Source organism: Dermacentor variabilis, chromosome 1 (assembly GCF_050947875.1).
Source record: "Dermacentor variabilis isolate Ectoservices chromosome 1, ASM5094787v1, whole genome shotgun sequence".
Classification (NCBI taxonomy): domain Eukaryota; kingdom Metazoa; phylum Arthropoda; class Arachnida; order Ixodida; family Ixodidae; genus Dermacentor; species Dermacentor variabilis.
In genome coordinates this window covers 139,698,405-139,937,591 of record NC_134568.1, presented here as the reverse complement: position 1 = coordinate 139,937,591, position 239,187 = coordinate 139,698,405, and the positions used below count along the sequence as shown (strand labels likewise).

Genomic DNA, 239,187 nt, shown 5'->3' with positions numbered 1-239,187 from the left:
TTGTAAATTAGGGGCCAGACCTTAATTTCTGTTGGCCGCATCGTCCTAGCACATGTAACTATGACTGACTCTGTTGGTATCTTCTTATTGTCAATCACTCGACTACACCGGTAAATGAAGATGACTCCAGCCACCGAGAACATGCCTAAAATCTATTCAGGGGTTAAAGTGATGTCCACCCCTCGTACAATGCCTCTAGAGCATGCAAGATGTGGCAGTACGAAACAGCTCACCAGGTGGGAAGCGTATGTGGAACAATTGAGCAGTTCCTTGACACAGGTCTGGTCTGGTGAGCAGCATAATATAACCCCTCTGCCAAACTGGCTGACCTCTGTGATCTGTCGGAAGTGAGGTGAAACCTTCTGCAATTCCACCTGAATCGTCTTTGGGCTTTTCATATTGATCATACCACCGTCGGTAGGCACCATGGCCACAGGAACATCGCCGGCTCCACTGCGAATTAAAAACTCAAATGGTAGCTCCTGAGGAGCTCCCGAGGCTACCACGGGGCAGCCCTGTAGCCATGTGATGATACAGACATCAAGCAAGGCTAACACAAAAACACGTAAGAAAAAAAAAGAGAGAAAAGAAAGAGTAACATAAAATTACAAGCTGAGCAAAGAAAATAACACCCGATAACTGACGCATGCCCCCAAAGCAGGAGAAGCCAGAACCGAGGAACGCGATTTCTAAGCGTAGACCAGATCGAACGGACCAGCGGAACCTTCACTCATTGGTGCATCAGTTACTCGGCGAAGTCCCGCTGTCACGTCTTCCACTTCTGTGGTATCGGCAAGGTGGAGGACCAGCACACAGCAGCAGCCGAGCACGAAACTGGCTGGATGCGACTTTTCATGTGCAATACATTGGAAGGCATAGGCCTGTAAATTAGCCGGCTAGGTCACCTGACCTCTCTCCACTCGATTTCTTTCTTTGGGGTTATGTGCAAGATCCTGCTTACATGATCCAGACGGACGTCAGATTAGCTCAAGACAAGGATAACGGATGTCTGCCGTAGAATTCGAGCGCCGGTCATTAAGAAAGCCACTGAAGATGTGAAAAAGTCAGTACTGCGTAGCTGCAGAAGGAGACCTATTCGAACACATCCTTTAGGCAGCAACTGATGTTCAACGGCGCTTATGAATTCATAAATAATAAGGGCCAACTGAAATCTGATGTATTTTTTTTGTGCAGGTGTCTCGAATGCCAATTCGGCTAATTTAGAAGTGGTTATTTACTTTATCGAACGCCTCGGTTTTGCCTTTTCTCAACACGTGGGTCACTTCCCAGTCTGTTTGTTTCACTTTTATTTTTGCCACGAACCTATTTTTGCAGCACGCATACACTTTCATGAAAGCTAAAACCGTCACTTTAATTTGGCTTTGGTCGGAAGCAAGCTTCTGGCGCAAACTATAGCTGCACACGCACTATGTGGTTGCGGTACGTGCAAAGCTGGGATTCTGAAACATGCTATGCCTATGGCATTGCTTTTCGTGTTTCCTGCGTGGTCAGAGCGGCGCTTGGGTCACGTTATCAGTGCGCTTTTATTATCAATGTGATCAGCCAGCCTTGAGAGATAGATAAGGAGGACATAGAGAGGCACGAATAGCTAGCTGCAAAGCCGCAAAACGTGCTGTTGGTGCTCCTGCCGTTCAATTATCAAGGTGATTCTCTCTCTCTTCAGGTTTGCGATAGGCAATGCAGTTGCTTTCAATGAGGTTATTTGAGGGTGCTTCTTTATGGTGCAGGTGGGAGCGCAGTTACGTGATATTTTTCATATTTCGTGAGGTTTGTTTGCCAGTCGGAAAAAAATTGCACGGGATTAATACTTCGCTGAAAACACAGCAGTTAGATGTCATTCTAGGGGGGGGGGGGCTACAAATGCCTTATTGACATTTTGCTAATTAGGACAGTACTTCTCGAATTAGATAAATAATTGCAATTGTCAAATTAAATTTCAGGAACAAAAAAAATTACTGACGGCTATGCCACTGTACTATAAACAGTATGCACTAGGTTTTATTCGAGTAGCGTAACTGCTCTATCTTTAAGTTTTGGTGCATGGTAGTTGAGGAACACTGTATAATTCACTCAGTAACCGAAATGAGGCCAAGCCAGGTTCGCTCGAAATTATAATCGACAGCAGTCATGCGCAGGAGCGCTTATACTCGGACTCACAGAAAAAGAAAAAAAGAGAGGAAGAGAGGCTGCAGTTTCGCTGGAAAGGCGAAGCAGTATTAGGGATAACGAAATCTATGACAATTACATGAAGAAAGATTACACCACAGAGAAATGCCAGATTCTTGGTGGTGGGAGAGGACTCAGGCTGTGAAATTGAACTGTAGAGGTGTTGTAAATTATATATATATATATATAGGGTTGCGAAAACTGGTCGGGCCTCCCCCCCCCCCCCCAGAAAAAATGAAAAGCTTCCGTCTATGAAACCTACACTCTACGAAAACTTTACACCCTTTGAGTCGTATCTTGCCGCACAACAATAAATGTCATCTGTCTTGTCGGCATTTCCTGTCTTTAACGCTGCGAGCCCGATATACTTCCCAGTAAAAAACGGCATGCGCGTTATCAGCATGACAAGCACTGCCGACAGGAAAGTAGCAGGCGCGGTGTTTTCAAGAAAGTAAACGCAAAGCAAAAGGCAGATAATGATTATTGTTGTGTGGCAAATATACATCCCAAAGGGTGTAAACTTTTTTTATAGTTTATTTAACTGAGCATGGCCCAGGAAAGTCTTGCATGGCTCGAACTTTCGCCGGGTCAGGTTGAATTCCATTGGCGTTTACAAGGTGCCCGAGAACGGTTATTTCACGACGCCCGATCGAAGTGGCACTTCGACGAGATGGGCTGAAGTTTCGCAGCGCGAAACACAGCAAGGACAGTCGCAAGACGCTCAATGTGGGTTTCAAGGGTTCGAGCAAAAATGATTACATTGTCGAGATAACACAGACAGATGCTCCACTTCAAGCCTCGGAGAAGGGCCTCCATCATTCTCTCGAATGTCGCTGGGGCATTGCAAAGCCTGAAGGGCATGACTCTGAATTGAAAAAGTCCATCAGGAGTAATAATGGCTGTCTTCTTGCGAGCCTTCTCATCAACAGCGATCTGCCAGTAGCCCGAGCGGAGGTCAATCGATGGAAAATATTTCGCACCATGTAGACAGTCAAGTGCATCATCAATACGAGGCAATAGATACACGTCCTTCTTACTGATCTTGTTCAGATGGCGATAATCAACACAAAATCTCCAGGTGTTGTCTTTTTTCTTGGCCAGGACTACTGGTGAGGCCCATGTGCTAGCGGAAGGCTCGATGATGTTCTTCTTCAGCATCTTTGCGACTTTGCTTTGAATGATGCTGCGCTCTGCAGCAGACACGCGGTAGGGGCAGCGATGGATGGGACTTACATCGCCGGTGTGAATCCGATGAGTGACTACGGCTGTCTGGCCAAGCGGGCGGTCATCAAAATAAAAAATATTGCGGTAACTAAGCAGAATGCGCCTAAGGTCTTCAGTTTGAGCTGAAGAGAGGTCGGTAGCAATCATTTTATCGACACCTTGGTAAGGTGACAAAGCCGAACACGCGATGATAGGGTTGACAGAGGCAGAAAAAGTGAGCGCGAGCGGAGATATCTCGTACTCAGGCACAGGTGTCAGACGGGCCACTGTCACATTACCGGGAAGAACATGTGCAACAGATACAAAGTTGAGAACCGAAAGCGAAGTAGAATCATCGACAAGGATGGCAACGGTACTTGGGAGCGTGACGCCATGCTGTAGAATGACGTCGACAAGCGGAGAGACTATGTAGTCTCCATCAGGAACGTATATGTGGTCGAACGTTAAAAGATGCAGTCGTAGCGGCTTGAGGCGGCAACCGGGAGAATTCGGTAGAACGCAGGGACGGATGATGTTCATCAGAAACAAGGCAGCTGTCAGAAGGAAGGTTCAGCTACACGACACCTGTAGCGCAGTCTATTATGGCAGAATGGGTCGAAAGAAAGTTCAGCCCCAAAATCAGGTCATACGGACAGCGCTCTAACACAATAAATAAGACGGGGGTTTCATAGCTGGCAATCGTTGCTCGTGCTGTACACATGCCAACAACCGGTGGCGCACTGATGTCGGCAATGCGTACTGTGCACGGTACGGCAGGCATGAGGACCTTTCTGAGTCTTTTGCGAAGGGTGACACTCATTGCAGACGTCTGCGCACCGGTGTCGACGAGGAACTTGACTGGGACTCCGTCCACCTCAACGTCTAATATACTTCCAAGGGTAGGCAATGTAGGCAATTTGATCAGATTATTTGCAGGCCGGGTCGTTGATGCAGCATCGCCTCCGGGAGCTGCACCGATTAGTTTTCCTGTGGCACGATCGCGGGGGAGGAAGAGCGGCAAGCCTGGGGGGGGGGGGGCGGCGAACGAGACCGACTTAGGGGCGGTGGTGACCGGCTGTTTCAGAAGGTCCTAGATATGTTGTCGGTATTCGTAGATGAAAAACGCACAGAGAAACGGGGAGCACCTTGATCTGGATGGTCGGACAGGAAGCTCTACCTAGGGGGGCGATGACCAACGACTGCAGCAACAGTCCAACGAATGTTGCCGCAGTCCGGATGTTGCACATCCGTTGCCAGTGGCAACGAATGTGTCCAACACACGAGCAATTGACACAAATCAGCCTATCGTCCGGTGTTCTACAGTCGGCCGGGTTACGACGGCAAGCTTTAACTGCTGAAAATGGGGAAGCACTGGTTGGGCAGGGCTGGTCCTGGCTGACAGCGTCATCATGAATGGGGCAGAGAGACGGAAGGCCTAACATTGCCATCTCTTGTCTGACGGCCTGTATAATTAAGCGATACAAAGCATGCGTTGTCTGGCCAGTGCTGACGAGGAACGGCGAGAGACATGGCTTCGAGCTCGTGACGAATTAACCGCGTCAAATTTTCTTGTCCAGACAGAGGAGGTTCACGTGGCTGTTCACACGAAGACGTCGAAGCTGTATTTGGTTGCCTGTTGAACTGCTGCGTAATGCGGCGACTCTTTATCAATTCGAAATTGCGGCACTAGCTCTTTAATGATCGCGTCCACCGAGTCATAGTTCTTGCAGATAAGCAGGTTTAATGCGTCATCTGCTATGCCCTTCAGGGTGTGGCCAATCTTGTCGGTCTTGTTCATGTCTTTGTCAGCTTTACGACAGAGCACGAGGACATCTTGAATATATGCCACGTAATTAAGACACTGTTGACGTTTGAGCACGGATCGATAGCTCCTTCGCTGCCAGTTGATGGCCAAAGGGCTTTCCAAAGAGGTCCATAAGCTTCTGCTTGCAGATGTCCCAACTGGTTATGTCGTGTTCGTGGGTCTCGTACCATGCTAGGGCTGTTTCTCGGTGGTATCACATTCGCTAGCATTAGCGTTGGGTGCCACCGATTATTTTCGCTTACACGCTCATACCAGGAAATCCAGTCTTCAACGTCCGTACCATCGATGCCATTGAAGGTCCCTGGGTCTCGCAGCTGGGACAACACGACGGAGGTCAGAGTCTGCGGCACCGGAGTTGGGTGGTCGGTCATTGTGGCGCATTGGCCGCCGATCATCATGTCAGGGCTCACGCGGCGACCGCTGCGGAGCTCTGTGTTGGTACCCCGCACGTCCATCAAAGTGTTGCGAGGCGGAGACAAGCCCGAATGTATATTTAAGGCGAATGCTGAAGGCACCAGCTGACGCAAGAACATGGAGGCCGAAGCGCCCAAGCAACAACAACACTTCTTCGTCATCGTCTCTTGTCTGCACGTCCTGTTATGCATCGCGGCAATATAATACTGGAAGATAGCTAATGGGCCTATAATTTTTCAATTCCTTAACATCTCCTTCTTTTTTTGGATTAGTATAATGTTGGCATTCTTCCAGCTCTCTGGGACCCTTGATGTCAAAATAGACAGTTCGTATGAAGGGCCGCCAGTTTTTCAAGCATTATGTCTCCTCCATCTTTGATTAAATCGACTGTTATTCCATCTCCTGCTGCTTTTCCGCGTTTCATGTCTTGCAAGGGACGTTTAACGTCATCGCTAGTTATAGAAGCTACACTCTAAGAACAGTTTACACCCTTTGGCTTGCCCCTTCTGCCGCACAAAAGTAATCGTCATCTGCCTTGATGCGTTTCCTTTCTTTATCGCTGCGAGCCCAGAACTTTCCAGTAACGAATGACACGCGCGTTATCAGCATAGAACAGTTTACACCCTTTGGAGTGCCCCTTCTGATAACGCGCGTGCCGTTCGTCACTGGAAAGTTGCAGGCTTGCAGCGATAAAGAAAGGAAACGCATCAAGGCAGATGACGATTATTTTTGTGTGGCAGAAGGGGCAAGCCAAAGGGTGTAAACTGTTCTTAGAGTGTAGGAGTATCTGTAATCCCTTCATTATTACTTCGAATGGAGGTATCGGCTGCTCTGGGTACTGTGCAAGTCAGTATTGAATTATTCCGCTGCTTTTACTATATCTTCGAGATTGCTGATGATATTACCCTGATTATCTTTCAGTGCATACAATATCAGACAAAGGTACACCCTTCGGGGTGTATATCTGCCACACAACGTTAATCGTCATTGCCTTAATGCTCGCGTTTTCTTTATTGAAAACGCCGCGCCCGCTACTTTCCTGTCGGGAATGCTTGTCATGCTGATAACGAGCATGCCATTCGTTACTGGGAAGTACGTATACCGGGCTCGCAGCGTTAAAGAAAGGAAATGCGGACAAGACAGATCGATGAAGTTTATTGTTGTGTGGCAAGATACAGCCCAAAGGGTGTAATTTTGTTTTACACTCTTAGGCAAAGTTACACCTTTTGGATTGCCCTTTCTGCTACACAACGATAATCGTCATCTGTCTTGATGCGTTTCCTTTCTTGAAAACGCCGCGCCCCCTACTTTCCTGTAACTCTAAAAACAGTTGCACCCTTTGGGGTGTTTTTTTGTCCCACAACGATAATCGTCATCTGTCTTGCCCGCGTTTCCTTTCTTTAACGCTGCGAGCCCGGTACTTCCCAGTCACGAACGGCACGCGCGTTATCAGTGTGACGCAGCATTCTTGACAGGAAAGTAGCGAGCGCCGAGTTTTTAAGAAAGGAAACGCAAGCAAAGCAGATGGCGATTATTGTTGTGGGACAAATATACACCCCAAAGGGTGCAAACTGTTTTTAGAGTGTAGCTATCATGCTGATAACGCGCATCCCGTTCGTTACTTGAAAGTACCGGGCTCGCAGCGTTATCTAAAGAAACGAAACGCATCAAGGCAGATGACAATTATCGTTGTGTGGCAGAAGGGGCACTCCAAAGGGTGTAACTTTGTCTACACTCTAAGAACAGTTTACACCCTTTGACGTGCCCCTTCTGCCACACAACGATAATCGTCATCTGCCTTGATGCGTTTCCTTTGTTTAACGCTGCGAGCCCGGGACTTTCCAGTAACGAACGGCACGCGCGTTATCAGAAGGGGCACTCCAAAAAACTGCAGTTCTATGCTGATAACGCGCGTGCCGTTCGTTACTGGCTTGCCTACTTATTGCATTGGTGCCTTACCTCCCACTTCTATTGCATGCTTCTGAAGCCAGCCTAGTTACGGTCTCATTCATTACCGCTATGTCATCTTGGTCTCTCTGTCCTAAGGCTTTATATTTGTTCGCAAGTACCAACCTGAATTTGTCTGCCTTTACTCTTACTGCGTCTATAGGTTGGCCTGTTTCTTCTTAACCAATTTTAATATTTCTCTCTTCAAATTGAGGTGAATCCTAGCCCCCACTAACCTATGATCACTGCACTTGACCCTACCTAACACTTCTACATCCTGCACTGTACTGGGATGGGCAGGAAATATTAATTAAATCAATTTCATTTCTCGCCATCAGGGCTTTTCCGGGTCCACTTTTTGTTGCTATACGCTTCCTGAAGAAGGTATTTTTTATTATTAACAGTTTGTTCCTTTCCGCGAATTCTACCAACATCTCTCTTCGAGTGTTACTAAAATAGACGCCGTACACTCTAATAACAGTTTACAGCCTTTGGCGTGCCCCTTCTGCCTTGATGCGTTTCCTTTCTTGAAAACGCCGCGCTATATTTCCTGTCGGGAATGCTATCATGCTGATAACGCGCATGCCGTTCGTTAGTGGAAAGTACCGGGCTCGCAGCGTTAAAGAAAGGGAACTCATCAAAGCAGATCACGATTATTGTTGTGTGGCAGAAGGGGCACTCCAAAGAGTAAACTCTTCTTAGAGTGTACACCCTTAGGCAAAGTTACACCCTTTGACGCGTATCTCTTCCACACAACGATAATCGTAATCTGCCTTGAACGGGATGCCTTGAACGGGAGTAACGAACGGGATGCGCGTTATCAGCATGATAGCATTCCCGACAGGAAAGTAGCGGGCGCGGCGTTTTCAAGAAGGGAAACGCATCAAGGCGGATGACGATTATCGATATTGCACTCTTAAAACAGTTGCACGCTTTGGGGTGTATATTTGTCCCACAACAATAATCGTCATCTGCCATATTGCTTGCGTTTCTTTTCCTGAAAACTCGGCGCTCGCTACTTTCCTGTCGAGAATGCTGCGTCACACTGCTAACGCGGCGCCGTTCGTGACTGGGAAGTACCGGGCTCGCCGCGTTAGAGAAAGGAAACGCGGGCAAGACGGATGGGGAGAGTTATTAGTAGAGCTTGAGGAACAGAATAATATGAGGATAATGAATACCTTCTTCCGCAAGCGGGATAGCCGAAAGTGGACGTGGAGGAGCCCGAACGGCGAGACTAGAAATGAAATAGACCTCATACTCTGCGCTAACCCTGGCATCATACAAGATGTGGACGTGCTGGGCAAGGTGCGCTGCAGTGACCACAGGATGGTAAGAACTCGAATTAGCCTAGACCTGAGGAGGGAACGGAAGAAACTGGTACGTAAGAAGCCGATTAATGAGTTAGCGGTAAGAGGGAAAATAGAGGAATTCCAGATCAAGCTACAGAACAGGTATTCGGCTTTAACTCAGGAAGAGGACCTTAGTGTTGAAGCAATGAACGACAATCTTGTGGGCATCATTAAGGAGTGTGCAATAGAAGTCGGTGGTAACTCCGTTAGGCAGGATACCAGCAAACTATCGCAGGAGACTAAAGATCTGATCAAGAAACGACAATGTATGAAAGCATCTAACCCTGCAGCTAGAATAGAACTGGCAGAACTTTCAAAGTTAATCAACAAGCGTAAGACAGCTGACATAAGGAAGTATAATATGGATAGAATTGAACATGCTCTCAGGAACGGAGGAAGCCTAAAAACAGTGAAGAAGAAACTAGGAATTGGCAAGAATCAGATGTATGCGTTAAGAGACAAAGCCGGCAATATCATTACTAATATGGATGAGATAGTTCAAGTGGCTGAGGAGTTCTATAGAGATTTATACAGTACCAGTGGCACCCACGACGACAATGGAAGAGAAAATAGTCTAGAGGAATTCGAAATCCCAAAGGTAACGCCGGAAGAAGTAAAGAAAGCCTTGGGAGATATGCAAAGGGGGAAGGCAGCTGGGGAGGATCAGGTAACAGCAGATTTGTTGAAGGATGGTGGTCAGATTGTTCTAGAGAAACTGGCCACCCTGTATACGCAATGCCTTATAACCTCGAGCGTACCGGAATCTTGGAAGAACGCTAACATAATCCTAATCCATAAGAAAGGGGACGCCAAAGACTTGAAAAATTATAGACCGATCAGCTTACTGTCCGTTGCCTACAAAGTATTTACTAAGGTAATCGCAAATAGAATCAGGAACACCTTAGACTTCTGTCAACCAAAGGACCAGGCAGGATTCCGTAAAGGCTACTCAACAATAGACCATATTCACACTATCAATCAAGTGATAGAGAAATGTGCAGAATATAACCAACCCTTATATATAGCTTTCATTGATTACGAGAAAGCGTTTGATTCAGTCGAAACCTCAGCAGTCATGGAGGCATTACGGAATCAGGGTGTAGATGAGCCATATGTAAAGATACTGGAAGATATCTATAGCGGCTCCACAGCCACCGTAGTCCTCCACAAAGAAAGCAACAAAATCCCTATAAAGAAAGGCGTCAGACAGGGAGATACGATATCTCCAATGCTATTCACAGCATGTTTACAGGAGGTATTCAGAGGCCTGGAGTGGGAAGAATTAGGGATAAAAGTTGATGGAGAATACCTTAGCAACTTGCGATTCGCTGATGATATTGCCTTGCTTAGTAACTCAGGAGACCAATTGCAATGCATGCTCACTGACCTGGAGAGGCAAAGCAGAAGGGTGGGTCTGAAAATTAATCTGCAGAAAACTAAAGTATTGTTTAACAGGCTCGGAAGAGAACAGCAGTTTACGATAGGTAGCGAAGCACTGGAAGGGGTAAGGGAATACATCTACTTAGGGCAGGTAGTGACGGCGGATCCGGATCATGAGACGGAAATAATCAGAAGAATAAGAATGGGTTGGGGTGCCTTTGGCAGGCATTCTCAGTTCATGAACAGCGGGTTGCCATTATCCCTCAAGAGAAAAGTATATAACAGCTGTGTCTTACCAGTACTCACCTACGGGGCAGAAACCTGGAGGCTTACGGAAAGGGTTCTACTAAAATTGAGGACGACGCAACGAGCTATGGAAAGAAGAATGATAGGTGTAACGTTAAAGGACAAGAAAAGAGCAGATTGGGTGAGGGAACAAACGCGAGTTAATGACATCTTGGTTGAAATCAAGAAAAAGAAATGGGCATGGGCAGGACATATGTAATGAGGAGGGAAGATAACCGATGGTCATTAAGGGTTACAGACTGGATCCCAAGGGAAGGGAAGCGTAGCAGGGGGCGGCAGAAAGTTAGGTGGGCGGATGAGATTAAGAAGTTTGCAGGCACGGCATGGCCCAATTAGTACATGACCGGGGTTGTTGGAGAAGTATGGGAGAGGCCTTTGCCCTGCAGTGGGCGTAACCAGGCTGATGATGATGATGAAGAACGTAGTTGCCAATTGCTTGTTCACCAACCACACTCTTAAAAAAAATTACACCCTTTGGGGCTTATCTTGTTCCACAACGATATTCGTCATCGGTCTTGCCCGCGTTTCCTTTCTTTAACGCTGCGAGCCCGGTACTTCCCAGTCACGAACGGCGTGCGCGTTATCACTGTGACGCAGCTTCTCTACAGGAAAGTAGCGAGCGCCAAGCTTTCAAGAAAGAAAACGCAAGCAAGGCAGATGACGATTATTGTTGTGGGACAAATATACACCCCAAAGGGTGCAACCGTTTTAAGAGTGAGTGCAGCGTTGCAGTACTCTCTTAAACAAAATTACACTCTTTTGGTCGTACACTCTATTAAGTTTACACCCTTTGGGGTGTATATATGCCACACAACGATCATCGTCATCTGTCTTGCTTGCATTTCCTTTGGAAACGCCGCGCCCGCTACTTTACTGTCGGCAATGCTATGCCATGCTGATAACGCGCACACTCTACACTCTTAAAACGGTTGCACTCTTTGGGGTGTATATTTGTCCAACAAAGATAATCGTCATCTGCCTTGCTTGCGTTTTCTTTGTTGAAAACTCGGCGCTCGCTACTTTCCTGTCGAGAATGCTGCGTCACACTGATAACGCGCATGCCGTTCGTGACTGGGAAGTACCGGGCTCGCAGCGTTATAAAGAAAGGAAACGCTGGCAAGACAGATGACGATTATCGTTGTGGGACAAAAAAACACTCCAAAGGGTGCAACTGTTTTTAGAGTGCATGCCGTTTGTTACTGGGAAGTACCGGGCTCGTCGCCTCTGCCTCCAGGGGAAACGGATATACATGCAGCTTGTGCGCTGCAGAGCGTTTTTGCACATCAGTGAGAAATTCACTCCAACTTCGCGACAAAGCGCGTACTTTGGTTGTGCTGTATTCAATCACATGACAGCACGGCGGAGCACGACGTGCACTCCGACTCAAGCTCCAGCCATGCGAGCTACCAGCTACTGCCAGCTATAAATAGCTTCTTTGGTGTTCTTTGTGCGGCGCCAGCGGCGCTGGTGTCGCCGACTGCGATGCCTGTCGAAGATGGCGGACGTGCGGTTTTAGGTGGTGGATATGTATGAGACGTTAGCTTAGACGTTTCTATGCCATCCCGCTTAACATCTAAACGTTGCCGGATATGAAAAGGCACACACCTTGGATCGCAGTCCTCATACTCTATGTAACTGCCGAAGTTCGCTCGAGAAACTATCAAGGTAAGTGCTGAAAGTTCGCACCTGTGTTCTCGCGAACGCGGCTCGGAACTCTCGCCATTTTGCGCTTAGTTTAGAACAGATGTCACGTTGTTGGGGCGAGACAGCGCGTGCGAATCGCCGTGTTTTGTTGACATGCTGATTCAGAACGGTGTTTCTTGCGTAGGTGTATTGTCGGATAGGAGTGTTGAACTTGGCATGCTTGCATTTGTCATCATTTAATGACAAGCTACAGCCGTCACTTGTTTTTTACTGGCTGTGTTATATAACAGTGAATATCGAAGCCCCGGTGCATTATTCCTGGTAAGATATGGTAGTTTAGTTTTGTATGTAGCAACATACTGGTACACGACGCTGTCTGACCTGTGTATCAGTAGGTGCGTTACCCGCAGAAAGATGTTCTCATAGAAGCATGGTAACTTTCATACATCTTTTTTTTTTTTTTTTTTGTCGCGTTTACTGCGTTCGTCTTATGGGCTGGATTTTCTACCGCTGTCCTCGTCCAACTGAAAAACGGCCAAGTCCGAATCACTTGGGTGCATTTTCATGCACTGTAAGTTCACTGACACCGCATTGCGCTGGCGATAAAGAGACCAACGTGCAGTTACGTTTTTTAACAGCTTACTACTTCCACTGTCTGGTTACAGTATTGCCGTATGGTTCCTGCGTCTGTGAAAAGTTTCAGTTGGTAATCACCGCTGCGTTGACTATTTCTAGCCACTGTATTACGTCAGTGTTAACTGCAAGAAGAAAAACGAAAACTTGAGTACGCTATGAGAAAAGACCTGGTCAGTTGTGAACTCTCTTGCAATGCAGTTGTCTGGTGGAGAACATGCAGGCTTTGCTACAAGTATTCCGAGAACACACAAAGCACCTGCACTGCAAATATTGCACATTAGATGTGATTTGTGTTGTGCATAATGTCAGTGGCTACCTGATCGGCCCTGAGTTTTGCACATTCTTCACATAATACAAGAGGTTAATAGTAACAGGCATCTCACATCATTTGGCATATCATGTGTTTCTAGAACCTGTTGTGAAGTAAAACCAACGATTTGTGCTCAAATACATCATCATTGCCATTATTCATTGTTTTGTTTACCATATGCTTGGGTCTGGTAGTTAATTTGCCTTTTGCTTTAAACAAAACTGTGCCTTTTCTATTAGTCTGTTGTACCTTGTAGCCACTGATGTTGATACTTTATCTGCATTTGAAAAAAGGTAAATTTAAGGTGTGCAGGTCCTGTGGAAAGGTGAGGCCCATGCAAACAGATGTACCTGCAGAATGAGCATCAAAACTGCAATGCTGTCTCGCTGGAAAATGCTGTTGTTGTGTACAGGCATATACTATCGTGTTATCTACAAACTGCTCTTTTAGACACACACTTGAAGGGTGTAGAATATAACAGTTCTCGAATCATGCCAGCTGCATCAGTTCTTAAGTGTTGTATTATTGATGCAAAAATGCTGCAGAATGTCTTTTTTTTTTTCACTTCAATGTGGAATTTGTTACTTCATTTGAAATTATACAAGATTATACAGAAGCCCATGAATACACACAAAATTGCTACGCGACTGGCCGCTCGAGGCACTTTGTGTGTATTCGCGGGCTTCTTTCATGCTCAGAAAAAACACTTATGTAGCACGTATTGAGGAACAAAAAGCTGTATCAGTAGTTTTTCATGTTGCTTTGCAACTTTCTCATTGACACTTTTCATCTAGTGATAATATTTAAGAAGTTAAGACTAATTATGTAATTAGACAGGCTACAAAAAAATAGAGTATCTCCAAGTGACGGCAAACAACATTACCTCGGTTCAGTCTAGCTACATGGCATTTGCATATGTTAAAATCTTGGTGCATGATGGTCGGGACGTCCTGTATGTGTATATATAGACAGTGACAACAAGGAAAGCATAGGGGGAATTACTGTCTCATTGGAAATTGTAATTAACATTTCCAAGGTGAACTCTAGTATGCATACATAAATACTCAATAAAGTTGACGGGAAAACGTTGCTGTGGTATCTCTGTTGGAAATAGCATTGCATGCAAATTATGAAGATATTGGTTCATACCTATCTGCAGCTAGTTGTTCTTTAACCCACTTTCATTTTCCTTTATATATAATTTCTATATTTCAATTAAATAGGTAATTCCCCCTATGCTTTCCTTGTTGTCATTGTCTATTGGTTTCATGTGGTTGTGTCTTACTAAAACCGGGCCACTTGTTTCCCCTTCTCGTTCACAAACACACACATGCACATACTTACACTGGGTGCTTCTTTTGTAATCATTAACAGATCTCTTAAAATCACCCGTGGCACTTAGCACAATTCTACTTGAGCTGTATTACTCTCAGAGGCAGACATTATTCGTCTTAAGAAATCCAAGTTAATATTTGACTAATTCACAAAAGCTTGCTAATTAACTTTTACACTAATTAATTACATTGTGGTGTATATTGCAATTTATGAATTCTAGTCGGTGACTTTGAAAGTCATATCCACTCTGAACGTTTTTTGGGGATGACACCAGTTTCGAGAGATGTGTTCCCGAAGTTTGTGACAAAATGCATGGACGTTCCAGTAACTTTTTAGCTTAAGGGCATAAAAGACATTTTGCTTGTGCACATTAAAGGCAACAGAGCATTGCTGCAACATTTTGCAAATTGAAAAAAATAAGTATTTGCAAACCTGCAGTCAGAAACACTATCTGCAAATGAGGGCCAAAGCCATGCATTTTTTACAGAGGATATGCATATTTATAAAGTGGAATAACATGTTGATACATTCCTAAACTGTACCAGGCAACTATTCATTAATTTTATTTGCAACTTGTCCTTTGCAGCTAGTTGTGTATTGTTACAGCAAAGCTCTACGTGAAGGGTATAAAAGAGCTGTCATGCTCATGCACCTCTGGATAAAGGCTAGTCCCTGGCCGAAACGTCGAAATACGGTTTTCAATGCGGACTTACTCATACATATCTATATATATATATATATATATATAGCATATATATTTGCGTTTCAAGGACAATAGGTCCTCCGCAATATGCAAGTGAAGACAAGGACACACATGAAATATGTGGCTTTATATATATATATATATAATATATATTATCTTATAATAATAAGTAGTGTTTAGGGAATTGCCCGAAAATATCTTGGCACTTTTGTTTGCTAGACTCATCCATTCTAAGTGCATCATGAGTCCAAGGTTAATTATTTAGCTTGCATATTTACAGTAGGTAAAAATGACATTCTCTTGGCGTAACATGTTGCAATTCACAGATTATGTGTAGCAGGCTGTAGTTGGCTAATGTAATTTGTTAGCGCGACTGATCACTTGCAGTACTTAATGAATTTCTTTTTTGGGTTTTACATTTCTCTTTGATACCTTCCCTGGCTATTTGCCATATATAAAGATTGGCAGGCAGAAGGCCCGTGTGCAGGAAAATTTTTTGCAGGGCTTCATTTAGCAGCTACATTTTGGTTCTTTTGTAGTTAAATATGGGTTCTGCCTTATAAAAACTAGAACAAATGATAGCTGCTAAAAAGCTGTTAAAATACAGAATTATGTGATACTTTTGTCTCATTGTTAGTTTGAATACTTGCAGAATTCATGACGCAAGAATGAATGCGAGTGATGTGTAGGTTCGTGGAATGAATTCATTGTGTTCATAAATGCGCAGTATGTTAAGTTTAAAAAAATTCATTGAGATGTAGGATTTTAAGTGCCTTGATATAACATCCTGTCAAATAAAGTACAACAGCAATTACAGTTAGTTTGCATGGCATCTTAAGCTGCTTTGCTAATTGTCTATCAGTGACAGTTATTTTCAAGAACCAGTGCCTTTGGGCCACTTCTGTGCAAGGTTTGTGGCACATGTGCAAAGTGGGCTGTGGGCTCCTCTTTCCTGATGGCGGCATGCAACCTTTAAAACAGACGGTGTTGTTAAGTCATCTGGCACAACCACATAACTAATCGGAGTTTTTGTGTGCACTGCCTGCTATTTTGTTAAAGTTGATGTCAAATCAAGGCCGTAAAATCGCCTTATAGGAATACTTACCATAAAATGCTTCTCTGTTTTTGATCACTGAATTTGCCATCTGTCAATTTCTTAATGGGGTGAGTGCCTTTTCTTATCAGTTTTATTTGTAGGGTCAATTGTAATTAAGCATACTGCAGTCACAAAAAGTCGTGCTAAGCAAGTTTCTATTTCTTTTCTTTCTTTTATTGTCCTCTGCTACTTTCTTAGGGTAGCATAAACGTCTACAGAGCTATGTATCTACAATTTGTCTTTGCTAAATATAAAGGGAAGCCCACCAATTTCACATAGTTAAAAAAAATATAAAGGGAAGCCCACCAATTTCACATAGTTAAAAATGTCAATTTTTTCATGCTATCTTGTGAATGTGACTTTGTTACAAGTTCTCAGAAAAACAAATAGCATTATAACTGCACATAAATGCTAGTTCCTGTTAATGGAGGCTATGTAGGCAAAGCTTTTTCTTGTTAGAATTTGGAAATTGGGCAAGTTTATGCTGAGGCAGGAAAGTAGCAAAAGAGAGAATGAAAGAAAAGAAAAAAAGTTGACAAATGCAGTGCTTGGGTATTAGTCTTTAATCCTGTCTCTCCTGTTGCTTTGCTGGCTCAGTTCTCATTAGTTATGTTCCATTCCATGCTCAAGGAAAAAGATTGTGTGAATTTATTTGAATCAAACTCCTTCGAACCATAAGTTTTGCTTTAAATGTGGTAAAGCTAAACATGACAAAAGAATATTCTGTGCATGCTCATAACAGTTATATGTGTATGTGTGTGCATGCATAATCTTGGTCATAAAACCTGGTTTAGTGCTTGAAATTGTTGTAATGTATTCCTGCTGATGCTGTATTAAATTCATTGTAATTTTCTGTGAAAGCTCACTTTTCGGACCCTTTTACTCTGGCAAACGCAGAAAGGCTTGGAAAAAAAAAATCACAGATTAGCCATCCGCTGCGTTTACAAACATTTCAAACATCTTGACTTACCTTCGGTGATGGCCGAACTTGAACCACTGGCTCAAAGGAGAAAAACAACACGTTTGAATTTCTTAGCTGCTCTTTATTTTGGTAAACTTGGAATAAAACCTTCCGACTACTTGGAAAAACACACTGGTCGAGCCTTGCATCATAAACACAGTCATTACATCAAGCCTATATTTGCAAGGACTAACCTATACAAATATTCATCCTTCCTGTGTGCAATCAGTGTGGAATTTATTACCATGAACTTCACCCTTGTGATCAACAATACCTTGTGATTTGTTAATATGAAGTTAGGATGGATAGTTGGGCGTGTCGGTTAAGCATGATCTGAAGTGAAGGCGCTAAAAAGACGATGGATGAAGAAGGAACACGCACACAGGGCGCACATACACAGGGCAATATGAATGTTTTCTTCTTTTGTTTGTTCTCTCTTGCTTGGACTATTGTCTGCAGTATTGTACCATAACAAAAGGAAAGCCACATCCAGTGGTTTTAGGTTCAGTTTTAAGCTATGACTTTATACATTGTATAATTGGAAGTAGAAACGGTTTGCTGTGCCTATATACTTACCGACAATTTTTTTCATGTTTCTTCTTTAAGAGTTATGAGGCCAATAACTACCTGGAACAGGCCCCAAACTTATGGTGCTGATGGAAAGATCATATCTCAAAATATGAAAACAAAAATAATTATATCCCTGAAACAAAGGGTTGTCTTTAAATTGGCACTGAAAATAGTGTAAAATGGCATGATCAACGCTTCAAAATGAAACACTCTAATGAAATATGTTAATGTGTTCTGAGATGTGAAGTAGACTCCTTACTCTCTCTCTTTTGCTGCCTACTGCACTCTGCTTTCCATTAAAAATGATGATTAAGGCTTTTGTGTGGCCTAAAGGTACTTTTTGTTGAGAAATTCAATTCACTCACCGTGGCTGTTTGTAGGCCAATCTTTCTGTATTATATATATATATACCGGGTGTCCCAGTCAACTTGGGCCAAGATTAAAAAAAAAAGAAAACGAGCTCTAGGGAAATCGTACCGACTGCATAGTAGCCGTAGTCACGTGTACTTAAAGCCAGTATTTTTTTCATCACGGGGTATTAGTTAATTGCTTTTAATTAGTGAACTTTTTGATTATTGCTTGAATTGCAGATATATCAATTACAACGTTGTAGGGCAGCTCAAGTAACCTCCAAATCTCAAGCATTTGTTTTGTGCTCAGCTTGGTCTCGTTGGCTTTATGAGAAAAAACAAAAGCGCGCGAAACATCCAAAATACAAAATAGATACGCACTCGCGTGCCGCTACTCAAGCGCTCCCAAACGAAGAGCCACGGATACACGGCTTTACTAGCGGTGACAGCTCGATACAAGGCTGCGTGCTATGTGACAGTCATGGCATCATGAGGATACGCCGCTGATGCACTGATAACGTAGCGGAGCAGTAGGGGGGAGAGGGGATTTCGAAGCCAGGAAACCGTGACTGCGCACTTGGGACTAATTTTGCATACTCATCTTGTTCTCTAGATAGGCGTGCCGGAAACGTATGTTGTTTTTGTTCCCTTTAGCAATAGAAACAAACCTTGCGCAGGCTATGTCCATCTAATGCATTTTGGCGGATCTGTACGGCCAGCATATGCTGTTGTCGATAACAAATTTTTGCTTGACATGTCAGTGCGTAGATAATAACGAGAGATCTCAACAGTACCACGCCAGTTACGTACTCTTCAAGAAGGCAGTCATGCTCTTCACGAGTGTTCAGAAGGTTAAATGATCCTGGCTCTGGGGGCGGCGCACGGCAACAAAAGGAAGGCAGCCAAGCTATTCCAGATGTGACATTGTGGAGGACGCCCTAGCCTGTCAACAATACTTAGAATGTATGAAGTCCTTTGCGAGATGGGCAGCTTCACAAGAAAGCAACGCAGGACTGCGATGGTAGTTCAAGAAGCGGAGAGGGATGTTTTGGCATTCTTTGCTGCCAACCCTCATGGTAGTGTGCGCGACGCCAGTGCGGAGGCTGGAATCTCGTGGATGTCAGTGTGGAGGATTTAAAAAAAAAAGATCATATGCACCCGTACCATGTACATCTTCATCGAAGACAGAGATTTTGAAAACAGACTTGACTTTGCCAGTTAGATTTTCACGAAATGTGAAGAACAACCAGACTTTCTCACTCACGTGCTTTGGATGGATGAGGCCAATTTCTCCAGAAACACTCAAGTCAATCTCCACAACATGCTCTACTGGAGTGATAGGAATCCCCACTGGCTGGCACAAACACGACACCAATACCAGTGGTCATTTAATGTGTTGTGCGATATTTTTGATGGCAGCATCGTTGGACCCATATTTTTTGACAACGCACTAATGACGCAACGCTATGTCAACGACATCGGTGAGGGCCCCGTGAACGACGTCTGTTGCAACGTTCCACTTGCATCATTTGGAACATCTGGATGGCGCAGGAGCACGATCTGGATGGTGCTCCTGCGCATAGTAGTAGTCAGTCTCGAGTGTAGCTCGACAAGCTTTTTCCTGGACAGTGGATTGGCTGGCACGGACCTGTACCCTGGCCTGCAGGGATGCCGGACATGACACCGCTGGACTTCTTCTGTGCGGCTACTTAAAAGATAGTGTGTATAGCAGCGAAATTACCACACCGGATGCACTAAAGGCAAAAATAAGCAGAGGCTGCTGCGAGAATGCAACGTCGTTGGTCAAAGCTGCAACAGCACAAGTGTTGGAAAGAAGCAAGTACTGTATTGCTTCACATGGTGACCTGTTTGAGCCCATGCTACAAGTAGCAGTGGAAAAAAACCGCTCAAAACTGGTGTAAAACGTGATTGTTTAATGCACCTTCATGATGTCTCCTTATCTTTACATGGAAAAAAGCTTGTGCCAAAGATAGAAATAGGTAAAAAACTGCTTTGTTTTGCCCCTTTTCCAGAGTTGAAGAGACGGAAAGGGTAAATGGCTAAACCATTGCACCTTTGGATGTTTCTTTGTGGGCGGCTGAGACGATTTATGTGCTAGTGGTTTTTTTTTTATTGAAGTAATCTCCTAAGAGCTCTTTTCTGCTCTTCCAAGAGCTGCGGTGGTTCTTTTTTTTTTTTTTTGCTCTTTTGCATGCTTCTTTTTTTAACGTTGGTTTAATTTCTTTTGTACCTTTGTTTCATGATACGTGAAGGTTAACGTTATCCTGAGTGCCTCATGATCGAGCGCATTCTGTGCGTCCGCAGATGCTGACGCTTATTTCACCACGCTAGTTAGGTCGCGAAACCGCTTGAGCCATTCTACATGATGAAGCCTTGTACGATGCAGTGATAAACAAATGCAGCCGTATATCTTTCAAAGGTTGTTTGGACGTGCTTGAGTAGCGGCACGCAAGCGTGCATCTATTTCACATTTCATGGGCTTTTGTTTTTTCTTGGAAAAAAACACCAGGCACACTTCAGCACTAAATAAATGCTAAACTCGGAGGTTATTTAAGGGGCCCACAACTTTGTAAGTGACATGTTTGCAATTTAAGCAATAATAAAAGGTTTGCTAATTAAAAGCAATTAATTAATACTTTAAAAAATACTGGCTGTAAGTACACACGACTTCCGCTACTATGGAGTCGTTACGATTTCTCTAGAGCTCTTGGGTTTTTTAAAAATCTTGGTCCAAGTTAACTGGGACAACTGGTATAACAACTTTTTCTAGCATAATAGAATATAAAAAATAAGTTCTACATATTCATATAGAATCTGTATTCTCCACCAATGAAATACATAGTAAATGTTAGTAAATGTAAATAATAGTAAATAATAATAGTAAATAATAGTAAATGTACACAGCAAATAATTTTTAGTTCTTTTTTTCCTTAAAGTAATGCATGGCAGCAGCTTGTCACACAGCATGCAATAATTTTGTCAAAACAGGTTATTTTCACAGTTTATACACTTGAAATCGGTGCACTAAAGATATAAAGTTTTTTATAATTGTTCATTAGACGTATGATGTTTTGTTGAGAAGTTTGTTGAGTTGCTTCTGTGAAGCAAGTATTATTTGATGTATCAAATGTGATACAGCATGCAGTTGTGTGTTGTTTTGTGGAGTACAGCACAGATTTGTTTCCTCGTGAAAGAACCAATTTGGTGGCAAAATATAATGTATTGGCTATGCCCTTTCTAAGTGTCATTATTGATGAATAGGCCAGAAAATGAAAATGCCGGCACTGTTTAAAATGAAGCCATCATGGGGCCTGCATGTTCCAAGAGCTAATGACAACAGCAATAAATAACTTTCTGAGGAAGACGAAGGTTTTTAGCTTTTGTCAAACTTCTAAAGACTGTGCAATGCAAAAATTGACAAAGCCAACGTCTACTAATTATCTAGCCTAGATGTTAAAGCTATCGATTAGTCAATGAAATGTCTTCAAATGTTTAAGAAACTTGTTCATGCAGGAGCTACCAGGAATACACTCCATCTTTTAAAGTATGAGTCTAAGTCCAAATGTTAAAATTTTTTTTCTTTGTTAATTAGATGTGTGATTTATTGTTGCATGTTGCAGCAGAAATCATGTTTCTGAGCTTGTTGCTTAAAAAGATATTGCAAAATCTGTAACCCAGCCTGTTGTTTGTAAAACTTGAAACTGAAGGTACCAGTTTCATGTGGAACATAAAAATACCCAAATTATGTAGTATTTCTAACATTTTAAAACATGTCAACACTGGGCTAGCTTTTTACACTTTGAAGGATTTCCTTTCTTTGTTACATTTATACGCTGTAGTTTTCTCAGTTATACTAGTATCAGGGGTATGAAGTTCAGATAGCAAAGGCAAGGGGAACAAAAGTTTGCCAGGGATCAATACACAACAAGGCCACAGTGTGTGACAGGTCTCCCTACAGGGGTGCATTGAAACTTGGTGATTAATAGGGAGTGTGGCTGTAGTATTGTGAAGTCAGGTGCTGCACTGAAAAGAAACAAATTAAGGGTGTCAAACTAAAACCTTTTTTGGTTCCGTTCGTGTTGGGGCTCACACTTTTTATTTTTTGTTCTGTTCTGGTTCATCTCTGGAGCATCTTTAAATGGTCCAGTCAGGTTCAAACAAGTTCAAAGAAAAACAACATTCGTGTGCCTGGTAGAAACGCGCAATGATTTTAGTGAAACATAGTTCCTTTGGCTACTAGCTGTATAAGACAGTTTTCTCTTGCACAGGCTTTAACTTTAAAAAGCTATCACAAAACTGATTTGCCATGCACGGTTGGATTTAGGGGTCGAGATTTGTACATTCAGTGAGCTTAGTGGTGCTCGGTGCTGTCTAGGTAGTGTTTCACCGCAATACCTGCCCCCTGAAATTTCTCTTTCATTGAATTCTTTAAGTTGCCCATGCTAGTTGCTTATACTGTGCAAAATAAATACCTAATCTATTGTTAACTACTCATATGTTACATGTTCATTTGATTTTAATGAAAGAAGGCGCCTAGTTCTTAGAGAACATGTAATATCATAGTAAAATGGGCTGCTGGAATAGCTGGTACATGTTCATAGCTAAGAAGCGACCACAATAACAAGACTGGGTGAGTGAGGGTACTGAACTCAACTCACAACTAGGTGCATTTTGCATGAGTTGTGCACTTGTGATGGCCAGTGGCAGTGTGCGTGTATGGAGGTAAGTTTTGAAGTGAACTGAGAGGTTGTAAATGTTGGTTGCCAAATGAGTGATGCATATGCATAAAAGGTGGACTGGGGATACAGAGTTATGTATTTTAAAAAAAAAGAGCGCAAATGGGAGGAATGAATTTCTGATTTTGTCCCTGAGGTAGTGTAGATGTTCAGTAAATGTTAGGCTCGAATATAAAATGACACTGAGGATTGTTATTTTTTTGTTGGCATTTGTAGGTGACGTCATTTAAGCGAACAGTGAGGTTGCGAATTCGGGTAGAAGTATTGTAATGGCTATTGGGGAAGTATAGGATACATGGTTTTTCTGTGCTGATGGTGACTTCTCCACAGTGCTCCCAGTTGGAGATAACTGCCTCACGATAACATAAGTGATCCGAACGGTTGGTTGCGGAAATGGCAACCACCTGTCGTCAGCGTACACCTTTGTCGACCTACTGGGCGTGAAGGAGAGATTTAAAAGTCAATGGGTAATAATATTCCACTGTAGGGGACTTATTGATGAGCCCTCTGGAGTTCTAGTTGAAGGTGTGGGTTATGCCTTGCAGTCGCTAGAGCAGGAAATGACAGTGTTCAAAGAAAAATCTTATTTTATCAGCGGACAATGGTACCATTTAAGAGTTTTGAGAAACTAATACTGTGGGATGACAACCACTGTTAAAAGTACCTTTGAAATGGAGAGATGAATTATGAGCTTCTTATCTTTCAACTAATTTTACGGATCACATATAAGGCGAGGGACACATTCTTCCCATGTCACAATGTGCAAAGGTGCTTGGTGGCAGGAGCTGTAGGAAGGTCAATCTGCACTTCATTAGTGGCCAAAGTGTTGTAGTGTTGAGATTGGTTATAGTCTCCGAGTTGGAAGTACTGTTGTTTTTCAAAAGGACCTACACATTGCTCTTATGCATTTAAGCTCAATCGTCTATTGTGGCATCCACCAGGAATTCTGCCTGGTCATGGAAAAACTGGTCATAAATGAGCTTCACGTAAGCATTTGAAAATAATATAAAAATAATGACACATTCTAGAGCTTCTTTCAAATGAAGGGGAGTTTGTTGAAGTAATTGGAAGTAGTTAGAATTTGAGATTCCAAATTTTTCTTGTATTTCAAATTTTGAAAAGCATTCAAGTTGAGGCTTGTTTTACCAGAAAAGGGAGAATTGAATGTTTTGATGGTGAGAGTTTCTGAATTGCTAACGAACCAGTCGCAACTGTATGATGCAAGAGCAAGAGATCCTAAAGTGCCATTTGTCTGGCTTTGGGCAACATGCGATGGAAACATAGGTTGGGATCGTGGGTTACTGAGTACTATCAGGTACTACGTGATCATTGGTAGCAGATGCGAGTTGTGATGATGGTGCACCATGCGCACCTCCATCAACCAGACCCCATAGTTAGTGTTTCGCATTGAAGGTGCCAGTGATTACAAATGTGTGCATGATGCGAGTTCTGCCAACTTGAATTTTGTCAACCAAATCCGTGCTCTTGGCTGTTGTACTGGAGCAAGCCACGCTATTTTTAAATTCTGCTTAATTTGATAATTATTCAAGAATTATTAAGAAACTCTGCAAGTATTCATTTTCGGGCAAAACTTTCAATGAGAGAGTTGTAGAGAGTTCTAGAAAGCATCTAGTTCAGAATCTTTAAACTTCCGACTTGTTCAGTGTCCTAAGGAAAGCATGCAAAATAAGAAATAAGGCACATGACATGCCTGCTTGCATGCCGGAATCGGAGTGTTTGCAAATGTCCCACGTATGAATGAAGAGCACATCTAGCCTGTCTGCTTATCTCTATCATGAACCACTGCAAGGGGAGCACATCACTGGTTAAATAGTACAGCGAATGCTTCCATTGCTGCCCTGTCACTTTTTAAGTGGCAGTGCATCAGGCTAGATGCGCTGTTCGTTCGCAAGTGGCACCTTTATGAGCACTGCCATCACTGTGCGCAAGTGGGTATGTCACATGCTTTTTACATATTTTGTGCGCTTTCTTTAGAACGCAGAAAAAATGCTTACGTAACAAGTAAAAATTTCTAAACTGCTAAATTGTATCTTTTCTAGAACCCTCTTTAATTATGTATCACGAAATGAGTGGAGTTACAAGGCAAATTGTATACATTGCATGTAGTAGCTGCCAACTAACAATTTGATCATTAAATGCCAGTTTTTTTACAGCTTGTTTACAATTGAGTATATTTAATTTGTGTTGAGTTTATGGTAAAACTAATTTCAAAAGAAACATACATTTGTCGACCTATTTTTCAGAAGCTGATTTTTCAGACCCGCTAGATTATTTAGACCCATGCACGTGCAGCAGCGTTGCCCTTTCATAATAATGGCAACTGAAATTTGTCATTACAGGAATTTTCACAAGTAAGCTTCATGAACATTCTTGTGAGCGCTAGTTCATAGCATCCCTCCAGAATAAGTCCTCAAACTTCCTTTAAAAGTTTTTGCCTGGCCCACCAATGGGGCTGCATGTTGATCTGTTGGTTGTTGTTTACATTTATTTATTTGTAAAATACTTTACAAAGCCCCTACATGGGGATTGAGTAAGGGGGGCATACAATCAAGTACATGCAATCTAGTAACAACAATAACAAAAGAAAACAGCAGCCAAGTGCGCAGCCTAGAAGTCAGAGAAACATATTAGCTACATAAAGCTGCATATGAGTACAATAAAAAGGAACAATATAAGTTTGTAACAAACGTATAACAGTGCAAGAAAAAGGCAGAAAAAATAACACAGAACAGTGAGTGTGATATTAATGGTTAACAAGGGTTAAAGGGAAACTGAAGAGTCTGTCGAATTCAATAAGACGCTCATGTACGGATGTGGGAACCTTATAAACCATGTAGGTAAAATTTGGGTTTTTTTTTTTTTTTCAATTAGGAGCGACGTAATCGTCGGTTAAAATTGTGCTGTAGCTCCGCCCCCCGTCGAATGCCGCGCGCTGCTGCTGACGCTGACGATGCGAGCGGAGACCGGAAACCGCGGTGTTGTGACGTCAGCACTAGTGTTCCGTTCCTTCGCAGCCTCCGCGACCGTGCCTGACCGTGCTTGTTTCTGCGTGCGTGCCATCGTAATCTGCTTCGATTGACCCTGCATTCCTTTGTTGGTGCGTAAGCGTGTATGTAGAGTGGTAGTCAACGTGCGCAGCATCAACTGAAGTGGTGGGCCGATCATGCCGGCTTTCTGTGCAGCCTACGGTTGCACGAACACCAGCGGCCACGACGATGTTGTCTTCCATTACTTCCCACAAGCGCGAAAAGATCGGAGCAACGAAAACAAAGACGGCACGAGTGCGGACTGACTGATGATAACTGGTGTTGGAAGGCCTTATGAATACACGAACTCGCCCAAACCTGGATTTTGATTTACTGTGAGCTCCTTCGTGTTAGCACGCTGAACGGAAGGTGCATGTTTATCTCCCGCCCTTGACGCAGGTTTCGTCGCAAAGCGCCGCGAATTTTTTATTTGCATGTGTGTTGTAAAACAGCCTGCATGCAGCTACCATAACGCAGTACAAATGTAGAGTTTGCATGTGCTGGAAAGCCGGCGCACGCCAGGACGCTACGCTCCCCCCATCTCTCGCGCACAGCGAGAAACCGACCGTCTCACGTAGCCGACGGAATTCGCCGCCTTTACGACTTCGGTTACGAGTAGTGTGGGGATGGCGCACAGATGGTCACTATACGTACTGCATGAACCGGGAAGCTTTTCACGCGTTTAAATCGTCTTTGTAGATTGCTGGCAGCTTTGGACAGCGCACAAATGCCGACGATTGCATCCCCGCTTACGTTCCACGAGGAGGCATGCAGGAACACAACACTACAGTTGTTTGACCGGAAACGAGCTCACTAGATCGGCAAAAGATCGGCGAGATCACTAGATCGCTTTGCAAAAAACATACTCACCAAAGAGCATTTCCAACACGAGGAGATCCCAAGACTTCGCTTTCGTTCGCGTCGAAAGCACTGCTCGCACCAGCATCGTTTGCTTCTTCAAGAGGCCGGCTCTTCGCAGTCGGCTCGTACATGTAGGGAGTAACGCCGAACTCCTCAGAAAAACGCAGTCTCTCTAAATTTTCCATTACTGTCTCAGAAAAACAGCACCAAACTACCTGGCACCGCGCTTCATGTGTAGCGGCAGCGGTCGGTTCGGACAAACACTAGTGTTGACGTCACGAGGCGCCCGACCAATCACAGGCGGAAACGAGACGCGCGAGCTGGGCGTGTCCGCTGCTGTACTTTTCGTCGAAATAAAATATATTTGCGCTTTCTTTCGCTCAATTTCGATACGATATTCAAATTCGGAGGGTTGAAAACCATTATGTACAGATGTTCACTCATTTTTTCTGGAAAACCTTTCAGCTTCCCTTTAAGCGAGTTCAGTGAGTGCTTCAATTTTTCACGGTCAGTTTCCGCAGCTATGTTGTCGGGGAGGTTGTTCCAGAGCCGACTGGCAAGTGGGATTGCAGACAAGTTAAATGCTTCTGTTTTACCATAGATGCACGTGAAGCTATGATGATTGTATAATCTGTGCAACGTGTGCGATGACATCTCTAGGTGTAGGGAACGTTTGTTAGTGTGGTGGGCATATTTATGAAATAATGACAAAAGGGCTATATCGCGACGATTACTTAGCAGCTGAAGTGAAAGGTGAATCTTTATTTGAGTTACGCTAGAACGGTAGTCATAATTTCGGGAAATGAAATGTGCGGCTCTATTTTGGATTGATTCCAGCATGGTAATTACGTAATTTTGGTGGGGAGACCAGACTGGAGCAGCGAACTCAAGTTGAGGGCGAACAAATGTTTGAAATGCCAGTTTGCGGATAAGTGAAGGTGAGTTCCCAAGGTTACGTCGCAGGTAACCCAGTGATCGAGAAGCACTGGCACAGATGGTGGTAATGTGAGAAGTCTAGGAGAGGTTTGTTGAAAGATTTGCGCCTAGATATTTAAATGATGAGGCCTGAGATAATGGGACATATTTAATACAGTGAGAATAGTCCAAGTTAGAACACAGCACACTGGCTTATGTAGCACTGAATTGATCCAAAAAGTAGTGCCGTGAGACCACCTGCTTTGGCCTAGTAATACATTCAATCACAAAAAACTCGTACATTTAATCTCCATTCACAATAATTTCTAAAGCATACAGATTTCTTAACCCCAGGGAGCCTATGTCCAAAGGCCAGAGAGGCTGATCACATTCTTTTGGCAGATAAATATGTGCCATCAGATGCTCCCGCTTATATAGCGTGGAATTTTAACCGAAAAAGTAGTGCCAAGGAGAGCACCTTTGTTTTGCATAATAAAACAAGAAATCGCAAATAAAATGTACCTGTATTGGTTTACAGGTATCTCTAAAGCACACACACTTTATAATGGAATACTGCATGTATTTCAACAGCCTCTTTTTCATTCTTGTGCCATTGGGTATTTGCCTCTGGATATGAACCCATTCTTGGCCAGTCTTGCAGAAGGGATATGTGAAACTGTGACAACAAATATGGAGTCTCTAAATGTGGTTACATGTATGTCTCACAGTGTGTGTCCACCTGATTTGGGGTTCACATTTCGCCACAGTTTGTGAATGGTGTAGTGCATAAGAATAAACATTGCATGAGGTTACATGTTGCATAGGATGAAAATGAACACAATTGTACACATTACATTTAGTTGTGTAGTATTTACTGCTTTACTAAGCGTTGCTTCACATAAATTCCAACATCTGCAGTTGATTTGCTATTTCCTTAGTTATAAACACTTAACATACTAATAACATAGCTTTGTATGTTTTTCACAAAACTTTAGAATTTTTTTGCTTCGACAGTACCATTCATATTTTGAGGTTGGCAGGTCTGATAATATGTTTAACTACACGGCTTAGTCAACATACCATTTTGTGATGGAGACAGAATGTCATGCTTCGTTTGAAAGCTGTGTAGACTCTAGTGCAACTGATTCATGAGATCATGATTAGGATCTTTGACCACCATAGCTGTTGTTTTATGAAAGCCAGATAAAAAAATATAACATTTGTTGGCACCAGAATGGCTCACATTTATGAAAGTAACACTTAAAAAAATATTATTTTTTAGAATATTGATTCACAATGCACATATATGCTCATTGTGAACAGGGGCAAGTAAACAAACATGGAAACATTTTAACTCTGAGCATAGTATACGGGAAATGCAAGTCCCTTTGCTTGTGTCACTACGACACTGTTCATAGTGTCGCCATTTGTTCTGCACAAGGGCAATAGGAGCCGACAGTTTAGCATATGTGCTGTGAAATTTGTGTAATATTTAGAACCATTAACTGCTCGGCCAGTTTGTGAATATTCTTGAACATGAGGCACTGGAAATGTGGAGACATGGCAGGAATACTAGGTCTGCTTCTGTGGCCTTCGTTTCTTCTATGCCTCATCTACAATGTGATGAGCAAAATGAGAACAAGGTAAAAGCAGGAGCAAACATTTCAATAACTGGACTTGTCTTTTCATTTGCCTTGCCTTGAAAAACTTGACTTGAAGAATACAAGTCCACTTGTTTAAATGTTGGCTCCCTCTTTTACCTTGTTCTCGTTTTGCTCATCGTGTTGAATTTCCATCTCCCACCTTCCCTGTGTATTCCCTGGACATCTACAATGTGCAACATTTGTAGAGTAACAGTACACAAATTAGAGTTGATAATCTTGACAATAGTTTTTTCTAAGCTCTACAGAAAACTAAATGGGATCACTTATATGGCAAATATGTTGCAACAAATTAGCTCCAAAAACGGCTAATAAAGGTTTTGTGCTATCAGTTTGCTCAGTGCCAGTTGAGCTGCCATACATGTGGCTTGTGCAGATGGCAATTCCAAATTTTTTTTTTGCATCCCTTTATTTTTTGTTCACTTAATGAGTTGCCAGTAAAATTAATTTGGTTTAGTTTTTTTTTATCAAGACATGTTGAATTTATATTTTTTTCCTCTGTACAAATGTGATGGTGGAGTATGAGCTTACACAAAAGCAGAATTGGACAATGTAGTTTTCAAAAGATATTTCCCACATATAAACAATTGTTTTGGTTTATCTCCTTTAGGACCATCATGGCGTTTGAGGAACGGTATGCTGCTAGAGCGGAGCTTGCGTCTGCAGCCCAGCTGGACTCCCGAGAGAGGCTGGAATGATCCAGAAGAACGAATGGCAGAAGAGCCCCGTTTCAGGCATGGGGAAATTAGTCTTTCGAGTGACCGGGAGGCACCTGAACTTGGGGAGCGCAGTAGTCTTGGTGGCCCATCCAGTGCAGAGGTTGCTGAGAGTGATGTCTCTGGATTAGACAGCCTTGTTGATGAATCTGCCATCGGAGTGGGTAAGCTCTACTATGTTTTCCCTGTTATAATTGGGCTCCCGTTGTTGGCAGAGCAAACAATTGCTGTCATGTTTATGCTTGCTTTCTTACAGGCTTCAGCAACTTTAAGAGTGCAGCTGAAACCACTATAAAACAACAGGAAATTAGCTACAATCAATTTCCATTTAGCCTAACATGGAAATGGTACAGCTACAGTTCACTTCCATTAATTTGACCCTGACGGGACTGATGAAGTTGAACCAATGATTTGGTGGGTGAAATTAAGATGGAAAACACACCGTCTATTTGCAACTTTCACGTATGGTAGCGCCGTCGTGCAGCGGCGGCCGGAAACAATCGAAAGATTATACTCGCCGCTGGCTGCCGCCCGTTCGGGTAGCGCATTGGTGTTGTGTGCGCTTTTCCTTCACTTTTGGTAGATGTTTTAACGCGGTCAAAGCTTCCGTGGGATCCTGAAGGACACTTAACATGATCAGAATGATCAAACATAGAAGTAACCGTATTTGCTGCATGCCGCAATGGGTGCCAAGCGGTAGTTATGCGATAGGTGATGTGAGCCTTCACTCATTCCCACCGGCTGCATCCGTGAGGAAGAAATTGATTATTAAACTGAGGATTGGCTGAGCTGTCACAGAAGCGATGAAGGTTTGCAGTGCGCACATCATGCCGGAGTACTTCTTTTGGAATACAACAGATGAGTGACGATTCCGAGCACTTGAAATCGCGAAAAGACGCACCTCCATAAAGATGCAGGCATAGCTCTATGTTACGTGCAGGGAAAGAAATAATGTGCAATCTTAACTCAAATGTGTTGTAGGATGATTGATGCTTGCATTCTTGCCATTCATGCCTTTGCGGCTACGTTGGAGTGCAAACATTCTCTATGAAGCCTTGTAACTGCTTCAAAATTTCTTGTTCTCGTTCGTGCATTCGTGCTCTGCAATGCCGGCTTGACATTCCACCGTTTTTCGAACAGAGAGATGAGTTTCTCATTTGTGCATCAAAGCAAAGTGACGCAGACGTAGAGGGACCTGGAATTCGTACCTCGTTTGCCACTTCGATGCGCGGCTGCAACATGTGCACAGGCACACATGACTGCACTCGTAAGCTAACAAATCCTAGTCCAACAAACGTTAAACTACTGTGCAGTGTTCGCGTAGCGAACCCTCAGCTGATCTGCGTGTATATTATTTTATAAAGATAACTGGAAGAATGAAGCGAGCATATTGCCGCGGACCGGTAAATATCGGCTATGTATCGCTTGATCTGTCTATAGGCAAGACGCGGTAGGACTCACGCAGGCTGTAAAACTACCGCAACACTGTAGCTTGCACAGCACGCATAAAGCGCAATAACTAAATTACAAGGATGAACGGTTATCATATTAGCTCGCAAAAGCGGTCAGATATAGTTTTTTGTTTAGTTCTTGTGTTCAACATCTAGCTTTGTGAACACAGGCATTGATAACTAGACAAGAAATTTTCACACACAAAACGCTGCTTTAGGGCTGCCTTTCACGCCGTCGATGTAAAGGACTTCGGTCGCGCGACACCAGGAAGGTTTTCTTCTCGACACGGCGGCTTATTCAAGCGGTCTAAGTAACAACTTGCAGAGAGCACCACACCATATAAAAGTTCATGGTACCCATTCAAAGAGGTCAAATTAATAGAATAGCAAATAGAAAGCGCGGTCACTTCATTAATAACACCGTCACGGTAAAATTGAAACCATAGCTCGTGTGATTTGATTCGAAGCCGCGAAGTTTGTGTGCAAAGGCCTTCAACAGTCACGGACGTCGACGTGCACGCTTTTATGCTGCAGCACACAAGATGACCAGCGTTTAGGACTTCCTCGCCTTCAAGCAGCCGTCAAAGCCTGCGTTCAGCTCGCATAATATGACCAATTACGCAGGGTAACGACAGCGGGCGTAAGAGACATTTCAACATGATGACACGAAACATGTCACTGAGCTAGACGACCGCAGCACTGCACCGACTGCTCTAGTTCTTAATCTCTCGGACAGCCATGTTGGATTTAAGGTGGCGCCCCCTATAGGCCGTGAAAGTTGCGAATACATTTGGCAGTACTTACCTAAGCCTAACACGCCCCCGAATCAAAAGAGCACTCACTTTCCATGTGGGCAAAGCAGAAAACATTAGTGCTTATAAAAAAAAAACTTAAAATCTTGCAGCACCTTTTTTTTTTTTAAGCAGGAAAAATGGGCAAGGGTGTAATAAGTGTTTCACAATGGCAGCTGGTTTCCTAAGTCAGCTTCGCCGCGTGGTTTTGAAAGTTTCGCTGCAGTAGATTGTTGTTACGTGGTAAAGCATACAAAAGCCACAAAGGCAGTTTTGATATTGTATCCGATTGGAACATGCAGGCAATCTTAGGCCTACTTTTCTTAGGAAAAACAAAAACAAACAAACAAAGAAAGGGGGAGAAATGTGCATGTTAGAATCAGGTTATGTTAAACATGTTTGAACCGCTCAGCCTACTCAACCGTGACATAAAAATTGTTACAGCGCAACCACATGCAACCACAAGTATCAAGGACGGGACACAAGCGCTGACTGTCAACTAAATTTGATTTACGGAAGACGGATACCTTATATAAGGGGAAAGGCAGAAGTGAAGGGGGAAGGGAGTGATACAATCGGGGAAAATGACATTGCGCATCGATGAACGAACGTGCTAGCAGTCAACGAAATCAGGCGCAGAAAAAACAAGAAAACGAGAAAAAACTAGAAAAAGGCGAGGTATACTAACATACAATCAAATCGGTAAGCAGTCGCTTCCAAAAAATGAAGCTCTGCAGCAAAAAAGCGATACAGAAGGGGTGCTTACGCACTTGCTGCCATATTTGTGTATGTGGAACGCTTCCAAACTGACGCGCGCCGTCGCGTCGGCACTCTTGCCGAGAATCTTCGTCTCTCCCAATCGAGCCTCGCATCCTGTGCATTAATTACGTGCGCGACCAAATGTGCGTACTTGTTCTTTAAGTTACTTAAATTTCGGGCATGTTCCCCGAAGCGTTCATTAATGCAGTGGCCGGTTTGGCCGACACAAGCCTTTCCACACGTCAAGGGAATGGCATAGACCACTCCTTTGGAGCACTTGATGAACGGCTTCTCAAGTTTTAGCTGACAACCTCTTTTTTTAGAGTTGCAGATGCTTGGGCATAACTGTGCCAGCTTGTTGGGTGCCGAAAAAACAACGGACACCCCATGCCTGTTGGCTACCTTCTTGAGACTGTGCGAAGTTTTGTGCAGGTACGGCACAACCAAAGGCTTGTCGGTCTTCCGACGGTCATCTTTCCCTCGTGTTCCCAGTTTTAGCTTCTGAAGGAGGGTCTCAGACACCGCAATCAAGACCGAATGGGGGAACCCCGCCGCCAAAAGTCGGCTGGCCTGATTCTCTAAACTTTTCTGCATTAGGTGCGGGCACGACTTCTGAAGAGACGATTCCAAACAGTGCGACGCTATAGCTCTTTTTACAGTTTTGGAATGCGCTGAATCATATGGTAACAAATCCTTTTTTTTTTTTTGGAAGCGACTGCTTACTGATTTGATTGTATGTTAGTATCCCTCACCTTTTTCTAGTGTTTTTCTAGTTTTTTCTCGTTTTCTTGTTTTTTCTGCGCCTGATTCCGTTGACTGCTGGCACGTTCGTTCATCGATGCGCTATGTCATTTTCCCCGATTGTATCACTCCCTTCCCCCTTCACTTCTGCCTTTCCCCTTATATAAAGTATCCGTCTTCCGTAAATGAAATTTAGTTGACAGTCAGCGCTTGTGTTCCGTCCTTGATACTTGTGGTTGCATGTGTTTGCGCTGTAACAATTTTTATGTCAAGTATGCACCAACTCGCCCAGAAAGAAGTTTTAATGAACTACTCAACCGTGTGCTATAAGAACACGGTTGAGTAGGCTGAGCGGTGCGGTGCTCCCTAAATGAGGCGCAAAGCAACGAACAGTAGGCTTAAGGCACTGCGAGCGAACTAGATATCCAGGACTAGATAGAGAAGCGCTTGGATTTAAAATGGACGGAAGTATCGACCGGTCAGCAGTCGAGATAAGCAAGAGATGTTGAGAGCATTGGCAGAAAAGAGGCAGGGAAGAGACTGATATGACCGGATCCGTTACAGGTACGTAGTGTTACAAAGTAGATAGAGAAGCTTTGAGGAAGAGAAAAAAAGAAGAGATGTATAAAGAAAGCTAGAATGAAAAGAATGTATCTCAGACTATTTGTTGCTGCTAGGTTTCAAAGGGGATGCCAATAAATCATCATGATCATCATTGTCATATGAGGGAGGTGCGCTGCAGCGGATTCAGCGGGCGGGCATCTCTCTCTGCAGGACAAGTATAACGTAAAACTATTCCAATCTGTTTTTCTGCCCATACGGGCGAGACCTGAGCCATTTTGACCTATCACGAAGGGCTAAAACAGATTGGAATACGTGTAGCTTTAGGTTATGCCAGTCTAGGGTCGATTGTGGCTCTATGGGTCTGTATCGACATATGGTGATCTAGAAGTTATGTTACCGCGTTGATTGGACTGCATAATTTGAGAACATTTTCCACTGTCATTATGAGCGTCAGTGCGGGAGTATATAGTTAGATCGTAGTGTGATCGATGTTGGATTTGCAGAAAAGCATGCGCTTTGTCACCGCTCTAGCCACTCCCCCCTCCCCCCCTTTCATATTCTTGTACACTATAACTACAAAGCACGCTTCTACCACCTGCATTCTGATTGGCTTGAGTCAAGGCGAAACTATTTTTTGATGTAGAAATGGCTTTCAATAAACCACAGTAGTTCATAACTCGGGCTTCTTCATACGGTATGTTGGTGAGGCACCAACATATGTACCAGGCACCTCATCCACACTATTGAGACATTAAAGAAAAATGTATTTATAAAAAACTTCTTGGCTGCTTTTTGAAATTTTGGACTAACTATGGCAGAATCCACGTCTTTTGTGATTGCTACCACTAATTAAAACTCTACAGGCACTTTACCAAAGTTTGCATGCACTAGGCAGTTTCAGTACCAGGGTAATATGCTTCAAAATTCAGCTTAAGATGTTGCTAAAAACAGTTGCAGTACAGTGCTTATGTTGGTTTATTCTGTGTTCTGTTGTTCTTTTGAAGTGCTTGGCCATATTACATATTCCAATATTCCACCAAAATTCAGGTTGGCCTGCTCCAAAACTGCTTAAAAACAAAACTTATCTGCTCCATGCTGTTGCAAAATGCAATTTTGTCTGCTCCAAACTGCTCCAACGCACAATTTTACTTGCTCCAAAAATTGCTCCTAAATTTCTTTGGGCAGTCCCACCCCTGTGCATGTTTTCCTTTCAACCTCGTCACACCTCATGCTCTAGTACCACTCCCCTCACCCAGTGTTTTATTATAGATTTGTTTATGTGGAGCCTATGGATATAGCTGGAATAGCATATATTGCTACCAGCTTTTATCATAAAGCCAAAGTATATTATCTGATGGGGGCGAAATGCGAAAACACCCGTGTGCTTAGATTTAGGTGCACGTTAAAGAACCCCAGGTGGTCAAAATTTCCGGAGTCCTCCACTACGGCGTGCCTCATAATCAGAAAGTGGTTTTGGCACGTAAAACCCCAAATATTATTATTAAAGTATATTATCTAAATGCATTTTCAGAATGTGCTTGTAGAATGCATCCAAATATAGCATAGACCATTTCTCCTAAACCCATATTATGCGCTGATATATTGCTGTGTGGCATTAAATGTGATGCAGAAGCAGGAAACAAAGTACGCTTGTCGATGACACAATGAAGTAGTATTATATGCTTGCTTCTGCTTTGGAGGGGGGGGGGGGTGAGTTCCTCCTTTTTGTCCTGCCAGTTTTTTTTTTTTTTTTTTTTTGTACGGGTGCTACATCGTTTATCATAATTAATTTTGTGAGGACAGTGGGGGGGTCTTTTCAGGCCACAGCATAAAATGTGTAAGTGTTCTTCTGCTAGTTTAATAAATAGCTGTGTGCATTTTCTAAAGCAATACATGAGGTAATGTTGCTTCGGTGTCTTGACGGAATTATGCTTTAGTAATAAAAATTTGTGCACTCAAAAGATTGAAGCTTTTGCAGAATGTGGGACTTGCGTGAATATTTTGTGTTCCATGCACTGTATGTAGAAGTAAGCATTGAAAAAAAAAATTGCCTTTTGGATGAATCCTTTCTTGGTAGTCACAAGAAGCAGTAGACAGATTTGTGTGTGTGTGTGTGTGTGTGTAATTGTTATTCTTGCTGTCGGAAACACTTGAAAGTGCCTGTTTTCTTTTAAGAACTTGTATTTTTCTTTAAAAGCTTTGCCGTCATTCCTATAACACTGTTCATACATGCTTCAATTTTCTATCGCCTTTATGCCTGCTTAGCCCCTTCCATGATGCAAGCTTAAATGGGAAACTGTTGCTTGGATGGAGCATTGGTGCTCTGTGCATGCCTCTATCAGGATATGGTGCAGATCGCGTTCCAAGATAGGTCCCATCAAAGTTATGTGTATTCCAATGGGCAAAAACACCCGGTAATTCGATTGAGCAAGCATTTGCGATGGTTAATTAGAACATACCACGCTCCGACAATGCTCTGAGCAGTGCGCCAATTCACACGGCAGCGCCTCCAGCCAACATTGCTGTGACGCCGCCATAGAGGAAAAGCTTAGGAGAGACTCCTCAATGCCGCATGCAAAGAAAAATAAAAAAGCTGTAGCAGAAATTTCACCCTCTGTCCCTTGGCAAGGCCGCCATTTTTGCCTCGCGCCGTAATGCGCCAGCCACTGTTGCGGCACAATGCGCGTAATGGAAGGTATCTGTCCTGGGCTTATTTCCTGTGGCTGTCCTGGGCTAGTCTTTCGTGGCGAGTCATGGCGGCAAGTGAGCCGAGAGCGGAGAACAATGAAAGCGGCCCCTAGAATGACGTATGCATGGGAAACTGGTGTCATGCAGACCTGCCCGACTGCTTTATTCATACTCACGTCTGGTTCAGTCGGACTGGTTGTTTTGCACTATCATCGGCTTGTGTCAACTCTCGGTCGTGCTTGTTTCTTTACAATAACAAGTCTAAACTGAGACGTCCCAATGGAAAGGTTGTTTGCGGCAGTGCACCATATGCGATTCTGTATGACCAGACAGACCCTGAATACAAGGATGCGAAGGCGATGCCCAGTGCTTCATTCTCCTTGTCTTTTGAACGCGGTGATGCCGCAAGAGAAGGGAGCACACCAACATGTTTATGATCAGCGGCAACAACTTCATTGTCTTAATAAGACATGACTCGCATTAAGAATGCAGGGCGAAAAACGTAAACACTGGACCGATCTGTCAACAGACGAAGCAAAAAGCATGCGAGCACGCAGAGGGCAGCAGCAACGGAGGCTCAGTCCCGCCTCGGCAACTCCGCTGCTTTGGTGACAGTCTTAGGTGGCAGTAAAGCCTAGCGGCGCCATCCTTCAAGCTGGCGGGAAAGCAAATCTGCTTCCCTCCCAACCTTCCTCACAACTACGCTCTCATCTCCCTCGTAACTCCTTCACCTTCAACGGTCTCCGTGCCAGTGCTGGCTTAGCCCGCTCCCTGAAGTTTTGTTTTCTGCCGTTATCGGGAAGCGAGCGTTGGGGGGGGGGGGGGGCAGCGTGGGCAGTTTCGTGGTCCTCGCTTGCTGTGTGCTTGCACTTCATGATATTTTCCAACTCACACCATTCATGCATGATGCTATGATGCACGAATACTTCAAGAACAAGTCCTTCTTTTAATTTGAACAAATTTTCGGGCCCCTTCAAGTTCGAATTATCGAGATTCGACTGTGCGTCCGTATCGCAAACGAAACCTGTAGCAACTGCCAGAGGAGGTCAACCCAGCGCGCTTCTGCCTACCTTCCTCCTCCGCAACGCTTCGCCTTGTTTCTCCTTCCTCACTTTGCTGAATGTCACCTAAGCTTTCCTTTAGGTTGTGTTGATTTGCCACACGCTCCTTTGTACTTTCGCTAGCTCAGAGCCTGCATCGATAACCTGTGAGGTGGCAGATGCCTGCTTTAACTCCCTAGTGAACTTTTTCCAGCAGCACGAAGGCACAGAAGGGTTTTTAAGGTCATTAGATGCGATGACATCGTTCGTGGCTGCTTGCTGATTTGCACAGATGTGCGAAAAATCCATCATGGACTGAATGAAACCAAGGAAGAGCACCACTTGAAAACAGTGTTCTGTTAAGTTTGTCAAATAAATGCTTTTTGTCATATTTCCCCTGTTTTGTCTACTTCGTTTACTGTTTTGAAGTAAGATATTTGGATGCATCTGCTCATTTTGCCAATTATTCTTCTGATAAGACGAACAAATATTTCATGGTCCCTTCAAGTTCGTCTTAAAGGGAGTCTACTGTATCTTATTTCTCATGGATTTTCCACACTGTAGGTGCCTCGGGTGACAGCGGAAAAGTTGATAAAGCCACCCAGACCAATTCATCAGAAGAGGATGCAAAATTTGCCGCACCGCATGCAGGGGCATTGAGAGCAGGACCTGATGATAGCCAGCACTACGTCGTGAGGAAATCTGCCTCTGTTATCTCTGATATTTCTTTTGTAGGTGAGTGTACAGGCACTTGATGACATCCCAATGTGCTTTACCAGTATGCAAGGAAGGGGGTGCTGCAAAAGTGCCTTCAAAAAATGGTGTGGCAATTTCTGTGGGTATGCCAATTGTTTTAGCAACAGCTGTCTCCAACAGTTGAAAATCTGGAATCACAGACGAGACGTGCACACTATAGTTTGGGTGATAATTATCAGATAAGTTACTAACCAGCCAAATTTCACCACTGACCTATTAGATGAATAACTTGGTTGTTGCAGTTGTGGAATTCAAGCCTGTCGGTCACTAAGGCATGTCTACTTTAATGGGAATCCTAAACACCAGGCTTGATGTACCGGTTAGCAAACTTTCAGTGAAATTCATTGGCCTCCCATGTTTCATTTTTCTTCAAAGCCTTTTTGTAAAAACCAGAATGTAAGTTGGACGGGAATGTAGTTTGACCCCACAAAGTTTAATTCTAAAAGAAAAAGAGAAAAAAAAAAGCGGTATAAAGTGGTAAAAAAATGACTGGTATATGAGACGAGGGTCAACTTCTTGCTGCAGTGTTTTGAAAAAAAGTTTGCCCTATATTCCAGTTCTTATAGCAATTGGGACACTCCATTTAAAAACATTTTTTTTAAATATATGGGCCTATTTTGATAAAATTGGCATTACTATTGTATTTTGATATGCTGATTTCAGATATGAAGTTGGTTTTCCTGTTTGACAAGTAGTTTCTAAAATATTAAGAAATTTGTGTGGACTAGTTAGAACGTTGGCTGTCTATGAAATGCTGGTTATGAATGAGACTGGCGTATCAGAATGATGTTGAATGATCAGAGTTTGCAGTGCTGAAGTATGAATGTTGTAGACTTAGTTACGCCGAATTTATGTAGCATGTCATAAATTTTAAAGTAAGAACACCTAGTAACACCGAGGACAAATTATCACTTTTTTGAAAATTTCTGTAATAATATTTGTTCATGTTATAGGCCTACTGCACTCTATTTGTCTATCTGACATGAAAGAAAAGAAAGGAATTATTGCGATAGGATGAGTAGAACTGAGATATCATCACTTCAAAAGTGTGGCACCATCAGAAATGCTTCTTGAAAAAAAGAAAATTTTGCGACATGCTTATGGTGATTATGGCAATGATTAAATCAGGAATGATACAGGGGTCCAATCAAGCAAAAATAAATGCTCTACGCCAACCTGGAGCTAAGGTATGCAAAAATATATTTGGGCCAATTTTTGGCTCCAAAGAGCAGCGTCTCCCCATAACGCTTTGGTCACTTAGTGGCTTTGGTGTTACACTGCCAAGTAAGAGGTTGTGGGATGAAATCTTGGCCATGGTGGCCTCATTTTGATGCAGTAAAAGCTCGTTAATTCACTGCTTGTTAATTTGACATTTCGGATCATTCGAATTAGCCGCCGCGGTCCGTCCTACAATGTATTGAAAGCACTATGTAACACATCCCGCTAATTCACGCTGAAATCCGCACTGCCATGGATAATTCGAACTCCGCGCCATCGTGGATGGGGAGAGTACTATAGTGCGCGGGAGCACGCTGGCGTCGCCGCGCGGGCCAGTTGAGCCGGCGAACGCAGCTCAATCGCGTGCACGAGCGAGGAAGGCGGGGCAGAGCGCGCCCTTTGTCGCGCGCGAGGCAAGGGGGTGAGGCAACGGAGGGAGGGACGGGGGGACCTTCTCTGGCGGCTGCTGCTTAGGCGCGGCCTTGCGGGCACCGTATCTTGAAAGCAATGTGCGATGTGGCCAAAGTGCGCGCCGGCGTGGGCCTCATCTTCAAAGCGATTTGCGATGTTTGCAGAGTGTGCGTAGTGCCGGTAGCTTCATATTCGATGTGCTTTCTACTTTTCGTTTGCATTGAAGCGAGAGCTGTACGAACGTCAATTCGCTCACTGCAACTGCTGCGTTTCCTTACTCCAACGTTTTTCAGCGAGTTTCTGCGGTCGTCGAGCGAGACGTGTTCATGCTTACCTGTGCGCGCGTGACACCGTGCTTGTTAATTTATTTTGTAAGCGAATGCTTTCAAGTTTATACGGCCGATAAAACTATTATCCTTACTTCGCATAGCTATCTACTAAATTGCTATCGCAATCGATGCTTCGCTTTTCACGCGAAACTGCGAAATTTTTTTCTCCGCCCCAGTCAGCGCGACGAACGCGCGGATGGAGCAAGAGCCATCTCAACGTCGGGCGCGTCGGACTGCGCTGGCCGCGTCCGGTTACGTTGGCTGCGTCAGTGCTTCGAAGTATAGACGTTGTTGTTCACGCCAATGTGGCGTAGCGTGTGCGCGCGTGCTCACGCTACGTCAGACTATATACGCGCCTTAACCGAGCGATTTTTTTCTCTGACTTTTATTAGTTCGAATATTGTATAATTCGAATTTTCATAGCATCCCCGCGGAATTCAAATTAACGAGCTTTTACTGTAGGGGCAAAATGCAAAAATGCCCATGTACCGTGCGTTCGGTGCACGTTAAAGAACCTCAGGTGGTCAAAATTCATCTGGAGACCATGGTGTGCTTCAGAATCAAGTTGTGGTTTTGGCTCATAAAACCCAAGAATTTGACTATTTTTTTTTCTCCTTTTAAGTACCGTACTTACACGAGTGTAAGTTGACTCGAATGTAAGTTGACCCCCCCATATCGTGTCACAGGAAAAAAAAAATATAGCATATCTGAGGGCGCATTCGATAACGAAAATTTATTAGTAGCTGACATGGTTACTGGACTACTCGTCTTCACTAGTGCTGCCATCGTCATCGTTGCTGCGGTCCCACAGCGTGTCATGGTCCAGCGAAATTTCACATTTGGCAAACGACCGCACCAGGACATCTTGTGGAACAGCAGCCCACGCCGAATGCACCCAACCACACGCAGCCGTCAGGGAGGCTCTTTTGATAGGTCCGGTCGGCGTAATTTCGCGGTCTTCTGCCGCCAGCCACTCGTACTCACGGCGGAGCAGGGCCTTAAAATTAAGGCAAAGGTCGGGGCTTGTTTTATGACCATGTCGCACTTTACTGGCAGGTACCGATCACATATTTCAGCGACATATGCCGCAAGCTTAGCCTACAGCTCCGGAAAGCGTCCAGACTTCGGCACGTGGAATATTTCTCACTTGCCGTCACAGGTGAAAATTTCGCTTCGCTGCAGTCGCCACTCTTGCACCACCCGTTCAGAAACATCGAAATTGCGGCCCGCTGCGCAGTGATGTGTTTCTTCGGCGTAAAGGATAGCAGCCCTCTTGAACGCGGCTGTGAACGAGTGCCAAACGATAAGTGGGCCTGGAGCACTTATGACGACTGAGGAAGCATAGAAGTACCACGTAGCCGGCAGTCAAGCGGAACGCGTCAAACCAATGCTAGCGCCTTTCAACAGAGAAAGAGAAACCTGCGAGCGGTGTCTGCTCTGTTTTCCATGAACTACCGATACTCCCCGCAAGCGCCGCCGTTCTGAGGGTGCCGCCGCAAATGGGAACAGCAGTGCTTCCATCAACTATTGACCCCCCCTCCCCCCATGAGTGTTGCGTGCACTGTAAAACTCTCAAAAATGTTGAAAAACCCTTCCCAAAGCGAACAAACACGCAGGATAGCGACAAGATACGGGTAGGGCCATAGAGCAAACATAAAATTGTAACTACATTGTAGCTCCCGTTGGTCTCGCTTTTTTGGCGGGGCCATGTTTTGGTTTCGATTGTAAGTCAACCCCCCCAACTTCAGAATTTCAAATTAAAAAAAAAAGTGGTCGACTTACAATCGTGTAAATACGGTACCGCCCGACAAAACTGTGTAACGCCAATGGATTTCACATCGTCACATACGGCGCAGTGCCACTTTGCTTATCTTACTGAGCCTTGGTGCTGCTGCCCTGTTTCGTGCTGCCATTTAACAAGCCGAATAAGCCTCTGTACAATTTTAAACGCGAATAACTAAAAAAGTATGGTATAAGCCTCAGGGTGCCTACTAAGTGGACTGCCCTGAGCACTGACCAGCTTCAGCAGCAACAACAAAAAGCAAGAGAGAGTGAGACAGAAACCAATAAACAAATGACTTTTGGAGTGGCAGTACTACAGTTGGGGGGGGGGGGGGGGGAACCTCGGTAATAACGAAATCGGCGGGGAATGCAAAAAAATTCGCTTTTGCAAGAATTTCGTTGTTGCAAAATGAGACGGTGCAGAAAGGTAACGCATTGTAGAATGAAACTTTACTGTCAAAATTCCGTTAACCTACTTCGGCAAGCTTTGCTTGAGGATATGGAACCGCATTGCCGACAGTACAAAGTGTGCCACATACATCGATCAGCAGTGGCAGCACTGCAGTGGTGCACTATTCTCGGTCATTTGTTTTCAGAGATGCGATCACTTTTGCAAGGCTTTATGTAACTTGGCACTGGGCGCAGAGCAACAGCGCCCCACACCGCATGCAGCAGCATTTCTCCAGCGCAGGCTGTAGCCTGTGTGTGTGTGGTGCCTTGCCCGGTGTCGAGCGCGAAAGTTCTAGTATCTCGTATACCCGAAGACATTCGATCGAGATTAGTGCCCCTTTTCACAAATCGACGTTCGGCACCGAATCCGCATGCGATGCCTGTTAAGTGGCACTAACACCAGCATTCTTGAAGCAAGGGGTGCCTATTATTGGATGATCGCTCACTCGCGGCCTGATGCGTGGCACTCAAGCTGCGACCACCATCTCAAGTGCCATAAACAATTCCACGTTAGTGAGACGTGTATTTTCTTGTCATTGCTGCATTTTTCTCACTGAGGTGGACATTCCACACTGCACTAGGTGTGCAAAGACTGTTGTTACATGTCGGTAGCAACATGTGTGCCGCTTCAAACGGGCAATCAACCAGCAAGATGGCGGCCACAATGTGTTTCTGGCGCATGCGATTGCTTCTGGTGCTTGGTTGTTCTTGTAAAAAAAAAAAATTCCAGCACTCACGCAAGTGTAATGTGGTGGTATTGTACACAATTTTAGTGCAAAGAAATCACATTTGAGCATATCTTGGAACTTGCTAGCCTTGTGCAAATAGGTAATATGCGGGGTTACATTCCGGCAAATTTTGTTGATTCGACATTGTAGCACAGCGACATTTTGTTGTCAAGAGGTACGAAATGCATTGAATCCTATGGGCGTATTTCGCACCAGATTTCGTTATTGTGGATTTTGACTGTAACTTCATTATTTTTAAACCTAAGGGTTGGGCAGACTTTAGCAGCACCTTGTGTTTTGGGACCAGGCATAAGACGGCACTTGTATGTTCAGATGTATGCTTCTCTGGTGTGGCATTTTAAAATAACGATTTTCAAAAATGTGTGATTTTATTTTAAGAGCTGTGCTTTTATGTGCTGAATTTTTTTCTTCCCCTGAATTTCAGTGCTTGTAGCAGGTTGCAGTGCTGTAGCTGTATTTGGAGTGGTTGCGGCTGGTTACTGCTTCTACAAGTGAGTGTCTTTTTCGAGAGCCTATCCTCTTCTGGCAGGTTGGTGCCATTTTATGACATAAAAGGTCTGGTTTCTTTAACTAGAATAATATGCTAAAGCAAAAGTAGGCTGGATTTTGACGTCGTGTGCGATTGTGCAATGGCAACAAGTCACCATCTCTCTCTTGAAAAACAGTGCTCAGCAGACTCACAAGAAAATTGTGCGGGTGCATCTGATCAGGTGCCTAAGTTACACTCACACTCATCTCTGCCATACTAACTGGTTTACAGATTGCCATGAAATGTGAGGCAGTTTGCCTTATAAGTAAATTGACATGTTTCGAGAAAGTGTGGATATAAAAGCATTTTGGCCTTATCTGGCCTCTTCAGTTTTTTGTAACAAGGTCACACATTTCACCCTAGGGTAGGTAATGATATAAAACCTCATGAAAAAAAATGTTCCAAAAGCCAGAGGAAGTCATACCTGTCAACATTGCACTGGCTTTACTCAATAAAAATTTAAACAAAACATTAACGTTTCACCACCTATGCGGGTGGCATTGTCAGTACATAAATGGCCGAAGAGAGCGGATACATCCTGCTTATCTACGAAGCAGCTGTACACACCTGGCAGGAGGCCACATTTAGAATTGCCTGTCAGATCACAACGGACAAACCATGGTTCACTGAATTTTCTCGAGCCCCATCACTGCTCCTGCATCTATGTTGTCACATTATCAAACTCAAAACACGTGTGCTTTTGTCAAGCAGTGATCAACCAATTCCGCTTTTGCATGTGTCTCATGCGTTGACTTCGTTCACAGGATTTATGTGTTCATTGAGGTGGACTGCTTGAACTGCGATGAAAGTTACATCGGCAAGAATGGTGGTACTCGTCTCATCGTCATGGCAGGTGATCTGATCTCACCCGCCGCGCAGGAAGTGGGCAATCGGAGGCTGGGGGATGGCAATGGCACAGGGACCCTCTCCTTACTTTTAACGAGGTCTGCAAGCACTATCAACTAGGGCGTCGGAAGTTTCCACTTCCACACCCACACCTAAACAGACCACAGGCAATCACCCTGCGAATGCTGCAGACGGAGACGTATCCGTCTCCATTTATTTGTTCAAAATTCCTAGGCGGCATCAACCCGGGCTGTCCGCGCTGTGGACATCCCAGATGCACTCTTAAGCACATGCTCTGGCAGTGCCTCGACTTATGCGGGGGCTCAGGGTCTCCCTCTTCGGAGGAAGACTGGCTCCGGCTCGTCACCAGCTCCGCGAAGGAAGAGCAACTCAGGGCTGTCCAGAGAGCCCACGATATCGCCGAGAGTCTCAACCTCCCGGCTCCGTCGTGGGTGCGGCCCGCAGACGCTGCCCCCTAACGGGGACACTCATCGTCTTCTCAGGACCAAAATAAAAGTTCTTTGTCTGTCTGTCTGTCTGTGATGCTTGTCAAGGGAAGGATTATGATGACGGGTGTGGGCATTGTGCACCTTGGCACGTCATGCGCCACGGTTGGTGCACGCCTGCTCATCAACCGCAGTCCAGTACAACCTTGAAGAAACAGTGGACGACAACCAAGTGTACACTTGGAAAACATTTATTATGATTGCAACTAACACTTCAAGCTGGCCAGCTTGCTATAGTTTACATCACTGAGGGTTCCCTCGAAGAGACTAATAAACTAAGAAAGTTTTCCGACTTGCCAGCTGGGGATACGGGCAGCTGCAGCGATTGTCGCAGCAAAAATGTGGTTGACTGAACGTGCGGGAAAACTGGAGTGCCAGTGGAGCCTTCTGCAACCGTGAAAGGAAGGTTTCCGTCCTCTCCTCAAACCTGCTTGCGACATTTGCCACGCATGGGACCTTCATTGGACACAAGGATTCCCACATGAGCTGGCATAAAATGCAATAGAAAATGTGGATCTCATTTTATCCAAATGAGATTAAATTAAAATTTTTCTGTGTGTTAGCAGTATTGAACCGTTTGCTTCCACAGCTGGCGATTCACCGGCCGCTCAAAGAACAGCTGTTTCTGATTATTTTTCATCGATGACAGCACATTGCAGGCTATTTCCTCGCTGTTTTGGGTTTCACACACTAGATTGACATATTTGTCTACACTTTCAGCAGGAGTTGTTTGTAAGACAATGGAAAGCTCGGGAAAAAAAAAAAAGATGTACAGGCTTCCAAATGGGCTCATTTCTTTCAACACATACCACCAAAAGCTGTGAAGCAGCGCCGTTTGATGCTGTGCTTAGTTTTGCAGGGCCAAACTCAAAAGTCCAAGCGTTCCAAGTGCAAAAAGTGCCAAAATTCACTCTGCATTCCTACACATTTTAAACATGTTTTATGCTCACTTTCTAGTTTGTTTTTTTACTGCATCTGACATGGAAGCCTTTTTGAACAAAATAAATCAGACATTTTTTAAATGCAATGTCTATAGCAGATTTTAGAGTAATTTTCTTATATGAGAAACGCTCAACAAAGCAGGAAAATGTGCTGCAGAACACCAGTCGTGGCAGATTGCTGAATGGGCAAAAGCAAAGGGGCTAATGTGCAAGTCATAATGTGTTATATACTGGAATCAACGTTTTGTCAGCTGTTAGCTTCATATGTGGTGAAGCTTACTTAAGCATTTTTCTAATATAGTATAAGATTTTGTTAGCTTTACCAATTATCAGTATGCGTTGTAAGTGTGATTTGGTAGGTTGGGTGCATTGTGCGGGATGATACGCTATCACATGGCGTCAATGCCACCATCAGCAGGACAAATAGTGCCAGATCGTAGTGGCTTGTGGAAATTAGCCAGCATGCAGGATCTGCGTAGCACTTGCCAAAAAATTTTTCGAAAATTTTCGCACTGCAAAGGGGTAGTGATGGGAGAGGCGGGTATGAGCCTTGCACAAGGGTAGGCCTTATAGGAGGAAATGCGGTAACCGAAATGTTGAATGCAGCAGTTATTTCACCTACTTTGTCTAATTTGTAGTTTCATTTTTATGTTTTCTGTGGGTGGCCTTGCTTAAAAAGATATGACGACAACCAGCTACAAGAGGACTGACATCCTATGCACTATTTACAGGGTCCAGAAGAATGCACGTGCAGCTGCTGATGTGGACTATCCGGCATATGGGGTGACAGGGCCGAACAAAGAAGGGGCTTCTCCAACGGCTGATCGCAAGCTGGCCCAAAGTGCCCAGATGTACCATTTCCAGCACCAGAAACAGCAGATGATTGCCGTAGAGAAGTGAGCCTTTCTGTTTTTTCATAAAGGAGTAACAAAAATGTCACGTCTACTATGAATTTCACACGCCCTTCTTTTGGACTACCCAGTCTTCACAGTCGGTTAATCCTTCTCATAAATTAACATCAGTGTTTGCTCACCTCCTTGGGAACTTGATACCATTGACTCTGGAAAAAAAAAAGAAAAACATTCTAGAGCTTTCGCAACCTTATGCTTTCCTGGAATTCCGTGCATATTTGTTTGCAAGCAGTTCTGTGGATAACTCGCGCGTGGGATGCTCTTTCAGTTGACGTACAGCAACATTTGTCCCTGCTTGCGTACAGCAAATTGATTCCCTCACAGCGAAGGCAAGAGTGGCCGAAAGTAAGTTTTATACGTTCGTTTGGCTGACGTCATGTAACAAGTACTATTTGTGTGCTCGTAAAGTGGCTATTCTTAAGTAAAACATAACTAAGTGATCCCATTTTCTAAAATATTCTTTTCCTTCGATTTTATTCTTATGAGGCCTATAGAGTTGCTGATTCTGTCGATAGTGGGGACGAAGCTTCAAGGAAGTCAATGACAGAAGGCAACAGCAGTAAAAAATGTTCAGAATCACTGTACAAGGGTTAATCAGAAAGTCTTTGCCCCTATTTCCTTTTTCTTTTAGCCAACTTATGGCTGTAAATGCGAAGTCAACATATCCATTCCCAGCGGAAGATCTTTCTTGGACTGGCCTGGCCTTAATCTGCTGGTAGCTTCGCGGCATGGCACTGCTGTCAGTTGTTGAAAATGGCAGTTGTGCTTCACACGTCCACGACGTATGAGCAAGGAAGTGTGATTCGTTTTCTATCGAGCAAGGGATGAACGCCCATCGAAATCCACGTCGAAATCCAAGCATGAGGAAAGGTATCTTGCTTTGAGAAGTGTGAGGTGGTAGTGTTGTGAGTTCACAAAAGTCCGTGAAGACTTGCATGACAATGAGCATTTGGGGAGGCTGCGTGCATCGCTGACTGATGACAACAATTCTCGAATTTAGTACTGCGATTGGACAGATTTCTGAACCGGTGTGGGGGCTATGTGGAAAAATAGTGTAAGGTACGTTGAATAGCGCGTATATTTGTAATCACCTGTTGGCTCATAAGTGTAATCACTTAGCCTCATAAAGAATGGGGCAAAGACTTTCTGATTTGCCCTCCTAAAATATGGACACAGAGGAGAGGGGTCCAGAGAATCATGCGCAATACCATAGAATCATGCTCAAGCAAAATACACACTGCAGCAGACGACCCCCGGCCCTATGGGAAAGGTGGCGAGATCTGCAGCTGAGAAAGTCTCTACATTCCACGCCTGCTCCAATGGATCCACATACAGTTGAACCCACTTGTAACAATATTCAAGTGTCACGAAAATTCCATTGTTATAACCGATGATTGCTATAACTGGGCTGCATGAAAAAAAAGCGAAATAGGGGAATGGCAGAGCTGTTCTGAGAAAACAATAATGGCCGGGAGGCCTGCGTACCTCCCCACCACCTATCTCCATCTGGCTGGTGATTGTGTTCACTCGTAACTGCTTCCTGGGCGCTCCTATTGCATATAACAAGCTGCGGCTGTCAGCGTCCAAGAATGCACTGCTATAACAACTGCAAAGAGGGGTCACAGGCGGCAAGTGAGATGTGAGCTCCACCGAGGCATTGCTTTGGTTGCCACGGCAGCCTCTCAGCTTGACAAAACCAAAAGAAACGCTGAGGTGAGATGGCCACGATCATCTTGCCACTTATTCTCACTGGCTTGCATGAGAAAACCCCATTTCCATCAGCCTTGCTTGCTTTACACGAAGCTTGCTGACATCTTTCTCCAAATCATCTAGGTGCGCCACGCAGTGCAGGGAAAGGTCTCTCGCATTGTCCTCGCAAGAGGCCCTGTAGGGCCTCTTGCAAGGACAACGTTGAGGCAACCTGCCCTACTGTGTCGGCATTGCTGTCGTCGCCGTCAATGTCGCCGTCAATGTCGCCGTTGCCGTATGCAAGCATGTTCGCAATGTTCGCCTCATCGGTTAGAAGTTCTGACGTTTCTAGAGCTTCGTCCCCACCTAGAAACTCTTCCAAGTCTTGAAACATCCTCATTGACTGTGGACCCAAAGTTCAGGCATCACGTCGTCGGTGGCAACTTCACAGGCTTTGTATGAGTCATCACTGCCTCGGACAAAGCACGCTTTCCTAAAGCAGTTCCGCACTGTAGAAGTGCTTACTTCGAACTGCACACCAAAGATAAACTGCACGGCCATCAAAAGATTGATCTTCAAGTCTGCATACCTGCCAACCCTCCCGATTCGCCCGGGAGACTCCCGATGTTTGACTGAGCTTTCCGATTGTACGATGGCTATCTTATATCTCCCGAAAAGTGGTCTCTGTTCGCCCAGTAATGGTTTTTGCGAAACTGGCACCGCGGAATCTACAGTCGCATCGTAATCGTCACCATCACCAACAACGGCAGCACTAGCACCACCGGTATCGACTAAGCAGCCGACTACAGTGCCTAGTAAGCCGACCAAAGCCAGAGCCAATGTAGTTCTTGCATTCCTCCATGGTGCATCTTGTTGCTGCTGCTTGTGTGTATCATTAGTGTTGGCTAGGCCGTCTGTGCGGTGCACTATGTAAAGTTAGAATCCTCGTGCACTTGGTGCCATGGCGCTATCAAAGCCCAAGAAAAGATATTTGCAGAAGTTTTTGCGAACTTCTGAATTTCCGTGCTTTTTGACATCAAGAAAAGGAGAACATTTTGCATTTTGTACAACGTTTGGATGCGACGTCAGCGTGTCTCACGGTGTCAACGGCGACTTGAAACTTGCATGTTTCCACGGCGAAGCATCAAATCTATGTTCACACCGCTGAGCTGCAAGGAAACATTGGGAACTTTCTCCGGAACAAGTGCAACGACAGTGTCATACTCGTGGAGTGCCTGTTTACGGGATTCGTTGTCGAACACAAGCTACCCTTGGTGTCAGCGACTACGTTGGGCCTCTTCTGCGGAAAATATTTCCGAAATGCGACGAGGCGAAGTGCTATGGATGTGGATGCAACTCTGAAACGCAACTATGACGAATGCGAAGGTGGCCAACCTGAAATTTATTTCACAGGCATCGCTCTCGAGTCTTCGTTTCTTTATTCAGAGTTTCCCTCAGCTGCTGCCCCGAGATTCCAATGAATCTGCTGAAGGCGCTTTAGATGCTCTCAAAGTTGAGTTTGCGACACTACAGGCGTACAGTCTTCCAGAGGATATTCTGAATAAAAGGTGGGACATGCAGTGGTCTATGGTTGGAAAAATGAAAAACACTGATGGAAAACATGTTTCACAGAGTTGCTAAGCCGATATTGGATTTACTCGTCATAGCGCATAGCAACGCAGTGTGAGAGGATTTTTAGCACGGCACGAAAAACTAGGACTGAGTTCCGCTCGTCAGTGTGCAACACAACCCTCCAACACCTGCTGCTAGGGAAGGGCCGTCAGTCTGGACCATGTTTTGAGCAAAGCTATTCCGACAAATTTTTGAAGTGAGCAGTCTACTACTACTGCAAGGCCTTGCAAAAGGACTCATCGAACACTGCCTGAAAGTTTGAGTGAACGCCCCCCCCCCCCCCCCCCCCCCGTTGGCGCGAATAGAAAGTCTCCCGATTTTTGAACTCTCCAGCTTGGCAGGTATGAGTCTGGCTGCTCCCTGCTTGTCCGCGTGGCGATCTCTATCAACGAGGCTACAATACATGACCTTAACATTGGCGATCCTGAAGACGTCCATGGGCTGCAAGCCTGCTGTCGTTTTCGGCAGCAGGGAAAAAACTTTCATGCTTGAGAGCTTAGGCATAGAGTGTTGGGCACTACAATTATCTAGGATGAGCGCCACCTTCCTCTTAGATCGCTCGATATGTTTATCGAACTCCATGATCCACTCACGGAAAAATTCCCACATGATCCATGCCTTGTGGTTGTGACAGTAGTTAAAGGGGGACATGGGTTGTGGAGATTATTTCCTGCATGTTATGGCCAAGTCTGATGAAAATAGACAAGCCTACTTAGTTTTTCATGCTGGTTTCAAATATGCAATAATTTTTCTTGTAGGTCTATTAGTTCAGGAGATTGACTGTACCGCCACACTATTGTTTCTGGAGACAATGGGAAAAAAGCTGCTCAGCAGAAAGTGAATATTATTGCATAGATAGATACTATAATGAGCAATAACTGCAATGTTGCAAAAGGTTTTCAAATAAAATTGTAATTAGCCATTCTGCAGGTGATCAAATTCTTTCCTTCTCCTAAGGCTACCACACCAGAAGAAAATTAATAAAATGGAAATATACATGCGCACAAATTTGAAATTCTGCTCTCAGCACTTTGGAATATGCAGATTAGGCTTTCTGCTAAAGAAAGAATTATTGCTCTAGCTGTTCTAGATCATGAGATATCACTCCGACAGTCTGGTGAAGTGACCCAAAAAAGGGGGAAAACAGGCAAAACCTATTTTATTTACAAATTTACAGCTGGAACAGCTCAGTAGGCACCAGGCATGTAGTCCTGCTGACTCCCAGCCCCTGTGTGCCGCTTTTTGAGGGCATGGCGCAAATTTTCTGATGCTTTGTGCATCTTGGCTGATGCTGCCATTTGACGCCTATCTTTCTCGGCCACGCGGCTGCGACTTTGTTGGCTTGTATTTCGACGCAGTTCCTTCATTATGTCCTTTGAGGCCCTTGCATTGCCTGCATTGAACTTTAATACTGCCTCTGCCACAGCCGCCTCCACTGTGAACAAAGAAGCGTGCCGGTCTTTTGGCGCCAGTGCCCAGATCATCGAATGTAGGCTTTTGTTGTTAATTTGCGTTTTACCACGCTGGCAACGTTGCAGTAGTTTCTTGTCTGAAAGACGTTCATATATGGGACATAAAGCCTGACACACATGAGGAGGAAGCTTTTGAGGATGATTTGGAACCGGCTGACCCTTGGCCACTGCAGCATTTTGCTTGCACCAGGAGTTTGGGCCTGACCGACAAAGAGTGTGATTAGCCACATCATCGTTTGATGATATGTGGCCATCACTGCATTTTGAGTAGCATCTACATCTACTTTGTGGGTCTTCAGAGCCCATCCATAGTATGAGGTTAACTTGCAGATCAAGTCTGCTGTCAAGTGGCCCTTTCCACCAAGACTCTCATGTCCAGGTAGAGCCTCCAAGTTGCGCAAGGCTGTCCCCATGCGCTTTTGCACACGATTCACGCAGTCCTCTTCTTCAATTGGGATATACCCATACACTTCATCATCTTGTAAAGCGAGATAACTGCGGCGATCCCCGTCACAAAGTACCATTGTATACTGCAGATTGTGCCTCTCTAATGATTGCCTGAAAAGGATGAGGGCAACTTCCACTTCTATCTCCCCAGCTTTCTTATTGGTGTTCTTCTGACACTTGTGGCCATTCTTCCAGGCTCCATAGGAAGGGCCACTCTCCTTAGGCCGCGACTCGCACCCAGCACAGAAATTGCTCAATACAACCAAGTCGAGCACAAGTCTGCTGAACAACTCGATCACGGTGCCGATGCCAATATGGGACGTATGACCGCGGGTCATCCATGATCTGTCATACGACACCGCTATGTTCCCAGTGTGACCCACGTTCTGTTCGGCGTAAAGTAAAGCAGTAAAATCTGTTGCGGAAAAACCCTGAGTAGTTTTCACAGATCTGCAGGAAAGTGACTACGTTGAACCCATCCCACCTTGGGAGCAATGTACAGTCTCCTGTGACTTGTTCTTTACAGAACTTAACAAAAAGAGTTGTCCAAATGCCCTCGTCCAGCAACATTTTTTGGCCCTTGAAGACAAGTATATTTCTATGGCATTTTTCACTGATGCTTCAAAGTCTGCAACTTCGGTATCATGTGCAGCCCATGGCCCAAACTTCTCCAACTTTAAAACCTTGCATAACCATAGCAGCATCTTCACAGCTGAAGCGTATAGTATTCTGATAGCTATTGAGTACATAGTACAGCACAAAATACAAAAGTCTATAATATACAGAGATTCTTTAAGCGTTGTCACATCCCTGTGGCAAAGCAAGCCGAAACCCTGTTCAACATGCTCCTTAAACACATTCACGTAGCATATAAACAAAACCTTGCTCTTGTTGTATGCTGAGTGCCAGGCCACTCTGGGATCGTAGGCAATGAAATGACGGACAAAAATGCTGGACAAACGGCTCATCGGGATACCATTGATGTAAGCTGGATATCTGGTGTGGACATGAAACTTGTGGTACGAAAGGCACTCCGTAATCATTGGCAAGCTGAATGGGACAAGGAAGTTGAAAATAAGCTGCACCTGCTTAAACCGCAGTTAACCAAATCTTTTCCGCTGAAGCTTGATAGACACACCGAAGTCACCCTGGCACGACTCAGAATAGGACACACTTATGGCACACACAAATACCTCTTGACTGCAACTGACCCACCGACGTGCACACGCTGTGGTGAGAACTTAACCGTCCTACATGTCCTCATTTGTGGGGATGCGCGACTCTCACGCATCCCCTGATATGTTGTTTTCCCGCACGGCTCGCGTGGCCTGCCGTCCACAGCGGTCGGGGTGGTTGAGGCGCAGTGCGCGAGATGGTGCGAGTGTTGCGCTGCGGTGGGGTTACTTGGGCGCAAGGGAGAACACGCTCGCTCTTGGGGGCGGCGGGCCAGCGAACGCGGTGGACGTCCCGCGCGTGCGCCGATCCATGCTTCTGCGAGACCGTCTCGCGTGGCCACCTTCGAACGCACCACCATTCGCGTGACCATACGCGCGAACGACCAGGCGTTGGGATCCGGCATGGGGCGATCATGCTCGCTATCCGGTCGCGGTGAGTCGGACTTCTAGATTTGTCGCGCGCCCATCGGCATGTTTTGTGGATAGCAACTCGTCTAGCAGGCATTGATCTATGAAAGGTGCAATAAATGCCCTTGTGATTGCTTGCACTACTGTGTCGTTCCTGTGTCCCAAAAGCACGGAGGAGAACACCACACATTCAATGTCCTGAACTTCACCGAGAGCGAGTGGCTCATTTTAGGGAACTTTACTCAAATCATATACCCCCCATCCCTCAATGTTCTTATCAGAACATGCATTTTTTAAGTTTAAAAAAGTGCTTAATTATCTTGCAGAAGTTAACTTTCTAGACATCATCTCTTATCATCCTAACTATCAGATTGTGCCTCACAGGTGAGGTACAGTTTGATGCACAAAAGTATGTCTGAGCTCTCGCACTTCTTGTTTTAGCAAGAATTGTACAGCAAGGGACACGGACAATCCACAATAATTTAACATGTATGCCTGTAACCAATGCATTTAATGCCCTATATTTATCTTAGTAATTATTTTAGAATTCATGCACTAGTATTTATAGATCTAACTTACGTGTAGGCCTCTATACAGCCTTTATTTTAAGTCATAGCTCTAAACTCACAATTTTACTAAACCAAAACACATGTCCTGGCGCTCTTTGGCCTTAGATGCCCTTGCGCCAATGAACTTCAATCATCATCATCATATTGTGCTATCTGATGGGTGCAAAGGTAGCAAAGTTCTGAATTGTCATTGGGCACCAAAATCCACGGAAGACCTTGAGTACAGAAATAAGGCTACATAAGGCAAAAATAAATAAGCGAATGCTGCAGGATGTTGATAAAGTTGCCAGGCGTTTGAAAATGGCCGACAAGCTGCGTGATACTGCTAAAGAAATCCAAAGATTGAATGGAAATGCAAATAACAAAAACATGGAATCAAGAAAGCCTTGTAAAAAAAAAAAAAAAAAAAGCAGAATTTTTTTTTTTTAGGAGGAAGAAGTCAAGGCGGAGTGATGTATGTTGCCTTGGCAACAGGAATGGGACCGGCGGGGCCACTCTGCCTGTGCCTCCTTGCTGGCTCCACTGGGGATTATGAAGTGGCTCGGTTGTTCGTATTATCTGCTACGGCCCAAAAAGTGGTTCACAACATCTGAACTTCAGCACGTTGTAAGCTAATGGACTTGGGCCAGGACTTTTGAAAGAAATCGTTTCAGGCGTGATCGTATTGCCGAGGTTCTGCTGCATTCTGCGAATAGTGGCTATTCGATTCAAGGACTGAATCGAATAGGACAATGTTCAATTTGCGAATGTTTTTAATGTTTGCACACGCCTAGTAAATGTTAGTTTGCATAGAATAAGAAGAGGGTATTTGTTATGTTATACAGTGTGTTAATTTCTCAGCCCTATTGAATGCTGTTACAGTGAAACCTCGTTAAACCGTAGATGGCCGGAGCTCGGAAAAAGTGCGTACTAAATGGTCGTACTGTTTAACCGAATTACAATGAGATCGCCCACTTAACTGTCGAAAACAGAACTCAGAGAGAGTGCGATGAAAGGGGGAAAAAGCATGCAGTATTTATTCACTTTGCGCGACAAAAATGTTATTTTCGTTTGATGCCGCGGCGCCTAGCACGACGACAGCGGCCTCAAACTTACTGAAGCTGCGTGCCAGCTTTTCAGCCAGCCCCATCTCGGCATACACTCGCATGGCAGATTCCTCGTTGGCGTTACGTATTCTCCGTGCAAGCCCGCAGTAGTGCTGCAGAACTCCCGGGCCGCCTTTTTCATTGCCGGGTGCCGGAGTTCGGAATACTTTTCGTTTGGAATAGTTATGTTATCGCGCCCTGTTCTCGTCGTGACGATTGCATTCATGAGGCTGACGTAACGAGCAACTTCTGCCACTGTCGGGCCTGAATCGCCTGTGCTGTCGCTTTCTGTGTCGTCCTCATCACTGTCGCTAGTTGACACTTCGGCAACAACAGAGGCAACGATGGCGAAAAGTCGAACCTCGTAGCCGACATCTCTTCGCCGTCGCAGCGGCGCTGCCGAGCAACTCCTTCGCATTCCAGATCCCACACACCGTAGTCAACAGCAGATCCCTGTCACGTGCCAGCACCGACTTCTTCGTGTCACGTTCGATAGCACGAACTAGGTCAAATTTTTCTTCTATGCTGAGCACCCGGCATCTTTTTTATCCGAGCTATGGCATGACGTGAGTCCTCGCTTGCATGACGCCACAACTCTCTCTGGCACGGCGTCGAAATGATGTTGATGTTGATGTGGCGCCCGAATGCACAGGACGCTTGGAGGCCGTTGTTCTGATCTCTGAGGCTTGTTCTGCCGGGCCGCCCAATGGAGACGACGCACCGCCGTGTTTGCGCGACGAAAAGGGTAAACGCTACGTTTTAACCGATGCGTACACAATAAGCTGGTACGGTTTATGTGGATACAAAACGCATTATGTTCAGTGGCCGCTGAGTCGGGGATTTGACTTTACTACTTTTAAAACGAAACTACTCTTTAAGCGGGTACGGTTTAACGAGGCTTTACTGTAATTATTGTGACACCATAGTTGTTGTTTGGTACTCATCGCATTGATTCTTGCACTGCCTTTGCCTTCTTAATGGGACACAAAAAGATGATGTCTTTGACTCTGTGTCGCCAATGAAGCTGCTTGAGCTCATTATTCTCATTTTGTGGTGTTTCAGGAACCATACTAATCGACACACCTCAGCATCGGATGTGGATACTGAGGAGGAAGAAAATGAGGAAGGTGATTACACGGTCTATGAGTGTCCTGGCATGGCCTCGGTGGGTGTTGTTTTTGTACTATGTAGTTGTTTGTAGCTTGAAAACATCCACGAAAACACCACTGCAGTAATTTATTTGCAGGCATTCACGTGCTCTTTCAAAGGTATTTTGAAGATACAGTAAAAGCTCGTTAATTCGGATCTCACGGGACGAGGAAAAATGTCCAAATTATCCGAATGCCAAATTAACGAATGAACAGGAAAAACAACATTAAAATCAAGTTGGAGAAGCATACCTTTATTTACTGAAGTATTTTGCAATAGTCGTCTGCCTTCTCGCGTAGATTCCGGCTGACATCACAATTTTTCTGAACTCTTCCAAGTGGCCAACAGCCCGCAAACTGTCGGAAGTGCTCAGGCAAACGTCCTCTATTATCGAAAGCGCCTCCGTGACTTCTCGTGAGGTGCGATGAGGTCACGGCTGCACCTCCTCGCATGAGTCTTCGTCTGAGTCATGGTCTTCCAGGGTGCCCTTGACATCATTACTAATTTCTTCATTGGTCAGGAGACCAGTCGTGGCGACACAATCATCAATCGCAATGTAGTCCAGGAGGGTCACATCTGTGGGAAAGACAGCATCGAGGGTCGGGCAGTCATCATAGGTAGACTTGACTGCACCTCGTCGGCTACTGCCGCGTGCTCGGGCCTCACAAAATCACTGTGGCAAAAACAGTTGGCGATGATTTGCAGAGGTGTATTTTTCCACACGTGGGCGATGATGTGCACTGCGCCGAGTAAGTCCACTTCATACAGCTTTCCAACTTCTGAGCATAAGATCATTTGCTGTAGCAAGTGCTTTCGGTACTTCGACTTCACGTAGTGAACGATACCCTGGTCCATCGGCTGAAGGGCACATGTAGTGTTGGGTGGCAAAAAAACTACCTTGACGCTCTTCAGTTCGACTGTACAGTTATGTGCACTGCAGTTGTCAACAACCATAATTAACTTGCGGTTCTTAGACGTGAAATGCTGGTGTAACTGCTGCAGCCAGCCTCGAAAAATGTCCGAGGTCATCCAAGCCTTTTTGTTAGCTCTGTACTCGACAGGAAGGCTCTTGATGTTTTTAAAACAACGTGGCTTATGCGCCTTCCCGGTGACAAGAAGTGGCAAGCGCTCTGTGCCAGTCATATTGGCAGCAAGACGCACAGTTATCCTTTGCTTGCACTTCTTGCCACCAATGCACGGGTCCCCTTTAAAAGTCACCGTCTTGTCGGGCAGAGCTCTGAAAAATAGAGCAGTTTCATTGCCTTTGACCGCATCACTTCGTTCATATGCGGCGATGTGCTCAAGCAGCTTCACATTTTTCCATGGGTGGTCATGCTTTTGCCAACGCTGGCCTTTTCGCCGCACACACTTCTGAAGACGAGTTCATGTCTCTCCCGAAACCTCACGAACTACCTTTCTGAACCACCCTTCTGAAGCTTTGAATGATTCAATGTTCATCATTGCAGCGTACTTCTCACCTTGTGCCATGATGAGAGCTCCGCTCAAAGGCAGATGCGCGTTGCAACAGTCAGTAACCCACTGGAGCAAGGCTTCTTCAAGCTGGGGATGAGCTCCGGTTCACAGCCGCTTTCTTGATGCATGAAACTTCTCGCTTTCAAAAGCTTGAAGAATCTGTTGTTATTTTTCACGTACGTTCCCAGCGTGCTCCGCTTCACATTGTACTTGGTCTTAACGTGCTGTCGCGATTCGCCGTTCTTCAAAGCCTGCAAAATTTCCACCTTAGTCGCCAAGTTCTTGGCTTCGTACTTCTGCCGCTTTGCCGGCGTTGCCATCATTGTAGCGCACGATGGTGGTGGCATGCAAAACACGGTCACAACGAAAAAAGAAAACTCCGCAAGAAGAGATGATGCCGACTCTACAACACAAGGGAAAATGGCGTCAATGGCACTGTGGAGCGAAGAAAGAAGACACTGACGTTCGGTAACACTACGATCGCCCCCACTAATTGATCATGATGGCGATGCCTCTCAGGTTTCTGTTTCACTCCAACGGCGCCAGCGCTGCTTTACCACACTTTCGTGTAGCGGCAGCCATCAGCATTTGTCCGAATTAAGCGGTGTGGGGCCGAATTCTGACGAATTAACGAAGGTTTGGTCCCGTAGACTAACATGCACTTTGACTGGGACCAATAGAGCCGTCCGAATTATCCGAATTTTTTTATTAACGGGTTTCGAATTAATGAGGTTTTACTGTAAAAATAAATTTTGTGAATTTTACTATATTTGCATCCAAATACTTAATGCAGTATTAAAAATACTAATAAACTAGGCATGCTTGCTGTAATTACCGGTTCGTTGCTTGCGGAACAGAATGCCACTTCTATGGCCCTTAGCGGTCTGCATAATCTCAGGTCCGATTGCGTATAAGCCACTGAGTAAGAAAAAATTCTCTCGGTGGTTGGCCACCCACCACCATGATGGTCAGCAGTGAAATTTTATCATGGGACTACTGCCTTGGTTGTTAGGTATAACGAGTGCTGCTTCGTTGGGTGTCAGTGACCAAAGTTACAGCTTGTGAGCCATTGCACATGCCTTTCAGTAGCTAGTTTGCCCGATCTCTGGACATGCTTGAGCACTTTCCATGCGCACTGCTTTTCTCGCTGGTTTGCTGTTGTCGTTGCATTATCGTTTAAATTGTTCCTGTCAAACTGAATGAACCTTGTACCTACAAAGGCTACCTGCCATTTAGGCGCACCAACCACCAAATATACCGAACATTCAAAAAATCGAATACAGTCAGTGCTTATTACATAGTGCAGTCCACTTATAACAATACCGCATATAACAATATATGATGGTTATATTGTGCTTACTGTTACACTGACGAACATTAGGGACAAGACGCGGACGTATGTGAGAAACTGTATGGAGAAACTGTGCCTTTTTTTTTCGCTCACAACGAATATCCAAATAATTTTACTTTCGTTTTAAATTTTTGGGCAACGTAACACTCGTTCGTCAGTGTAACACTAAGCGCAATATAATCATGAACGTCCACTATCTAGCCCCGTTCATTGCTTTACTTAACGGTATATCAATTAAAATGATGAGGGGGCTTGAGAGTATAAACTTATGCATTAGGGCTATGAGAAAAGAAATCACAGTCAAACCTCAAATTAATGAAATTTGCCATCTAACGAACTACTTTAATTTCCTGATTTTGGTTCCATTGAAAACGGTTTTTTTTTTTTTAACCGAGTTAACATCGTAATTTCGGGACACGGTTTCGATTCAGTGGAGCTTTTGCCCATTTCAAGCATGTACTTGGAGCCTCTGTAGCTAGTAAAGCTAGCAAAAAACTATTAAAATGTCGACCAAGGCAAAAGTTCTTTCAAGTGTACTTCAGCATGAAAAGTTTGAGCAGCAAAAACACTGTGAAAATGAGCACGCTAGCTTTAAATAGGCAGGGAACACCGCTTTACCATTTGTCGCATTCGTAAGCAACTTGCAGAAGCCGCAAGGCGCCTGCCAGTCTGCAGTGCTCAGAGAAACATGAGAGCTGACATTTCCTTCTGCACTAGGGACATGGCGAGGAAGTGAAAGCGCTCGAGTTGGGGGAGGGCAGTTACACAACGCCTCCTCTTCGCGCATGACAGTGGGCTGGTCTCACACCATATCTCACGCGTAACTTTCTGTGGCAAGTGCAAAGAGAGCCAACACTATTTGTGCCTTGGTGCGCATTGGCTTCCCGTGCATCTAGTGTTGGCAGTCATGTAATTTCACTTTCAATGCTCCGCCTTTCTGGAGAAACTGTGGCTTTTTTCCCCCCCTCAGGATGAATATCCATATATTTTTACACTTTTGTTTTTAATTTTTAGGCAGCAGCTGTGGGCACTAAGTGCGGTTAGCCGTGACGTCTAAGATTTATGTTGCCGCATGATGCAACACACACAAATCTCGGATGCCGTGAGCCACGTCAATGCACTGCTTTCAGTGCAGTCTGCAGCGCACGCGCTAGCATTCATAAGCGTGGTGTTATGGCCAGACCTTCTTGCGATACATATATAAGTACTTACTAACAACATACTATTCACCAGAAATGCTCTTGGAATTTGTGAAGTTCTTTTTACTGCTGAACTAAGGGGGATGCAGGTCCTTAGGACTGAGAAATTGTAAAAAAAAAAAAAAAAAAAAAAAATTCTATTGTGTCATATTCATAATTCTTGGGGTCTCTTCCATCCATATCCGACGTTTTGAACCTTTGGGATACAAGGTTTTTTAGCAATTGTCAAATAAACAAGTGAACTCAACGTGGTTTCTGCAGGACAGCACTGCATTTTGTAGCCATTTACCATTATGCAACCGCCTTGACCTTGTTTGAAAGAGTGATCCTTCAGCTCTTTTTACTGCGGAAAATGTGCCGTATGCATCGTGTCAATGCAGACAAAAGCGAAAAGAAGTAACAAAGTTGCCATGTTGCCCGAAACGAGAATCGTCAGTTGCGATAGCAAAGTATTAGACATATCGTATTGACCACAAATAAAGACTGGGACAGCGGGAGAGAACACATAAACAACACGGGCAGTAACTTAACACACAGACAATACAGTAAACCCGTGTTGTTTATGTGTTCTCTCCCGCTGTCCCCGTCTTTATTTGCGGTCAATACGATATGCAATAAACACCAACTAGGCCAAACTGAACTTCTTCTGAAGTATTAGACAGCCATAAGAAGTAAGGATACTGTGAAACCTTGTTAAACCATAGTTGGCCAGAGCTCAAAAAAAGTACGTACTAAATGGTAGTACAGTCGAACGCACTTATAGTGAAACCTCGTTAAACCGTAGTTGGCTGGAGCTCAGAAAGAGTATGTACTAAATGGTAGTACTGTTTAACCGAAATTGCATGAGTTCGCCCACTTACCTGTCAAAAATGGAACTCAGAGAGAGTGTGATGAAAGGGGAAAAAACATGCATTATTTATTCACTTCGCGCGACAAAAGAGTTATTTTCATTTGATGCCGCGGCAGCCTAGCAGCGAGGACAGCGGCCTCAAACTTACTGAAGCTGCGAGCCAGCCCCCTGTTCTCGGCAAACACTCGCGTGGCAGATTCCTCGTTGGCATTGCATATTCTCCGAGTACAGGTGTGGTAGTGCTGCAGAAGTCGCAGGGCGCCTTTTTCATTAGTGGGTGCATTTCTCGTCGCAACGATTGCATTCATTAGGCTGACGTAACACGCAGCTTCTGCCGCTGTTGGGCCTGAATTGCCCGTGCTGTCGCTTTCCGTGTCATCTTCATCATTGTAGCTAAGCGACAATTTGGCAACAACAGAGGCAACGATGGTGAAAAGTTGAACCTCATAGCCGACATTTCCTCGCGGTCACAGCAGCGCAGCCGAGCAACTTCTTCGCATTCCAAATGCCACACACCGTAGTCAGCAGTATATCCATGTCGCTTGCCAGTTCCGACTTCTTCGTGTCACGTTCGATAGCACGAACTAGGTCTAATTTTTCTTCTATGCTGAGTGCCCGGTGTCTTTTTTATCCAAGGTTGGGCATGACGCGAGTCCTCGCTTTCATGACGCCATGCACTGCGCCGAAATGATGTTGATGTTGATGTGGCTTCATGCGCAAACGCACAGAGCGCTTGGAGGCTATTGTTCTGATGTGAGGCTTGTTGTTCTGCTGGGCCGCCCGATGGAGACGACGCACCGCCATGTTTGCGCGACGAAAAGTGGAAGCACTACACGTTAACCGATACGTACGCAATAAGCTGGTACGATTTATGTGGATACAAAACGCATTATGTTCAATGGCCGCTAAGTCGGGGATATGACTTTACTACTTTTAAAACGAAACTGCTGTTTAAGTGGGTACGGTTTAACGAGGTTTTACTGTAGTAGTTTTATTGGCCATATAAACTTGCAGGGATGGAATTTCTGCGCCAATTGCGCCATCTTGTGCCAAACCGTCGAGCAGCACCGACCTGCGCCAAAACACTCATTTCGAATGAAGTCGCCGAATTTAGCATTTTTATTGATTCATTTGTATTGATAATCACTGCTACTGTAACCGTGGGGGCTGGGACCTTTGTCAGGCCTTTCGTGCCTTTAGTTCGAGTCTCCCCTTGCTGGGACGAGAAGTAAAGTTCATTCATTCATTCAAAAACTTGCAGTATGGTTCCAATTGCACCGCATGCTGTGGAACAGATAAGTGAAGATGCTTATCGCCATAGGGTTGGTGGCAGTAGTTGTGAATGCGGTGTGCAACTACCCGGGAGGAGATTTGCTGGTATTGGCGGCGAGAATTTCGAGTGGCGCCCTCTTGCGAGTGACGTCATGGCCAGGATGCCACTTGCTTCGGCTCACTCAGCTGCCTCGTGCGCTCATTCCCTTCGGGTATGCTTGGGGTATGGGTGGCTCAAGCCATACTTGTTGAAGGATGTGTCTGCTTCTTTCTGCTGTCATGCCTGAAAAGCGCGTGAGTTAAGAAAATTTACGGCTTGGATGTCGCAAGCTATGTAGCATTTGCAATGCATATATGCACCGTGTCTGTCCATAAATTTTCTGTAAAAGGTATGTCTGCAAATTCAACTTGTGAAGTTGTTTATGATGCTTCGCTAAACACTTAACATTCCCATAACATTCCCTTAACACTTAGATATGAGAGACATTGCATTTTACATGGAAGGAATACCTCGGTATTTTGGTGTCGACATGTTATGCGTGTTAGAAAGACACTGCCCAGCGAAACTGTCACCTTGATACTTATTACTCTGGTGGGTTGTTCTACTGAAATGTGGGCACTTTATTAATGTGAAAAGAAAGAGTTAGGCTTGCATTTCATATGACAGTTTGCTGCTACATTCACCACTCTTTGAAACAGGCCCCCATAAAACGAATTGTTCCTGGCTGCTAACACGACGGCGCGCCGTGTAGAGCATTTACATAGTTAGTTCATTCACGAATACCATAGTAGCAATTATCTGAAAGAAAAGTTTTGTGGTTAAGATCGAGAGCCAATCAATTGCAAATGATGAAATGTTTCATGGTGGCCCTGAATAGCCTTTATCGACAATATGGCACACCCCTCACGCAACGGTAGCAACCGACTGTCGTTATGGCGAGGCATGCATTGTTGACGAAACCCATCAGTTCACGACAACTTCAAATTGAGACCATAAAGCAGTTTTTTTACAGTGCCAATTACAATGCCTAAAGTATACTCAAGGTACTAGAGCTCAGCTTAGGCTGCCTAGAAAAAGAAAATTCAAGCACCCTCTGCCTCACCACGTCTCAATCCAACATTCTTTAATTATACAAACGGAGAACTATTCGTTTCGTCAGTACATAAAAGATAACCTCACAAGCCTTCATAAGGAGGACACTACAAGCCTTACATATTTCACTTGATTTTTTACTATCCACCAAGGAATCTTCAATATGTCCCATACTATTAATGAATGATGCTTCGTCTTCTTTCTGGCTGCAGCCATACGGTCCAAAAGGCATATTTCACTAAAAAATTTGGCCCGAGCAGCCTGTGCCAGTTCGCCAAACAGATTTGTCATGTATGTTCCTCAAGCAACAAACACCAGTAAATTGTTCAAGTGAGTTGAACGTGTAGCACGGAAAAGGAAATATATATTGGTACATTCCTTATTGTATTCTGGAAACAGCTGTAAGCCTCAATTAGGTTTGCTTCAAACTACTACCAGCTGAACTAAACACGTGAAGAACCGCCTAATTTTGAGAAGCAGTTAAGAAGCAAGTGGTGCTGGTAGAATTTAAACTGCAGTAGATTAAAACCTCGTTAAACCGTACCCGCTTAAACATTAGTTTCGTTTTAAAAAGTAGTAAAGTCAAATCCCCGACTCAGCGGCCATTGAACATAATGTGTTTTGTATCCGCATAAACCGTACCAGCTTATTGTGTATGCATCGGTTAAAACATAGCGTTTCCACTTTTCGTCGCGCAAACACGGCGGTGCATCGTCTCCATCGAGCGGCCCAGCAGAACAACAAGCCTCAGAGATCAGAATGGCCTCCAAGCACCCTGCGCGTTTGCGTGTGAAGCCATATCAACATCAACATCATTTCGGCGTCGTGCAAGCGAGGACTCGCGTCATGCCGAAGCTCGGATAAAAAAAAAAAAAGACGCTGAGTGCTCAGCATAGAAGAAAAATTAGACATCGGCTGTGCTATCGAACGTGACACGGAGAAGTCGGCGCTGGCACGCGACAGGGATCTGCTGTTGACTATGGTGTGTGGCATTTCGAATACGAAGAAGTTCCTCGGCAGCGCTGCTGCGACTGCGAAGAGATGTCGGCTATGTGGTTCGACTTTTCGCCATCGTTGCCTCTGTTGTTGCCAAAGTGTCGACTAGCGACAGTGATGAGGACGGCACGGAAAGCGACAGCATGGGTGATTTAGGCCCGACAGTGGCAGAAGCCGCGCATTATGTCAGCCTCATGAATGAAATCGTCGCGACGAGAACAGCACCCGGCAATGAAAAAGGCGCCCCGGGACTTCTGCAGCACTACTGTGCGCATTCACGGAGAATACGTAATGCCAGCGAGGAATCTGCCATGCCATTGTTTTCTGAGAAGAGGGGGCTGGCTGAAAAGCTGGCACGCAGCTTCAGTAAGTTTGAGGCCGCTGTTGTCGTGCTAGGCCGCCGCGGCATCACACGAAAATAACACTTTTGTCACGCAAAGTGAATAAATACTGCATGTTTTTCCCCCTTTCATCACACTCTCTCTGAGTTCTGTTTTCAACAGGTATGTGGGCGATCTCATACTAATTCGGTTAAACAGTACGACCGTTTAGTACGTACTTTTTCCGAGCTCCGGCCAACTGCGGTTTAACGAGGTTTCACTGTATTAGTTAAGTCCTTGTGTTAATGCCGAGCGTTTCTGTGAAGAAATGCGAAAATTCGATGTTATACCATGGAATACTCATCCTGAGCAAACTTGTTTTAGCAGATTAAAATCAAGCTAACTGTTTGTTGTAGAAGTCATATATAGCAAGCATTTGTGACATACCTGTTGCACTGCGGTAGGTATAGCATCATAGCTGGATTCTTATATGCTATGTTTTTGCGGTTGTCGATCCGCGCATGAAAAAACTCGCAGTGGGCTGGTCTGCGCTGCTTCGGCTGGCATTGTAGCATTGCCTTTGAGAACGGTATTCTCGTCTAAGAAATAAACTCATTGAATAAATTTTCGCGAATGAAGACATCATTAAAATATATTTGAGACGACCGCCATAAGTATACAAGCAGAGGGAGCGAGAGAGAACAAACGAAAACACTGCAGAAGGCGTCCGGACACTGCCCGAACTGCGGCAGATGACAGGCGCGAGTCCGTGCCCTAATGTCACGCAAGCTGCGCTCGCAGTGCCCCTCTAGTTCGTTCTCGGGGCTAATAGAAATAACAAAGTTCACGCCGGTGTTTTCTCACAAGTATTGCGGTGAAACTGCCATGGCGCACAGGTACTGTTCTCGATAGCGTGCACCTTGCACATTTTCTTGTTCATGGGGTATCTAGAGGCCGGAAAACATTCATAATATCGCATTTTGCCAATGTACTGAATGTTACTGCCAAATATTGCATTTTGGCAATGTACTGAGTGTTGGTGCCAAAAGTTTGTGTTTTCCAGGGACGTATGAACTGGTAAAAAATAAGCCTAACTCTATTGGGTTATTGTCTATGCTTCCCAAAAAAATGCTACGAAGGATGGGAGCAAGGGGTGTGTGCATTGAGTCAAAGGTAGCTCCCATCCTTAGTAGCATTTTTTTGGGAAGCATAGACAGAAAACTGGCAAAAGATTTAAAAGGTGTAGTATATAAGGTATACAGATACGTCGATGACTACTTGATTTTAGGCTGTCATGTAGACAAGGGTGCTTTCAGGAATAGGGTAGTAGAATCCTTCCGTTCTCTGGGCAAGTGCTTCACATTTACTTCGGAAGTACCGGTAGATAATACGCTACAGTTTCTTGATGTCAAGTTAGAATTTCTACCGGAACATGTGTGTTGGCCATTCTTGCTTCGAGCTGGAAAACCACTAATGAACTATGCCTCAAACCATTCCAGGCTTGTGAAGAATGGGATAGTCATTTCGTGTTTCCGGTCAGCTTTGATGAAGTCATGTCACCATACTGAAAACATTGCATTTCTTAAGCAAGTTGATAGGTTGAGAAAGGCTGGGTCCCCGCTCGCTGTGATGCTGGCGTCGTGTGATAGACTAATGAAAAAACTTAGAGAGGATAAAGAACAATGCACAAAGAATCAAAGGCAGAAGGATTTGGCTTCCAAGGTTTTAGTGATTCTGTATGTTTTAGGCCTTTCACACAGACTTAAAAAGGTGGCTGGGAGTTACGAAGTAAAAGTGGTGTTTTTGGCAAAAAACAAAATAGGTAGTGTGTGTTCTAAGGTTAAAAATAAGTTCTAAAGAAAGGACGATGCAAAGAATGAATGTAGCGTTAAACATCCGCGTAAGAACCAATTCGTTGATTGCGCGAAAAACGTTGTTTATCATATTCCTATGACGTGTGGTCATGTATACGTAGGGCAGACTTTAATATGCATCAACACAATACTAAGGGAACACTTATCTAGTCTGAAAGGTCACCCTGGTACGCATTTGGCAATGCATTGTCAAGAACACGATTGCTCACCGTGTCTTAGTAGCACCGAAATTTTGTATAGGCATAGGAATCAAACCGCGAGATAAATTTTGGAAGTGCACTGGATTGAAAAACAAAAGGAAAGATGCATCATCCTTCGGTTTCATTGCTGGATAAAGAAAATTCGCTTCTGTCATCACATCTTTAACGCATTTTCATTGTAAGTGCTTGTTACATGCACTTTGCTGTTTTTATGTTGACCGGGTGGCTTTGGTCCACGGCATTTTATCTGAAGTATTATATGCGCTATAGGTGTGCTCTGTTGACTAGATCGCACAGATCTGTGGGTATTTAAGCAGGAAGTTTTTTGAAAATAAAACCAGTTGTTAGAAAGCGCTTGTCCTTGTGTTGCTCCTCTTCTTTGTCCCTGTTTGTTTGCACACAAAAAGTTTTTAAAAGATAAGTGTTTAGTAATTTTCATTTAGCCTCTATTTAACCCATACACTTCAAAATTTTTCTGCCCAACATCTCTAACATTCCCCATATTAATTTCCGTGAAATATTTAGTGCTCCTAGGATACTGTGAAAGCATGCATATGATGTTTTCAAACATTTCTAGTTGAACTAATGGCTTCACTGTATAAGCTTGCAGAGCACCATTGAAAACAATGTGAACATTTAGCAAAATATTTATTCTCTAGGTAGACACTATCCATACCATTAGAAGAGAAGGTATTTTGCTAAATTCCTCTTTCATAAGTGTATCATGAAATTTGCCCTTTATGTTTAGGGTAAGAAAAATACAAATTACCCTCCGCCCTCTAGTAGTCGGCACCTATGGGCTGAGCCAACTCAACGTAGTAAGAGCCAGCTTGTGCGTAAGATGACTGAAATGAGTCACAAAGACAGAGTTCAATAACATTGTTAACAACTAGAATGCGTTCTTGTCAAGTGGGTAGCGTAAGGCAGTAATACTGTCAGATGCAGGTCAGTAATGGCACCTAAATTAATATAGAAAGCTTTCTTTCTTCCTCTCATCCCCACTCCCTCATTTTGTTGTTGCATAAGTCAAGCAGCAAGTGGGTGAAACATTCCATGTAGTGCAATTAACTCTCCTTATATCTCTTTTAGGGTGGTGAGTTGGAAGTCAAAAACCCACTGTTTCAAGACGACCATCCAATTGTGCTGGCCACACCAGAAGATTTGGGCAGGACATGTGATGAAGAGAGAAAGAAGCGTTCACCCTGAGAAAAAAATGTTGTGCAAGGCACCTCCTCTTCTGACACATTGACCTCTTTGTTGCTGCTCCTAGGTCATCAGTGAGCACCTTTGGGCTTGTTTACCTGAAACATGTTTCCTTGAAGGTCTAAAAACAGGTTCTTAATTAATGTTTTGTTTTTCTCCCAAGAAACTTCTGTGCTTATGTCTGTTGAAGGCGTCATGAGCAATGTTATATATGAGTTTTTGAAAAACGGATGTTGGTTTAGCCCAGGCTTTTATGAACAGCTTAAACAGCCTTGCATATGTTTTTAGTAAACCTTGCCTAATTCAGTGGAAACTCTAGCAGTGTTGTACGTACTCCATGTGCAAGGTAGGCGTTTCTAACTTCATCTTTGTACCAATATTCTTGGATGCTTTTGTAAGTTGGGCTATGCTTTTTTTTTTGCCCTCAACCTTGAGTTTTCTTTTGCTACTTCCTCGAGTAAGCCATAATTTCCAACTTCATAAGTTGCTGAGAAGAATATGTTACAGGTAAATTACAGTGACTATGAACGTCTAATTCATTGCAGTCTATTCACATAATTGAGAGAATAAACCCACATGTCATTGATGCTGTAAGTGTGCACAGTGGGAAAGCAATGGTTACTTGTTTGAAATTTGGGTTATAAGTCTATGAATTCTTTTTATCTGCAATATACTGAAGAACTGTAGCTGCTGCTTTTTGCACATTGTTGCCGCACCAAAGCATTTTTTTCTTGATATATATTATTTGAATTCTGCATTTGATAGTGTTCACAACCACTTCTGTTTTACATTTGCACTTGGCTTTTACAAGCCATAGTATTTTTTAAAGTAAAAATATTGTATGGTTTAATCGTAGAAAATCAGTGGTTGATGCTGGGTGCATTTATAAGTGTTTTGCTTGCTGTCCAGCTACTGATGTCATGGGCACATTTGTGGAGCCCTTTAGCTTTCTATGTTTGAACTTCTACCTTATATAGTTTTTGTCCCTGCATTTATTTATCCTTATGATATATTTTAAGAGCATGAAAAATTAGAAACTGCTGTTTTCTTTTGTTATTATTTATGTATGTACATTTATAGTGTTTTGCCATGCTTACTGCGATACATATTTAAAATAATTTTCTTGGCAGTTGATGTCAGACAATTTTTTTTATATACTTGTTAAAAGAGCCCTACTGGGTGTATAGTCTGCATTGTTGAACTTAGCTTAGCTTTCACAGGGAAGTGTTGTTTTCCCTATGGGTTGTTGAAGAAGGAAACCAGAGTTTTATCTCCCGCACTACCATACAAACTTATGTGATGTGCTGTGTCCCCATATGTTTCACCTGTTTTTTTCACAAGTGCATGGTTTTTGTCAGCGTTGAAGGTTCCCCCCCCCCCCCCCCCCTTCCCGTGTGGCTGGTACCAGCTCCGAGTAGTGGCAATGAGCTAGCTGTTCTAAATGTGACTGGAAGCAAGCATTTGTATTGTGCTGTAACAATTTGGTGTAATTGCATGACCCAGTGGGGGTTGAAAGCTACACTTTTGACTTATACTGGAAGTATTCTAGTCCCGAGTCATGTCTGTTTGCTTTTCTTTTTTCCTTTTTCCCCCTCTGAAATTTCATCTTCACGTTCCTAAAAGGTGGAAGGGGGCACAGTTTTATAGCCATTGTGAAAGCTCTGCAGGACTTTTGTCCAAAAGGAACAGCATGCGAGTCTTTCAGTTACTGTGCTAGCACCATGGGCATTTTACAGCCAGTTTATAGATCAGCAGTGGCTAATAATAAATGGTGTCTGCACCATAGCTGCATTCCACATTTCATGAAATGGATGATGTTTACTATTCAGGGAAAACAGCTTTAAAGTTATACCATGCTTTTAGTTGCAGATTATGTGATTTAATGCTTCTAAAGCACCAATTGCTTGATTGTGATAATGCAAAGAATTTCAGGGCTGGTAACAGTGTCAGGAGAACCTGCAGTGTTGTGCCTTGGGGGCCACAATGAGGCTCATTGTTTAAGGTGTCAATGCAGTAACAGAGCCGCACCCAAAAGTGCTGTACTGTTGTCACACATTTCGGCTCTCTTATGTGCAACACAGGAGTACGCACATAGTGCTGCAGTCACACAAATTTGAACATACCGCAAACTTTTTTACATATAACACCACACTTCACACATTTGTCACCACGTGGCATGAAACTTGGAAGTAACAAGCAGGCCTTGCAAACCAAACAATCAGCTTTCGTGCAGCAAATTTTATTTCTTTTTTGGCATTGAGAGACTTTACATGAGTGCACATCAATCATGCTACTTGCTGCAAGCACTGTCAGCTGTATCCATCTAGTCACACTTTTGGATTCTCAACACTTTTGTCATGCAAATTTATTTCAGTATTCGCCCAGTGCAATGTTGAAGCACCAAAGTGAATGATATTATATTTTGTAAGTGTTTATTTTTGTGTCAGAGACTGGTTGCAGTGGATCTGAAAGACTGAGGAAACTGCCATTCTTGTACTAAGCCAAAAGCTTTGCAGTCCTTGGGAGTAGTGCAAGAATTTACTGATAGCACAGTATAGTTCTTATTTTCTTTTGTAGACAATATTCTTGTCAGCTCTTAAGAAACTCTACCTGCCTCCCCCCCCCCTTATTTGCTGCTGTTTTTTATGTTGCTAGTTTTAACTTCTTTCTTGTTTCAAATGTATTGCTTGCCTCACCTGGCCAGCATGGATTGCAAATTATTATTGAAGCACGCATATTATTCTGATAAGCCAGAGCTCTCTCTGCTGTTTTTACTCTTTTAATGTCTTGCAGGTACACTGCAAACACTGTTTTTCCGCTAGTCCTATTGTTCAGGGTCAGTAGATATGAGTAGAGGTATGTTATATATACATAAAGTGTGCATGAATAAATGTTCATATATTCGGTCTGCCATCCCTGGCACTCTTCCAGTATGAATATAAATTGTAGAAGTGGACCTTGTTATGGGGGGGTTATCTTACAGCCTCATACTTTCGGAAGCCGGAAACAAGTCTGTTTTCCTCAATTGGCTGTTTGTTTTAAAGTTGTAATCTTTATAAGAAACTTGTGCTATTTTTGTAGCATGCTCGCGCACATTTTTTTAAAATTCAGAAGTATTATTATTCTGTTTAAACAGTGTCCTTAATTGGAATTGTTTAGGAGCATTATTTGTAATGAATGTTCATTTGGCTGGTTAGTACATCTTTAACAGCAGAATTTAAACACCATGACACAGATAAGAGCCACAGGACAGCACTCTGTCCTATGGGTCTTGTACTTGTCCCGTGTCGTGCTGCTTACATACCTGTAAAGTTTTTGTACATATGTTTTTCTTCAGATTATGCAGACACTATTATCCTGTGTTTATAGGTAATAAGGTTCAAAGGTTTATCCTAAATGCTAACAAAGTGTTATCCTAACCAAGTGTGAATGTAGGCTACGTTCACACTTGGTGTTGGAGCAGGCGGAAGCTGAAAAAACTTGACAAAATCCGCCCGCCTAAGCGGCGAAACGGGCGGAAAACCAGGCGCCGAGCCCGATCGGTCTCGGACCAATTTTTTCGCCGTGGTGAAGCGGAACCGCTTTCCGCTTCACCGGAAGCTGCACTAACATGTAAACATCTGGCCGTAAAATTTAACATTTTCCCTTGTTCATTGTCCATTTTTAGGAAGAACAACTAGCTAAAAGTATCAAAACTATGTCTTCTTCCTCATCCAGGGCAGACGAAAGTTAAAGACGACATGCGCAGTTGCACGAAATGATAGCTTTTGGTAACTGATGGGTCAGTGAAGGAACATACCACTTAAATTGTTGTGATGAACAGCGCCATCACGCAGACAAACGTACACAGACTAGAAGGATGTGGGCAAAAGTGGCAGTGGTTCCCGTTGCAGTGGCGAAGCAAATGTGAACATCTTGGGCATGCGTGGAAAAGATTTTTCGCCCGCTTGCCGCTTCGCAAGTGTGAACATAGCCTAACATGGCTGCAGTATCAAACGTAGAAGGGCAGCAGCGTGTCACTGAGAAAGCCAGTTTTTTGTGCTTCCGTCGGTAAAAATTCAGCTTTCTGATGTGATATATAATGCCGCTACGGCTAAAATACTGATCTAGGACACATGAAAATTGGTGAGGTTATGCGTCAGCTGCGACAGAATTCAAAAATAACATTTTCAAAAAATTGATGTTTTCTGCAATTTACGTTCTGAAAGACCCGCTGCTCCCCTTTAAAGTATGTTGCAGAATTTTATGAAAATGATAGTGACATAATGGCTGCAGCAGCCTTCAACACAGTAACATTTGTGTGAGTTCCAACAGTTTGCCATACTAAAAATGGGGTGGGGCTGTTTTGTGTGTACTAACCGTTCCAAATAAACACCATCATTTCTTGCAGTTTTGGCACTGCACAGGTTATGGGCGAGTTCGTATGTTCATGTTGGTACGTTGAGTGTGAAAACAACAGACAAGAGCAAAACAAAGAAATGCGCACTTGTGTTCTTCTCTGTTCTACTTTCTTACATTGTTTTCATGGGGAACGTACCAACATTGCATTTTTGATATTGCTGTTTATAGCCTGAGCTGTGAAACTGAATGCTCTTCTATTGAGTTGATAGCATAACACCATCATGAAAAAGTTGGGCCTCTGGCTATGCAGATGGCGGCTTTTCGCTCACTGAAATACAGGTTGTTTCTTTTTCCTCTCCTGTTGAATTCAGAATGCGCTGCAACATGGTATTATCCATCCCATATGTTAAAATACATCATCTCTCTCTCTATCTTTTTTTAATAGTTAACGAAGAAACAAAGGCTTGTGACATACTGCTGTGACCAACCTACTTATTATCCTTGATGGCAACTCGGTGCTGCACCCAGGCATGCTTTGCACATGACATTGTCTTTCTTGTATATTTGCGTGAGAGTACTTTAATTAAAATCTGGTCAGGGCATCCTTGCGCACATGTAATGCTTGCAGATTGTGGCTGCTTTTTCTTTTATTTTCTTGGTTTTGTTGTTTGTTTGTTTGTTTGTTATTGTTTTACTTGGCAGGGGTGGGACTCCTGCGCCAATTGCACCATTTTTATACAAGACAAATTCCTGTAACAGAAAATTGACGGAAATCGTGTTGCGCTGTGCCAGAACGGCCTCGGCATGTGTTCCCCGGCAGTAGTCGTGAACGCCGAGTGGATTCGTTCTCCATAAAAGAGTGCAGCCATTCACATGCTTCACACCCCGCCATGACACCTCCCGCTTAGTTTCTCGTAATTTTCATGTTTATAACACTGGACTTTTTGGCGCTTCCAGCACGTGGCTGTTGCACGCGTGGCCATGCACTCCTGGCAGTCATCGCTGCCGGCAAAACGGCCAGGGCGGCTATTTAGAGTACTAGAATGTGCTTGAGTGGGCCAAGCAGCGCAGTGCTGAGGCGAACAACAAAAAGGCTGAGGGCGCTGCAAGCTAACCAGATATTGGTTAAGCGCGCTGCAGGACATTCAGCAGGCAGGCATCTCTGTCCCCATGGCCAGTATAACGTAAAACTATTCCAATGTGCTTTCATGCCCACATGGTCAAGGCATGAACCACTTTGACCTAGTAGCAGATTTGGAATAAAAAGTCAGAGTTTCACCGAAAGGCAAAGCATCGATTGCGGTAGTGAATTAGTAGACAGCTGTACTGTACGAAGTAAGGATAGTAGCTTTATCGGCCATATAAACTTGTTAACATTTGCTTACTAACTCGGTTGACAAGCATGGTGTCACGTGGGCACAAGCGAACATGAACACATCTCATTCAACGACCACGGAAACTCAATGTCGAAATGCTGAAGTGATGAAGTGCGGCAACAGCAGCGAGCGAATTGAACTTCGTGCTGCCTCTCGATTCAACGCGAATGAAGCGGCGAAAACAGTGCACATGAAGCTATCAGCACTCGCACTCTGTCCCCATCGCAGATCGCTTTGAAGATAGGGCCCGTGCGGCTGCACCATACCCAACAGCCGCCGGAGTAAAACGCCCCCTCCTCCTAATGCCTTGCACGCGCAAGATTGAGCTGCCAGTGTCTGCTCACCCTTGCACGCTTTCACTCGTACTTACAACATAGGGAAGGCGGTGATGATGGTATTGCCCCTGTACTTTATACGGAACATCATGACAATGCCGACGCCAGAAATGTGCCTGGAGTGTCCATATAATTGCTATCTCAATAAAAACAGATTGGAATAGTTTTACGTTATACCAGCCCAGGGTTGATCGCGGCTCTCTGGGTCTGCAGTGACATATGGTGACCCATAAATTGTTACTGCATCAATTGGACCACGTAATTGGAGAACATTTTCTGCTATCATCATCAACATCGATGTGGGAATATATAGTGTGATTGTAGTACCACCAATGTTTTCAGCTCTACAGGAACGCATGCGCCGTGGCCCTGCTCGACCCACTCTTGCATAATCTAGTACACTATAGCTACAAAGCATGCCTTTACTACGAGCTTCGAGTTGGTTTATTCTGTTTCATCGTGGTTTCAAAGTACGCTGCCATAATCCAGTATTCCACCAAAATTTGATCTGCTCCAAATTGGTCCAAAATGAAATTTAGTCTGCTCCAAGCTGCTCGAAAATGCAATTTTGTCTGCTCCAAAACGCAATATTACTTGCTCCAAAAATTGTACCAAAATGACTTTGGGCAGTCCCACCCCTGCACTTAGCTAAAAATACAATAAGGCAATATGCCATTTGTACTAGTTAAAAATCTTCCGTGATGAAAAAGCATAAAAGAATGTAGGTTCAAGTGCAATTTCTTTCCTTGCCTTTGGAAATTTGAGAACTTAATTACTGCTGCAACATTCTGCACATCTTATAATTAAAGTCTCTCTTGTGGCTGTTGTAAAAGAAAAAAAAAGTATACAGAGATGCTTGCTGTTCTGATTAAAATTGAGCTTTTGTGCGAGGGAAAATCAGCGAATAAGTTTCAAAGGCTACTTCCAGAATGTACATATAATTGCATAAAACTGTGTTGTATGTATTCACTTGTTTCTCCCAGCATACCCTCTGCCTGATAGCAGTTAAAAATTTTAAAGCTGTCTCATGTTTAGCTTCATCTGTTGCTTTACCAGCTGTAATGTATGCTAATATGTAGTTGAGTATAAACTCCAAGCATCAATTAGGAGGGCATGACCGCGCCTATGAGTTAAAAAAGGAACCTTAGCCTATAATAATAACACAAGCTCTTGTCTAACTGAATACTAGGGAGAAAAAAAAGTATGTCCAGTTCTTTAACACTACTACTAAGAACTTATCGGGGTAAATATATATATATATATATATATATATATATATATATATATATATATATATATATATATATATATATATATATATTGGAGCATGAAATTACTTATTCAGTACCTGTGTTTCGGAAACAGCTGCCAGAATGTTTTGTACAGCGTTTGTTGGATCACTGGGAAATAGCAGCAAGTTGTGGTTCAGTGGCGCAGCAGACTGACAGCTTTTATGTATCTCATTCAAGCTAAGGGAGAATTGTATGGTTTTATTGCATAGTGTTAATTATGGTTAAAGAGGCTAACGTGTGTCCAGCCACTGAGCCTTAAAAATGTCTGATACATGGTGAAAAATGACCAAATGATTATGTTTATAAACATTAGTTAGATGATTTATAGGCTGTGGAAGTATTAAAAGGATGCGCGAAACCAGCAATCCATTACCACAGTATTTCCAATAATTGGTCTTCGCTCTTATACTATATGTATGCACCCTGTGCAGAATCAACAAAGTACTTCACAGAATCACTTTTGCTGCCCGGCAGTTTTTGTGCACCAAGTCACTATTGAGATAAGGCGGCTGTATTTTTTGGGGGGGGAAGTCATATTAAAAAGTGTGCCTTTCAGTCAACCATTTTAATATATCCTTCCTGTACCCCGAGACGAAGGGCTGTTCACTTACCAATACTGCTGGGGTTTAAAGATTTATGATTAATACAACCAGATTGTATAATCTGCTTCTTCACTCAGTGACTATCTGGACCATTGAATAACTGTACTGAACACACACATACAGGACGTCTTTATTTAGATGATACAGATTTTTTTATAAAAAGGCTATAAGGGCAGAGAATGAGGCATTTTTGCTGTTAATAGGTTGCGGTGGACATACTTTGCTAGTAATAACGTGAGCTCCAAAAGACTAATTAGCAAAAATTTTTAAATTAACTTTTTTATTAGTGCCTTAGGGGCAGTTGTTTAAATGATGAATTTGAAGGCAGGCAGTTAATGCAGCTATAAGGTAAATCCAGGCAATATCGAAACCAAGCCCCGCGAGAGCACAGAAAAGGTGGCCCTGCTATCCTCTCGGACTGAAATACCCTGTGACGGCAAGGGCAAGGAAGTTTAATACTGAATGTCTCGGCCACTCATGGCAGCCACTGATATAAAACACTTTGTCTGGCAAGCAAGTGCAGCTGTGTGTTGGGGTCAGGATTTGCTGTGGCATGCTATCATTCAAGCTTACCCCACACTTTACGGGGCGTTGCCATCTGACACGCAACGGGACGCACTCAGTCTCTATATTTCCTCGATTGAGCTTTGGAATTTATTATTAATCACTCAAATTAGGTGCTGTTTTGAAGATGTTTAAAAGATGGGTGTGCGTGAAAATGCCACTACCTTCATATTTGTCATTTAGACAACTGCCTCCAAGGCACCAATGAAAATGTTAATTTTTTTTGTCTTCTGAAGCTCACATTGTTAGCGGCAAAGTATGTCTGCCCCGCCTAGGAACTCATCTGTACAAAAGCCACGTTCACTGCACTCATTGCTTTCTTTATGGAAAAAATCTGACTGGTCTAAAGAAAGCCCTTTATATATATATATATATATATATATATATATATATATATATATATATATATATATATATATATATATATATATATATATATATAATGTGTGTGTGTGCACAAAGTATCTAGCAACCTTGAAAACAGGGAAAACGGGGAATTCGAAAATGTTTAGCAGTTGGAAGAATGGAATTGCAAGGGTTGCTAGTTTTTGGTTGTGGAGACTTTGTTTGCTCATACAGGTCAGGGAAACCTGGAAAAGTAGAGTTGGGAAGGAATGATTTACTGGACACCTTTATGTAGAATCTTGGCACTGTTATTGTATGGCCTCAAATAAGAACCTAACTCACTTAATTCTGGTACAGTTTCCTGTTATTTGAGCGACGTGATGCCCTGCACCATTTTTCTTTTATTCTGGCACAGTTGGTTGCACTGAAATGGTTGCAAGTTTGAACATTTTAGTCAAAAACATTGGGAAAGTCATTCCTATTGTCCGCCGTGCTGTCTGCATTGAGCATGCATACATTGGCAACTTATATCACCTGTGTTTAATGTTGCGAAGTGTGCTGCCCTCTGTAGTGGGCACATTAAACTCCCACTTCACAGCATTATAGTTAGTTGCACTTGGCATGTGCTAATAGGCCAATTCATATCACTCTGTGAACAGTTGGCACTGTTGTTGGGATAGACCCCTCTTTCTTTTATCACGTGAATTCTTACTGTGTCATATATATAAATATTATATATATATTATATACAAGACTTGTACTATCCATTTGTGTCTTGATCTGTGAACATGATCTTAAGCATGAAATAAAAGTTCTGCAATCTCATTCAGTGCATTTTCAGTTCATTCAAATGCAGTGTTTTTTTTTAGGTGGGTGCTTGCAGCAAAGAAGGCTCTTGTTAAGGTAGGTATTCGCTGCATATTCAGATTTGCTGCTTAGTCATTTTCTAAGCTTGTAACCATACTGCAAAATTGCAGTGGCAGTGTATCATATCAAAGTTCTCTGCTGTAGTTGAGCAGTTATTGCTCTGGGAGTTAAATATTTCGACAAAAAAACCCGTGCACATGATGCCTCATATGGTGAATAAAGTGTGTATGCCTTCCACATGAATCTAAAAGTGTATACTTTGTCTCATCATCTTACTTAGCACAGTAGAGTAAAAGCTGTAGGGTGCACCTTGTCAAAGTTGTGCAAAAGTATGTAGTTCCGTCACTTCACTATCGCCCATGATGCATGTGGTTTGTTTTGCTGTGTAACCTTGTTATGCAGAGATGTATCGACACTTTGTTGGCTCATAAATAATGGTTTCTAATACTACTATATGAAAGTAAATGATAATGAGTTTCATATAGGTCAAGAATCTAGTCCCTCACAAAAGTGACCGATCATTAATCTCATTTGAGATTTAGATTAAATATGTTGCAATAAAGCTGGGTAACATATGGGTAAAAGCGCAAACAGACGACCACAAGAAGAGACATGTACAGACAAGCGTTGACTAACTGGTTTTATTGGCAAGGATAGCACACCTGATGAAGCAAGATAGAAGCAACGTCAGCATCATGGTGGACGTCCATATACCAGAGAAGATTATGCGTCTTCTACAGATAGGACCTAAATTTGGGGCCCAAGCTGATGTTCCTGCGCATGATGTCATTGCAAAAGATTGAAAAGTGGCTGACAAGGCAAAAGGTGATAATCGGGACTGCTGCCTTCTCAAAGGTGTTGACTGCCTGCGAAAGTTTACTCCAAAAACCCCGGACTCGCACCGTACCAGATTGTTAAATGATGTAGTATCTTTCGGGTTTGCCGTATTACCCAAGGGAATATACAGTGAAAAAGCTTTGGTAGTGGTTAATAAGCACTACATCTGCAGGCTTGGAGTGATGACTGACACCGGCAAAAGATGCCGAGAGCGAGCAGGGCTATACTAATCCAGGTACAACCAAAGTGGGAAGGCCCCCTAAGCTTCAACAAGGACATTCCCTCACCGAACAGGAGTTGGCCTCCCTGATGCAGTATTCGGCCACCCCCTCCCTCATGATTCCTACAATTAACCTATGGCCCTCAGTCCCCAGCAGCTGCAGAGCACCTGACCAAGGCGGCGGTCACACCTGTAACGCAGCAGAGGGTGCTAAGAATTTCTGGACCCGAACAGGCCGCCAATCAAAACTGACTCTGGCAGCTTTTAACAGGCGAACTCTGTCGAGCGAGGATAGCTTAGCAGGTCTGTTTGAGGAACTATCGGATATTGTTTGGGATATCATTGGCCTTAGCGACATTAGAAGAACTGGTGAGGCTTATACAGTGCTGACTAATGGCCATGTCCTCTTCTATAGAGCTCTCCCAGATAAGCAGTACGGGGTAGGATTCCTAGTCCATAAGGACATAGTGAGCAACATTGACAAATTCTACAGCATTAATGAGAGGGCAGTAGTAGTCGTAATAAAGCTGAATAGGAGGTATAGAATGAAGGTAGTACAAACCTATGCTCCAACCTCCAGCCACGATGATGAAGAGATCGAACAGTTTTGTGAAGATGTTGAATTAGCGATGAGAAAAGTGCAAACTCTGTATTCTGTAGTAATAGGCAACTTCAATGCAAAAGTGGGGAAAAATCAGGCTGGTGAACAAGTAATTGGCAACTATGGCGTCGATTCTAGGAACACTAGAGGATAGATGCTGGTAGAATTCGCAGAAAGGAATAAGCTGAGAATAATGAACACATTTTTCAAGACTCATAGCAACAGAAAGTGGACCTGGAAAAGCCCTAATGGTGAAACAAGAAATGAAATGATTTCATACTTTCTGCCGATTCCAGCATAGTGCAGGATGTAGAAGTGATAGGTAGGGTAAAGTGCAGTGATCATAGGCTAGTGAGGGCTAGGATTCACCTCAATTTGAAGAGAGAAAGAGTAAAGTTGGTCAAGAAGAAAGAGGTCAACCTAGAGGCTGTAAGGGCAAAAGCAGATAAATTCAAGCTGATGCTTGCAGACAAATATGCAGCCTTAGAACAGAGAGATGGAGATGACATAGAGGTAATGAATGAAACTAACTAGGCTGGCTTTAGAGGAAGCAATTGAAGTGGGAGGCAAGGCACCAAGGCAACCAGTAGGCAAGCTCTCCCAAGTAATAAAGGACCTAATAAAGAAACGACAAAGAATGAAAGTGTCGAACTCAAGAGATAAGATAGAATTCGCGGAGCTGTCAAAACTGATCAACAAGGCAAAACTAAGTGCTGTTCAAAATTATAATGTGAGAAAGACTGAGGAAGCCGTAATAAATGGACACAGCCTGAAATCAGTGAGAAGGAAACTTGGCATAGGACAAACCAAGACATATGCACTAAAAGATAAGCAGGGAAATATCGCTGGGAATCTCGAAGGTATAGTAAAAGCAGCGGAAGAATTCTGTACTGACGTGTACAGTACTCAGAGGACTCGGGATAACTCCATTCAAAACAGTAATAAACATGATACAGAAACTTCTATAACTAGCGATGAGGTCAGAAGGACCTTGCAAGACATGAAACGGCGAAAAGCGGCAGAAGAAGATGGACTACCAGTCGATTTAATCAAAGATTGTGGAGGCATAATGCTTGAAAAACTGGCGGCTCTCTATACGAAGTGTTTATCGACTGCAAGGGTCCCAGAAAACTGGAAGAATGCCAACATTATACTAATCCATAAAAAGGGAGACATTAAAGAATTGAAAAATTGTAGGCCCATTAGCTTACTGCCAGTATTTTATAAAATATTCACCAAGGTAATCTCCAATAGAATAAGGGCAACACTGGACTTTAGTCAACCATGGGAACAGGCAGGTTTCAAAAGGATACTCTACAATGGATCACATCCGTGTCATCAGTCAGGTAATCAAAAAAATTCACAGAGTACTATCAGCCTCTATATATGGCCTTCATAGATTATGAAAAGGCATTTGACTCAGTAGAGATACCAGCAGTCATAGAGGCATTACGTAATCAAGGCGTACAGTCCGCTAATGTAAATATCCTGGAATATATCTTCAAGAATTCCACAGTTACCTTAATTCTCCACAAGTAGAAAGATACCTATAAAGAAAACGGTAAGACAAGGAGACACAATCTCTTCAATGCTATTCACTGCGTGCTTGGACGAAGTATTCAGGCTATTAAACTGGAAAGGCTTAGGAGTGAGGATCGATGGTGAATACCTCGGCAACCTTCGGCTTGCCAATGACATTGCTCTATTCAGCAACACTGCAGATGTGTTAAAACAAATGATTGAGGAGCTTAACAGAGAGTGTAAGAGTGGGTTTGAAGATTAATATGCAGACGACAAAGATAATAATGAATAACCGGGCAAGGTAACAAGAGTTCAGGATCGCAAGTAAGCCTCTAGAGTCTGAAGGAGGATGTTTACCTAGGTCAATTAATCACAGGGAACCCTGATCATGAGAAGGAAATTCATAGAATAAAGATGGGTTGGATCGCATACGGCAGACATTGTAAACTCCTGACTGGAAGCTTACCATTATCATTGAAAAGGAAGGTGTACAGTCAGTGCATTTTACCGGTGCTGACATATGGGGCAGAGTCTTGGAGACTGACAAAGAAGCTTGAGAACAAGTTAAGGACCGCACAAAGAGCGATGGAACGAAGAATGCTAGGCATAACCTTGGGAGACAGAAAGAGAGCGGTTTAGATCAAGGAGCAAACAGGTATAGACAATATTCTTATTGACATTACCAGAAAAAAATGGCGCTGGGCAGGTCATGTAATGCACAGGTTAGATAACCGTTGGACCATTAGGGTTACAGAATAGGTACCAAAAGAAGGGAAGCGCAGTAAAGGACGGCAGAAGACTAGGTGGTGTGATGAAATTGGGAAATTCATGGGTGTTAGTTGGAATAAGTTGGCGCAGGACAGGGAAATAGGTGATCGCAGGGAGAGGCCTTCGTCCTGCAGTGGACATTAAATAGGCTGATGAATAAGAACTTTGTCCCCATGAAGAAAAGTGAAGTGCGTGTTAAAACCTAGTTCGTCGAGTTTTGTAATTAGAGATTGGCAGGCTTGCCAGGGACATATGTAACAGTAGAGGGAACAGCTTGAGAGTGTTTTTCACAGCCAAGACACATAAGCCCGAACTTCCATTTAGGACTATTATTAGTGAAGAGGGATAGTGGCAGAAGTGTATAGCTTGTTTTTGTTAAAGCTCAAGACGCCTGTTGTGAACGACCCATTTCTTGTAAAAAAAATCAGCCACAGTAGTACAGTTTTTGGAGGGAAATGATCATGTTGGTTCCGGTTTTTTGGTAGACGTGCAGGACTTGTTTTATTCTGTTTCACAGAACCAACTGCTAGTGTGTGTGAAAGAGCGCAATGAAGATAATGGTGACGTATCCTTCCAGAACACCATTGGTCTGTCCATTGATAATTTTCTATTTTTATTGCAGCTTTATTTGAAGTCTACTTTTATTATATTTGACGAGCAGCCGTTTTTGCAGCGCGATGGCATCTGCATAGGGTCTTGAGTAGCCCCTATGCTTTGTGACATTTTTCTAGCGAAGGTGGACGACCCACTGGAACAGGTGTTTAATGGGGGGGCCGGTTTAAAATATTTGTAGGTAAGTTGACGATTTTTTAGTAAAGTAGCCTGCCTTCACGTACCCCTCTACTGTTGGCGAAGTTTACAGCAGAAGTACACACATCCATATACACACACGATAATCATGAGGAAGCAAAGGTGCCCTGTGTGTGCTATATCACATTAAAAATCTTTTTTTTTCTTTTTTTAGCAGTACTAACTGACCCACTCTATGTGCAAACTTATTTTTTCTACTTTAGTAATCAACTTTGCAAATTCATCACTGTGTCCCAACACGAGGCAGTTTGGGTACAATGGCTGCACAACTTCTGCTTCCTCACGAGCATTGTATGTGCGTGTATCAAGGGCATACAAATATTCATAATTTTCAAATGCAAATCAAATTGTGTTGGCAGTTTGATTAGTATTTGATCCAAGAATCCACTATATGAAATTGTCAAATATTTGTTTTTGTTCAAAGATTAGGATTAACAACAGCTGCAGTCTACAGGGAGAACCAATGCAAGAGGAGATTTCGGAATACTACAACAGGAGAGTCACGGTTTTTGCACGGATGCAACAGTTCCTGAGCGAATTGATGGATTTTGCTTCTGCACAGTAGTTTCCAGCCATTAAACAACCATGCCTCACCTTCTGCAGACTACGAATTTGTCGTTTCAATATAGTAAAGCACTTAATTCGACCAATGTCTCAATGTTTTGATCCTTAAAATGATATTCAGTGCTGTAGCTCCTTCAACAAACGACACACTAGCAGTGTATTTAGTGATGTGCTGTTCCTTTGTTTCATTACTGCCGTGGGTGTAATTACAGCGACGTCATTTACGAGCTTCCCAGTTTACCTCTCATCCAGTCAATGGCATTACCTGCATCAACGTACCTGCCATGGTATCTCAGTGGCTCTGGCATTCTGCTGCTATGCGTGAGGTTGCAGCTTAGATTACTGGCTATAGCAGCCACATTCCAATTTCGGCAGAATTATGAGCACATCATGTACTTGAATTTGGGTCTGTGTCAAAAAACTCAAGTGGCTGAAATTAATCCAAAGCCTCCCTCCACGACACTGGTTTCTTGCATAGCCCTTCTTTGCTTAGCCTTTTATTTTCATTCGATCAAATATGGCAAATAAGCCTTTTGCCCAGCAGACTACTCGCAACCTTTATATTTCACTGTTTACACATTGGAAATGTTTGTTACTTGATTAAATATTTGCAGCTTCTTTTTCTCAAATATTTAATTAAAATTTTTTGCTATTGGTACACTCCTAGTGCATGCAAATGTCCACTCGTTTCAACCGTTTTAAGCACTGTATATGGCCCACCGACAAGGCTGAACCTCTACCCTCGTGGTGATAATTTGCTATAATGCTCAAGTTCGTACCAGTACAGACATTAGTTCAAACTGAAACTTGTGCTATTTAATATGGCTTTGTTATGCACAAAAATATGCTCTCCAACATAAAAAAGCCTTGAACACAAAAGTACAGAGATACTGGTGAATGAGTTGTTGGGAAAAGGCACAATGCTGCAAACGATGTTTGTTGTTTCTGTGACAAGGTGTGCAAGTATACCGTTACACATACACAAAGATGTAGAAGCACACAACATAGTCACTTTCTAGAGTTTAACATTCTCTAGGCAAAAGCTCTGCATCAACAAATTTTATTCAAAGAGCACCAGTGCTTGAAGGGCTGCACTAGACCGGTGCACTTATGTATGTTCAACAGCGGTTAGACGCTCGGGATACGATTCATCGAGCGGCCATGCTCGGGAGCAGTTGCACGCGCACTTTTCAATGTTTTCACAGGCACTCCTACCCTGCACTTCATTACTTGCAAATCCCACAGTTCGCGAGATACCGGGTCTACAACCGCATAACAGGAGACGAGTCCGCCAACAGGCGCATCGTGACGAACCGACAGGTAGCTGGGCCACAAGCGATGCGACAACGAGTCAAAAAGCACGGATAAAGGATTAACCCAGTTACGCACAGCGTATCGCGCCGTGCCGACGGCAACCAATGGCTTCCTCTCGCTCGCCGGTCATCTCGCTTTTAATAAGCGTGTGTGCAACGAGAGTAGATTCGAAACGCTGCGGCAGACAAGCAGGTTTACGTGACTTCACAGCAGTGGCGGGGCCAGTAATAAGTGAAAAGAGGGCAAAAATGCGCTTAGTTCCTTTCTTCTTGTTCACTTTTGCGTCGGGGCTTGTGGCGCAGTAACTGCTGCAGCGGGAGCGCTGGTGGGAGCCGCGGCGGCTTCTGTGGCCGGCTGCTGCAGCAGTCGCATGCGTTTGCGAGTGTAGTGCTGCCAATGCAGGAGCTGTTGGTCCTCGATGAACTTTGCGCATTGTGCGTTGGATATCTCGCGTCGGAAGTGTTCATACTGGAGCAACTCTAGGAAGTAAAGGCACATCGGGTACTTGAGGTACCTGGAATACTCCGGCTTCTTCCAGTACTGAAGATAGTTCAGGTAATTCACAAACATCTTCTGCTTGAGGTAGCCTCGTTGTGCAAGGAAGTTCAGGTAGTTTGGGTTTGCCAGGCACTGAACAAATTCCAGTTCAATCTGGAAGCGCAGCTTTTGCTGTTCGTCCGTCTCTTTAACATTCATTTCTTACCCCGCTATGAGCACTTCGCACTTCACGGTCAAGAGATAAAAGCACGAAGGAACAGCGCAATAGTATTCCGATTCAGCTTACACTTTTGTGCACATAAAGAGGCGAAGATAGTTTAGCACCTTCTATGAAGCTTCGAATTTGTGCCAGTTGACGCTGCAGACTTACAGCATTCTCCATACAAGCACATCGCCATCTTGGCCCAGGAACGCAGATGCGCATTACCAATGGCATTACCTGTCAAAAAGTAAAAATAAAATGTAGTTTTCGTAACCCAATCAAATAACCAATATACAATTTTGAAAAACCGTTTGAAATTTAACTATTGTCATTTTATGAAATAATATAGCCCGTGTAGCTTTTCTTTTTAGTCGAGCTACGAGAATTTGCTCCCTGCGTTGTAGCGAGAGGCAGCTGGCGAGAGGTGGGCGAGGGCGCGTCAGACATGTTGCAAGAGTAATCGATACTGTTGTGCATGTTTCCTTGATGTTGGGTTTACTCGTTCAAGCTGTTACTGAAATTCCTCGGTGAGTTGTGTACATTGTGGCATGGCCCGTATGAGGCTGTAAAATTTGCGTACAAAGTCGCACCGGTCCCCCGGGTTGCCGTTTTGACCGAAGCTGCTTTGCATTGCGTCGGAAACACGTCGAATCGAAGTCTATTGCAAGGCGGCTACAGTAAGACATCTCTTTTAATGCTCCCATTAATTGCTTAGGGCCAAGGCAAAACGTCCAGAGGCTGTTTTGTTTGCGCCCGTCGTGCTCTGGCTGGTTACGTTTAAACGCTGAAGTCGCCGAATGCAACTGATAGCGATCTTCAAAGACGGCTGCGAGCGGCGCCGTCCTCTCTTGACAGGGCTCTGAATGACATCGGGCGCGTTCCACTTGGTGCCAGCCCGCCGTAACTGGCAATCCGTATACCTTGCTGTTAGCTGTCGTTCTAGCGGCTGCGATTGTTTCCTGCTGCCTGCGAGTTCGGCCGATTGGGGTCGGCCGTGTTACTTATCGCGGTGTTAACGTCGCCGCCGTGGAGTTCATTCGGCGCATGAAGCTTGCGGCACGTATCGAATGACGGCGGCCGCTGTGCGTGTTTTGTCTGATGCGTTCATGGGCGCTTGTTTGCAATGCCGCAGTGTCGCCGGGGTCATGTGAAGCTGCCATGGTCTTCTGTGGCTGCCTCCTGATTCCGAACACCCGCACCTCGAATCATGACCTTCATGCTGAAGAAGAAAAAGTACAAGTTTCAGGTTGACATTCGCATCGAAGAGCTGACTGCTGTGCCATTCGTCAATGCGATCCTTTTCGCCAAGATCCGTCTCCTCGACGGGGGAAACTTCTCGGAGACGTCGTCGAGGTAAGTTTTCGTGTTTACTACTCTCTCGGTCCTGTCGCTGCGTGAGGAACGGAACTAATTGCGGCGTAGGTGCGGTTGTGATGTAATGAAACCGGCAAGATTGAGCTCATTCATATAAATATCCAATGTTCCCTTGAAATCACATTCTGGAAGAAACTCATATCGCCAGAGCGAAATGGGGATTAAACAATGCAGGTTGTTCTTTCCTTCAATAATTTAGTGATCGTTTCGTCGTACATAGTGCGCCAAGTCGTTGTTAACTGGCTGTCTCAATTCTTGCGTGCGACTCTTTGCACAAGTTAGTCATTCAACTCTGACGTTCTTGTTTCCGGGAAACGCCGTGGAACATCTTTGGCTTATGGCTTGTTCTGTGCTGAGCGTGTGTCAATGCCGCCTTCCTCCCTTCTATTTTGTCTGTCATGTCCTCTACCTAAGAACAATTTCATAAGGCGAAGTTTTGATAAATATTCACTCGATTGTTCGACTTGCGAGTGTGCAAGCTAAGTGTATTCAATTTACATCTAACCCGATATTCGGTTTCGTGGCAGTTTAATTCCCAAAAAGCTTTCCATAATGACACAAGAAAGTGCTTATGATGGCATAAGGCATTTAGATTCACAATTTTCCTGTTTTGTTACTCATTTGTGGTATTGCCTACATTTTCTGTTTATTTGATATTGAAGCTAGTTATAATGTAAACATTGTTTCCCAGTTTAAATAATCCTGAAGGATTTTTAGTGCTCAGTAAGTATCCTTATTTGTGCTCGTTGGTTTGTGGCTGGTAAATAATTTCAAAAAACACAAGAAATGATAATCAATCAGCTAGAATGTCATGTACTGAGACAGGGACGCTAACTCAAGAACTTTTTGATTTTAGGCACTGTCACTTCTTTTAGCTGCATCATAGTCCCAGTGTGCGGTTGTTTATTTTGCATTGGTTGAAGTGCAGTGGGGCTGGCAGTGGTATAAATCAGTATAAAATCAGCAACCTACCAGTCTCGCAACAAGTACTTTCAAGATTCATGGAAAAGCTTCACTTTGCTCAAGAAAAAAAAAAGCTGTAAATCATTTATACTATCCTCCTCCCAGATCTTCCATGTCTAGTGCACTGTCTGAAGCACTACTCTGTGGAAAACAGTAACACACATGCTTCAAGGCTAAGTGGCAGTGCTCTCTGGATGTAAGGCACCCCAATTTTTATTCTTCTTCCATTTCAATTTGGTGACCCAGAAATGTTGCATCTGATAACTCACCCGCATGAAAAGTGGAACACTGGCTCTGCGTTTGCTTCCTGATCAGCCTTCTCGGTCTCCTGCTCCCGGCTTTTTGCTTTTAAGCTAAGCTTTGGAATAAAAAATACCAAAAGCGGCACTGATTGCCTGCTGGCAAGATCTTTATTGCGATATGATGGTTTTTCAGTCTGGCAAGCCAGTGTGGTTCTTGTGTCGTATCTGATTGAACTTGCAACTTTGACCCCAAACTTTCATTTATTGCTTGGGGTGTATCTTTAATGAATTCAGTACTCGGAGTGCACTTGAAGGTAGAGGTGTACGTGTGGGGAATATTAATGCACAGGCCACCTGAGTTCATTTAAACGATTCTTTTCTGGTGTTGTTTTTTTTTTTCCTCTTTCATCATCACATTTCATTATATCTATGACTTGGCCACTGTTGGAGTTGTGCTCTTCCAATATTTTTCAGTTCAAACTTTTGTTTTATTGAGGTCAAAAATATTAGAACTGGTTCGACATTGTTTCTTGTAACCTATCATTTCTTTGGACCAGTGTGAGTGCCTTTCATGCATATAAAGTGTTGCTCACCTGAACTGCGAGTATTAGGGGATTCTGTGTAGCCCTTATTAGCATCCAGGCACAACATATTCATCAATAAGTTTCTTGTTAACAATTGGCTATTATCCAGATCATGCCCCACCTGCAGTTTTGTGAAAAGCTGCTGAAGCTTTAACACTTGACACATTTGCGTTTAATTGTATACTGCCCTAAACCATGCACCAAAATTTGTCACTGCCTTCCATGTTTGTTTAGAATGGAGATCTCTTTCATGTACTTGTCGGTGCTCTCTCTAGTGGCTGATTTTAGCTAATTAAAATTAGATGGTACACAATACTGTAGTGTCTTTGCTGCACTTCTTGGTAGGTACTGATGGCATCACTGGGTGAGCAAAATGTGTGAGGGCACTTTTACTTGCATGCACTAATTTACTTACTGTTTTCTGTATTGAACTTGTGAATGTATGAAGAATGCTTTGAAGCAAAATTATTTGCAATTCAAATAAAGTTTCCGGTTCCCTTTAAGTGCTTTATTAGTATGAAGTAGAAAGGACACCCACTGTCATTTTTGTTCAGGTATAACTGCATAAAAACGTGTTTTATAAACAGCCACTATGTGAAGCTGCCTCTGTCAGCAACCCAGAGACCCCCTACCCATTTATTTTGGTTCCACATGCGGAATTCGAATCAGTTTGAACCCTTTAAGCTAATTGTAATGTCATTTTGTGTGCTTGATACAGTTATGAATTGTGAAAGTCAACCTGATGCTTAAACATAGGTTGAATTATTTGCTTTTGACCAGCATGAATTACTAAGCAGCTGGCAAACTCGCATCTCCGTTTCTTCTAGTTGCAAAATATGAGTGAGCAACATATAGGTTGCTGTGGTTTTGTTAAAATGTTTTCACTGTAACATATTTTCACTGCACAGTATGCTTTATTTTGTGCCTTGAGCGATTGCTTAGTTTTTTACTCCATTGGTAGAGCAGTGGCAGACATTTTTTAGGGTTGGTAGGTTTATTTTATCAAATTCATTTATTTTCCCTTAAATGGACTGAGAACTGGACAGAATGTGTTGTGAGACATTTATGGAAGTGAAAGAACCATGATTTATAGTGATGGAATCCAGCACACTGTTCACAATTCAAGTACGAATTATGATTTTAAGTTGGCAAAGAAAGTCTAAAAAACCAGTAAGTGGCGAGGCCTGGCGGTGAAATCTTGATACTTCTTGATACTTATTGCAATTACGGTAAGTCAACTGTTATTAAATACAGTATAGTTATAGCTTAAAATTGCAGTTGCTATATTATTTATACATTTGCGCCTTATTCTGTGCTTTGGAAATCAAAAGCGCATGCATGGCTATGGCAACACGCTGAGCTGCGTATCACATGTAAAAGAGTTGTTTTTTTTTTCGATCCTATTCGTTTCGTTTTAACTGGTTAAATACCAAAGCAGTTGGACAGGGAACCACAAAAACACATAGCTATTATCCTAGAAATACTTTAACACTTCAGAAAACATGAATTGCAGGAACATCGGCTTGATAAACAAAACATTACTTTCTCACATCTATGGCCGCACCTGTCATCTGCCTCTCACTAATGCCGGCATATAATCCCTATAATGCTCACCAGTCACCGTTTTCAGCATGCTTCCAGTGAACGACTACATCCTCACTGCAGATAGAAATTTTTTTACTAAAGATGTTCAACGGTGTTTTCCGTGTTACCACTTCATCATCATGATCACTTCATGATTAGACACTCTGACCGGTAAGCTTTCCATTTCAAATAATAATAACAATAATAATAATAATAAATAAACATTGCTATGAAAACCGGTTGTCAGCCCCTTTAAGGACCCCTGTTGAGGTTTTACATAACAGAGAGGGGGGGGGGTTACAAAAGCTAACAATAGGAACAAAGACATGGTTACGGTTTTCTACAAAATTTAGCCTATGGATTCATTTGAGGACAGAACTAAAAAATACATTTAAAAATAGTAAAAATAAAAAGAAGGGGCACACTGAATACAATGCAAAAGCAAATCAGCAGAAAAGTCTCACTGCGAATCGCCAACCGCAAAAGAGGTAGAAACACTGCACTGGAAAGCACTGGATGCTGCAAGAGTTAAAGAGCCAACAAGATGTACAGGTTGATGGGATAAGACGTTTTCTATGTAGTTGTGGAAAGTTAATGTAGCTGGTAGAAAAGGCACAGCTTTGTAATTTTTCGATGGAGCACCCAATAGTTCGACTCCCAGGGATGATTTAATTCCATCGATGGTTTCTTCACTGCTGTACCTGGAAGTGATGACTCTAGCGGCACGATTGTATTGATTCTAAATTGTTCAGTAAGCTTGGTGCGGGCTCCAAATAGCTGAGGCATATTCAGGTTTACTTCGAATGAAAGTTTGGAAGTTGAAGTTTATTTGTATTTCAAGAGAAAACAAGCATACATCTTCAGCAGTACATTAGTAGGTCCCAAGATAGAACGCTCTGGGGGACCTCCTGTTTCAGGATGTATACAAAATAATGATATAAGCAGCAGTAAGATGCATCCAACAAATGATTATACATATCAGATTGTTATATAAATACAAAATAACAAGATAAAACAATGAAATAAGGAACTGTGCTAATAAAAAAAGGGTATTTAATTATGATAAGGTGACAGAGCCATAAATACATATTGTCAAGATTGTTTATCAAGAATTTATAACTACAACATAAAAGTATTTGCTTAAGGTGAATGTAAACAACAAGAGTGAGGAAATTTATACATAGTAGAAATTGCTATAAACATACTAGAAAACACACATCCACAGAAGAAAAAAAAGGAAATTGATAAAAAAAATGAAGAGAGAGAGAGAAATCACAGTACAAGCAACCCTCCTAACAATTTTATTTTTAATTTTCGTTTAAAGTAGTACAGAGAAGAGGTAATCTTAATGTTTTCAGGAATTGCCTTCCAAACAGCTATACCACCAAATATGAGGGTAAACTTTCCATAATTAGGTGTGATTTTGGGTAAAAGAAGGTTGTCCTGCTCAGAAAACCTAATGTTATATGTATTAATGATGTGACACAAAAAAAAGGGCATCTGTAGGTATATAACAGGACAACCTTCTTTTACCCAAAATCGCACCTAATTATGGAAAGTTTACCCTCAGGTTTGGTGGTATAACAATGAAGTGAAACATGAAAAGTGATAAATATTGAAATAAGTACCAAAAGGGTAGAATACGAATATGTTGGTAAATAGGCAGGGAATGGCAGTGCAGTGGTCTAAATGTCATGAGTTTCATTGCTTGGTTTTGAAGGTGTTCTAAAGGCTTGTGGTGAGTAGGATATGTGTTTCCCCATGTAGACGAACAGTATACTAAATGGCTACCTATGTATGCATGATATAACGAAGTAAGAGTATGTGGTGCAAAGTATGCACATGTTTTAATGAGAACATGAATACCAAATGAAACTTTGTGCAGCAATGAACTGACCTGACTGGTATTTTAGGTGTTTGTGAAAAGTAACACCAAGAAATCTCTCATTGGTAGTTCGTAATTATTAAAAGAAATATTATGGGGATTTACTATTGCTTTTCATGGATATGAAACAGGACATTGTTTTGTCTTGGTTTAAAGTTGCTTTAAAGTAAACCGCATGTGAACGTTGAAGAGGTCAGTATTGAGTGTAGCTTGCAGAGCAGTTAGTGTGTGCCGAGATTAGTGTAATGTAGTATCGTCGGCATATAATAATAGGCAGTCTGAATCGGTCAGTACGTTAGGTAAGTCATGTATGAATAATAAAAGCAACGGACCTAAGATGGAAGCCTGAGGGACACCACTGGTAATCAATTTATTTGTAGAGTAATTATCATTTTCACAGACAACTATGGGACGATTAGACAAGTAGCAGTGGAAAAGTTCGAGAGGTGAACCAGTAATGCTAAATTGCTATAGCTTTTTTAATAGAATGCAATGATTTAATGTGTCAAATTCCTTTGTAAGATCATTAAATATAGCCCCTACAATTAGTCACCGACCAATGGCTTGCTTAATTTTGTCAGTTACGTGAACTAGTGCTAACTCGTTTGAATTGCCATGTCTGAACCCAAACTGGAGGGGACTGATAAGTCTAGGCTTATTTGGGTAGTTCATGAGGCGAGTATAAATAAGGTTTTCAACAACCTTGCTAGAAAATGGCAATATACAAATGGGACGGTAATTGTTAATATTTTCGCGATTGCCTTTTTTGAAGACGCGAATTATTTGACCAACTTTAAGTGAGTTAGGAAATACCCCAGCACGGAACATTTCGTTAATAATATCACCAAGGACAGGTGAGATGTCAGCAGAAACAAGCTTCATATGAGCTGGTCTGGTAGCATCAAGGCCAGGTCCAGTTCATTTTAAGGAATAAATAACATTGTAGACTTCACGTGGTGAAACAGGACCAAGATAAAATGAGCATGAGCTACGCTAAATACTAGTCACTATCTGCACTAGCTGGAGGACTGTTATCAGAAGCAACAAAGTGTTCACTAAATGCGTTACCAATGTCAGTATCTCTGGTGTACTCATGATTATTGACGACAATTTTTCTGATGGCCGGATCAGACTTTTTCATATTAAGAAACTGTCGAATTAGTTTCCAGTTACGCCTGGTATCGTTTCCGTTTTAAAGTATTTTGTTTTCGTAGTACTCTCGTTTTGCGCGCCAGACAGAGAATGGCATAAAGAATGTTTGAATATGTACGGAAGCGATTCTTCAAATTTATGTTAAAAGGTTTGATTTAAATTTTTTGTGCAGATTATTTTTTCTTATTGAACGCAACATGGCATCTATGGTCCAAGGATTTCTTGGAGTAGAATACCAATCTGTGACTTGGGAATAAGTAGTACACTGATCAATGGAGTTAGTCATTCTGGAATGGAACATAGAAAATGCCTTCTCAGGACAACCTTCTGTATATACGTCATCCCAGTTTGTTATATGAACCTGAGGAATAAACTGTGTTTTGTTGAATGAAGATTTAACATAGCGTTTAGAATCGCTAACGGTTTCCTAACCTAGACAAAAAAAACAAGGAGTAATGATCAGTGATAGAATAATTGATTACTCCAGAAGAGCAATCAATCAAATCAAGAAAAGTTGTGATCAATCAGCGTTGAAAAGCCTGAAAGATCACACCTAGTTGGACTCTGAATTCGGGAAGAAAAGCCATAGCTGAGTAGACAAGTTACAGTCAGAGCAAGACTGACAATTTAAATTGAGAATTTTAATGTTTATGTCTCTTCAAATTATATTTTTATTTTCATTCATTCACGAATGTAATATATCTTCCAGTTGAGAACAGAATTCCGCATATGAGGTTGACGGTGAGTGATATATAGCACTTGCTATTGTACTACTATTATTGACTGGTAGATAATTGCAGTCAAACTCTAGCCAGATGGATTCGCACAAGCCCTTAAAAGCAAGATCGTAACATCGAACGTAGAGCAATGGTGATCGGATGAAAACAGCTGACTCACTGCTATGGTGGGAAGTACTTATTTCAGATCTGTAGCCAGACAGACCATACAAATTGCCCTCAGCTGATGTTAGCCAGGTCTCCGATAAGCATATCAAGGAAAAAGCATGGCTAAGCAGGGAAAGAAAATTCAATAGCTCGTCATGATGCTTGCGTTAACTATGAATGTTGCAGTGGAGGAAATAGAATGCAGGTGATTTATCTTGCAACAAAGACGTCACTTGGTCACAAGAAAACATAACGCTAAAAAGACAAAACGGCTACTGTGGTTCATGTAAAAATTGCTTGAACAATCACTGAATGATCGCCAGATCCGTCACACCATTGATGCGATAGACGCGGCTGCTGTCTGATTTCCTAAGTTTGATCACACAGTTGTCAGTGGGAAGGTACTTCCAACCTTTACCTTTTTTTGAGCTCGAGAGCCTGCGCAAAGAGTAGTTTTTTATCAGGTGTGAGGTGATCATTGACGAAAATTGGCTTGTTGTTAATCGAAGAAAAACGAATGGCTAATATGGTCAGCCTGGCCTTTCTTGCCTTGGCTGCAAACTCAGCGCACTTAGCGCTTGAACAAAAACAGGCATTAATGTTGTGTCCTCTTTAGCAGGAACATGATGCACGGTGTCATTCTTGGATTCAATGATAGGACAGCCAATCCTATCGCCAATGGCCTGCACCACTGCCAAGCAATTTTCGCACTCCATAGCGGGAACACGCTTTATCTCGACATTATTTAGACGAGAGTACTGTTCCAGAGCTGAGAGACGCTTCGACAACAGTTCATTTTCATCCTTGAGTGATTTGTTCTCTTTAGTGAGATACATCTTGAGTTTTCAGGGGCTTGTATAGCACATAAATTATGCTCATACTTCCTTTCATAGAATAAATACGGAGGGCTGTAATATTTTAGCTAGATCAGCACATGATGGCATTGTGAAAAAGTTCACTAATGGCAGCAGTGGTAGCGGCAGCAGGCTTATAAATGTAGAAGTGTTGAGCAATCAACCTGTACAGAGTACGGTGAAGACGTTAGGCACGTTGTTGTAGCCACACCCTCTGCTGCCAAATGGAAGGCACCAAGTACGGCTGCTCCTTAAGTAGAACTCTCGCTAATGCAAGTTTCGCTTGAATTATTCCTAGTCAATGACGCAAGATACAACAATCAGCATTGTATCTGCTACGTGTGCCATTCAGCAAACTGTACAACTTGAGTTCCATAAACTGGCTGCAACCTGTAGAGAGTAAGATGAACCTAGTTAAACTAGTTAGTTCATAAGCTAGTTTTTGCGTGGATGAGGGGCACAGGGCAAGGGTACATATGACGTAACCAAGTGATTTAGTGGTGTCTGCAGCCAATTTTGTGATGTGCTTCAACCAGTTCAACTTGCTGTTAATATTAATACTGAGATCACTATAGGATTCAACGGTGGATAAGGTTGTTGAGTATGGGTAATCCTTCTTGACTGTGTTTATGGCATATCTGCATAACTTTACATTTGGAGATATTAAGTTTCATTAGAGAATTAAAACACCAGGTTTCATTTACATTGCTTCAGGGATACATGTTATGTATAATTTTAGGATTTCACCTGCTGTAGTTGCTTGGTGGCTATAGTGTTGGACTGCTAAGCACGAGGTCGCAGGATCGAATCCCAGCCACAGTGGCCGCGATTCAATGGGGGCGTAATGCTAAAACACCCGTGTACTTAGATTTAGGTGCATGTTAAAGAACCCCAAGTGGTCAAAATTTACGGAGACCCCAATATGCCGTGCCTCATAATCAAATCGTGGTTTTGGCACGTAAAACCCCATAATTTAATAATTTCAGATTTAAGTTGGAAACTGACCCTTGCAATGTTTAACAGTCGAACCCTTTTGAGTGAAGATAGCCTAGCAAGATTCTTTGAAGAACTAGCAGGCATTGTTTGGGATATCATTTGCCTTAGTGAGGTTAGACAGGCTTATACAGCGCTGACAAAAGGCCACGTCCGCTGCTGTAGAGGACTACCAGATAAGAAGCAGTTCGGAGTAGGATTCTTAATCCATAAGGACATAGCGAGCAACATTGACAAATCCTACAGCATTAATGAGAGGGTAGTAGTAGTCGAAATAAAGCTGAATAGGAGGTATAGAATGAAGGTAGTACAAACCTACGCTCCAACCTCCAGGCATGATGATGAAGAAAGAGAACAGTTTTATGAAGATGTTGAATTAGGGATGAGAAAAGTGCAAACTCGGTATTCTGTAGTAATGGGCGACTTCAATGCAAAAGTGGGGAAAAAGCAGGTTGGTGAACAAGCAATTGGCAACTACGGCGTCGATTCTAGGAACGCTAGAGGAGCGATGCTGGTAGAATTCGCAGAAAGGAATAAGCTGAGAATAATGAACACCTTTTTCAAAAATCGTAGCAACAGAAAGTGGACCTGAAAAAGCCCTAATGGTGAAACAAGCAATGAAATTGATTTCATACTTTCTGTCGATCCCAGCATAGTGCAGGATGTAGAAGTGATAGGTAGGGTAAAGTGCAGTGATCATAGGTTAGTGAGGGCTAGGATTCACCTCGGTTTGAAGTGAGAAAGAGTAAAGTTGGTCAAGAAGAAACAAGTTAACCTAGAGGCAGTAAGGGTAAAAGCAGATAAATTCAGGCTGGTGCTTGCAAACAAATATGCAGCCTTAGAACAGAGAGATGAAGATGACATAGAGGTAATGAATGAAACTGCAACTAGGCTGGCAACCAGTAGGCAAGCTGACCCAAGTAATAAAGGACCTAATAATGAAACTACAAAGAAAGAAAGTGTCGAACTCAAGAGATAAGATAGAAGGTGCGGAGCTGTCAAAACTGATCAACAAGGCGAAAATAAGTGATATCTGAAAATTTTAACATGAGGAAGGCTGAAGAAGCCAAAAGAAATGGACGTAGCCTGAAATCAGTGAGAACGAATCTTGGCATAGGACAAACCATGATATATGCACTAAAAGATAAGCGAGGTAATATCATCAGCAATCTTTAAGGTATAGTAAAAGCAGCAGAAGAATTCTGTACTGACCTGTACAGTACCCAGAGGACTCAGGATAACTCCATTCGAAACAGTAATAAACAGGATACAGAAACTCCTCCTATAACTAGCGATGAGGTCAGAAGGACCTTGCAAGACATGAAACGAGGAAAAGCCGTAGGAGAAGATGGACTACCAGTCGATTTAATCAAAGATTGTGGAGATATAATGCTTGAAAATCTAGTGACCCTTTATACGAACTGTCTATCGATTTCAAGGGTCCCAGAGAACTGGAAGAATGCCAAAATTATACTGATCCACAAAAAGGAAGGCTTTAAAGAATTGAAAAATTATACGCCCATTAGTTTACTTTCAGTATTATATAAAATATTCACCAAGATAATCTCCAATAGAATAAGGGCAACACTGAACTTTAGTCAGTCAAGAGAACAGGCGGGTTTCAAAAAGAGATCCTCTACAATGGATCACATCCATGTCATCAACCAGGTAATTGAGAAGATTATGAAAAGGCGTTTGATTCACTCGAGATACCAGCAGTCATAGAGGAATTACATAAACAAGGAGTACAGGATGCTTACGTAAATATTTGGGAAAGTATCTGCAGAGATTCCACAGTTACCTTAATTCTCCACAATTAGGAAGATACCGATAAAGAAAAGGGTCAGACAAGGAGACACAATGTCTTCAATGCTATTCACTGCGTGCTTGGAAGGACTATTCATGCTATTAAACTGGAAAGGCTTAGGAGTAAGGATCAGCGGCGAATATCTCGGCAACCTTCGTTTTGCAGATGACATGTTCTATTCAGCAACAATGCAGACGAATTACAACAAATGATCGAGGACCTTAACAGAGAGTGTAAGAGTGGGGTTGAAGATTAATATGCAGAAAACAAAGATAATGATGAATATCCGGGCAAAGGAACAAGAGTTCAGGATTCAAGCTCCTCATGGTTTCTGTTTAGTACAGTTGTGTTTCTGCTGTTTTCAGGCTTGGCAGTAATGGCATAGGGTTGACTGCTTGGAAGCAGTTACCTTTTTAGAATAAAATCGTAATGTGTATTATTGCTCACTGCAGTGGACAGTTGTGTAAGAGGAGTGAAATGATAGGCTTTTTTGTTGCCATAGAGCACATATTTTCTTTGGTTTGCTTAGAACCAGTGTTTGCTAGACAACATCCCAGTGGCATTGGCTTTTGGCACATGTTTGTGAGGATAATGTGTAGTAATTATGTATGAATGATAAATCATAAGCAATGCCTCTAGTGTAACAGAAGGAAAACATGGAGGTTGCTTATTCCTGTTCCTCTAGTGCGTCCTGCTTTCGTAGTGCAGACTGTAAATGAGCTCTCTTAGCTTACTTCCTTATGAAGCTATTACTTGCATTCTGTTGGTGCAAGCTTGCACACACAGACAAAATATTTTAGTGAAACACAGTGGTCCTTTAGTCAGCGAAAGTGAAAGCTGCTCTTTACTTTTTTTTTTGCAAAACTGCATTAGAATAATATAACATTGATATGTTATAATATCTCAGTGGCCATGGTGTTAGGCTGTTGAGCACGAGGTCGCTGAATCAAATCCCGGCCACGGCGGCCGCATTTCGATGGGGGCGAAATGCGAAAGCACCCGTGTACTTAGATTTAGGTGCACGTTAAAGAACCCCAGGTGGTCAAAATTTTTGGAGTCCCCCACTACGACGTGCCTCATAATCAGAAAGTGGTTTTGGCACGAGAAACCCCATAATTTAATTTTTAATATGTTATAATATTCCGCTCTCAATGAATCTGAATATTTTCTTAGTCCTTCTATTTTTTATCACATAATCACTTATCTTTTGTGATTATGCGATTAGCGTGAAAGAATCTGCTAATGCATGCAAAAGTGGCATGGGACTGGCCGCTCGAGGCACTTTGCATGTATGCAGCGCATATTGAGCATCAAAAAGCTGTATTGGGAGTTTTTATGTGGGTCTACAATTTTATCCTTGACACTTTTCATCTAATTATAATATTTGAGAAGTTGATTAATTAAGGCTAATTATCTAATTAGGCGGAATGAAAAAGGAGTTTAAGCATCTCCAAGTGACAGCAAGCAACATTACCTTGGTTCTGCCCAGCTACATGGCATTTGCATATTTTAAAGCTCTGGATTAAGTTAGCTGGGACACCCTGTATACATGCACACACAGACTCGGACTAATGAAATGCTGGGACTTCTTTTACTTTATTTTTTAATGTAACTTAACCTAAATGCTCTTAAATTTAGATATACTGGTTACCCAGACTAGATTCATTACGATTGGGATTACTTTTCTTAAAAGACCTTTATAGTTCAAGTTACATGCTACTTTGAAATTCATAAACAGTGAACATAACTATGCATAAGTGAATCTAACTATGTATAGTTTGTAAAACTTGTGATAATGTTTCTTTTTAAGGGGGAGGCAAAGTGAATTAGAAATCTTCAGTGCTCCTCAGTGAACTTTAAGCTATCTTTTGCATTGATTACAGTTGGGAAAAAATAGATTCTTTTTCCTCTGTGTCATAAAATTTTTATGACATACAGCTGCAGATTTCTTCCAGTCGTGACCTACTTACTGACATTTCATTATGCCTTGCACTGGACATTTAATTGACTTTTACATGCTGCACTGGTCATCACAAATACTTCACTAAGTTAGGATCCAATTGTGCGGTCACATGAGAACTGCAGAAGCTTCTTTTAGCCAGCTTTTGATGTGGAATGGGTGTGGCAATAACCGTGGGCAACAGGTGTGCTGCGTGCCAAGCTGGGATGTCATGTCATGCGCAGCTGGCTATTGCCCACTTCAGTGCTGCATCGTCACGCCACGCTTGGCACAGTAGACGTACCTTCCATTGTTTTTTTGCCCTTCTTCCTTCCAGCTGTTTCCTCAATGGTTTATGCGGGATAGCATACAACAAATACATTGGGCAGGGATTTCCTGTGTTACCTTTCTCTCATTCTTGCATTGTTGTTGCTGCCTTTATTGATTGTGTCATCTGCCAGCCATTTGCAAGCATGACACAGAAAATACAGCGTACGACACCTTCCTCTGAGTTTGTCTTATCTGTTGCTTTTTTGTAACTAAGTAGATTGGGTGTGTAAATAGTTGGGGCCTTTTATAAAAAGGCTGTGTACACAAGTGTCTAAATTTTCGTATCCTTCTTTTTGTCACTGTATCATGTCTTCGTGTTCTTGTACACAATATGTATCCCTCTGGGTAACATCTTTTCTCCAGCATAACATTATTTTTTCCAGTATAGGGTACTCAAACCTCATTGACGGATGATGCTCTTATTTCCAAATATGTGTGAGCTTTGCATTAGTTTGACTCTAGGAGGTGAAGTTTGCATGCTCAAAGGACACTAATTCTGGCTCATTCCTCACGGACAACTTTATTGGAGAGCACCATCTTTCGCACTGGCCGTTTGCTTATATGAGCTGATCTTGGCTGTGGTAGCATTCTTGCCACTTTTCACCTCCTACTTTTGGTCCAAGCTCTTAACTGTGGTACTGCCAAATTAGCGAATGTCACTAACGTCGACCACTTCTACGAAGTGCTAGCTAGCATTGTGTGATGTACCTTATATTCTATATATTATGCTTACCAGTTGCATTACATTATTACTTTGATTCGATGTAATGTTTGTTGGACATTGGTTCTTATTGTTAATTTCTGTATTATTGCTCTTCGCCTTTCTTTCTACTGCAACGACCTATTTTCTGATGTTGTAACTATGTGGCTAAACATGTTCTTTTTTGTTAAATTACCATATTTCATACTTAAAGCTTCGTTATTGTAGCCTCTCCAATAATTCTTCATAAAGAAAGCCCTGAAGTTATCACAAACTCAAACAATGTTATAGCTGCTATCTGGCTAGAAGTCCTGTTGTTATCAGGGCCAAATGTTTTCATTCCATGCCCTCTGAACATGGCAGGATACATGTGCTATTCTGACAGGAGACTGTCTGAGAGGCCTTAGGTGCCGTGCAGGGTTGCAGCTTTTGCTGTACTATAGAGCTATTTCCAGATTGGATGAGCTAAAGGTGTTGCTGCCTCTAAAGCCAGCCTAGTTACAGTTTCATTCATTACCTCTATGTCATCTTCATCTCTCTGTTCTAAGGCTGCATATTTGTCTGCAAGCACCAGCCTGAATTTATCTGCTTTTACCCTTACTGCCTCTAGGTTGACCTGTTTCTTCTTGACCAACTTTACTCTGTCTTCAAATTGAGGTGAATCCTAGCCCTCACTAGCTTATGATCACTGCACTTTACCCTACCTATCACTTCTACATCCTGCACTATGCTGGGATCGGCAGAAAGTGTGAAATCAATTTCATTTCTTGTTTCACCATTAGGGCTTTTCCAGGTCCACTTTCTATTGCTATGCTTCTTGAAAAAGGTGTTCATTATTCTCAGCTTATTCCTTTCTGTGAATTCTACCAGCATCTCTCTCTCCTGTAGCGTTCCTAGAATCGATGCCATAGTTGCCAATTGCTTGTTCACCAGCCTGATTTTTCCCCACTTTTGCATTGAATTCGCCCATTACTACAGTATACTGAGCTTGCACTTTTCTCATCGCTAATTCAACATCTTCATAAAACTGATCTACTTCCTCATCATCGTGTCTGGATGTTGGAGGGTAGGCTTGTACTACCTTTAATCTATACCTCTTATTAAGTTTGATTACGACTACTGCTACCCACTTATTAATGCTGTAGAATTCGTCAATGCTGCCCACTATGTCCTTATGGACTAGGAATCCTAGCCCGTATTGCTTATCTGGGAGACCTCTATAGAAGAGGACATGGCTATTAGTCAGCACTGTATAAGCCTCACCAGTTCTTCTAATGTCATTAAGGCCGATGATATACTAAACAATGTCTGATAGTATATAAATCACTTTTAAATCTTGATATATAGAACTTGTGCGGTGCTACAAGGTAAACAGAACAAGTATTTAATTTCAACAGTTTCGACCGGTGCACCGTTCTTCATCGGGGTTTACAAGAGTTTCTTGTAACCCTGATATACACACACTAGTTAAAACCTTACATATAATAGCAATGAAGATGTAAAATGAAGGTGCCTGCAAGAGACTGGCATCTAGCAGGACTGGGTGCTTGTCTAACTTTCTAGTGAACCCAAAGGGTTCACTTTGCTAGAATCAGGCAAAAAATGGAAAGTGCATTTGTGTACAAATTCACTTTCTGTGCGTGCTTTTATCACAAGTGCAGCCAGTGGCCTGGAATGCCTAGTATTCAAAATATTGGAGAAGGCTTTTTCCTGTCTGCTGTGCCCATCTCAGCTTCACATTGTTTATTATTCTTGTGTGGCTGGCTCGAGGAGAGTGCCTTTTCTGTTTGGATTTCTGTACAGCATCTTATTTGCTCATGCGAGTCGTGCCAGTTATTTTTGGACTGTTCCCATGGATGCAGTAATTTCTTATGCACCTTGTTTGTTTACCTAATGTAGTAAGAACATAAAGCTTGGAATGAGAAGCTTGTCTCAGGGTTGTGAATACGGTCGAACCCACTTATAACCATACCGGTTTTCACAATATATTGGTTATAACATTGAGAAGCTGCAGCACCGTCCTCTTTTGTTTGTGTTTCATGGTGAAATAACCTGCTTACTACAATGCCCCGATGCCGCATTATCGGTTATAACGATGAAGTCTGGCTGCTGGGTGTCCGAGCCGTAATGTAGTGAAAAGCGAAATCCTTGAAAAGAAAAAAAGAAAATGAGAAATTCGAGCTGCTGCAAGATGGGCCGCTGCTCCAACAGCCACTGTGCTCTAGTTTTCCTGCCATCTCCGTGTGCCTCTCCCCCATAGCCTTTCCAACCCTCCGAACACGAATGGGCTGCGCCCATAGCCTTAAGCCATTAAAGCCTCTGTGCCCATTAAAGAATGTCCAGTAGCCAAAAAATGATCTTTAGCCGACCTTGAGCCCTCCACTATGGCATCTCGCATTGCCCACTGTGCAGATTTGGGACACAAATCACCATTAATTAAAAGCTCCTTTCTTCAAACTCGTGTCTGGAGGAAAGGAGTGTGTTTGATTCAAAGGGTGCTTATATCAAAATAATTATTTTTTAGGATATGCATACTTAATTTAAAATAACTTCAGTGTCATGACAGACACTACAAAAAAAAAAAGAAAATCTGTAGACCCTACTCACAGCTGTTGGAGAAAACAGTCTTAAGATATTATCATGCATTCATTGTTTTGCTTTTTGATAGTGACCCTTTTTCGTCGGATTGTCACTGATGTGAATTTTCCACTTGATGCAAGACGCAACATTGATCAGTCAGGTTCTTGACTCACCATTTGAAGGGGCTTTTTCTTCTTCACTGTCACTACAAATGTGTGTGTGTGTGTGTGTGTGTGTGTGTGTGTGTGTGTGTGTGTGTGTGTGTGTGTGTGTGTGTGTGTGTGTGTGTGTGTGTGTGTGTGTGTGTGTGTGAGCGCGCGCACGCACGCACATGCATGCACATGCAGAAGTTTTGGAGGGGTGCGAATAGTGATTTTTGAGACCAAACGGTACCAGAAGTGAACGAAATATGAACTGGATTTTGAATAATGAACACCCTTTTTCACCATTGATATAAATTGCGTGTTCCCATACTACTATTCATAACATTAGCAAGTTTGTCATTGCTCTGCCCATTACGAAGCACACTATCAAAAGCACGAATCGAGCATTAGAAAGTTTTGTAGGCTGAAGATTCTTTGTGGCATACGTGGTTGTGAATTATCAAAGTGAAGTTTTACAAGGTAGTGCTGGCAGTCTGTTAGCATCTATGTATACCTTCGAGACTAAATCATAAATACTTGTTGACTGCAGAGATGGCAAGGTGAAAAAAGCACTTTTTGTTAAAATGGTCATGACAGATGTTGCCACTATTGTATCAGATAATGTTGAAATTTGTTGTGTCATTTCATATGGGAGGGCACACAGGTGCAGGTTGGATAATTAATAAAAAACAATACCCATTGCCAAATACTATGTCTGAGCAAAATTTGTGTGTGAATGGTCACGTTTTAAGTGGAAAAGTCTGGCTCCTTGAGCAAAGTGGAGCGTCTGACTCCGTAAGGTCTCGTTTTTTGTCTTCTATGTCTAGGATAAAATTAATTGCATTTTTTGCTTCAGTTTTGTGCTTGATTGTGAGTACTTAATGAAGTGAAGGTCTCGAAAACAATTACATAAATATTTGCTTTTACAAATAATGGCTATTGGATTCGAGGACTGAATTGAATGCATGATAATCTGTTATTTCAAATATTCTCACATCCTTAAGAAGCTCATGCACAGTTGCATTGGATGGGAATGATTCTGCTATAGTCTAAGGGTATCAAGTCGTAGAAAAGCATTTCGAATGCACATGTTATCTCCAGCTTTTGCTAAGAATATTTGATATTTGTTACGGTGCCTTACAAATATAAGAGTTAGCATTTACAACTAAGTGTGTGCTTACTTTTTCACATTGGTAAAATGTCCCCTCAGATGATCATTGACACATCTGTCAGTCTGGCTGATAACAGCATTTCCCACATTATAGTGAGAAAAAGGGAGCTCAGTCAGTTGATTTAGTGTTAGTTACTACCATATGAAGCTAACAGATAAGTCATAAAAAGCATAAGGAAAATCAACTGTTCTTATAAATTGAGATGTTGAAATATAAAATGGAAATTAAAATCAGTGAGGCCAATTTTAGGATCACAATAACAAAAGCGTGGGCCTATAGGAATGCATGAGTGCCGACCGGGTCCTTCGGTGGGAGTCAAATTAATGGAAGTATGCCATAGTGTGTTAGCTTAGGAGCAAAAGACTGGCCAATAAACCCTTATATGCTACCTCATGGCATCAAATTTGCCAAAGTTGAGGACATTGCATGCAATGAGTGAGATGATGATGGTACTGGGTATCTTTTTGTTTGTTAGTTACTACCATATGAGCAAACAGACAATGAGACTAGAGAAAACATAGGGAAAATTAACTTATTTTTAATTGAAGTGTAAAATAATAATAAGCAAAGGTGAGACTAACTTTGACCAAAAGACAGCTTGCTGCGAGTGGGAGCCAAACCCACATTTTCTGGCCATGAGTGGTGGTGGCTAACACTTCCAGTGCTAATCTTGTGCATATTTGGCACATATACCCTAATGCTGAAGGAAGTTGAAAGTCCCATGGTGACTTAATGGTAAAACACTGCATGCATATTGTGGCAGATGTGGATTCAGCTCCCACCTGCAGTAAGTTATCTTTTCGTTTGCATTAATTTTTCTTTTACTTGTCATTTATTTAGTTCAGTTAAATACAACTGTTGATTTTTTCTATTCTTTCTGTGACTTCATTGTCTGTCTACTTCATAGAACAGTATATTGATATTTCATATACTATGCTACAGGGGGTCACCTAACAAAAAGGGCGACATACTTTTTGTTGCACTCTTGTTTAGTCTCACCTTCTGCAGCAATCTAAAGACAGAGTGAGCCTGCTTGAGAACTTAAAAATTTCATCTGAATGTTGTACCTGCTCATGACCCTAGCAAGGTTGTACAAGACTTTCATAGATATGGGATTGCTTCCAGCCTTCACTTCGTTTGTGTGGCTTCCACAAGATATTGGCTGTCCCCGTTCTTTGTCCTTTTAGGAAGGTCTTAGTGACACTCATTGTCAGTATGAGAGGAAACCCAACTTGCAACGATATCAGCGCCTGATAGTCAGAACTCTTGCATCTTGTGACATCACAAAAATGCTGGCAGCGTGCAAGTTTTTATCATCTTATTGTCCATAGTTTGCAGCTATCACTAGCTGAATGTCTAGTACGCCTTCACTTCCAACCCCTGGAAAATGCCTGCTGCTTATACTTATGTTTGAACCTGCTGCGTGCACAGGCACAACACTTCTCATTAAGTCCCACTGAGCCTTTTGGCATAATTACTTGATGCTATTGTCATTACCTCAAAAGCTACAGTTTATGGCTACTTCTCCCACTGACTTCTGCTATCACTATGAAATAGAAACATTGTTGCTCTGATAGACATGGGTGCGGGGACAGGAATGCGGACAGGACAGAAATATATATATATATATATATATATATATATATATATATATATATATATATATATATATATATATATATATATATATTTATTCGGCGCACACAAAGCACATCAAGGTGAACTTGCTACACCAAGTGCACCATATATATATATGGTGCACTTGGTGTAGCAAGTTCACCTTCATGTGCTTTATTTGCTTTAAATCCTGTTTGATGAATATTGTCAGGATTGGGGGCTCAATCCCATCGTTCGTGAGCCGTTGTCAAGATTGGAGTCGGGCATGAATTAGAAAGTAGCTGACCCATGCCGTCGTCCAACTTATCCACGCTGAGGACGTTGATGAAGGGGAGAACTGCTTCTCATCGAGAACGAGGAATATGGGTTTATTTACAGTATTTATATAAGTCTAACATGACTGCTTGAGAGAGAATGTCCAGAGCAGCCGCACAACAGCGGTTTTTAAACACTCGGTCCTCTCCCGATACAAGGTGATCCGAACGTTCGTTTCGTCATCGCAAACTAGCCGCCTCCCCGCAGGACGGTCTACACACACAAATGCACACACGTTCGAATGTCCGGAGCCGACGTCAGAGGGGCCCCTGTAAAACTCTGAGCCGTTTTGGGTAGCGCGTTGGGGAGTTTGGGAACAATAGTTGGCCCGCCGAACTCATTCCGTCACAACGGCGATGAGGCTAGAGGTTGGTGGCGGTTTCAGCACAAAGCCTGCTTCATCGAACGCATCCTAGCTGAAGCGAAGGAGAGTGGGGGATGTCCGTATTGTTCCCCGACACAAAGTCGATTTAGTCACACTGTGGCTAGAAGTGGGCGGCGACGCTTCCGGAATGTTGCCGCCATAGTTGTAACTGGGTGGCAAACTTGCACTGCAGCTGGCCGTTCTTAACAATATTGAGAAAGGGAAAGAGTGGGGCGCCGATATATATATGGTGCACTTGGTGTAGCAAGTTCACCTTCATGTGCTTTATTTGCTTTAAATCCTGTTTGATGAATATTGAGAAGGGGAAAGAGTGGGGCGCCGGCGTTTGTGCACATGGCCTGCGCTTCTGTGGTTATAATGTCACATGCATCGGAGGTGCCGGCACAGCTGCAGCAGATGCATGGGAGGTGTGGTGACTGCGGCGGTGCTTGTGTCGGTGTGGTGCCGTAAGAAAAAAAGAATGATTTTATAATGTATGCAGCTCGTGCATGCAGCCTAAGCAGCTTCACTGGTAATCCGTCCCCATATGAATGTTGCAGCCCCACGAATATTTTATTTATTTACTTATATAAGTACCCTCACATGAAATGGGCATTACAGAGGGATGTCAAAAAAGAAGCTTAGAAGGGCCATGACATGGTTCTCTGCTATTCTCATTTTAGCGTTGTAACTGAAAATAAAGGGGTCAATATGGCCACAGACAAAAAAAGAAGCTCTCTCAGCACATGTTTTAACCCGTAATTCCAATTTAAAATTGCTGTCTCTAAGGCTCTCCTATCGACAGCGACCACCATTTCTGGCATGGATTGTGGGATGTCAAAAAGTGCGAGGCTACTGCTGTGTCGTCTTCTCCAAAATATTCCAAAACCACATGCATGCCTTGCTGAACTCTGAAAAATAAAAAGGACTGGCAGTTGGAAGTCACCACACAGAGAAGCTTTGAAAGCACCAAATATTAATCTAAATTTAGTCCTTGCATGAAACCTCACCTCAAAACTTTACGGTAAAACGCAAGGTGCCATTTTAGCCATCTGCACCAGCACATACATAAAAGACTGATGTAAGACAGAAAAGGCCAAAGCAGAGCTTTTTGGGGGCATCACCGGCGTCGGCACTCACTAAATAGCAGTAAGATGTGCAAAGTGCTTCCGTGACGGTTGAAAATAACTTCTGGCATAAAACTTTTGAATAATTATAAAATTGGGGCACACGGGCATCACTCAAAACGCTTCCTTTCAAGCGCCAGCCATGATGGAAGTACTGTGCCAATTGCGCCAAACTGTGCCGTTAAGGAAATGCTGGTACATGCCGCATTGAATTGTTCTTTCTCGCGGTGATTACGCCTTGCATGTGCCGATGTGCACCAGCTCCTAATAATCTAGAAGAAAATGCTTAATTTTGCTCTGTACCCGCCGTGGTTGCTCAGCGGCTATGGTGTTGGGCTGATGAGCACAAGGTCGCGGGATGAATCCCGGCCATGGCAGCCTCATTCCGATGGGGGTGAAATGCGAAAACACCCGTGGTACTTAGATTTAGGTGCACGTTAAAGAACCCCAGGTGGCCGAAATTTCCGGAGTCCTCCACTACGGCGTGTCTCATAATCAGAAAGTGGTTTTGCCGCGTTAAACCCCATAATTTTTTTAAAATTTTGCTCTGGGTTGAGCTTCATTAAAGTAATATCTGCTTGAACGAATGTGATGGCCATGGCGGCGAGGATACTTCACGTTTGCCTGTTGCTGGCACGCCGTGCAGCTGGTGTGCATCGTCGCAAAGTGTGCGTTGTGTACAACCTTGTTAGTTTGGAGCTTTATGAGCATAGTGGGCAAAATTCGCATTAGTTGCCGGCTGAGTGCCCATGGGCCCAATTACCGCCAATACGACTTGCCAGTTTAGGGCTGTGCATATGGTGTCACGTGCAGTTGCCGAAGAGGTCTCTAGTATGAACATACAGACGGTGAACATTCTGCAACAACTTGCTGCCCACCACTCCTGTGAGTGGCCAGCACAGACTTTTTCTCATGGCTATGTGTCACTAGGCCTAAACCAGTGCCGCTTCATCGTGATTCTGTGGTAAATGTTGCGATTTAGTGCGGAGTTGAGAAGAATTTCTAAGAAGTGGTCATATGGCATTCTGAAAGTCAAGAAATTGCTTTGCCAGGAAAAATTAGTGTTAAGGCAACAACCTGAATGGAGGAAACTTTTTTTACAGCCACTGTGTTTGCGGCACTGAGTATATGTGCATGTCTCAGGCAGGACCCAGAGACATGCGCCAGGACCCTCCCCATCTTTTTCTGGATCTGCCAGTGTCTATAGAGAATGCAGTATGGCTGTGCGGAAGTCTCAATAATCGGAGCAGGTACGAGAAGTCAATCAGTGATGTACATATTGCAATGAGACAGCTACTTCGGCTAGTTGGATGAAATGCATTTTTTTTTATTTATTCAAGCGTATTTGTTATTGGGTGCACTTCCGTTGGTGGCAATTGATTTCTCGCTACTAAAAGCGCGGCATATTTGCTTTGGCTTCACCATCAATCACTGGTATCTACATGCATTAGATTAAATTTTTAAATATGGTGTGTGCAGTCTAGAAATTGTTTTTATGTGGATATGGTGACTTACAGTTATGAAGGCACATCTCCTTGTCACATCTTTCTCATGGTTGCTTAGCGACATTAAAAAATGTGTAGACCACATTTTATTATGACTAGGCATCCTAACATGGAAAGAGCACAAGCTGCACACCGCTGCAATTCCATCTGTGCCTGTTGTGAGGTGTAAGAGTTGAGGAGGACTTTGGGATGAAAACTTGGGAGGTTTATTTACATTATTTACAGTGAGAGTCAATTCACAGTCTTAAAGTCATTACGGGCCGGCAGCTACTCGGACGCTGCGGCCCGCAGCAAGGAGCTCGAAAGAGAAGAATCAAAGAATGCTCTAGGAATGCTCTCTTTCTGCTCCCGGTCTGTGTTTTCTAAGCCCTTCGGTGTCTCGAAGACGCATCACGTTCGGCCAATGGGAGAGCCCGCTCAGGTGATGCCATTTTTGGCCAATCGGCGAGCCCGCTCAGGTGTCGTCATTTTCGGCCAATGGTAGGCGCCCGTGCGATGGTGTCACACCCGGCGGAGAGGGTCGCTGCTTGGTCCCCAATTGTCCGAGGGCTTACTTCTCCCTGCGGTCTTGTCTTGCTGACTTGCAATGCGCCGTCACAATAGGCGGATGGGGGCGACGCTGCCAGGGTTTCACGGTGCATTACACCCGTCTTGCCTCTTGGACCCAAGTTACCTGGAACAGTGCCAGGCTCTCGCTTCACTTTCGGGAAGAGTCAAGCAGTGAATAGCTCCACCTGCGGCACATGAGGTGGGGGCCGCCAACTTGTTTGCACGTGCCGCGCCTCGGGAATGTGGTATCCGTGCTTCTACGCTTCCTAATTAGCCGAGGCACGATTCAATGTGGCCTGGTGAACTCGAAGTAGGCTCAGGAAACGGTCCCATATCTAACAGAGGACAACAAGTCTTTGTTTCTGTTACATCTCGATTTACACTGCTTAGACATGCTCCTAATCAACTACCAACTTAGTGAGCTTGCATAGGTCAATGTCATCGATTGGGTCATTTTAAAAGTTTGCAAATGTATTTAATAAATAAGTAAATAAACAAATAAATATAGCAGGCATTACCAAATCCTGACTGGGAGCTTACTACTGTCGTTGAAAAGGAAAGTGTACAATCATTGCATCCTACCGTTGCCAACATATGGGGCAGAAGCCTAGAGGTTAACATAGAAGCTCAAGAACAAGTTAAGGACCGTGCGAAAAGTGATAGAAAGGAAAATGTTAGGCGTAATTTTAAGAGACAGGAGGAGAGTGGTGTGGATCAGAGAGCAAACGGAGATAGCCAATATTCAAATTGATATTAAGGGAAAAACATGGAGCTGGGCATTCTTTGTAATGCGTTGGGTAGATAACTGGTGGACCATACGAGTTGCAGATTGGGGTCGAAGGGAAGGGAAGCGCAGTCGAGGAAAACGGAAAGTTAGGTGGGGTGAAGAAATTGGGAAATTCACATGTGCAAGTTGGAATCAGTTGGCGCAGGGCAGGGGTAATCCGCCTTTTTCATGTTCCTTTGCTGCCCTCTGCCGCACGCCACTGGAAACATTTTGGAAGAGTACCGGGTCTTCCGCCGGTTGATTTCTGTAACGTTTTCCACGTTGAGTTTGCATCGGTTGTGCATTTTGTGGATCGCTATGAATTATTAATGGCTTCTCCGGGGCAGCATGTGGTTCCTGGAAATCATGTAGCACTCATGGACTACTGGGGGATCAGGCCTGAGTGCGCTGTTGTGCTAACAGTGTGGCTGATAAAGGTACGCCAAGTTCTGTCTGCCGACGCGGCTGCCTTGGAGTTTGTTGTCGCTGATGTCCGCTCGTGGGTTTGTTTCATGCGCGCACGCTTTTCTCATTTCTCCTGAGAATGGTTTTGCTCCATCACTTACCCGTCCGACGAGAAATGCAGCGACACAGTACACGAACAGACCCGCCGCTGACAGTAGGCACCAGACTTTGGCAAACTTTTCTCTTCGTAACTTCACTCAGGAGTGAAATAAAAAGAAACGTGGAACAAACACGCACACACGCACGTGTGTGTGTGTGCGCAGCGTCAGCGATGCTCGCTGCAATGTTTCTTCGCTGGATCATGGCTTAGAATAAATGCACGTGGCACAAATGCGGCATCGTAAGCTCGCAGTAATATTTCCGGCATGATAGACAATCACAAGCAATTTGGGAATTCACTGTGACGAGGGGTTGACGCGCACAGCTGACGCGACTTGGCCCAATTCGAAGCCCGGGCGGCCATCTTCTCTGAACGCGGGTCACCGGCCGTCCGGCTCATGATGTCAGTCCAGAGTGCACGCCCATTGGTGGAGGCACGTGTGCATCTGCCTCGGAGGAGTAAACGCTCCCTTTTTTCTAAGGTTGTATCAGACTATAATATAAAACACGTGGTATGTTGTTGGCTCTTAAGTAGCTACGAAGTACACAAATGTTATGTTACTGTCACATCGAAGTGACGGTAACATAGAAGCACACAAAAGACTATTTACAGAGGACCGACAAGCGCTGACTTTCAAGTGAAGGTTTATTTTAAATTTCAGATACATGTACAGAAATTAATGAACACATGGCTGCCAATTGCAAGACGCCTGTGCCACAAAGGAACAGACAGGAATCACACTATACGAAGGCAAAATAAAACAGCTAGATATCTGCAAGGGAACATTACACACAGAACTTTCCATATATGTCAATTATTTTTCATAGAGGGCAATCAAGGGTTTTTCTCATGGTGCAGAGGTAGGCTAGGTTAGGTGCAAGATTTTGCGTCCCACACAGACTCTGTTAATTGTGGCACCTGTGTTTATTCTGGAGGCCACAGTAGGCAATGCTGTAGCAAACAAGGGTGACATGTGCTATGTGAGGAAGTAATTCTTCATAAAATGGCGATGTAATGTTTGTGGGACTTTCTGCTGTCACTGTAACTCAGTTCAGCACCAGAGGAATTGCTGAAGTCTGCAGACCCTTCTTTTGCCTCCCCCTTTTTATTACTCTTCTGACTTCCAAGTTCAGGTTGGTGGCTTTCTAGCGCATTCCTCTAGTATTTATATGTCTTTGGTACTCTACTCTATTTGGTAAAGTCACCAGATTTAGATTTAGGTGCACATTAAGAATCCAAAGTGGTCAAGATAATCTGCAGGCCTCCACTGTGGCACCTCTTGTCAATGTAGTGGTGCTTTAGGATATCAAACCAAGTAAATCAATATAAATTTTGGTGGGATGCATCCCACTTTTTTTGCCCCTGCCAGCAAGCCAGGCCTGTGGCTGCTACGGTCTCAAATGTCAGAATTGAATTTTTATGTGGAAACACAAACATACCTTTCTTCACATTCCCAAATATGGAAATGTTAGTGTACTAAAACTGATCTGCCATGAAAACATTCTTTGACATAATAGTTCTGCGGAAACCCGCAAGGTGGAGAGAAGTAATTAATAAAAAGCATTCTTTATGAATAAGAAATGCTACTGAACAATGAAAGCAAATAGAAAGCAAATTGGAAGCTCAAAAAGTAAGCAAGAAATAGGCACACCTAATCGACAGTACTGCACTTTTTACCCATGCCTTTGGAGTCATCCTGCCATGTGACAAACACTTCTTTTTTGCACTTTGTTTGTAACATCTTAAACTCCAAAATTGCTTTCACACTAACTGTTTGAAAGAGCAATCATGTAACTATCACTGGCCCCACAAAAATATTTTCCTACATTCCACAAATGAAAAATCCTACTGCAGAATTAAGTCTGCAGTGAGAAGCAGGAATTTCATGGGCACTCTTGGGAGTTTTCGAAAGCAGCCACATTGCTACCTACAGTGGCACCTCTATAGACTTAACACAGGGCATATAGCCTTCTAACTCTTCTTTGTCCCACTTTGCACTCCTGGCCATTTGTTCACTCTAGCCTTAGGCCATATCATTGCACTTCAACTATTGAAACATGTGTTCAGACATGTGACAAGACAGCTGCTAAATCATAGTTGACTTTTGAAGAGCTCGAATCCTATTTAGCAAACTTGAAATAGTTTTCTTGGTGTGTTTTTTCATTTCACCAGGGAGGAGGTTTGCAACCACTGCGTGAAATGGGACTCCAAGTTTGTCTTCACATGCAAGATGAGTGCCAACGCCAACACTGGGGAGTTGGACCCCTGTATCTGCCGAATTTCCATCAGGAAAGTACGTGACCTCATGATATCCTCTCCCATTACACTTTTTTTTTCATTCTTTGTTTTTCTTTCAGTGCAACAGTTTGAATACAATGGTGTTGCAATGATAGCTGTTTTGGCTTTTTGCCTGGCCTGGCCCAGTATTATGTAGTGCACAAGGTGACGGTCATATTCAAAGTCAGCTTCAGGTTGAAGAAACAAACCCTTTCCTCCTCAAGATTCCATCTGGGGTCCACAGCCTGGCAGCTGGGCACGCCATCACTAACCTATTCCAACAGCTTAAATTGTGCTTTAAACTGCATTGCATAACTGGATTTCCAAGTCTTGCATCATACCCATTAGAATGCTAGACTTACACCAAGGGATCCCTGCTCCAAATGCATTCCTAAGTCTTGCACCATGCCTGTTTTAACACGATAGCATTAAGGGGCCTGTGTTGTAGAAAATTCGGCGTCTGTGTCCAGCATTGGCCATCTTGTGAGTGAAAAATCAGTCTGAACCGCGCACACCCAATCACGCAGGCCCTCCATGTAGCGCCAAGACGTTACTGAACTAATTGAATTTCTTAAAGTAAAATGCATCAGAAAAATCGTAAAGTATGACATACACACAACCTACAGACATGATAGCTTTGGATTGTAATTAGACTATACAAGAGAACATAATTCTGTTACATGGAAAGTCAAACACAAACCCCTTTTCCAGCGTTTCTGCCATTCATAGAGTGGCGTTACCGGTTCCTTGCAACACCATTGAAATTGTGCTCGTCTCTGCACACCCGCGGCCCACGCAGGAGGCCACGTTTCTACCAGAATGGTTACATAAGCTGCAGTTGCCAGGAAGCGTGAGCAGCAGTTGGGGATCATTAAATGCTATCACATTCCACTCTTAAAGGCGAAGCTTAAGTTGTAGTTATTTTTGAAGTTAGTGAATTTTACTACGTGTGTGTTTCCATATATGCTTGAACTGTTTTATTCTGAACTAATAACCATTTTTCAAGTTGAGTCCAGCTTCACTTTTTGCCGAAGTTTAGGTTTGGTTTGGCTCAACACTGTGGTTACTAGTGGCAATGTGACATTTGTAGTACTCATCAGAAACTGTGGAACCTGTACTGCACTATCTTTAGCAGTTTTTACCAGTTACTGTGGTCTTGATGAGATGTTATAACTGGAACACTAACTCAAGGTAGTTAATGACACTATGCCCAAATCACTTCTGTGCCACTAAGTTCCAACTTCCAATAGCTCAAGGGCCCCTCACCAGGTCTGGCCAACTTGTGCTGACAGGTGCAGTGCATACAATGCGCACTAACAATCATGTCTGCTACGTATTGCATTGTTATGCACTGGGGAAAGAGCTGAAATTTCATACCAAATGTTGTTTGCCCTTCTCCTCGCGGGCGCCGCGCTCCCAGCCAGAGAGGTGACGTATTTGCTCAAGTACGCCGACATACATGCATATGTTGTGACGTCGCTCATAGTGACACGTGGCTTCGAGAATTATTCAAAGCAACATCTGTTATTTGTGTAACCTATTGCTTCAATAGACAAATTGTTTTTGTTTTACTTCGTACTGTAGCAAGAGATACGTATAGTTCCGTTTCAAAAGCTTTGTCTGTTTGTTCCTACCTCGTTCAATTGCGTGCAGACAACAGAACTATGCGATTTTCTACTGTGTTAGCGATCATGCTCTGTGATCCGCTTGTGTTTGTCTCAGTGTTCGTGTAGCACTGACTTATGCTGCTAGTCAGGTGTTCTCGTGCACAGTGCACAAAATTGTGCACTGCGTGAAACAAGACAAATGCAGCAGCTCACGTGCGACACTGTCAGCGAAACTGTGCAGCGCAGCAAAAAAGGGAGGGGAAAAAAATGGAAGGCAGGGCCTGTGGTATATATGTCACTAGATCCTTGAACTCTGGTATGGGAGTGGGCAGGGAAGGAATTTCACATGCGGAGGCTAGATGGGGCGAGTGGAGAGAGCGTTATGTTGGCAGTGACACTCGCCTCCTGAAGTCATGTGTTTGCGGCACTGAAATATTTCTATCTCAGCTATTAATCAACCAAATTGAAAAATTTGTGCGGTAGAACATCCCCTAGAGGACCCGTAACAACTTCCAGCGTGTAACCGAAATTTTCTACATGACCTCGTGAGGGGACCTTTAAAAGGGATGGTAAAGAGTAAAGTAAGTTGAGCTGTAATCTTAAGTTACCCTTCTACAATGCCAAATAAAGTCACACTTACTGTGAGAAGAGGCTTGGTAAGCTGAGGATAGATACAAAAAACAAAGGCTGAAATCCCCGCACCATCTTGCAATGACATGTGGATTTTGATGGCTCCTACTTGGTAAAGGTATTCTGAAGAAGCCAAAGATTGAACTTTGCAAGTTTCCAGAACCTTAACTGAGCCACAACAGCCAAAGTACAAGAAAATACTTCGTGACGTCACACTGACGTGTGAGTGCTGGAATCATGGTGCTATGTTGAATAACAGAATGGAACCTTGACCTTTATTTTGTCTTATGATAATCAACCTCTTACCACGATATAACATGGAGACATAGGTTCTAAAATTATTTTCTTTATTTTTGGTTCAACCTGAACTAAACTTCACTGATTTGGTCGGTTTTTCACACTGATTTCAAATCTATAATTTGTTTTTTTTGATAGCTACTCTGGTTCAAAATGTAATAAAGTATGAAAATAAACTCAGTGTGTACTTCTTACAGGACTTTTTGGCAATTTTGCCTTGCGAAACGCAGAAAGTAACCTCTAATACTTGCTCTAGGCGGTTATGCTATTTTTATTTGTCTAAAAGCATTCTAAAGGTAAGAAAGCAGACCAATAATTACTGTGAATATATTTTTTCTTGTTTTCTCTCATTATTATATTTTTTGTAATTTGCAAAATGGTGCTACAGTGACAGACATAGCATTACCCCCAAGATAATTTCAGTATAAATGCACTGATACCAAACATATTATTGCGACTCAACAAGATCATAGAAAAATGCCTTGTAAGACTAAGTGCAGTGTGTAAAAACATTGAACTGAGAAAACGTTTCTAGAATGCAGCTACTGCAATATCTGCTCTATTCTTCACGACAATGGTCATACTAAGTATATGACCGTACCCTCCCAGAAAACTGGAAACAACTTGTTATAAAGTTATGTGCTGTCCCTAAATCAGCATAAGAAAATACCTTTACCACTTCATGTGCTCATTTCAATGGCCTGCATGCTGAATAAATGCAAGAATTGTGTAATAAAGCAGCCTTTTTATAGACAAATAAACTTAAACAAAGTTCAAGTCAAAAACGCATGAAATATTCATTGAATGAGCTAAATTGATTATTGTCATGCAACGACACTTTGCTCTACAGCATGCCAGGGCTGTATGCAGCGTCTTTTGTTTGCTTGTGTCGTTTTGAAAGTCTGGCCTTGGTAGCACAACTGTCTAGATGCTCCTCTTGGGAAAACACGGGGAAGGCGGGAGATGGAAATTCAAGACGATGTAGCAAAACGAGAACAAGGTGAAAGCAGAAGCCAATGTTTCGACAAGTGGACTTGTCTTCTTCAAGGCAACAGATGCTTTCTTCGCCACAGTATGTTTAGGTGGGGTTCTTCAAAGGGTAGAGGGCGTAAAGTGGCTGGGAAAAATAAAAACCAAAAAAAGGCTACGAAACCAAACTAACTGTTGTTGCCTCTAGCTTGAAATTTAGCATAGCGAATAGATTCTAAAGCTCAATTTGAAACCTTTATGCCTATTGGTTGCAATGTCTTCAACTTATGGATAAGGTATGATTCTCTGTATTTTCTTTCTCGTTCAGAACGAAAATTTGACTGCAAGATGTAGAGTTTAAGGTCATGAAAATTATGACCTGGTTGGTTGAAATGCTCGGCGACGGCTTTGGGAAGCTATTTAGCTGTGTCCGCGCGATGTCCATTTAATCTGACATTCATTGATTGTCCCGTTTCACCAATATATTGTTTCTTACAGAAGGAACATTCAAGCATATAAATCACATCCGACCTTGTACAAGTGAAGCTAGATTTGACTTTGTGTGTATAACTATTTGCGGTGCTTTTAATTTTAATGTCACTTTGAAGGTGCCTGCAGGTTTTGCACCTGGAGTGGCAACATGCTTTTATTACAGGGGAATGCTGTTGGCTGACTTTTGCGTGCACTAACATGTCTTTATAGTTCCTGTTGCGGCGAGAGGTAACCCTTGTTACATCCGAGAACGCTTTTCTCAGACACTCGTTACTTGATAATATTGGGTGGTATTTTTGTAGGATGTTGTTTATGTTTGGGAGTGCGTTATGATATTTTGTTATAAAGGCCGGCAGTCTGTCAGATTCTGGTGTGGGCTGTTTCTTCGCTAATTCCGACTGTCTCCAATCTTGACTTGACATCATAAGCTCTATCGAGAGCAACTTGTGGATAGTTTCTTTCTGCTAGCGTTGTTTTAAGGTGATTTAGGTGGTGGATATAATCGTGGTCTCTGCTGCAGATCCTTCTTATTCGTTTCCCTTGTCTGACAAAAATTCCTTGCTTGCAGTGTCGCGGGTGATGACTGTTGTAATCTAAATATTGCTGGCTATCCGTAGGCTTCCGGTAAAGTGTCATTCTCAGTTTTCCATTTTCTATGTGGACCATCATGTCCAGGAAGTTGATCTGACTAGGAGAGTGGTGAGCAGTAAATTTAATACTCGGGTGAATGAGATGCTACTCTCGCGACTTATGAAGTTTTTGCAACTAGCAGTTTGAATTTGCATTCTGTTGCGCACTGTGATGCCACACTCCTTCAGACAATATCGCTACACTTCTTGCACGATCAGCCGACTCTACCGCTGAGTACTAAATAGTATGCCATATTAGTGCAGTCTTGGATGCCGCTGGACGCACTGGCAGACCATCCAATGTCGTCAATCTGCAGAGGCCCAGTAGAATAAACGGTGTTGGTAGAATGTGCCGCTTTGGACGCAACAGGTGTTTCCAGCCGTACTGTTTGTGCCAGCCATTTGGGCCAGCGCACCATTATCCGCAATCTTCAGGCTCGTTCCATTGATGCTTTTTTTTTTTTTTTCCATTCTGTAAGCTTGACACGTCTTCTTTAGGCGAGTGTCTCCTGACACGCCACAAAACGAAACGACAGTGTGGCAGCCTTGGTATTGTGAGTGAAAGCAGACGATGACAATCCACTTAAACTGGCAACAGTGAAGATGGTGGTGCATGCAAAACAAAAATAAAAAACAAAATGGCCGCTTCGGTCTCTTCAGCCAATGGGAGGCGCTGAGGGGCTCGCTTTGCGCGTGTAAGCTCTGCCCAATCAGAGGCCCAAAAGCACTCCTTGGAAAGGCGGCAAGAGCGGTCGTTCTGTTTGAGCAGCGCCATTTTGAGCCGTCGCAAAATACACACAAAGAAGCCAGCTTCAAAACAAGCCCAAGATTTTGGCAGTGGTCGGCTGCTGCTGCGGCACGGCCCAGGAAGTTTGCACAAGTTTACCTTGGCATAGGGCATTTCATGGCTCCTGTGGCATTTTGAAAACCGATTTTTTTCCTATTTACCAATTGAAATCAGCATTAATAATTGGAGTGCAGGTGCTTGAAGTTGCAGACATTCCTAAGATGCATTTTTCTAAAAATAAATTTTTCAGCCCTTTTTTTTTTACCTTTCTATTACCCGGTTTCCCCCATTTATGAAACTAGTTTTTTAGTGATGCTTCATCAGTCAATGATTTAGTGTTTTTCTGTTGTGTTCCTTAACACATTTACTGGCTTCTTCATAACAGGAGGTCAAGGGAGGCAGGTCCTTCCAGAAGCTGGGCTTTGCAGACCTCAACCTGGTGGAGTTTGCCGGTGCAGGTCTCTGCTCACGGCGATACTTGCTCGAGGGTTACGACGCCAAGCACCGCCAAGACAACTCCATCCTGCAGTTGTCACTCAGCATGACACTTCTCTCTGGAGATCCCTGCTTCAAGGCGTATGTATATGACTTAATCGCTTTTCACCATTACTCTCACTGTATTAACCCATGAAAGTAAACTTCTGAACTGCTCGTTGAATATTAATAAAAATTGGAAGAAGAGCAATATAGTAAAGGGCCGGGTGCCACATTTTATCATTATAGAATAATCTGTTGACCCTTTCAGGGTCGATTTTTTGCTCTATGCGTCACCCCAGGGCTGAATTTTTTTATTGCATATTTAAAATCTTCAGACTGACCCATTTTGAAATAAATGTACCGTAATTTTTTAGTCGCCATAAAGCAAAAAAAAAAAAAAAAAAGATTTCCGGAGGTAAACATGCATTGTTTATTCATAAATACAGATGGGGCTTCCATATATCACAGCTGCCAAGTCTCCCCTGGGAGACTGATTTGGACCATTTATTTAGGTTGTACGGTTGAACGGAAAATCTCCTGGAAATTGCAGTTGTGCCCCATTTGTATCTGTGTCCAGCGCTTTATTAGGTCACATTGGCAAAAATAAAATCCATTTGGAAGTTCATCGCATGTGTCATTGTTAAAAAAGTAGTAGGGAAAGCCTATACATGTGCTATTTCGTTAACTGCAGTGCCGCTCCTTACACTTACGGGGTTGTTGGGTGCCCTAGCGACCCTAGTCTTATTAAGCTAGCAAGCGAATGCCACGTTCCACAACTAGCAACACTAGACTTTCCACCATTCTTCTCGGCGTCAGCTGCTCTGGCGTTGTATAGGCCTACATTCAGTCATGGCTTAAAGCAAGGAGTGCGAGCGCAAGAAGTATGAAGTATTTTTAATGTAGTGCTTAACTGAAGTGACGTTGGGTATTTTGTTGATACTACAGAACAATGCAGAGTGCGAGTAGCACTATAACATTGTGAAAAAGACGAGGACGCAGTTCTGCTCATCTATGTGTGATGAGACACTAGGGAACATCCTCCTCGCAAAATGTGAAAGAAAAGGAATTTGTTGCAATCAAACATTACCTGAAGAATTTTTGAACACCCGCCGTGGTTTGTTTAGTGGCTTTGGCGCTGCGAAGCACGAGTTCACGGGATCAAATCTCAGCCACGGCAGCCGCATTTCAATGGGGGTAAAATGCAAAAACGCCCATGGTGCCGTCCATTGAGTGCATGTTAAAGAACCTGAGGTGTTCGAAATTAATCTGCAGTTCCCCAGTACGCCGGGCCTCATAATCAAATGGTGGTTGTGGAACATAAAATCTGAGAATTTAATTAAATGTTAAAGAATTTTCGAAGGCAAAGTCGGCAACAACGAAATGCTTGCAGAAGTGATGTTCATGTGGTCATATGTAAATCTGTAAATAAAATTTTAAGGAAATTATCCTGTCAGTACTTTAAAATATAGACGTCGGGGGCGGGGGTGCCGACTGACTGATCCCTCGCCCCCTTGGGGTCTGAAGATCTCCCGGATTTAGTTTTTGAACTTGGCAGGTAGGATATATAGTTTTAATAACAACAAAAAGTACATTCACTGAAATATATATATTCTGATTCAACACTTGGGTAGTAGTCTGCATGAGAGGAATCGCCCCTTGACTCACTTGCAGCAGAGCAACCTCCGCATGCGCGTTGGTTGCTCTGCATGCACACGTAATCGAACAGTGTATGTGAGTGCATGCAAGAAAACTCTATGGTTGTGCGCCCGTCTGAGAAGCCAAACGAGTCAGAAACTTGCAGTAATCCTTCGTTCCATCGCTAGCGAGGGGCACTCGGCTTTTCCGAGCCGAGTCACGAGAAAAGAATTGCAGGCATGGCAATATTGTTTGTATATGACGGTATCATTTGTATATACTAGTGGCACCCTGTGAACAGATATAATTGCACCCCTGTAAGCAACAGATGGGTGAGCATCTAGCAGTGACCCTTTGAGAAATTAGAAACCAGATGGACATCAGTATTTAGGTGTGCAATGAACAGAAACAGCCTACAAGATGAAACCAAAACTAACCACCGCATGGATGCGAAAGCAGTCACTGAAACGCCAGCGTGAAGAAGCAATGGAATGAAAATGAAGAGACTTCGGGGCAAATAAAAAAATTACTTGTATTGACACAATTCCTTACTTCCCCGCATTTTCAAACATACATACAGCTCCGTAAATATACGACATCCGCCATTTGGGACTTGTTCATGGCACTGTATATTTATGGCGTGGGCTGCCAGAGGGTTAAAGAATTACGTCTCTTCGAAAGTTCACATTACTATGGTTAATCAGAAAAGCTGCCATTCCGAAATTACAAGAAAGTTTACTGTTCCTGGGCCCTATATGATTAGGAAGTCCCAAGGTCTCAAACTATGCCCCTGTGGAGCCATTTTTTCATACTTCAGTAGTTTTTTTTTTTTAATTATGTCTCATTCGCACCACATAACTGGCACTTGCATCTTTGTGCAAAATATAATTTTTCTGTAAGGAGAAAGCCAAAACTTAAAAGTTGGAGTCCACAGAAGCATGCTTTATAAAATTTCACGCTGGAAATGCTCTGCAAACAAGGCTGCCTTGTATCACACAGTCGATCCAGGATATTTTGAATTCGAAGAGGATTATGATATAGTTCAGTATATCGATAATTAGAAATATAAAATATATCTATCTAAAGCTTATTTGAGGTCTCCGCACATTTTGGACCGTTTCCCGAGATCATAAAAACAGGAACTTACCGATTTGCATCTCCAAGGCTGTGTCGAATGCACAAAAGTTGACTTGTTTGTTGCTCACAAGCATTGCAAGTCACTGGCACTACAGGTCTTCGCAACGCTAACCCTAAAAACCCACGCTGTGTCTGAACACGAGAGTGTGATGCGCCTTGCACATATCAAAGTGTCACGATCCGTCCGGGTTTGTGAACGAGAGAGGGCTCAAGGCACCCTCCATTAGACGGACACTCCGCAGCGTGGTGATGATGAACGATGACTGACCGCCGAGCAGCTGTGCTCTTCTGTGTTTATTGGGTGAGGTGACCAATGTTGCCTACCCAGCCTGGCAGGCCACCGAGCATGGTGGGCCAACGAAGATTATGCCTGAGTGACATGCTTGTTACACAAAGGGCTTGTTGTGCTTCGTTGTTCTAGATTACATAAAAATGGATGCACTTCGAAAGCAAACTAGTTTGTATGTGAATACCCATTGTGCCGCCATCAGTGTACTTGTATGTACTGCGAATCGTGTCTGAATGTGCCAGCCTGTATGTCCGTTATAATCGCTGGTAAACAGCCGATCTTCATACGTGGGCAATGAGCCAGGCTGACTGTTGTATCAGGTTTCAGAACTGACTTCCTGTTGGAACTAGTCCTCGTTTTTCAACCACCCTAAAAAGTCCACACATCTCTTCTTGCGTGCCGCACTTGCAGGGGCACAGCATGGGGCAGTGTTCATTATTTATATTGAATGTGGTGGTGAACGGTAGATAAATGTACGCGTAGCACATCACTGTACTTTCGTATGGGATTTTTGAGGGGATTTTACAATTATCCTATATAAGCAATAAATCGATATATCCAGGTTAGATACATCCAAGATTGACTGCATAAAAACGAGTTTTTGCTAATGCAAACTTGAGTGAAAACATGCGAACTCAGAAATGTGAGTGTGCTATTTTATTCTCATTGCATATATGGTGTCTAAAATTTCCCTAGAGCATACATAGAACCCTCTTATTGTATTCTGTATTCTTCTGTGAGAATGGCTTCGATCTTCCATTTCCCTTTTGCCACTTTTGCACACTTCTGTATTCTCTCGCTACGAATAGGCACTCTTGAAGCTATTTACCATATGATACGCCGTGTATCTGCTACAAAAGTACCCAACTTTTCAAGCACTCTATGAATTCCCTCTTGGCCAGCAATCTAACTTCCATATAGAACATTCATCAACTCAGCCCGCCTCCTCGACAGGAGAAAGTGGATATTAGTGCCATCTGTCGACAGAAGTGGTCACTGTTCTTCATTGACGTTCCATGGCAAATCTTGAGAAACGTAATATCTTGTTCAGTCATGGGGCAGTGTTGTGGTTAACTAAGTTGAGGGGAAGATCGTATGAGAATACAGGGGTTAGAATGCCAGGGCTGCGGCTCTTTGAAACACCAGAGCTTGCCACATAAGCGCATCCAGTGTCGGGGAACAAAACTGCCTGGAAAGCCCCAGAACGCAGGTCACTTTCCCATGCAGTGGGTGGCCCACTGCAGGCTGTGTGCCTCAGCTTTGTGAAATAATGCCACTTTCCAAGTGGTTTTATGTGCCAAACTTTGGGAACGTTTTGCAGATGCAAATATGCACACTTGAAATGGCAAAGGCAACATGCACCAAAAACGGCAGTTGAAATTACTCTGGGACGTGTTCTGCGATGATCACTCTTGGCGATACTATCGCCTCGGCCGTCAGGCGTGCATTGATTGGCTGGTTGAGCAAAACCGGATGAGCTGACTGGCTGGTACAGACACCAACTCTCTGCACTGCAGCCAAAGGTGGGAACGTTGTACCTTTTGATGACAGAACAAAACTTAAAATTGGTGTTGGGCAAAGATAAATGACCTACAAGAATATAGTTTTATGCCCTGCCTGTCGCACCTACCGTATTTACACGATTGTAAGTCGACTCGAACGTAAGTCGACCCCCCCATTTCGCTTGACCGAAAAAAAAAAAAAAAAAAAAACCCGAGGGCGCATTCGATAACGAAAATTTATTAGTAGCTGACATGGTCACTGGACTACTCGTCTTCACTAGTGCTGCCATCGTCATCGTTGCTGCGGTCCCACAGCGCGTCGTGGTCCAGTGAAATTTCAAATTTGGCAAACGACCGCACCAGGACATGTTGCAGAACAGCAGCCCACGCCAAATGCACCCAACCACACGTAGCCGTCAGGGAGGCTCTTTCGACAGGTCCGGTTGGCGTAATTTCGCAGTCTTCTGCCGCCAGCCACTCGTACTCACGGTGGAGCAGAACCTTAAAATTAAGGCGAAGGTCCGGGCATGTTTCATGACCACGTCACACTTCACTGGCAGGGACCGATCACGCATTTCAGCGACGCTGCCGCAAGCTTAGCCTACAGCTCCAGAAAGCGTCCAGACTTCGGCACGTGGGAAATTTCTCACTTGCCGCCACAGGGTGAAAATTTCGCTTCGCTGCAGTCGCCACTCTCGCACCACCCGTTTAGAAACATCGAAATTGCGGCCCGCTGCGCAGTGATTTGTTTATTCGGCGTAAAGGATGGCAGCCCTCTTGAACGCTGCTGTGAACGAGTGCCGAAAGATTAGTGGGCCTGCAGCACTCATGACTACTGGGGAAGCATAGAAGTAGCACGTAGCCGGCAGTCAAGTGGAGTGCGTCAAAAAGTTGGTCAAACCAATGCCAATGCCTTTAAACAGAGAAAGAGAAACCCGCGAACGGTGTCTGCTCTTCCATGAACTACCGATACTCCCCGCAAATGCCGCCGTTCTAAGGGTGCCGCCGCAAATGGGAACAGCGGCGCTTCCATCAACTATCGACACCCCCCATGAGTGTTGCATGCACTGTAAGACTCTAAAAAATGTTGAAAAACCCTTCCGAAAAGCGAACAAACACGCGGGATAGCGAAAAGATATGGGTAGGACCATAGAGCAAACATAAAGTTGTAACTACGTTGTAGCCCTCGTTGGTATCGCTTCTTTTTTGGCGGGGCCATGTTTTGGTTTCGATTGTAAGTCGACCCCCCAACTTCAGACTTTCAAATTTTAAAAAAGGGGTCGACTTACAATCGTGTAAATACAGTAACTATCACAGCCACCTTTAAATTACAGACAATCATGAATGTCTTACTTTTTGTTTTTTCATCAGAGAAAGCATTTGTGGCACACTTTGATGATTCACGTAGTGGTAAAATGCATTATCCATGACAAGAATGCTCCTCAGATGCAAACGCAGCAACAATTTTGTTCACGGACCACTTTTTGCAGTGTTGCCTGCACATCTCTTCATAATAGACACTCATTTTACTCGTGTAGAATGCACCTTCAATGCTATTGAGAAATTTCGTTTCATTTACATGGCACTTGACGATCAGTGTTGCCATTTTAATGATTTTGTCTTTAGATTTAGTGACATTTTTAGTTAAGCGACAAATTTTTCTCTGCAGAGTTTTCTTAGCGATGTTGACAGAACATTTGGTGATATTTTAGCGACCTCGGAGTTAAAAAATATTTGAAGACACCTTAGCACTTCTTATGAGTTGTGAATGCAAAAGCATTAATGTCAATGCCGCTGAAGGGTCCTTCAAGTTTTGTGCTGCGAGTGATGTACCATTGCGGTACGTGCTGCCGGAGCCAGCAAGCTGCGGCAGCCTGCGGTGCCAATGCCTGCATTCAACCGACATCCTTTGTGATGAGAAACTGAGGAAGCAGCTACAGTCACCAAGGCCGGAAGGCGCGCGCAGCAGCTAAGCCCATTGGGGGTGAGAGAGAAAGAGATTGGCTTTTGAAAGTAAGAGCGAGCCTGGTGTGGTGTCGCAATGATGCCCTGTCCCCTCATGCAACACCTGGTGCGCTACTGCAGCAGCAAGTGCTGTACATGACTTGATTTGGCATCGCAGCCAATGGAATTTTGGTGCCGTTTAACTGCTCCAGACAACAGACACCAGCTTTCTTGCTTAGTTGGGCCAGTTGACGCTTTCGCATCAAAAGTTGCTTCCTAAATGGCTTTTTTTAAATGCGCCTTAGTATTGAAAACCAACAAGTAGGCGGCCGAAATCGGCTGTACGATGCATGACCTCAGTGATCATGATAAAGCAACAATAATCTCCACTCACAAAGACCATGCGCTACGTTAATTGCATGGCGTAGAGGCCACCACACTGCAGTCAGTGTTGGCATTGTACCATCAGTGGGACACATAATAAAAGTGGAAATTTAGTGGAACATTTCAGAACATGTGCCCTACATGTGTCAGACCTATTTAAAACACAAAAAATGGAGTTTTGTGAAGTTTATTGCATAAAAAAATATTTGCGCTGTGAAGACGAAGACGCGCCTCGCGGCACAGCCGCATTGCCAACGCGCAGCTTGTCTCGGCTCGCGCTGTTGATTGCTGGCGTCCGTTTGGACAGTGCTTCGGGCTGCCTCGCCGTTCCCGGTTGCTGTGCCTTTGCATTAGGAGCCGCCAATAAACCTTTTCTCAATTGGTGGAGGTGCTGGGACTCAAACCCCGTCGCTTGAAACCCTGGAGCTGAGATCAAGAACGCTACCGCCCGCCATGACCGACAGCTCATCCCAAATGGCACCGACGCCACAGTCCGTCACCTGCACCAGCGTTCCACGACAACGGGACCCCAAGATCTTCAGCGGTGGAGCCGACGAAGACGTAGAAGACTGGTTTGCGTCATATGAACTGGTGAGCGTACACAACAAGTGGGATGATCCAGCCAAGTTAACCCACGTCATCTTTTATCTGGCTGGTGTTGCCCAACTGTGGTTCCACAACCATGAAAGTGACGTACCCACATGGTCAGTCTTCAAGACAACCTTTACGGAAGTGTTCGGCCGACCCGCTGTTCGCAAGCTGCGTGCCGAACAATGCTTGCGCGCCCGAGCGCAGCAGACAGCAGAAGCGTTCACAAGCTACATAGAAGACGTCGTGGACCTTTGTAAACGAGTCAACGCCGCAATGCCCGAAGCTGAGTGAATTCGCCATATACTGAAAGGCATTGATGACGGCGCATTCCAGATGCTCCTAGCCAGGAATCCGCGCACTGTGTCTGAAGTTGTCAGCCTATGCCAAAGTTACGATGAGTTAAGGAAGCAACGCGCTTCGACTCGGCGTCCGCTGGGAAGCGATGACTTGTTGGCGAGCCTTGACAACATGTACGACACATCCTCATTCTTTCAGCGGGTCAAGGACTTCGTGCGTGAGGAAGTTGCCCGCCAACTTTCTTTAGTCCCCTTCACTCAGGAGCCAACCTCCCGTCTTCCAAACACGCTCCACACCCTCATTTCCAAAGAGGTCGTCCAAGTTGTCCCTTCCGCACACCATCAGCCACCTGCAGCCGCAAATCTCAACTCTGCGCTGGCAGTGCAGTCTGTCTCATGCCTCTCACCTATGCGCAGCCAGTCCTGCCTGTGGCCGCGCCTCTTACGTACGCGCAGGCAGTACGCAGGCCTCCACAGGCGTCTTTCGCGACCCAGTCCCAACTGCTGCCACCGGAAGCCCATGCTGCATCTTGGACCGCACCGCGAGCTAATCCTTGGAGGACACCTGACAATCGACCCATCTGTTATTCTTGCTGCATTCCCGGACACGTCGCCCGATATTGCCGCCGTCTCCCTCTAGCGTTCGGCGACGCCTCGCGGCCCTTCCAGTACAGCAGCCAGCCATTTCGCCAATACACCGCTCCTTCCCCCCAACCGTACGCTCGTGCTGACATCCCAGAATTTCCTTCGCGTCGCTCGCCATCCCCTCGCCGACGCTTGCTCTCCCCAATGCGTCGGCGACCCGCACCACCTGACCAGGAAAACTGAACGTCGCAGTTCAAGAGGCAAGAACTGTGCCCCATTCGAACTGTCTTAAGTCCTCACGCCTCTCCTGCTAACGTGGTCGAAATTTCTGTAGAAGGTGTTCCTGCATTCGCTCTTGTTTATACCGGCGCAGCCGTTTCTGTGATAGCCGCCAAACTGTGCCGTTCGCTGCGCAAGGTGACCACGCCGCTTTCTGGACTGTTGCTTCGTACGGCAAGCGCGCAGCACGTCACTCCGCACGCAGCCTGTACTGTACGTGTGCTTATTCACGGCATTATTTACATCGTCGAGTGTAATGTTCTTCCCACCTGCTCGCATGATGTCATCCTTGGATGGGACTTCTTATCCAGTCATAAAGCCGTGATCGACTGCGCACGCGCCGAAGTTGAATTTTCCCCTTGTGACGCACCCTTGGACGAAGATTGCGACCGCCCTTCTAAACTTACCGTGCGCGAGGACACAGATATTCCACCTGGCTCCTTCGCCCTCGTACCCGTCTCTTGAGATGCCATCGCTGATGCAACAGTCCTCTTCACACCGTCCGACGTCTTCATGAGCCGTAAATCTCTCCCACTACCCTTCGTGACGCTTGACATGGCTGGCGGCTGCAGCAATGTATACTTTTACAATCCCCTCTGTGCGCCTATTACGTTGCTTGTTGGTGAATGCCTTGGCTTCGTGGAACTCCTCGACTCTTCGTCTGTGGTTGACGTCTTTTGATGTCGACTCAGGCCAACCGTCTTCAATGTCCGCGCTTGAGGAAACGTCCAGGGATGCGTTCTCGAATGCCATCGCCGATACTCTCACACCTGCCGAACGCACCGACCTTCTTGATCTCCTGCACAAATTTAGAAGTTCATTCGACGTTTCACAACCTAACCTGGGCCGCATGTCGGAAGTGCAGCACTACATTGACACCGGTTCACATCAGCCGTTACGTCAACGACTGTACCGCGTCTCTGCCAAAGAGCATCGTGTCATTACCACCCAAGTCGAAGATATGCTGCGCCGTGATGTTATTCAACCTTCGCACAGTCCCTGAGCATCTCCTGTCGTTCTCATTCGCAAGAAGGACGGGTCTATTCGCTTTTGCGTCGACTACCGTCGGTTAAATAAGGTAATGTGCAAAGACGTCTATCCTTTGCCGCGCACCTCGACAGTCTTCAGGGAGCGGAATTCTTCTCGTCCCTTGACTTGCGTTCAGGGTACTGGTAGGTCCCGATGGCTGCGGCCGATCGCCAGAAAACCACATTCATTACGCCTGATGGCTTATACGAATTTAAGGTGATGCCTTTCGGGCTTTGTAACGCCCCTGCCACCTTTGAACTACTCATGGACAACACGCTGCATGGCCTCAAGTGGTCTATATGTCTGTGTTACCTCGACGATGTCGTGGTTTTGTCGCCTGATTTTCCTACTCACCTGCTCCGCCTCAGACAAGTTTTGACCTGTCTAACAAACGCTGGCCTTCAACTCAACCTCAAGAAGTGCCGCTTCGCCGCGCGAGAGCTTACCATATGAGGCCACGTTGTGTCCAAGCATGGCGTTCTACCCGATCCTGCAAAACTTCGAGCAGTCGCCGAGTTTCCGAAGCCTCAGACCATCAAAGAACTTCGAAGCTTCGTGGGCCTATGCTCATATTTCCGGCGCTTTGTTCGAAATTTCGCATCGATCATGGCGCCATTGACAAAGCTTCTATGCGATGACGCCGCCCTCTCCTGCTGGTCCCCTGCATGTGACTCCACCTTTGCTACGCTGCATCGTCTTCTCATCTCCCCACCTATTCTTCGCCATTTCGACCCGTCAGCTGCAACTGAAGTACATACAGATGCCAGCGGGGTCGGGTCTCGGCGCCGTCCTCGCCCAACGAAAGCCAGGCTACCCCGAATACGTAGTCGCCTATGCGAGTCGCACGCTGACGAAGCCTGAGGCCAACTACAGCGTGACCGAAAAAGAGTGCTTGGCTTTAGTATGAGCACTTGGCAAGTTCCGACCATATCTGTATGGGCGCCCATTCGACTTGGTCACAGATCACCATGCGCTTTGTTGGCTCGCCAACTTGAAAGATCCCACTGGCCGCCTAGCCCGTTGGGCACTACGCATCCAGGAGTACGATATTCGCGTCGTATACCGCAGCGGACGCACACACTCCGACGCAGACGCCTTGTCTCGTTCACCTTTACCTCCAGACTCGGCCTGCGGAACAACTTCCGCACATTCCGTGTCATCTCTCGACATGGACTCCTTTGCCACCGCACAACGTCATGACCCGTGGATCGCTTCTCTTTTCGACTATCTTTCTGGATCATCGACCATCCCTGTATCCCGAACCCTCCGACGCCAAGCGGTTCATTTTGCCATTCGTGACCAGCTGCTGCATCGACGCAATTACACTCCTGAAGGTTGTCGGTGGCTTCTGGCGGTTCCCCGCAGATTAAGGTCTCAAATATGTGCCGCTTTCCACAGTGATCCCCAGTGTGGCCACGCTGGAGTCTTCAAGACGTACGAACGAATTCGCCACCGCTACTACTGGCGCGGCATGTACAATTTTGTACTCAAGTTTGTTCGGTGCTGTCTTGACTGTCAATGCCGCAAAGCGCCACCTTTATGCCCATCTGGTGCCTTGCAGCCGCTCCCGTGCCCTGCCACACCCTTCGATCGCGTCGGCATCGACCTATACGGCCCGCTTCCTATGACGCCAGACGGGAATCGGTGGATCGTAGTTGCTGTTGACCATTTGACACGCTACGCCGAAACTGCTGCTTTACAAAGTGCTACAGCGAGGGATGTAGCCTCTTTCGTCCTACATCGCTTCGTGCTTCGACACTGCGCACCTTGAGAACTCCTCAGCGATCGAGGTCGCACCTTCCTCTCCGAAGTCGTCGAAAGTTTGCTTTCGGAATGCCATATTATTTATCAGACAAGCACGGCATACCATCCACAGACTAACGGGCTCACAGAGCGATTTAGCCGCACACTTGGTGATATGCTCTCTATATACGTGACATCTGATCATGGTAACTGGGACCGCATCCTTCCATTCATCACGTTCGCGTACAACACCGCGATCCGGGCCACTACGGGATTTTCACCTTTCTTCCTCCTGTATGGCCGCAAGCCTACGCATACCATCGACACGCTCCTTCCATACCGTCCTGACGCCTCCGAGTGTCTGTGTCCGACGTCGCCCGACAAGCCGCAGAATGCCGCCAGCTAGCGCGCTCCTTTACGGCAGAGCAACAGCAGTGCCAGAAAGAAAACCGCATCGACACACTTCCAAACACCACCTACGCTCCAGGCGTTCTTGTGTGGTTGTCGGTCCCTTTCCAAACGCCGGGGCTTTCCTCGAAACTTGTCCCAAAATTCAAAGGGCCTTACCGAGTCTTGGAGCAAACATCCCCCGTGAATTTTCTCATTGAGCCCCTGTCACCATCTGAAGACTTGCGCCGGCGTGGACGTGACATTGTCCACGTCTCGCGTCTCAAGCCCTACCACGACCCTCTGCCTCCCGATTCTTAAGGCGCCAGGATGGCTCTTTTTGTCCGGGGAGAGATTGTGAAGAAGAAGACGCGCCACGCGGCACAGCCGCATCGCCAACGCGCGGCTCGTCTCGGCTTGCGCTGTTGATTGCTGACGTCCGTTTGGACAGTGCTTCGGGCTGCCTCGCCGTTCTGGGTTGCTGTGCCTTTGCATTAGGAGCCGCCAATAAACCTTTTCTCAGTGCTAATTTATGAATGTATCAACAATAAACTAAACTATGTTTAAAACTGCACACCATGAAAACCTTTTGTCTGCTTATTGTCACTTAAAATTATTTGCTTGTTTTTTCTTGAAATAGGGCACTCAGAAGAATACAAATCTGCAATTCAAAAATTAATATGTGGCATTGGAGATGCAGTTCTTGAAAAAAAGATGTGACCCTCAAAGGGTTAGGAACTCCGTCTTTCTGTATTTCCTGTGATGCATCATAATATGAAGCTAGGCCTCCAGAGGCCGCATTTTACTTTGAACCAGTTTTGCAACAATGTACAATTTGTTATTCTATTAGTCCCGTATTATATTTTTAAAGACTGGCCCTTAAGCGGTGACCCTTTACCTGCTATAAAGTTCATTATGTAGTTGTTTTGCTACAGTCTGGCTATTCCATCTGCAGTGTTTAGGTGTGTATGTCTATAACTGTTATTGCTTAAATGTAGGAATAGTTGAAGGAATAATGCGCTATTCGATATTAGCTTCGATTCGAATTTTGTTGTTCGGAAGTTCTGAAGTATTCGGCTCAAACGAATAGCCACACCCGGCAGGGAGAAGGCGTTTTCGGAAGTTTTGTTTTTGGATTCAGAAACACTTTTCCCCATCCAATCCAATCCAAACCAAGCCAGGAAAACGGCACTATACTCAGAACAAAGGCGTACAAAAATGCATCTCGTCAGCAAGGTGGTGTGGTCGATTGCGTTTAGTGGGCGACTCTGTCTCTGCCGCGACGGCATTTGATCAATCCCAGCCACCTTGGACAACTCCAGAGAGCACCATGGGGGACTTGCATGTGGCCAGCAATCCGATTTGGAACTTTTTTTGTAAAGATTCCACCAGGAACTGAGGCTCGATGTCTTGAATGCAAGGCAGTCCTGAAGACCTCGACAAGTATGACAATAACACTAGCAACGTATTTAAGGAGGCACCGGGACTTGCACAAGGACTACCAAGAGAAGCGGGACGCACGTGAAAGGCCATCCAAGCTCAAGGGGGCAAGCAAGGCAAGTGGTCAACAGCCGTCCATAGCCGACACTTTCAAGCTGAAAATGAAAGCGTCGGCCCCAAAAGCCCAACAGATGACAAAAATGACACCACGAGCTTCGTAGCTTGTGGTGTGCACCCCTACAATATTGTCAAAGAACCGGGTTTCCTCGACATGATGAAGTTCGCTATGCCGGATTATGCCGTGCCGTCTCGGACAACGTTCTCGAGAGCCATTATTCCGGACCTCTACGCATCAAGCAAAGAGAAGGTGAAAAAGAAGCTCGGCGACATTTTTGCAAGCGGGGTGGAGTCGCTTTCAATCGCAACTGATGTTTGGACATCACGGGCAAATGACAGCTATGTTCATGTAACTTGTCAAGTCGTGGACAGTGACATTGTGCAACACTTGCATGCATTGGCTTGCACGGAGATGACACTCTCACACTGCAGAAAACCTGGAGCTATTTATTGCAGGTGTCATTGAGGAGTGGGAACTTCCAGCCCACGATACTGTGCTGATCTTCGTCGTTGCAGATAATGGAAGGAACTTTACTTCTGCAGTAGTGGGGTCATCCTGGAGTGGTGTGCAGTGTTTCGGACACACCCTTCAGTTGTGTGTCAGTGATGCCAAAAGAGAAGTGTCAGGGTTTTTGCAGCTCTGTGCTAAGGCCAGAGCAGTTGCGACTAGATACAAACGGAGTGCCAAGGCCCGAGGACGACTTCAGGAAATTCAGAGAAACATGCAGCTGGACCCTCTCGAGGTTATACAAGACGTCCCAATGCGATGGAACAGTGAGCATGCCATGATGGCCAGGCTCCTGAATCTCTGTACGATCATCACTGTAGAAATTTCAGAATCTGACGCAGTTCCAAACTTGAACACGAGTGAGTGGAAGCTTATGAATGCAGCAGTGCAGGTCTTGAAGCCACCTGACCATGCCACAACTGAACTGTCTGGGGACAGATATCCCTGTGCTGTCACAAGTCATTCCCCTGTTGCAGTGTACAGAGGTGGTTCTAGCTGAACATGTCTCCGAAGGTGGTGAGGCAGCATTGCTTGCTCAAGCCTTTTGCGTAGCATCAAGACGAGGTTCCCTGATATCAAGATGTCACGCCTTCCTGCATTGGCAATGTTGGTCGATCCTAGATACAAAGATGTCTGTTATACTGAACGACCCGCAAAGCAATGGGCGTTCACTCTACTCACAATGGCAGCAGAAGAGACTGTGCCATTTAATCAACATAGTACAGCAACAAGTGAGAACAGCACCTGCTCTGCAGACCCATCAGGGGACTCTGTGTGGAGTACTTTTACACACTTCAGTTCGCGTTCATATCATTAGTCAAGCCGTACAATCTCGGATGAGGTTTCTGGGTACTTGAAGGCCCCCCTTCTTTCCTGGTCCAAAGCCCCCTTGTGTTATGGAAAAGCAAAGGCAGCCACCTTTACCCAACCCTGATTGCAGCTGCCCGTAGGTATCTTTCGATTCCAGCCACCCAGACAAGAAGTGAAAGGCTTTTTTTCAGCTGCAGGAGCCGTTGTAAGCTGCAGAAGGGAGCACCTCAAACCCCCCAGCATGTGGAACAGCTAGTGTTTTTGCACGAAAATTTGTAGATTTTTCATAAATAATCAAGTTGTTTACTTTCCTTGAATAAATCCCAGACCTTAGCCCTCTACCATTTTTCTTTTCTTGCTACTATTCGAAGTATTCGCTTTGAAATTATTCGAGAATTACTATATGCTTCGAACCAAAAAAGCACTATTTGCACAAGCCTACTCAAATGTTTTTACCCATGTCCGGCAACAGCATCCTCAAAGAGGTTAAAAGATCTGCTTTTTACTTCACTAGGTGATTAATGCGAGCTCTGGAACCAAATGTATAAGTATGAAAACTTGGCTGCTGGGTTGATGCTCCTACAATATTCTAGCTAGCAGGGAAGTCTGAATAATTTGGTCAGTGCTGTCAAAAGAAATGTGCCCATTGTTGTGATTATAGACGAGACTGACTCAAATCTGTTTATGTGGTTTCCATGCAGTCCCACACTGCTGCCGTGCCCTGCACCCAGTGAGCAGCAGCCCAGTGAGCTGCACGTAGCGGCCCCCAAGGTGGATGACCACAGTGGCAGCAGCATTGCAAGCAGCAGCAGTGGCTTTGGCAGCCTGCCTCGTAAGCAGCGACCTACCATTGGCAGCACATCTGCAGGTGCGCTGTGGCACTGTTGCATTGTCCTCTCACCGATGTTGTTGATTAGTTCCAGTGGGTAGTTGTTTTTCCACTATAATCCGATTACAAAATTTTTGGAAGTACTCACTTGCTTTTGATGGATGGAAATTATGTGTCTAGCTAAGAGAAACTAAATATGAATTAATGAAATGACACACGTGCAAGCAAATTCAACCACTTTGCAATGGTCGCCCGAACAAATTGTGCACAATGCAAAGAAAATTTGCCATGCTGTCTTCACATTCAGTATGAAAAGCACAGTGCTCGCAGTATGATGGTTGACTGTTTCATTCTCTGTTATCAATGTCTCCATGTCCACTTTTGCATATTCTGTTACATTGTTTTTGGATGCAGTTCTAAAGCAAAACCGAGACCTGCTCACTGGGAGAGTTGAATGCTTGTTGACGCATTTGCCGAATTTACGTTTTCGCAACTAGAAAACAAAAGTGGCAGTGCATCTTCCGAAGCACTGCCATGGTTGTTTGAACTTGAAATTTGACAGTACATGTTGTAATGGGTCAAAATATAAGGCAGCAAAAAGTGCATACTGGCATACAGGGCTTTTTTCATAAAATAAACTGGTAGCTGCATCAGCAAAGATCCAGCTGCATGCTAGTGCATGTCTGCTTCTTAAATTTCAAGATCGAACAACTTTTGTTTCCTCACCGATTGCACCGCACCGATTCTCGTAACCCTTTTTGCATTGAACTCGGGAGCCGAACTAAGGACCATTTGAAATGAAGTTACCGTATTTTCCTGACTATCAGTTGCGCCTTCGTATAAGTTGCCACCCCTGCTTTTTATGAGTTTCTAAGAAAAAATTATTTATATGCCTTGTAAAGTGGATTATATGTCCAGTAGGAATATAGTTCGATCTCCGAAACTTAAATGAAAAAAAGAGGAAGAAGAAGAAAACAACCAAAAAGCGTCGAAACGCATTTATTTTCAGAACGGCACCGTTCACCCACCATTGGAGCTGTAGTCTCATTTGTCGGAAGTAGCAGCACTGTCCTTGGAAGATGACTGTTTGTCGCTGGCTGCCTCCCACAATGTGTCATCGTCAGGGCTGTCGAGTTAGTTGCTGATGCAGCACTTTTTTAAAATACATTTTGCACCATAGTGATGCAAAGAACGGCAGGCGAAGAGCACCCAGCCGCAGACTGTTGCAAGCAGAGGTCTCTGCAGGCGTCCCATCGGTGTCTACCAGCAGCGAGCACACATGTAGTTGTCCGTGAGTGTGTCCTCAAGCTCGAGGTGAACCACACTACACCCACGAAATGGCTTTTTGCGCGGGTTGCACTTCAGCAGCTTTCCTTTCTGTACTCTCCAGTACCGCACGCTTTTTTTCTAAATGTCGAACTGGCGCGCGCAGTGGCCTTGCTGCCGTTCGCTTCAGCAAAGTCAACAGACCACAGGTTGTCAGATGACGACTCACATTTGGCTAAAGACCGCTTTTAAGACAAGGGGTGACTTTAGCTTTTTTTTTTCTTTTTAATATCTCTACTTATATTTTGGTCTATATGGTAAGTCGCATAGGTGTATGAGATGCACCTATTACAACCCTGTTGGCACGATGAAACATACACAGTAGAACCGCGTTCACACGTTTTGGAAAAAAACACTATAAAAATGTACTAACCTGGAAAACATACGATCCAAAGTAGCTAAAAAATTTGACGGATGCGGCTATTGTTGACATCTGCGTAATGTGAAGCGTCGCTTCGATCATTGCAGCACGAGACACCGATGCTCGTCATGCTGGTGGTACCCTGGCGGCCCGAACGTATTTCGTTGTTTTCCTATTCCGTGGTGTTTTAAGAGGGCGACGCCGGATGCCGCATAAGCAAAACGGGATGCCCACATTACGCCGCCTGCAGCAGGGAACGGCAGCGTGTTTGGATTATCGCCTACTAAAAGCGTGCAGTATGCTAGCAGTGGCACTACACACCACGTGCTGTAAAACAGATAGGTGAATATGCTTATCGCAATAGGTTTGGTGGCGATAGCTGTTAATGCGGCGTGCGACGACCGGGGCGGAGATTTGCTGGTACCAGAATAGGTAACCGTGCATGCAGTCATTTTCACGTGAGACAGGTGGCTATATATTGTTCTCGATCGCGCACACCTTGTGCCTTTTCTTGTTCTCACAAGATCTAGCGGCCGGAAAACGTATGCAATCACAGTCAGCACCAGGGAACGACGACGCATTTCGTTTGTCACCTATTAAAAGCATGTGCTACATTTCCGACAGCACCACACTCTGTGGAACAGATAGGCGAAGGTGCTTATCGCAATAGAATTGGCCTTGATAGCTGTAAATGCCGCGTGCATTGACTGCGGAGAAGATTTGCTGGTTTTCTTCCGGTGATTATGCAGTGCTTGGCTTGTACAACTTCAGTTACATATTGCAAACTTCGATCGCCTGTTGCAGTGTATCATTGCCTGTTGAGATGTACTGATCACTTGTTGCAACCCATCGATCGGTTGTTGCAACATGTAAGAGCAAATTTTTCTTTGCACCGCTAAATTTACATGACCGCCTCATTCAAATGCGATGTAAGATGCAGGAACATTCCAGAATAGTGACATACCAAATGGAACCATAATACCATATTTCCTCAAACGTAGGTTGAATACAAAAATAGGTAGACCCCTATATAATGAACTCGCCGAAAAATTAAAAAAGATATATATAATTCTAATACAGGTGGACCCATATATTTTTAGAAGAACTAAAAACTTTGAACATGTCACACCTTCGTTTAGCCAAAAATTCTTGTAGCTTGCATAGGTCGGCGCACTCACTCACACTCGCTCGCACTCATTTCAAAGGCGTGAGTGCGAGCGGGAGTGAGTGCCAGTGAGTGTGAGCAGAGGTGAGTGTGAGTAAAGGTGAGTGCAAGTTCGAGTGAGTGCCAGTGAGTGTGAGTGGAGGTGAGTGCGAGTGTGAGTGCCAGTGAGTATGAGTGGAGGTTAGTGCGAGCGTGAGTGTGAGTGAAGGTAAGTGCTAGTGTGAGTGCCAGTGAGTGTGAGCGGAGGTGAGTGCCAGTGAGTGTGAATGGACGTGAGTGCGAGTGCCAATGAGTGTGAGTGGAGGTGAGTGTGAACATGAGTGAGTGCGGGGCCTGGAAAAATTAAGGTGAGTGATTGTGAGTGAGTATTCTCCCACACTGCCGACCTATGGCTGGCATACACTATGGCGCTCTGTTGCTAGATGTTTGCCTGCCCGTAGCGATGTATTAAACCAGTTTGTTTTATGTCGTCTCGTCTACGTGCCGTTCCCTCCTCGATGATCAATAAGGGGCAAGCCCCAAGCAAACGCTGTTGAAGTTGGCGGCTGCTCGTAGTCATGAAGTTTTTTAAATATAAAGCGTTAGTAATGGAACAACTAAGTTCATTCCGTGCCCTAATTGTTTTAAATAAATATGAATATTTAAAGGAATTTGAGGTAAAGGTGTATTCACTAGGTGTTCTAGAGTGCTTGTGGCCTGTTTACCTAGAACGATTCAAAGAATTTTGTACGGATGTGTCGGTCGTTTTGTCACCATGAATAAATTGAAACAAACGCTTTAGTTGTGGTAGTTTTGCTCTACTTTGCAGTGTTAATTGGCTCATTTTAACAATTCATTCCATGAATCTGTTAACTTGTATTTATTATAAATGAACCTTATTGCCTGCCTTTGCACCCCCTCTTACGAGTTCTTTTGTTTACGTAAATCAAACAATACATGTGTATTCCAGCACTGGTCGAATAAGCATTCTGTTGGCCAGCAGATTTGTATCTGCTCACGCAAGACAAAGGCGTTTTCTCAGAAAGATGAGCCTCTTTGGTGCTCAGCATATACATCGATTTCCACTTGAGGTTATGTTGTCAACATGGGTTTCCTATCGGAGAGCGCGTGTTAAAGTGACACCTAAATATTTACCCTGAAATACACAACTGAGAGGTGTGTCATTAATAATGTAGGTAAAATCAGATATCTGCTTCATTCTACTTACTGTTAACATTACTTATCACTGGGCAGTTAGAGTCATCTGCCACTCCTGACACCAAGAAAAGGTAGAATTTTGCATATGGTGATCATCAATACAATTAATATTGTGGTACGAAAAACAATCGTCATTGAATAGATGGATGTTACCGTGTAATCAGGAAGACAAATCGTTTATGCATATTAAAAATAAAACTGGTTCCAAAACTCTGCCTTCTCGCACTCCAGATGTAATATGTGCTAAACTGGAAGCTTCGGTCTGAATATAAACGAATTGTGAGCGGCAGAGGCTAGCACACGCACTCAAATTCACTCGCACTCATTTAAAAGGTGTGAGTGCGAGTGAGTGCGAGTGAGTGCCAGTGAGTGCCAGTGAGTTTGAGTGGAGGCGAGTGCCAGTGAGTGTGAGGGGAGGTGAGTGCGAGTGAGTGACAGTGAGTGTGAGTGGAGGTGAGTTCGAGTGAGTGTTATGGGAGTGTTGAGTGTGAGCAAAGGCGAGTGAGTATGAGCGGAGGCGAGTGCGAGTGAGTGCCAGTGAGTGGGACTGGAGGCGAGTGCGAGTGAGTACCAGTGAGTGTGAGTGGAGGTGAGTTCAAGGGAGTGAGGGTAGGTGAATGTGAGCGCCAGTGAGTGTGAGCGCAGGTGAGTGAGTATGAGCGGAGGCGAGTGCGAGTGAGTGGGAGTGGAGATGAGTGCGAGTGAGTGCCAGCGAGTGTGAATGGAGGCGAGTGCGAGTGAGTGTCAGTGAGTGTGAGCAGAGGTGAGTGCGAGTGAGTGCCAGTGAGTGTGAGCGGAGGCGAGTGAGTGTGAGTGCCAATGAGTGGGAGTGCGAGTGAGTGCCAATGAGTGCGAGTGGAGGCGAGTGCCAGTGAGTGAGTGGAGGTGAGTGCGAGTGAGTGCCAGTGAGTGTGAGTGGAGGAGAGTGCGAGTGAGTGCCAGTGAGGGGTAGTGGAGGCGAGTGAGTGGCAGTGAGTGGGAGTACCAGTGTGTGTAAGTGGAGGTGAGTTCGAGCGAGTGTGAGGATAGGTGAGTGTGAGCGGAGGCGAGTGAGTATGAGCAGAGGCGAGTGCGAGTGAGTGAATGGAGGTGAGTGCAAGTGAGTGTCAGTGAGTGTGAGCAGAGGTGAGATCCAGTGAGTGTGAGCGGAGGCGACTGCGAGTGAGTGCCACTGAGTGGGAGTGGAGGCGAGTGAGTGCGAGGGAGTGTGAGTGAGTGGGAGTGGAGGCGAGTGCGAGGGAGTGCCAGTGAGTGTGAGCGGAGGCGAGTGCCAGTGAGTGTGAGCGGAGGAGAGTGCCAGTGAGTGTGAGCGGAGGCGAGTTCCAGTGAGTGTGAGCGGAGGCGAGTTCCAGTGAGTGTGAGCGGAGGCGAGTGCCAGTGAGTGTGAGCAGAGGTGACTGCGAGTGAGTGTGAGCGGAGGCGAGTGCGAGTGAGTGTGAGCGGAGGCGAGTGCGAGTGAGTGCTAGTGAGTGTGAGTGGAGGTGAGTGCCAGTGAGTGTGAGTGGAGGCGAGTGCGAGTGAGTGTGAGCAGAGGTGAGTGCCAGTGAGTGTGAGTGGAGGCGAGTGCGAGTCAGTGCCAGTGAGTGTGAGCGGAGGCGAGTGCCAGTGAGTGTGAGCTGAGGTGAGTGCGAGTGAGTGCCAGTGAGTGTGAGCGGAGGCGAGTGCCAGTGAGCGTGAGCGGAGGCGAGTGCCAGTGAGTGTGAGCGGAGGCGAGTGCCAGTGAGTGTGAGCGGAGGCGAGTGCCAGTGAGTGTGAGTGGAGGCGAGTGCCAGTGAGTGCGAGTGGAGGCGAGTGCGAGTGAGTACCAGTGAGTGTGAGTGGAGGTGAGTTCGAGTGAGTTTGAGAGTAGGTGAGTGGGAGTGCAAGTGAGCGCCAGTGAGTGTGAGTGAGCGGTGGGTGAGTGTGAGTGAGTATTCTCCCACACTGCTGACCTATGGTAGCTCGGCTACGAAATCTCGCTAGTCAATGCCGCAAGCTGCATCCATGTCTGAACAACCAGAGAAGTCATCCTCATGCTATACTTCGCAGGCGTTCTCGGCAGCCAAAACAATGTTGTCCACGGTGCCGTCGAATGCATTGGATATGCAGCATTTCTTAAAGCCAGTCTGGATAAATTCCAGACTGGCTTTACGGGGGCGCGTGACGGAGGAACTCAGTTAGCTCAGTGCTTTTGCTTGTTTTGTTTAAAATTATAGGTTGAGATTCTTTGTTCACAAATACAGGTAGATAGCTCATTTTGGGTAACATTTCCGAAAGAAAAAAAAGGTGTACTTTGAGCAAATACAGTACATAAAAGTCAATGCTATTTAGATCGGGACCACAACATAGCTGCCAGGAAAACGCAGCAGCGAATAATGTAACTGTACCATCAGTCACACCTTTGCACAAGACACACTGACAAAAGTTGCAGGAAAAGAATGTCATGTGTATTCTGGAAAATACAGTATATATTGTCAAAATAGTGTTGTAGGGCTTTTCCTGCCTGGCTTCTATGTTGTAGATACCATAGCAGCCATTTAGTAGTTGCTCAGCTTAGCTTTCCCTAATGCCAAGAGAATGTTTTCAACCCCTAGACTGCTTACTCTCAAAAGTGATGGTAGCCTTTTGTTTTGATGTGTTAGCCATCTTTCCTGCACTACTGGCTTTTACTGTTCTCTGTTATTGCTGGTGCGAAGGGTTCCACATCAGCATTTTGCAGTTGGGATGATTGGATTGTGCAACTTATTTTACCTCTTCTCTTATTTTACCTTATTTTACCTCTTCTCTGAAAACTATGCAGAAGGGGGAAATGGTGGCGTGGGGTGCCCAGAGCCAGGCGAGCCCAGGCGGGAGGAGGACTTTGAACAGTGCCACTCACGCAATTCGAGCTATCACAGCCAACACTCTCGTGGCTCTGGTTATGGCAGCCTCCAGTCACACTCGCGACAAGGTAGCTCCGAGTCTGGACATGTCAGGTAGGTCTGCCTCCGATTCAGCATAAGGTTGAAGCATATACACTTTCACAACTGTTAAACCAGAAGCATTGAATGTAGTGCATAGCCGTGATTTGTACATGTGCTGAAGGTAACCTGGCGGAAAAGGCGCCAATCTATGCATTTGGAGCAATCAATGCTATAAGTGCTTCGTTTTAACTCTGGTACTGGTTAAGTCAAAAGTGTGTCATCTCCAAATGTTAACTAAATCTCTCTCTCTCTCTCTCTCTCTGTCCAGCCCTTTTTTTTAGTGTACAGTATATTCAATCTCATCCAGGTGCCTAACACCACAAAAACAACACAGGGAATACTCTGTGCATGGAAAAATGATTATTGTCCATTTGCTGATGTTCTGTTTCATACTTATCTGTGCTGACACATAGAATATTACTCTGATCAACTGCAGTTCATATGACACCTTGATTGAAGAAAATTCCCTGTATAAAAAACATTTTTTTTTTTTCAGTTTAGTTCAATTGAAAATCCAATTTTTTTCTCTTAAAATGTAGCAAAACAATTTTTTTCACTTTCAATGTAATGAAGTCCACATAAATTGCAGTATGTACCTGTAAATTTTGTGACAGCAAAATATAGGAGATATCACCCAACACCAAATTCATTTGCACTCAACATTTTGCATACAATTGTCTGCAAGTGATGAAAAGTGGCGGCTGTCAAAGAAAGGACAACATGTGCTGCAGTTCTGCTTGTGGCCAAACCTCTTATGTGGAGCAGCTTGTCAGTACCTAGAAAGGCAACACTGAAATTACAACAATAGCGGCAAGCTTGGTCGTTGCAGCTCATGTCAGTCCGGTATTTATGCATGCAGTATTTATACACACCTGTACAGTTCAACCCACTTATAACAGTCCCAGATATAATTATCTATCAGTTATAATAATCACATTTCAGTGCATTTATGATTTTCTAACCCTGCCTCTTGAAACTACATTGAAATGTAACAAAATTTTTTTTAATCACCGTACTCTTACAACGAATGCTTCCAACTGGGTCACGGTAAAAAAGAGGGCGCATCCGAAGTGCTACAGCACGAAAGCGCGACCAAACTGGGCACACAGCAGCGCGCCCCCTTGCTCCAGTTAAACTGGGACGATGATATGGCTTTCGAGATGAGCGAGCGACTGCCGCACAAGTGTTTCAGAAACCATAAAGAAGGTCACTCGCTTTTCAGCATACTTCCAGGGAGGAGGAGGAGGAGGAGGTGTACAGCATGAACAGCATGATAAACAGCTTGTCGTGAGGCATGCACCACCCGTGCGATATCGGTTACCACGACGACGGCACTCTCGTTTTTGCACAATTGTCCACGTGGTACCATGTGCAATACTCCTATTTAAATGAATTAGAACAACCATCTATGTCTTTGCATCATGGGAAGAATGGCTGCTTAAGTGTTCCTGTTGTTACTGTCGATATTGACACCACCCGAGTGGGCACGTGCTTGCAAAGTATCGGCGGTTACAGTGCGCCATTATCACGATATAGGAGGAGTTCAGTGATGCTTCTTTTATATTACAGTTCGCGGGTACATTGTTTTTTCAAATGTTACATAGGTAACATAATTTTGGTTCTCTTGTGTGGTATCCCGGGCACGGCGGCTGCATTTCGATGGGGGCGAAATGTGAAAACACCCGCGCACTTAGATTTAGGTGCACATTAAAGAACCCCAGGTGGTCGAAATCTCCGGAGTCCTCCACTACGACGTGCCTCATAATCAGAAAGTGGTTTGCGCATAAAACCCCACAATTTAATTTTGTTTTTTCTCTTGTGTGGCTGATGTGCAGACATAATGCCAAGACCACGATGTCCAAGACCTTCGCAGAATGGCAGCATGCTGCAATAGTTTTCAAAGTTTGCACTTCAGGCCAACTAGAGTGCTTCAATCTTTAATGCAGAATATGGTTGTCTTGCTGGTAGTAAAATATATCGCATGCTCTCAAACAGAAAATGGTGGCTGTGCTTGCAGTTTTGAAACTCCAGGTGATGAGAAATGGTCACTATTTCGACATAGCTATACAAGGCCGCATTTCGTTCTTTAGGTGGACGTTTCTAACAGTAATTCGCAGACAGGCGCGGGAACGCAGCAGAAAAAAAAAATGACTGAAAATCTGGTTTTCGGACCAAAGTGCTATATTCTGTCATGTACCGTATTTACTTGCATAATGATTGCACTCGTGTAATGATCGCACCCCAGAATGTTGTCGTCAAAATTCGTTTTTTTTTTTCTTTCTCGTGTAATGATCGCACCCCGAACTTGCCGCAGCGGTGTGTTGTGCATCAAGTCTAGCAAATGATGATTGCGCTTACCATCTGTCGAATGCTACGCGAACGACTCTTGAAGACATACCAAGCGGTCTGCACAAAAAGTATGATCATTATGTGAGTAGATACGGTATATCCTGAAATCCTTTTCAATTTTCTTCGTGAGCAACAACAGTGTGTTTGTTTATATAACTTTTTTCATTTTGTTTTGCAAAGTTTATTTATATTCGATTTTTTAACTTTTTTTTCCTTATAAACATGTTGTTTTGGACTAGCACCGCCAGAAACAGAATTTTTTCCCCATCACTTTGATGCTGTACACTTATGTATCAAGCATGCTCTGTGATTAGAAAAATGTGTTTGCTAGACTACGCAAAAACTGCTGCTTTTCACGGGGCCAGGACAGTGTTATATTATTTATTTCATAATACCCCTAAAGGCCCCCGAAGGGGTATTGCATAGGGGGTACCGATACATGAAAAAATGTGAGCTTTGCGCGTTACGGAAAAAACAACTGAAGTACACAAAAGTTATACAAAAGTATGATATCTAGCAAAATACACAAGTAAAACAATATACGAAATACATTAGTCAAGTGAAACTCAGATAGAAAATACAAAACTGTCTGAGAAAATAAATTAAGGGAATTAAATAGGCACAATGTAAAAGAAGTAAAACGGGGTGTTGCTCGAAACTGCGTCAGTTGTCACGTTAACAAATTAATGAGACATGAATCCACTTGTACAATGTGCATGCAGAACGGTAAGACAAATGATCAAAACAATATATACACTGAACAACGTATGAAGAAACGGTACATGATGGATATTTACACGTAACTATTGTGTAAAAGTTCCTAATAACTAATTATTAAAAAGCTATTTAATAACTAATTATTACATGCTAGCAGTTGCATCAGAAGTACAAACAGCTAGTGGATTTCTTTTTCCCACAAATATTTTGAAATATGAATTTAGAATCTGCAAAGTGTGATCTTGAGAGACCTTGCATTTGGAATCTCAGAAGCATTTAGATGAAGCTTTTAGTGTTGCTTTGAATCTGTTAGTCAATCAACCTGTTGTTACTATAGCCCTCAATATGCAATTGATATGTGCACATATTGTTTTGATGAAGATTTGAATCGTGAAATTCGATGCGGCATTCAAACAATTAATTAATTAATTAATTAAAAATACCTTACAGGCCCTATGGGGGCATTGTGAAAGGGGGGTTACAAAAGCAAGGCAAATAAAGAAAAGTGAGCAGCCTTCTAAAGTGTAATACAAAAGATACGCCTCAATGCAGGGCTCATCAACATTACTACCAAGATCAAAACATGAAAAAGGAACAACTGAAGTAACGAAAGGCCACAAAGGTAGATTTAAGGAAATAACACGAGTAAAACTTAACGTAAGGCACTAATACTAGAAAGTAAAATACACGAAAATTGAACATATCAGGGAGTACAATTCTTGAAGGGATATTTAGGGAAAAAGACGCAAAAAAGCAATAATATGTACAGAGCATACAAGTGAACACGTGACGCAGCATAAAATAGCAATTAATAAGAGTGAAATAGCAATGCATCAATATCACAAGAAATTCGAAGCACATTGCCAAGTGTAAGAAACAAAATAAAGTGATTTGTAAGTGCTATTAAGAAAAACGCTCGTGTAGGAGATGACGAAATTTTTCCTGATCTGACTCAGAAGCAATGTAATCAGCAGATTGTTCCACAAGCGAATGGCCGTAGGGAGTGCGGAATTGTTAAAAGCATGTGTCGTACCGTACATGCACGCAAAACTTAAGTGGTTATTTAATCGGCGAGACGTGTTCGAAGTGATCTGGATATGTAGTGTGGATTGTGTGGCATTATAAACATATTTGTGAAACAAGGATAACAGAGCAATATTACGGCGAAGAACTAAAGGCTGTATGGAATGATCGAGTTTCATTTGCGTTACACTGGAGTGATGGCTATAATTATGTGAAATGAAACGGGCAGCTCGGTTCTGGACTGATTCAAGCATGTCGTAGCATCGTGTATGTAGGATGTGGGGACCAAATGGATGATGCATACTCGAGCTGTGGACGAACAAATGTCTGATAGGCCAATTTGCGGATGTTGGAAGGTGAATTACCCAGATTACGATGTAGGTAACCTAATGTCCTTGAAGCTTTTACGCAAACGGCTGCAATGTGGTCTGTCCAGGAGAGGTTTTCGGTTAGGTGAACACCCAAATATTTATACGATACTGTATGTAACAATTCTTTATTATTGACGTTGTATAAAAAATGTGAGTTGTCACGCTTACGACTAAAAGAAATTACCTGACATTTTGATACATTTAAAGCCATTAACCAGGTGTTACACCAATTATGAATTTGGCTAAGGTCATTTTAAAGGGCCAGGTGGTCGTCAGTACTGTTAATTGATCTGTAAATAATGCAGTCGTCAGCAAAAATACGTAAGCGAGAAGAAACATTAAGTGGCAAATCATTTATGTTAATTAGGAAGAGTAAAGGGCCCAAAGCGCTGCCCTGAGGCACACCAGAAGTAACGTAAGTAGGAGACGAAGCAATATTATTAACTACTGTGAACTGTTGATGATTCGAAAGAAAATTACGAAGCCATGTTAGAGTGAAGGAGTCAATTCGAAGTGCAGTTAATTTTGCAATAAGGTGACAATGAGCTACAAGATCAAATGCTTTGGAAAATTCAAGGAAAATGCAATCTGTCTGCTGGTTATTGTTCATGTTAAGGTGCATGTCAGTCGTGAATTCGAGTAACTGTGTCTCACATGATAATCCTTTCCTGAAACCATGTTGATGGCGAAAAAAGAAATTATTGGACTCTAGTAGGTGATTATAAATACGAGAAGCAATTACATGCTCGAGCATCTTGCAGCAAATGCAGGTCAATGAAATTGGACGGTAATTTCCCGGGGAGTTTTTATTCCCAGTTTTAAATATGGGTATGATTTTGGCCATTTTCCAGTCATTGGACAGCTGTCCCGATGACAAAGACTGCTTGAATATATGGTACTACAGAATGTTAATGGATATAGAAATGGTATTTTTTAATATCTTGGAACTAATATTATCAATACCAGATGAAGTAGATAACTTCAGATTATTAATAAGACATGCAATTCCCTCCACCGAGATTTCAATACTTTCCATGAATTGCCAGTCATAATCAGCAACATAAGGTACATTGGTATGATCCTTGCGGCTGAAAATCGATGAAAGAAACGTATTAAACGCAGAGGGGCATTCATTGTCAGAGGGGGGAGTTTTTGTATCTCTATGTAAGGCTATCCGGTTAGAGTCACGGTCAGGTGATATAACTCGCCAAAACTTTTTCGGATTCGAATGAAAGAGAGAAGGTAAATCTGTGGAGAAATATTTACTTTTAGCTGCAGTTAAGGCAGAACAGTACGTTTTTAAGCAAAAGCTGTAACTTTCCCATGAAGGAGCATTATTGACGCATTAGCAGTATTGTACAGACGTTTCTTTTTATTCCTGAGCTTACGTAGGGCATTATTAAACCAAGGATTTATTTATTCATTTGTTATCGAGATCAGCATGATATATTTGTTAATTAGAGCAGACATTTTATTCTTGAAGCATACCCAGTTATCTTCCACCGAGCGATTATAAAAAGAAAGAAGTAGTGTGCGGTTGAAAAATACTTCAAGTTCATCGTTTATTTTAGAGTAGTTTGCTTTGTTATAATCCCATATTATTTTCTTTGAGATCCCTGAAAAGGGTAATGGAACGCTGATTGTTACCTGAAGTAGATCGTGATCGCTAAAGCCGTTTAGATTAATTACGGATTCAGTCGTTTCGGGAGTGTTGGTGAGTATAAGGTCTAAAATGTTAGTGCCACGGGTTGGTTTGTTAACGACCTGGAACAGGTTAAGATCTAAAGTTAAGAAAATCCACTGATGTTCGACAAGGTGATGATAGATTACGCCAATTTATGAGCGGAAAGTTAAAATCACCTAATAAGTAAACAGAATGCGCTGGACAGAGCTGGAGGGCCGTGGTTATGCTATTGCATAGTTCTGTAACGAAAGAAGTGCTGTAGTCAGGTGGACGGTAACAGGCACCTACCAGTAGTTTGGTCGTATTCATTATTACTTCAACCCACACAATTTCAAGAAATGAGTTCGAGTCGATAATAAGTGAAGGTAATGATTTTTTAACACCGAGAAGAATGCCACCGCCTCTCTTGCTAGTTCGATCTTTGCGGTAAATATTATATGAATGGTTATCAGGAAGAATTTCGTCGTCTGCAATGTCAGGATTTAGCCAAGTTTCGGTAAGAACAAGAATGTTAGATTCGTTATCGTCAAGCAGAAGTTATGCCAGCACTATTCCATTTGAATTCATCTTGTGCAGTAAAACCTCGTTAAGTTTGTGGGGATGCGCGACTCTCATGCGTCCCCTATGTTGTTTTCCTGCACGGTGCATCTCCTGTAATTCGGCTTCGCCGCGTGGCCTGGCGCCCGCGGCGGCCAGAGTGGTTGAGGCGCAGTACGACAGAGGGCGCGAGTGTTGCGCTGCTAACGCCGCCGACAGGGGGGGTTACTTGGGCGCCGAAAGACGAGGGCTCTCTTTGGTTCGGGACAGCAAGCAGTGCGGACGTGCCGTGCCATGCCTGCGCTGATCCAAACTTCTGCGAGACCGTCTCGCGTGGCCGCCTTCGAATGCGCCACCGTTCGCGTGACCGTACGCGCGAACGACCACACATTGGGATCCAGCATGGGGCGAACATATTCGCTTGCTATCCGGCCGCGGTGAGTCGGACTTCTAGATTTGTCGCGAGCCCATTGGCATGTTTTGGGGATAGCAACTTGGCTAGCAGGCATTGATTTATGAAAGGTGCAATAAATGCCCTTGTGATTGTATGCACTACTGTGTTGTCGTTCCTTTGTCCCAAGAGCACGGGTGAAACAACCCCACAAGTTAGATCATACAGACTCGTCCTCTGGTCCTGGTAGGCATGTGCATTATTTAATACAATTGTACTCTTTTTAATTCAAACTTATTTCTCCGCACATCAGTTAATTCGTGCAACTCTCGGAGCTTGTTGAATGCGAGCGCCGCAAATGTGTGACATGAAAGACCAAACACTGCGCTAGCATCCAACCGAAATGAAGAGTGGAGTCCGAATTTCCTTAGTCATCAGAAGAAATTGTACATAAATGACAGCAACACCAGAACGCTTTGGGCCTATTTGTGCCTTTAAAGCCCTTATTTTTGCTTTTACCGCCGCGTATAACATCGCGTTGGCCACATGCGTTCACAGCTGTGTAGTCGCCATCCGTGATCTCATCGATAGCAACTGCTGTTTCGTGAGCAGTGGTTGCGGAAAACAGTAGTTTCATTTTCACTCGGTGCGCACATTTGCTGTGTGCCTTCAAAACTGTGTACAGTGGAACTCCAGTTATACGTCCCCCGGTTTTGCGACGAACGGGGTTTTACGACGGATTAGCGCAGTCCCGGCAAAGTCCCCATAGAAGCAATGCATTAAAAACCCCGGTTATCCAACGAAATTTTACGCCTGACCCGCGTTATACGACGACCCTCTCGAAGCGCGGTACGGAACTGCGGACAAAATAAAAGTGCTGCGGGTCTCTTTCCTCGCTCCGTCTCTCCGCATGCGGAGCACTTGACACCGCTCGACCGGTTCGCTCTGGTGCAGCTTTCTTCCCTGCCTTGTCTCATCATTGTTTCTCTCTCCCCCACCAGCAGCCACCCGCAACGCTCTCTGTGCTGAAATAGTGCCTTTTCTTCTCCACAATCACTTTCTCCCTCTCTTCTCAGCAGCGTCGCCTCTCGTCGCACTGGGGAAGCGTTTTTCTTTCAGTTTCCCAGCAGCAGATTGCCGACAAGGTAGCATGGAGAGGCCTAGGTTTATCGCACGTGTCCATTGTAATCCTAGCGACCTGCGTTCAGCAGAGGTTTTGAGTTGTGTGGAGCAACGCACAATGTCCTTAAAGCGGACAGTTCTGTTGCTCAGTGATAAGCTGAGTATTATCGACGAAGAGGAAAAGCGGCATGGAGCCACGAAAGCCTGCATTAACCCTTTGAGGGTCAATGACGTAAATATACGGCGCTGCGAACAAGTCCAAAAATGGTTGATGCCGTATATTTACGGCGCCGTCTGTATGCTTAAAAAGCGAGCTAATTTCTTAACTTTTTCTTTTCTGTCGTGCTGCCACTCTGTGGGAATACAGGGAATTTTTTTCGCATGCCTCCTTCTCTCGGTTTTCGTTGCATGGTCTGTTTAACACTAGTTCACTCCCGCGCGTCTATATACTACCACTCGCGCATTGGTGTGCGCGCTGGCGGGTGGCGGTTTGGGTTTTGTTTTCGCCGGCGGTTTCGGCTTGCGCTTGCAAAACTGATGGCTATCTCGTTACTAATCGCTCAAAGGGCAACCACTTGTTTCTTGCTCGTGTAGTGCTCACAGGGGTGTGCATAGGAAGGATGCTGCCATGCATGCATTTCCGTTGCTTTTCTTTTTCTTTTTTTGTGAGACTCGCGAAAACTAATTGCATCTGGTTGGCGATAAGATGAAGATTAGCGGAAGCTTGTCACACGTTTTGCTTTTTTGACGGGCACACAACCACACAGTTTTCTTGAGTGCGCGCACCTTGTAAGATTTGGAGTCGGGCTTGTAGGACGATCGGAGGAACTTGGGGATACAGAACTAGGCGAGCAGGATTTATTTACATTTGAACATGGGATACATTTACACAGTCTAGCGTGACTCCCAAATGGAGCCTGCAAGACGAAGCATACAGCAAACGAGCACACAGCTCACGAGTACACTGACAAGCACAAAGCACGACTACGAGCACCCACTAGCCGCTGACAACAGCTGGTTATATCCCCTTCGTGTTCCCTAGATCCCTAGATCCCTAGGTGAGGCAAAACGTTTGACGTCAGCGTAAACACGCCGCCTCTCTGCGGGACGTTTTACCTCTCTGCAGGACGTTTTAAAAACACACACGCACACACAGGATTCAGTGCCCCCTCCGCGGGCAGACGACCTTTGCAGCGCAGTCCTCATGGTGTCCTGCGTCCCCATAGCCAGGTGGTCACGCCCGACCCCAGCCGGCGCCTCTAAATTCCAGAGCGGACCTCGCACAGTGGCCTCCGCCGCGGTCCATCGTTTGGTGTCTCGAAAAGCGCACGGGGAGGTTCCGCCAATTACCTCCTCCCCTCGAGAACTCCCCTGAGCTGACCCTTGCCGCGTGGCTGCCGGTTGTCTGCAGTTCTCTGAAGTAAGTTCATGGTTGCTTAGCGCTGTCCTCGCTGGTTCTCTGAAGGGCGCCATCACCACAGGTGGATCGAAACACGTGCAGCAGGCTGAAATAACTTGCACGTTGCCCCCTCAGCAGGCCTTTCCTAACAACCTACGCAGTTAGATTGCGCTATGGATGTACATATTGTAAGAGCAGGAACATTTGAGACTTGCGAAATATTCTAGTGTGCGCATTTTCAAAGCCTTGAACTTTAACAATGCATTAACATTTTTATTCTTATAAGTTTATTTCCTTTTTTATTGTTGTTATTCATGAATGAAGAGTACATATATACCAACGCAAAATATTTTTTTCTCGCTTTGCGGTCACCCTAGAAAAATTACGGTAAATTTTTTCGAAATAAGTCCCTTGATCCCTAAGCAGAATAGGAATCTCCAATAAAAAAAAAAATCGACCCTCAAAGGGTTAACGTACCCAAATCTTCGCTTAAGACCATCCTGGCAAACTAAGCGGTGATATTGCAGAATACGAACAAGTTTGGGCTCAAGTGGAATGCAGCAAAAGGAGGACAGCATGAGAAGTTAGAAAAAGGTCTCTTCAAGTGACTGCATCATGTACGGAGCTCTGCGATCATGTTGACGGCGCCATTCTAAAAGAAAAGGTGGACCTTGTGGAATTGCGTCTGGGCATCGACGGCTTTTGGGCATCTAACGGGTGGCTGGATCGCTTTAAAAAATGAAACAGGATTGTGTACGGCTGCTCCTGCAGAGAAAGCTTTTCCGTGGATGTTTGGATGGTGAACGAGTGGATGAGTCGCTGCCGGAGATGATTGCTGCATACAAGCCCTGTGACGTTTTCGATGCCGATGAGAGTGGTATTTTTACCACATGGAGCCCGAGCAAACCCTTGCGTTTAAGGGTGACAGCTGTCATGGTGGCAAGGGTAGTGAAGAGCGTGTGACGGCACTATTCTGTGCTAACGAGGACGGTTCCGAGATGCTGCCCGTGCTCGTTGTTGGAAAGTTTGCAAAGCCGCGGTGCTTTAAAAACTTGAAGACGCTGCCGTGCAGCTACAACTTCAACAAAAAGGTGTGGATGACGTCTTCGCTCTTCAGCAATTTTTTGCAGCAGCTGGGTAACAAAATCGGTGCTAAGGCGAGGAAAATGTTGCTTTTCGTGGACAGTGCACCATGCCACCCACCCGATACTTCCAGACTGGGGAACATAAGGGTTGTTGTTTTTTTCCGCCCTACTGCACAAGCCGGCTGCAGCCGCTGGATGCCAGCATCATTAAGTGCGTCAAGCAAGGGTACTGGAAGCGGTTAGTGCAGCGTCGGCTGGCGGCTAGGGAGGGCAGCGAGTCGGAAAAAAAGATCACTGTGCTCAATACCATGCATTTGATTGCCAGTTCGTGGAATGCAGTGTCGCGAAGCACAATCGCTAGCTCGTTCAAGCATTGTGGCTTTAAGAGAGAGACTGCCTCCTCTACTGGGGAGGCAACAACCTCAATGCTGCTCGAGGCCGATGCAGGCTTCACTGACGACAATTTCGAGGATTTAAACCTCACCATGACCTTTGCCGAGTACGTGGAGGCCAACGACAACGTTGCGATCAGCGGCGAGGTGTCGCTGGATGACGCCATCAAAGAGGCTTTGCCTAGTGCCGACACCGCTGCGACATCGGACGACGACAATGCCACAGATGCCGTGCCTGAGCCTACCACGTTTGCTCAGGTGCTACGGCACATAGACACATCTGGAACTTCATCTGTTCATGCGCCACCGCAGAGGACCGCCTTTTGGACGTTGCCCAACTCGAGCGAAAGCTCTTGGTTCATGGATCAAACAAGGTCCAAAAGAAACTTACCAACTTTTTTAAAGTTCGCACCGGCTGGCGGGAATCGCAGCAAAGGGCAGTGGAGTGCCGTAAAGGTTCGTTTGAATAAAGCATGATTGGTACCTGTACTGCAGCATTGATTCTTATCGCATTTACTTTTTTGGTAATTTGGGTTTCCAAGCCCTGCAGAGTATGTTAGTAGATTACAATTAAGTTTTTTGTAAATTCATCGCGCGAAATAAGTAGTATTTTATAGGCATAAATTATGTTCGGATTTTACGACGCCCGCATTTTACGATGCTTTTTCACAGTCCCGAGAAAGTCGTATAATCGGGCTTCCACTGTATAGTAGCTATCCTTGACTGCATCTATAAAGACTGCGGTCACTTGCAGTTATTGCCGCAGACAGTGGTTTCATTTTGACCCTGTCCGCACGTTGGCCACGTACCTTCAGAACCGCAAGGTCGCCGTCCATGATCATGTCGATAAACAGCCGCAAACAGTGCGAAGCTGTCGAGGATGAAGAACTCTGGCTACGTCGTGATGGGACAGACGGTCTGTTGGTAACTAGCTCACTGGCTAAAAAATAATCTGGATGTTCACATGGTAGTGAAAAGTGTCTCAGGTGAACACGCACGCCATGGCCACACTGCAAAGGAAGTCACGAGGCCTTCACTGTTGCAAGCATTAATCAGTCACGAGATGATGCAAATTCCAGCTTCCACACTGCTTTTGCGCAAACCAGAAACAGGATTTGCTGGTTCATTCAATAAATAAATGCGGGTAAATAAACCCAGTCTTAGCGCACGTGCTAATGTAGTAAACATTTGTTTATGGTTTTCTTGAAACCTTCGATAATACGACGGTCGATTAATCCAGACATTTGTTTCTGTCCCATCAAATCGAATTAACGAGGTTTTACTGTACTAAAATTTCACTCGTTAGGGTGCCTGTATGTTTTTCAGAATAGTAAATGTTTTGAAAATATTCATATTTATGCACCCCTTCATATTTGCAGGAACCTGAGCTCTGGTTCGAGCTATAGCGACACATTCCCAGGATCCCTGAAACCTCCAGATCGAAAGCGCCCCATCAGCAAGGTACAGAACTTGCTTTATGTGAGTGTTCACTCTTGCTTCATCTTTCCCTATTTTTCACATGTGAATTGTCGCATCACGTGGTTGTCCTCTGTTGACTATTTTCTCCTGTAGCCTCTTCAAGCCTTGCGGTTGCATGCAGTGATAGTTTGGCTGTTCTGATGTGCATTTTTGTACCACATTCACTCATCATTATGGACACAGTGGTCTACTAGTCTTATTCCTCGTGGCTCCAAGAGTTTCTGTGTTGGATCAGTAGCTGATGCCTTCACTACTTGTGATAAATATGCAAGAGGCCATAGGCAGGAACACAGGTAGTGACTGTAGCCCTAGGCAACTGCACTCTTTTCGCTTATTCACTCCCCCGTATTGAAAAAGTTTAGCCTTCATTCATCTTCTTTGGTTGCTGTGCATGCTGACCAGCAATTTTATCCGGAAAAAGCACACACTGTCCATTTGTTTTAGTTTGATTTAGAAGTGTACGAATATAATTTTTTAAAAATATTAATTGAATATGAATAGTAGGTGTCAAATTTTGAATTGAATAGTCAGATGCATATATTCACAGCAGAAATATTTATTTCCGTATAATTAGGTACCATGTCTGTATTGACTATGCAAAAAGGAATGCTAACTACCAGAACAAAGGATCAGTTTTTAAAACCAAAATCGCCAATTGTCATGAGAAAAACTGTGAGTAGCCTCTCAACGACATTAGAGTCTGGTTGCAAACAAGCCCTCCAAGAAAAAATGGCTGTTGTAGGACAAGCTCTCCAAAAAATCGTTGCCAAAATCGTTGCCAAAAATTGTTGAAAAGAAAAAATGAGGTTGCTGAAGGACTTATCTACCGTAGACACATGTAAAAAGGCCCGTTGCGAGGCAAACACTCAAACTCGAAGCATACAGCACGTATGGCACAGTGGGATCTTATCGCACTTGGACTTTATGTGGAACATGATGCTGCTCCATATGGACATGTGCATTCACAAGCAGCTGCTTGTAATTCAACCATTTGACCATCTGCCTCCACGAAAGTTTTCATTTATTGCCTCGGTATTCCTTTGTGGCAGCAATGAAATTTCATTACAGTCGAACCCAGTTATAATGATACTGGTTTTAACAATATATCGGTTACAACAATGAGAAGCTGCTGCACCGTTGACTTTTGTATATTTTCCATGGTGAAATAACCCACTTACTACAATGCCTCGATGCCGCATTGTCGGTTATAATGATGAAGTCTGGCTGTTGGGTGTCCAAGCCGAAAGTAGTGAAATGCGAAATCCTTGAAAAGAAAACAAGAAATTCGGGAGCTGCATGATGGGCCGCTGCTCCAACAGCCGCCGCACACTCATTTTCCAGCCATCTCTTCACGGCTCTCTTCTGTCGCCCTTCCACCCCTCCGAACATGAATGGGCTGCAGGTCCATTCATGTTCGGAGGTGGGTGGGGTGGCATAGCTCTACGTCACCCCACCCTCCGAAACTTGAATGGACCATGCCAACTGCGCCGCAAGCAGGTTGCTCGCATGTTGCACGCTGGCTCTTCATTCAGCGCAGTTCTGCGAACAGCTTAATCGCTCGCATTCGCCTTTGTTGGTTGCGTCAAGTCGTCCCTGGCTACGCGGTTTCTCAGCTTTGCTTGACTCGCTGCTGAAACGGAAGATGGCTGATCCGCCTGCTGGTCATCAGCAGTGCACGACGTTTCAAGGGAAAAGAAAGCGCATGGCTATAAATTTGGAAACTTAAAAGCTTCTAACCGATGAGACGATCATTGCGAACGTGCTTGCATCAGATAGCAATGGCAATGATGGCAGCGATGACACGGTAGGGCAGGCTGCCTCAACGTTGTCCTCACAGGAGGCCCAGCAGATGATTCAGTCCCTCCGGGGCTTTGTTTTCTCGGGGAACCTTCTGCTGCACTACGTGGAGCACTTGGCTGCCTTGGAGAAAGATGTTGGCAAGCTTCGCGTAAAGCATGCATGGCTGACAAACATAGGGTTTTTTTCTGCAAGCCAGTGAGAAGTACGTGGCAAGATGCTTGTGGCAATGTCTCCTCAGCGTTTGTTCTGGATTTCTCAAGCTGACAGGATGCCGTGGCAGCCTTCTTCCAATTTTTAAAAGGCTCCTTTTGGGGCCACCAAAGCGATGCCTTGGCAGTGCTCGCATATCGCTTGCCACCTGTGATACCTCTTTGCACTTGTTACAGCAGTGCCATTCTTTAACGCCAACAGCTGCAGCTTGTTAAATATGATCGTAGCGCCCAGGGAGCAGTTAAATTAGTGAACACAATCAGCAGCTCGGGCGGAGGGAGGTGGAGGGGAGGGGCACTGGCCTTCCCGTCTGTATGGTTTACTCATCCCCCTATTTTGATTTTTTCATGCAACCCAGTTATAACAACGGAATTTTCGTGGCACTTCAATATTGTTATAAGTGGGTTCGACTGTATATGAAAATCATGTGTAAACATACTTTGTTATATTTAGGATCTAAATACATGGTGCTCTATGGACAAGAAATTATAAAATATTAAATACTTCGTTATACAGTGCAGTCCATTTATAATGATACCACATACCGTCGACGACCAATAATTCTATTGAATGTCCAAAAAAAACTAATGTATCCAAAAAAGACTATTTTTTTTACTTTATTTATTTATTTATTTATTTATTTATTTATTATAGCTCAAAGGCCCCAGAGATGGGGTATTACATGAGGGATGGGCTTTAACAAAACAGTGATTCGAGAGCAGCCTTGAAGTGATGAGGGTCGGAGTGGTGCGTGATGTCAGCAGACAGACCGTTCCAGTCCCTGGCAGTTTTCACAAAAAATGATCGTAGATGAGAGGTAGTCTGCGCCGGGGGAGGATACACGGCTTTGCTGTGGTTAATGCGGCTGGACTGACGATGAGCTGGTAATATAGCTGAAATGTGGAGTGGTGAATGATAGAATTTGTGAAAAAGACATAGTCTAGAAATAAGACGTCGCGATTCTAGATTAGTAAGACCGACACAGGATTTTAGTTCAGACACGCTTGCATGATAAGAATATTCAGAGAAGATAAACCGGGCTGCACGGTTTTGAATTGATTCCAGTGTATTAGATGGGTTATGTTGATGAGGATCCCAGACAGAGCATGCATATTCTAACTTCTGGCGGACATATGTAACATAAGCTAACAATTTTACTGATGGGGGAGCAAGTCTTAGATTCCGGCGGAGAAAACCGAGGGTTCGATTCGCGGCATTGGCTAAGTTAATGACATGATGTGACCAATTTAGGGTAGTTGAAAAGGTTATGCCGAGGTACTTATACGAGTCTACGAATGAGATTTCGGCGCCGTATATGGTGTATTTCCCTGATTGGTGATGTTGTCTGCAATGGAAAGAAACTAGCGAGGTTTTTTTAGTATTCAAAGACATCAACCATTTGTTACACCATAATTCAATGCGTTTTAGGTCATCTTGAAGCAAATGCATGTCTGAAGTGTTAGTTATGCGTCGATAAACTACACAATCGTCTGCGAATAATCGAATGTTAGAAGAGATCTCAGTAGGAAGATCATTAATGTAAATTAGAAAGAGTAGTGGTCCGAGAACTGTGCCTTGTGGTACGCCCGAAAGGACAGAAGATCTTTTAGATGACTGTGTGTTAGCAAATACAAACTGTTATCGGTTAGTGAGGAAGCTACATATCCAGTCTAGTACAAATGGATTAATCTTGAGACGGGAAAGTTTTAGGAGTAGCCGTTGGTGTGGAACTTTGTCAAATGCCTTTTCAAGGTCTAAGAAAATAGCATCTACAGGTACGTTCAAGTCGAGGTTAGAGCTTAGGCCATGAAAAAATAAAGCTAGTTGGGTGTCACATGAAAGACCTTTACGGAAGCCATGTTGAGCTGGGTGAAAGAGGTTATTGGATACTAAAAAGTTTACGATCTGAGAGTAAATAACATGCTCCATTAGTTCGCAACAAACACTGGTGAGTGAAATGGGGCGATAACTAGAGCACAACGATGGAGGACCTTTTTTGGGGACTGGAACAATCTTGCCTACTCTTCAGTCTTCCGGCACCACTCCTGATGACAATGATTGCTGAAAAATAGCACATAACATCGCGCTCACATTTGTTTTGGTGTTTTTCAGCATTTTAACATTTATTTCATCGACGCCAGACAATGATGTAAGTTTTAATGAATCAATTAGTTTCTCAATGCCGTAAGGACAAAAGGTAATATCAGGCATGACTGCATGATCCGAAAGAGGGAAGCGAGGTATATGTTAACAGGTTCAGCTGTGAAGACGGAAGAAAAAGTACGGTTAAGTTGTTCAGCAATTTCGCAATCGGGAATACGATGGTTTTGATCATCAGAATGTTTTAAGGCCCCTGTGCAAGGAATAAGTGACCTATTTGTTGCTGCAAGCACTTCCGCTTATGTTCAACCAAGTACGCCTGTAATTCTGCCAGTTTTGTGCTGTCGCTGTATGCCAATGCAAGGACTGCAAAGGCTCGAGTCCACATGTGAAGGCTCTGGAACACATGGCACATCGTCATCATCCAAGTTAGAGTCGCTAGTTAGAGTTAGAGAACTTGCTCAATTATTTCGTCATAGTTCAGTTCGGCACGCAACACCGCGCTGTCGCCGTCTGCAAAGTCTTTAAATGTGACTGCGGCAGAGATCAGCACACTGTAGCCTAGCAGGTCATCAAATTACATCCGTATTTGAGCACGTTGTGGTAGGCGGCAGGTACAGGCTCTTCAATTGTGTAGTAGTAGTTCAGACTGCGAGGGCACCGCCGCTGCCATTTGACATGGCCTGTCAATAAATTCGGGAGAAAGACTTCTTGGAGCCAGCAGAGTGCTGTCTGAAATGCAGACTAAACAAACGAGCACAGAATAGCGGAATGGTATCCGAAAAGCAAACTCAACAAACCGAACGGCGAGAGCAGGCTATGTGTGGAGTTGCTGGAGTAGGATGTGATGCTCACGATGTTGATGCCACCTATAATTCAGGTAAAGGCTCCAAAATCGGCATTTGTGGTTAAATCTGAGGAGTAGTGCTGCGACCAAGGCAAGGCCTCAAAGATTGTCATCAAATGTGTAATCTCAGAGGCCATGCTTGATGTCTTGTCAAGGTTGCCAGAGGAGAAATGTGTCGGAGGAGTTGGTGTACGCTACAGCCACAAACGGAGTCCATATAATTGAATGTACGGCTGGCAGCTATCCAAAATATCGGTTATCTTTACACATTAAGTCTATGAGGCCATTGGCGGTGCCCCAAAGCTGGGCCCGTATTTTGAAACTTTCGCCTTCCACGATAGTTTCGCTGCCACGATAGTCACATTCAATAAATCAAGCGGCTGCTTACCTGCAACGTCAGTGTGCACTACCAACACGCGCTGTTGAACGCTTCACATCGCATGAGAAAGCGCACCGTGCGAGTGCAGAGCTGCTCGCGTGTGTTGTTTTCAAGTGTAGTGGCAGCAGTACGGGTTCTACACACCGACTACGGTTGGTTACGGCCACTCTAGGTAAAATAAATCGAATAAGGAAGTGTGCAGTGTTTTATTTTAAATGAATCAACAAATATCGCCGCGAAACAACGTGTGTAAAACGCCACCAAAAAGGCTACTACAGACTACCACCTGTCTTATCTCTATACTACACTCCACTCCACCAATCGAATGTCAAAAGACCCTAAAAGACGTGTTCGTTTATTCAATATATGTCGAGAGCACCCATCGACACCATGACGTTAAAATGACGTAGGCCGGAACTACTAGATGGCGCTGTTTATTTTCCGGTTTTGCTAAAACCGGCAATCAGCATGCGCCGTTGACGGAGGCGTGGTCAAGGCGATAGTTTCGCGAATACGAACGTTTCAGTATATGGGCCCTGTCCAAATTACCGAGCATGTCCGGATTATCGGTCTCCGATTTATCGGTTGGCAATTGTATAACAATATATCGGTTATAACGATGAGTCAACTTAAGGGGGGACACTGCTACATAAATAATCTTGATTTTCTTATCCACACTAATGAAACTTGTCAGTCTTACTGATATTTTTGCACTGATTTCAAATATGTACTTAGTTTTGGTGTAGCTCAATTAGTTCTTAAGGTAATTAACATTTGATTCCCTTTGTTTGCAACCTCAATTAAAATTAAATGGCACAATAAAAAAATTATTTGTAAGGCATGGTTAGATAGCATAAGAAGTAAGGATTGAAGTGTAGCAAACACTTTTTTAATGTGACCATTAATAGATACTTTACAGCCCATTGAATGTAAGCCCAAAAAATGTGGCAGCCATGTGGCACAAAATGTAGCAAAATAATTAATTTCTGAAATGAAAGTTAAGAAATCCACTTGCTATCTTTCATAGAGTACACATTAGACTTCATTCTGCAAAAAAAACTTTCAGTTGTAACTGTTCTAGGTGTTGAAATATTGAGGCCTCAATATTGCATGGAGCCAAAAATTTGTGTTTTGAGAAAAATACAAAAAACAAACAGCACAATATTTAATGAAAATTAACAAATGTTTTGCGCATATTTACACACGCACATTCCTAATAACCACCAGGAATGTTGTCTGGTGGTTTGTTGCCTGCTGCTGTTTAAATGTCATCTCTTCAGTGCCCCTTGAACACTGTCTGCCAAGGAATGACTCACTTCTTCACTTCTTCGGCCGCAGGAATTGCTGCAGGGGTTTTTTTTTTTTTTTTTCACGTAGTTCTGCCACGTCTTGTTGTGGAAGCCGCAGGTGGAAATGTTCATCACCGAAAAAATATCATTAAGTGCTTTCTGCTGGTTGCCAGTGCACTGCATAGCACGTGCTGTCAAAATATTTACAACGAACGAGTTCACCGTCTGAACGCCGCTTACGCGCGGCGAGCTCCACGTGGACGCGATGTCTCCGCAGTTGGACTATGAGAGCGTAAGTTTCACAGGGAGGCCGTATTCTCGCTCACCTTTCTTGAACTCAACGTTGCCGCTATCACACGCTTGTGGACTTTGTAAACCTCAAAAACTGGTTTTGCAGATCCAAATTGACGATCGTGAATGCTTCTCGTCATGCGCTCTATCGACCATGCCGCTGTCTCGGTTAAAACAATCCAATTTCCGCTTCGTCACTGCCATTGACGCGAGTTCCTGGAGTTTTTCCTCGGTTCGAATCCTGTTCTGCTCCACATCGGAAGGCTGCAGCATCACCATGTCACAGTGGATGCGGCCACTGTAGGCTTCGCGAGCTCACGCACACGCTGGACCCACGCCGTTCTCGCCAGTTTCGATGCCTTGCCCACTTGACGTAGCCTCTACATCGCCCTCGATCTTGGGGAAGTGTGACGACCTTTAAAATTACCAACAATTTATTTCTTCTGCTTTTTGCCAAAATTGTTCAGGGTATAAAGCTTTCTCACCGAACCGGGCATTGTTGCGTTTCTCAGTCGCTGCACGCAGTTTTTTAAAATGGCATCTCAGCCCGACGCCGGCGCGCGGGCCGGCTCTCTTAGCAGACGACGCCAGCCACCTACGCCAATCGGGTGGCGCGGTCTTCTCGCGTGGGCTCGTTCAGCCAATAGGAAACAAATAATGTGCTTTTCTTTATTGATTGATCTTGCACCATCCAATGGGCGAAACTGAGCGGCGGTGGGGGGAAACTTAAGCAGGCAGGCAGCTCTTCAAACCAGACCGAGATGGCAGCGGTAGGCAGCATGAAACGGCAGCTGTGCGATGGGAAGAAAGGGCTGTTTTAGGGTTCATTTTGGCTGGAATTAAGCCAGAACTCATTGCGCAAATTATTATTTCTCCTTAAATACTGATTCTAAAAATGAGAAACTTGGCAGATAGGTAGAAAAATAGTTCTAGATTTCGAAACTAACACTTCCACAATCTCGATCGTGGAAAAACCTATATATAATGATATTCCTTGCATATCGGATATAACAATCAAAATTTTGCCTTCTGGGTGGCGTTTTCTATGCAGAATAATCGTGGCATTTGCGTTGTTAATTTGCACATAAACCAACGCTGTCTATATGGGGCGAAAAGTTTGCTTAAGCGAGTTGGTATGTACCGCTATTACCACACAGTGCGTTCCACCCACGCGCTGATTGCGAAAACCACGGAGAGCATCGAGAGTTGGTGCAGCAGGCCACAGGATGGCGCCAGCCACCTCGCGTCTGCGTCGACCGCAATCATGCTCCGCGCGTCCAGAGAAGAGGAAAGGGGAAAAAGGGGGATAAAAAACGAAGCGGCACTCACCCTTTCAGTGCAGAAATGCGCCGTGGAAGCAGGCCCGAAGTAGCGGGCAGCCCAGTTAGTAGAAGATGGTGCCGACGAAGCACAAAGCTGTGTCACCTGGGATGAAGCTGCAAATTTTGTGAGTACAAGCCCGCACAGGAGTGCTGCAGTCATGATGGCTGCAACCAGGGGCCATGCCGATCTATGGAAAAGGCGGGCTTTGTGTGCCAGTGTGAAACCCCCATGATAGTGAAACCAATACAACATAAGCCGCTGACATTACCGAGCTCAGGGAGCACGTCACTACTTACGATGAAACAGGTGGGGCTTCGATGGAGGAGTTTCTCAGTGCAGATAGTGCTGACTCGTTCTGCAGGTGGTGCTTCGATGGGGCGATCGTTGTCATGAGTGACGGCGATGTTGTGCGACGGAGGCGACGACAGTAACTGCATTGACGACAAGATTGACAATGACCCGTCTTTGACACTGACCCTGATTGAGTTGCTCATTGATTTCATGCAAGCTAAATTATTGCAGCCAGTATTCACTCAGCAGCTGGACCCGGTGCACACTGTGGTTGTGGACCTGAGACTCCTACAAAAGCAAGTGCATATTTCGGACTATTTCAGCACGCCTAATGCTTGACACCATGTTTAGAGTCATAAACAAACGTCTTACTTTTCATAACCTTTTTTTTACAACACCAATTCTTTATCGTAAGTTGCAAATTTTGTTTCAGAGCTACAGAGGTATGTGCGGCAGCTTTTTTCTTTCTTTTTTTACAGCAGGCGAGATATAGCGAAGTTTGGTTATAACGATCCAATTTTTTATTCTTCTTGATGTCGTTGTAAGTGGACTGCACTGTATCGAGGTTTAAATTCATTACCCATTTTATTTCTGCATTTCTATGAAAACATTTGTCATTGTCACACTTCTGATCATTAGTGATCCTTTGTTTAGCAGATGGAGAACTTACATAGTCAGTCGTTCCCGAATGTTTGGTTAGTATAAGTATTTGTATGTGCAGAATACTTCATTTTCGAATACAAATAGAATATTACTCTCTTACTATTCGTATTCAAAGCTTCAAATATTTGGGCGCACCTTGCTAGTTTTCTTATATGAAGAAAGAAACGAAACTTCTCAGTCTGCATAGTTTCTCTGTTGATTTCTTTGTGTGTATAAGTACACTTTAACTGAACGTTCGGAACGGGTCAAGGTTTTGTTCCCACTGCCTGCCTAGATTACAAGTTGTGCTAGCAGTTTCTCATTTGACTCTCAGCTTGCATTTTTCGAACTTTGACTCCTAAATTTTCTACTGACTACACTACAGAGACATCCATTTACGGTTTACTCTTGTAGGGATGTGGGAGTGCCAACGATGATACACTTCGGCACTCTACAACGATGGTTTCCGCACACCTACTCGACCACTGCAATGTGGCAGGAAAACCTAATTAATTTGACCCTCATTTAATTAGGAAAATCTGATAATTCAGACACGTGCTCTAGTCCCAGCGTGTGTATGCATTACGTAATATACAGTCAGACCTCAATATATCAAAAACGGATATATAGAATTATTGCATATATTGAGCACTTTCTATATCACTTGGAAAATTGCATACATTTTTAATTTTTTATTTCGAATGGGGTCAGACATAAAATGAATATATCAAACTCCGCCACCCCAGACCATGTGCGCTTTGTTGACAGGCAGCAAGCATTGCCACAGCCCCCTCAAAGATAGTGGTGGTTTGATGGGCGGTCCCAACTGCTGCGCACTATAGCTGCACACATCAATCGCGCCGAGGGTACCATTTGAACGTTGCAGCATACGCACGAGGCAGCTTGGCTAGTTCGACAACGTCAACGACGCATTGCATTAGCCGCAGTGACTCCTCAGTGCCGCTTCTCGCAAGGAATGGCTTCTTTTAAATTACCTGCAGGACACGGATTTGGCCTCCACATGGTGACCTTAGGAATGGCTATTTGTAATTGTGAGGTCTGGAACGAATTTATGTGATTTATTTATTTTAAGTGTCGCTACGGTTGAGCAATTGCCGGCAGCAACTGCAAGGCTAATCCCACCAGTAGCCTACAACCACTCAACTCAACTCGGGAATGGCAGTTTGTATCCACAGAGACTTGTGATTGCGCGCACTCACTGGGCTCACTCATAGATGCCTTGGCAGACACCACTTCAATGGCTGCTGGACTAAAAAAGAGGTGTGTCCTGCCGCGTGCATCGAAAATAGTGTGATCCACCGGGGCACAGTCAGCCGGGGACTGTTGGCGGGGAGGGGCATAGAAAATGCGTCCTTTTTTTTTTCTATATACTTTTATACTACATACTTTGTTATTGACAGCGTTTCCAAATGCTTCGATTGCCGGATGTGGAGATGACAGTGGAAGTAGCAGCCAAACGAAGACCCTGCCGAGGTTGATCCCGCAAGCGCTGATGTTGCCCTGCTCCCCACTTCAGCTGAGGCTGTAGCTTCTTTGGCCTTTCTATACCACTAATGCAGTGCAATAGAAGGCACCGGCTGCCAATGGGAAGTAGGCCTCACTGCTGCAGTACTTTCAGCCAAAGAAATAAATAGTTTGTGTTACGCTTCAAGTGAGTATTTTTTTCGCCGTAATTGGTTCACTGATTGACTTGTACAAGTTTTTGACGCATTTTCTACTTGATAGCTATTTCACGGTCACCACACGGTTTGATATATCGAGATTCAACTGTAGAATGAAAATCTCGTTAATTCTAACATATTTTGTCCGCACATTGTTTAATTTGGGCAACTCTCTGAGCTCAGCAAGCACGGAGCACTGCAAATGTGCGACGGAGTTTGAGTCATCAGTGGAAATTGTACTTGAATGACAGGAACACCGGAATGCTGCGTGCCTATTTGTGCCTTTATAGCCTTTATTCTTGCGTTTACCAGTATGCACGTACCACTGTGCTGGCAGTGTCTTCATAACTGCATAGTCACCATGCATGATCACGTCAATAGCAAGCACGGTTTTGTTCTCAGTGATTCCGGCAAACAGTCATTTCGTTTTGACTCGGGGGCACGCATCAGCCGCGTGCCTTGCAAACTTTGTGGTTGCTGACCATGATCGTGTCAGTAGCGACGGCGGTTTCATGCATAACGGTTGCATCCACAAATGTTGCAGCAAACAGCAGTTTCATTTTGACTAGGTGCATGTTTGATTAGGTGCGGTGCTGTGCACGCAACATCACAAAAACTGTAGAAGCTGTCGCGGATGAAAAGCATCGCCTAAATCGCTATGGATGGACAATCTGTTGATGACCAGCTCACTGTTGAAGAAATCACCAACAAGTGTGTATGGTAACGATAAGCGTGTTTGGATAAAGACATGCACCATGGCCAGGTTGCAAAAGCAGTCACAAGGCCTTTGCCACTTGCAGGCACTAGTCAGCCATGCGATGACAAGAATTGCAACTTCCACACTGCTTTTGTATAAAATAAAAGCTGGATATGCTGATTAATTCAGTAAATAAAAGCGTGTTGATGTAGTGAGCATTGGTTTGTTTTCTTGATACTCATGATAATTCAACATTCAGCTAATTCGGACATTTCTTACAATCCTGTGAAATCCAAATTAACAGGGTTTTACTGTACCATAAGCCACTGGAGCCTCGAATTTCTGATATAAACGGTACCACATTATAACCAAAATATTTTTCAAAGGTTGTGCATGTGCAAAAGGTGTAGACCAAACAGCTGCTGGTGTCCAAGAATTGAAGCATACGACTGGGATGTGTACTCTCATTGGTCTGGTGGTTCCTCCATTTTTCAAGTTCCGTACAGCCACTGTGAAGCATTTTATTGACTCTGCACATCAAACCGAAACTTGGGCCACTGGCTCCTGATGACACAATGCTGGTTAGGCCTAGCCGGCAGAAGCAATAGGCTTCCATCGATTAGGCAACCCCCACATGTCTGCCAATCAGCATAATGCTGCCGCTTTTTTTTTTCTTCCTCCGTTCCTTGTATGTTGGGTCGCTCTGCATCTCCTTCGCTTCCTACAAATCGCTCTCCACTCAGCCGGTGCACCTTGTTAAGAAGTGCACTCGCTGGCTCACTTGTCTAGGATTTCCCAGTAACTGCATTACAACCAGGATATCGTCTTGCACGGCTGCACTATAAGCAGTGTGTATATATGTACATTGAGTTTTATGAGAAGATAAACAGGACTTCGAATTATATCCGGTCCTGCACTGTAAGCAGTTACTTTATAAGTGGTCTGAGCTGTAATACTTGACAGGCCAGCTAGCTGACTGACAGGCTCCTTGTAGAGAGTGAGCTATGTAAACAGAGCTAGAGTGTACTAGAACGGGAAAGTGGGTCCAGTGGACGAATTGGCAAGCACCAAGGGTGATGCAAAAAACTCTGAAATTGCGGCAGCGCTGCTGTTGCCTTATGCTGAACCTCCAACTGTTTCAGCAGCACCCATTGATTGAGACAAGCTCGTGGGCCGAGTAGCTGTCGTCCGCTCAACGTCCCGTCATCGTTGCGTCGTTTGTATCGTTTCCATCACTCTTTCTCCATTTTATTGACTACAGGTCATACAGGAAATAAAATCACTTTCCTCCACCGAGTATCAAAATAGATGCAGCAGAGTGAAACGCCTGTCAAAGCTCCATGCAGCTGCGGTAGGGTCTCCGATGCGACAAGCATCCGGCCGGCACACGGGGCCGCTCTTTCAGGTGAAGGCGACGGTGGTGCCACCAGAAAGCCTCAGTGGGGAGCCCACGCTGGATCCACTCCCCCCATTTAGTACACTCTTAACAGATTTCCTACTTACTGGTTAAGGGTATGGGCTGCCACAGCGTTTGCTTCAGCAAAAGACTCTGAGGCTTCTTCATGTGTGGGAAAGCAAGGCAGTAATGTGCAAACTTCCATGCTTTTCTACAAGCTAGTACAGCAGGATTTCACATGACTTGCCTGATGGTGCCGGTAATGCGCTTCCCATGGGCAGCGTCCATATAAGGAAGGTCTTCCCCACTCCAAACATGTTGGTGCAGCATCACCCACCTGATGCAAGAACTCACACAGTCTTTACAGCGCTGTCTACAATTGTTTATGTGAAGATATTACCTGATAACCAGAGGAATGAAAATAATGTGTAGAATTTTTTCATGCATCTTAGGACACTGCTTATTATATTCAAAATTGGTTATGCACGAAGTGTTTTCGAAACAGCACTGAATAATAGACACATAAATGTTTTTTGGCAGTGCTTGTATCTGAAGTAGGTTCTGTTTTTTTCGTTTTGCCAGTAATTATTTACATTAAACGAACATCTGAACTGTCTGGGTGCTTCCAAGTACACTCACATGTAACATTTGATCTTGCTTCTGTAGCTGAAATAGTGTTTAGGGTTAAGGCTCGTAGTACATATTTCAGTGGTGACATTAACTCACTGAAAAATTAACACTTTGTGCCCATTTTGGTTGCTGTTAACGATCCTGAAGGGCAAAAAAGTGATAGCACTAAATCTTCAGCACACAGAACTAATTTGTGTGTGAAAGGGTTATGTGTTACCAGATGTTACATTCACAGCATTAGTAAATGCTCAGTGAGCCCACATAAATGACAGGTGCTCTTATGTGTAAGCACAGCTCTAAACGTTGCATGCAATTTTTGATTGGTGCTTATTTACCTACACTTATGATAGTGAACAGTATAGCTAGCAGTTGCTGGTTTTAGCATGAAAGTTTGTGTGTAATTCTAATCCACACTAGAATAATTTAGAGCATTATATGCCTAGTGAGCTATTTTAATGGAAACAGATTTCTTTTTGTTAAAATGGGGCTTAACCACTGTGGTGACGCTTTCTTGACTATTCATTCTTTGAGCATGGTGTACACTAGATGGTCAAGTAGCCCTCACAATCTATTTGCTAATTAAAGGGCCCCTAAAACGGTTCGGAAAAATTTTGTAGACGCGTAGGGTACAGCTTCAGTAGAACATTCGCACCCCAATTTAAGTGAAGCGTTACGTATTAATGGAGCTACAAGCGATTAGAAGTTACCCTCCTCCCTAGCCATGCTTTTCCTCCTCAACTCGTTCGCCGAGCGAGCGGGGCTAAACTCCGCCTTCACTGGTTCAGCGTCACGATGCGACGTCACATCGTCCACTTCCGGTTGTTTTGGAGCCCGCCCCAGCCCACGCGAGACCTCTCCGCTAGCCGCTTGGCCGTCGACCCCAAGCGAGAGCTATCGAAGCAGCGTGCGTTGCGAGCATTCTGTCGTAGCGCCGAACGTGTTTTGTATTCCGGTAACCACAGGCAAGCTGGTCTTTTCGGCAAATAACTGGAGGCATAAACTCAAGCTGATGAAGGAACTTTAGCGTAGACGTATGTGAGCGGCCTGATCGGCCTGCACGGTCCATGCACTTGTTGGCGCAGCGCTTAACCAACCAAACAAAGCGCTAATATTGCTCTAACCAAGTGTGAAACATTTTAAACATTTATAAAAACAACGTGTTGATGATTACACTCCTGCGAAAAATACACACCAGCAGCAAAGAAGAATACACTTCGTTGCTGCTACTGTGTATGGTTGAGCTTTGTGCCACCAGGTGGCTGCACCGTGCAGACCATTTACATTTGCCCTTTTGCTCATCTCATGGCTCATCCCGTTACGGCACAGTTAAGCGGCCAGACTCTGTCCCCTTGCGCTCGCGTTCGCCCTAATACCAGACTCGCGAAACGCTATTGCGTTAGTAATCTTCCGATGTAAAGTGACGGCCACAAACGCGCAAATCCTGGCGCCGATCGGATAGCGGCAGTCCGATGCGCAGCAGCCAGTTCGCTCGTACGCTGCCTTGCAGAGGGACACGATGTCGCAGCTTGACATATTGCCAGTCGCTACGTTTGCAGTCCACAAGGCAACAAAGTCGAATCATAGTGTTCGCGAAAAGACTGAAACCGACTCTGACCGCGGAGCTCTCGTCAAAATGGAGTACGTTGTAACACAAGCAGACGACACTTGCTGTGTGCCGGAAGTGCTTAAGTGTATCGAAAAATTATTCTTGTGCATTCTCTTTATGTTACTTTCTTTTCAGAAAAACAAATTAACTAACATTCCAACTATTACGAAGATCATTTACTTACCATAAAGTTGGAAAAATTATCGATCATGCGCCCTTGTCAGCCAATCGGATAGCTCGCCCCACTGACGTCTTAAGGGTGATTTCGGTCATATGGGTAGGGGCGGCTTAAAATCCCGCCGAGAAGTGTGCTGCGATCGGCAGCGATGTGCATTTTTAAAACCTTATAATAAATTACACGCTTTACGCGGGGCACTTAGATGTGTCAATTAATGATCAGAAGGACCTACTCTAACGACTCAGTACGTTTGTAGAAAATCGTCAAAAGCGTTTCAGGGTCCCTTTAACTAAAATTGGCAATTAACCTTTGATTACTGGTTTTGACACCAACATTCCAGTGGTAGATAGGAAGATGCTGCAAGAGGCAAAATCAGTTAACACATTTTAAGAATGCTGTCTGTTTTAATGATATTTGTTGACAAAAATTATTTTCCTGCTTTGATACCAAAACTGACGTAAGTGTATGTAGTGTGTGGTGTGTGTGTGTGGTGTGTGCATGCATGCGCACGTGTGTGTTTCTTGCTTCGCTGGAAATCCTTCATGCTTATAGGTGCTTGCACTTCCTCTTGCTATTTCTGTCTCTACCACTGACTACCCATTGCAGTTAAATATGTTTCAAAGGAGCATTGTAAGTTTTTTCATTTAGAGCATGGGGCTGCTTGATGGGGATGTTTTGTTGCACTGTTCAAAGACTAATTCAATCAAAGAAAGAGGTTATGCCATAGGCATAACTGGTAAGCAAGAACTAAATTAAGGTACTTATTTTGTATCTGTATTACAACCTTTGATATGTAGCAGTACATTGTAACTCTTCAGTCGCATACCTCTTAGAACTGCAAGTTCTGATGGCCGTTGCTGTCACATCCCCAGGCACAGCTGGGGTTGTTTTTTTGATCTGTCACTGATATCTCTTTAGGTGCAGTGATGTCACTTTCAAACATATTGATTGTTGGGCTTAGGCGAGGTCATGTGGATATTATGAAAGGAATGGCAAATCTCCTATCAGTGCTGTTCCATGCCAGTCTGATCATCCACTGCTCATGGTCCGCTGATCCCATTGATAACGGGTGGGGTGTCGCTCTGACCTCTGAGGAATTGTGAAAAGGCATTGGCATCAAAAAAGGCATCGCTGCGAAATCGTGGCCATGATGTGTGGTTCTCAAGTACATTGATCAGATGCCTGCAATTCAAGTGAAGGTGCCGAGCTATATGTAGAGTTTAGCACTTCCTGTTAAATCTGAAAAATACCCCCTCCTCCTCGTGCTCTTTCTTTTCTTGCTTCTTTTTTCTTTCTTCTTCTTTTCCTTTTTTCCAGCTTTAGCCAAGAAAAGGATCAGTGGAAGCAAATTTACCTGAGAGCGATCAGGGGCACAGTTGCGAGCCTACATGTGCTTAGATCCAAGGAGCCACGCAATGTCAAAGTGGCACATCAGCCTGCCACCCGAGCGATGTTTACTCTATTCTTAATTTCACTTTTGCACCATCATGCAGAAGTGAAATTTTCTCTAAGAGGTATTAATTGAGATAAATGAGATCTGGCCCTGTGATTCCTTATGGGCATGCAAGTGTACCCATTCAGGACTTGTTACCTACCATGGAGGCTTAGTGGGTATGGCGTTGCGCTGCTAAGCACGAGGTCATTGGTTTGATTCCTGGCCACAGCGGTTGCATTTAGATGGCGGCTAAACGCAACAGTCCTTGTGTACCGTGCATTGGGTGCACATTAAAGAATGACAGCTGGTCAAAATTAATCCGGAGTTTCTCACTATGGCTTGCTTCATAATGAAATTGTGGTTTTGGCACATAAAACCCTAGAATCTAATTTTCATTTTTAAGGACTCCTTGTTGGAGTCCAGTCTACGAATTATGTGTCTTACTGCTTGTTCAGTAGTCATTCACATCCCAGTGCTTTACAGTACTAATATGCTTGCATGTTAATTTTTTTGTACTGCTCCATCCTGAAGCTTAAGGGAGAAAGAAAGCTTGCACTGGTTGTTTACATGTTTCTAATTTCCAAGACTTAAATTTATGTAGCACTTTCTTGCACACCCCTTGCACATACATGCCAACAAGAGCAATAAAGCAATGCACTGGTGTCTAGCCTGTTTTCCTTTGGCCCATGGGCACAGCAAGCAGTCCATTTCAATGTGCATAGGTTGAAACTTTGTTGTGATGTCAAAATGTCCATCATGGAAGCGTAACTCAGATACATATACTTGAAGTTTTTTTTTTCCCTCATTTTATCTTTTGTTGCAGAAACAGATCACTGAGGAACATCGCATGGACTCGACACGTGTCAATGCTGACCAGCTCATTGAGGATCTCATCCGCGACACAAACCTCGAGGCAGAGCCTGCCGAGGGACAAGGGCTGCAGCTCTTCATAGGAAAGGATGGAGTACCGGCTCTCAAGACTGGCACTTCGAGCAGCCTCAAAACCACCACCTCATGTGATTGAGCTCTCTCTTTGTGCAGCAGCCTTCTCTGCCCCTGTGTGAGCTGTACGTCTTTCAATGTCTTCATTCTTACTCGCTCTCTTGGCCCCTTCCTTTTTTCCGCCCCTTCATACCTGTGAAACCTGCCTTGCTTTATCTCTATTTGCACATGTGCTTCCAACATTTTCTCACCTTTAGTTGCAGAAACTGCCTTGGTTTCTTTCTTTTTCTGTGTACTTATTTGCTGAATTTGTTTCTCTTTCAAGCACTGTTGGCTTGTTCTGCTCACAACCACCATTGTGACTAGTTTAGTTTCAATTACTTCCAGTCTGGCCAGGAGATTAAAGCTGAAATATAGTTTGAAGAAGCGTGACAGACCACTGCTAATGGAGCAGCATTGCCAGGACTGCTTATGGTTACTTTCCTTATGCATATAACCAGGACACAGCATAGGCTGTTGCTCTTAGAAGTGCCCTTCTTCATTAGCGACCCTCTTGCATTGTCCCCCTTCTGTTTTACTATTTACAGTGGGTTGTCTTGTTCTCTAGGACACTTCTTGGGATTTGCTTTTCTTTTTTTCCTATGAAATCCTATTCACTGAGAGCCTTTTTACTTCACAACTGCAGACACAGCTGGCACAGCCGAGCTTTATACGATGACATGGCAGGGTGTAACAAGAAAAGTAACACATTAACTTTTAGGCCACACAGAGAACTTGAAATTAAAAAAAAAAAACAATCTGGTTTGTTTAATTAGCCAGAAGCGGTCCCAAACCTTATACTGCAAGAGAAAAAATTAAGCCTGGCTTTTAAACGTCAAGACAACGTGTTCTGTAGGGGCTCTTGAGTGCATGAATAAATTCTAGCAAAATTATTTTAATTGGTAGCTGATCACAGGTAGCCAAATGGAGCAACCTGCTCTGTTTTCACTCCTGACAATCTTTGCATACACAAGTGCTTGTGCCAATGCACAGTGCCTCTACCTAATATTCATTCATCTTTGTAACTACAGCAGGTGATAAGAATTAGCTAAAATTGCAGCAGGGTTTAAGAATGTCAGCACTATAGTTAAGTTTAATATTGTTCTTTTCTACATTCATCCAAACCTGCTAACAGAAGCTTTGGAAAAGAAATGATTGCATCTTAGCGTTGTGCCGAACTTAATTCAGTGACATAGGTTGTCAATTTTTCTTTTTTTCCCCTCCCTTCCTCTTGCATTTTATCCTGAGGACTTGTTTGTATAAAGTTGAAAGGCACTGAAGCCTTTTATACAGATTTGCAATTTTCTGGCTGTTACACTTAAGCAAACAAGATGAAATGTGGATGCACATCTCAGGATACCCTCGAGGCCTCTGTATGCAGACTAAGATATTTGACATTTTTCTTGCCTGATGGAAGGAAGCAGGTAGCACCTTCTCATTCTGTGCTCATTTAAGCAGTGCAAATATAGGCTGTTGAGTTTGCAAGTCATATGCCCTGTCCTGATTGCATGGCTATACACTGTTGCTGGAAATATGTAAATTTTTTCCCCTCATGCTGGCATCCCCTTTCTTTATTTCCAAGTTTTCTGTAGTTCTTTTTGCTTTCTATGTGATTTTAGCGTCTGAAAGCAAGATACTGTTTTGTAGCGACTTCTAAGTGGTGTTTAACAATTCAGAGAAAAGTTGGAGATAATGTTTTATGACTGCTTAGGCCATACTCCTTGTTTTCTATGTGGCACTTTCTGTTGGTTTCTTTTTTATTAATATTATTATTATTATTATTATTTACTTTGTGTCTAAGAATGTCTTGTCACTGATGTTTATTCCAAGTCCCTGCAAAGACAGGTGGTAAAATGTAGCTATGCTGTTAAAGAGTCTGTCTCACAGCTTAGGTGCAGTAACTCTGAATTATGGTTTCCCAATTCTAACTCTTCCTTACATTGCATTCTATATTCCACCTCCTGAATGTTCATTTAGTCTGTGCCTAAATTCTTTTCTGGTCCATCATTTTGTCTGCTTCTTTTTAATTTAAGGCTGTGGGGCCTTTGAGCAAATTTCACACAATGGTTGGCATGGCAGTAAGCTCGCACGCTTCTGTACACTTCGAAATGTGCAAGAAAGCAAGTGTGCAGTATTTGTCGTTTCCACATGCTTTTCTACCCAGCCATCGTTTTTATTCTCTACTGTTTGTTTCTTTGTTTTTGTCGGGGGTTACTGCCATTTTGTGCAGATATAAGGATTTGAGTGTATATTATGCCTCAACTTGCATGGTACACAGCACTAATATAAGGCAGTGAAAAAACAATATGGAATGAAAGTTTTTGAATGCATGGACCAAGTGTTATCAGAATGAACGATTGTATTTCGTGCATATATGAATGTGTGCATGTGTAAAATTTCACTGAATGTGTGCGTCTTGTCAAGTAATATCTGTCTCGGTGTTCTGTGTGTTCTGTTCTTGTTGTCAGAATGCGTCATGCCTCCATTTGCTAATACCTGCTTATCTTCAAGAACTGCGTTGTGCTATGTTTCACTGCTTAGCTCCCGCTTTTGCATGGCTGTGAACATTTCCTCCATAGAATGAATGTGCTTTCTCCTTATTTTTAGCAAGTGCTTTCCTTTCTTCTTCTCCATCACCTTTGCTTTGCTCAGTTGTTGAGACCAAATGTGTGCCTTCAAGTTGCTTTATATGAACGCTCTAGAATGGTTGTTCTTGAATGGAAGGGCATGCTGAGCCGTCCTCTCGCATCTGCCCAGTGAGCTCTCATGGTAGCTTTTTTTTTTTTTTTTTTTTTTGTGTGTGTGTGTGTGTGTGTGTGTGTGTGTGTGTGTGTGTGTGTGTGTGTGTATGTGTGTGTGTGTGTGTGTGTGTGTGAAGAAGCTTTCTTCCTTTTTTCTTGATGCACTTCTCTCTAAAGAAAAGGACATATTTATGAGTTTGTTTTGTGTAGTGTGTATATATAGCATTTCTAGCAGCTTATATGTTGAATATTGTGCTTTAGACATCGCTTTACATTGGCATGTGAGTGAGAACTGGCTTCTTCAAAGGGTATAACTAGAGCACATTCTTACTTCTTTACCACTGCTGACTAACATGCTGATAAAAATAAAAGCTCAGGGAAATTTCAGACTCGAAAGCAGTAATCTCGATACTTGAGAATCAAGAAAGAGGTAAAGTTACTGCAATCATAAAGGTGAGACAACTGTTGGCTTCTGCTTAAAGACAAAGTTTTTCTTTGTGCTTTAAGAGTTGCAAAATGGAGTTGACGAGACTTGGTGTCCTCTGTCTTTTTTTAATGTCTCCCCTCCTCCCGTTTTATATTGGGGATTGTGAGACTGTATGTGGTTCTTGCTCTGTTCTTTGTCTTAGAGCAGTAGGAAGCATGACAAGTGCCCATTTGATGGAGTATCAAGTAATATGTGGTGATGCACTTTCTTTGTTTTATTGCTGCAGACATTCTAAATTCTCGTTATTAATGCTGAGCTAGCCACAGTTCAAAACGGGTCTCACTTTGCATTAGGTTTCCCACAACCAGCACAATTCTCAGCACACAGTAGCATAACCTGCTTTCAAGTGATATGCCATTTCTTTAACCATGTCTGGAGCAAGTAGTTCCTTCTTTTCTTTTGTGTGCATGTGTGTATTTTTGGTCAAGAGCAACAAGTGCGTTCTCTTGAAAGAAGTGGAGTGTATGTGCCATGAGTGGCGCTGAAGTATAATTTATGCTTCCGTTTTTAATGTGGTGTGTGTCCATTGCAGAATTGAGAATGCCTGCTTTCTCCCTCTTGGTTGTTGGGTTACAGTGCATGGACTGAGCGGTAGAAATGCAAAGGAAATGTGGCCGTGGCTGCATGAAGAACCTTCTTTTTGTTCGCTTGTGTTGAGAAAGTTAAATTATTGGATGGCATCCAAAGTACTCCAGTGCATTCAATTTACAGCTGTGTATATGAAAAAGCACAAGGCCATGTGTATCATTTTTGATTTGCATAATCTTGTAGAGTTATTCTCCTTTAACTGAAAAATTGTTGGCAAGCTGACAAGCTGAACATAAAATTATTGGCCTAATGCACAGTGCATTTCCTGGGATTTCTACCTCTCATTAGCAACTACCCTTCCCATTGAACAGAGAGCATCCCTTGAATGATTTCATGTGTGTGCAGAACTTGGGAGAAACTTCCTGAAGGATGTAATAATTGTGCTGAAATGGAAGCATAGAGCCGGCCTTTTGCTTCCATTTTCGCCTTCCCCTTTCTTCCTGGTACCTTCCACTGGAATGCATGTGACCTTGCTGTGGCACGAGTGTTGTGTGTGGACCACACATTTGTCAGATAGACACACACTATGCTCAGCTCCTTACTTGTTAGTCAATGCCATTAAATACTGCAGCGAATTAATTTGTCTTGAAGGGCATGTAGCCAGCTTTGTAGCATTGGTGTTCTTTCAACAGAGTTGTGAGTTTGCACATACCAGTGGCTTATTCTTGGGCCACTGGTTGCAGCTTCGGAGTGGCGCAGCAAAACCACCCTTCAGATGCTGTCTGGTGCTGATTATATCGCATGAGCAGCCAGCATTACAGAATGATGCAGGCAAACTGGCACTAGTGACAGTAAGATGTTTAGTTGCGATGTTCTCATAAAATGAACACAAATCGAACAAAGACTAACTGATGTGCTGAAGCTAATTTAATGAACCTTCCCAGATTTAGCCAGTTGTGTCCCCGCTCTGTTCTTCCACATTAATATCTTACTTGGCAAAAGTGAAATTTTACTTTTCACACTTCAGAATTCATTCTTTTTTATTTTTAAAGCTGATTTACACACTTTTGGGCACTTAGTGGCACAACACTTCATCATGGCACCTTCATTGTTGGTCTTAAACTGATTTCGTATGTTAGCTTCCTGCAACATCACTAAAATTTGAGTGTGGCACACTTAATTGCATGTGTGCATTGAGTGAGTAGTTTGACTTGATGTGCTTGGTTACCAACCTACTAGGTGCCATCAGTTCAGAAAGCCTGCTGTGCTACTCCGAAGGCGGTCAGTAATCTTTGTGTTATGCGAACAACCAGCTTAAGAACCTGCAGTTTCTAGTCATTCACATTGCACCTGTGTTGAAGTGTGGTTCGGAAAAGCATAAATGCTGTCTTGCTCTCTCTCTCTCATTTCTTATCAGCTGCAAGTTGAAAAAAAAACATAACCGTTGAAGTAGACTGACCAGATTGTAATGCATTCTTGCGCAAAGTTCTCATCCATGCCACATGTTTCTTCACTTAGCGAAATAATTGCAGTGTTTTTGAAGGTTTAGCAAATGATTCTTGTAACTGTTTTGTAAATTTTGTGCAACTTGCGTGAAAATTCAATACCAAGGAGGCCATTTGTCTCCTCATTAATGTCCCAATGAAGTTGTATGTTTGCAGTGAAAAAAAAAAAAAAATGCTTATGTGAGGGCTTGCTTTAGTTATTTAACCATTTCTAAATGCCACTAATGTTGCAGAAACTCAAGAAATCAACTGCCAAGGTGTCTGAAATATCAGCGTTATTTTAACAGCAGCCAAAATAACCAAGATTTTTGTTATTCCCTTCTGTAAGAACTCAGTAATGTTATAGTAAATGCCATAATTTCCCCAATCCTTCTTTAAGATAGGTTTGTTACTACCTGTGATGTACACTAGCATTTTCAGCTAATCCATAATTATCAGTGCAGTCATTGTTCACCTGTAATATGAGATTTTTTATTTTGTTGCAGAAGGTCTAATGTCCGCTGCTTTCTTTTTCCTCTCTAGGCAGTGTGTGGCAGATACTTAGCCACTAGCATTGAATCATAATGAAAAGTTTTCTGTTTCTGCACATCAGGGTCATTGTAAGGTTTGCAATCAAGGAAAGCTTAAGGTGCATTTTATCCCCATTGAAAAGTGAAGATTGTTGTAGTACAAAAGATATTTGGGCAAATGGACATATTCGTGAGCAGAGCACAAGTGGAATAATTTATGACATTTTTGGATTTTTGCTCTTTTCCCTGCCCCCAAGTTTTTGCCACATTGTTTCCATGTTTTTCATGAATGTGCATGCCAAATAAATTGACAGTAATCTGTCATGTTGTGTTTTGACCGTTGGGTGCTCACGCAGCTTAAACCAAAGCATGCCAGTCAGCGCGGCATTTCCTTTGGCACTTTGTGTTGTATGCTAAGGCAAAACTTGTTGCATGCATACTATTCAGTGTTATTTCATAACTTTATTCTGTTAGGCAAAGTGGAAGATTTCACTGCTGTATTTTGCCCAGTTTACCTACTAGTTTTCTACTAGTCTGGTGTGGGGATACAGGCAATTAACAGTAAATGGAGGGCTACAGCAGACTGCCAGCTCAAATTGTAGCCAAAGTCTTTTGGCACTGACTACAGGCTGCTCCAACTGGAGCTTCATTAACCCTTGGTGCTGATTACCAGGCTGGCTTTTACACAGCTTTTGCCTTGCATAGTAATATTTAGTCTTCTGTCTATAGTGTACTTTTGCCATCTGCACTAATATTTTTTCTTTCTTTCTCGCAGCAGTGTCAAATAACATTCATAAACTAGTAATCTGAAGGTTTTAGTAGGCATTTGTTCTAGCTGGATGCCTCAAAATATTATGTCATCTACTTTAAGGGGTTGACATTGTCTAGCGGGCATTTCCCTACCTGAAGACATGGCCAACTTACTTCAGAGGTGCCACTAAGACAAGCAGTGGACATATAATGCTCTGATAGGCGTGAGCAATGATTCACATTAGAATCTCGGTGATACGAATCACTTGGGCGGGCGAAAACAAAAATTTATCACCCAGAACGTAAAAAAAAAAAAGTGAGGGAAAAAAAACTGGAGAAGCTGCAATAAAATTGCCGACTGGTCAAAAAAAAATTTTTTTGTCTGCAATCCTGGAGCCTTGCTTTGTCACATGGCGAAATAATGCTAATACCGAGCTGGATGTACGAAAATTGCGCTTACAGTGCGTTTTTCTTTCTTTTTTTTATCTTTTAAGAAAGGGCGTCGCACCGCTGACCGCGCAGCTTTCCGTTCACGCAGCACCGCCGTCTTCGTATCGCCGTAAATACGGGAGGTTGGAACTTCAGGCAACCGCAGTAGCGTATTTCTCTGTATACAAATAAAAGTAAAAGCGAGCGCGAAAAAGGAAAAAAACAAAAAAGCGTCGCGATTCGTTGCCGCAGTCGCGTGGTACGCAGGAAGCGCTCCATTGGCTTACGCGAATTTGAATGACTTGCATGCTTTTCGTGCACGTTTTGGCAGCAGCGACTTTCGCACTTCGCGTGTTCCGAGGCCGACATTGGAAGATCCGCCTGGTTATCTCGAGTTTCTTTAGTTGTTGCATCCTAGCTGCTGCCTGATGGTGTGAGAAGGACATGATTTGCGCAAGGGAATGTTTGCGGCAGTGAAGCTACTTCGTATCGTGCGACCTGGCTGCTGCAAAGGTAGCAAAGTTTCGAATTGTCATCGGTCACCCAAGACAGCGGAAGGCGTGGGATACAGAGATAAGGTTACCCATCGAAGCGAATGCCGCTGATCTTGCTGACGCTGTAAGACTAGGTTGCGTGCTATCGGGAACCAGTACTGGCCAGGAGGCGCTACGACAGCTTTAGCGGACAACTAAAATATGCCGACACCGTCCGGTATGGAGGCTATGAAAATGGTACGGCATATTTAACGATAAGAGACGCGCGCCTGTATCAACATTTGCTTTGCCTAAGGAGATTGAAGAAAAACTGGTGGAGTGGAAACGATGTCCCGAAGGGGAAGCGGCACAGGAGGAGCACGATAAAACTATAAACGATAAAAAATGGTGAAGCGCTTTTCGCACACTTTCCACGAGTTAATCAACCTCCTTAGTTAATCATGGCTTATTTTACTAGACAGATACTTATTTACGTATATCTATGTATTACTGGTTTTAGTGTGAAATCTGAATATCCTGGCATACTGTATTGGGAAGAACGTCATCAATATTCAGAAGAGGTTTTTATTTTCGTTGGGAACAACCAGCTTTTATTTTCTAATTAGCCTAGCATTACAATAACGGTCAAATCACTTAATCTCTTAGCGGAGATCACCCAACAAGGCCCTATTTCGGGTGAAGGAGGGGCAAGCATTGGCTTCACCTTACTTTTTAAGAAGCTACGAGAGCTTCCACTCCAGCAGCTTTGAGCACCTTTGCCGGGTATGTTGAGCGCATGCGCTGCTACGTCCTAGCACGTAGGTTCGTTCCCTGTCATGTGAGGAGCCGTGAAAAGTGCGCCTCGAGACGATTGGTGAAATTGCTGGCACGAAATAACGGTATGTGCTACTGAAAACTGTCCACCGCTCGCCAGGCTGAGTTAGGGCGCTGCTGTTGGCATGCAAAGCTTCAGCACTGGTTGCCTCTTGCCGGCTCCTGATAAAGTTGCAAGGCGTTTGAAAACGACTGCACGATACTGCAAAAAGAAAGCGAAGGATTGCATAGAAATGTAAACAAACTCGCTGGCAAAGGACTACTGTCCCAGTAGGCTGTAGGTGCATAAGGCTTTCTTGCAATGATAGTTTTTTTTTTTTTTTTTAGGTTTACTGCGCAGTAAAAAAAAAAAAGAGCAGCTTTATAACAAGCATGGATTTATGAACATTGCAGGGTATGGGGCGAGAGATAGCGTCCGCACACTCGCTGGGGCGGAGTCAAGGCGACGTGACGTAGGTCACCCTTTCAACAGGAACGTGACAGGCGCATCGGCGCGGCCGCTCTGCCGGCTCTGCAAGCCAGTGCCTGGTGCTACCGGCTTGCGGGCGCCTGCTTGTCAGGGAACGTGCAAGCGGCTGGGTTGTTGGTATCATCCGCCGCGGCGCGAAAAGCGGTTCGCAACATCTGAAATTTAGCACGTTGTAAGCTAATTGACTTGGGACTTTCGAAAAAATTCGTATCGGGCGTGATCGTATCATCGAGATTCTACTTATTTGCGAACACCTCTAGCAGTATGTTTAAAAACTTGACAATTTTAAATTCAAGTCTTGTCACACTGGCATTTCACATGTATCCAAAATGGGAACACTAAAGAGGAAGGTTGTGCTGTTCTTAGTCAAGAAGCAGAATGGTTCAGCATGCATTTTTCAAGTTTGCCACATCACAAACATGGTGCCAAAAAACGGATGTGCGGGGGTGGGAAAGATTACCTATTTTTTTGACCAGCTGTTACTACTGCGATTTTCTATATCGCTTCGACAAAACTTTTAAAATGCAGTGTTTTTGTCGGATGGAGCTACACTGTTGTGCCGATTTTCAAAAGTTAAACTTTATACAAAAGAAAAAAAATTGTCAAAAATTGAGAGGTTCATTGGTCGTATGGATGTTGCACGTTTTGACTAACTGAATAAACTGAGTATTACTGTGATGCCCTGTGTTTTGTGTTATTGGGGGAATTGAAAATGTGGAACGCAAGAATGCTCACCTGCTATTAAAACTGACCCAGTCGATTAAAATTTAAATGGTTTATGAAACCGTATTTGTTTTGTGCCTGGGATCAGTTGAAAGTGGCTCCAGTTGTAAAGGGTACCAACAGGTGTGATTTACAGGTACTAGTAGCGACTTCCTATTAGGATCGGTGAACTGTTCAGTTACAAAGTGTAACCGACCACAAGTAATGCACTATCCTGTTTGCGGTTCACATTTCCTTAATATTCATGGGTACGGAAAAGTTGCGTAGATTTTTTATCCAGCAATGTTTTACAATATGGCTCTGAAATGGAGGACAAAAGTAATTTTGGCAGAACACCACTCTTGTTTGCATACGCACTTTCTAGCCCAAACGACAGGCCGCCCTGACTCACTTGGGCTGCACTGGCATGCTTTGGAGCGATTCCACACCAATAATGCAGCACTAGTATTCACCAGGAGCAACACATACTCAGCTGTCCGCCTTGCCGCGCCACGTTGGTACCGCTATGGTACGCCTAGAATTAAACGGTGCTCTATATTCTAGAAAACTGGTCTGTACAACTTTTTTAGTGATGGTCAGAACAGCCTACTGCACCGACAGATTTTTTTGTCAAACCATCTTTTCGCGCATCCATGATGCGGCCATGAAGTGTGTGGTGGAAAGATATGCAGCGAGCTTAGCTAGTTGGGCCCCTCACCAGGTCTGGTCATTTTGAGCTGACAAGCGCAGAGAATACATTGCGGGATAACGATCGTGTCTGCAAAGTATTACATCAGGACGCACTGCGGAAAGATCTGAAAAGTCTAACCGAACGTCGCTTTTCCTTCTCGCGGCCGCCACGCTCCAAGCCGGATGGTGCCGTAGTCGTGCCCCTGCGCCTACGTAGTCGTGTCCGCAGTGTGAAGTCGCTCGTGGTGGCACGTGACTTCGAGAATTATTCAAGACATCTTATTTGTGTGATCTGTTGCTTGAATTGATGTTTAGAGAAATAATAAAACAAAGGTAATGTATGCGTGTTTTTTGTTTTGCTTCGCACCGAAGCGAGAGAGATGTACTTCCGCTTCGTCTGCTTCCCATGGGCGTGCGGCCACGTGCGCACGTATCGAAACTATGCCATTTTCTACCGTGTTCTAGCGCGTAATCATGCTCTGCGATCCGCTTGTTCCGCCTCAGTATTCGTGTAGCACTGCATTATACCGCTAGTCATGTTCCCTTGTGCACAGCGCGCAAAATTGTGGAACGAGACAGCAACTCGCGCGCGACGCCGTCGGCGGAAGTGCGTAGTGCCGAAAAAAAGCGAGGAGAAAAAAGAATGAAGGCAGGGCCTGTGACGTATGCGTCACGTGATCCTCGAGGTCCGGTAGGCGAGAGCGCAGGGAAGGAATTTCGTTTGCGTAGGCTAGACGGGGCGTGTGGAGAGAGCGTCTTGCTTGGCAGTGGAGCCCACCTGCTGAAATCATGGGTTCGCGGCACTGAAGTATTTATCTCGGCTATTAATGAGCCGATTTGAAAAATTTTTGCGTTGCGGCAGAACGCTCCCTAGGTGATACGTAACAACTTCCAGCGTATAACCAAGATTTGCTATGGGGCCTGGTGAGGGCCCCTTTCACAATATCGCAACCACATCCCGTTCTCGGCACTATTGCTCCGCGTGTATGAAATTGCACCTGCACGAAGATCTATATTGTTATGCCATGTCCTTGACAAGCCAACTGGTTGCAATAAAAATTTGAGGACGCTTAAGCTTCGCCTTTAACAGTGGAACGCGGTAGCATTCAAAGATCCCTAACTGCTTCTCACGCTTCCCGGCAACCGCAGCGTATGTAACCGTAATGTTTACAGGGAAACGCTCGCGGCAAACGCTATGCGCGAAGGCGCACTTTCTGGTCGAAGCGCGGCCTCTGGCAGGGGCCGCGATGGATGGTTGGATGTTATGAGCGCCCCTTCGGAATGGGGCGGTGGGTTGCGCCACCAAGCTTTTGCTATTATACTGCCTTATGTCCTACCTAGGTAAAAAAGAAAAAAAAAAGCCCACGATGACTTCTCATAACGAAATTTTCTGACCCCCTATTGTGAACTTCGTTTTTGTACGTCTTTTTTTTTTTTTGCCGTTTCCCTACTTCCACCAATCTTTCAATCGCCTTTTACTAATCTCTGTTGCGGACATGATTACTTTCCCCCTGCTCTCGCTGAACTAAACGGCTTCGAGGGGGCCAGTGTTTCCAGGTTTATTTTATGCGAACGACATTGTGTTGCTAGCTATCAAGAAAAGTGATTTGCAACGTCTGGCTAATATCTGTGGACAGGTAGGCGAGAATTGCACCTTTCCACATACACCGGAGCACCTCGTACCTATTATATCCCCATAGCGCCCTGTGCTTCATTATGGTTGCATTTCGCTTCCCCTTTACTGTTATTGTTTGTTCCTATGTTTCCATATATCTATTGCCTTCGTTTATCCATATACCAAGATATTTATGTTCTTTTACCCGAGGTATTTCCTGGCCCTGTATCTCCACTGTCTGTTCACTGTTTTCGTTGAATACCATAACACCTGATTTTCTAACACTAAATTGCAAACCTAAATTGTTGCCTTCTTGTCCACAGATATTAGCCAGACGTTGCAAATCACTTTGCTTGTTAGCTAGCAACACAATGTCGTCCGCATAAAATAAGCCTGGGAGCTGCTGCTCTACTACTGTTCCCGCCTGTTTGTGTGAGAGATTAAACCCGATATTACTTCCTTCTAGCGCCCTCTCCATTCTCACCATGTACATCATAAACAGCAGCGGGGATAAAGGGCACCCCTGCCTCAGTCCCTTGTTGATATCAACTTTCTCCTCGCTCCTCATCCCTTCCCATTCAATGCAAGCGATATTTTCTAGGTAAATCTCTCTCAAAAGCTGTAGACAATCGTTACCTAAGCCTTCGATCCCCTTCCAGAATATCCCACAAAATGTTGCGGCCTACGTTGTCGTTTGTTCCTGTAATGTCTAAAGAGGCCACATACAACGGTCTGCTTTCTGCTTTTTATATTTCAATACAATGAGTAAGAACAAACAAGTTATCATCCAAACGCCTACCTATTCTGAAGCCATTCTTAAGCTTTAATTTGATTGGCTGCATTGCCAGCCTGTATATTACCGATGTAATGGTCAACGGTCTATACGAGTGAATTCTGTCTTTCTCCCCCCTTACCTTTATAAATTAATTTAATTCTACTTTGTCGCCAACTGTCTGGTATTCATCTATCTTTTAAAGTTTTTTTCGCTGCTTTCACCAGAGCTTCCTTACTTTTTGGTCCTAGTTCATTTATCAGCCTAACGGGAACCTCGTCTAGCCCTGTGGCTGTGCGCTTAGGAATTTTCTCTTGCGCTTTCTTCCAGTTTAAATTTGTCAGCACCAGCTCCTTTTCCGCTTGCGTTTCCTTCATGCTCTTTTTTCTTCAAATACAACCTCGTCATTGTTTTGGAAAGATTCGGCTGTTACTTCTCGGATGTAATTTATTGCCGCTTCTCCTTTTAGTCCGTTTCCATATTCGTCTAGGTTATGTTGTTGTATTGTTGTTGACTTCCTGCCTAATAATTTTATGCGGTTCCAAAATACTATAGGTGCGGCCTTCTTTTTCTCACGTATTTCTGACAACCAACGTTCACTTTCACCTTTTAATTTTGCTTGCACCAGTATTTGAACCATAGGCTTTTTCTCCCGCTATATTTCCCATTTACTGGTTACTTCATCCTGCGGCAACTGCGCCTTCTTTGCCTGCCTGTGCTCTCGAGATGCTTTCTGTCGTTCGGCGATCGCTTCTCGTATCTCCCTGTTCCACCAGCTTTTCGGTTTCTTTTTTCCTTTCCAACGAACATGTTGTTTCTCTTTCCGTATTTCTGTCGTTATTACACTTAGAAGCTCACCATATTCGCATTCTTTACTTGGCAATTTGCCAAGTTCTTCCTCAACTCTAGTGACTATATTTGCTATTTGTTCAGCGTTCAAATTTGGACTGGCCATTTTGCTCTCCTTGCTCTCTTTCCCAACTACATATCCTATTTTCAAAATTATGCGTTTATGGTCACTCCCTATGCTGCTAAACCCTTCCTCATCGATGACCATTTCTCTCAACTTATCATGAATTCCTTCTCTCATGCGACAGTAATCAATGGTCGATTGCCGGTTTCCCACTTCCCACGTGATCTGTCCTTCACACTTAGGCCCTGTATTCACGATAACGAGGTTATGTTGCTCACAAAGGTCTAGCAATGACCTCCCGTTATTGTCGGTATAGCCATCTAAATTCTGTATTTGGGCATTCATGTCACCCAATAGGACAATTTCAGCACCATTCCCGAAACCATTAATATCAGCGCTTATGCATTCCACTAACTCTTTATTCATCTTTGTGCAATTTTTTCCGGTCCACAAATACATAACGCCCAGCCAAGTTTATTTCCCACTCATTGTACCTGGTAACCAAAGATGCTCTTGACATTGTGAATTTACTCTTTTCCATTTGGCTCCCTGATGGTTGAGCATTCCGACTCCCCCTCCCCTTCTTTCTGACTTAGTTCTGTTGCATCCTTCCCAAACATAATTCTCAATAATTGCCGTCTCTTCTGAGTCTCTAAGGTGCGTTTCTGTAACCGCATAGACCCCTATTTGTTCTCTATGTAACTGCTCCTCAATCTCTGCCCACTTTTCCTTTCTTCTGCCGCTCTGCATGTTTATGTAGCCTATTGCATGGCAAGCTCTTTTTCTTGCTTTCCTCCTTTTTCTGTTATCGACGGCGATGCTCTTCTGAGGTTCCACTAAGGGACCTTCTTCATTACTGTCTACTCGGACCTCCTGAGCGCCCGCGGGCCCCCTAAAAAAGCAACAGCGCGACCACCAAGTCGCCAGCCCACTTCTCGTGCCAGCCTGTAATTGAAGTGGATCCTGTCTCGTTTAAAACCACCACAACGTCTCACTTCCCTGTTTACTTCAACATCCTCGAAGCCTTTCTCTCGGCTCAGTTTCCATATTGCCTCATTAGCAGACACTACGGCTCTTTGTACGTGACTGTCACGTACAGGCACCGTGCACACCACGATCTGCACCTGAGGGGACAGCTCGCGCAAGTCGTCTACTCCTTCACCAAGCGCTGGGCTAGTCCTGTCCCTTCCCTTTTTAGGACGTCATTTAGCTCACCTGCTACTATGACAAGGTTGCGCACGTGGGCATTTTGCGCGAGCTTTGCGTTTGCTCTCTCCTTGACAGAACCCAGTGTTCGCCCTGGAAATGTCCCTACCGCCACTCTTTTATCGCCTTTCACCCTCTCCAGAATTGTTTCTCAGTGCCTAGCCAGGTTTGAGTCGCCGGCGATAATCACCATTTCACTCTCTCCTTCCTCTCTCTGTTGTCCTCCGCGTCATTTGGACTTGACGAGGGACATTGACCCCGGCGCTCTTGCGTTTTTTCGCGTGGCGACCTCAAGGTAGGTGCCGCTCTTTCCAGCTACCCCCTCACCACGTTGCACGCATTCCACGTATTTTGTTGGCACTCCCTCTCCTGTCACGTCGGGGGACTGCGTTCCATTGTCACGACTATTCTCGTTCACAATGGCGGCCCTGTTCAGCTTTTCCTCGGCTGCTTGAAGTCTTTTTTCCACTACCTTCCGTTCATCACGCTCCATATTTAGCTCATTTTTGAGCTCTTCTACTTGATTGACAAGCTCATCATGGAAAGCCTCCATTTTCTTCAGCCTAACATCGACATCACAGTGTAGTCCGATTGACTCGATTCCCTCTCTATTCTCATCCGTCCGCTCGTCTGCCTTGAGGGACCCCCCCCCCCACACACTGAACGCTTTTCCGGCTTTCTTCTCATGTATTGCACGGCTTATTGTAATGCAAATACTATAATACTATAATAATGCAGAGTACGTGCCTTCTAGCAAAAATCGATACCCACAGTATCTAAATCCTTAAGATGCCGCAAAATAATTCTTACCAATGTTTTAAAAGCAGTCAGTACCGCACAGACTTAAGGTATGCCACGTCTTCGCACGTGTTGAACCATGCGGCCACGCTCTCACTTTCCTACCAAAGCATACACAGTAAAACCACTAATAGCTATTAGTGTTGCCACTTCCAAGCTACTGGGCTCCTTCGATTTTCCACTTCTGGCTACCAGGCACTGCCAGAGCCAGCCAGAGCGTCTTCGTTTTTCTCGGGTTGCTTCGCCCACGGCGCTACGCACTTCCGCCGGGCGTTCGTTTTGCTCGCGCTGGACGCTTCTGGCTACCCGCGGGCTGCCAGAACCTGCCAGGACGATTTTGGTCTGGCTGCTCTCTGGAAGTTCTCTGGCTAGCAGACGACTAAAGAGGCGACGGGCGCTCGCCGCCATCTTTACGGGGACTTCACGGATTGCAACGCGGGCGCTTGAGGAACATTTATCTCGCTCAGCCAACTATCTACAGTCATCTTCGGATTTCCTTACTTCTAGCGTTATCTTTTTAGGTGCTAACGCTCCGTTCCGCATAGCGAAGCGGTGTGATACGAGCCGTGGTGAACAGTTTGAAGCTTTTGTGTGTGTGTCCTGTTAGATACGGGGCCGTTTCCTGAGCCTTCTTCGAGTTCACCAGACCACATCGAATCGCGCCACAGCTAATTAAGAAGCGCAGAAGGACGGACACCACATTCCCGAGGCGCGGCACGGGCGAACAAGTTGGCGGCCTCACCTCGTACGCCGCAGGTGGAGCTATTCACTGCTTGCCTCTCCCCGAAAGCGAAGCGAGAGCCTGGCACTGTTCCAAGTAACGTAGGTCCCGAGGCAAGACGGCTGTAATGCACCGTGAAGCCACGACCGCGTCGCCCCCACCTGTCTATTGTGACGGCGCATTGCAAGTCAGCAAGGCAAGACTGCAGGGAGAAGTAAGCCCTCGGACAATTGGGGACCCAGCGGTGACTCTCTTCGCCGGGTATTACACCATCGCACGGGCGCCTACCATTGGCCGAAAATGACACTTGAGCGGGCTCGCCGATTGGCCGAAAATGGCGTCATCTGAGCGGGCTCGCCCATTGGCCGAACGTGACGTGTCTTCGGGACACCGAAGGGACTAATGTTGAATTCCAATGGCGGAGTCGGAGCAGCCGACGGACTCCGCGAGCGAGCACTCGACTGTGGCGCAGAGCAACGCCTCCAGATCCGCGAGTGGAACACAACCTGCGCCGCCGGAGCAAGGCGGAACCGGAACTTCTATCGCCGAATTACCCAGGATACCTTGCGTGTTGTCATTTCCTTCCGCTATTTGCTCCCAGCACCGCCGCACCGGTCACTTGTCTCTTCAGCGCCGTTCACCTGTTGTTTTTTTAAAAGTGCGGAATGGATATCTCGCCAAGCGTGCAGCAGCTTTTGCTTCCTCGCGAGTCGTGAGCGGTGGCGCCTCCCAGCAGACAAACGTGGTAAAGGAAATACGTCACGCAGAGTTCCGGTCCACTCCGCCGATTTTGGCGGAGCATCTTTTTCTGCTCCACGGACCGACTGCCGCTCTGAATCCCCTCCGACTCTCTCATTGGAACACCTTACTCCTGCCCTCACTCTGCCATTGGAACAAACTTGATCCGAAACGACCAGAAAAACTTGCTCCGACTCCGCCATTGGAATTCAACATAAAAGACACAGACCGGGAGCAGCAAGATAGCATTCCTAGAGCATTCCTTGTTTCATCTCTTTCGAACTTCTTGCGACGGGCCGCAGCGTCCGAGTTGCTGCCGGCCCGTAATCACTCTAAGACTGTTAATTGACTCTCACTGTAAATAAAGTAAATAAACCTCCCAAGTGTTTCATGCCATAGTCCTCAACTCCTACAACTGGTTGCTAGCGGTGGCATCGGCGGCCACTCCCGCGGTATCCACCTCGGGCGTCTTCGTTGTTGTCGAGGAACGCGCGGCGGCGTTCTCCGTCGCCGAGTGCGTCTTCTGCTCGTTGGAAAATGACGTTGATAAATGCTCCATCGAAACAGAGTGGTGAATTGGCCGAAGGCCCTTTGCACGCCCGTTTAGAACATGGGCCTCGGAAGAGCTGATCGCTTGGCGCTCTTGGTTCATGGTGTAGAAAACACGCCAAGGCAGCTGCCGACCTTGTTCACCGAATGCACGCTTGAGAGCAGCACGATACCACTGCGCAAGCGCTCCGTCGCTTGATTTTTTTCATATTTCGCGGGCTTTCTTTGCATCCCGGAAAAAAGCGCTACGTGACACGTATCGTAAACGAAACAACTCGATCGGTGGTTTCTGTAGGTACTCTACAAATCTGCCTATCATACTTGGGATCCTCAGCCAATAATTAAAAAGTTGGGTAAATAAACGTAATTAGTGAGTTATGGGGAAAACAAAAAAAATTGAGTTACTTTAGGCTATTGCGAATAGTATGCGTTTGGTTCAATTCACTTCCGACGTGCCTTTCATTTTTAAATTCTTGGCTCAAGTTGTGCGGGACACCCTGTATATTTTCCTGAGCTCTTTCGACGAGCACTCTACTTGATGCATCTGACTCGTGCCCTTCCTCTTTTTCATTACTTTTATTGCCCTCGTGCACTAGATACGATCGCATTGTACCATATCTGTTGTACAGGGTGGTCCTTTATGAAAGGGAACACGCAAGCGCGTGGCCCGTGCTAAAGTGAGCTTTACCCGCGCTCTGCGGAAGTAGGTCGGCTTGTGGCGTCATCTATTGGAGGCCAGAATAACCAGGCTTCGCCGAAAGGGAAGCGCTCGCTAGAATTATCTGGAACCTCCCCCCCCTTCTCGCATGATTGTTGCACAAGAAGCGGGGCCTGCAGCGCAACGTCTGCTGCTATCAAGCTGCGCTAGGTGCGCAAGCGTACTTTAAGAAATTATGGGGATTTGCGTGCCCAAAACCACGTTTTGATTATGAGGCACGCCGTAGTGGGGGACTCCGGAAATTTAGGCCACCTGGGGTTCTTTAACGTGCTCCTAAATCTAAGTACACGGGTGTTCTCGGATTTCGCCCCCATCGAAATGCGGCCGCCGTGGCCGGGATTCAATCCCGCGACCTCGTGCTTTAGTAGCCCAACACTATGCACCACGGCGCACTAAGCAACCACGGCGGGTCGCGATGCAACGCATGCACGTTGCAGCTCGCCATCCTCCTTAAGAGGAAGCTTTAGCTCGGGTGCTCCTTGTTAGATACGGGACCGCTTCCTGAGCCTACTTCGAGCTCACCAGACCACATCGAATCGCGCCACAGCTAATTAAGAATCGCAGAAGCACGGATACCACATTCCAGAGGCGCGGCACGTGCAAACAAGTTGGCGGCCCCCACCTCGTGTGCCGCAGGTGGAGCTATTCACTGCTTGACTCTTCCCGAAACTGAAGCGAGAGCCTGGCACTGTTCCAGGTAACTTGGGTCCAAGAGGCAAGACGGGTGTAATGCACCGTGAAACCCTAGCAGCGTCGCCCCCACCCGCCTATTGCAACGGCGCATTGCAAGTCAGCAAGGCAAGACCGCAGGGAGAAGTAAGCCCTCGGACAGTTGGGGACCAAGCAGCGACTCTCTTCGCCGGGTGTGACACAATCGCACGGGCGCCTACCATTGGCCGTAAATGACGACACCTGAGCGGCTCGCCGATTGGCCGAAAATGGCGTCACCTGAGCGGGCTCACCCATTGGCCGAACGTGACGTGTCTTCGAGACACCGAAGGGCTTAAAAGACACAGACCGGGAGCAGAAAGAGAGCATTCCTAGAGCATTCCTTGATTCTTCTCTTTCGAGCTTCTTGCCGCGGGCCGCAGCGTCCGAGTTGCTGCCGGCCCGTATTGACTTTAAGACTGTTAATTGACTCTCACTGTAAATAATGTAAATAAACCTCCAAGTTTTTCATACCGAAGTCCTCCTCAACTCTTACAACTGGTGGCAGCGGTGGGATCGCCTCCAAATGCAACATCTTGTGGCAGCGCTACGGATCAACCTTCGTCGAGAGAAATCCTGAAGAACCCGGAACAGCGAAAAAGAGCCTTCGTCCAAAGGAGTCCCGAGAAACTTGGAACAGCGAAGACGAGAGAGCCTTCTTCCAAAAAGGAGTCCTGAGGAACTGGGAGTTGCGAAGAAGAGCGAGCCTGCGACCCAGGGAGTCCTGAGGAACCGGGAACAGCGGGCCAATGAACCAGATGGCAGGGTGCTGCAGCTGTAAGTGAGCGCGTGGTTTCTTTCCTTTTGATTCGCCAGACTTCAAATGTTGTGTGTTCATTTTGATAGTTCTAGGAATGAGGAATTTGTTGCATTGTGTGTTTGCACAAATTAATTAAGGAAAACAGTTCTAACCACCAGTCGGGGCAGCTGCCATGGATCTTAGAAGGTTGACGAGGTTAGAGTTGTTGGTTTGCGACGACTTGGGAGTTGAGGCGGACGAACAGATGAAAACGCCAGCTATCATAAAGGTGATTAAAGATAGTGGCAACGATGATGAAAGCATTGAGTTTGCTTGGGAGGTGATACAAGAACCACGGGAGCGTGAGCGTCGTGAACGTGAGCGTGAGCGTCGTGAACGTGAGCGTCGTGAACGTAAGTGTGAGAGTAAGCGTCAAGAACGCAAGGATGAACGGAAGCGTGAGCTTCAAGAACTTACTCTTAGGTGTGAGCGTCAAGAACGTGAGAATGAACGCGAACGTGAGTATCAAGAACGTAAGCGTGAGCGTGAGCAAAAGTATGAGAGAGACAAGTCAGCATTGATCAAACAGCTACAATATTTTGATCAGTTAATGGCACAGAGACAACGGCTGTCTGAAAATTCTGTAGGCACTACAGAGCACAAGAATGAGGAAGTGTCTAGCGGATTTTCGCCAAAATCCGACGAGAAGAGTACTGTCTGTGAGATTGACTGCACATTCATAGGTGAAGGGAAAAAGCTAGCTGCTAACGATGCCTTAGTGGCAACAGAGGCCGATAAAGGCCGCAGTGAGAGCGACGAGGTACTGTGCCAACAGATGACTGTAGAGACAGCCAGGCCAGCTGCGAACAAATTGGCACAGTTACCGCGCGTGTGCGTCGCTAGTAACGTTAGCGAGGTTGCTAGCGAAGAAAAGGGTACTGCGGACCCGACAGACACGAGCACTCATGTCGAGTCAGATCTCCGTGCCGAAGGGAAGTGCCAGCTGGACGCTGCAGTTGAGAGTAGTTCTCGGGATGGCGAGCTCCGTGGCTCACGAGAGAACAACTGCATTGTTCAGAGATCGGTGCGGCTCTCCGCCAATCTAGCTAGCCAAGAGAGGAATGGTTTAGTTAAAGGGCCCCTGAAACGGTTCGGACAAATTTTGTAGACGCGTAGGGTACAGCTTAAGTAGAACATTCACACCACAATTTAAGTGAAGCGTTACGTATTAATGGAGCTACAAGCGATTAGAAGTTACCCTCCTCCCTAGCCATGCTTTTCCACCTGAACTCGTTCGCCGAGCGAGCGGGGCTAAGCTCCGCCTTCACTGGTTAAGCGTCACGATGCAACGTCACATCGTCCACTTCCGGTTGTTTTGGAGCCCGCCCCCGCCCGCGCGAGACCGCTCCGCTAGCCGCTTGGCCGTCGACCCCAAGCGAGAGCTATCGAAGCAGCGTGCGTTGCGAGCATTCTGTCGTAGCGCCGAACGTGTCTGGTATTCCGTTAACCACAGGCAAGCTGGTCATTTTGGCAAATTACTGTAGGCATAAACTCAAGCTGATGAAGGAACTTTGGCGTAGACGTACGTGAGCGGCCTGATCGGTCTGCACGGTCCAGACACTTGTTGGCGCAGCGCTTAACCAGCCAAACAAAGCGCTAATATTGCTCTAACCAAGTGTAAAACATTTTAAACATTTATAAAAACAACGTGTTGATGATTACACTCCTGCGTAAAATACGCACCAGCAGCAAAGAAGAATACGCTTCGTTGCTGCTACTGTGTATGGTTGAGCTCTATGCCACCAGGTGGCTGCACCGTGCAGACCATTCACATGTGCCCTTCTGCTCATCTCGGCTCATCCCGTTACGGCACAGTCAAGCGGCCAGACCCTGTCCCCTTGCGCTTACGTTTGCCCTAATACGGGACTCGCGAAACGCTTTTCCGTTAGTAATCTTCCGGTGTAAAGTGCCGGCCACAAACGCGCAAATCCTGGCGCCGATCGGATAGCGGCAGTCCGATGCGCAGCAACCAGTTCGCTCGTACGCTGCCTTGCAGAGGGACACGATGTCGCAGCTTGACATATTGCCAGTCGCTACGTTTGCAGTCCACAAGGCAACAAAGTCGAATCATAGTGCTCGCGAAAAGACTGAGACCAACTCTGACCGCGGAGCTCTCTTCAAGATGGAGTACGTTGTAACACAAGCAGACGACACTTGCTGTGTGCCGGAAGTGCTTAAGTGTACTGAAAAATTGTTCTTGTGCATTCTCTTTATGCCACTTTCTTTCTATAAAAACAAATTAACTAACATTCCAACTATTACGAAGATCATTTGTTTACCATAAAGTTGGAAAAATTATCGATCACGCGCCCTGGTCAGCCAATCGGATAGCTCGCCCCACTGACGTCATATGGGTGATTTCGGTCATATGGGTAGGGGCGGCTTAAAATTCCGCCGAGCAGTGCGCTGCGATCGGCAACGATGTGCATCTTTAAAACCTTTTAATAAATTACACGCTTTACGCAGAGCACTTAGATGTGTCAATTAATGATCAGAAGGACCTACTCTAACGACTGAGTACGTTTGTAGAAAATCGTCAAAAGCGTTTCAGGGTCCCTTTAAGGATCATTCAGACTCTGCGGGTAAGAGACCGATCCGGGCCGACGAGGTGTGTAACGGCGAGCACGAGGCGCGAGATGACGGCATGAAAGAGAGTTCGAGGAGAAAGCGCCGCAGAAAGAAGCGCCGAAAAGGTCGGAATGCGGTGACTAATGTAGCCCAGCCAGAGACTGCGACAGTCGCAAGAAGGCCAGGCGCGAGGAAAAGAAAGATGCGGTCGTCGGTGACGATGTTGACGCATCAAACACGTTCGAGCCACCGGTCAAAGGGGGACCGAGAAGCATGTTCTGCACGGACGCAGACAAAGGGCACGGGGCAGTTAAATTCGTCGTCGTTCCGTCGTTCTTTTCGAAGCTCAGCGTGTAGTACAAAGAAGCGCAAGGTGGCAAGACGAGACCAGGTGGGGAGTAGCGACGCGGTTAATCGAGTTCGGGATGAAAGCGGGGCGCCAGGACGCAAATTGGCAGGAGACTGTAACGTCTTGGAGGAGCTGATAGTGAGTCAGCCCTTTTGTTGTTCCTCGGTAGCCAGAGTAGCTTTCGGACCGCGACCACCTCGGGTACGGCTCAAAAGTATGAGTCAGTCGAAAATGTTTGGAACGGGAGGCCAAGAGAGCTTCCGTAGAAGTAAAAAGTGGTTTTGTTTTATTTTTGAGCATTGGATAATTTTCGCGATTTGAGACTAGGATTTCTTTCAATGTGTAAGCTTTGAGCTTTGTTTATGTTTTGTTTGAGAAGCTCGAGATTTGAAAGATGCGTTTTATGTAAACATGTAGTATCGCGAGGTGTTCATTAATAAGTAGATAGGCTTTCTTTTGTGTGTGTGAGTAACCTGAGTGCCAAAATTATCGTTAAAAGGCCTATCGTAACGCGCGTGTGTGTTATTTAACCTTCTTTTTTTTTATAATCGTTTTTTTTATTTTCTAAGGTTAAGCGCGTAGATTTTCAGTAAGTGCATGATTTGCACTGAGAAGCGTTCTTAGTTCCATTAGCGCGTGTCCTGTGTGGACGGAAGGAAGCAGATTTATGACTGGGTTGCTCGTGTGTGTTGAGGGCAGCCGTATACGCTCCTGACACTGCCCAGGCGGCGCGACCGAGCAGCGATCCTCAGCGCCTCTTGCGGCACCTTCCGTCAAAACTGACACTGACGGACCGCGCTACTCACGCTGCCCACGCAGATCTGCCAACGTGATCGCTTGTTCATGCTTGTTTTGAAACGAGCAAATGGCGCAAGTTTTGCGGTGTGGTTTCAGACCAATCTTAAAATTAGCCGGTCGGATACGCCCTGCCATTCGTCGTAAAGGGGAAAAGTTCTACGCTGCCGGGCACGTTCACAGCGTAAAATAAGTCGCCGGTGTGACTGTGCTGGCGAAGTAAACAAGAAAAAAGGGAGTTAACCGAGGGGCCCGATTTTTTATTGCTTATCTCATGAGAAGTGTCACTTCCACTAAGGCAAACACAACTGCAGCGTATCTGTAGCCTGAGTACACTCAACTATCATATTATGTTTTGATCAAGCAGCTCAATTGAGTGTGCAGGCATGGCTGAGCTTATTAAGCGTTAGGCGTAGGTAAATAAGGGAAAATCAGACATCCACACGTTCGTGCTACAAAGAAAACCTAAACGGGTTCCTCGAAAGAAAAGCCTCAAAGTTGAAGAAAAATTCGTCCTCGTCCGGGACTCGAACCCGAGACCACCGCCCTACCATCTGAGCTGTACGGGAGAGGAGGAGACGGGCGGCCCTAGCCAATCAGCAGCGGCCGAAATGGACAGTCCACTAGGTGGACTCTTACAGAATAGCCCCTGGCAGGCGGCTAGCAGATGGCAGGGCGAAGTCGAATTTGTCGACAACACGAAGCAAAGGCAAGAGTTTGACGTAATAGTTCTGCGGAAATCCGCAAGAAATCAGACATCCACCAATTCGTAGCAATTGCTACAAATTAAACCGTAGGGGTTCTTATCCAACCATTTGAGTTACCGTAGACCCGTGCCGTAGACAAAACGTGTCCTTCCGTGGTGCTTTTTGACACGCTTGCAAAGCCTTATTGGCCAGGGATGATAGGCGCCATATCTTTTAAAATTACTAAAAATCTCTTGTAAACAACTTGCAGAAAATTTTTATTAGACAAGCAACCGCAGTACTTTGTTTACAACTGCCGAGGCACCGGCACGACCAAGCTTGGGCCGCTCCTGCCGCCAAGACTCGGGTGACCGTATCCGGCAACCTGAACCCAAGCCACGGACCCAAGCAGAGCCATACAGCGTGAAGTGCTGAGCGACTCACGCAAGGCAGAACACCTGGAGCCACCACGCAGTACGCCTCGTATACAGCAAAATAAATAGCTCTAAAAGATGCGGATAATTTGCAAAAATATGTAAGTCGGCTGCCCGGCAAGACTCTTTCTTGACCAAAAACTTCAGTCTACTGACTACAATACTTTCTAGTGCGATCCTCCAGGAAGGAAGCGTGAGCACGAAACGACGGCCGGCCAGGAAATCTGGAGTCGAAGAGCAGGCAGCCCTGCACGGCCGTTACAGCCTTTGACGCAGCAGTACCGCCGTCCCCACGCTTTCCTTCCTGGGCTGTTTTAGATGTCTTGCACATTTGCCATCGTAAAGCAGCGGTATGAGAACGTCTACCCGCAGGACGGTGGCGCACGTGGTTCAGAAGTTTCAAATAACACGCGGTCATAACAACAACACGTGCGCCACTACGCCAAAGTTGTTTCTTTATTCTATGACTACGCCGTCGACTGAAGTTTGATCAGTACCAGAGTTGCGCTTTCGACGCTACAGGTGGCGCGGCCGTCGCCGGGAAACTCCACTGTCTGGAGCGTATTCTGACTTCTTTAGTGAGCGTGCGTAGAACTAGTAATTAGGAGACGCGTTTTTTTTAAAGGGTTTTGCGGAGTGCGTAAGTTACGTAAATTAAGTTCTCGTTTAAGGTACGTGTCCTGTATGGACTAGAGAAAGACACGTGAGTAGGCGTAATGAAACGTTTGCCTACGACGCAAGTACGCGTTCTGATTAGGGACCACAAGGCTACCGCGCTTGTGATTACGTACTTGTGAAGATGGCCAGACTGTTCAGTGGCACCAATACGTGAGATAACTACGCCACTGCGTTATGGTTGGAAACATGCTGTTCGTGTAGTTAAGCCACTTAAGTTATGTTCGGCTGTTTTCATTGTTTGTTTGCAACGGCAACGACCCATTGTTTTGCTACAACAATGACACTCTGGTCTTGTCGGCATTCGGGGAGAAATGGATAGCGGTTTGGAAGGGTGGTTGGAACTGCTTTGTCAAAATTGGGTAAATAAAAGATCAGGGTTCATTTTGACTTAGTAATAGCCTGGCGAGTCAGGGGTGAAGAGCCTGCGCTTACACGTGGTGCAGCGCTGTGTTGTTTTGTTTGTTTGACGTACGTTCTCCAGGGCCCAGGATCCCGAAGTTCGTCAAACGAGGCTCGACACCAGTACCCTGCAGGTTCTTTCAGCGTTCCTCATGGCCAGCGAATTGAGTTCACCGGCCATTCCGAACTTCCGGGGCGAGGACGAGCTGTTAGATACGGGACCGTTTCCTGAGCCTCCTTCGAGTTCGCCAGACCACATCGAATCGCGCCACAGCTAATTAAGAAGCGCAGAAGGACGGATACCACATTCCCGAGGCGCGGCACTTGCAAACAAGTTGGCGGCCCCCACCTCGTGTGCCGCAGGTGGAGCTATTCACTGCTTGACTCTTCCCGAAAGTGAAGCGAGGGCCTGGCACTGTTCCAGGTAACTTGGGTCCAAGAGGCAAGACGGGTGTAATGCACCGTGAAACCCTGGCAGCGTCGCCCCCACCCGCCTATTGTGACGGCGCATTGCAAGTCAGCAAGGCAAGACCGCAGGGAGAAGTAAGCCCTCGGACAATTGGGGACCCAGCGGTGACTCTCTTCGCCGGGTATTACACCATCGCACGGGCGCCTGCCATTGGCCGAAAATGACACCTGAGCGGGCTCGCCGATCGGCCGAAAATGGCGTCATCTGAGCGGGCTCGCCCATTGGCCGAACGTGACGTGTCTTCGAGATACCGAAGGGCTTAAAAGACACAGACCGGGAGCAGCAAGAGAGCATTCCTAGACCATTCCTAGACCATTCCTTGAGGATTCCTTGTTTCATCTCTTTCGAACTTGCGACGGGCCGCAGCGTCCGAGTTGCTGCCGGCCCGTAATCACTCTAAGACTGTTAATTGACTTTCACTGTAAATCATGTAAATAAACCTCCCAAGTGTTTCATCCCAAAGTCCTCCTCAACTCTTACAGTCAGTCCCCTGATTGCTTCTTCGCGGCGGTGAACAGCGCGCCGCGCTCTCATACGTGCATGTTATCTGCATCGTGTTCCACGCAAGTTGTAGACGCTGATTCACACATTGCGGTACATTTTGGTTTCGTCTTTCTCTGGTGGCGTTCCTTTTCACATATCTCGCATATGTATATTTCTCTTTTCTCTGCAGTTAGCGAAGGCTTTGCAGCTAGCCCGTGTTCGCTCCGTCTCTCCGTCGTATGCTTAGGTGGCAGCTCGAAACCGATATGTGTTCGAACTGTAGGCCGTTGATCTAAGAATACACTGATTGCACTCGGTACATTTAGATACACGTACATTGGCTTATTGCTCTCATGGTTGCGACCACTGTTGTTTTTCGTGTGAAACGTTTCGCTGGTCACAGGCGACGTGTATTTTCACGCGCCAGCCGTATCCCCAGCTCCTTAAATGAGAAGCATCATCAGCCACAACAAACTTTCTGAAATCGAAGCCCAAGCAGGTCGGCACGAAATTTTATGCGTATGAGACGTACCCGATAACCTGCTTTTTCATGTCTTGTTATGACAACGCCAACTCATCAATGTCGCCGGTGGTCGACGTGATCGCTGCGAGCAGGGATCCTCCAGCTATCGCTTTCGAGTATACAATCACGATTTCGCATCTTGTCATCCGCCTCGTCGGAGGCCATAGATCTGTTTCGCTGCGCAAGGCGAGGTTGGCCGAGTACGCGTCCTGCGCCGAGTCGCGCGAAATCGCGCGAAAGTGATCGTATCCCTGAATGCAACTATATATTTTCAAGCTGGCAACGCATAAATGGGCCGACTAAGCCGAGCGCGCGCCGGCCTCGACGGGCGCTGCCATGCTGGTAGCATGTTTACATTTAGCCAGCTGTGCCGGCGATCGATTTTGCAAACTTCGGGCAGGTTCGGGTTGTCTTGGGATCCCAGCCCACGTGACTTCCTGTCAGAACCGGAACTAGCTGGCTGCCAGAACTCCGAAAATCGAAGAGGCCCACTATTTAAAGGCTATAAAGACTTAACGTCCCACCCGGTTACACGTGTTGAAGCACGTGCCGCGAAAGGACGCTCTTTACAAGCCTCCATCAAATCTGTGCCACGTGCAATTTCATAAAGTAGACGCAAAACGCCTTGTAAAAGAGGAAATGTTTATTTCCTTCTATATAAATGCTTGTTCCGGGCTTTTTGTGTGTTCATCCAACGTAGCACCAGGTAAGCAGCAGTAGTTCCCGTACGAAGCTCCACCGGACGGCATCAGCTGAAAAAAAGTAAATTGCAAGCATGTGTCATTCAGGTATTTAGACCTTATAGAAATACTGCGTATAGAGGGGAAACGTGCGAAAGTGGTGAATGGGCGACATTACACACAAAAGCAATTCACTTTTACATACATGGCCATATGATACCTGACTCATTTCAAGCCATACTATAAATTAGGAAAAAAGCATATGATTTCCAAGCATTCCCTCATTCCCGGGCATTATTTCCTGCACTTTAAGAGCACAAATGTACGGGCGACTGTGCGTTTCAAAAAAAAAAAAAAAAAAAACTTGGCCACAGCGACGCAATAGTGCGCGTACAGAGGTGGCCACAACACAAGCTCTCAGCCAGACCATGCTAGAGGCTCGCAGAATGCCTTCTACTCGCACTCAACAGAAATTCGTGGGTGCAAAGCCTGTTTTTAGTCGCTCAGAAGACAGAACTTCCAAGTTCTTGGTTTTGAAGCTCCTCGGCGTTATCTTTTGCGCCGTTCTGCCTCCGCAAGCAACACACTCCTGTGTTACTATCGGCAAACGCTTGTCGCGTCTTCGACAAGCGTGAGTACCGAAAGAAGGTATAGGTTGCGGGGCCATAGAAAGCGTCACAAACTTCTCTCACTAAGATTCAGTACACGTCAAACTAACTGTCACCACGACCGGCTTGCTTTTTTGCTGTGTCGCAAGCCCAGGCGTGGCGAGCGTGCCTCAAAAGTATACCAAAAAGTAACAAAATTACAGTAATTTTGTCCCAGTAAGATTCAGTACACGCGAAACTAACGGCGACATATGGCCGAGCTGACTTTTGCTAACTGCGTCACAACGCTGGGCGCGGCCACTGTGCTTGAAAAGTACCCCTAAATGTAACAAAATTAGTTACAATAATGTTGTGGGTCCGAAAAAGCGCCCAAACTTGTCCCACTAAGATTCATTCAGTATACGCGAAACTAACTGCATCACACGGCCGATCGAGCTGCTTATATGTTCGCTAACTGCGTCATAAAGCCAGGTGCGGCAAGCATGGCGATAAACTACCTAAATAAGTTACAATAATGTTTGGGCTCATAGAAAGCGTCACAAACATCTCCCAATACGAGTCATGAACTCAAATTAACTACGCCAGGACGGCCGAGCTGTTTCTCGCTAACTGCGTCACAAGTCTCGGTTCCGTGCCGTAATAGCCAATATTGCTCGAAATGCGTTGCAGACTGTCAAACAAAATTTCTCACATTGCCGTAGTCCAATAGTGCAGTGGTGCCGTGTCGAAGTGCAGAAGGAACGTAAGAATACGCCGGGAACCCAACAAACACGCTACATCCAAGAGAGACGGGTCGCCGAACAGGCGAACTCCACATGCGCTACCGGCCTCGCTTAGGTTCGGTGGCCCATCATAGAAAAGAGAACCAGCATCTGTCGCGCCTGGCGTGCCGTTACCTTGTTCCTAGGTAACGCAAGAAAATAAGTCGCAAAGTGTAAGTTCATTTACACGCAAAACGTTTTAGTTTTAGCGGGAAAGAATAAAAAGAATAAAACGTTGTCGGTAAGTTCATCTCACATTCTTTTTTTTTTTTCGATGATCGCGTCAACTAACGAAACCTCCCAAGGGACTAAAGGAACCTCCCTTGGTAGATGACTTTGTAACAGTAACAGCGACAGAGCTTGAAGGCATTATTAGTTCGTTACCGGCGTCAGCCCCCGGTCCAGATGAAATTACAACAGAAATGCTAAAAGTTTTATTTGATTATGCGCCTCAGGACCTGCCAAACATAACAAATTTTTGTCTCAAGAATTCATTGGTTCCAAGAGAGTGGAGAGTAGCTAAAATTATTCCACTATAAAAGAAAAAATGATCTGGACTTGACTTAGAAAACATAAGACCAATTTCTCTTACTTCCAATGTCGTCATATTAATAGAAAGGGTTCTTCACGGCCGTATAACAAATTTTATGCAGGATGATACCCTTCTCAGTCTTTGTCAGATAGGATTTCGTCCCGGCCATTCCATATGGTGCGCCCATGTAGATTTAGAGAGCCGCATTAAACTTGTTCGCCGCAAACGAGAGTACGCAGCTTTGGTGACGCTAGATGTGTCAAAAGCATACGACTCTGTAAAACATTGTATTCTATTCGATAAGCTTCAGTCTACGAATTTCCCAAAATATATAACCGCTTGGATCTATGAATTTATAAGGGATAGAGAGTTTTATTTTAGCAACACGGTATTTCGACGTCGAAACACAAGCATACAAGAGGTCTACCACAGGGTTCCGTTCTTTCCCCTATATTATTTAACATTTTGCTAAGCACAATTCCTTTGTCTCCGGCAGTACATGTTTGTGTTTATGCGGACGATATCGAATTTTTTACATCCATAATATACATTCACTACAACAGTCGTTGCAAAATTACTTAGGAATGCTGGAGACATGGCTAGAGGTGTTATTTATGTCATTAAATTTAGAAAAAGTACGGTCTTAGTATTCCCATTAACTGCACAGGTACATATATCTGTATAATACCGACAGGAAATCGTTCCTCAAGTGGACGAAGTCAAGTACCTTGGTGTTATTTACGATGGCAAACTCACCTGGCGCAGTCACATTGAACATATTAAAACAAAGGTAGAACGAGCCGTAGCTATGCTCCGCCGGCTCAGCCACCGTCGCTCTGGACTACGCAGGGATACCTTACTGATGATTTATAAAATGTATGTTCGGCCCATATTAGAATTCGGCTGCGTAATATCTTCCAGTGGCCCCTCCTACAAAATTAAACCTCTCATCCTTTCATCATTAAAGCTTCTCTTTCTAAAAGTTTAGAAAGAGAAGCTTTACGGTCATGCCTCAGGCTACCTAGATTTGTTGCCAACGCTGTTCTATATCAGGAAGCTCACATACTCACCCTAGATTGCAGATTCCGCATGCTTACGGTTCAGACATGAAAAAAAATTTGACTTTTTAAAAAGACGTACGCAATATGCATTTAACACTGAACTGTCTGAGTTTTGTTTTTTTCAAGTATCCTGGTCGAGATTCCACAGTCCTCAGATAATATTTGTGCAAGCACAGTTGCAAAAAGTGGATGTGTCCATACGCGAAGTTTGCCATTCAAATGATCCCTTACCCGACCTCAAAATTGAGTTCGAGGACATATTTCCAAATCATGCTAAACTATTACCAAGGCGAGATTTAATAAATATCTTACACGGCCACCTACACCAGCTAACCACCGACAATGTAATAGCTACTGACGCTTTTGTCTGCAATGAGAACGCAGGAGTGGGGATCTTCTCTGAATCTCTTCAATGGTCTTACTCCCTTCGCCTTTCCGACTTCACACCTATATTTCAAGCAGAATTATTAGCGATTATATTAGCATTACGAAAACTCCCCCAAAATAACCCATTAGCTGATATTGCGACCGACTCGCTATCTGTATGTGCAGCACTAACTGCATCTTTAGATACAAGAATTCAAAGAACATTTCGTTCGATGGTACCTCCGTACTTACGGAAAGTATGTTTGCTTTGGGTACCGGGACATCATGGGTTACACTTGATTGAAATGGCCGATTCACTCGCACGAGCATCCCTCAACGGCCCTATCATATCAGTTTTGCCGACATCAGCTTATGTCACCGCGGCTAGGTACAGAAATTTCGCTATATATCAAAACTCTGCAACACCCATACTAACACCGTCTTCTGAATTCCACCATCTTGCTCACTTGCTCGCGTTGCGGCGGAGAGCATAATACCACCGACTGTGATGCGTCTTCGTTTATGTCCCGAATGTACTGGCTCTCACGAAGCGACTTCGAAGGAATGCCCGAAGATGAAACAAGAAGTTCGTATTCCTCGAAAAATGGCAAGAGACCACGTAAAAAGGCTGCTCAATCTGTTCGCCAAAGTGACCAACGCTCGCGAAGGAAGCATCACAAAGCTTTTTCAGAAGTACATAGCGGGGCACAGGCGCCACGACCACTTCTGCCTGTGCGCGCATCGAGGAAGGTAACGGTGCCTACTGCTAATTCAAGCTCGATGACAGCACGCGGCAAACATTCACCTCCACCGGCTGTACAGACACGGAATGGCCTTTGCTGCCCTCTAATCCCACAGCCATACCAGCGGGCCCTAGTGGTCCTCTGCGCCATGAAGCCAAGAATTATAGGGCCAATGAAACCGGTGACACTACGGGCAAGCAAGGAGATGGACACAATGAGAGGGAGAGTGTACAGAAAATGCTGAAGCACCTGGTAGAGTCAATGCGCGTGATTATCGGTGCTCTCGAGAATCCGGCCGCTAAACGTGCCCTGCAGGTGCTCGCCGTGCTGGAGCCGCTTATCGCAGCTCTTTACATGCTATAAAGCTTTTGTTTGGCGCTTGTGCTGATCACGCAGGGGAGACCCACACACCAGCTTCGTCCTTGCGCCTTTATCTTTAAGTTCACTTGAATTGGTGACTACAGACTTGATGCAGAACCTGATAGTGGCTTCATGGATGAGATTTCTAAATGCTTATTATCAGAATGTCAAACTTGTTTTCACCTTTGCGCATCCGTCTTGCTATGTCATCATCATCCCTCATCACACCTTTATGTCCCCGTTCCCCCTCCCTCTGTGCAGAGTAGCAGGCTAGAGCGCGTTAGCTCAGGCCGACCTCTCTGCCGTCTTTCAAATAAATTATATTTATCTTTGAGTTGGATGTCCCACGAATGTTCCTCAGATATATGTTGCCCATTGGGAGGACATGTTAGAGGCATCGGTTCCCACCATATGATCTCCAGTGTTCTCCTAGCAAAACAAAATATATAGGCAGTGCGTGGTACTAAATGGAAGACCGAACAACATAGACAAGACGAGAAATCTCATACATTTGAACCTTGATAATGACGCCATAGACATAAACCATTCATCAAGGTCCTAGGCTTTACAAATCAAGATGGGAAGGCAAACCACTGCTTTGAAAAATGCTTCACGCATGTAAACCAAATCACTCACATGATTAGTCGAATACATAAGAAAAAAAAACGAGGGCTGAAAGAGCACGAAGTCGGACAAATATGTAATTGAAGCGCTCATATAGCCTTACGTGTAATGTACACTGTCCATTACATGACACTCATGCCAATACAAGAGAGAAAGAATTGCCATTCAACGCCGAAAAGCCACGACGTTAGTCCTGGAAATACCTCCGCTACACACATACCCCTCACCACAATTGAAGAAAACGATATTTTCGACACACTGGATGATGCAAAATAAGCGCACACCGCCTTGCTCAACAGCAAGGGCTCCAAACATCCGATCAAGGAAACAAAATTCAACGCAGCTCCTCCCGCCAAAACCTCAACACCTGCCTTCATGGGACGTCGTTCCTATATCACGACGTGCTTTGCAGCGCGAAGCACCGAAGTGCGGAAAGAAAATAACTAAACTGCAAAAGTTGAGGTGACGAGGCAAGAACGGATGATAAGCATCGATGAACTGGCAGAGCGTCTGAACATCAGTCACGATTCGGTTCACACCATAATTCATGAACATCTTTGCCATCGGCTTCTGTGTGCGCAATGGATGCCCAAGATTTTGAACCACCGCCAGAAGACGGAGAAGTTCGGCGCTGCCTTGACTGACCTGATCAGGTATCACATGAGGGTGACGACTTCTTGTCTGCACTTGTGATCGGGGACGAACCATGGTGCCACTACTACGAGCCTGAAACACGACGGCAAAGCTTACAGTGGAAACATTCGAATTCACCACGCCCAAAGAAGGAAAAGCCATCATTTCCGCCGGAAAGGTGTTGACTTTTTTTTTCGATCGTCAGGGACCATTACGAATAGAATTTCCTAAGTCTTGAGAGACTATCAATTGTTTCCGATACTGTGAAACGCCGGAACGGCTGCATGTTGCAAGCAAGAAGAAACGATGCGGAAAATTGACGAACGGAGTCATCTTGTTCGTCGACAATGCCTGTCCCCACATCACTGATGTATCTAATACAAAACTGGCAACGTTCAAGTGGGAAACGCTGCAACTTTCGCCACACAGCCCAGACCTGTCGCCTTGCGATATCCACATTTTGGGGCAACCGAAAAAAAAAACAGCTCAAGGGAACCCCATTCGTGTCGGACCATGACGTTAAAAAGTCAGTTGCAGACTTTTTGAAGCAGCAACCTAAGGAATTTTATGAGACCGGAATCACGCGACTCAATGGTCAATGGTCAATCAATGGCCAAGTCAATGGTACAAATGTCTAAATGTTCATGGAGACTACTTTTAAATAAAGTACCCCGTTTGTCATATATTCGCATTGGCTCACTTTCATTTGACTCGCCCTCGTAAATTTTGCAGAACTCCTGATTTTTATACGTGCTATCTGTTGCCACTATAATTTCGGTGCAATTACTCGCGATACACGACCGGTGACAGCTGCTCCTGCGTAATACATTGGAACAAATGCCAGCGTCATTGATATTTTGCACTGGCCGTTGCATACGTACATGAATGTCAACACGGTTCTTGAATGACAAAGTTTCATTAACTTATTTGTCCTCAACTTGTTCATTTCATGGCCTTTACATTTTTCATATCAGCGGCATGCACTGCTTTGCTGGTTTCGAACTGATATAGTTTTAAAGTTCGTGTGATATTTTCTTTACTTATTAAATAGACAAAAAATATGGAAGCATTGATATCAGTTAGTTTGGACACAATTTTTGGCACATACGAGTATATTCTATTATGAAGAATGATATATTTTACTTGTTTTTATGGTGCGTTGCGTTCAAGAATTCGTTTGCAGCATCTTTTGCAATGGCAATGCAATTATTCATGTATTTGATCCCTCGACAAGTTGTTTAAGAGGAATCTTTAGCTCGGGCCCAACTCCGACGCGGCGTATTCAAATACATGTAAAACGCAGAAACGCTTTTCTGAGATAACCTCTGAATCGCTTTTAATGAAATTTGTTGCATTTGAGAGAGAAAGTTAACTTGTAGTGTCTGTTGGAAGTGGAATTTCGATTTAGGGCTTGGATATTGTTTAAAATATTTCGAAAAATTTCACAGTTCGAAAAACAATAGGAGCACGACGTTTACAAACTAACAGCTCTGCATCAAGAACAGATATCGCGGTTCTGTCAACGGCATCTATTATAACAGTCAAAGCGGACAAATTTGGTACGTTCATTTGTATCTTACGTGAATTGGTTACATTGTGTACAAGGGTTCTGAAAAAGCCATCTTTCCATAATACTAACTTTTTTAGATTCATGTGTAACATATCAATTTCGTCCGCTGTAGATGTGCTATTAGATGAAATTCACGGAATTGTAATATCATTTTTCATTGTTGAGTTACAGAGTTTTAAACTTGATAGTTTGGTTATCTGAAAATTTGCGATTTTGGCCAATTTTTCATAAAAAATTTACGACCTAAATGAAAAATTCGAAACAAGCAGTCACTGGAACTCCCCCCCCCCTCAAGTTTTTCTTTTAAATGCAACAAACTTCGTCAAATTTGGTGCAGTGGTTGCCGAGAAAAACGAATTCCCCTTCTACATGTATTTAGATAGGATGTAAGAGTTGAGGAGGACTTCGGGGTGAAAAACTTGGAGGTTTATTTACATTATTTACAGTGAGAGTCAATTAACAGTCTTAAAGTCATTACGGGCGGGCAGCGACTCGGACGCTGCGGCCCGCGGCAAGAAGCTCGAAAGAGGAGAATCAAGGAATGCTCTTGGAATGCTCTCTTTCTGCTCCCAGTCTGTGTCTTTTAAGCCCTTCGGTGTCTCGAAGACACGTCACGTTCGGCCAATGGGCGAGCCCGCTCAGGTGACGCCATTTTCGGCCAATCGGCGAGCCCGCTCAGGTGTCGTCATTTTCGGCCAATGGTAGGCGCCCGTACGATTGTGTCACACCCGGCGAAGAGAGTCGCTGCTTGGTCCCCAATTGTCCGAGGGCTTACTCCTCCCTGCGGTCTTGCCTTGCTGACTTGCAATGCGCCGTCACAATAGGCGGGTGGGGGCGACGCTGCCAGGGTTTCACGGTGCATTACACCCGTCTTGCCTCTTGGACCCAAGTTACCTGGAACAGTGCCAGGCTCTCGCTTCACTTTCGGGAAGAGTCAAGCAGTGAATAGCTCCACCTGCGGCACACGAGGTGGGGGCCGCCAACTTGTTTGCACGTGCCACGCCTCTGGAATGTGGTATCCGTCCTTCTGCGCTTCTTAATTAGCTGTGGCGCGATTCGATGTGGTCTGGCGAACTCGAAGGAGGCTCAGGAAACGGTCCCGTATCTAACAGCTCGTCCTCACCCCGGAAGTTCGGTATGGCCGGTGAACTCAATTCGCTGGCCATGAGGAACGCTGAAAGAAGCTGCAGGGTACTGGTGTCGAGTCTCGTTTGACGAACTTCGGGATCCTGGGCCCTGGAGAACGTACGTCAAACAAACAAAACAACACAGCGCTGCACCACGTGTAAGCGCAGGCTCTTCACCCCTGACTCGCCAGGCTATTACTAAGTCAAAATGAACCCTGATCTTTTATTTCCCCAATTTTGACAAAGCAGTTCCAACCACCCTTCCAAACCGCTATCCATTTCTCCCTGAATGCCGACAAGACCAGAGTGTCATTGTTGTAGTAAAGCAATGGGTCGTTGCCGTTGCAAACAAACAATGAAAACAGCCGAACATAACTTAAGTGGCCTAACTACTCGAACAGCATGTTTCCAACCTATCGCAGTGGCGTACTTATCCCACGTATTGGTGCCACTGAACAGTCTGGTCAACTTCACAAGTACGTAATCATAAGCGCGCTAGCCTTGTGGTCACTAATCAGAACGCGTACTTGCGTCGTAGGAAAACTTTTTTATTACGCTTACTCACGTTTCTTCCTTTAGTCCCTACAGGACACGTAACTTACGCGAGCAATTAAACTTGCGGGGCTTACGCACTCCGCAGAAACCTTAAAATGATGCGTCTCCTAATAACTCGTTCCACGCATGCTTATTAGAGAAGTCAGAATACGGTTGCCCTCAACACACACGAGCAACCCAGTCAAAATCTGCTTCCTTCCGTCCACACAGGACACGCGCTAATGGAACTAAGAACGCTTCTCAGTGAAAATCATGCACTCACTGAAAACCTACGCGGTTAACCTTAGAAAATAAAAAAACGCATAAAAAAGGAAGGTTAACTAATACACACGCGCGTTACGATAAGCCTCTCACCGATAACCTTGACACTCAGGTTACTCACACACAAAAAAAGAAAGCCTGTCTACTTATTAATGAACACCTCGCGATACTACATGTTTACATAAAACGCATCTTTCAAATCTCGAGCTTCTCAAACAAAACATAAACAAAGCTCAAACCTTACACATTGAAAGAAATCCTAGTCTCAAATCGCGAAAATTATCCAATGCTCAAAAATGAAACAAAACCACTTTTTACTTCTACGGAAGCTCTCTTGGCCTCCCGTTCCAAACATTTTCGACTGACTCATATTTTTGAGCCGTACCCGAGGTGGTCGCGGTCCGAAAGCTACTCTGGCTACCGAGGAACAACAAAAGGGCTGACTCACTATCAGCTCCTCCAAGACATTACAGTCTAATGCCAATTTGCGTCCTGGCGCCCCGCTTTCATCACGAACTCGATTAACCGCGTCGCTACTCCCCACCTGGTCTCGTTTTGCCACCTTGCGCTTCTTTGTACTACACGCTGAGCTTCGAAAAGAACGACGGAACAACGAGGAATTTAACTGCCCCGTGCCCTTTGTCTGCGTCCGTGCAGAACATGCTTCTCGGTCCCCCTTTGACCGGTGGCTCGAACGTGTTTGATGCGTCAACATCGTCACCGACGACCGCATCTTTTTTTTCCTCGCGCCTGGCCTTCTTGCGACTGTCGCAGTCTCTGGCTGGGCTACATTAGTCACCGCATTCCTACCTTTACGGCGCTTCTTTCTGTGGCACCTTTTCTTTGTGCTTGCTTTCATGCCGTTGTCTCGCGCCTCGTGCTGGCCGTTACACATCTCCTCGGCCCGGATCGGTCTCTTACCCACACAGTCTGAGTGAATAACTAGATCACCCCTCTCTTGGCTACCTAGACTGGCGGAGAGCCGCACCGATCCCTGAACAATGCAGTTGTTCTCTCTTGAGCTACGCAGCTCGCAATCCTGAGAGCTGCCCTCAACTGCATCGTTCAGCTCGCACTTCACTTCAGCACGCAGATCTGGCTCGACATGGGTGCTCGCGTCTGTCAAGTCCGCAGTATTCTGTACCTCGCCAACGACCTTGCTAACATTACATGCGACGCACACGTGCGGTGACTGTGCCATTTTGTTCGCAGCCGGCCTAGCTGTCTCTACAGTGCTCTGTTGGCACAGCACCTCGTCGCTTTCACTACGGCCTTTAACGGCCTCTGTTGCCACTAAGGCATCGTTAGCAGCTAGCCTTTTCCCTTCACCTATGAACGTGCAGCCAATCTCACAGGCACTACTCTTCTCGTCGGCTTTTGGCGAAAATTCGGCAGATACTTCCTCATTCTTTTGCTATGTACTACCTACAGAATTTTCAGACAGGCGTTGTCTTTGTTCCTTTAACTGCTGAAAATATTGTATCTGTTTTTCCAATGCTGCTATCTCTTTCTCATGCTTTTGCTCACGCTCACGTTCTTGATACTCACGTTCACGTTCATTCTCGCGTTCTTGACGCTTACACTCACTCTTACGTTCACGACGCTCACGCTCACGCTCCCGTGGTTCTTGTATCACCTCCCAAGCAATCTCAATGCTTTTATCATCATTGTCACTATCTTTAATAGTCTTTATGATAGCTGGCGTTTTCATCTGTTCGTCCGCCTTAACTTCCAAATCGTCGCACACCAACAACAAGTCTAACCTCGCCAACCTTCTAAGATCCATGGCAGCTGCCCCGACTGGTGGTTAGAACTGTTTTCTTTAATTAATTTGTGCAAACACACAATGCAACAAATTCCCGATTCCTAGAACTATCAAAATGAACACACAACATTTGAAGTCTGGCGAATCATAAGGAAAAAGACCACGCGCTCACTTACAGCTGCAGCACCCTGCCATCTGGTTCATTGGCCCGCTGTTCCCGGTTCCTCAGGACTCCCTGGGTCGCAGGCTCGCTCTTCTTCGCAACTCCCAGTTCCTCAGGACTCCTTTTTGGAAGAAGGCTCTCTCGTCTTCGCTGTTCCAAGTTTCTCGGGACTCCTTTGGACGAAGGCTCTTTTTCGCTGTTCCGGGTTCTTCAGGATTTCTCTCGACGAAGGTTGATCCGTAGCGCTGCCACAAGATGTTGCATTTGGAGGCGATCCCACCGCTGCCACCAGTTGTAAGAGTTGAGGAGGACTTCGGTATGAAAAACTTTGAGGTTTATTTACATTATTTACAGTGAGAGTCAATTAACAGTCTTAAAGTCAATACGGGCCGGCAGCAACTCGGACGCTGCGGCCCGCGGCAAGAAGCTCGAAAGAGAAGAATCAAGGAATGCTCTAGGAATGCTCTCTTTCTGCTCCCGGTCTGTGTCTTTTAAGCCCTTCGGTGTCTCGAAGACACGTCACGTTCGGCCAATGGGCCAGCCCGCGGAGGTGACGCCATTTTCGGCCAATCGGCGAGCCCGTTCAGGTGTCGTCATTTACGTCCAATGGTAGGCGCCCGTGCGATTGTGTCACACCCGGCGAAGAGAGTCGCTGCTTGGTCCCCAATTTTCCGAGGGCTTACTCCTCCCTGCGGTCTTGCCTTTTCTGACTTGCAATGCGCCGTTGCAATAGGAGGGTGGGGGCGACGCTGCCAGGGTTTCACGGTGCATTACACCCGTCTTGCCTCTTGGACCCAAGTTACCTGGAACAGTGCCAGGCTCTCGCTTCAGTTTCGGGAAGAGTCAAGCAGTGAATAGCTCCACCTGCGGCACACGAGGTGGGGGCCGCCAACTTGTTTGCACGTGCCGCGCCTCTGGAATGTGGTATCCGTGCTTCTGCGATTCCTAATTAGCTGTGGCGCGATTCGATGTGGTCTGGTGAGCTCGAAGTAGGCTCAGGAAACGGTCCCGTATCTAACAAGGAGCACCCGAGCTAAAGCTTCCTCTTAAGGAGGATGGCGAGCTGCAACGTGCATGCGTTGCATCGCGACCCGCCGTGGTGCATAGTGTTGGGCTACTAAAGCACGAGGTCGCGGGATTGAATCCCGGCCACGGCGGCCGCATTTCGATGGGGGCGAAATCCGACAACACCCGTGTACTTAGATTTAGGAGCACGTTAAAGAACCCCAGGTGGCCTAAATTTCCGGAGTCCCCCACTACGGCGTGCCTCATAATCAAAACGTGGTTTTGGGCGCGCAAAACCCCATAATTTTTTAAAGTACGCTTGCGCACCCAACGCAGCTTGATAGCAGCAGACGTTGCGCTGCAGGCCCCGCTTCTTGTGCAACAATCATGCGAGAAGGGGGGGGGGAGGTTCCAGATAATTCTAGCGAGCGCTTCCCTTTCGGCGAAGCCTGGTTATTCTGGCCTCCAATAGATGACGCCACAAGCCGACCTACTTCCGCAGAGCGCGGGTAAAGCTCACTTTAGCACGGGCCACGCGCTTGCGTGTTCCCTTTCATAAAGGACCACCCTGTACAACAGATATGGTACAATACGATCGTATCTAGTGCACGAGGTCATTAAAAGTAATGAAAAAGAGGAAGGGCACGAGTCAGATGCATCAAGTAGAGTGCTCGTCGAAAGAGCTCAGCAAAATATACAGGGTGTCCCGCATAACTTGAGCCAAGAATTTAAAAATGAAAGGCACGTCGGAAGGGAATTGAACCAAACGCATACTATTCGCAATAGCTATATAAAGTAACTCAATTTTTTTTGTTTTCCCCATAACTCACTAATTACGTTTAATTACCCAACTATATTGACTGAGGATCCCAAGTATGATAGGTAGAATTGTAGAGTACCTACAGAAATCACCGATCGAGTTGTTTCGTTTACGATACGTGTCACGTAGTTCTTTTTTCCGGGATGCAAAGAAAGCCCGCGAATTATGAAAAAAATCAAGCGGCGGAGCGCTTGCGCAGTGGTATCGTGCTGCTCTCAAGCGTGCATTCGGTGAACAAGGTCGGCAGCTGCCTTGGCGTGTTTTCAACACCATGAACCAAGAGCGCCAAGCGATCAGCTCTTCCGAGGCCCATGTTCTAAACGGGCGTGCAAAGGGCCTTCGGCCAATTCACCGCTCTGTTTCGATGGAGCATTTATCTACCGCAACGTCATTTTCCAACGAGCAGAAGACGCACTCGGCGACGGAGAACGCCGCCGCGCGTTCCTCGACAACAACGAAGACGCCCGAGGTGGATACCGCGGGAGTGGCCGCCGATCCCCATCGTCGCTAATTTTCCCTCCCAACAACTAGAGGTAGACACTCCGACCGGGGAAAGGATGGAGGAAGATCCTACCCTGAACATTTACGACGACATAACTGACGACGACGCAGGTGGCTGTTGGAAGAAAGTCATCGTAAGCGACGCATCCGTCAAACGCCCGCTAAGACGCAACACTCCGAGAACATCTTGGGCATTCCGGAAGCCTCCCAGCCTACCGTGCGCAAGCGCAGTCGGAATCAGAACCTGCCTCAACTTCCTTTGCACGATGAAAAGATAATTCTGCGGCCTTACGGAGGACTTTGCCTCGATAAGTGGACGCGCCCAGAACTCGCCAGTGCTCTATGGAGTGCAGCCGGCTTGACCACCGACGATCGTCAGGACATCATATTCCGACTGCGACCTCAGCAGAACTTGGCAATCATCAGCACACCCCAGTCACACGTAGCCGACGCATTGTACAAGGTGGAGGAGCTGAACCTTGGTCAGCGGGTCTATCCCATCACAACATATTTTGCCACCCCAGACAACTCATGCAAGGGAATTGTTCCTGGTCTTTTGCCCGGTACACCGTCTTCCAAGCTAGTGGATGAGCTTTTGGCTCCTGGAACTCAAATACTTTAAGCACGAATGATGGGTCAAACCAACGTTGCGTTGGTAACATTTGAAGGACTTAAAGTGCCTCGCTACGTGCGTTTCTATGGTGCAGAACTCCGCTGCTACCCCCATCGACCCCGCCAACTGGTCTGCAAGATATGTCACAAGCTCGGCCATTGGGCTGATTACTGTCCTACGCTGCACGTGGTCATTTGCGCGACGTGCGGGACTGACAACCCCACCCCGTCACATCCGTGCACCCCACACTGCAGATCCTGTGACGGGACCCACCCTACAGCGGATCCAAACTGCCCGCGGCGTACTAGGCAGACACTGAACAAAGCTTGGGTGCGGAAAGCTCTCGAGGCAGAGCAGCGCCTGCTCCAACCCTCCAGCGACCCGACCACTATACAGATACGGCGGAGACCCGAACATCACGCGCCCCGACGAAGTAGACCAGACACGACCGGTCGGAGACCCGTTCGAGATCCCGTCGCAAGTTCCGGACCCGCTCCAAGTCTCGGTCCCAATCCCGCGAGGCATCGGTGCGCCTCCCAGAGAGGCGCCCTCCTTCCCCATCTTCCCAACAACCCTACAAGGCCCTGCAGACCAACGCCCCAGCCAAGGTGACCCTGGTCCCTTCAGGGGTGCAGCGGACCCCAGAGAAGAAAACAGCAATGGAGGTGCCTCGGGAAGTAGGTCGGGCGGAGGGTCCCCCACAGCTCGCGCCGCCCCGTAAATCTCTCCCTACCCCTTCCCCTATCACCAATTCCTTATCAAATCCCGATCCTCTAATAGAAATAGCCCGCCTACGTCGTGACATGGAGGCGCGCTGTGAGCGCCTGCAAAAACAAATGGACGCGCTGGTGGCAGACATGACCACTAGTATGCAGGCGGCTCTGGACAAGATAGAACGCCAAATGGAGGCCCTTCAAATAGGGATTACGGAGCAAGTGAAATCATGTATAGAGTGCACTTTCGCACGCATGCAAGTTCCTAAGCTTAGCGGTTACAACGAAAGCGGGCTTTCCGACCAAGTCTCTCGGCCGCAACCTTCAAATGTGGGCACCCGGCGCCCGCATCCCTATGCACGACCGCCTGCTTCCTCTCGCGATGATGATGGCGCCGCGTAATGCGGAGCTACTAGTGGTGTGGCAGTGGAATTGGGGATTCCGCCGAAAACGAGGTTCCCTACAGCAGTATATCGCCACATTCACGAACCCTTCCGATGTCATCCTCTTACAGGGAGTCAATTGCACCCCTTCTTTATCCGGCTACAACACGCTCTCGGGTGTCTCTCCTCTTGTGGGAGCCTTAGTTTCGAAACATGTTACATGTCGCATGCATACCACTACTGGAAATACTGGAAATAATTACGCAAGGTAAACGCAGCGAGAGTCTGTTTATACTCAATGCATGCAGTTCCCCCCTCCCCCCCCCGTTCGCGAACACATTGTTTGCAGCACCTACTAACGGCATTTGGTAGGTTTGGACGGGTTTGTGTGGTGGCCGGCGACTTTAACGCTCCGCATACTGCATGGGGTTACGTTAAATCGCAGGCTAAAGGGACCCGCTTATGGAATGCCATCTGTAACATGAGATACACACTGCTTACCGACCCAGAGCACCCCACTCGGATGGGCAACAGCGTATCTCGTGACACCTGCCCTGACCTTACCTTCGTGCGCAATACTGGCCCAGTCGTTGCGCACGGGCCTTTAGAGGAGCACCTTCGTAGTGACCACTACATTGTGGCGACCACCTTGTCATTACGGGGTGCGCGCAGGCCCGAGCGAAATGAGCTTATAACGGATTGGGCGAAATTCAGGGAACGTCGCCAGGACCCACCTGAAAGCCAAGGGTACGAACGCTGGCTTGACTCTCTCGCACAAGATCTAGAGGCCCACCACGAGCAAACTGCGCACCACAACCGAGACACCAGACATAGACCCGCATTTACTTCATCTTTGGAACGCCCGCAGAGGGTTGACACGACGATGGAAACGACAACGCCTCAACCGCAAACTTAGGAAACGTATTGATCAAATTACACGGGAATCTCAGGAGTATGCAGAGATCCTTACGAGGAATAACTGGCGAGGATTTCGCGATCGCCTCTCAGGCACATTGAGCACAGAAAAAACGTGGTCGATTCTTCGCTCACTCACAGATCCCACCACAACAAAGGGGAAAACATTTCAACAGCTGCACGTCCTAATGCACGAGTACAGGGACGATGTCTCGACACTCCTCAGAGAGCTAGAGAAGCATTTCATACCCACAGGCCCGCCGCCGCAGTACCCTGACTATCCTTATGTAGGCGAGGCGAACGAATTGCTCGATGTAGAAATCACATCTGACGAGGTGCGGGTGGTCTTACAAGACCTACGCCGCAACACGGCACCGGGAGCCGACCACATCCGATTCGCCACCCTTCGTAACCTCAGTGACGCGGATATTAACCACCTCACCCATATCTTCAATGATTGCTGGCGCAAGGGCATGCTTCCCCAAGCATGGCGACACGCCGACATCACACTGATCTCCAAACAGGGCAAGCCAGTTAAGGTTGAAAACTTATGACCCATCTCCCTAGCATCCTGCATTGGTAAGCTCATGGAGCATGTACTCTTGCGGCGTCTGCAGCCCTTCCTCGAAGAAAAATTATTATTTTCTAACTCACAATTCGGATATCGGGCTCATCTGTCTGCCAAAGATGTGCTTTTACAAGTGCGGGAGGAAGTCATAGGATCTCCGTCGTCCGCCCAAACGAGAGCCTCACTTATCGCCTTAGACCTAAGAGGGACATTCGTTAATGTTGAACATGACCTCATCCTTCGCAATGTTGCACATTCACACTGTGGAATTCGTATGTACAACTATATCCGCGCATTTCTTCGAGATCGCACAGCCACCGTAGGAATGAAACCGCATCGATCCGGTACGATTCGCTTTGTAGGACGTGGGACACCCCAGGGCTCAGTTCGTTCCCCTACTCTATTCAATATCGCGCTCGCAGGGCTCCCACGGCTACTCGACCAGATCCCTGATGTCGCCCACGCTATTTATGCGGACGACATTAATCTGGTCGACACGGGGTTCCGACGGAGCCATCCAGGACCGACTGCAGCAAGCAGTCGATACAGTTTCCGAGTACGCGAGAAAATGCGGCTTAAGATGTGCTCCGGAAAAGTCGGAGCTCATAATCATTCGCCCCCGGAGCCTTTCCTCTACTCCCCCTATCACTGTGCACGTGGATGGCACACCGATACCACAGGTTAATCGTGCTCGTATCCTCGACCTACACGTCCAAGCGGATGGCAGGTCAAACTACACTGTTTCCCTTCTATCCAGACAGATTGAACAAATTCTGGCCATGATCCGGAGGGTCTCCAACACGCGCTCGGGCCTTCGAGAAGAAGACCGCTGCGCTTGGTGGAGGCATGCGTGATCAGCCGCCTTACATACCATCTCCCATTTGAGCGGTTGACCCAAGCGCAACAACTTCGCATAGACGCAATGATTCGCAAAGCGACGAAGCTGGCCCATGGGAGGAATTATACTTCCACATGCCGTCTCCTTAACTTAGGGACACGTAACATACTAGGCGAGCTGCTAGAGGCACATTGGGTCAGCCATCGCCAGCGCCTCCTACTCACTCCTACTGGCCGCAATCTTCTCACACGGCGAGGATACTCTGTCCCACCCCTTGAGCCTGAAACCCATCCAGCGATCTTGTCGTCAGCGATACGCCAAGCACTAAGTAGTCATCCATTGCCACGTAATATGCACCCCGAGCATAACAAAAGGCGGCGCAAAGCCCGTGTACGATACATTGGCCGCATGCTTGCAAACATCCCGGAAACACATACTTTATACACGGACACATCACGCACTCAAGAAGGCTATATTTCGGTAGTTTTGGATGGCACCGAATCCCTGAGAGAGTCTGCTGCAATGCGCGGAACAAATGCCGCTTACGGAGAAATTCTCGGTGTTGCTCTTGCAGTTCGATACGCCATCCGTGTTCCTGAGGAAGTGTATATATTGACGGACTCGCAACAGGCATGCCGGGCGTTCCTATCAGGACATGGCATCCCGAGAGCGGCGCACCAAATTCTCAAACAGATCCCGCAAAATACACCAACCACACCTCCCCGCATCCACTTACTCTGGACCCTTGGTCATACCTCGCTGCCGGGTAACGAACGCGCACATGCGGTTGCCCGAGAAATTTCCCTCCGGGCGACTCGGCGTGGTGAGGCGACTAGGTCAGAGTGGGGGGTGTAAGATTTGGAGTCGGGCTTGTAGGACGATCGGAGGAACTTGGGGCGACAGGCGAGCAGGATTTATTTACATATTACCATTTTGAACAAGAGATACATTTACACAGTCTAGCGTGACTCCCAAATGGAGCCCGCAAGACGAAGCATACAGCAAACGAGCACACAGCTCACGAGTACATTTCGAGCACAGAGCACGACAACGAGCACGACACTAGCAGCCGACAATCGCTGCTTACAAGCACTCCGTTCGACGTCATCGTTCGACGTCATCGCAGACTCCACGCCGTTTTGGAGGAGGATGGCTCACACACACGTGCCGCACAGGTTTCACTGCCGCACAGGTTTCAGTGCTCTCTCGAGGGCAGACGACCTTTGCAGCACAGTCGTCGTGGTATCCATTGTCCTGTGTCCCCGTAGTCAGGTGGTCACGCCCGACCGCAGCTGGCGCCTCTAAATTCCAGAGCGGACGTAGTCCGCAGTTCTCCAAAGGGAGTTCACAGTTGGTTAGCGCTGTCCTCGCTCGTTCTCTGAAGGGCGCCGCCACCGCGGGTAGGTCGAAGCACGTGCAGCGGGCTGAAATAGCTGGCACGTTGCCACCCCGGCCGGCCATTCCTAACAGGGGATCCCTTGCTCCGTTACAAAGACATACTCCGTCATTATACACGCATTCGTCGCACCCACGCCGCACCACCGCCGTCCTTCTCGCGGGAGGAAGCAGTGGCATTACGCCAGTTACAAACCGCAACTTTTCCAAATCTTGTCTCTCTCAATAAATTCTACCCACACTGTTATGTAGATCGTTGCCCTGGCTGTGGCAGCTCGCCCACAACCTTCCACGTCACGATTGAGTGCACTGCAAACCTCTTTCCTACCTTGCCAGCTCTCCTTTAACCCCTACGCAACAAAGAGCTGTGGGACGATGCCCTCCGCGACGGACCTCCCGAGGTCCTCCGAGCTGTGATACAACGGGCTCGAAACATCGCCGTAATCATCTTAGGGACCCTGGACTGAGGGTCGCTCCCACACTGCTCTCGCCATTCAAATATTATTAATAAAGATGTTTTACTCTCTCTCTCTCTCCCGTCGGATGAAGGCGCAAATACATGCTGCTGACCGAGCGCTGCCGATGAGATGAACGCCCTGCCGCTTCACCGTAGCTATAGTCACGATGCAGCCGACCTTGTTCACCGAACACATGCTTGAGAACAGCCCGATACCACTGCGCAAGCGCTCCGCCACATGCTTTTATTTTCATATTTCGCGGGCTTTCTTTGCAACCCGGAAAAAAGGACTACGTGGGACGTATCGTTAAGGAAACAACTCGATCGGTGGCGTCTGAAGGTGCTCTACAAATCTGCGTGTCATACTTGGGGCCCTCAGCCAATAATTGAAAAGGTGAGTAATTAAACTTAATTAATTAGTGAGTTATGGGGAAAACAAAAAAAATGTGTGAGTTACATTAGGCTATTGCGAATAGTATGCGTTTGGTTCAATTCGCTTCAAACGTGCCTTTCATTTTTAAAATCTTGGCTCAAGTTATGTGGGACACCCTGTATACAGGGTGTTTCAGCTAACTTGGGCCATGTATTAAAAGAAACAGGCGCTACGCGAGTCGAAATGGCGCGCAGTATTGTTCTCAGCCATATAGAGCACGTCATGGTATTTTTCAAATCTGCGAAGCTGGGTAATTAACAAAGATTGCTTAATTCACTTCTTAAGTAGTAACTCTAGCGGAAAATCTTCAATACACAAGTTGCAGGGCTCAGAAACATCGCATTATTTCATCTATGCTAAGATAACTGCCCTAAGATACCACGTGACTGCCGGCTAACGCGCCGCGCTTTTAATGCCGTCAAATGTCATCATCATCATCTGCCTGGTTACGCCCACTGCAGGGCAAAGGCCTCTCCCATACTTTTCTAACTACCCTGGTCATGTAATAATTGTGGCCATGTTGTCCCTGCAAACTTCTTAATCTCATCCGCCCACCTAACTTCCTGCCACCCCTGCTACGCTTCCCTTCCCTTGGAATCCAGTCCGTAACCCTTAATGACCATCGGTTATGTTCCCTCCTCATTACATCTCCTGCCTATGCTCCCATTTCTTTCTCTTGATTTCAACTAAGATGTCATTAACTCGCGTTTGTTCCCTCACCCAATCTGCTCTTTTCTTATCCCTTAACGTTACACCTATCATTCTTCTTTCCATAGCTCGTTGCGTCGTCCTCAATTTAAGTAGTACCCTTTTCATAAGCCTCCAGGTTTCTGCCCCGTACGTGAGTACTGGTAAAACACAGCTGTTATACACTTTTCTCTTGAGGGATATTGACAACCTGCTGTTCATGATTTGAGAATGCCTGCCAAACGCACCCCAGCCCATTCTTATTCTTCTGATTATTTCAGTCTCATGATCCGGATCCGCGGTCACTGCCTGCCCTAAGTAGATGTATTCCCTTACCACTTCCAGTGCCTCGCTACCTATCGTAAACTGCTGTTCTCTTCCGAGACCGTTAAACATTACTTTAGTTTTCTGCAGATTAATTTTTAGACCCACCCTTCTGCTTTGCCTCTCCAGGTCGGTGAGCAAGCTCTGCAGTTTGTCCCCTCAGTTACTAAGCAAGGCAATATCATCAGCGAATGGCAAGTTACTAAGGTATTCTCCATTAAGTCTTATCCCCAATTCTTCCTAATCCAGGTCTCTTAATACCTCTTGTAAACACACTGTGAATAACATTGGAGAGATCGTATCTCCCTTCCTGACGCCTTTCTTTATTGGGATTTTGTTGCTTCCTTTATGAAGGACTACGGTGGCTGTGGAGCCGCTATAGATATATTTCAGTATTTTTACATACGGCTCGTCTACACCCTGATTCCGTAATGCCTCTAGAACTGTTGAGGTTTCGACTGAATCAAACGCTTTCACGTAATCAATGAAAGTTATATATAAGGGTTGATTATATTTCGCACATTTCTCTATCACCTGATTGACAGTGTGAATATGGTCTATTGTTGAGTAGCCTTTACGAAATCCTCCCTGGTCCTTTGGTTGGCAGAAGTCTAAGGTGTTCCCGGTTCTATTTTCGATTACCTTAGTAAATACTTTGTAGGCAACGGACAGTAAGCTGATCGGTCTATAATTTTTCAAGTGTTTGGCATCCCCTTTCTTATGGATTAAGATTATGTTGGCGTTCTTCCAAGATTCCGGTACGCTCGAGGTCATGAGACATTGCGTATACAGCGTGGCCAGTTTTTGTAGAACAATCTGCCCACCATCCTTCAACAAATCTGCTGTTACCTGATCATCCCCAGCTGCCTTCCCCCTTTGCATAGCTCCCAAGGCTTTCTTTACTTCTTCCGGCGTTACTTCTGGGATTTCGAATTCCTCTAGACTATTCTCTCTTCTATTATTGTCGTGGGTGCCACTGGTAATGTGCAAATCTCTATAGAACTCCTTAGCCACTTGAACTATCTCATCCATATTAGTAATGATATTGCCAGCTTTGTCTCTTAACGCACACATCTGATTCTTGCCTATTCCTAGTTTCTTCTTCACTGCTTTTAGGCTTGCTCCGTTCCTGAGATCATGTTCAATTCTATCCATATTATACTTCCTTATGTCAGCTGTCTTACGCTTGTTGATTAACTTGGAAAGTTCTGCCAGTTCTATTCTAGCTGTAGGGTTAGAGGCTTTCATACATTGGCGTTTCTTAATCAGATTTTTCGTCTCCTGCGTAGGTTACTGGTATCCTGTCTAACGGAGTTACCACCGACATTTATTACGCACTCCTCAATGATGCCCATAAGATTGTCGTTCATTGCTTCAACCACTGTGGTTCTCTTCCTGAGTTAAAGCCGAATACCTGTTCTGTAGCTTGATCCGGAATTCCTCTATTTTCCCTCTTACCGCTAACTCATTGATCGGCTTCTTATGTACCAGTTTCTTCCGTTCCCTCCTCAAGTCTAGGCTAATTCGAGTTCTTACCATCCTATGGTCAATGCAGCGCACCTTGCCGAGCACGTCCACACCTTGTATGATGCAAGGGTTAGCACAGAGTATAAAGTCTATTTCATTTCTAGTTTCGCCATTCGGGCTCCTCCACGTCCACCTTCGGCTATTCCACTTGCGGAAGAAGGTATTCATTATCCGCATATTATTCTGTTCTGCAAACTCTACTAATAGCTCTCCCCTGCTATTCCCAGAACCTATGCCATATTCCCCCACTGACTTGTCTCCAGCCTGCTTCTTGCCTACCCTGGCATTGAAGTCGCCCATCAGTATTGTGTATTTCTTTTACTTTACCCATCGCCGATTCCACGTCTTCATAGAAGCTTTCGACTTCCTGGTCATCATGACTGGATGTAGGGGCGTAGACCTGTACGACCTTCAATTTGTACCTCTTATCAAAGGGACACTAAAAAGAAATATGATTTCTTCTGCATCAATAAATTACCTTTCTATGGCACCAAAATCACCACTCTTACCACGATAAGACGCTTGGTAAACCAGAAAAAGAGCAAGAACGAAAGACGGGTGGCGACGCCTCCTTGAAGTTCGCGCACCTGGTCGTTGTGACGTCATGAATTTTGATGGCATCTTCTAGGGCCTGCTTAACTATATAGCGGTACAGATTGACTACAGTGTGTTCTAAAAGAGCGAAATATTAAATACGGCAAGTTTCGAGAACCTTTACTCAGCCAATGCGTTCCAAATGCGAAAACATCCTTTGGAATCCCTGACGTCAGGCTGACGTACTGGCGTCTGGGTTTCGGCGCGAAATTCAAATACTGATACTTCGACCTTCATTTTCTCATCTAATAATCAAACTATTATTTTGAAATGAATGCCTGCAGGGTTCTCAAACAATGATTTATTAGTCTCAAGTGATTTAATGTTTCGCTTTAGTGTCCCTTTAAGTATCACAACAAGATCTGCCACCCTCTCGTTAATGCTATAGAATTCCTGTAGGTTACCAGCTATATCCTTATTAATCAGGAATCCGACTCCTAGTTCTCGTCTCTCCGCTAAGCCCCGGTAGCACAGGACGCGTCCGCTCTTTAGCACTGTATATGCTTCTTTTGTCCTCCTAACTTCACTGAGCCCTATTATATCCCATTTACTGCCCTCAAATGCAAGTTGAACAATTCAACAAAAGTGCCACGGGGACAATGAAGTGACGGACAGTCACTACAAAGGCTCCCCCCCGCCCAGATTGCCGGAGGCTTAGGTGTGAATGTCGGAAGGAATTAAGAGTTAGTGTTCAAGGTAGGCTAGTTTCACGCGGTCGCACGACAGTGCATGGGAGGGTGGGGCGTTATGCAAGAGTCCGCCTAGTGGACTGTCCATTTCGGCCGCTTCTGATCGGATGCAGCCGTACAAGCGAGGAGGATGAGAGCGACCCCAGCCAATCAGCTGCGGCGGAAATGGAGTCCACCTACAGAATACCTCCCCAGCTGTCTCTTTTTTTCCGCGAACGTCAATCTTCAATGTTTACTCTGAACACGAAACCACACGGTAGGGGCCTTTATAGGAAGAAGTCAATGGTAGCTTGATAGAGTCGCATCGCAGAAAGGCGTGCGTGGTTGTGTCCGTCGTCGGGAAGCTAAATACAGTCTGCTCGCGGGCGATATGTGAGGATGTAGGTCGAAGCTGGTCGAGCCAGGAATGTAACCTCTCTGCTAGGCGGAGTGAGGCTGCGTCCGTCCCCGTGATTGCTGGCATCAATAAAAGTTGACTTTCTCTCTCTCCCGAAACAGCTTTCTGTTGCTCAATACGTGCTACATAAAAGTGTATCTCCGAGCGTGAAAGAAGCCTGCGAAAACACTCAAAGAGCCTCGAGTAGCCAGTCGCGCGGAAATTTTGTGTGTATTCACGGGTTTCTTTCACGCTTGGAAAAATACTTTTATGTAGCTAACGTGTATTGAGAAACAGAAAGCTGTATCGGGAGTTCTTCTTGTCGCTCTACAATTTTCTGATTGACACTTTTAATCTACTTATAATAGTTGAGAATATGATTAATTATTTAAGACGAAATATGTAATTAGGTCTAAAGCAACCACGGATATCCGTGGGACATCCGCCACAAGTCCGAATGTACATCTATTTAAGTATCCATCACGGACGTCCATAGGACATACAAGAAATATCCATATCCCATTCGGATGTCCGGGGAACATCCTCTTTTGAACGTCCCCTGGCTGTACATAAATTGGCATGCCTAGTACACAAGTTAGGACATGGATCAATATCCTAATATAAAAGAAATATAGTTGGGAATTCTGAAGTTTCATAATTCATTTTACATTTTCTTTTCGTGTTTCTGCGCTCTTTTGAGCATATAATCTGGGTTATTTTTGCAAGGCAAAACGAGCAGCTCACATATCCTTGCTACTTAATGGCGAATTCGGCAAATCGCACCGGCGCGCACAGGGGGGCGCCTTGGGGCGAGGATTATTGGATGAAACGGCACATTGGGGCGCCCCAGTGCGCACCAGTGCGATTGGTGAACTATGCCCGGGCAGGACGAGGCCAGAGGAAACTCTGGTGGAGGTCCGAAGCGATTCTGACGTGCAAATCGATCGTCCGACCTGGATATAGGGGCGAAAGACCAATCGAACCATCTAGTAGCTGGTTCCCTCCGAAGTTTCCCTCAGGATAGCTGGCGCTCGATGGGAGAGCAGTCACACTTTATTTACGCGACCGGTTGTAGTTTTTGATGTCGTGAGTCGCAATTAAAGGGACCCTGAAACGCTTTTGACGATTTTCTACAAACGTATAGAGTCGTTAGAGTAGGTCCTTCTGATCATTAATTGACACATCTAAGTGCTCTGCGTAAAGCGTGTAATTTATTATAAGGTTTTAAATATGCACATCGCTGCCGATCGCAGCACACTGCTCGGCGGAATTTTAAGCCGCCCCTACCCATATGACCGAAATCACCCATACGACGTCAGTGGGGCGAGCTATCCGATTGGCTGACAAGGGCGCGTGGTCGATAATTTTTCCAATTTTCTGGTAAACAAATGATCTTCCTAATAGTTGGAATGTTAGTTAATTTGTTTTTATGAAAAGAAAGTAACATAAAGAGAATGCACAAGAATAATTTTTCAGTACACTTAAGCACTTCCGGCACACAGCAAGTGTCGTCTGCTTGTGTTACAACGTACTCCATTTTGACGAGAGCTCCGCGGTCAGAGTCGGTTTCAGTCTTTTCGCGAACACTATGATTCGACTTTGTTGCCTTGTGGACTGCAAACGTAGCGACTGGCAATATGTCAAGCTGCGACATCGTGTCCCTCTGCAAGGCAGCGTCCGAGTGAACTGGCTGCTGCGCATCGGACTGCCGCTATCCGATCGGCGCCAGGATTTGCGCGTTTGTGGCCGTCACTTTACATCGGAAGATTACTAACGCAATAGCGTTTCGCGAGTCCGGTATTAGGGCGAACGCAAGCGCAAGGGGACAGAGTCTGGCCGCTTAACTGTGCCGTAACGGGATGAGCCATGAGATGAGCAAAAGGGCAAATGTAAATGGTCTGCACGGTGCAGCCACCTGGTGGCACAAAGCTCAACCATACACAGTAGCAGCAACGAAGTGTATTCTTCTTTGCTGCTGGTGTGTATTTTTCGCAGGAGTGTAATCATGAACACGTTGTTTTTATAAATGTTTAAAATGTTTTACACTTGGTTAGAGCAATATTAGCGCTTTGTTTGGCTGGTTAAGCGCTGCGCCAACAAGTGTCTGGACCGTGCAGACCGATCAGGCCGCTCACGTACGTCTACGCCAAAGTTCCTTCATCAGCTTGAGTTTATGCCTACAGTCATTTGCCGAAATGACCAGCTTGCCTGTGGTTAACGGAATACCAGACACGTTCGGCGCTACGACAGAATGCTCGCAACGCACGCTGCTTCGATAGCTCTCGCTTGGGGTCGACGGCCAAGCGGCTAGCGGAGCGGTCTCGCGCGGGCGGGGGCGGGCTCCAAAACAACCGGAAGTGGACGATGTGACGTCGCATCGTGACGCTGAACCAGTGAAGGCGGAGCTTAACCCCGCTCGCTCGGCGGACGAGTTCAGGTGGAAAAGCATGGCTAGGGAGGAGGGTAACTTCTAATCGCTTGTAGCTCCATTAATACGTAACACTTCACTTAAATTGTGGTGCGAATGTTCTACTTAAGCTGTACCCTACGCGTCTACAAAATTTGTCCGAACCGTTTCAGGGGCCCTTTAAGCACGACTGCCGTGCTCCACACAAAGATGACTTTTTTTTTGAAGCTGAAGCGGACTGATTTATACGATAGCGTATATTTGTATTCATAATCATCATCATCATCAGCCTGGTTACGCCCACTGCAAGGCAAAGGCCTCTCCCATGCTTCTCCAACTACCCCGGTCATGTACTAATTGTGGCCATGTTGTCCCTGCAAACTTCTTAATCTCATCCGCCCCCCTAACTTTCTGCCGCCCTCTGCTACGCTTCCCTTCCCTTGGAATCCATTCCGTAACTCTCAATGACCATCGGTTATCTTCCCTCCTCATTACGTGTCCTGCCCATGCCCCCATTTCTTTTTCTTGATTTCAACTAAGATATCATTAACTCGCGTTTGTTCCCTTACCCAATCTGCTCTTTTCTTATCCCTTAACGTTACACCTATCATTCTTCTTTCCATAGCTCGTTGCGTCGTCCTCAATTTAAGTAGAACCCTTTTCGTAAGCCTCCAGGTTTCTGCCCCGTACGTGAGTACTGTTAAGACACAGCTGTTATAAACTTTTCTCTTGAGGGATAATGGCAACCTGCTGTTCATGATCTGAGAATGCCTGCCAAACGCACCCCAGCCCATTCTTATTCTTCTGATTATTTTAGTCTCATGATCTGGATCCGCATGTCACTACCTGCCCTAAGTAGATGTATTCCCTTACCACTTCCAATGCCTCACTACCTATCGTAAACTGCTGTTCTCTTCCGAGACTGTTAAACATTACTTTAGTTTTCTGTAGATTAATTTTTAGACCCACCCTTCGGCTTCGCCTCTCCAGGTCAGTGAGCATGCATTGCAGTTGGTCCCCTGAGTTACTAAGCAAGGCAATATCATCAGCGAATCGCAAGTTACTAAGGTATTCTCCATTAACATTTATCCCCAATTCTTCCCAATCCAGGTCTCTGAATACCTCCTGTAAGCACGCAGTGAATAGCATTGGAGAGATCTCATCTCCCTGCCTGACGCCCTTCCTTATTGGGATTTTGTTGCTTTCTTTATGGAGGACTACGGTGGCTGTGGAGCCGCTGTATTTGTATGTATATTTGTATTACTGAAGTATTATTGTGCAACAGAAAATACGTCGACGTAAGAGAAGAACCCCCCCCCCCCCCATACCAAGCTCAAACTTTCAACTAAATTTATGGTGTCACTGAATCGGTTCATATATGTGACGCAGTATAGACTGCGAATGCGCTTACATGAAGAAAACGAACTGCGCATTCGTGTAACATAGTATATGAGTCATGTGATGCCGCCTCCAAGAACGTTCTTTTTCTGTGAGAGCCAGTGAAAGGAAACTAACACACCTATAACCCCCAATTTTGCAATCACCTGCGCTTCAGTTATTTTACGGATGAGCTGCGTCCTGCCATGCACGGGGCACAATCGTGCAATCGTCCTCGATAGGTGTGCAGCCATGATCGCGACAATCAATCGGCAAGAACCCACCAGTGCCATTTTTTACGTTGTTGCGGTGTTCGCGAAGCCGATCATTGAGGCAACGGCCAGTTTGCCCGATATAATGTTTCCCACATGAAAGCAGGAGGTTGTAAACCACACGGTGAACACACTTGATTAACTTTTTGCGCTGATGCTTAGTGCACTTATTGGACGGCATTTGGATCTGTCAACTTGCAAAGCTTGCCGAGCTTGTTGGGAGCAGAAACGAACTCTTACATTGGCCCTGTGGGGCATCTTTTATTCCAAATGCCGATATTGAAAACGCAGCGCTCGCTACTTTCCTGTCGAGAATGATCTGTCATGCTGATAACGCGCATGCCATTCTTGACTTGGAAGCTTAGTACGAGGCTCGCAGCATTAAGGAAATGCGGACAAGAGGGATGACGATTATCGTTGTGTGGCAAGGTATACGCCCCAAGGGTGTAAGTTTGTTTAAGAGTGTATATAGCCGAGAATTCAACTTCCATGGTGATGTCGCAGGATGCCCGAACCAGCGTTACTACACTAGCTTCAGTTTTAAAACTCGGCGCCGTTGCGCGGAACCGCCACGCGCCCGCGCCTTCATGGCGCTGCAGTCGCGCCCGGCTTCACCAAGGTCGATTGAAATAGGTCGCGAAGCTTTGGGCGAAAAGCGGTTCAGTACAGATTGTCACCGACATCAGCATAGGGGGTTATGGGAGCAGCGATTGAAGCGCGACTATGTTTGGAGGGAACAAACATTGGGAAAGAAAAACGCGTTTTTTAATTCAAACGAGACACAGTTAGATTCATTCAACAAGAATAAAATTCCTAGTCCATTTTATATATTCGTGATGAGTTAAGAATATACGTTTAATTTTATTATTATTAATAAATGCATTTCTTTTCAGGGCCCATCGCTACAGGGGGCGTTGACGCCACTATCACTCGCAGTGTAATGCACGCCTTGAAATGGGCAGAAAGGCGCACTGTATCACCTGTTGAAATACGCCCCCCTCACAATTTGTGCTTTCTTGCTTGTCGAAGTTTGTCTGAATTTGGTGACGCGGGTAGCTTCATTGCTTCTTAATCTGTTCAGTCGAAAGTAGTGAGTTACGACCGCCAGATAATTGTGTAGTTTTCGTGCGACTGCGCTGGCCGACGGGCTTGGCATCCGACGATAGGATCAGCACTCTACACGTAAAGCTTTCGTCGGCCTCCAAAGAAAGTATGTTCTATGCAGGGATGCGATTTCGACAACCGCACGGCTGGCCTTTTCCTGCATCGCTTTCCACGCTGAAAGCTCGAAACGCCCATCAAGTCGAATGGCGGGGCATTTGAATATATACCTCCAAAGGAAGAACAACAAAACAAATTTCGCGCCTTCTAAAACAAAATGTCGTCACTTCTGCTTTTAACCATAGAGTTTCCTACAAAATTACTAGAGGGAACTCTGGCGCTAGTGTCTACGTGAGCTACAATGGGAGCGGTTGTCCCAGCATGGGAATTATGGGAAGTACATGGATTTGCCTAAACTTCGTCCTTTTTGGCTTCAAACGGCTTTGTGACTTAGTAAACTCGTCATTTTCAACAGTTTATTGCGTAATAAATAATTAAATAAACAACATTAAAATTGCCCGACTGCAGGATTCGAACACAGGGACTCTAGTACAGAAGCCTGATATTGAAACCATTAAGCCACGGATGCATGTATCGACACGCGAATGAAACGCACTTATGAATTTATTGCGGGCATGCCAGTGCTTTGAGACGCTTGGTGCGTTTCGATTTGGGCACATAAACAAGCTCAATCATTGCAATTAATAGCAATTGTACGCGTTCCCCGGCGTCTTCTACACTACGAAGAATATAGATTGCGCTGAAATATACGACAATAAGATTTATATAGCGTAATATACAAAGCCACAAGAACGTCTGAATCCACAAGCACGAAGATCAGACAAATCCATGTACTTCCCATCATTCCCATCACGGAGGAAGGAAACTAAGGAGAGGCCCTACCCCCTCCGCGCGCTAGGAGAAAAGTGTGGCGGAAATGACGTAGTAGGTTCTCAATTTTTTGCTGCTTTTTTATTTTTTTTTTTGCTGTATGGCCACGCCTTTTGGGCCACAATGGCGGCGTTGGTATGGTTTTGAGCGCTCGCACGTGTTGCTCTGGTAGGTTTCGTGCCGTGGCAAAGGCGCTGTGTGGGCGGGTTTGCGTTAGTCACCGTGTCTTGTTGCGCTGTGCTACCTGCACCGTGCTCTGCCGGATGTTGCGCGAGAGCGCGCGCTCCGCGCGCGAAACCACGCGCAGCGCGGCGTGGTTTCGCGAAAGATGTAAACAAGAGAGGAGGGTGGCCCAAAAGGCGGAGCATCGCCATGAGCAACGCCAACTTCCGGCTTCACTTTTGCTTCACAAAGAGTGACGTCAGGGCCTCTCCTTAGTTTCCTTCCTCCGTGATTCCCATGGTAGGATAACGACTGCAGCGCCAGAGTTCCCTCTAGTAATTTTGTAGGAAACTCTATGCTTTTAACGGACATGGCGTCACGTTATTTTTTCTTCCGCCGAAAGTGTTCCCACCACATACAGATGGCGCTAAGCCCCATGAACCGGCGATGGACCGCCATGTTTTGAACGTATGGGCTCCTATGGAAGCTTCGCTACCAGGTATATTTACCTTGGCTTCACTTCCTCACTAGCCGGTTACGCGTGCGGGCGGGACTACGCACGCGGTGCAGCTTTTGTGTATTCTGTGGTTCGTTACTGACAGCGAATTTCAGCAAGCATGTCATCCGTGGAACTGTAGCCTTCGCCGAGTTTCTTAAGAATATCAGCAGACGATGCCGACGTGGTGCGTACCTGGCTGCATAGGCCGCTATCGGAACGATGTCGACAGTTCGGCGCACCACTTTTTCTGTGCTCCCGGCAATGCGACGCTTCGCTCGGCGTGAAACAGAGCGATTCCTCGCGCCGACCGGGAACTCCCTGCGAAATCAACGGCACGCGCTCGTGCCACTGCTCCCGCGTTTGTCGTCGTCTTCCACAGCTGGCTGCGTGGCCATTCATCTTTCAAGCGTAGAATTTCACTTCTATCGTCGTAATGGGGAGGCCGCGTTTACGGGGGTATGAGCCGTTGCTTAAGGGAGTATGAGCCACTCATCGTCTTACGTAACGGAAAGATTTAATTTTGAAGAAATTTAATTTCGAAGAATCAAGCGGCAAATCGCAGGCGAAGGCTGCTAACCACGTCGCCGAGCGAATTCGAGACATCGAACGCAAGCGACAACTGCGGACTGCGGGCATACCGTCAGTGACGTCGTTCTCTCCGTCGCAGCCGATTGTGTGTGTAACCTCATAACTGAGAAATACTTTAATGAACCTTCGGATTAACACAGAGGCCGCACGTTTCAGCTTCGCTGATTAAGCATCTTGACGGAATGAAAAATCCGACTTTTTTTTCTTTTGTGGCTTGTGTGTAGAAAGACCGACCTCACCCTTCTTTCTGTAGCGCTTCTGTGGCCTGGTGAGAAGCTTGGGTGGGGATGGAGATCATCCTACAATCACGCACTTTGGCCAGATATTCATGCTCGTGAGCCTACACTGCGCGAAACGTTAAGACGACAGGAAAAAACACGACATTTAGAAACGCACCTGCGCTTCGCTGTATGCGTTTCTTCCTTTCGTGCAGTTTACCCTTCTTTCAGTATTAACGAACTGGCGCGATAAATCTTATTGCTGTAGGTGGATACCGCTTTCTCGTGGTATCACTAATTCGGACAAAGGAGAACGCCAGCGAGCGTGAAACATGCGCAAACTGACCGTGCGCACGAGCTCAAGGCTGTGACGAGGCGTCTGCAGTGGAGCCTGATGGAACAGCGTTGCCCTCTGGCGGCTGTCACAGAAGTGGCGACAGCGGCTGTAAGCGCGCGGACGGGGAGTTTTACAACTGAAGCTAGTCTAGTAACGATGGCCCGAACGGTCTACGCCACTTCAGCAAAAAGCAGCTGTAGCGGCGAATCCACTGCTCTGTAGTTTCTTTCTCTATGGCTCTGTCTTGGCTCGATACCGCCGTCTGTCGGGCACCGTTTTACTCACCAACAGCAGCAAAGGGCGGTGATGGCATATGCAACGTCACCACTCCCCCGGTAGGGTGGCGGGAGACTTGAATTACGAAAAAGGTATTCAGACCCTTCAGATGCAATTTTCTCGTAAACTAAGTATTTTCTTGACACGAAACAAGCGTTGCGAGGTTTCTGGAATGGTATTTAAACAGTCCACGTCGACTTAGTATTTGCATTTAGTTTCCCTTTAATAACCCCAGGTGGTCCAAATTATTCTGGAGTCCCCCATTATGGCATGCTTCATAATCAGATCGTGGTTTTGGCACGTAAAATCCAATGATTTAATTTTTTAGCAATAGAAAACGTTTGTCTCTTTTTACTGTTAATTAAATTTCTGTCAGGTGATTTACTGTGTCGCTTAAACTTCGTCTACCGTTCGAGTTTTCTTTGCGTAACCGCGATTGCAAGAGCAATCGTACAACCGCGGAAGTTCCGAATAACGGAACTATTGTAGGCATTTGTATTTCAAAGGTAGCACATCTCGCACAGGGTAGTTGACCAACCGTGCTGCTTCAGTTTTCTTCTTGCATTTGCAATCATTTGGGCCAGCGTATGTGCTGACGTGTGCGCGACGCTCTGGACAAGATAACGAGACTGTTGCATCCTCAAAGTGTCATTGTATCTTTACTCGAGTTATATAGTCGACATTCGCAATTTTTTTTTTTTTTTTTGCGATAGAAATTGGGACACTCCTGACGAAATTCCGCTGACGCGGACGTGCGCCGCGGTGGGTAGCGGCTTGGTGGGCGCTATTCCCGCGCAGCTTAGTGTCGAAGGTCGCGTAAACTTTGCTCTGGAAAAGCACTGTAGCTGCAAGAAGCGACCGTCTGTCGCTGTTGCCCCGCTTCATCACGCCAGCGTTCACACAGCGTGTTTACCGTCAGTGAGATGTGTTCCATGTTTGGCTTTGCGCACGACACCAAGTTTGTTAATTTAACACGGAAGCGAAGGTTTACTGTAATTTACACTGGCGATAACACGTACAGCTGCTTAATTATAGCTGTGGTAATTTGCTCTAGCAATCACTGCTTCGCTTTTCGGAAGAAACTGCGACACTATTTACTGTTATCGGCTCGCTCGACATAGCTATGCTGCCGTAGACTAGGAGAATTCCTTTTATCTTTGTACAGAGTTGAAATCATTACCACTTCTTGTCTGATAACTGTTAGCTCAGTGAGCTTGTATTAAGCCACAAGGAAGCAAAGTTGCTGTGAAAACCTGCAGATTGCTGTTAAAAGTGCAGGTTTTTAACATGCACATGGTGTATAGCAATTTTCGCACATATTTGTAACACGTTTTTATTGCATACTTTACAGCCATGCTGTGTTCCTACCATCAGCCTGGTGTCACTTTTGGTCGACATCATTCTTCGTTGATGATCAGCACAGAAACAAGCCTACGGAAACCTGCTTTCTTAGTACCTCTGATCTTAACAGTACATTTTCGTGCCTGCGACCACTGGAACCGATCCTGTAGGATGACTAGTAAATTGTGTAGCATACCCGTGATCTCTTCTGTTCTGCATCTGCAGCCATGGATGAAGGGCTGCACCCAGCGTGTGGTAACTTCCTTATGGGCCGATGTACCGCGGTACAACTTCCATCGAGGCTGTCTGATACCCGTGAATCTTTAGGATGAACCTGTGTTTGTGTGTGGCCGCTGATGCAAGCCCACACAAATCCTCTTGTTAGCTTTTGGTATGGGTGAACTCATATAATGCATTTTTCAGTCCATGACTGCTGAAGCGAGCATGCTGCAAACCTTTAATTAATTGTGTAGTCGCCAAGGTACTTGTGATGGCTTCAGTAATATTTGGCTGCGACCACGAAAATGTTCTGCTTACTTGCTTAGAGGCCTTCGAGCCTGTGAACACTTACGGTGAATTTGTGTTTGGGACCACTCAAGTACAGCACGCATCTCGTAACTTCTAGTACATGCGAAATCAGTTTGGTTTTTTGCCGAAGCAAGTGTCTTGCGACTGATTTTGTACCTGTGAACTCTCCAGTAATTTTCGTGTTTGCAACTGCTTAAGTGATCCTTTAGTTATTTTATTAATGCCCAGTGTATCTCAAATATTTAGTACTTTTACTGTGTGCGACCACTGAAGCAGGCCCGCAGCAAGACTGGAGTAGCTTCCTTTATGGCTAAGACACCTGTGAACTTTCCAGCAAATATTGCATTTATGTGCCTGCGACCATTGAAGTGAGCCAGCCCGAAGTAGTCCTCCTACTAACTTCATTTGTACCCCCCCCCCCCACCCTTGCAGAGGGCTCTTAAAATTCTTTTACTGGCCGAGGTGCATCTGCAAATTATTAGCTGAACTGAAATGCTCTCGTCAATACACGAAACCGTCAATGTTTGCTCTTATGACCTTTACCACAACTTGTTAGGGATTGATAGCGCATTTGCTCTATATATGGATGATCATACAGCAGCTGTTTGCGTTTATATATGACCACTGAACTAGCCTCAAGTAAGTTCGTTAATGCCTAATGTAGTTTTGACATCTTTAGCATAACTCGTGTTAGTGTGTGTAACTACTGAATGTGGCCCAGGGAAAGGCTCTGGCAACTTAAAGTGGCTAGCATATCTGAACTGTTCAGCAAGTTTTGCATTTATGTGCCTACGACCACGGAAGTGAGCCCACAGCAAGCCTCGTGATAACTTCTGTAGTGGCCCCACTGCAAGTTCTTAAATTTTCATGCTACCCAATGTTCATTTGTAAATAATTTAATTCATGTACACTTTTACTAACCATGGTGCGTTAAAAATAACTCCTATTGGCTGAGCTTGTATGACGAAATTATTGAGTTTTATTTGTTTGCATTGATCGGCTTTACTCAAAACTGCTGAGTGCATTTGAGAGTTGAACTCGTGATCTTCCTGCAACTGTTTCATTGAAATAAATGCTGTATTTATAATGAGATTGTCAAATTATTCGGCAGTCTGCAGAACTTAGTTCTGTAGCTTCGTTCCTGTTAGCACAAAAAAGTATAGCATGCATGTCTACATGTTTTGAATTTATGCATATTTATCAAGTTGTGTGTAATGTATTAGCTTAGCATAGCGTGGAATTATGTGCACAATGCTTAGCTGCACTGCAGCCTTCCTTTGACATGCTTTGAGATGCGGTGGGCTGTATTCCTGGCCTGTCTCCTGGTACCTCAGCCTTTGCATGATAAAAATGTTTGGTCGCCTTATTGGACCGCTGGGACGGATCTTCAATAGCCATGCAGTTTTTCATCATTGCCGCGCAAGCCAACACAAAACTAGGCCAAGCTTTGTTAATGGTATGTAAAATGCAGCAGGCTTGTTACACTGCTAGGGCACATTCTGAGAAACGTCCCAATTATGGTAATTTATAATCAATACGGACGCCCTGTGAATAATTTAAATCCACTACCAATTCTCCCACAAACGTACTTTGGACGATTGGTAACACAAAATGTCCCAGAATTGTCCTACATCTTTACAAAAAGTCCCTAGAACGTACTCGGGATTATGCAAAAATAATCCATATTTAAACATCTCTTGGGCGTCCGAATATCCCATTATGATGTTCGCGGGACGTTTCCATGAACGTCAATTCGCGTGCATGGGACGACGATCCCATGGACATCCAAAAATGATTCAGACTTCTTAGACATGTCCAATTGACGCTCGAATGTCTCGTTTCTGATCTCTGGACATCTGTAGGACGTTGATAGTCCAGTGGGCAGAAGAGATCTTAACAACACGTCCCCTAGCCGTCTTTTGCAGAACGGCTTCCAGACACGCGTAAAAAGACGTAGCCGTCCTAAATAGTTGACGTTTTAGTTCATTTTGGCTAGTCGAAGACGTCTTCAAAACGTCTTGTGTTCAGTGAGCATAGCGATCACCAAATGGGGCGTACGTGCCCACTGCCTCACCACGCGGGCAGCCAGCGTCGGAGCGTAAACTCAGTCCCACTTCGCAATGCCGGCATGTCTAGGTGACAAACGCATACAACACGCGCTAAGAAACCTCCGTAGTACCTGTGCAGAGTCATATATTCAAAAAGCAAAAGTCCCCAGATTTTCTCTCTCGCACCCGCTCTTACTCGCGCCTGCGCAAAAACGTCGGGCGCCTCCGAAAGTGCCACGCCCCGCTGTATTTACTAGCAGTTGTAAAAATGCATCCAGGTTAGCCTAGAGACAAACGCGTACAAAACGAGCAAAGAAAGTTCGCCGTTGTGCCTAAACGAAGACAGGCACAACGGCGTAGAAGCAAAAGCCCCCAGATTTTATCTAACGCCCGCTCGTACTCGCGCCTGCGCACAAACGTCGGGCGATCCCTAAAATTACCGCCTCGTTGATGGGGAGGCCGCGTTTGGTTCGTTCTGCCGAAGAGCAGGCTGCGTTGAAGGAACGGCAGTGGGAGCGGGCCGCGCGTCGTGCGTTCGGCCAGGGAACACGCGGCGTTTGATGAACGCCGCCGGGAACTCGCTCGAGGAAGGGCTCGTTGTCGACGTGCCGACCTCGCCGTGCGGGAGCGAGATGCCGAGGCGTTACGACAACGAAGAGCCGCGGATCCCGAGCTTCGCTTGCATCTCTCTTCACAGTAGTGGAAGGGCGGGCGGTCAATTTTTTACTCAAATTTCGCAGAGAGTTGCAGTCTATTATGATCGACCTGTCAAATGTTCCCCTAGTTTTCCAAGAAGCCATCAACTACCAAATCTGGCGGTGAGGATGCCCCACCAGCGACACGCATTTGTCACGGTTGATGTTCACACCTCATCGTTCACTTCGCTTTAAGACAGCAACGTCGCCCTCCACACCGTCACGAAGTGGCCACTTATCGATGACGGTCCTCATCGAGAACTCCCGGTGAAGAGCACTGACGCCAGGTAGTTGCCCCCTATTGTGACACGATGAAGACAGGTACACAACGTATCCGAGGAGCACGATGAAGACCGGTGCACAATGTACCCGAGCAGCACTTGGAAAAGGTGGCGAACGATTCGGCATTTGTTATTGGCCAGTGGATTCCCTCAACGAGGGAAAGAGGGGTTATTTAAGGCCGTCCTGGCCCCCGTGTTAGTCAGAATCGCTCGAGATCCGGATAAGAGTCACAAACATGTACCCGAGCAGCACTTGGAAAAGGTGGCGAACGATTCGGCATTTGTTATTGGCCAGTGGATTCCCTCAACGAGGGAAAGAGGGGTTATTTAAGGCCGTCCTGGCCCCCGTGTTAATCAGAATCGCTCGAGATCCGGATAAGAGTCACAAACATGTACCAATGAAGTGAATACACTCTTTTCTACTTTTGTTCATCATCAAGATGGCCGCCTTCGTCGTCGTTTCCTGGTTCTTGCGGAGAAGACCCACTTCACCCGGTCGAGATCATTTCAAGTCGCAGTTTCGCCCGAAAGGCGAACCATCGATTGCGATAGCAGGTTAGTAGACAGCTGCACGAAGTAAGGATAGTAGTTTTATTGTCCGTGTAAACATATACGCCCGTTGCTTTGCGCGCGATGGAAGACGGAGCGTTCCCTTCCCGCTTTCCTCCCTCGCGCGCTCGGGATTGAGCCGCCATCGTTGACTCACCCTCGCACGCTTTCACGCGCACATCGCATACGGCGTGCGGTGAGATGTTATCGCCCTTGGACTATATACGGAACATGACGGCGACGGCAGAAATGCGCCTGAATGTCCATATAATTGTTATCGCAATAAAAAAGTACAAATTTACTTTCATTATGGGGGTGCAAGCTGCTGCCGCGACGGCGCAAGCACTAAAGCCCCTTACTTTAGCAAGCATAAACTTGTTTCGCCGCCTGCCGCCAGCTGCAGAAAGCAGTTCAGGGATGGTTGCCGTGTGTTCCAGAGGAACGCGCCACATGCGGCAAAGCAGCGGCAACAGCTGCCGGCAGGCGACGAAAAAAATATGCTAGCGCCGTTGCTGCAGCAGCTTGCATCGCCATAACGAAAGCAACTTAGAATTTTTTTTCCAACAAACCAGACAATTAACTGCACCAAGTGTTACATTGAACGACGTAGACTCCAAAGTGTTATCTTTCTGCGAAATTTGGGCAAGAGCAGTGCAGCGGTAAGAGCAAACTATGCACGCCTCTGTATTTTAAAGGGCCCGCGGCCCTGAGACGGTTCGGACAAATTTTGTAGACGCGTAGGGTACAGTTAAAATTATCCATTCGCACCACAATTTGTGTGTGACGTCTCATATTAAGAGAG

General features: G+C 45.0%; 3 protein-coding genes across 11 annotated transcripts; 2 read left to right on the top strand and 1 right to left on the bottom strand.

The window, feature by feature from the left end:
• The first annotated feature begins 12,077 nt into the window (after positions 1-12,077).
• LOC142585434 (uncharacterized) lies at positions 12,078-78,772 on the top strand. Of its 2 annotated transcripts, XR_012829092.1 has the most exons (8): positions 12,078-12,276; positions 30,068-30,337; positions 38,772-38,942; positions 44,327-44,393; positions 47,456-47,620; positions 57,175-57,277; positions 68,979-69,166; positions 73,879-78,772. XR_012829092.1 is itself a non-coding variant. In XM_075696201.1 (7 exons), the coding sequence occupies exons 1-7, from the start codon at positions 12,201-12,203 to the stop codon at positions 69,093-69,095; spliced, it is 969 nt and encodes a 322-aa protein (XP_075552316.1). In that variant the 5' UTR covers positions 12,078-12,200; the 3' UTR covers positions 69,096-78,772. The 2 variants fall into 2 exon arrangements, 1 of the variants encoding a protein (XP_075552316.1); XM_075696201.1 differs by having other exon boundaries at positions 68,979-78,772.
• Positions 78,773-84,929: 6,157 nt separating this feature from the next.
• On the bottom strand, positions 84,930-86,376 carry MED31 (mediator complex subunit 31). The gene has a single exon (XM_075696217.1). It carries the CDS (start codon positions 86,143-86,145, stop codon positions 85,723-85,725), a length of 423 nt encoding a protein of 140 aa, XP_075552332.1. The 5' UTR covers positions 86,146-86,376; the 3' UTR covers positions 84,930-85,722.
• Positions 86,377-86,541: 165 nt separating this feature from the next.
• LOC142585403 (early estrogen-induced gene 1 protein) lies at positions 86,542-182,533 on the top strand. Of its 8 annotated transcripts, none has more exons than XM_075696179.1 (8): positions 86,542-86,676; positions 87,282-87,502; positions 114,316-114,436; positions 120,217-120,407; positions 135,686-135,816; positions 142,642-142,816; positions 155,254-155,353; positions 172,973-182,533. In XM_075696179.1, the coding sequence occupies exons 2-8, from the start codon at positions 87,357-87,359 to the stop codon at positions 173,171-173,173; spliced, it is 1,065 nt and encodes a 354-aa protein (XP_075552294.1). In that variant the 5' UTR covers positions 86,542-86,676; positions 87,282-87,356; the 3' UTR covers positions 173,174-182,533. The 8 variants fall into 8 exon arrangements, with proteins under 8 accessions (XP_075552294.1, XP_075552293.1, XP_075552289.1 ...); XM_075696178.1 differs by having other exon boundaries at positions 86,543-86,676; positions 135,686-135,852; positions 155,254-155,335; positions 172,979-182,533; XM_075696174.1 differs by having other exon boundaries at positions 86,543-86,676; positions 135,686-135,852; positions 155,254-155,335.
• Positions 182,534-239,187: the final 56,654 nt, after the last annotated feature.

Coding starts and splice junctions, on each gene's coding strand:
- MED31 (XM_075696217.1), bottom strand. CDS start 86,145: ATGAATGTTAAAGAGACGGACGAACAGCAAAAGCTGCGCTTCCAGATT.
- LOC142585403 (XM_075696147.1), top strand. CDS start 87,357: ATGACCTTCATGCTGAAGAAGAAAAAGTACAAGTTTCAGGTTGACATT. Junction 87,503..114,315: donor TTCTCGGAGACGTCGTCGAG/GTAAGTTTTCGT, acceptor TCATTTCACCAG/GGAGGAGGTTTGCAACCACT. Junction 114,437..120,216: donor GCCGAATTTCCATCAGGAAA/GTACGTGACCTC, acceptor TCTTCATAACAG/GAGGTCAAGGGAGGCAGGTC.
- LOC142585434 (XM_075696201.1), top strand. CDS start 12,201: ATGAAAAGGCACACACCTTGGATCGCAGTCCTCATACTCTATGTAACT. Junction 30,338..38,771: donor TGAATCTGCCATCGGAGTGG/GTAAGCTCTACT, acceptor TCCACACTGTAG/GTGCCTCGGGTGACAGCGGA. Junction 47,621..57,174: donor CAGATGATTGCCGTAGAGAA/GTGAGCCTTTCT, acceptor GTGGTGTTTCAG/GAACCATACTAATCGACACA.